General features: G+C 45.1%; 6 protein-coding genes across 10 annotated transcripts; 3 read left to right on the forward strand and 3 right to left on the reverse strand.

Moving 5' to 3' along the window:
* Positions 1-10,868: 10,868 nt before the first annotated feature.
* Positions 10,869-54,676, forward strand: btaf1 (BTAF1 RNA polymerase II, B-TFIID transcription factor-associated). The gene is made up of 38 exons (XM_080550216.1): positions 10,869-10,981; positions 13,009-13,132; positions 13,856-13,970; positions 18,037-18,180; positions 19,175-19,368; positions 21,397-21,530; positions 21,632-21,761; positions 22,056-22,124; positions 23,097-23,186; positions 23,299-23,394; positions 23,965-24,141; positions 25,546-25,686; positions 27,862-27,986; positions 28,535-28,655; positions 28,780-28,884; positions 29,009-29,158; positions 30,411-30,553; positions 30,985-31,159; positions 34,577-34,780; positions 35,160-35,580; positions 36,019-36,203; positions 36,291-36,447; positions 36,824-36,933; positions 37,606-37,807; positions 38,473-38,621; positions 40,420-40,572; positions 41,907-42,028; positions 43,656-43,823; positions 43,940-44,017; positions 44,115-44,244; positions 45,616-45,757; positions 46,558-46,688; positions 47,860-47,985; positions 49,554-49,706; positions 50,664-50,875; positions 51,928-52,087; positions 52,499-52,669; positions 53,477-54,676. The coding sequence occupies exons 1-38, from the start codon at positions 10,968-10,970 to the stop codon at positions 53,618-53,620; spliced, it is 5,565 nt and encodes a 1,854-aa protein (XP_080406342.1). The 5' UTR covers positions 10,869-10,967; the 3' UTR covers positions 53,621-54,676.
* Positions 54,677-68,589: 13,913 nt separating this feature from the next.
* On the reverse strand, positions 68,590-112,623 carry cpeb3 (cytoplasmic polyadenylation element binding protein 3; the record flags this gene model as incomplete). Of its 4 annotated transcripts, none has more annotated exons than XM_080550223.1 (10): positions 68,590-69,087; positions 70,583-70,764; positions 73,064-73,178; positions 73,386-73,504; positions 87,166-87,255; positions 88,242-88,409; positions 92,009-92,032; positions 98,568-98,624; positions 105,828-105,981; positions 111,736-112,623. In XM_080550223.1, the coding sequence occupies 10 exons, from the start codon at positions 112,606-112,608 to the stop codon at positions 68,860-68,862; spliced, it is 2,010 nt and encodes a 669-aa protein (XP_080406349.1). In that variant the 3' UTR covers positions 68,590-68,859. The 4 variants fall into 4 exon arrangements, with proteins under 4 accessions (XP_080406349.1, XP_080406347.1, XP_080406348.1 ...); XM_080550221.1 differs by having other exon boundaries at positions 105,879-105,981; positions 111,736-112,608; XM_080550222.1 differs by lacking the exon at positions 92,009-92,032 and having other exon boundaries at positions 105,897-105,981; positions 111,736-112,608.
* A 5,068-nt stretch (positions 112,624-117,691) lies between these two features.
* marchf5 (membrane-associated ring finger (C3HC4) 5) lies at positions 117,692-175,255 on the forward strand. Its single transcript, XM_080535103.1, has 6 exons — positions 117,692-118,061; positions 126,899-127,101; positions 161,090-161,220; positions 163,663-163,846; positions 164,864-165,030; positions 174,252-175,255. The coding sequence occupies exons 1-6, from the start codon at positions 118,018-118,020 to the stop codon at positions 174,366-174,368; spliced, it is 846 nt and encodes a 281-aa protein (XP_080391229.1). The 5' UTR covers positions 117,692-118,017; the 3' UTR covers positions 174,369-175,255.
* Positions 175,256-176,949: 1,694 nt separating this feature from the next.
* ide (insulin-degrading enzyme) lies at positions 176,950-233,169 on the reverse strand. Of its 2 annotated transcripts, none has more exons than XM_080534250.1 (25): positions 233,135-233,169; positions 231,702-231,886; positions 231,209-231,416; positions 227,360-227,529; positions 221,109-221,231; positions 219,390-219,502; positions 219,096-219,258; positions 214,072-214,164; positions 213,816-213,907; positions 213,553-213,633; positions 211,539-211,642; positions 203,348-203,450; positions 201,765-201,887; positions 199,220-199,302; positions 198,499-198,643; positions 194,030-194,140; positions 189,803-189,923; positions 188,246-188,337; positions 186,552-186,663; positions 184,481-184,648; positions 183,509-183,781; positions 180,996-181,057; positions 179,778-179,850; positions 179,598-179,665; positions 176,950-179,422 (listed from the first exon to the last, which is right to left on the reverse strand). In XM_080534250.1, exons 2-25 carry the CDS (start codon positions 231,859-231,861, stop codon positions 179,327-179,329), a joined length of 2,937 nt encoding a protein of 978 aa, XP_080390376.1. In that variant the 5' UTR covers positions 231,862-231,886; positions 233,135-233,169; the 3' UTR covers positions 176,950-179,326. The 2 variants fall into 2 exon arrangements, with proteins under 2 accessions (XP_080390376.1, XP_080390375.1); XM_080534249.1 differs by lacking the exon at positions 233,135-233,169 and adding an exon at positions 232,857-233,058.
* A 12,587-nt stretch (positions 233,170-245,756) lies between these two features.
* On the forward strand, positions 245,757-262,370 carry kmo (kynurenine 3-monooxygenase). Its single transcript, XM_080550442.1, has 16 exons — positions 245,757-245,859; positions 247,231-247,408; positions 248,303-248,372; positions 248,663-248,760; positions 249,083-249,172; positions 252,985-253,033; positions 255,133-255,220; positions 255,524-255,689; positions 255,851-255,922; positions 257,822-257,943; positions 258,384-258,531; positions 258,630-258,687; positions 258,848-258,930; positions 259,718-259,819; positions 259,961-260,020; positions 260,533-262,370. Exons 2-16 carry the CDS (start codon positions 247,292-247,294, stop codon positions 260,671-260,673), a joined length of 1,464 nt encoding a protein of 487 aa, XP_080406568.1. The 5' UTR covers positions 245,757-245,859; positions 247,231-247,291; the 3' UTR covers positions 260,674-262,370.
* Positions 262,371-265,604: 3,234 nt separating this feature from the next.
* opn3 (opsin 3) lies at positions 265,605-271,744 on the reverse strand (the record flags this gene model as incomplete). The annotated part of the gene is made up of 4 exons (XM_080535632.1): positions 265,605-265,877; positions 266,453-266,704; positions 268,462-268,781; positions 271,426-271,744. 4 exons carry the CDS (start codon positions 271,742-271,744, stop codon positions 265,605-265,607), a joined length of 1,164 nt encoding a protein of 387 aa, XP_080391758.1.
* Positions 271,745-288,358: the final 16,614 nt, after the last annotated feature.

Raw genomic sequence — 288,358 nt, forward strand, 5'->3', positions numbered from 1 at the left:
ACAAACAGGATCAGGTCGAGGTCCGAGCACAAGAGAGACTGATCTTTCTCTGTCTTCTGGTTTTATATCGGTCCCTCAGCCAATCACATCACAGTATGTTCAATGCTTCTTGGCCAATCGTGATCCTTCCTTCTCGGCCTCTCCCTAGTAAGGAGCGAACCGATTGGCCTATACCCTTGGGGGTGTGTGTGTGTGTGTGTGTGTGTGCGCATGTGCGACAATCGATCCCCAAATCTCCTTGCGACCATCTGTCCCTAAATGCCCTTGTAGGCCTCAAATATGTGTAATGTAATATGTATGTAATATGTGTAAAAATATACGTTATATATGTGTGTTATATGTGTAAGATATACGTTATATATGTGTGTTATATGTGTAAAAATATACGTTATATATGTGTGTAAAAATATACGACAAAACAAAAAACTGTTACCAAAACTGAGTATTTACTTGCTAAGATTGGCAAAAGATTGGCGTGGTGCAACCGAAATTAGTAAACAACTAGTTTGAAACTAGCTAGTAACAACTAGGGGTTTAGTAACTACTAAATGCCTGCATTTAGTAATGACTTACGCCATATTGGTGCAACCCAGTCCAGTAGGCTACCAGATACGATGTTGTAATGTATGCACATATTTTGCTACCACGGTTGCCAGACGGAATTGACAATGTCCAGCCCAACCTGTTATGACACGGGGGCGAGGGAGCTCAAGGACACGACACCGGAGGCAGAATATAGTGTTAGCCCCGTAGGGTATTTATTTACAGTGCAGGTGGGTGGAAACACAGATGATGAGTCCGGAGGTTTCAGCCTGGCGGGCTGGGGTTTTCAACCTGGCGGGATGGCGGTAGTGGTTGGCATGGGCTGTGGAGGAACAGGAAAGCAGGGTAAGTCTCCACGGTAGGCCAGTACATAAGATATCAACGAATCACAGGAATAGGCACAAGAGCAAAGTTCATAACTAATCACAGAGGATACTTGCCAGGTCATTCTTAGGGAAGAACTGACGATGAATGAAGGGAGTCCAGGGTAGATGTAGCCAGAGGGTTGATTGGGAGTGGAGACAGGTGTGTTGGTTTGACTGTGGCTGGATAACCCTCCAATCACCGGGAACGAGCTTCACCTGCGGCGGAGAGCACGCTGTGCTCTAGTTGTGGGGGCGGGTGCTCGAGCTGTGGGGGCGGGGGAGGGCGTGTGTGACGGCCCAGCCGTAACACAACCGGTCTAAAAGCTGCCGAATCCACCCTAGTCCTTGGGCCAAACCCCCAAATTGAACATTTCACTACCAAATTCTGGGCAAATCCTAGATGTGATTTTCTTATTCCTATACATCCCTAGATTATGTTTTGATATGATAGACCTTTTGGATTGGCAGCTTATTAGTAGTTATCACCTCGTAAAGGTACGGAGTGCTTTTTTCAAAACCGGAGTTTTGCCTAGAAAAGTCCCCTGCCATATCCTGCTCCCCTTCGCATGATTCGCGCCTAGCTGTGCTGTGATTGTGATAGAGACATGAGCCCTTTCATGTTCTTTATGCGCCTGAGTCTCCTAAACACGTAGAGACAAACCCCGAGTCGATCAATGATTCCTACGATGAGCTATGGTAACTTTACCGCACCTACCCCCTACCGATGAATGCCTAATTTTTGCGGTTTTCCGGAGGTATTGTGCGGTAGGTGCGGGAAAGTTACCATAGCTCAGCGTAGGAAGCTCTGATCGACTCGGGGTTGGTCTCTACTTGTTCAGGAGACCCAGGCGCATAAAGCTAACCTGGCTCATGTTTCTATCACAAGCACAGCCCGAGCTATGCGCGACTGACGCGAAGGGGAGCAGAATATGGCCGGGGACTTTTTGATGGGTAAAACATTTTACCTAATAGATATCACCATGAAACTTCCCCAGTTGATTACTTACATTGAGACAATAATTTTTTGTATTACAAGTTTTCAGAAATGTTCTGTTTAAATATGCAAATGATGTATTATCTACTTAAAATATGAGTTAATTTGCATATCTTTAAAGAACATTTGGACCACAGATTGGATAAAGACAGTAATTAATTACTATACATCCCTAGAATATTATTTGATGTGATAGACCTTGTTGGACCTTGTTGTTAGTAGTTTAATACCTTATCCCCTCTTAAAGTATGGACTGCTGTCATTTAAAATGTGTGTTAGCCTACGTTCTGTACGGGAGTGGACCCGAATGCAGGACACTGAGGCGGAGGCAGATGAACAGTTACATTTATTTAGCCCACAAGGCAGTGAAAGCTGTAGGTGTATGGAGTCCGGTGGTAGGTGTGGTCCAAAATTGGGAGATGTTTTCTGATTTCTGCCGCCCTCAACAAAGTTCTCCATAAGTCCAGGTTTTGGGGTGACACCAGGTTTGAGTTGGAGTCATCATCAGAGCAGTGGATGATGCTGTCCATAATCAGAGCAGTGGATGATGCTGTCCATGATCAGAGCAGTGGGTGATGCTGTCCATGATCAGAGCAGTGGGTGATGCTGTCCATGATCAGAGCAGTGGATGATGCTGTCCATGACAGAGCAGTGGATGATGCTGTCCATGATCAGAGCAGTGGATGATGCTGTCCATGATCAGAGCAGTGGATGATGCTGTCCATGACAGAGCAGTGGATGATGCTGTCCATGATCAGAGCAGTGGATGATGCTGTCCATCATCAGAGCAGTGGATGATGCTGTCCATGATCAGAGCAGTGGATGATGCTGTCCATGATCAGAGCAGTGGATGATGCTGTCCATCATCAGAGCAGTGGATGATGCTGTCCATGCCGCTTTCTTGGCAGGTTGCTGCTGCATTCACCTGAAGTTGGATCCATCATTAGACTTACACTTACTGCTGATGATGTGGGTCTCTGAAATAGAGGAATACATCTAGTTTGACATTAAATTACCAACCTTATTCTAAACTAAAATATTGTCAGGGTGCAGTAATTGGGGCAGATCTCATTACAACTTAGAGGGGCTACAAACAAGGAATCTTCTGTAAATGTAATGTAAATTAAGTTACATTAATATTACTACAATATAAAACCCTGTCTCAAGCCTGGGTACACAACAGGCTACTTTGCTAGTTTAGCTAGCTAACTAAAGTGTTATTAACTATAAATAATAATAATGCATTTTATTTGTATTGCACTTTTCATTCAAAAGAATTTCAGAGTGCTACAGAGTAAAAAAAACTAAAACATAATAAGTAAAACAACTCAAAATAAATCACAAAAATGAACACAGTTCAACAGTCAAAGGCCTGTCTTAAAAGAGTCCAGGCTCTGTACTGCCCATAGCTGGCTAGGAAGGCTGTTCCACAGGCTCTGTACTGCCCTTAGCTGGCTAGGAAGGCTGTTGCACAGGCTCTGTACTGCCCTTAGCTGGCTAGGAAGGCTGTTCCACAGGCTCTGTACTGCTCTTAGCTGGCTAGGAAGGCTGTTCCACAGGCGCTGTACTGCCCTTAGCTGGCTAGGAAGGCTGTTGCACAGGCTCTGTACTGCCCTTAGCTGGCTAGGAAGGCTGTTCCACAGGCACGGCAGAGCCGAACAGAAGGCTCGGTCCCCCATGGTGCGGAGCCTGGTATTGGGGACCTGGAGGAGCAAACTGTTTGAAGACCTGAGGGTGCGGGTGGAGGTTTGTGGAGTGATGAGTTCTTGTAGATAGGGAGGTGCGTGTCCGTTGATGCATTTGTGGGTGAGAAGAAGGACTTTGTAGTCAACCCTGAATGAGACAGGGAGCCAGTGTAGTGAGTGTAGAACAGGGGTTATGTGCTTGTATTTGTGGACTCTCATCAGGATCCTGGCAGCGCTGTTCTGGATGTATGGCAGCTTCTGTATGCTTTTGCCAGGAATCCCGATGAAGAGCATTGCATTTATTCATGCATTGAATATTGCAGTAGTCAAAGGCATGGACAAGTTCTCTGCATCTGACAGGGTTAGAGTGGGACGGAGTTTGGAAATATTTCTGAGATGATAGAAGGAGGTTTTGCACAGGTGTTTTATTTGGTCACTGAAGGTCAGGTGAGGGTCAAACCTAACCCCCAGATTTGAAACTGAGGAGGAGAAGAGGATGACTTGACCCTCGAAGGTGAGCTGTGATATGGGCGAAGACTGAACCTGGTGTGGGGTGCCAACAAGACGAGCTTCGGATTTGTTACTGTTTAACTGAAGGAAGTTGTTGTTCATCCATGCCTTTATCTCCTCAAGACAGGTGGTGAGACATGACATGGCTGCAGAGGGGCTTGGGGTAGTTTTAATGTAGAGCTGTGTGTCATCAGCATAACAATGGAAAGACATCCCATATCTGGTGATGACACGACCGAGGGGGAGCATGTAGGTGATGAAGAGGATGGGGCCGAAAACCGACCCCTGTGGAACACCACAGGTAACAGGGAGAAGTCTGGACTTGCATCCTCCCAGTGAGACGTATTCAGTCCTGCCAGAGAGATAGGACTGAAACCACTTCAGTGCAGAGTCTGAGAGTCCAATGGTGGTGTGGAGGCGCTCTAGGAGGATAGTGTGATCCACCATGTCAAATGCTGCTGTCAGGTCCAGGAGGATGTCATTAGCAGTTCATTCGTCACCCTTAGCATAGCCGTTTCTGTACTCTGTGGGCTGAGCGAAAGCCTGACTGAAATCTTTCAAACAGGTTGTTGTGTTTGAGGTGATCCTGGAGTTGGGAAGCAACTTCCTTCACTAGCACCTTGGACAGGAAGGCAAGGTTGGTGTATGACTTGAGCAGAGCAGTGGGAATGGGGTCCAGGGCGCAAGTGCATGATTTCATTCCTCTAAGGATTTCCATAATGTGGCTCTGTTGAACCTCTGTGAAACATGGGAGAGATGGCAAACTCCCAGGCGAGGGGTTGGTAGCAGAGGGAGACAGAGAGGAAGAGCTGGGCATCAGAGAGCGAATGTTGTTGACCTTGGATCTGAAAAAGTCAATGAAGCTGTTACATCGCTGCTCTGTAGCCTCAGTAGTGGGAGATGGTTGTGGCTTCAGGAGATGATTTATGGTAGAAAAAACTAGCTAGCTAGTTATAATAATAATAATAATAATAATAATAATAATAATAACTTGCATTTACATAGCACCTTTCAGGGAACCCAAGGTCGCTTCGTTATCTAACCAGTAACCAGCTATACATTACCACTAACTCTAAACTAGCTTGCTAACTTACCTCTAAATATGGATCTGGCTGGGGCTAAGTTAATTTATTTGAGGAGGTAAACACACACTTTATTTGTTTTAAGCACTTTGTTTTAGATTGTTATTCTGGAAAACTATGTAAATTAACGCATATTTTAAGTAGATAATGTATCATTTGTATATTTAAACATACAAATTCAGAAAACAATAAATGTACCCATCCATGGGTTTGACCTTTCATCTGACTCCGCCTCAGTGTCCTGCATTCGGGTCCACAAGTCCCCTGCCATATTTTGCTCCCCTTCACGTCAGTCGCGCATAGCTCGGGCTGTGCTTGTGATAGAGACATGAGCCAGGTTAGCTTTATGCGCCTGGGTCTCCTGAACACGGAGAGACCAACCCCGAGTCGATCAGAGCTTCCTACGCTGAGCTATGGTAACTTTCCCGCACCTACCGCACAATACCTCCGGAAAACCGCAAAAATTAGGCATTCATCGGTAGGGGGTAGGTGCGGTAAAGTTACCATAGCTCATCGTAGGAATCATTGATCGACTCGGGGTTGGTCTCTACGTGTTTAGGAGACTCAGGCGCATAAAGAACATGAAAAGGCTCATGTCTCTATCACAACCACACCACAGCTAGGCGCGAATCATACGAAGGGGAGCAATATATGGCAGGGGACTTTTCTAGGCAAAACTCCGGTTTTGAAAAAAGCACTCCGTACCTTTACGAGGTGATAACCAGGGTGCGAAATAAGGGGGAGCTCGGGGAGCTACAGCTCCCCTAGTGGTGACATGAGCTCCCCTGGAAACATGGTTTGTGAAATTTTGGGGGAGCTCTAAAATATTCCAAATTGCGATGGATTTATTCCAAGTTGTGACGGATTTTACCTGGTGTAATATGATTTGTAGAGGCATACAATCTATTTTGATGTTGGTATTAGGTATATAAATGATATATAATAGCCTATATAGCCTACATATAGGCCTTTATTGGCTACAACTATGCGAAGGTAACAGAGCGGGGTGCACTGACGCTGAACCCCTCATAGTGATAAGTAGGTGGACATGGTGCGTGCTGCTGAAATAGCCGACATGCGGTGTGTGGTTTGAAAAACGCCAGCTCAGTAAATAATTCAAACTTAATGTTTACTTATAGGCTATGTGAATGTGACTGCACCACACATGTGAACAGTAACAAAGCAAATGCAGTTTAATTTTATGAAAAACATTGACGCTGAATCCGCTTAGCCTATATGCTCCTGAAACGACAGAGCAAACACGCTACATTACCAGGGATAATAATTACAATGAGCCATTCATTAAAAATAGAAAAAATAATATTAGGCTATTAAATCTCACTTAATGAGAAAACTGGCATCTCCCATCGGTCACTATTTGTTGGCTATCTGGTGATATGGACGTCTTTGAGTGTCTAGAAAAGCGCTATAAGTCTAATGTATTATTATTATTTATTATTATTATGGACGTCACTTTAATCGGGCAGTTCTCAAGGTTTTTATGCACCAATCGATTCCTCTAGTCAGTGCGTCTTTATCACATTCATTGACGAAAAGGACGACTCGCATGTATAGGTGGAAGGGAACATTCATTGTGAGCACGGAAAATGTGAGTCTCACAACGGCTTTGCATTGATGAAACCAGGTAGGATGAACGCATAGTTCACTGTCCATTCCTAAATGCCCTGTTTCCACCGTCAACTTTCCTCTTTAGACCTTTGGAGAGTGACATGATGTTTCTCTTGCTAGCAGGTTAAATGTTTAGCTAACTTCACCCGGCACGCAAACAACCAATCCAATAATAATGTGACCTTGTAAGTCTGGGAGGAGGGGGGAATAATTATCACAATAAAAACTATGTTAAATAATTATTAGAATAAGTTAGGCTGCGCTACATCGTCAGTCCACACATTTATTATTCAAAAATATGGAAAAGGGTGAAACTACGTTTCAACGTTGTTGAGAATCACAACACAAACTTGCTAGTCAAGCCAAAATACTGCAACGTAATGGATTGGACTGCTACCTAAATAACTACAACACTACTTTACATTGTTAGCAGGCTCATAAAACAAGCCGTGTTAGTTGACTAGCGATGTGTCATTGATTTTCGACAACGCGGAAATGTATTCACATTTTTCGAAAGAAAAGTCAAAGCATTAGAACGTAGAACGGAACATCGCACGCGCGCTTTGCGCACGGAAAGCCACCGGCCCCGATTTGGCCAGATTTTTTTTTTCCGTCAGGAGATATTTTTTTTGTTGCTTTAATCCCTGGGCTCCCCCGCACACCGTGATTTAATTCGCACACTGGTGATAACTACTAATAAGCTGCCAATCCAAAAGGTCTATCATATCAAAACATAATCTAGGGATGTATAGGAATAAGAAAATCACATCTAGGATTTGCCCAGAATTTGGTAGTGAAAAATGGTTTGGCCCAAGGACTACCCGTCCAGTACCAAAAGTAGCCCAATCTGGCAACACTGCTTGCTACGTTCTTGCAGCTCGCGTGAACACAGGTTCTTCCATCAGCGCTCGCCTGCCGCTTCGATTGCAGACTCAAGTTAATGCGCGTGCAGAAAGATGCCACGAAACTCATAGCTTTCTTTCAAGGAATTTCTAAAATAAAAGTCCCGTAAAACAATTGTTATTTCTCGCCGTGAGAAATAGAGATGCGGCGTGAGAGCGTGAGAACTGGTTGAAATGCGTGAGTCTCACGGCGATTGCGTGAGACTTGGCAGCTCTGTTTTACCCCTAACAACTTGGCTAGATCTGAAAGGATTGGATAGGTAGAATCAGAATGGTAGTAATTCCACCATGCCCTTCAATTGAATTTAATCTTTTTGACCACCATGATTCTGTCTGATCCATCGATTATTTACAAATCTACTCAAGTATGGAGGGAGTAGGAGGGGCTCTGGGTTGTGTCTGAACAGGGTCACATATAAACAAAGCTAAATTGCTCTGGCAAGACCAAACATCTCAGTGGGTCCCAGCTCTGTCCTCCCCGGTCAATGGGGCCCATCATCCCAGGGGTGAGGTGGAGGCATGTAGGGGTCTTCACGGCTGGGAATCCTGAGGTAGTAGGGGTCTGGGTGTCCTAGTCCCCCGACTGAGTAAATACATGATCTTATATAGATTGAGACATTGTGTACCCGTAACAGGGTGCCAGTGAAGTTTTTTGCAGGGTGGGTGTGATGTGCTGCTAGGGTTTAGTGCAGGTGAGGATCCTGGCAGCTTTGGGGGGGACGTCATGTAGCCGATTCAGGACCTTGCTGGAAACACCAAGAAGGACTCTGTTACCATAATCCAGATGGGAGGTGACAAAAACATGTGTCTGTCCTTTGTGAACAAATAACAAATTGGTCGCACACCTTGGTCACTGGAGGGGGGGAGGAGTAGGGAACAACATTATTGTCCACTATTTTGTCCTCCAAGAATAGCTTAATACTCTTTACATATACTGTATCTTGTGAAAGGTCAACCAAGGAGGTGCTGTATCCCAATTCTGCCACTTGCATTCCTCTGCAACACAAGGATTTTAAAAGCATGGGATTGGTGGAACATTCCAACAACACAGTAACCATCAACATACAGGCTGTGCTGTGGCTCCTCAGGATCCATCCTCTCAGGTGAACCCAGCAGCCTGTCAGACAACACAGACAACAATGCTGTGAAACCTGGCATCAGAAACAACTTCTCTTTCCACCAGAGAGGAACCCGTTGTTAAAATCCTATACAATACAGAGAGAGAGAAAGAAAAAGTGAGTGAGAGAGTGAAAGTGAGAGAGAGAAAGTGAGAGTATCATGCATGTAATACTAAGATTTTAGTTTTTTAATGTACATGCAATTGCATGTGTTTATTTCAGAGTAAATAACACATCATGTAAAGAGCATGTGATTACATACTATTATGCAAATACTATTAAGCAAAGTTTTGAGTGAAACCTGAGCTTGAGAACTTGCTGTAGGCCTATTAGGCTCTGGTTTAACCCATGCACTTACATCAGCCCTATTGACTACTGGCTTGGTCTGGAACTAATAATAATAATAATAATAATAGCCTAATAATAATAATAATAATAATAATAATAATAATAAAGTAAGTAAGTAAGTAAAGCTTTATTTATATAGCGCCTTTCGTACATAATAATAATAATAATAATAATTCATTGTATTTATATAGCGCTTTTCTGAGGCTCAAAGACGCTGACAATATGGGAAAAACAGAAAACACAGAAACAACAAGCAACCGATAACATGAGCACATAGAACACAGAGTTAACAAACAGGCACAGGGAACAATTAACACAGCAATGTCCGGGTAGGGAGAGGGTGGCAGGGTTAGGGGTAGGGGAGGTTGAATGCATGTGCAGGGGGGAGGGGGGTGGCAGGGTTAGGGGAGATGGTTAGGGGTAGGGAAGATTGTATGCATGGGAGACCAGGTAGGCCTTGAGGTGGGATTTAGATAGATAGATAGACTTTATTTGTCATTGCTACAGTACAGGTACCAAACAACGAAATTTAGGATAGGAGGCTCCCCTGGTGTTTAGGAAAGGAAAAAGAAACACATTTTAGAAAAAGCATAGATGCATAAAATCACAAGAAGGTAAGGAGCTGGTTTACATCAATAGAGGCTATGTACACAATCCACTGTACTATACTGCACAGATAGTCAACTAGGGTTGTCATATTTCACAAGAAAGTATTTTTTCACATTATTTTAAAGTGTCACAGTTTGCAGGCTTGAAAATGTACATGTTTGTGCCTCAGCACTAGCTGCCATACAATCCGTCCGGACTGTCCTGGGCCCAGAACTTAGGCCTTTTCTGTGTTCAGGGCCTTGACGGCCCTATGGTAGAAGCTGTCCTTCAGTCTGTTTGTCTTAGCGGCCGGGGTCCTTAGCGGCCGGGGTGCCTTTAAGGCACGTCTGTGCAATAATCTGTCTAATCAGCATCTGGATATGCCACACCTGTCAGGTGGATGGATTTTCTCGGCAAAGGAGAAGTGCTCACTAACACAGATTTAAACAAATTTGAGAACAACATTTGAGAGAAATAGGCCTTATGTGTACATAGAAAAAAGTCTTAGGTCTTTGGTTTCAACTCGTGAAAAAAACTGGAGCAAAAACAAAAGTGTTGCGCATTTTTTGTTCAGTGTCATTGGAGCAAAATATCTTAGCCTGGTTTGCGTTTCGCTTTTTGGCAGAATGAATGACAGCTGGGGGCGGGGCTTCGGTCGATCTGAAAGGAAAAATAAGTATTTCCTGCCAGGAGTTTTTTTTTTTGCTTCCCTTTTCAATGTATCATTTGATTGGTCCTTCAGATAGCTCGCGACCAATCAGCTGGCGCCCGCTATGGAGGAAGGAATAAATGCAAGATGGCTCCTCATATAAAATCTGCCTCCTGGGTTCGTTGTTGTGAACAACGAAATAACTCTTTAAATCTTATTAGACTAAAGTACTTATCGGGCAGTAGTTCTGAAGGCTAAGGTCATCTTGACGGTAATATACGTTAAACATATGGCAATATTATCTAAAAGGAGTTCTTGAAGAGACAAGAGGGACCTGTTTAAGCCATGAATTGATGGAACTATTTTCGCCTGCTTTCAGAGAGAGAGACGCACCAGGGCCTCCCTGTCCAGCCACAGCAGTGTGGATCAGCTAGTGTGGCTAAAGCAGCTGCCTAGTTGAAATAGAAACTTCATCATAAACTTCAAGACATTAATGATCGCCCCCTTTGAATGCGGATCGCGAAAGATCACATACACGCTCTCCAAACATCGCCATGGCCGTATCAAGGTGAGATTCACAGTTTCCAGATTCGTGTTATTTGTTGCATGGTGATTACTGCTAACTAGCTCGTAGCACTAGTAAGCTAACAAGTAACAAGTGATCGTAGGCTAGCTAGCTAACACAATGCGCAGTGAGCACATTGCATAATTATCCCATGCCAGGTGTAAGCCAACTAGCTACTGTACTGTTCTCCATCTTCTGATTAGAAACGCAAACATAGTTAGCGAGGGTTCCCTTAGATGACTGAAAGGATGTGGGGTTTGGAGACTGGATTTCATCAGTATGGTTGACACATGTTGTCCATGGTTGAGCGAGATCATCTCGTAAATGTGCCGGTCTGGCGTTTTGCAAATAGATTATCTTGCCAATGAGATAAGCGGCCTCGTGTGTTATTCACACTTCTTATGCGATTAGGTAGTCAAGTTCCCCTGATAGGGTGATAGTTGGCTACCGATTCCCCTCGTGTCGTGTCATTAACTCACCTTTGCGGCTTATCTACGAGTTGCTGGGAAATCATATTATTGAGCCTGTGTGTAATAATCTCATGTGATATAGCAGATCTAGAACGATCATATGTTTCCATAACTGTTGACCAGTTTTTGACCAGCTAATTGCACTGGATTTCGGGCAGCCCCCCCTGTGCACACCCCTAATCCACACCCATGTCCTGGTCGCTAAGCCTAACTAAAATGGATGGTCATTAATGATCACAAAGTAAGTTAGCTCCACAGTTAGCCGTGTTATGCATGTTAATCCTCATCACCGAATGGGTGCAGTACTTCATCATCCTCTCAGTGATCGAGCTCTGTTAGGACCCTCTGTTAGGACCCTCTGTTAGGACCCTCTGTTAGGACCCCCTGTTAGGACCCTCTGTTAGGACCCCCTGTTAGGACCCTCTGTTAGGACCCCCTGTTAGGACCCTCTGTTAGGACCCTCTGTTAGGACCCTCTGTTAGGACCCTCTTACTGTTAGGACCCTCTTACTGTTAGGACCCTCTTACTGTTAGGACCCTCTGTTAGGACCCTCTGACCACTCATGGTGACTGGTTGTTGGAATGGTCCCCAGGGCGAGTTGCCTCACTACCAGGCTGTAAACAAACTGTCCATGGTTCGCAGTCATCCCAGTATGGATGGGATCGTATAATGATGTTAATGCCTTTATCATGGTGCCTGAGCGAGGTTGACCTGTGATCTGATGTTAAACTGAGTTGATTCCAGTATTAATATAGTCTAGACTTGAAGATGAACTCAACAATTTAGGTTCATCACTCTTAGTTTTTTGATCCCTGCTATGTCTTTTGCAATTGTTCATGCTTTACTGTTGTTCGTGTTCACTTAGCCAGTTTCTTAAATTCCGATGCGTTGTGCAGATTGTCCGCTCTTATCTGCATGCAGAAGTGAAACTTTGCTTGCAAAAGACTGAAGTATGAAGTCCTAGGCAAGGCTGTCAAAATCTAAAATAGCTTGAGTGTAGTTAAATTTGCTTCACTCTGAGGCAGATCATTTCTCTGCTATTCCCCTGTTTTTGATGGATCAACCCATGTGTCTCCAGATTTTCGTGTGGTGAAGTTGGAGTTTTGTTTTTTTGTTGGCATGTTGCCATTCTGCACAGCATCTCCCGTTTTAAATGTTTTTTATTTTTAGCCAGAGGTGTTCAACACTACTGTCTGGTGTCAGTACAAGGTAGTGAAGCTGTAGGATGACCAGAGTTTCACTTTCTCTCACTTTCTGCCCCAGTCTTGAAGAAGCAAAGTGCCAGGTAGCCTGTACAGTGGAAGCCTAGTGTTTTTGAAGTTATGTCAAATGTATTGTTCTCACAATTGCATTGTCAACAATAATTGGCATAGTCAACAGTTGCTCTTTTGTTGCATATGACAATGCCGTCTGAAATCACATGGCCTCCAAATAACACCTCAAAACTCAATTACTTTCCAAACAATACAGTAAACACAGCACTGGAGTTCAGTCTGCATGCACATACCGGGTGACATTTGCCCTCCCTAATTTCAACGTCCACTTTTCTTTCTCCCTCAGGCTTGATCGTCTATTCATCCTGCTTGACACTGGGACGACCCCGGTGACGAGGAAGGCAGCTGCTCAGCAGCTTGGAGATGTGGTCAAACTCCACCCTCATGAGCTGAACAACCTGCTGGCTAAGGTGAGTCTGCTGGCCAGCCTTCTTCCTCCCGCAAGTGTCCCACATCTCCATCGGGTGGTCCTCGCTGTTGTCAGCTTCTTACTACTTTAACATCCTTGTCCCAGGCTACTGCCCAAATGGCTTCCGGAGTAGGAGTAGTAGTAGTCATGTAGTTTTATAAGTGCTTCGAAGGACTGAAATGTCTCACCAATTGGCGTACAAAACCCCCCCAAAATGTACAGTGTTCTGTAAACCTATAATATAGGCGAATAAGTAACTTTTTTCACAGTTAAACCGATAGCCCTACACATCTTTTACTAGGGATGCACCGATACCACCTTTCTTCAGACCAAGTACTTACATTTGGGTACTTGCCGATACTGAGAACCGATAGCGAGTGCTTTTCTAGTACTTTTATGGTTATATAATAACCATTATTATACCAGCTGTTCCTCACTTTCTGACTGTAAGAAATTAAATATGTGACGGGGTCTGGTGATTTGAATTTCATATTATCCTTTTTTTTTTTAACATAATTTTTTATATTATGAAAAGAAGATAATGCGTATTTGAATGTTGCTACACCTCAAACCAAATACACAGACGTGTTTGCTACCATAGCGTAGGTAGCTAGCTATTAGCTAACAAAAAACATTGCTACGTAACATCTAATTGCATGTTTAGCAAATCACAACATGCGGATGGAACCTTTTAAATTATTTATTTTTTTACTCCATCCTGCAGGTCTTGACCTACCTTCGAAGTCCAAACTGGGACACGCGTATTGCAGCAGGTCAGGCAGTTGAGGCCATTGTAAAGAATATTCCTGCGTGGGCCCCGACTCCCAAGCCTAAGGAAGGTGAGTGACAGCCCCACTGATTACACACAGCTGGAAACTAATACAGCTTTAAGGAGGAACTGACACACGATCAGCAGAAAGATTTCCATGTGTGATCACTTGTGACAATGTTAAACCATGCATCACATGAATGGTGTTTATCAAACTATTTTAATGATATTTGATAGTTTAAAACTAATATCATTCAAATAGTTTGATAAACACCATTCATGTGATGCATGGTTTAACATTGTCACAAGTGATCACACATGGAAATCCTTCTACTTTTATGTTGCCAAATGAAATAGAATAAGGCACTTGACGGGAATGTTCTTTAATAGGTTTGAACTGATAGTCAGCCCTGTTTTTAGGGCAATTGAATAGAAAATGCATTAAATGTGAACATGTCAGTCTATCCCAGTACAGGGTTTCCGGACAAATGACTAGCTCCATTTTAATTGACCTGACATTTGAGAAATCCATATGATCCAGACATCCATATGTATTGGGTGTGTAACCCATTAAAGCGTCCGCCCACGCTTCTCAGAAAGACAAAAGTCACACCTGGATTAGACCGGTCCATTGAGGAAATGACTGACTGACGATAGTGAGTCGGAATGGTAATCGGAAAGGTTGTGAACCCGCCTGGAACATCACCACTAGTGTGCCCTTGAGTAAGGCACTCAGCCCTCACTTACTCCAGGGGGAATGTCCCTGTAATCTGTAATTGTAAATCTCTTTGGATTAAAAAGCGTCTGCTAAATGGCAAATTCGAAATTCTAAAAGTGTCCAGATAAGCTCAGGATTACAACATAAGTGATAAGGCTGTGAAATAAAGCCACTATAAAGGTCCTGTTTGTGAACGGCACCACAAGCTACGGCTAGTTACCAGCTGCCAGGCTGGCTGAGGAAAGTAGCCAGTGCTTCCAACGACGGTCTGCGGCCAATAAACTGGAAAGGTAACATGACCTCCTATAACAGGCCAATGAACTGGAAAGGTAACATGACCTCCTATAACAGGCCAATAAACTGGAAAGGTAACATGACCTCCTATAGCAGGCCAATAAACTGGAAAGGTAACATGACCTCCTATAACAGGCCAATAAGCTGGAAAGGTAACATGACCTCCTATAGCAGGCCAATAAGCTGGAAAGGTAACATGACCTCCTATAACAGGCCAATGAACTGGAAAGGTAACATGACCTCCTATAGCAGGCCAATAAGCTGAAAGGTAACATGACCTCCTATAACAGACCAATAAACTGGAAAGGTAACATTATCTCCTATAACAGACCAATAAGATGGAAAGGTAACATGACCTCCTATAACAGGCTCCGCACAAATGAATTAGACAAATCTGAAAAACTGCTGTCTTCCACGGGTATTGCGTACACGGAATGTCTTCCGCGGGTATTGCGTATATAACGTAACGAAAGTCTAGCAGCACCTGCTGCTGGGAATGACAGAATTGCAGCAATAAATGCATGTACTATTCTTAACCGTTTTTCTTGCGCGATTTCTCCTAAAAGGCTTAGGCAGGGCTAGAAAAGCCTTATGTAAATATAAATATAAAGCCTTTTCAATGCAGGAAAGAGCCTGAAAATATAGAAGCACCAACAAAAAAGCAGTTGAAACAACACTACAGGTAGGTGCAGTTCAGACAACACTACAGGTAGGTGCAGCAAGTCTTCATAAGGCTACTACTGCACAACATGAGAGTTGAGGAAATGAATGATCGCTGATTAGAGAAGCAAAGTGAATACAGAAAATGTGTAAACAGAACTACCACTGCCGTAAGACATGATGTTGTACCAGCAGGGTTTTCTGAAGTGGAAGGGAACATACATGGGCTGCAATGGAGATTTTCCCCCAAATAGTTTTCGAAAATAGATCTAAAAAGGCAATCTGACTTCGCAAGGGGTGCGTGTGTGCATGCATGCCGAACACTTTATTAGGAACACTATACTAATACTGGGTAGGGCATCTATTGGAATAATTTCTTTGAGATTCAGGTCCATGATGACATGATTGCATCACGCAATTCCTGCAGATTTTTCAAGTGCACTTTGAAGCTGTTACCAGGGCCGGATCGATGTATAGACATTCTAGGCACATGCCTAGGGCCTCCTTGCCACCAGGGGCCCCCGACAGAATAAATAATGTTAAACATATATTTTAAAAATATAAAAATCCAATCTAAAACTTTATTTCAATGTTTATTTATTTATTCATAAATTTTTTAAAGATGCATACACAACGTTACATTAGCCAATGTCAGGGGATTTCTTTTTTCTTCTGGCGATTGGTATCACTATGTTAGCAGCAGCAACATATAAACTGTTAGCAGCTTTTGGGTGAAGCAAAGCGCCAAAAAAAGGAAAAATTAAGAGGAAGAAAGGAAATGACAGAGCGGCTTTATGCAAGTTTCTCTTGGGCCCTTCAAAGCCACAAGCCTCAACTACCGCTAGGACTGTCACTGCAAGCACTGAGGCTCCGCACCCGCAGATCTTTGTAAATTGGCTTTTAGCATTGTGTGGTTTTTAGATATTGGTATAATGAAGAGGTATATGAAATGCACCGGGAAAGATTTTCCCCTCATGGGTCTTGTCTTAACAAGTGGCAGGTGGTTACAAAGGACTTGAGTATGTGGCTAGCTCTAATTGAATTAAGATCCTGAAACACTCACAATCGACCTGCATTTAAACTGCTCGAGCTAGCTCTTCTTACACTGCAATTAGGCATAGCTAATAACCGTGGGTGTGTCTGTTCATGGGTTCCAAATCGAGTGTCTGAGTGTCTGTCTCTTAGAATTTAGCCATTTAGCAGAGCGCTTTTAATCCAAAGCGCTTTACAATGACAGATTACAGGGTCCTTCCCCCCTGGAGTAACTGAGGCTAAGTGCCTTACTCAACAGCACACCATTCATTCATTCATAGTGGTGATGTTGTTTCAGGCGGGATTTGAACTCACAACCTTCACCAGTCCAACTCACTATCCACTAGACCAGGGGTGGCCAACCCGCGGCTCGCGAGCCGCATGTGGCTCTTTGTCTGTCTCTGTGCGGCTCTTTAATCCATTCATTAAAAGTGCGTGGCTCGCTCTCTGTGTCTCAATAGGCGTCGTTTTGGTATGGCAATTCATGGCACTCGCCATACCTGGCTTAACATTTTTTTAAATCTGAAACACGTTTAGTCATTTTGGTGATTTTATCCACTACACACAACGGTAACTCAAAACCTCCCGGCTCCATCTCACCCCACCAGCCAGGCGCTGTAGTGGAGCACAGGGTTGCCAGACGGAATTTGACAATTTCCAGCCCAACCAGTCTAAAAGCTGCCAAATTCACCCGTCCAGTGTGACCAAAAGTAGGCCTATCTGGCAACACTGGAGCGGGACATCGGTTCCTCAATAAACAAGCCACGAGTAACGTTAATGTTAAAACCTTGTCCACGATTCTCGTTCATTCAGGTGTTAAACAAACTGTATAAATGCCATTTACATACTGTTGGTTCAAATGTAACATATTAATGAACAAGTTCATGTCATGTTCTGTCAGTACAAACATGTTCTAATGTTATTTTAGTGAGTTCGCTAGTTAGCGAACATTAAAGATTACAAGAGCTTGTTTACGTATGTCAACAATGTCTCTATTCTCAATAATTTCAGTAATAATTGTACCAAATTGGGGCCAGTAACACTGACTTGTGTGTGAGTAAGTTATATGTGTGTGCAAGCATGTTTTTAATATTATCAATTGTCTCACTTTTACTAGGTGAGCTGGTAAAACAAATATGCCAGGGAAAAAAGGAAAATGGACATAGACCTCTTTTGGTCAAAGGGCAGCAGAGACAAGTACAGGGACACAGGTGAGGTCTAAACAGGTGACAGGGACAGGGACTTTTGTGAGCCCGCATGTATGATGTGGCTCTTTCTGGTACCCCAACAATGTTTTGTGGCTCTTAGTCTCCGACTGGTTGGCCACCCCTGCACTAGACCACCACTACACCATACCTGCTGGTCACATGAGTGTTCTGATTGTGACTGAGTGTTCTAACAGTGGTGGGTGGGGCCGCCTCCTTCCTTCCAGACTCGTGTGCAGACTTCTCTCCAGAGGACTCGTCACCTGACCGGCTGAGCTTCTACCGGTTCGACATCTCCCGCCTGCTCAAACACGGCGCCTCTCTGCTGGGGTCGGCTGGCGCCGAGTTTGAGGTCCCAGATGACAAGTCTGGTATGATACATCATCTGCCTTCTCTTTCCGATGGGATTGCCTGTGCTTTTAGTAGTGTGAAGCACTAATTAGGCATGTCTGATTAAGATCGCAACAGATGGAAGTGCTGTTAGAAAAGAAGGTGTCCAGGGTTGTCTAACGTGAGTCCTGTTTGTTTGTGTACTCTACCTTGACGCTATGTGTCTTGTATTCTTACTCTCACCACAGCGTTGCTTTTGGTCCAGATATCTCAGATTTAGTCACATTCATTTAGTTTGTGTGAGTGGAGAGTCACACAACAAATGGACCATTATCTTTGTACTCGTATTTGCTTTTCAATGACCTGCGATGAGTTTGAATATCAGGTTTGGATGGAGAAGTCGGATGCTTTGTCAGCTCCATTTTAATGTTATACAGCAAGGGTCGTATGCTCTCCTGAATTAGTTTGGTTTTTCCCAGGTTGATCTGTCCAGTGGTCTGATCTGTCCAGTGGTCTGATCTGTCCAGTGGTCTGATCACCCCTTTGTGACAGACCGCCTTTAATGTGTCTGACAGAATGTTGAGAAATGCTGCCCTAGATAGAAGTCCATGTATTCATCATGAATTGGACGTTTCTCCAGAGCTACAGTGTATTCTGCCGTATCTGTCCTACCACTGACCCTCCCTGTCCTACTACTGACCCCCTGTCCGACCACTGACCCTCCCTGTCCTACCACTGACCCCCCCTGTCCGACCACTGACCCCCCCTGTCCGACCACTGACCCCCTGTCTCACTGACCCCCTGTCCTACCACTGACCCCCCCTGTCCTACCACTGACCCCCCCTGTCCTACCACTGACCCCCCCTGTCTCACTGACCCCCTGTCCTACCACTGACCTTCCCTGTCCGACCACTGACCCCCTGTCCTACCACTGACCCCCTCTGTCCTACCACTGACCCCCTGTCCTATCACTGACCCCCCCTGTCCTACCACTGACCCCCTGTCTCCCTGCCCCCCCTGCCCCTCCCTCTCCAGGTGAAGTGGACCCCAAGGAGCGTCTGGCCCGTCAGAGGAAGCTGCTGCAGAGGAAGCTGGGTCTGGACATGGGCGCGGCCCTCGGCATGAACACAGAGGAGCTGTTTAACGACGAGGACCTGGACTACCCCTGCACGCAGACCCCCAAACCCCCCGGGGGGAAAGGCTCTGGCTGCTCCAGCTCCCGCAACCGTGTGGTCAGTCGCCCCGCCTCTACCCCCCCCCCCCCCCCCCCCCCCTCCTATTATCCTCTAGATCAGCGGTTCCCAACCTATGGACAGAGGGCCACGAAATCATCCCAAAAAGATTTTTTTTTTACGAAACAAATTAATTCATGGAACTGTATTTTTGTCTTTAAAACCTTTAAAAAATGCATCACCAGTGCGATGCATCATCAGTGTGATAGATAGATATGAACTCATGGAGAATAATGATGAGACTCACCAAAAATGTTTTACGCGTGCGTAAAATGCCCGTGTGGGCCGCAAATACTTTTGAGATTTTTAAGTGGGCCTGGAGTCCAAAAAGCTCTGCTCTAGATTCATATGCCTCTACCCCCCCCTCCTATTATCCTCTAGATTCATATGCCTCTAGTCTACCCCCCCTCCTATTATTCTCCTCCAATGCTTTTTGAGAAGGATGTGGGTGGAGGACAACGGAGAGGACCTGAGGAATCACATTTCGAACAACTAAGAAAGGTTCCTAGTCTGAGAAAGCTTCCTAGTCTAATCCAAGGAAGCATGGAGGTCTATCCTAACAGTATGCTTGTACGCCGGAAGCAAAGTAAAGACGTGTGAAAGGTGTCAACTCTTCACTACGCATCGCTCTGTGCTTTAGGGTGCCACCACTACCTTCTCTAACCTGTACATAGATGTTTGCTTGTTAAAGCCTCTGAATAGAGGAATGAACCTCATCCTTTTACGAGAGCCTGTTGAAAACAAACAGTTGAGGTGTTGATGTCGAGGGTACTCGTGTGGAATAACAGAGACTCTTGATGGTCCCCTGATCAAAGCTGGTTACAAGGGGAGATCTCAGGGCCTTTGCAGTGGAACGACCTCCTACTGAACATCAAGACCACCCCGATCTAGAGACTTTCAAGACTCTGCTTAAAACTCACTACTGAGTGAACTACTGTAATTTCCGGACTATAAAGCGCACCTGAATATAAGCCGCACCAGCTAAATTAAAAAACTAATGTGTACATATACAAGCCGCACTGGACTATAAGCCGCAGGTGTTTTAATGTTTAATTACCATATGTAAGGGTTCGTGCACAGAGGGGATTGTCGGGAAAGAGATGGCTGTTTGGGGAAGCTTCCATTTTATTAACATTTCAACAAACAAGTTGCATATTTGCATAACTTATTCAAGTGTTACCATTTAGTGCAATAGTACGGAACATGTACTGTGCTGTGTAAACTGTACTGTATCACATAGCGTTTCAGACACACAAACTTTCACATGTTTAACAGCATTTGAAACGTGTACACTGTGTAGAAATAATAAACGGTGCGCTCCCAGCGCACGTCCCGGCAGTGATCTACAGTATAGCCTAGTACCATAACCAAAAACAAAGCTTTTTGCATTGAGCCAGTTCTTCACGCTGGCGTCTCCAACGTCTCACCATTGATTCATTGATGCCAAGGGTACGTGCTGCAGCTCTATTTCCTTCTTTGACAGCCAGATCGACTGCCTTTAACTTAAAAGCTGCATCATATGCATTTCTTCGTTTGTTTTCCATAATGAGGGTTTGTGCATGAAAACTTCCTTTGCTCAAACTGTCTCGCTCTCGTAATGTCTGAGTTGCTCTCGTTCTGTCTCTCGTACTGCATTTGGTTCCACTTTTGCTTCCGTTGTTCGCGCGAACTGCCCGTCTCACTCTTTTCCGGCCATAATCCATAGATTAGCCGCACCGTTGTATAGGCCGCAGGGTTCAAAGCATGGGAAAAAAGTAGCGGCTTATAGTCCGGGAAATTACGGTAGGCTACTGAGATGTTCTGATGTGTTATATGTAGTATGAATGTCTTTAAAATGTGTGTGGTTAGGAATGTTAGACGTCCTCCATGTTTATTTTGTTGTCCTTACCTGTCTGTGTTTCCATATTCCATCATGTTTCCTCTCTGTTTTAGAGTCCGCGCCCAGGGCGCCCTAAACCGGTGTAGTTTGGTGCTTTGGTGTTTAAATCAAGTTGACTCTGACTAACAGTTCTGCTGTGTTTCCAGCCCATGCAGGCAGCTGAGCTGATAGACTCTGAATTCCGGCCAGGCATGAGCAACCGACAGAAGAACAAGGCCAAAAGGATGGCCAAGCTTGTGGCCAAACAGAGATCGAGCGACTTGGATCCCAATGACAAAAGGCAAGTCTTATTTCTATCAACAGTCTTTTTTTTTTCTTTCTTTTTTTTTACTGGACGACTTGGGTTTAGGAATTCATCGATCAATATTGTCCTCCCTACAGTTATGACAGTTTCGAGGGAGAGCCTGATGAAAAGCGCCGGAAAACCACCAATGTTGTCATCGACCAACCGGCAACAGAGCACAAAGTCTTAATCGATAACGTTCCAGATAATTCCAGTCTTTTAGAGGAGGTAAGTGGTTGGGTAAAAAAAAAAAAGCTTTCTGCAAGAAATCAGATGACTAATACCATATCCACTCAGAACTGATGCACTGTATTATACACATGCTTTAAGAAGAGCATAAGAGAACTTTGTTTTGTTTTGTTTGTTTTTACTGTTTTGTCTGTCTGACCATTCTCTGTAGAATTGTAAAGTGTCCTTGGGTTTTATGAAGCGCTATATAAATCCAAGTTATTATTATTATTATTAACATCCTCCTTGGTTAATGAATCATATTTATTTCGATGTCTTCTGCTTTGCTTCTAGACCCAGGAGTGGCCGCTGGAGAGCTTCTGTGATGAGCTGTGTAACGACCTCTTCAACCCCTCATGGGAGGTAAAAGTCTTTGACCACCTGATAGCATGTACTTTTGATTCTGAATACGCTTCTTAGTTTTGTTCTGCTAGCATGTATGATTGTTACATACTACAGGCATCCCATGTTTAAACAACCTCTCAAGTAGCAGTGGACTGATGCTATACACACTTGTTTTCTGTTAACCCGGACTCTCTGTCCATCATTGTACAGGGTTCCACATTAACGGTTGCCCAATTGCCCAGGGCAAGTAATAATAATAATACATTTTATTTATAAAAGCACTTTACATATGAAATCTCAGAGTGCTACAATTAAACACAGGAAGATAAAGCAAAAAACATTTTCAATTAAAAGGCTAAAAAAAGGCTCTATTAAAAAGGTGGGTTTTAAGGCCTCGTTTAAAAGCATCCACAGACTGTGGTGCCCTTAGGTGGTCAGGGAGAGCATTCCACAGCCTGGGAGCAGCCGAGCAGAAGGCCCGATCTCCCATGGTGCGGAGCTTGGTCCTCGGGGTCTTGAGGAGGTTGGTGGCAGTAGAACGGAGGGTGCGTGAGGAGGTCTGAGGGGTATGGAGGAGTTCCTTGAGGTAGTCGGGGTGCAGTTCCATGGATGCACTGGTGGGTGAGGAGGGAGACCTTGAATTCAATTCTGTAAAAAATGATCGTGGAGTGAAGATATTATTAAAGCATACGTGCTGATCGACAGACAGGTGGACAGGCGCGTACATTTTAATAACATCTTCACTCCACGATCATCTAGTCTGGTCTGGCGCCTGTGCCGTCCGTTGCTCTTCCTGCACACCGACCCTCAGATCCAGGATCCAGCAGCGTCGTTGCTGTCGCGCAAACAAACCCGGCGAATGTTTTACTTGCCCCGGGCAACTGTTAATGTCAAACCCTGTTGTGTCATTGTACTCAGCATTTTGTTGTATATTACGTGTACTCTGTGATGACAGTAAAGTTGAATCTAATCTAATCTAATCTAATCCAGATTCGTCACGGTGCAGGCACAGGCCTCCGGGAGATCCTGAAGTGTCAGGGTGCAGGAGGCGGGAAGCTGGTGGGATTCACCCTAGAACAGGTGCCCTATTTATCTAGTGTGGTGTTTTTTTGCTTTCAACCTTAAGTAGATGAAGACTGGCATCTTCACTTCCTGAGGAGGAGTCACAGTCTGACCTTTGACCTTTTCCCAGATGTCCCGGCAGCACCAGGAGTGGCTGGAGGACATGGTCATCCGGCTGCTCTGCGTCTTCGCTCTGGACCGCTTTGGGGACTTTGTTTCTGACGAGGTGAGCGCTACAACAAGAGCTCATATAACTCCTATTTTAGAGACTCTACACTGGCTTCCTGTTAAGTTCAGAATAGATTTCAAGATCATTCTGCTTGTTTCTAAAACTCTCACTGGCACAGCACCAGAATATCTGAAAGACCTTTTGCTAGCATATCAGCCCGATAGAGCTCTTAGGTCTTCTGACGCTGGTTTTCTCTGTGTACCACATGTACAAAAGAAGAGATTTGGTGAGGCTGCATTCTCATTTTCTGCACCCAGATTGTGGAATGCACTGCCAGTTTACATTATAAAACCTATCTTTTTAATATTGCCTTTAAATTACTAAATAATTAGATGATGATTATATAATGATTAAAGCACTTTGAGCTGCAACGTTTGCAGGAAAAGTGCTATACAAATAAAGGTTATTATTATTACAACCGTGACTGTGTGTTTCTGACGAGGTGAGTGTTACAACCTTGACCGTGTGTTTCTGACGAGGTGAGTGTTACAACCTTGACTGTGAAGTGATCTGAGAGGGCATGCTAAAGCAAAAACCGGGGGATATTTTGCCCCTCTCCTCTCTCAGGTGGTTGCTCCCGTCAGGGAGACCTGTGCCCAGACGCTGGGCGTGGGCCTGCGTCACATGACGGACAGCGGCGTCACCATGACGGTGGGCATCCTGCTGAAGCTTCTGACGGAGGACCAGTGGGAGGTCCGGCACGGAGGTCTCCTGGGCATCAAATACGCCCTGGCGGTCCGACAGGTACCCCCGCCTCAGAGTTCAGCCTGCTTCCTGTACTGCTCTCACCACACCTTGTCTGTGTTTTATTTTTATTTTATTTTAATAAAAGGTAAATGGACTGCACTTATATAGCGCCTTTATCCAAAGTGGTTTACACCGGCCTCTCATTCACCCATTCACACACACATTCACACACACCAATCAAGGCGCCGGCCCGCTCACTGGGAGCAATTTGGGGTTCAGTGTCTTGCCCAAGGACACTTCGACATGTGGCCAGCCGGGGCTTGAAACGCCGATCAGCCAACCTTGCGATCATTAGACGGTGGCTCCTGCGCCACAGCCTCCCCCATAACATTAAGTGAACATTTTCACTTCATAAGAAACTCTCAGACAGATAGAGCTTCTTTACAAACATAACACAATAGGATAAAAAGAAGATGAAGGAAAAGAAACACAAAGCAAACGTGAGGCTGTGGGGATGGTCAAATTAAATCAATATAGAAATGATCAAATCTAACATGCATCCTTACATGTTGTACACAAATAGTCATGGAGTCATAGTCATGGAGTCATAGTCATAGTCATGGAGTCATAGTCATGGAGAATCAGATACATTCCAACCAAATTCCTAACATGTTTACATGTCATGGCAATAAAAGTCTTCTGATTCTGATTCTGATTCTGATACATTGTCTGTGTTAAAGAGGAGTGAAGGAAAAAACTTCATGAATTCAAGTCTTAAATATTTTCAAGGCAAGGCACTCAGATTAAGACCGTGTTATTAATGTTTTATCTATTTATTTCTTACATTTGTTTCTCTTTTATTGTATTTTATTTTGACCTTCTTTTTGTTTTATATACTTCCCCTGCTTTTATATTCATTTTATGCTTGTATATGTTTTTATCCTGTTGTAAAGGACTTTGAGCTGCATTTCTTGTTTGAAAGGTGCTATATAAATAAAGCTTTACTTGCTTACTTCAGGGTTCGCATGGGTCCTTGAAATCCTTGAAAGTTTGTGAATTAGAGAAAAAAAAATCAAGGTCTTAAAAGTTTTGGAAAATGGGTCATTGAAAGTGCTTGAATTCCCCCCTCTCTCTCTCTAAAAAAAAAAATATATATACATTCTTTTTTTTACTTAGCTCCTCCTCTCTGTATTGCTTAACTTTACACATATTTCACAATATATTGTTTTGCTGTGGTAGAGAAGGCAGGAGACCATCTAGTGTTCACTCATTCAAGCCTCTCTTTTTAATTGTTGTCTGTGATGGTTCCTAATATATAAATTCTTATCTAAATCTATGCCGTTGTTGGGCCCTTGAATTTGAGGGAATTGAGTCTTGAAAGTCCTTGAAAGGTGCTTGAATGTGATGTTTCAGAAGGTGTGAGAACCCTGTACTGACTCTGCTGTGTTTGTCCTCTGCCAGGACCTGATCAGAGTGCTGCTGCCCCGCGTGCTCCCCGCCATCATAGACGGCCTGCAGGACCTGGACGATGACGTGCGAGCGGTGGCGGCGTCCTCCCTCATCCCTGTGGTGGCCGGATTGGTGCAGCTGCTCCCCCACAAGGTCTGAAGCCCCCCCCTGCGTTAAAGACCCTTCATCCAAACAGCCCCTCTCTGCCCCTCACCACCACCTAGCGTTTTTGTTCATACCTAGTATTGGGAATGGAGAAGCTGTGCCTTTGTGGCCCCACACACACACCCCCAGCGCCGCCTCACATTGCTTGCCTTAAAAATGGCATATTCAAATGATTTCTGTGGGAACCCTTCCCAGAATCATGAATGAACTGGATCAAGTGGAAGAATCCCTTTTTTTTTTTTCCTCCATCAATAACATCCTAATAGCACCCGATCCTATTCATACGTCCCTACTTTCCTATGTCTGTGATCGCTTGAGTGCATTTTGATTTGACTGATTCAGTTGCCCGCATCATTTTGCCGGTTTCCTGGGTGCAGGGGCGGACTGGGATCAAAAAACAGCCCTGGCATTTGCGACACAACATCCCTATTTCCAAACTCCACACGGATTGTTAACATAAAAAGCTTGAGATAACCAGACTGACTAGAATCGAATGTAGACATTTGGAACACATAACACACGCAACTGACACACACTACAATCGCTGATTAATTAATTAATTAATTTTGCCATTTAGCAGACGCTTTTATCCAAAGCGACTTACAATTACGAATTACAGGGACATTCCCCCTGGAGTAACTGAGGGCTAAGTGCCTTACCCAAGGGCACACTAGTAGTGGTGTGGCTTCAGGCGGGATTTGAACTCACAACCTTCCGATCACAAGTCCAACTCACTATCCACTAGACCACCACTACCCCGCTGATGAATTCAGAGTGCCGACAACAATCCACAGTGACTGACTTAACCTGAACTGTGGCATCTTAGCCAAAATATTGCAATGCATTGGATTCGGTGAGTAATCCCCACTCTACCTAGTTAACTAGAACACTACTTTACATTGTTAGCAGGCTCACAAAACAAGCTGTGTTACTAGACTAGCGATGTGTCATTGATTTTCAACAACGCTTAGCTCGCGCTTTTATTTTGAAATCGCGAAAACGGAAGTCAATGTTGGAATGTGTCTCTCCTTGTCGTTCAGAGGACGGATGCCAAACTACCGACATGTTTGCTGTAATTATATGACTTGTCAGTAGGCAGTCATCAGTCTATAGCTCTTTCAATAGCCTTTTCACACCGAATGTACTTTTTTTGTGCTATTTTCGGCCCAATACATTCGGTGGCCGAACTTTCGGTACATCCCTACTTCCAACTACACTTGCTCCCTGCATCCAGTTGTTGCACATTAACTGCATCGCTCTCATCAAATTCCCTCATTCTGAAAATGAAAGTAGTGTAACGTTAACTGCTGTTATAAACGGAATGATGACATTAGGTGCGTGTCCACTGGCGATATAGAGCTGACTACAGAGATGGTGAACGTTAGCACTAGCTAACACTAGCTAGCTATTTACCTTAGCTTGGTGCCGTTTAGCTAAATATACAGCTTGTTGGTGGACACAGCCTAAGTTAACTTATCTAGCCAGCTAGCTAACGCTATAACACTGAACTGCTCGAACCTGCTGAAAACCTTGAGGTCCAGTTGAGCCTAATAGCTTACGTTAATGTACTTAGCAGACTACTAAGTAGTTTGTTTTTCTCTACAACCCTGTCAATCATTCTCTCCCTCGTCGTCTCCCTCTACCACAAGTTCAATGTTAGTCCTAGTGCTAGTTGAGGAGTGTTGCTGGCACCTGCTTGCTTCGCAAACAGATATATTCGTTAATTCCCCCCCCCCCTCTTTTTCTGTGCCTCACTCTTTGGTCGTTTACTGCCCAGATACATTTCGTTCTTATATTCGATTCTTCTTCTTCTACTCGAGTTATCTAGTGTTGCGTAGCAACGAGTTGACCATGAGAAAATCCGTTAGGCCCTGGGCCTACGCGCAGAGCCGAGCGGGCGGCCCGGGCCGCCATAGAATGTTTTGGGCCGCGGTCTGCTGAAATAAGTTGTTTTCAATGAAAATCACCAGAGACAAAATAATTAGTAATAATAATTAATATATATATAATGCATTCTGAGCGGGCCAGAGTCTCGCGGCCCTCCTGGCATTTGCCAGGCTTGCCCGATGGCCAGTCCGCCACTGCCTGGGTGTGTCGTGAAGGTTCCTGGAACACGGTGGTTGTTTGTGTTCTGACCGAGGCGTTCTCTGCTGTGTGCTTCAGGTGCCCTTCATCGTGAACACCCTATGGGACGCTCTGCTTGACCTGGACGATCTCACCGCTTCCACCAACAGCATCATGACCCTGCTGTCCTCTCTGCTCACTTACCCCCAGGTCCAACAGTGCAGGTGAGTGCTCATGGGGTTTACACACAAGGTTTCCGAAGGGGTTTGAAATGAGATGTCGCTTTCTGAAAATAGCATGAACTGGCTAAAACGTTGTAGTGTTAGTTATTTGGCCTAGGAGGCCAAGGAGGCCTAGGAGGCCTAGGAGGCCAAATAACTGTGTCGGTGTGCAGGAAGAACAACGGACCAGACTAGATGATCGTGGAGTGAAGATATTATTAAAGCATACGCGCCTGTCCACCTGTCTGTCGATCAGCGCGTACACATTAATAATATCTTCACTCCACGATCATCTAGTCTGGTCTGGCGCCTGCGCCGTCCGTTGTTCTTCCTGCACAACGACACACAGATCCAGGATCCAGCAGCGTCGTCGCTGTCGCGCAAACAAACCCGGCAAATTGTTCACTTGCCCCGGGGCAATCGGGCAACCGTTAATGTCGAACCCTGCAAATTGCTCCTTTTACATTTGAGTGCTCTTATGCAAGATGTTGGATGACTGAGGACAGTTTGTGAAGGGGTTCCCAGACCCACTGAAGTGTTTCTCCCCCTAGTACGCAGCAGTCCCTGACGGTGCTGGTCCCTCGGGTCTGGCCGTTCCTGAGGCACACCATCTCATCAGTCAGGAGGGCGGCGCTGGAGACCCTCTTCACACTCCTATCCAAAGCTGAACAGGTAGGTAGGTAGGGGGGGCGTGTGTGTGTGTGTGTGTGTGTGTGTGTGTGTGAGAGAGACAGCAAGTGAGTCAACGTTATACTAGGTTGGGGGTTATCTGATCAAGAGAATGATTTTGTTCCAGAGCTGTGCGCTCTGGCTCAACCCCATCCTGCAGGACATGCTCCGACACATCTTCCAGTCCTGCATCCTAGAGAGCAATCAGGAGATCCTGGACCTTATCCAAAAGGTTTGTTGTTACAACACACACACACACACACACACGTACCTCTTTACATGCCACACACATTCACCAGGTTGGGATTGATGGCTTCCTGGCTGATGATGCGACCTGTTTGTGACCCCCCCTCCAGGTGTGGACGGGGCTGTTGCGCCAGGCCCCTCAGCAGTACGTGGTGGCGGCCAGCTGTCCCTGGATGGGCGCCTGGCTGTGTCTGATGATGCAAGCCTCCCACCTGCCCATAGACGTCAACATGCTGCTGGAGGTCAAGGCTCGCTCTAAAGTGAGAACCACGGCCACTCGGATACACATTTAGCATTGCCGTCAGCTGCGTCGTACGAGTTGGCCAGTTTACTCGTGTGTCGGATGTGTGGTATGATCACCAGGGCCTCCAGAGTGCCTGCGAAAACTATCCGAGAGCGCTCGCTGGTCTACATCATGTTTTCATAACCAACTGGTTTGATGTTCGTTCAGCCTTCTCATTGTTGTAACGGCATATTCATAGCCCGTCAGAGATGCTGTGCATTAGAACATTGTACATTCAACTGTTTACTAGACCGCAGCCAAAACATTTGTTTGCGCATTTCCCTGACAATGTCACGTTTAAGAATCACCACTACTCCAAAACTATTCTCTGGTAGTTTTTTTCGCCTGCCGAACTGAAAGCCATTGGCCTACATGAAAACAAATAGTAGTCGAAGCGTTAATGCATCTGTCCGTTCTTTTGAAAAACGAATTAAAATGATTAGGCCTAAATTAGGGTACCGAATAGAGAAACTCAGGATGCAAAGCTAAGCGCTGCTATTCACAAGCGCCCACCAGAGTGGCAGGTGGTTACCGCAAGATTTACCCACCACAAGAAAAACGTCAGCCTACCCGCATTTACCTCTTGGCAGGTGTCTGTTTTGGACCCTGCAAGTTGTGTGGCGAAGATGTTGTATATTGGAATGCATATGTATACATAACGGAGGCTTTCACCAAAGCAGCACAGCGCTGTCCAGTAAGAAAATAGATGTCGTTTTTCTCATGATCTGCGGTGCCTTAGTATTTTTAGGCCTACATTAGGCCTATTCTTAACTGTGTGTGGATAGTTGTTTAAAATCCTTTTTTTTTGTGTGTGTGGATAGTTGTTTAAAACATTTTCTCTCCAATCGACATTCACATGATGTCTTGGTCTAAACTTCTCAGTGTTATGCATGCTGCCTGGAAGTCCCTTGAGCATGATGAATGTTTTTGGAATGTTTGTATTATCAAATAGAAGGCGATGCATGCATTGCATGTATGCGTTTGTAAATGGTAAGACCATTGTAATGAAGAAGACTGGTTAACACACACACACACACACACACAGCACAGGTTGTCTCTGAATGCAATGGTTAAGACGATTAGCCTACACATTTTTTCTAGTGCGTGACAACATTTTGGTACGGCCAAATCATCACCAAATGGAAAAAGTTCATGGCACCAGGGGTCCCTCTGGAGGAGCTGGTTGTGTGTGAGGTCTGACGCCTGGGTTCTGTGATTGTGTGTTACAGGAGAAGCCTGGTGTCAAGGCTCGCCAGGGAGTCATTCAGGTAAAGGAGACTCTTCAGGAGTACATCGCCGGGGCGGAGACTGTGACCGAGGACCCCATGACACGGGACTACGTGGTGACACGTGCTCGCCTCATGGCTGCCAAGTTAGTCTTGTTCTTCCTGTCTTAACACTAGAACTGCCGTGCCTTTTTACCTACTAAAAGAATCTCTTTCTCTTTAGAATGTACACTAGTTGGCCGCTTGTAAATTAGCCTGTTTCCTACACAGAAAAACTGCAGAATAGCTTTATATTAGCTTATCCTGAAAATGTAAGGATACTGGGTGGTAGCACGCACATATCTAGGAAAAGTCATGAAAGGAGGTTCCTGAAATTTGATTGAGTGCAAAGATAGAACATGTTATTCATGATTAAGTGTCACGTTTAGACCCTATAATAAAAGATGATACACAAAACGATGAAATTAGCACGAAGCCAGTTCCAGTTTGCGATAGAATAACTTCCGTTGATGGGGAAGATTGAAACTGTGTTCTAATGGTTTCTTTCATTGATGGTGTGTGTGTCTCCCTCTCCCAGACTGCTGGGAGCTCTGTGTGGCTGCATCTGTGACCCGCAGCTCAACTCCTCCACCCAGGAGATCCGGCCAGCCGAGTCTCTGGGCCAGCTGCTGCTCTTCCACCTCAACTCCAAGTCTGCCCTGCAGCGCATCGCGGTGGCCCTGGTGCTCTGTGAGTGGGCTGCCCTCCGGATGGTAAGGCCTGGCCTGAGACTGGCCTCCACAGTCCCCAATCCTCCCATCACTACACACCTCATTGCTCTGATGAATACGTTTTTCATTTTGTAATATGTGGTTTTAGTAGCAGTTTCAATAACATTTTTACATTTACATTTTTGGCATTCAGCAGACGCCTTATTCCAAAGCGACTTACCATCGATACATTTGACTAAGCAAGGGAATCATCAATTCATCAGTCGTAGCAGGAAGAGTAATCTAGCTCATTGGCAGTTGTCGTGATAGAAGAAAGAAATATATATTTTGGCACTGGAGAAACAGTACAACGGGGGGGAGTAGTAATCTTAGGAGACACAGTATAGGGGGAAGCAGGTGTCTCAGGAGACACAGTGCTAGGGGTTAGTAGATGTCTCAGGAGGAGGAGTCAAGGTGTACCCTGAAGAGATGGGTCTTTAGTCTCCGGCGGAAGATGGGTAGTGACTCTGCAGTTCTGACAGTCATGGGAAGCTCATTCCACCAGCTCCTATGGGGAGCCAGTATAGTGAAGAGACGTGACCGGGCAGCGTGACTGCGGTGTTGGCGTAGAGGTGGTGGGGCCAGTCGGCCAGCAGAGGTGGCGGAGCGGAGTGAACGGGCTGATGTTTGGGGGGTGACCATTGCCTGCAGGTAGGCAGGAGCTGTCCCTTTTTCTGCCTGGTAGGCGAGCACCAGGGTCTGGAATCTGATGCTAGCTGCTATAGGGAGCCAGTGCAGGGTCGAAGGAGGCGGGTTACATGAGAACATTTGGGGAGGTTGAACACCAGGCGGGTAGCAACATTCTGGATGAGCTGCAGAGGTCTGCTCGCGGAGGCGAGGAGATGCGTTGCAATAGTCAAGGCGGGAGGTGACTGGGTCAAGAGTTGCGCTGCTTCTCTAGTGAGGAATGATCTATCCTTCTGATGTTGTAAAGGAAGAATCTGCAGGAGTGTGCTGTCGCTGCGATGTTCTCCGCACAGGATAGGCGGTTGTCCAGGATCACTACAAGGTTCTTGGCTGTCACGGAGGGGGTTACAGTAGAGCTCTCCACTGTGAGGGAGAGGTCTTGGAGAGGGCAGGCTTTCCCAGGGATGAAGATTAGCTCAGTCTTGTTAACGTTGAGCTTGAGATGGTGGGCTGACATCCACGTAGAGATGTCAGCGAGACATGCAGAGACATGTGTTGCCACATGTAGGTCAGAGGGTGGGAAGGACAGGAAGAGTTGAGTGTCATCTGCGTAGCAGTGGTAGGAGAACCCATGTGAGGAGATTACCGAGCCGAGAGACATGGTATTGAGGGAGAACAGTAGGGGCCCTAGGACAGAGCCCTGGGGTACCCCTGTGGTGAGGGTTTGTGGTGAAGACAACGATTCTCTCCAAGTCACCTGGTATGAGAGACCCGCCAGGTAGGAAGCAAACCAGGAGTGTGCGGTGCCAGAGATGCCCAGTTCTGAAAGGATGGAGAGAAGGATCTGGTGGTTGACTGTCGAAGGCAGCAGGTCCAAGAGAATGAGAACAGAGGAGAGGGAGAAAGCTTGAGCAAAGTGGAGGGCCTCCATGACGGCAAGGAGGGCAGTCTCTGGAGTGCCAAGCCTTGAAGCCGGATTGATGGGGGTCCAGATGTTCCATCTTCCGGAGATAGTCAGTCAGTTGTTTAGATGCAGCACGTTCAAGGAGTTTGGAAGGGAAGGAGAGAACGGATACCGGTCTGTAGTTGTGGACAGAGGACGGGTCAGGGGTTGGTTTCTTTAGGAGGCTTGATTCTGGCTTGAAGGCATCTTGAAGGCAGCCGGGACAGATCCTGTGGATAAGGAGGAGTTGATTACGGTGGTAAGGAAGGATATCGGCGGAAATGGATTGGAGAAGAGGGGAGGGGATGGGATCGAGAAGGCAGGTGGTTGCCCGCTTGGATGTGATCAGTGTGACACTCATCAGGGGAGAGGGAGGAAAAAGATGACCGAGTGTAGTGCAGAGTGTCTGGAAGGGGTGTTAGCAGCGTGAGCTCTATTCTACAAGCATGTAGCGTTTCAGAGAGACAGGGAGCACGTGGAAAGGATCGTGCTGGCTTCAAGGTTAGTGGACAGAGGGCGTCGAAGGATGAGGTGAGAGAGGACAGGAGGGTGGAGGATGCTGAGTCAGTGGATAGAAGGGAGAAGGATTTAACAGAGGGTAGGGAGGATAGGAAAGAAGAAGAGAGGGTGGTGGGGGACAGATCCAGGTCTCAGTGAGAGCGAGGAAGTTGAGGGACATGAACGAAGCATAAGCTGAGATGGCAGTTCCAAAGACCTCCCGCGACAATGAAGTCATGGTCAGTTGAAGAAGGTGGATAGATGAGTTTGGAAGGGTTGCGAGAGGGATGTAGCGTCTATGTGTCCTCATGAGTGACAGAAGAACAGGAATAGGGAGAAAGCACATTGTGATATTAGTCAGTAGAGGGGTACAGGGTTAATGGACAAACATAAGTTGGAGTTGCTAAGTGCACTCAAAGTAGACAAATATGACAAGACAACAATCAAAATGGAAGAGAAGATACTTAGTATTCTTAGTGCCCAGGCCTTCCTCAATGGACTCCCACAGATAGACCCTTGTCTTATTGTCAGGAGTCTTCGGCTTCGTTCACACGGCTGTGAAATGTGACCCAAATCCGACATGTGACTCAGGTCTGATTTATGCATGACCGTGTGAACAGCGCAAGTCACATGAAATCTGACTTTGTTAAATCCGACCTGGGTCATGTTCAGAGGTTGTATTATATCGGATACATATCTGATATTTAGCAAGTCGCCCGCCGTCTGAACTGTCAAGTCGCGTTTAATGCGACTTTTACGTCACTCTAGCAGGGTTGCCAGATGGGATTGACAATTTACAGCCTAACCAGTCTATAACCGCTAAATCCAGTAGCCCATTCGGCGGTAACGCGCAACCCTGCACTCTAGACACAAGTATAGGAGCGAGTGCTCTACAAAAAGCCATAGCTAAGCATTTGGCTCTCTTTTCTTCTTCTTTTGACCACTTGCTCATATCTTTGCCGGCTTCCGCTGCACAAAAACTTGAAAATGAAACCGATTATAATGTTATGTTATCCATGGTTACTTCTGTAAACAGTGCGCTGCGCGTGACTTCCTGACGTCATTGTTATTGTCCTTCTGCACATGCGGGTCTGTTCAGGGCCATGGAATGTTCACACGGGAGTCAATGTAGGTCAAATATAGGTCACATTTTAAAAGTAATGTGAACTGCCAAACCAAAAAATCGGATCTGTGTAAGAAAATCGGAATTGAGCATCAAAACCTGCCGTGTGAACGAAGCCAAACACAAGTGGTTTCAATAGAAACTGGTTTGTAGGCCACACAGTTTGAACCCAAATAAGACACAGAACAACGATATATTTCAATGAATCTCTCTCTCCCTCCCCCCTCAGGAGTGTCAGGTGGTGTCTTCCATGGTCCTGCCACGCCTGCTGGCCATCCTCACAGAGCAGCTGTACTACGACGAGATCGCCATCCCCTTCACACGCATGCAGAACGAGTGCAAGCAGCTCATCGCCCTGCTGGCAGAAGTCCAGATAGACGTGCGAGAGCGTCTCAACTGCAGCGTGTTCACCATCGACCAGGCCAACGAGCTGGTGAGGCCCCGTCTCACGCTCTGTGTTTAGAATCTCCTAGAAGATCAAAAAGCCGGTTGTATCGCCTTAGTGCTTTGTATCATCTCTGGTGGTGGCGTTTATAGAATGGAATCATTTTAACTTTAGTAGGTTCTGACGCAGACCCTGCATGGGGGGGTTAAAGGAGCCCAAAATATTCAGTTCTACCTCCCACTCATGACCTGACCTCAGCCACTTACCTTACTGAAACTTCGCTGAAGGAACCTTTTGTGCTGTGTTTTTTTGCGGAAGCCAAGGGGGGGGGGGGGGCCCTCTGTCTCTGTACACCCCGGATTGACGCAGGTTGCGTTACTCCGTTTTACGCAGAATGTTGAAACCCTGTCTTCTTGCCTCTTGTTAGGTGACCACCGTCTTTACAGAGTTCACAGGGGCTCTGAACTTCAAGTCCAAGCAGTACCAGCCCCTGGACAGCAAGCGGCAGCAGACCCTCTCCACGGTGGCGGAGACCAGCGCCGAGTGGCAGCAGCTGCACCTGCGCGTCCACATGTTCACCGCCTGCGCCGTGGTCAACCTGCAGGCGCTGCCCGACAAGCTGAACCCCGTGGTGCGGCCTCTGATGGAGGCCGCTAAGCGGGAGGAGAACACCCTGGTGCAGGGCTACGCCGCCTCCTTCATCGCCAAGCTGCTGCAGCAGTGCGCCGCCCGCCAGCCCTGCCCCAACCCCAAGATCATCAAAAACCTCTGCTCCTCCGTGTGCGTGGACCCCCTGCTCACGCCCTGCTCCGCCTTCCCCGTCCCCCCCTCCCAGGAGACCGCCAAAGGCAAGGCACACATCCTCGTCTGACTAACACTAGAACAGCCGTGCCTTTTTACCTACTAAAAGAGCTTCCTCGGGGGTCAAATAGGGGCCGCCACTTTACAATGCTCAAGCTGCTATTTACACACAACGACCACTAGTTGGCCGCTTGCAAATTAGCCTGCTTCCTACACAGAAAAACTGCAAAATAGCTTCATACTAGCTTAACCTGATGTGATTTAGAGAATGTAAGGATACTGCGTGGTAGAATGCACATATCTAGGAAAGGTCATGAAAGGAGGGTCCTGAAATTTGATCAAGTGCAAAGATAGAATTTTTTTTTACTCACAGGGATCAAATGGCTGATCAAGTGTTAACCACGCTACTTCACCATTACCAGGGTGTTATAGGGGTTATGTTTTGAGTTAATGTGTTTGTTTTCTCCCCTCTCTCTTACCACTAGCTGGTGTGTCTGAGAAAGACTGCATGTACCACATGGTCAACAAAACGAAAGGGATCATCACCCTGTACCGTCACCAGAGAGCAGCTTTCGCCATCACTAGCAAGAGAGGCCCCGCCCCCAAACCTCCCAAGACCCCCACCACCGAGCTGCCCCCAGGCAGCACCATCACCACAGACACAGAGGAGGTGAGTCAGACCAGAGAGACACCAAACATGTACCCACGAGTTAGGCCGTGTTTAAGATAATGACTGTTCCTCTTACCTTTTTTGCAGAGTAAAAAGCCCGGTCTTGTCCAGAGAAGGGGAGCCGAGTTCTCCCTGACAACGGTTGCCAAGCATTTTGGTCCGGAGCTGACCGAGTCACTGCCCTATCTGTGGGAGTCTATGGTGGGACCTCTGAGGGCGGTGGTGGAGGACAACCAAGGCATTGGTACACTTACAACCTTGATGTGTTACTGCCCATTGCAACACAACGACTGTCACATAGTGGTTGTCTTGACTGGCCAAGAGGGAAAGATGCAACATAGTTTTGGCTGAAACAGTGCGATAGTAAATGTGAATGTATATTTTTACGTGCAGACTCATACGTGACTCATACGTGCAGACTCATCTACTACTCATTCATCTAATACTCATTCAATACTTTAGAATAAAATGACAATGAGATTGAGACCAACACAAATAAATGTGAAACCAATTGCAATCGATGACGTTAGCCGGTAAAATATCTGATTTACGGTGACGTTTTTCACCTTGGTCGGTGGACCAGAAAGTACATTTTTCTTAATATCTTCTCTGGATTCCAGATGGCAAGCTCCAGTTGGAGAGGGGAGATACTGCTGCCCAGGAGCTGGTCAACTCTCTGCAGGTGCTGGAGGTCACGGCTGGGGCCATGGCCCCTCAGCTCAAACCTCTGGTAAGAACTGCTTCATCTGCACTACTAAGTCAACTCTGTAATAATAATAACTTTTATTTGTATAGCGCTTTTCCTGCAAACGTTGCCGCTCAAAGTGCTCCAATCATTCTATAATCATAATTTAATACTTTTTTTAATTTAAAGGCTATATTAAAAAGATGGGTTTTTAGTCTTGACTTGAACATTTGCTGAGGTTGCATCCCTAATGTAAACTGGCAGTGAAGACACAATCTGGGTGCATAAAATGAGAATGCAGCCTCACCAAATCTGTTCTTTTGTACATGTGGTACACAGAGAAAGCCAGCGTCAGAAGACCTGAGAGCTCTATTGGGCTGATATGCTAGCAAAAGGTCTTTCAGATATTCTGGTGCTATGCCAGTGAGAGCTTTATAAATGAGCAGAAGGTTCTTGAAATCTATTCTGAACTTAACAGGCAGTTAAGTGTGGAGGCAGCCAGTGTAGAGTCTCTAAAATAGGAGTTATATGAGCTCTTCTGCTTGTTTTGGTTAAAAACTCTCGGTTGTAGGTTGTTTTGGTTAAAAACTCTCGGTTGTAGGTTGTTTGTCAAATAAATAAACGTCGTAGCCTCTTAACCATCTGACGGCCCGCCTTTTAGGCTAATTATACAGGAATGGTAAGGTGTGTGTGTGTGTGTTTGTGTGTGTCACTCAGCTGTTGGAGCATCTGTCCCACCTGTTCACCTGCCTCCGCCACCCCTACACGGCCGTGCGTCACATGGCGGCGCGCTGCGTGGGCGTGCTCAGTAAGATCGCTACCATGGAGACCATGAACCTGTTCCTGGGGCGCGTGCTGCCGTGGCTGGGGGCCATCGAGGACGCCACCAAGCAGGAGGGGGCCATCGAGGCCATGGCCTGTATCCTTCACTCAGACCCTCACACACACACACACACAACTCACCACATGTACCATCTGCTGCCTCACACCTCGCCACCCAGTTTCCTAAAGTAGGCACTTTTTCCACATGGATTTATATGGGAATGGAATGGTACCAACGCTATATTGTTTTATTATTATTCTTTTTTATTATATATATATATATATATATATATGACTGGTACCTTACAGACCCGTGGTCCTAGGGTACTTTATAGCTTAGTGTATGTATATATATATATATATATATATATATATATATACACGTGGCCCATTAGGTGTGGTCTTACCCCCCTTTCTGTAGGTCTACCCCCTATCTGTCAATCTACAACCTGTCTGTAGGTCTACCCTGTGTCTGTCAATCTCACCCCATTTCTGGTTATGGGGGCATATCTGTAGGAACACGCCACATTGCCGCTTGCAGTTATATATATTTTTTCTTTTTTATATACTGTATCATCTTGGTGAAGAGTAAGGAAATAAGACGCAGCATTACACAGGTGTGAGTATGGGGGGGGTTCAGACAACCATGGCATTATCGCACAGCGTTGTTGACGTTTCACGGTTGTCCCCAAAAAAAAAAAACATGTCCGTGAGAGAAGCGCCAGAGCCATGTGGTGGTTGACCTTGACCCCCCCCCCCCAGGCGTGATGGAGCAGCTGGAGGTGGGCATCGTGCCCTACATCGTGCTGCTGGTGGTCCCGGTGCTCGGCCGCATGAGCGACCCCAGTGACAGCATCCGCTTCATGGCCACACAGTGCTTCGCCACGCTCATCCGCCTGCTGCCCCTGGAGGTACGTTACAGACACTACAGACACTACATTTACTACAGACACTACACTTACTACAGACACTACACTTACTACAGACACTACACTTACTACAGACACTACACTTACTACACTTACTACAGACACTACACTTACTACAGACACTACACTTACTACACTTACTACAGACACTACAGTTACTACAGACACTACCCTTACTACAAACACTACAGTTAACACTACACTTACTACAGTTACTACATATACTACACTTACTACAGACACTACAGTTACTACAGACACTACACTTACTACAGACACTACAGACACTACAGTTACTACAGACACTACAGTTACTACAGACACTACAGTTACTACAGACACTACACTTACTACAGACACTACACTTACTACAGACACTACACTTACTACACTTACTACAGACACTACACTTACTACAGACACTACACTTACTACAGACACTACACTTACTACAGACACTACACTTACTACAGTTACTACAGACACTACAAACACTACACTTACTACAGACACTACACTTACTACAGACACTACAGACACTACACTTACTACAGACACTACACTTACTACAGACACTACACTTACTACAGACACTACAGACACTACACTTACTACAGACACTACACTTACTACAGACACTACACTTACTACAGACACTACACTTACTACAGACACTACACTTACTACAGACACTACAGACACTACACTTACTACAGACACTACACTTACTACACTTACTACAGACACTACACTTACTACAAACACTACAGTTAACACTACACTTACTACAGACACTACACTTACTACAGTCACTACAGTCACTGTACATACTTGTTGTTTTGTCCCCCCGCCCGAACTACCCATTGTACATATTATATGTCTGTCCCCCTGCCCGAACTACCCACTGTACATACTTTGTGTTTTGTCCCCCGCCCCCACCTGTGGTGTATGTCCCCACCTGTCCTACCCGCTGTACATACCTTATGTTTTGTTGTATTGTTCTTCCCATGATGGATGTATGTTTATCTTGTAGATAGTACTAGTTATTTGTCTGTATTATCTTGTAGATAGTACTAGTTTTTTTGTCGGTCTTACATGTAACGATGAATTGAGAATCAAGGACCCCAATTGAAATAAGCCAGTGGCTTTCTTGGGTTTTTATCCTGTTAGTTGACCTTGTATGTAATATGTACTTTCATGTACCTACTTCTGCAAATCTTCTAATAAAGTTTTCAATCAATCAATCAAAACAGTTACTACAGACACTACACTTACAACTGACACTACAGACACTACACTTACTACAGACACTACACTTACTACAGACACTACACTTACTACACTTACTACAGACACTACAGTTACATTTGAACCTTTTGGGCATTTAGCAGACGCCTTATTCCAAAGCGACTTAAATGAAAATCGATACGTTTGACTGAGCAAGTGAATAATCAGTTCACCAGTTGCAGCAGGAAAAGTAATCTAGCTCAGGCCCGGGGCCTTCGGCAGTCTCCGTGCTAGAAAAAAAAAATACAAATAAAGTTGATTTGCTCCTAGTGAGCGGGCCGGTGCCGCATGGTAGCTTGCCGCCATTGGTGTGTGAATGAGAGGCCGTAGTAAAGCGCTTTGGATAAAAGCACTATATATGTGCAGTCCATTTACCATTTATTACCATTTACAAACGGAACAAGGCTCTGCGCCTACAGACATGGAGTCAGAAGCCTAACGTTGTGTGTGTGTGTGTGTGTGTGTGTGTGTGTGCGTGTGTGGTGACGTCCAGGCAGGCATCCCGGACCCTCCCACCATGTCAGACGACCTGATCCGTCAGAAGGCCAGAGAGAGACACTTCCTGGAGCAGCTGCTGGACGGGAGGAAGATTGAGAACTACAATATCCCTGTACCCATCAAAGCCGAGCTCAGGAAGTACCAGCAGGTGGGTGTGGGTGTGTGTCTGTCTGTGTCTGTGTCACACCTGGGGGGGTATTCCATCAACGTTGCTAAAGTAAAATCCAGGCTTATTCTGATAAATCTGGCGTTGGGGGTTGGGGGGGGGGACAAATGGCTTTTGAACAGAACAGATGTTCTGTGGTGTGGACGGGCCGGTGCTGCTGTTCACCTGCTGACTCGTTGGCTGAAGCTCTGCTGGTCAATACCACCTGCCCCCCCCCCTCCCTCCAGCCTAGAGCGCTGGGTACAGAGTATGTCACTGTAACATTACATTAGAGGAAAGGAGGACACCGTGACCTAACACACACCACCTATTGAATTCTAGAATTTTCCGTTCAGCTACTTTTCTACTGCTGCTGTCATTTACATTTTTGGCATTTAGCGGACGCCTTATTCCAAAGCGACTTACTCAACACATTTGACGAAGCAAGTGAATCATCAATCCACCAGTCGTAGCAGGAAGAGTAATCCAGCTCAGGCCCGGGGCCATTAGCAGTCTCTGTGATGGAAGGAAAAATCTACTTCTATCACCATCTTCTAAACCTAGACTTTTTTATTTACATTTTTTATTATTATATAGACACTGGAGAAACAGTACAAGGGGGGCAATAGAAGTTTTAGGGGACACAGTAAATGGGGAAAAAGCATGTGTCTTCAGGAGACGCAGTGCTGGGGGGCAGTAGAAGTCTCAGGAGGAGCAGTTAAGGTGTAACCTGAAGAGATGGAGGTCTTCAGTCTCCGACGGAAGATGGGTAGTGACTGCAGTTCTGACAGGCGTGGGAAGCTCCTCCCACCAGCGGCGAGCCAGTGTCGTGAAGAGACGTGACAGGGCAGCATGACTGCTGTGTTGGTGTAGAGGTGGTGGGGCCAGTCGGCCAGCAGAGGAGGAGGAGCGGAGTGAACGGGCTGGGGTTTAGGGGGTGACTATTTCCTGCAGGTAGGCAGGGGCTGTCCCTTTAGCTGCCTGGTAGGCGAGCAACAGGGTCTTGAATCTGATGCGAGCTGCTATCGGGAGCCAGTGCAGGGTGCAAAGGAGAGGGGTAACATGGGAGAATTTGGGGAGGTTGAACACCAGACGGGCAGCAGCGTTCTGGATGAGCTGCAGAGGTCTGGCGGAGGCGGGGAGCCCAGCCAGGAGTACGTTGCAGTAATCAAGGCGGGAGATGACCAGTGACTGACCAGTGCTGTCATTACTACTACCTCTCTATCCAGTCTAGGGAGTGACCGTTGAGTATTAAATATGGGACAAAGCTCTCGAGTACGAAGCCAATCCTTTTGTGAAGGGCTGTGACACGAATCTCTCTCTCTCTTTCTTTCCAGGATGGAGTGAATTGGCTCTCCTTCCTGAACAAGTACAAGCTGCACGGTATCCTGTGTGATGACATGGGCCTGGGCAAGACCCTGCAGTCGATCTGCATCCTGGCTGGGGACCACTACCTCAGGTACGGAGTAGGTCACTACCTCAGGTACGGAGCAGGAACCCCAGTTGAACGATGGTCAGAAGTTGAACGGGATCCTGCCATTACTGATGACATATCACCATATGATTGGCTGTGATGACGTAACACATTATGATTGGCTGCAGAGCCGTAAACGGCAACAGTGACATGGTGGTGTGTGTGACATGGTGGTGTGTGTGTGACATGGTGGTGTGTGTGACATGGTGGTGTGTGTGTGACATGGTGGTGTGTGTGTGACATTGGTGGTGTGTGTGTGACATGGTGGTGTGTGTGTGACATGGTGGTGTGTATGTGACATGTTGGTGTGTGTGTGACATGGTGGTGTGTGTGTGACATGGTGGTGTGTGTGTGACATGGTGGTGTGTGTGTGACATGGTGGTGTGTGTGTGTGACATGGTGGTGTGTGTGTGTGACATGGTAGTGTGTGTGTGTGACATGGTGGTGTGTGTGTGTGACATGGTGGTGTGTGTGTGTGACATGGTGGTGTGTGTGTGACATGGTGGTGTGTGTCTGACATGATGGTGTGTGTGTGTGTGACATGGTGTGTGTCTGACATGGTGGTGTGTGTCTAACATGGTGGTGTGTGTGTCTGACATGGTGGTGTGTGTCTGACATGGTGGTGTGTGTCTAACATGGTGGTGTGTGTCTGACATGGTGGTGTGTGTCTGACATGGTGGTGTGTGTGTGACATGGTGGTGTGTGTCTGACATGGTGGTGTGTGTCTGACATGGTGGTGTGTGTCTGACATGGTGGTGTGTGTCTGACATGGTGGTGTGTGTGTGACATGGTGGTGTGTGTCTGACATGGTAGTGTGTGTGTCTGACATGGTGGTGTGTGTGTGACATGGTGGTGGTGTGTGACATGGTGGTGTGTGTGTGACATGGTGGTGTGTGTGTGTGACATGGTGGTGTGTGTGTGTGACATGGTGGTGTGTGTGTCTAACATGGTGGTGTGTGTGTCTGACATGGTGGTGGTGTGTGACATGGTGGTGTGTGTGTGTGTGACATGGTGGTGTGTGTGACATGGTGGTGTGTGTGACATGGTGGTGTGTGTCTGACATGGGTGTGTGTCTGACATGGTGGTGTGTGTCTGACATGGTGGTGTGTGTGTGACATGGTGGTGTGTGTGTGACATGGTGGTGTGTGTGTGTGACATGGTGGTGTGTGTGTGTGACATGGTGGTGTGTGTCTGACATGGTGGTGTGTGTGTGACATGGTGGTGTGTGTGTCTGACATGGTGGTGTGTGTGTATGTGTGACATGGTGGTGTGTGTCTGACATGGTGGTGTGTGTGTGTGACATGGTGGTGTGTGTGTCTGACATGGTGGTGTGTGTCTGACATGGTGGTGTGTGTGTCTGACATGGTGGTGTGTGTCTGACATGGGTGTGTGTCTAACATGGTGGTGTGTGTGTGACATGGTGGTGTGTGTCTGACATGGTGGTGTGTGTGACATGGTGGTGTGTGTGTGTGTGTGTGACATGGTGGTGTGTGTCTGACATGGGTGTGTGTCTGACATGGTGGTGTGTGTGTGTGTGTGACATGGTGGTGTGTGTGTGTGACATGGTGGTGTGTGTGTGTGTGACATGGTGGTGTGTGTGTGGTGTGTGCAGGGCAGAGGAGTACTCCAGGACCAAGGCGGTGGACTGCGGCCCCCTCCCTTCCCTGGTGGTTTGCCCCCCCACCCTCACGGGCCACTGGGTCGACGAGGTGGGCAAGTTCTGCACCAAAGAGTACCTGAACCCCCTGCACTACACCGGCCCTCCCACCGAGCGAGCGCGGTAAGCCCTGTGGACCCCCCCCCCCCCAAACACATGACCACAAGCTCACCACAGAGTCACTTTATTAAGCCACTTTACCGGCTCCAACATTTCAATGTTTCCTTTCTCTGTCGCAGGTTACAACACCAAGTGAAAAAGCACAACCTCGTAGTAGCCTCTTACGATGTCGTACGGAACGACATTGACTTTTTTAGGTGAATTATTATCTTCGCCGTGTCTTTCACAAATACATTTTTCCCCAGGTTTTGTCCTCGTAGAACATAGTGTTTGATGCACGTTCTTCATTTTCAGGAATATTAAGTTCAACTACTGTATCCTGGACGAAGGTCACGTCATCAAGAACGGGAAGACCAAGCTCTCCAAGGCCATCAAGCAGTTGGCCGCCAATTTCCGCATCATCCTGTCAGGAACGCCCATCCAGGTGTGCTGTTGTCTAGTGGCGTTTAGCAGACCACTCAGGGTTCCCACGGGTCCTTGAAATCCTTGTTTGTAAAAAAAGTTTGTAAATTTGAGAAAAAGAAATCACGGTCTTAAAGGTTTTTGAAAATAGACATGGGTCATTGAAAGTGCTTGAATTCCCCCCCCCCCCTCTCTCTCTCTCTCTCTCACTCCCTCTCTAAAAAAAACATTTATATTAAAAAATGTTTTACTTAGCTTGTCAACTAGTTCTGTCTCAAACTATGCCGTGTTGGGTCCTTGAATTTGAGGGAATTGAGTCTTGAAAGTCCTTGAAAGGTGCTTGAATTTAATGTTTCAGAAGGTGTGGGAACTAGGGATGGGACGATTATCGTTTTTATCGTTAATCGCGATAAAAACACCCGCAATAACTTAATCGTGGAGAATTTTAATTATTTAAATAATCGTCATAATCGTATGTTATGAATAAACTGTAACGTAATCGCGATTCCTCACACGAGCCGCGTGTGAATATCCTCACAGAACTTGTCTCGCGCTATTGTTCAGCCTGCATGGGTAACGTTACTGTCAAGTCAGCTTTGTCAGTCAGTCACTAGGTATGCTAGCCTACTCACCATGGCTGGTGAAAAACTTTAGACGGGATACTGTCATATGCCTACCTTGTTATTACCAGGCAGTGACAGTCTATGGCTGCAAAAGGCACGGTCGCCCCTAAGCTTTAGCAAATATATTGTGGTTTACTTAATACTGTTCAGCACTTGAGGTTACATGCAATGCATGACTTGTGCTATATAGGCTAAATAAAATTATGAAAGCGGCAAGTAGCAAGTGTGCGCATCAAAGGCATTAGGCACGTAACATCCATGCTGTATAAACACATGACAACCGTGCGTTATTTCCCGAACTTTGCCCAAACCCCTCGCGAGGACCCGGGGAACAACGGTACGCTCCCCGCGGCTGCTATCAGACTGGCCGCGGGAGTGAGTGTTGAGGGAGAGAGGAGACGGTGTGGTGTTTGATGGTTTTTGGGGGGTTTGTTTTGGCATTTGAATGTTGGCTTTAATTGAAGAGCATAATCCCTTTCCAGCCCCCAGCTCAGATCAACAGGCCTCATGTTTTATCATGTTTTATCATCGCTGGGGAAATGATTCCTTCTCCCACCAATGTTTTCGCTGTTTGATTTTCATAGTTTCTGAGTGTAGCGTCGGACGAAATAGTGAAATGATGCCTCCTGCAATTATGCATCTGCTGATGTTGATCTAATGTAGACTTGTTCAGCCCAAGCATTATGCCTACTACCAAATCTTGGCAATTCAATTGAGTGTAGATATAACTCTGCTTTTTCTTTCTCCCACCCCCACCCTGGTCTTCTCAGAACAACGTTCTGGAGCTGTGGTCGCTCTTTGACTTCCTCATGCCGGGCTTCTTGGGCACGGAGCGCCAGTTTGCGGCCCGCTACGGGAAGCCTATCCTGGCTAGCCGCGACGCCAAGAGCTCTTCTCGTGAGCAGGAAGCAGGTAGGACCAGAGAGCTGATTTCCTCTCAGCTATGATGTCACCTTATATGGCTGTGTGTGTGGTGTCACCTTATATGGCTGTGTGTGTGGTGTCACCTTATATGGCTGCGTGTGTGGTGTCACCTTATATGGCTGTGTGTGTGATGTCACCTTATATGGCTGTGTGTGTGGTGTCACCTTATATGGCTGTGTGTGTGATGTCACCTTATATGGCTGCGTGTGTGATGTCACCTTATATGACAGCAGGGAGGGTGTTATGAGGTAGTGAGACAGGGAGGGTGTTATGAGGTAGAGTGAGACAGGGAGGGTGTTATGAGGTAGAGTGAGACAGGGAGGTGTTATGAGGTAGAGTGAGACAGGGAGGTGTTATGAGGTAGAGTGAGACAGGGAGGGTGTTATGAGGTAGAGTGAGACAGGGAGGGTGTTATGAGGTAGTGAGACAGGGAGGGTGTTATGAGGTAGAGTGAGACAGGGAGGGTGTTATGAGGTAGAGTGAGACAGGGAGGGTGTTATGAGGTAGAGTGAGACAGGGAAGGTGTTATGAGGTAGAGTGAGACAGGGAGGGTGTTATGAGGTAAAGTGAGACAGGGAGGGTGTTATGAGGTAGTGAGACAGGGAGGGTGTTATGAGGTAGAGTGAGACAGGGAGGGTGTTATGAGGTAGAGTGAGACAGGGAGGGTGTTATGAGGTAGAGTGAGACAGGGAGGGTGTTATGAGGTAGAGTGAGACAGGGAGGGTGGTATGAGGTAGAGTGAGACAGGGAAGGTGTTATGAGGTAAAGTGAGTATGTCTTACCTCCAGGCGTGCTGGCCATGGAGGCTCTGCATCGGCAGGTGCTGCCCTTCCTCCTGAGGAGGATGAAGGAGGACGTCCTGCAGGACCTGCCCCCCAAGATCATCCAGGACTACTACTGCACCCTCAGCCCTCTGCAGGTACAGCTCAGGCCCGTTGGGATTAGTGTTGTTCCGATACCATTTTTTGATCCCGATACCGATACCTGACCGTGCAGTACTTGCCGATACCGAGTACCGATCCGATACCACGGCGTTTGAAAAAACAAAACAAAAAAACATGTTTTTTGAGCCGCATACTCACCTCGATGTACAAACACTTAGTCTGGCACTGCTCAAAACCTTTGTAAAACTCGTAGGGCCAGTTTCACAGACAAGGCTTAAGCCTAATCCTGGACTAAAAAGCATCTTCAATGGAGATTTTACATTGAAAGTGTGATTTAGTCCAGGACTAGGCTTAAGCCTTGTCTGTGAAACCGGCCCTTAAAGTTTTTGTAAAACTTAAGTAAAAAAACAAAAAAAAAAACTTACGTTTTTGTAAAGTACTCGCCGATACCGATACCAGCATTTTTGTGCGTATCGGTGGCCATGCCGATACTAGTATCGGTATCGGAACAACACTAGTTGGGATGCTCCCTTTGTGTCCCAAAAATGTGTCGTTGATGGGGCTTATACACCGCCACGGAACCGTTCGCGTTCGAGAACCAAGTCTAGAACCGGCCGGCGCGTCCCGACCGAAAATAAATTGGTTCGCAGCGGGAACGAGAAAATAGTGGTTCTCAAGTGGGAACCAAAACGTAGAACACTCACGTCGTCAGTGGGCGTGTCATATTCTAGGCTGCAAAGACCAGCAAGAAGGAAGGAGACAAAATGTCATCGAATCTAACATTAGTGATCAAAACAATTATCAGAAATGTCATCATTCTCTCTATCTTCCTCACATGCTCAGCAAACACACACACACACACACACGCGCGAACGCAAATTTCGTAACCCATTTCTATTCCAGCAATGGGCCAGCTGGTTAGTAAGAGAACGCGTGTAGAAAGTGTCTTTTGTTTTGTTTCATAGAAAATAGTGTGCCATCTAGTTGTGACATTTTTGTTTATCCTGCCCCTTCATCACCCAGCGTTGATGACGCGGATGGTTCTGGTTACACTGGTATGAACGCGGGCTGGTTCACCAGACAGCACCAACGCGAACGGGAACGGTTCCTTGGCGGTGTGAAAGCCCTACCAGTGATACACAAGTGCCTTGTCTTTGGTTTGCCTTACAACCCCCCCCCCCCCCCCTCTCCTATCTGCCTGCACAGGTTCAGCTGTACGAGGACTTTGCGAAGTCCCGGGCCAAGGTCAGTGTGGATGACACCATCTCCACGGCCGAGTCTGCCCAGGTGGAGGAGACGCCCAAGCTGAAGGCCACCGGCCACGTGTTCCAGGTACCACAGAGATAGACCCAGTCTTAGACTTAGATCTGACTTTAATAAAGACAGACCCAGTCTTAGACTTAGATCTCACTTTAATAAAGATAGACCCAGTCTTAGACTTAGATCTCACTTTAATAAAGACAGACCCAGTCTTAGACTTAGATCTCACTTTAATGAAGATAGACCCAGTCTTAGACTTAGATCTCACTTTAATAAAGACAGACCCAGTCTTAGACTTAGATCTCACTTTAATAAAGATAGACCCAGTCTTAGACTTAGATCTCACTTTAATAAAGATAGTCATAGACTTAGATCTCACTTTAATAAAGACAGACCCAGTCTTAGACTTAGATCTCACTTTAATAAAGACAGACCCAGTCTTAGACTTAGATCTCACTTTAATAAAGATAGACCCAGTCTTAGATCTCACTTTAATAAAGATAGACCCAGTCTTAGACTTAGATCTCACTTTAATAAAGATAGACCCAGTCTTAGATCTCACTTTAATAAAGATAGACCCAGTCTTAGACTTAGATCTCACTTTAATAAAGATAGACCCAGTCTTAGACTTAGATCTCACTTTAAGTCAGTCTTGCTATAGACTCTAAGATGTTCCTGTTGCATAAAGCTAGTCTATGATTGACTTAAGTAAGTAAGTTAGATAGCCTGTCACGCAATGCATTCTAGGTAAAATAACACTTGACAGAAAAAAAAACATGGCGGGCAAAACAGCTAGCGGCGGAAGATATGAGAGAGAAACTAAATTGTCTTCTGCTGAAAACGTATGTATATTAGAGGAATGTAATGTGGAGAAAAGTATCCTGCTTAGCAGTTTTAACCAGTGAAGTAGTTTACCGTGCTGGAGTTACAGTGTTAGCTATCTACTAGCCCTGACTTGTTCGCTTAGCCAGGCTAACTTTCTAACCTCAAAATAAGTCAGTCTTATTTTTTACGCAACAGGCAGTCTTAATTAGACTGGTCTAGCCTGAGAATAGTAGACTAGTCTAAGGCTTATACCTGTCTTAATCTATGTTTATGAGAATAGTAGAATAGTCTAAGGCTTAGACCAGTCTTAATCTATGTTTATGAGAATAGTAGACTAGTCTAAGGCTTAGACCAGTCTTAATCTATGTTTATGAGAATAGTAGACTAGTCTAAGGCTTAGACCAGTCTTAATCTATGTTTATGAGAATAGTAGACTAGTCTAAGGCTTAGACCAGTCTTAATCTAGGTTTATGAGAATAGTAGAATAGTCTAAGGCTTAGACCAGTCTTAATCTAGGTTTATGAGAATAGTAGACTAGTCTAAGGCTTAGACCAGTCTTAATCTATGTTTATGAGAATAGAAGACTAGTCTAAGGCTTAGACCAGTCTTAATCTAGGTTTATGAGAATAGTAGAATAGTCTAAGGCTTAGACCAGTCTTAATCTAGGTTTATGAGAATAGTAGACTAGTCTAAGGCTTAGACCAGTCTTAATCTATGTTTATGCAACTGGCCCCTGGAACCACAGAGATGTGTTCATCATGACATGTCCATATTAGGTGTGTATATACCTGACTCTGCCCCCCCCCCCCCTCCAGGCTCTGCAGTACCTGAGGAAGCTGTGCAACCACCCCGCCCTGGTGCTGCTGCCCCAGCACCCGGAGTACAAGCGGATCACAGACCAGCTAGCCACGCAGCACTCCAGCCTCCGAGACATCTCGCACGCGCCCAAACTCTCAGCCCTAAAACAGGTATCCTACTATCTCCTTCCTTTATTCAAACAGGTATCCTACTATCTCCTTCCTTTATTAAAACAGGTATCCTACTATCTCCTTCCTTTATTAAAACAGGTGTCCTACTATCTCCTTCCTTTATTAAAACAGGTGTCCTACTATCTCCTTCCTTTATTTCTTCCCCCACATATGAATTGTTATTTTATCTCATGTGTTCATGTAAAGCACTACGAGTATACATTACATATACATGTATACATCCTTCTGCTTGTTTCTAAAGCTCTCACTGGCACAGCACCTGAATATCTGAAAGACCTTTTGCTAGCATATCAGCCCAATAGAGCTCTTAGGTCTTCTGATGCTGGTTTTCTCTGTGTACCACATGTACAAAAGAAGAGATTTGGTGGGCTGCACCCAGATTGTGGAATGCACTGCCAGTTTACATTAGGGATGCAGCCTCAGCAAATATGTTCAAGTCAAGACTAAAAACCCATCTTTTTAATATTGCCTTTAAATGACTAAATTATGATTATATAATGATTGAAGCACTTTGAGCTGCGACCTTTGCAGGAAAAGTGCTATACAAATAAAAGTTATTATTATTATTAAGTGCTGTGCATTCGCCTTCCCTGACATCTATTAGTTCTGAAATTAGTCTCGCTCCTCTGATCCCCGACGCTCCACATCTTCACCAGTGAGCAGTTGAGTAGAAGTGAAGTTGAAGGGGCGCTTAGGTGGCGTAGCGGACTAAGCGTTGACCATGTAACCGCAGGGTTCCCGATTCGATTCCGGCCGCGGACATATCCTGCATGTCATCCCTTCTCTCTCTCTCTCACCCATCCTTCCTGTCTAAATCTCTACTGTCTATCACAATAAAAAGAAAAATATGAGTGGGACTGCCCCACCAAAAAAACAAAAAAAAAAGAAGTGAAGTTGAAGAGCCGTGTGTTATGTGTCTCTCCCCTCCTCCTCTAGTTGTTGTTGGACTGTGGGCTGGGGGCCAGCGGCACGGCGGAGGGGGGCACGGAGGCGGTGGTGGCCCAGCACCGGGTGCTGATCTTCTGCCAGCTGAAGAGCATGCTGGACATCGTGGAGAACGACCTGCTGAAGCCCCAGCTGCCCAGCGTCACCTACCTGCGCCTGGACGGCAGCGTGCAAGCTGGCCTACGCCACAGCATCGTGTCCAGGTAAGACACAGGCAGTCAGAAGAAGAATAATGATGCATTTTATTTGTATTGCACTTTTCATTCAAAATAATCTCAGAGTGCTACAGAGAGAGAACCAACAACCTAAAAACACAAGTTAAAAACAAAACAACCTAAAAACACAAGTTAAAAACAAAACAACCTAAAAACATAATAAGTTAAAAACATAGTAAAAAAACAAAACATAAATCACAACAATAAACACAGGTTCAACAGTCAAAGGCCTTTTTGAATAAAAAGGTTTTTAGGCCTGTCTTAAGAGTCCAGGCTCTGTGCTGCCCGTAGCTGGCTAGGAAGGCTGTTCCACAGGCTCTGTCCTGCCCTTAGCTGGCTAGGAAGGCTGTTCCACAGGCTCTGTCCTGCCCTTAGCTGGCTAGGAAGGCTGTTCCACAGGCCTGTTCCACAGGCTCTGTACTGCCCTTAGCTGGCTAGGAAGAAGGCTCGGCCCCCCATGGTGCGGAGCCTGGTATTGGGGCCTTGGTCTCCACACCGATTCCTTGACGTCGCACCAAGACAACTCCTTGGTAATGTTCATATGATAATCGATATTCTACCCCCAAAAAATGGCTTAGTGCACAATGGATGCATGGAACTGCAACATGAGAGAACGCGCCTGACAAGCTAGACGTTTTGCGAAGAGCCTTCAGCTTCTTGCGACATTGCTACAGTTTGGATTGTGCACAAACTAGTCCCATTATTCGCCTCAGCAGCACAAAAAAAGCCTGTTCCCTTCTCACTGCCTCAGCTCACCTTCTTTTTGTGTTTTTATTTCCTTTAGTTCTGTTTTATGTGCTATTTCTATGTCCTGTAGTTTCTGTTTTAAATAGTTTATAACATCTGAGGCCGTATTTCCCCTGTGGGTTTACCTGCCCAGGGACTGCTGATGTCATGTAGCTACCCAGCTAACTCAGGGAGAGTCAACGACTGTCCATCGTCCCTTTTAAATAAACTAATAAATAAAACAGATTCTCCCTTCCGTCATTATCTCTCTCCCTTCCCCCCCCCCCCTAATTCTGTCTCTGTCCCTCTGTCAGGTTTAATAACGACCCCTCCATAGACGTGCTGCTGCTCACCACGCATGTGGGCGGGCTGGGCCTGAACCTGACGGGGGCGGACACTGTGGTGTTCGTGGAGCACGACTGGAACCCCATGAGAGACCTGCAGGCCATGGACCGCGCCCACAGGATAGGACAGGTACGCTGCTGGGCTCTGCACACACACATACACACACACACAGGTCTGGCCGTCTGCAGGGTGGGAAGTAGTAGTAATAATAATTCATCGTATTTATTTTAGCGCTTTTCCGGGGCTCAAAGACACTGATAATATGGGAAAAACAGAAACAACAAGCAACAGATAACATGAGCACATAGAACACAGAGTTAACGAACAGGCACAGGGAACAATTAACACAGCAATGTCCAGGGGGGGAGAGGGTGGCAGGGTTAGGGAGATGGTTAGGGGTAGGGGAGGTTGTATGCATGGGAGAACAGGTAGGTTTCGAGGTGGGATTTAAAGTGGAGAGTGAGGGTGAGTCTCTGAGTGGTTGAAGTGACACGTTTCTAATGTCTGTGTGTGTGTGTGTGTGTGTGTGGGGGGCTGTAGAAACGCGTGGTGAACGTCTACCGCCTGATCACACGGGGCACGCTGGAGGAGAAGATCATGGGGCTGCAGAAGTTCAAGATGAGCATCGCCAACACCATCATCAGCCAGGAGAACGCCAGCCTGCAGAGCATGGGCACAGACCAGCTGCTCAACCTCTTCACCCTGGACAAGGTCAGCTCCCACACACACACACACACACACACACACACACAGACCAGCTCCTCAACCTCTTCACCCTGGACAAGGTCAGCACCCTCACACACACGTACACGTGCACGCACGCACACACACACGTACACACGCACACACATGCACACACACACACACACACACACACACACACACACACACACACAAACGTACACACACGCTACACATCCCTCACTAGACGTTAGGTGAAGTCTATCTGCTTGTTCTACTACTCTCTTACTCTCACATCCATTACTACTACTCTCTTACTCTCACATCCATTACTACTACTCTCTTACTCTCACATCCATTAGTGGTAGGGTGTTCGACTACTCTCTTACTCCCACATCCATTAGTGGTAGGGTGTTTTAGTGGTATGGTGTGTTAACACTTAATCAGCCATGGGGGGTCATTTGACCCCTGTGAGTAAATACATTTTTTTATATCTTTGATGAAATTTCAGGACCCTCCTTACATGACTTTTCCTAGATATGTGCGTTCTACCACCCAGTATGCTTACATTTTCAAAATCACATCAGGATAAGTTAGTATAAAGCTATTTTGCAGTTTTTCTGTGTAGGAAGCAGGCTAATTTACAAGCTGCCAACTAGTGGTCGTTGTGTGTAAATAGCAGCTTACCATTGTACAGAGGGCCTTTTTGACCCTGAGACAGCTCTTTTAGTAGGTAAGGCCCAGCTGTTCTAGTGTTAGTGGTGTGGTGTGTTAGTGGTGTGGTGTGTTAGTAGGGTGTTTGTCCTTCTCTAACAGGAGTGTGTGGTTGTGTTCCAGGATGAGAAGGGGGAGAGAGGCGAGCCGTCGTCCTCAGGGAAGGCCTCTATGAAGTCTGTGCTGGACGGCCTGGGGGACCTCTGGGACCAGCAGCAGTACGACACGGAGTACGACCTGGGCAGCTTCATGACCTCCCTCCAGTAGCCCCACCCCCTGACTCTACACCCCCCCCCCTCAGCCTGGCAGGGCCTGGACAGCTCTCTCCACCCCCCCCCCCCCTAGCCTGGTAGGGCCTGGACAGCTCTCAGGACGATCGTGGGAACCCCCCAGTCCCCCCGCCGCTCCCAAGCTCCCTGTCAGTCTTCCAGCAGACTTTTTACTCCTCCGAGACTCCAACCCCCTCCCCCCCACTATCGTATACGAAGGCCTTTTTGAGGCTGGCTACTGGATGGTGGCTGGGGTGATTTCGACCTGTGACTTATAGATTCCTCCCATCCTCCAGGTGGTGCTAGTCTCCCCCCCTCCCCCACATCTCCTCTAAGCACATTCATGTGACCCTTTTCTCACAACATAGAACTCTATCCGTTCGTTGGCCCACAGGAGGATGAATAGGAGAATAGAAGAGAAGCTGTTGTCCAGCGCTGCTCTAACCATGTTGACGTGTCATTCTGAGAGGCTCTGGCTGCAGCAGCGGGACAGTGACGGCCTGGTCACTTTGAAACCAGGCCCCAGAACTTGTCGGATTTTTAAGTTGTAAATATTTCTGTAATTGCCGGCTTCTCGTTTTAAAGGGACGGCTCACGTATTTTGACACTCACGTTTTTTTTGTTTTTAGAAGCGTCTCCCATCGATCGATCCTGGATGTTTTTTTTAGGTGTGTCTTTGTTGATTTAACGATGTTCCGCTACCTCAATTTGGCTATTTAGTGGAAGAGCATATTGGGTAAAGTAGCGTCCTACTCTAAAAAGCACCAAAACGTATTTTTAGAAACGTTTTAATGTAGTTATGTTTATGTCTCTAGACATAATAAACCCATGTCTTCAGTCATGTTTTCTCAGAAGTCTGAGCATCATTGACTGTTTGACTTCTGACTGAAACAGTCTGACTTGGGTTGGGACACCCAGAGACTGCTGTCACATTACTCAGCCAGAGTGTTGCCATGTTGCTAAATAACAATGATACACACTTAAACTATCTGGATCAGTCAACGGGAGATGGATCTAAAAACAAAAACAAATGCAAGTGTCAAAATAGTGAACTATCCCTTAAAGCTAATAGAATTGTAATAAATTCTACACACCTTTCACTATGCATCCTGTTTGTTGTCTCTTTCTAGGCTGGTGTGTCGTTGTGTTGATTGAAGACCACATACCGTATTTTCCGGACTATAAGTCGCGGTTTTTTTCATACTTTGGCTGGTCCTGCGACTTATAGTCAGGTGCGACTTATATATCAATAATTCATAATCTCTGACTGACATGAACTGACATACGGTAATCTCTGACTGACATGAACCAAGGAGTAACTTCCGCTAGCGCCTCATACACGATAGAATAGCCATTATACTTGACAATGTGGACATTAAACACGACAATGTGGACATTAAACATGATGTTATGGACCTTATACACAATGTTATGGACGTTAGAAACGATATTAAAGTCATTTATTCCTTCCAGAGGCTGTTTAACGTTGCAATGTTGTACCCGCGAGTAGCATTTTGCTACTTCCGGTAGCGCTTCATACGCGATAGAATAGCCATTATACTCGACAATGTGGACATTAAACACGACAATGTGGACATTAAACATGATGTTATGGACCTTATACACAATGTTATGGACGTTAGAAACGATATTAAAGTCATTTATTCCTTCCAGAGGCTGTTTAACGTTGCAATGTTGTACCCGCGAGTAGCATTTTGCTACTTCCGGTAGCGCTTCATACGCGATAGAATAGCCATTATACTCGACAATGTGGACATTAAACACGACAATGTGGACATTAAACATGATGTTATGGACCTTATACACAATGTTATGGACGTTAGAAACGATATTAAAGTCATTTATTACCTTTTAGAGGCTGTTCAAAGTTTCATTTTTCCTCCGCGACGCCATGTTGTTAGCCCCGCGCTAGCTAGCGGACTTTACACTCGATAATACAAGTATTCCTTAACCTTTCAGAAGAAGTTTCAACGTGAATTATGTCCTTCCTGGGCTTACAAATCCTCTCATGTCTCTTCACAGTGCCAGACTAGAGTCAAGCTCAACAGGGTCTTCTTTCCCCGCTGATTCCGCCAAGCCCGTTCCCTTGAACCATGCGACTTATAGTCCAGTGCGACTTATATGTGGTTTTTTCCTCTTCATGGCCCATTTTTGGCCTGCTGCGACTTATACTCGGGTGCGACTTATAGTCCGGAAAATACGGTACATCAAATGTTTTATGATGACACTGATGAGCTATGCGTGAACATTGTATCAGTCGATGGGAGTGTGACATACTGTTGTAGGAGTGTTAGTTCAGGAAGCTTGTTACTACTTTATTACATAACGGATAGATCCGGTCCATTGTCTCTATTGGTCAGTTTGCGTTCCAGCTGTGCTGAGATCCATGATATACGCACGGCTAAATGGAATGTAGACACATCTTTTCATATTACTCCGCGTTTGTATATATTACCATTATAGAAGTTACATTATTACCGTTACCTCGCAACCGATAAACAACTGTTCAGCGGATGAATACACTTACAATAAAACTTAGTTCCATTAAAATACATTAATTAAAAGTTTCTTCTGTGAAATATTGATAGATAAATGTGTCACTCCGCTTCACGTCGTGCCTAACCACCCCGCTAGCTGTGCCGATATCCACCATATACCACGGCTTCTCCTTCCATAACGCTTCATTAAACCAGTCACTCCCAGACCCCATCAGCCATATTGCTGTGACTGGGGAACATGAACTAGCCTACTTGTTGAATCCGCACGCCCTTTTCTTTCCAGTGATGCACTGTAGAACACAGACAGATGTCTATGCTCCATGCATCAACAGTTTCTGCCGCAGTCTTGAGAAGATTATGGTGCTCATGATTTCCTAGTTAAAGCAGATATATGTTTGTGTGTGGTGCCTCCACTCAGGTACCTACTGTAGGTAGGTCCTCTGCTCTACAATATATTGCTGAACGTATAAAAACACAACATGGAATGGTGCCTGTTCTGAATGTGAAAGTTGTTAATGGGATAGCGACGTTTTAGCAATGAATTAGTAGGCCTCTTCTCATCCTACTATCTCAGGGGGGGCGGGGCTGTGCCTATTTCAGAAAACATGTGATTCAACAAGCCATTCAGATTTGCCTCGCTATGTAAAGTGGGGGTCTCGTTAGAATCATACCGCCCACGATCCACAATAATATACGCTATTATTTTAACAATACACGTGTGAAAAAGAAATGGTGGAACCATTCGAGCCCCCGCTGGCCACAGGTCAAAGTGTTCATGGGCAAGACACTGAACCCCAAGTTGCTCCCAATGAGCGGGCCGGCGCCTTGCATGGTAGCTTGCCACCATTGGTGTGTGAATGGGTGAATGAGAGGCCATTGTAAAGCGCTTTGGAATAAGGAGCTATATAAGTCAGTCCATTTACCAGAGGCATGCTAGAATGCTTAATCTTTTTATTTTAATTTTTATCACTAGCATCTTCATTGGGTTTCAGCAGACACGGACAGAACATAGACATGGACAGAACAGGATCACATCATTAGAAGAATGCTTAATCTGAGTGGTATTTTCAGCAACAAATTCAGACATGTTTTGGGGACCCCAGAGACCGATATTAACTTGTTGAAACAAAGGGGGTTAGTGCGTATCTTGGCCGAAAGTTTTTTACCTTGGTTAATATCAGGAGAAACATAAATTCAGAGATTTAGACCTCTGTTGTATAGATTATTAGATTCAATAGTTAAATAATTCACTCCCTCCACTCAACTATACTACTGTATGTATCTTAACATTTCCAATCATACTTAAATCATACTTAAATACATTGAACTACTGCTGCTCTTACATCACAATTTGTGAAAAGTGGGTCATACGAGGGCAAAGACCGCGAGTCGTCTCGACTTGTGGCAAAAGAAGTGTCAGACCTCTGGAGGGCCCCAACACCTAGCAGTGACTTCATCTCCGGTGAATTCACCCCAGAGGAGTTCGCTGCTGCCCTCCAGCATCTAAAGCCAGGGAAAGCTCCAGGGCCTGATTCCATCTGCCCGGAGCTTATTCTCCATGCCGCACCCGCCTTGAAGTCCTGGCTGAGAGCGTTCCTCACTTCCTGTTTGCGCCAACTCAAGATCCCCAAAATCTGGCGAAGAGCCCTAGTTGTTGCGATCCCTAAACCGAATAAGCCTGAAGGGGACCCTAAGAGTTACCGTCCCATCTCTCTGTTATGCATCCCCTTCAAGATCCTCGAGCGTCTCATCTACGCCCGCATCGGACCAATTGTCGACCCGCTGCTCCCACGTGAGCAGGCCGGGTTCCGACGCGGGAGGTCGACCGTAGATCAAGTCACCCTCATGACTCAAGAGATCGAGGATTGCTTTTCGTCAAAAAAGAAGGCCGGGGCCGTCTTTATAGACCTGACTGCTGCCTTACGATACCGTATGGCATCGCGGCCTCACCTGCAAGCTGCTCCGCCTGCTGCCGGACAGGCACATGGTCAGAATGATCATGGAGCTCATCCGTAACCGCAGCTTTACCCTCACCACCGGTTGCGGACAGCTAAGCAGGCTTCGACGCCTTAAGAACGGCGTCCCTCAGGGATCGGTCCTGGCCCCCCTCCTCTATAATATATACACCTATGACCTGCCCAACACACTCTCGCGGAAGTACGCCTATGCAGACGACATCGCAGTGCTGTACTCTGCTGGAAATTGGCAGTCTGTGGAGGGGATTCTGAGCCAGGACATGCAGACACTAGTGGCATACTTCCGGAAATGGAGATTGAAGCTTAGCGAGGCAAAGACGGTGTCGGCTGCCTTCCACCTTAACAACAGGGAGGCTAAACGTGAGCTTAGAGTACACCTAGATGGAACTCCCCTGCCATGTTCCGCTGAGCCAATCTATCTCGGCGTGACATTGGACAGGACGCTCACGTTTCGCCGGCACCTCGAGTCACTGCGCAAGAAGTTAACAGCTCGTGTGGCGTTGATGAGGCGACTGGTTGGCTCGGGCTGGGGCGCCGGCGCAAGGACCTTGCGCACGGCAGCCCTAGCCCTCGTTTATTCAACTAGTGAATACTGCGCCCCAGTATGGTGTCGCAGTGCCCCCACCCGCCTCATCGACTCGCCTATAAACGAAGCCTTGCGCATTGTGACAGGATGCCTGCGTCCTACCCCCGTGGACAACCTTCCCATCCTAGCAGGCATCCAGCCCGCAGGCCTCCGCCGCATGGGAGCCACAGCACGTCTCACCTGCCGGGCCGTGGAGCTTAATAACCATCTGCTCCATGATAGGCTCACTATAACAGCGGAGCCCTCCCGGCGTCTCAAGTCGAGACACCCATTTGTGCCTGCCGCACAGGATCTCAGGCAGCAATGCAGAGATATTAACATCAGTGCGGCAGAATGGGCGGATTATATGTGGCGCGCGGAGTGGGAGGCAAACACCTCCAAACTCCGCGACCACATCCCAGTCGCCGGCCCTGAGCCCCTTGGGATGGACTTGCCAAGGCTATCCTGGGTGAGGCTCAATCGTCTCCGGACCGGCGTCGGGCATTTCCGCTCATCAATGCACAGATGGGGCTTGGCCCCAAATGCGTCGTGCGAGTGTGGCGCAGAGGACCAAACCGCAGACCATGTTATCCTGGATTGCCCGGTGTACCACCCACCCAACGGGATGCATGGTCTGTCAGTATTAGATGACGAGACGATGACGTGGCTTCTGGAGGGGTGTCCAGAAATATAGCCCGGGTGAGCCCCTCAACCAGGTCTTGGGGTGGTAAAAGGGTAGCCCCTCGGCCCCGAGCCTGGTGGAGTGGAGAGGAAAACAACTACCCATACGCCGAAGAAGAATCACCAATCCAACTGTAATCTGGGGCTGGGCCATAAACTCCTCATGATCAACCCTAATAAAAGCTCTTTTTGATGCCTATTAAACTTCTTAAACTATTAAGAGTTTGTTAACTCCAACAAACATAAAACCTGCATAACTCATTCTTGGAATGATTATACAACAATGCACTCTTTTAGCAACCACGTCTACCCTAATACAAGCCCTCATCTCTGCCTACATGCTACCCTCTGACCAGAATAACACCAAGCGCATGAAGTTTCTTCTGGAACGTCTTTTCCCAGTGTGTTCTAATTAAGCCCCTTTCACACATACCAGTAGATTCCATGGAATTTCCTGTGTCGGCGTATGTCTGAATGCGACTGACCAGCCAGTTACCCTGGTGGAGACCATGTAGAATGACCCTGGTGGAGACCATGTAGAATGACCCTGGTCCAGACCATGTAGAATGACCCTGGTGGAGACCATGTAGAATGACCCTGGTCCAGACCATGTAGAATGACCCTGGTCCAGATCATGTAGAATGACCCTGGTCCAGATCATGTAGAATGACCCTGGTCCAGACCATGTAGAATGACCCTGGTGGAGACCATGTAGAATGAAACTGGTCCAGACCATGTATAATGACCCTGGTGGAGACCATGTAGAATGACCCTGGTCCAGACCATGTAGAATGACCCTGGTGGAGACCATGTAGAATGACCCTGGTCCAGACCATGTAGAATGACCCTGGTCCAGACCATGTAGAATGACCCTGGTCCAGATCATGTAGAATGACCCTGGTGGAGACCATGTAGAATGACCCTGGTCCAGACCATGTAGAATGACCCTGGTGGAGACCATGTAGAATGACCCTGGTCCAGACCATGTAGAATGACCCTGGTGGAGACCATGTAGAATGACCCTGGTCCAGACCATGTAGAATGACCCTGGTGGAGACCATGTAGAATGACCCTGGTGGAGACCATGTATAATGACCCTGGTGGAGACCATGTAGAATACTTGTTTATACGTATATGCAATTGTAATATTTTGATTATAGTTGTTTTAGAAGCAGTTCTTTTTTGCATCTATTTTCTCCCAACTACACTTTTCATTCATCTGCCGTGATGTGGGCGCAAGGGTGGGCAATGTCCGGCCTCATGTCAACAGCTCTGGTGTCGTAACAACGTCTGTTTCCCTGCTTTTGAGAGGAGCTAGTTAGGTGTTCCTGGGGGGTATTCCACGTACGTTGATACATCAGCGTTTAGTTTAAAAAGCCTGGTTCGAGCTCATCTCGATTGTGATTTAAGTCTCAACTCGTTCCAATAAACCAATTCCGGTTTGTCTCGTCAATGATAACTCTGTTCTCGCTTGGACATGCTGGCTTTGGGCACGCGCACAGAGTAATAAGCAGCCCAGAACAGCTGATTGTCGAAAAAGAAGATACTATGATTAGAAAATGACAGCACAGCGCTCTGCTTATGGAGATTTATGAAGACGAAGTAAAAAAGGGCGATACTGCCTCAAAAGGCGAGGGAAATGGCTTGGCAAAGAAATTGCTGACAGATTAAATGCGTACGTCATACTAGCCCCTACTTATTGTTTTATTTTAAATAAATGAACATTCACTAGTGTGGTTATATTAGCAGTAGATATCAGATTATCAGGATGGCACAATGATATTAGCTGCTGCTGTCAGGTCGTAGTGTTCTTTTAAGACAGGGGTTCGAATCCCGCTTCTGACATACACTTTTTACCGTTGTCTGATGCTTGTATTCTGCAATAACAATAAAGTTGAATTTAATCTAAAAATGTATATACAATGATGGTGTAGTGAGAACTGACATAACTACAATGGTGTTTGAAGCCTTTCTGACTAGTAAATGTGTGGTGGCCTGGGAAAACCCTTCACATGGTGGCATTTTGACATTTTCATTTTTTTATATTTCCATAAATTAGAAGTTCTCAGCTATTCATAACTGGTTGAATGACTGAGATAGCCCTTTATTTTAAAAAGTTATGAGCATTTTAATGTAGCATGTCAAAAAAAGTGAAAGGGGAGAAATCCTCCCCTTTCTCCTCCGGGTCGGGGGAGGAGCCTATGCAGATCGGCCGGTCTCGTTTGTCTGCTTGTGATGCGGTGGTAGTAAGTCTGCTCGCCTCGTCGGTATGCGAGGGACAGATCCATTTGTGTGTCTTCTAGTTAAGATTTTATTACTTTATGCTTATTGTGAGCATCAGTAAACTGGCAATAACACAGGTGGAAGTATCGTCTCTCCTTTCGCTCATGTGTGCGTGCGTTGCTTAACTGAGAATGAGACACGTTCAACGTGATGTTGTTTAGCTAGCAAACTACCCGCCACAAAAACATCAAAATAAGTACTTTCTCTTTTGTTTTCTTAAAATGTTTATTCACCATAATGTAGTATGGAGTTCAAAGTACTAGAATACCACATAATATCAAAATCGCCAAAATCGCGATTTCCATCTATATTTGCTCTTTGCCACGAACGAACGCCAGCGACATCCGACGGGTTTTCCCAGGCCACCACACTAGCATTGTAACTGGCCCCTGGATTTGGCATAGATGACTATTTCTTAGGATTACTGATGGATAGATGATTCACTTACTTAGACAGATGTATTTATTGTAAATCGATTTGCATGAAGGCTTCTGTTATGCCCCAAACATTATTTTTATTTTTTTAAATAATGTCAACCAGTCTCTCCTGAGGCAAGGATCGAACCAGAAACCTGAGTGCCAGCTGGCTGCCTTAAAAGGAGCTTACCAACCAACTTACATCAGTGTCTTTAAAGGGATAGTGTGACATTTTGGCAACTTATGCCTCAGAACTAACCCGGTACCTACCAGGTTAACTGTCGAGATTAAGTTAGATGTGTGTCAAACATTTCTAACAGGCAGAAACAAAATCCTGAAAGACAGTTCCGTCAAGTGCCTTTTTGGAAACATTATGTCCAACCTTTTGAGATAGTTTGATAGATAATTTGATAGATAGATAGACATTACAAATGTGTAAAGGTGTATCAGCTTGCATCAGAAATAGCAGAGTGGGGTGTTTGGCGCAGGGGTTAAAGTGTCACAATATTGTATGCCATATTAGTACATTTCCATTTCTTGCTAATCTAAAATAAGCCCTTACTCTGTCTTTTTACCTGAGATATTACAGATCAACTGAGTAATACAAGTGTAATCCATACAATTAATAATAATAATAATAATAATAATAATAAGTTGTATTGGTGACAACTGATGATGATAAGACCTAACTGAACCAGAGCAGAGAAGGAAGAGAGGAAGGTGATGAAGAGGACATGCAAAAGACGACAATGTTTCACAGCGTCATACAACTACGTTTAATAAGATTTGCTTATTAGTACAGAAAAGGGAAAAGTAAGGTGGGAACTACAAAGTTGAAGCAGTAGTAAGCATTAGCAGCATAGAGCTCCATGGATTTAAATCACACTTCTACTGCAAATTCAGACAAGCATAGGTCCAAGTCAACAATTTCAAAGCCTTGTCAAGATAGAACCAGTAATCAAACCAGAAATAAAAGATAACTTAGAAATAACTTTTAAATAGTACATTTTAAAAGTCATGGGTTGTATGAGAAAAAAATATTGAACAAGTTTTCCATCTTATATATATTTTTAGATCACAATATGATGATGAGGCTTAGAATGTCCATGAAGCACGTGAATATATACTATCCAAATCTAGTGTAACATGACATATATAGGTATATTTATAGTGAGGATTATATGAAAAAGATAATACACAAACAAGTACTTAGTGGTATAAGTGTAATACTGACCCCAGAAGGAAAGCAACCATTAGTTTAGTACAAGAGATGGGTTAAATATAACATCACCTGTACAAACTGGTATTAAAGGCAAGCCAGAAATAACATTCTCAGATAAGCATTTGAGGCGGTCTTTTTTTCTCTCTCTTTTTGGAGACCATAGAACAGGAAGGGATGCCCACACTTCATATGGAACATGTGTGTGTCTTAAGGAATGAGGGCCAGAGAGGGTCAACACCATAAAGGTAAAGGGGGTTAGTGGCTATCTTGGCTGAAGGTTTTTACCCTGATTAATAATCAGGATAAACATGAATTCTAAGATTTAGACCTCTGTTGTTGTATAGACTATTAGATTCAATAGTTCAATAATTCCCTCCCTCCACTCCACTGTCTTAACGTTTACATTCATACTTAAATACATTCACTAGTGGTTCCTGCAGGGGCCAACCCCACATCTGAAGTTAAAGGAGAGGATATGTGACATGATTGAAGTTTTATGGAATTAATCTTAGATGCTTCATATCCATAGAAGTGTTGTGACATCTACTGTACTGTATAATACAGTACAATGGCCATACAATTACTGTACAGAATGGGGTTGAAGTTGTGTTGTTGTAGCAGAAGCAGTATGAGTGGTTAGTTGTGTTGTCCAGCTTACACAATATTACAACATACCCCATGTACGTATTCTCCATTCTGTTTGTTAGATTTACCCGTTCATTTGTTTACATTGCCAATCACTTAACATTACCAACCGCCATGGTGATATTTTTATTTTATTTTGTTTCTCCTTAGATCATTGTCACACTAATGTAAGCAACATCAGCCAGTTTACACAAAGCTTTGCATTTCAAAAAATCTAGACACTTTAGTAACAATATTACAAAGGTTTTTCAGCTTCAAAAAACAAAATAAAGTAAACCAACAAACACGTTTTTTTTTTTTTAAAGAATTAGCATCATAAAATTAATTTATTCCAAGTAAAAATACAAAATGATATTAATGACATTGACCAGATATGAAAGTCTCCCCCAGAAATAACTATCAATGGTTGAGAATTAAGCCTGTAAAGAAAATACCAAATAAAAATGAAAATATGTAATCTTTTATTTTTTAGCAAAAATCTCTAAAAAATAATGAAAAATTCTCAGTACAAAGGCTACATTACTACTGTAAGGTACTAGCATGTAGAGTAGGTAAAGACACAGTAGAAAATGATTTTAGTGAATCACAATGCCTGCAATGAAAATAAATCTGCAATAAAGATTTATGCCTCTTTTTCTTTTTTTTCTTCTTTTTTACAAACAGTACAAACAGTATTGCACATTACAACAAAGAATCAAGGTTCTTAAACTTAAAAAATGGGACTACTTCAAGTCTTGCGTGAATAGAAGGCCACCACTCATTTGATGCACCTCAGGGGCTTTCGGTCAAGTTAAACACTTGTATATTCTGATTTCAAAAATAAGATTCTTCTCCATCTCCATCTGCGTAATAGTCTCAAACAAACATCTTTTTTTTTTTCTTTTTTTTTTACAATGTCAGGCTAACAAATCTGGGTATATGTTGCTTTTACAAAACAAAAGAGAGCACATACTTTTAGGAAACATAAAAAAGTTTTCTTAAAAAAATAACATGAACAGAAGATCTCTTTCACAATTCTGGTCAGCATAGTAAATGATTGATTATAAATATACAAAACAAGGGAAATATCTTCAGTTTTTTTGTCTACACACCTGATAGAATAGATATCTATGTAGATCTATGTATTTTTTTTGAATTCACGTTGTTTTCCTTGGAACACTACCGCTCATTCCATGTTTGTCTTAAGGCCGATTCATGCTTCATCGACAACAACGCAGCCAGGGGTCTGCAAAGGTTCGAAGGTCACGCAACTATTGCAAAGGTTGCACAGGGGTTTGCACTCCTCTTTTGATTTCTTAATGAGATACCGGCCTCACAGATGTTGCACATCATTGATTGGTTGATTATTGAATGAAGGCGGAGCTGAAATAGTTCTATTGGTAATTTAAAGCACCGAAGAACCGAGAAAAACTATCCTGATGTAAATACAGGCAGCCTTTGTTAACTAGCTAGCTAGTTAGCTTTGTTTGTTAACTAGCCATTACTGCTACCCTGCACTGCACCATTAATTATGTAATTGGTCATATGAAAGCCAAATGTGTGTTCTATCTAGAGAACATGACTATGCTTGTGCGTAGGCTATGCAGAAATATGAATTACAGAGTGCTTGCGACAATGTTGCGCAACGTGAACTGCGTACTAGTCTGACAACGTGAACCGCGTACTAGTCGTACTAGTCGTACAAGTGAGGCAGAAGCATGGAGAGGCCTTAATGACATGGTTGCCACGGCAATAGGGACTTTTGAAAGTAGCGATGGTTGAAGGGACGGCTACGGCGTTCGAGAAGTTATACGTTGCGCATGCGTGATTCTGTTTTGCATATCCTGCCGTTGTAGACGTATTTCTGAGGACGGCAAACCAGCGTTCTCCCGTAGTAGATAGTTGGGCTACGACGGCTGGATTTGCATGGTGCATGGTGACAGAATGGTGCATGTTTTTTGTTTTGTTTTTTTTCTTCTGCTGTAGCGTCCCTTCAACCATCGCTGCTAAAAGTCCCTAATAAGACGAGTGGGTAACTTCCTCTGTAATAAGGTAGACTCTGTACTTCAGCTAACTACATTATATTAAAGTTATAAAGCTCTAGCTCCTTCGGTTGTTGTTTTTCAAAAAATAAAATTTAAGATAAAAGCAAATAAGCATGACAAAAATAAAAATCATCCATCTGTTAAATCATTTCTCTTGCAGAGTTAAATTAATATATATATTTTTATCTGAATAAACTTACTTAAAAATATCAATTTCTCTCCTAGTATATTTCAAAATTGAGGTATTGCAAAAGATCATGTCAGTCAGAGAGCAAATTCTTTCGTTTTTCTCTAAACCCAAAAAAATAGCTGACTGTTGAAAACTGTCCAGATATAAAGAGTAGTGCATAACAAAATGTTTATTATAGAGAAGGAACAAACATAGAAAACCCTTCTGGGCAGGGAAAGAAATAGAACAAAAAAACACCCAGAATTCACTTTGATAGGGATACTTATTATTACTCATGGTTAGCCTCTTTTTAGTCTTTTGTCTATCAGTAAAAAAAAAAGTATCTTCTGTTTAGTTTTGATTAGTTTTCCTTTACAAGAAACAAATCAAACATCCACTCTAAAGCTAACAGTTTGCGACTAAACCAAGAGAGGAGAACTGCAGGACGCCAGCACAGGACGATCACAACACAAACGGGGAACGACACATCTACTCACAACGTTGGAGAATCCAGTTGGATTGTCCACAAAACTGCCAAACCCAGTGTAACTTAGCCCCCACCTCCACTAAACCAACCCCAACCTCAGCAGTCAATATGTTTTTTTTTATGTTGCATTCGTAACTACCAAATGCCTCGCTCCCTCCCTCCGTCCCTCCCTCCATCCCTCCCTCCGTCCCTCCCTCCCTCCATCCCTCCCTCCCTCCCACCCCCCATCCCATTCCCCAGCCCCATTCAACTGCACCCCGAACCATTAGGCCTTTTGATAAACAAAAATAATAATACGTCCACCATTTTAGCAGGTCAATATTCTACTTCAAGCTTTGCAGGAAAATCTGGATAAATACGGTAACCCAGCTAGCGCACAACGTTATTCCAACCCTGTCACCATGTTAGAACGTGCAGGCTGAGAAGGAGCTCAGTTGCTAAACCACAAGCTTCCAGTAGCTTCAAAGTTCTGTCTTTCCTCTCATCACTGTCTATCACCACAACGACACACATGTATCTACTTTGCACATTGAGCCCCCAGTCAATCATTAGCGCAGCCTCATCTGTGGGCTCTGTATGTGTTGGTGGTTGAACTTGAACATCTGAGCTCTTTGGTTTTTTGGGTACATTATTTTATGCTTTTGTCAATAGTAAAAACAGCGGTTTAATTTTTCTCAGAGTCAAGCTCGCTTTATTCTGTCATATGTCATAAGTGTTTGGGTTTTACTGTGTGTGCGTAGGTCTGTGTGTGTGTGTGTGTGTGTGTGTGTGTGTGTGTGTGTGTGTGTGTGTGTGTGTAAGAATATGTGTATGAGATACCATATGTGTGCATACCCTAGTTATGAAGTTTCACAGGACTTCTATGTCGGACATCAACAACAGTTAAAGCGAATCACAGTTCTAGGCATACTCAGACCTAACTACATATGGTATAAAAAATTGCACAATTATATCGACAATCACTGCAAAAAGTACTTCACCTATCATAGACAGTTTTAAATGATATCCTACATCTAATTGGTTTCATGATTAGAAAAATGTTTCTGCATAAGGCAGTGAACAGAACCAGATGATAGTCTGCTCACACTGTCCTATGGCATGGCTACTCAGCCAATCAGATCGCTGATGTAGTATTTCACTGCAGGTGTATATTATTCTTTTAACAATCTTCCCTGTTGTGTCCAGTCTCGTACATCTATATTGTGTTGTGCAAACGTGGGCAGAGTTGAGTAGTAGACATGATTGTGAGATCCTATTGCATGCAGCAACCTGATTGAAATAAACATGCAGTTGGGGGCGACCCCTGCCCCTACACCAGACAAGCATCATGTTCAAGATGTGCCCCCTACCCCCATGATAGCTTGTCATATTAAAAACCAGGTGCTGTCATAGTTGTTTTAACACCCTAGCCTGAAGGTAATATGGTATCTGTTAATACCATGGATTTAGCAGCAAAAGCTATTGCAGCATAACATTTACATATCACTAAAAAATTATGTAATTACAAAAATAAAGACCTACAAATTGAAAGCAAAAGAAAAATCTGATTGAGCTTATGAGGTATTAATAATAATATTCTCAGAGTCAAAATGGAAAGCAAATATACAGTAGCCTTGTTATTTCATTCTGGGCATCTATGGCCCACACTGCTGGATAGTTAACATTTTGCTACATCTTATGCCACCTATTTTGTATTCCTGTATGCATTAATTTCATTTGCCTTTGGTAATATATTTTTTTACTAGGGCCAATATCCTACCATGATTTAAGTGCATGCTCCTTTCACATAGACTTGAATTATCTATCTATATAAAACATAAAACTAAAATATATATATACTTTTTAAATATGGTCTCACCTCTGCTCAGTGGGATCCTACAGGTGACGCTGAGCCACCCAGGAAATGGAACGGGGGAGTTACAAATAATTAGGGTTCTGCTAACATTCCATCCCATGTGTGTTTAGTGAGTTTTTGTGCCAAAGTGCAAATTCTAAGCTGATAGACTTTCGCGATTCATTCTCCTCTTCCCTCCCTCCCCCCCACTCCCCCCATCCATATTGAGAGGGTATACACTGGACAATGAGTTCAGAGCGATACAGTTGGAAAAGAAAGACCAATGTATTTGTAGTTCTCCTCTTGGCTGTTGTTGAGGTGGTGGGGGAGCAGAGCAGTTTAGTGAGGGGTGCAGCCCTGTCCCGGAGAGGGGAGGGGGGGGGGGGGGCACCGGGACAGGTCTCATCCTCACCGCCTCAGCTCCAGCGGAAGGACACATGTCGAGGGCGATCCCCCCCCTCCTTCACAAGTGGCTTGTGGAACTCTCGGCCGGCCCTGGAGTGGATACTGGCCCAGCAGTACTCACAGTAGTACTGCAGGCAGGTGACATTGGCACAGAAGAAGGGGGCAAACTTCCCCCCACAGCGTGCCCCCTGGCATTCATCACACATCTGGTCATCCAGAACGTATGGCTTCACCTCCACCTAAGGTCAAAGAAAGGAGACATTTTAACTAATAAACCCATAGTACTGGCATTAGGACCAGGGTGAACTCAAACTTGAGGTTTGTCTGTTACTATTCAAACTGCCATTTTGTTAAAGGTGGAGCATTCCGTTTTTGGCTTTGTGGCCACACAGACTTTCTTTTTAAATGGCAAACATGGAAACAAACAAAACGTCAAAATGGCAGGTAGAGGCCAGCGCTCGACCTCCACCAGTTTCTTAAAGAGCAATTTGATAAAGAACGTTTAGTGAAGAGCACCGTGTTGGTTCACAAGCATCTGAGGGGCCAGACAACAAGACCAGTGTTTCCATGGAGACGCCTCAGTATGCAAACAGGCTCAATCCATCCCAGGACCAGGAGGTGTAACAGCACCTGTCTGAGATCTACTCAACAGTAGCCGATGTCCAGAACTACAAACAAGGACGTTGGCCAGATCGCAAATGAAGAAAAAACAAACTGCCGCTCAGGCTATTAAATGGCATGGTCTCCTCCTCCGTAGATGATCATCTGAATCTGAGATCACTGCTAATCATTTAGTTCATCATTAGGACACTCCAAAGACCCGTTCACACTTATTGGAACGATTGTGATCCTGGAGGGAAAGAAGAAGACTGTGCTAACAGGATGTAGACGGACAGCAGTGAGCTTCTAAACCACAGGCATGAACATTAGCTAGCTGATAGCCCAATTAGCCTGATAGCACCCCCCCCCCCCCCAAGTGCCCCTCAAGGCTGTGGGCTTGTATAAAGCTTCTAGAAGATATTTCCCCTCACACCACCTTCGTGGATAAGGGCTAATGAGGGGCAGCAATGCCGAGCTCTAATCTCTAAGCCCATTGCCTCATTACTGGTGTCAGCAGAGCGGTTCTGGTCCAACATGAGACAGAGCTCAGAGAGTGTCTGTCAGAGCCCCCAGGGCTCTGGTCACAATAAGACAGCGCCTTTGGCTTCAGATGATGACAGTCCAGAGGAAGTGTGGACGTCTCTGCCAGCCAGACAGACAGACAGACAGACAGACTAGCCTTCCTGGCAGACGACCAGTCTTGGTTGGTCATGATCGGCCAGGCGCTATATAGACTAGTTTAGTCCCAAAATAGCCAGGCAGCAGCACTCACTTAAAGTAGATACATGTATAAGGAACTCCTATAATTAAACATCCACCATGTCTGCAACCTAAAAACATCTGTCAGCCCTCCAACAGCTAAATGCTATGATGATTACACAGCCAGCTTTGTTTCCACAGACCAGGGCTCCCTGGATTGTAGGTTTGCACTGTAATGGTCGGATGGAAACCGATGTATAATGACTGCTCTGATGTATGGGAGAGATGCAGAGTTCAAATCATAGAAAACACTACAGGCAAGGTAACCATGGCAACCACGGTTATCTGCGCTAAATCTCTCTTCCAGCTACACAGACTTAAGGGAAAGCCCCGAAGTGATCGTCCAGGGGAACACAGAGCATCGTTCTCACTCACCCTTTTGTCGATGTCGTTGTGCTGCAGCTGAACGAATCGGGCGCTGATGGCAGCGATGTAGCTCTGCTGATTGGAGAAGGCCACACGGCCCGCCCCCTTGGGGTACTTGAGCTCTGGGTCTGTGTCGATGCCTGCGTAGCACACCCCCCCATACAGCCGATCCATGATCATCGCCAGCTCCACTTGAGGGGGGGAGAGGAAAAGAAAGAGACAGAGATAGAGAGAGAGAACTTATTATGAGAAAAAAAGTTCAACTTGTCTTTTAAGAGGCAGTTGCCCCTTTTTTTTGTGGTAGCGAAGTTCTGAATTGATGGGTGGTAGCTTGCGTTAAATTGACGGCAAAAGTGTGGCCCCCTCTAGTGGTTGTGGCCCTAAACAACCACATAGACTGTTTATGCCAGCAGCTATCCCTGGACTGACCTTCTTTAAAGTGTTGATGAAACTGGTGATTAGTACAGGTCACAATGAAGACCGCCTGTGATGTTGGTCCCAAGCACAGAAAGACTACACCACCCACCAGCCCTTGTAGCAATATTTAACATCACCACCAGTTAGCTCGAATCTTAATGGAAATAAAGTGATTGCTTTTTAACAGGCATAACTTTGATTACAACCTACAGTCTCTAAAGTCAGTGGCAGTCAAAACAATTACACCCCCCCCCCCCTCTCATCAGAGGACCCAATAACCTTGTTTGGTGTATTTGTTTTTACAGATTTTACATATCGGTCCTTTCTGTTTCCTCCATAAGTATTTGTCTTCATTTAGCTCTATAAAGAAACAGTTTGGATTTGATTTTAGATTTTTTAAATGAAAGTAGTAAGTAGGGGTGATCCGTGATCCGTACGGATCGCCCCCCACGGTTCGGCAGGCATGTGTACCGCGGATCAGTTGCGAAATTTAACCATTTTATATATATATATTTTTTTTTTTTTAAAACATTCAAGATGACTGGTCATATATATATACTGTATATATATATATATATATATATATGACCAGTCATCTTGAATGTTGTTTTTTTGTTTCACACAATAAAAGTGGTGTTTTTACAGAATTCAAGGAAAAAGCAGGTTTTATATTAAAAATATATGTTTTGTGTTGATCCAAAAAATTATCTGATCCGTGACTCAGAAACCGCGACACGATCCGATCTGTGAGTTAGGTGATCCGTTACACCCCTAGTAGTAAGCAGATGTTAAAATGACGGGTGCTCAGCTTTAATTCAATGTTTACTTTTTTCTAATTGGTTTCACCATCTAGAAATTGCAACCCTTTTTATACATAGCACCCCCTAATTTAGTGAACGTTTTATTTAAATGTGTGGTAGTAAGTTCATTTCTATCTTTGGGGATATGAATACCAAGTATGTCCACTGCTCCATCAGCCCATTTCATCAGTAAACTGCATGGTAATAAACATACTATATTACATTGTTTCTAATTAGGTTTCAGACTAGAGTTGTCCAAGTCTTATCATAGTAAGACCTAGCAGTGATCTGCATTGTGAGTCATCTGCATACATGTTTGTGCTTAAGCCCTGAATATCTAAACTCTTGATCATAATATTGCATCTTGGATTGAATTTTAGTTGCTAGCATTTCATTGGCCGTAACAAACACATGTAGTGACAAAAGATCTCCTTGTTTAACACCTGAGACACTTTCTGACAAGTATCCATTATTCATTCTTTTTCATCTGGGGTTGCCATGTCACCATTCTCATTATTTTTTGTAGACATTGTGTAGATATCTATTAAATATATTTTAAAGTCAGGTTGTAACACAACAGAATATCTATTCAATCTATTTTAAAGTCAGGTTGTAACAACAACATATCTATTAAATCTATTTTAAAGTCAGGTTGTAACACAACACAATATCTATTAAATCTATTTTTAAGTCAGATTGTAACACAACACAATATCTATTAAATCTATTTTAAAGTCAGGTTGTAACACAACACAATATCTATTAAATCTATTTTAAAGTCAGGTTGTAACACAACATCTATTAAATCTATTTTAAAGTCAGGTTGTAACACAATATCTATAAAATCTATTTTAAAGTCAGGTTGTAACACAACATCTATTAAATCTATTTTAAAGTCAGGTTGTAACACAATATCTATAAAATCTATTTTAAAGTCAGGTTGTAACACAACACAATATCTATTCAATTTATTTTAAAGTCAGGTTGTAACAACAACATATCTATTAAATCTATTTTAAAGTCAGGTTGTAACACAACACAATATCTATTAAATATATTTTAAAGTCAGGTTGTAACACAATATCTATTAAATATATTTTTAAGTCAGGTTGTAACACAACAAAATGGGGAAAAAGTCCATGGGCGTGAATACGTACCGAACACTAACTTTTTATTTTTGCGTTGCAACACTGTGGACTAAGATGGTCCAGGTTTGTTTTAAATAGACTAGGCCTATTTGTGTTCCAATCCACCAATTTAGAAAATCCCCTACCTGCACGTAGGGGCCGAGGGACGCCCCCCACAAAGATGGTCTTGCGGGGGTCCAGAGGCTGGGAGCCGTCCATCACAAAGTCACTGTCACTCAGGTTCCAGGGCCGGATTTGGACCTGAACCAGAGAGGCTCGTTAGTGAAGAACTCAAGTGTGTGACGACTCTAGATTGATACTAGATTTGAACTCTAGGTGTGTGACGACTCTAGATTGATACTAGATTTGAACTCTAGGTGTGTGATGACTAGATTGATACTAGATTTGAACTCTAGGTGTGTGATGACTCTAGATTGATACTAGATTTGAACTTGATTGTTCACTCACTGGCTTGTCCTTGATAGTGGGGCTGGACACACACAGGTAGAGCTTCCCGTCCTCCTCGATGCAGGCGTCGATCAGGGCCTGGACGGAGCTCTCCTCCTGGAACAGCAGGAAGGCGTAGCCTGGGAGGACAGAGGGAAGAGAGAGAACGTGCTGAGTACCTGAGCAGTGTTTCTCCTAAAAGAAAAGAAAACTAAAACCAGACAGGGCACTGAGCTGCTCAGGGTTGTGACTCGGGGGAAACATGGGACACTAGTATGATATCTAGGGGCGGTTGTGGCTCAGGAGGTAGAGCCGCCGTCTAATGAGCGCAAGGTTGGCAGATCGGCGGTTCGAACCCCGGCTGGCCACATGTCAAAGTGTCCTTGGGCAAGACACTGAACCCCAATTTGCTCCCAGTGAGCGGGCCGGCGCCTTGCATGGTAGCTTGACTTTTCTTTCGAAAAATGTGAACACATTTCCGCGTTGTTGACAATCAATGACACGTCGCTAGTCAACTGACACAGCTTGTTTTGTGAGCCTGCTAACAATGTAAAGTAGTGTTGTAGTTAACTAGGTAGCAGTGGGGATTACTCACCCAATCCATTGCGTTGTTGCATTATTTTGGCTTGACTAGAGAGTTTGTGTTGTGATTCAACAACAACATTGAAACGTAGTTCCGTGTTTCAAAAGAAAAGTCTGAACATTTTGATTGGTTGCTGACGTGAGGACCAAACCATCAGACTGTGTCACACACAGTGCAGAGGACTGTCACAGCGACAGGACCACAGCACAGAGGACTGTCACAGCTACAGGACCACAGCACAGAGGCTCTGGTGTAAAAGCAGAGCGCTGCTTTTACAAACACGCAGGAATGTACAACTGTCATGTTTCACTTTCAGCATTCCTGAGAGAACTGCTGCAGATGGGATGGTGAGAAGAGAAAGTGTGTGTGTGTGTGTGTGTGTGTGTGTGTATGTGTGTGTATGAGTTGGCGCATGTGCATGTGTGCTTTCATGACGAGAATAAACAACCGTCCCTGGTCCCCACCAGTGCCTAGTCATCCTGTCATCATCACAAACCTGTGTGCAGACAGACCACCCTAGTGTGCACCCCCACACCACAGCTAGCCTCTTCAGAGTGAACCAGACCCCTACGACGTCTTACACAAACGTCAGAGTTACAGTGACTGGCTGTGGCGCAGGAGGTGGAGCTGCCATCTAATGATCGCAAGGTTGGCAGATTGGCGGTTTGAGCCCCGGCTGGCCACATGTCGAAGTGTCCTTGGGCAAGACACTGAACCCCAGAATTGCTCCCAGTGAGCGGGCCGGCGCCTTGCATGGTAACTTGCCCCCATTGGTGTGTGAATGTGTGAGAACGGGTGAATGAGAGGCCGTTGTAAAGCGCTTTTGGATAAAGGCGCTATATAAGTGCAGTCCATTTACCATTTACAGTGCTTGACAACCCCAGTAGGACTGCCCCCCTCATCCCCCCCCAGCCCTCACGCCTGTGTCCTCCCCCCCCCCCAGCTCCTGACAGATGAGTCCATGTGTATCACTCGTTATGGGCAGAGCATGAGGCTCCGGGGTTCAACGCTACAGCATATGTCAGAATGCAGTTGTTCTAACACACGTAGAGAGCCATGACAACAAAGATATAGCCTGCATCAATATATCACCCTTCTTTAACGGCCGCGTCGGCCGTGACAGCACCGTGACCATGGGGAGGCCTCGGCACCCAGCCAACATGAGGGTGAGAAAAAAGCACACGCAGAGAAAAACACTGTCTGGAAAAAGGAGAGTAAAACAAGATACATTATAATTAACTCTAAATCCACACATGCCACCACCCTGTGGAACGCATCATTATCTGTCAAAATGGCAGTACCCTAGCCCCCCCCCCAAAAAAACAAAACATTAACTACTATAAACCACATTTTCAGTTAAAAAGAAGCACATATCGCTTCTACCACCATATTAAAAACACTACAGTATGTCTTATCCAGCTCCGGCCCTGTGCTGTTAGTTCACTTCTACCCAACTATTTCTACATCCAACATGTTAGTTCACTTCTACCCAACTCCTTCTCAATCCAACATGTTAGTTCACTTCTACCCAACTCCTTCTCTCTCCTTCTCAATCCAACATGGGGAAAACACAATTAGGAGAATAATGGGAACCAGCTAGTGGGCATCATCAATTTGCCTCATAACCTCAGAATAGAAAACACAAATATAGGCTCTGCACAGTTCTCGTCTGACTGCTATTACATAAAGAGGGTTTGTCATTGGGCAGAGGGGGGGGGGGGGGGGGGGGGGCAGGATCATGTGGTTTAACACTCGCATCCCCTTAGAAATGACTGCACTCTCAGAAACGGTATGAAAAGGCAAAGCCAGCCAGGGGCGCAGTCAGAGAACAGCGTGTTCTGTCCCAGAGCAGGAGAGAGAGAGAGAGAGAGAGAGAGAGAGAGAGAGAGAGAAAGAGAGAGAGAGAGAGAAAGTAAGAGAGAGAGAAAGAGAGAGAGAGGGAGAGAGAGAAATCGGAGAGAAAGAAAGAGAAACACTCTGAAACAGCATGAATGACCTCCATAAAAACAAACGGATGGACTGAGGAAAGAAAAAGAAAAAAGAGTGAGAAGGAGGAGAGAAAGAGAAATGGTGGGTAGTGTCGATTAACAGAGTTAGGGGGTGACAACATTTAGGGAAGGGGCTACCAGCTAAAAGGAAGAGGCAGTTCTTGGCTTTCAGAGCTGGAACAACATGTTCTCACCATGAGTCAAAGTACCATATTGGATTAACCTGTGTCACCAACTCCAAGGCTGTTAAAATTACATCTCTTACACACATACACAGACACACACACACACACGATGCCATCCGTTATGCAGTACAGAGAATTCCTGGGCTACAGAACAGTGCTAGCTCCGTATGTAAGAACACACATCCAACTTCAGTAGCCGTAGAGAAGACTCGACCGGCCTCGAGATTCAGCCTGTGCCCGACTTTTTTCCAGGCAGCCTTCCGCAGTGCAGGGGCTTACTCTCGGGGAGGAGAGGAGAGCACAGATCTGCAGTGGTTCGTGCCTGAGATTTAGAGCTTTGCTGCTCAGCTCCCAACTGCGAGGCAGGAGGAGAAAACATTTCACTAGCAGCATTTTCAGCTGTGAAAAAAAAAAATCTGTTTACAGATAAAAGACTGGAAGATTACCTCATGGTCCAACAGCCAAGGTCAAGGACTGGTCAAGGACTGCCTGCCCACCCTCTGCCCCTACATGGTGGACATTATTAATGCCTCTCTGGTACAGTCCCCATCAGCTTCAAAACTGCCTCAGTCACCCCTATCCTCAAAAAGCCTGGTCTGGACCCTGATGACCTTCACAACCACCGGCCGACCTCCAACCTTCCTTTCCTCAGTAAAACTCTGGAATGAGTAGCCAACTCTACCACAGCACGGAGACCGCCCTCATCAAGATCATCAACGATCTCTTCATTGCTGCTGACTCTGGCCGCATCAGCATCCTCATACTCTTGGACCTCTCTGCAGCTTTCGACACTGTCTCCCACACCATCCTCCTCAACCACCTATCTGACCTCCTAGGTGTCACTGGCACAGCCAATCCTACCTCTCCAACAGGGAACAGGTTGTTACCATAAATGGCTCGAGTTCCCCCCCAGCCCCAGTCAATCATGGTGTGCCTCAAGGCTCTGTGCTTGGACCCCTCCTGTTCACCATCTACATGCTACCCCTCGGCCAGATCATCCGCCATCACGGCCTCAACTACCACTTCTATGCTGATGATACTCAAATCTATCTCAGCACCACTCCATCCTCTCAGCTCCCCCCTCAGTCCCTGGTCAACTGCCTGCACAAAATAAAAACTAAGAAAACTGGAACCTCTGGAAGGTTGGCGACTTCATCCTCGAGGTTGACTGATGCTCCATCTCCCGATGTCCGCAACCTGGGTGTCATCTTTGACTCCACCCTCTCCTTCCAAAACCACATCAGGTCCGTCATGAAATCTGACTTCTTCCACCTAAGGAACATTACCAGACTCTGACAGTCACTCTCAGAGTTTGAAACCCTGGTTCATGCGTTTGTCACCTCCCGTCTGGACTATTGGGGTACCCAACAAAACCCTGGACAGGCTCCAGTATGTCCAAAACTCTGCTGCCAGGGTTCTCACGCACACAAAGCCGTGACAGCACATCACCCCCACCCTCATCCACCTCCACTGGCTTCCGGTCCCGCATCTCATCCAAAATCCTCCTCCTCACCTACAAGTCCCTCCATGCCCATGCCATGCCCCCCAGTACTTATCCGACCTCCTCCGCCCACATGCCTCTCCCTGAAACCTGCGGTCCTCAGACTCAGGCCTGCTTGCCACCCCCTGCACCAACCTGCGAACCTTCGGGGACAGAGCTTTTAGTGTAGCAGCCCCCCAACCTCTGGAACACTCGCCCTGCGGTGATGCGCAACATCCCCACCCTGGACGCCTTTAAAATGGCCCTCAAGTCCCATCTGTTCACCAAGGCCTTCGGCCTCTAGTTCTGTTGTTTGTCTGACTGTTTTTGTTTTCTTTCCTTGTATCTCTGTAAAGCGACCTTGGGTACCCTGAAAGGCGCTATATAAACTAAATAAGTTATTATTATTGTTGTGAAGGCCCACAGTTTAGTGCCAGTTTTAGTTTCCCCAAACCAGCCCTATTTTGCCCCTGGTATTTCCTTTGTTATTTTCTATACTATTCTGTACGTTTTATGAAGGTGTATGTATTATTATTGTACTGTTTATGTATATGTTTGATGACGTAGTATATCCGGGGTGTGTCCGTGACCCGGATGTTAGGTTCGGTGGTGTATATATAAGAGACGGAAGTAGTCCGCGAGTCAGTGTGTGATGAGAAGCAGAACGAGAGAGAAGCAGAACGAGCGAGAAGCAGAACGAGAGAGAGTAACGAGAAGCCGATCTAAGATGGCGGATTCAGCAGCCCGCACACCGTGCAGCAGCTGAAGACGCCAGGAAAGCGATTATTGAGTGTACCACTGTAGCCCGTTTAGTTGTGTTCCCGTTGGACCGCCTTGCCAGCAGCCGGCTGTTCAACGTTGGACCAAGCGAGACGCCAGCTGGACATAATCGTCGCCTCCACGAGCGGACTGCGACCGAACACTGACTCCAGCGGAGCTTCGACGCGGACCACCGGACCTGGGCCCTTCACCTCGTTGTGGACCACGAAGACGGCCCTTTCCCTCCGCGTTGCTACGTCACCCCCCCCTTTCGTCGGCTAACTTCATCGACGCACATGCCATCCAACCAGGCCTCAACGCGCACCACAGCCCTGGACTATAAGCCTGTTCAGGCCAGAGACTATGAGTGAGTGATTGAGTGTGTGTGTGGCCGGCGGGGAGGGAATGTATATTTGGGGATGTATACATCAGTCATGTATAATAAATGTGTTGTTCATATGTGATACCGTTACCGTGTGTTAGTTGTTTGTATGCTGATGCTAAGTACAAAGCTAATGCTAATGCTAGTTCCAATGCTAAATGCTAATGCTAATTACAAGGCTAATGCTAATGCTAGTTCCCATGCTAATGCTAACGATAGTAACTGCTAGTCTAACGGTTTGCTGGCGCCCCCTGCCTGTATCCTCCTACACTGCCTATTTAGCTCCATTAGTTAGATAACCAGCCCCTTCCTAAATTATACAGTCCTTTTCAGCTACTCCCTGGTTACAATTGGTCCTTCGAGCCGGATCGGTAGTGTAGTGATAGCATGGCTGAGCGCAGCCAACCAGACCAGACAGTTACCCCCCCTTCTCCGCCCCCTGAGCCAGAGCCACGACCACAGAGAGTCCCGCGGTTGCCTCCGAGGTTACAGGAGTATGAGCTTGAGCTCGAAAGCTCACTGAGTGGTAGCGAGGAGCGCACTCCACGGGATACAGTGGTCGGAGAGGCCGAGGTGTCCGCCGGCGCGCGGGTGGCTAGCACTGAGACAGCCCTCAAAGAGCACCAGCCTGAGGATGAGATGGCAGAACCGCAGGGTTTTGCCGTGGAAACGGAACAACAGGAAGGAGAGGCCCGGTCCGACAGCGCCTGCGGGCGGAAGAGGGAGGGCCTCAGCCTTAACGATCTGCCTCCCAGTACGGCGCGCTCGAGACCTAGCTCCTGCCGCTCAGTGGCTTCCTACCGGTCCAGGGTTTCCGTGGGCAGTTCTGCCTCTGGGGCGGATAGCCTGCACTCCAGAGGGAGTAGTGCCGCGCTGTCCGAATATATGCGCCAACAGGCCGAGATGGCGTTAGAGCGGGAGCGCCAACAGGCCGAGATGGCGTTAGAGCGGGAACGAATCCAGTTCGAGCGTGAACGCCTCCAGCGCCAGGAGGCGCTAGAACGTGAACGCTTCCAGATGGAGCGCGACCGCCTCCAGATGAACGGAGCGGAACGTGCGGCGGAGAGACAGCGCCAGGAGGCGTTAGAGAGGGAACGCATCCAGTACGAGCGCGAGCGCCTCCAGATGGAGGGGGCGGAACGCGCGGCGGAGAGGCAGATGGCGAGAGAGCAACTGCACGCAGAGAAGATGGAGGAAATGATGCAGACCATGCGCGACGTGTGCATCAGCAGAACTCCGTCGGCCCGTAGCTCCAGAGCATCATCCGCACGGCCCTCTCGAGTGCCATCTCCTGAACCCCCCGCCGATGGCTCCATGACCCCCGCCATGACTGTCCAACTACAGGCCCAGCTGACCACCTGGAAGGAAGAGGACCAGGGACCCGACCGCTACGCGGCCCAGAGGGAGCCAGCGTCGCTGCCCGGGAGGGGAGCCATCCCCCAAGAGCGTAGCACACCCCTAGGTCCTCCAGTGCACCAAAATGCATGCAGGCCGGACACCCAGACCGTCACTCCAGCCCCGATGATCCACTACAGGATGTTCCCCCAGGTGGAGGGACCCAAGTTCCCCTTCTTCAAGGACGAGGACAGGAGCCAGTATGTGGAGCTACGCATCTGCCTAGACACGCTCTTGGACGACTCCTGCTCAGAGTCCTACAAGTATGCGATTCTCCTTCAGCATGTGAGGAACCCCAGAGCCCACAACATGGTACTGGCCCATGCCTCCGCACCGACACCTTACACCAGAGCGCTCGCTGACTTGGATGCCCGCTACGGTCGTCCCTGGAACCACGCCCTTGCTGAACTGCAAGCCCTCGAACAGCAGGCCCCCATCAAGGATGACCGGGCGCTGGATGACTTCGCGCTCCGCGTACACACCTTGGTTGGAATGCTGAAGACGCAGGGCCCAGCTGGCGCCAGCGAGATCAACAGCACCTCCAACGTAGAGCGGCTGCTCCGCAAGATCCCACGCTTCCGGCAGGAGAGGTTCCGGCGGCAGCAGCGCGTTCGTAACCCCGGGAAGTTGGGTCTGAGCATGGCTGCCTTCGCGGAGTTCCTACTGGAGGAAGTGCATGACACCAACGTAGACGCCATGGGTTACGCTGAGCCGAAGAAGGAGAGGGAGAAGGGAGACCGCTGGGACGGGCCGAGCTCGAACAGAGGACGCCCAGTAGGAGTGCTGCACACGGAGGAGGAGCCTCGGAGAGAGAGGACCACCCGACCTGAGGGAAAGGATTCCTCTCAACCCCCTCAAAAGGGACGGAGAGGTCCACCGCCATGTCCGTACTGCCCCAGCGAGCACTGGTTCAATGAGTGCAGTGACTTCAACAACCTGAGTACCGAGGCCAAGCAGAGGTGGCTCGAGGAGCACAAGAGGTGCTGGAACTGTGGGCGCGACCACCTGGCGAAGAACTGCACCTTGAGGAGGAAGTGCAACCGCTGTGAGGAGGTCCACCTCCACATCCTACACGAGGTCTCCCTCGCCAGGTCCACGGAGGGCAACAGAAGCCCTAGGTCCGGTCGCGCACCGGAAGAGGAAACCCCTGTCTACTACCTAGACTCGCCACAGAGCAGCGGCTCCAAGGTTCTACTGAAGGTGGTGAAGGTCCGACTTCACCACAACAACGCTGTGTACGACACGTACGCCGTTCTAGACGACGGGTCGGAACGGACCATCCTTCTCCAGGGGGCAGTGCGCCAGTTGGGGCTCCAAGGGACTGCGGAGAAGCTGACTCTGCGCACGATACGTCGCGACCTTAAAGAGGTCACCGGGGCGAGAATCAACTTCTCTATCTCCCCGGCGGGGCGGCCGTCGGATAGACATCGGCTTCAGAATGTCTTCACCGCCGACCAGCTAGCGCTCTCCCGCTACGACTACCCCCTGGAGAGGTTACGCGCAAGATATCCCCACCTACGGCGAGTAGACCTACACCCGATAGAAGGAGCGGAGCCAACCCTTCTCATCGGCTCGGACAACGCTGACCTGATCGTGTCGCTCCGTCCTCCGCTGAGAGGACCACGAGGCTGCCCGATGGCTGTTAAGACTGCGCTTGGGTGGGCCCTCCAAGGCGCTACCGAGGGGAGAGATAGAGACGGGAGAGCTACGTCATCCCTCCATGTCCGAAGCGAAGAAGCAAACCAACCAACCGGACCGCCTGGAGTGGAATCTATTGCTGCCAGTGCACCTGGAACAGTTAGTACCACAAATGGTTCACCACAGGATGACCAACCAAAGAAGAAGTCTCTGTGGACAGAGCATAAGTCTCTGGATGGGAAGCCTTACTACTACAACTCCCAGACTAAGGAGTCCCGGTGGTGGCGCTACCGTGCCATGGCGGCAACAGCTGTTGCCGAGGAACACCTGCAGGTGGCCATGCACCCTCACGTGGCCGAGGTCAGCATTGACGCACCCGTCAACTCCGTCGAGTACACGTCAGCCATGAAAGTCTCAGCCAGTATTGTAGACGCCTCCAAGGAGGAAAGGCCGGAGTTGGCGAAGAAAACGTACAAGTGGAACCCAAAAGAGGAGGCCAAGCAGGCCTTCAAAGAGCTTCTGAAGGAGAATGGTGGTTCATCCAACGCGTCATGGGAGCAAACCATGAGAATGATCATCAACGACCCACGCTACAGCGCCCTGCCCAAGCTGAGTGAGAAGAAGCAAGCGTTTAAGGCCTACAAGGCTAAGAAGGAGAAGGAACAAGCCAAGCAGCTCAGGAAGAGGAACTGGGAGGCGCTGAAGAGCATTCTGGACAACATGGCCAACGTCACCTACCGCACCACCTGGTCCGAGGCCCAGCAGTACCTGCTGGACGACCCCACCTTCGCTGAGTACGAGGAGCTGCAGAACATGGACAAGGAAGACGCTCTGATCTGCTTCGAGGAGCACATCCGCGCCCTGGAGAAGGAGGAGAAGCAGAAGACTCTGCTGAGGGAGAGAGACAAGATGTCCGAAGGTGCCGTGGTACTGGTGATCGACCAGTCCCTTCCACGCGCCGCCTGGCAGACAGGCAGAGTGACCAAGGTCCTATCACCTCATGCCTCACGCTGCTAGAGCAGCCTAGCCAGTGTGCCTTCTTTAGTTAACTGAAACCGAGGGTTTCATGGGGCGGCTGTTGTGAAGGCCCACAGTTTAGTGCCAGTTTTAGTTTCCCCAAACCAGCCCTATTTTGCCCCTGGTATTTCCTTTGTTATTTTCTATACTATTCTGTACGTTTTATGAAGGTGTATGTATTATTATTGTACTGTTTATGTATATGTTTGATGACGTAGTATATCCGGGGTGTGTCCGTGACCCGGATGTTAGGTTCGGTGGTGTATATATAAGAGACGGAAGTAGTCCGCGAGTCAGTGTGTGATGAGAAGCAGAACGAGAGAGAAGCAGAACGAGCGAGAAGCAGAACGAGAGAGAGTAACGAGAAGCCGATCTAAGATGGCGGATTCAGCAGCCCGCACACCGTGCAGCAGCTGAAGACGCCAGGAAAGCGATTATTGAGTGTACCACTGTAGCCCGTTTAGTTGTGTTCCCGTTGGACCGCCTTGCCAGCAGCCGGCTGTTCAACGTTGGACCAAGCGAGACGCCAGCTGGACATAATCGTCGCCTCCACGAGCGGACTGCGACCGAACACTGACTCCAGCGGAGCTTCGACGCGGACCACCGGACCTGGGCCCTTCACCTCGTTGTGGACCACGAAGACGGCCCTTTCCCTCCGCGTTGCTACGTCACCCCCCCCTTTCGTCGGCTAACTTCATCGACGCACATGCCATCCAACCAGGCCTCAACGCGCACCACAGCCCTGGACTATAAGCCTGTTCAGGCCAGAGACTATGAGTGAGTGATTGAGTGTGTGTGTGGCCGGCGGGGAGGGAATGTATATTTGGGGATGTATACATCAGTCATGTATAATAAATGTGTTGTTCATATGTGATACCGTTACCGTGTGTTAGTTGTTTGTATGCTGATGCTAAGTACAAAGCTAATGCTAATGCTAGTTCCAATGCTAAATGCTAATGCTAATTACAAGGCTAATGCTAATGCTAGTTCCCATGCTAATGCTAACGATAGTAACTGCTAGTCTAACGGTTTGCTGGCGCCCCCTGCCTGTATCCTCCTACACTGCCTATTTAGCTCCATTAGTTAGATAACCAGCCCCTTCCTAAATTATACAGTCCTTTTCAGCTACTCCCTGGTTACAATTATTATTATTATTATTATTATTATTATTAACACTTCACCCCACCAACTACCCAAACATAACCTCACAAAACAACAGAGACCTTTACTCACACACACGTGCATGACCTCACCCTACGACCATGACCTCACCCTACGACCCACCTCATTTACAGACAAACCGTACAGGCTAGATTATCCACAGATTATCTCATGATTAAACAGCTGTGTTCGTTTTCTCTGAAATCGAAATCATGACAGCAAAGAAACAGAAGATTTAGGTTTTAATCGTGTGTGTCAGTTGACAATATATAGAGTCACCTCTCCATCCAGCTAATCTCCTTTTATCCAGGAACTAACCTGTCACCAACAGTCCCACAAGAGGACTCAGAGCCCAGAGAGCAGGACTAGGGGATTAAGAGGAAATGAATCAGAGAATCCTATCTATTATTATCAGCAGATAGGAGAGCAGACCTTGGCAAAGCTCCCTCACAGCATATCAACAAACCCGTATCCACAAATGATCCTCTTCACCCAACACCAGAGAGCCCTGTATGGCATCACTGTAATTAGAAGGAGGAGGGAGGAAGGAATGGAGAGCAGGAGGGGGGGGTGGATGAGGGGAAGAGGGGAGGGGGAGAAAGCAGACAACCCTGAAGGAGTCTGTAATTCTGGTCACTGAAGAAACGGGAGAGGGGCTTGTGAAAAGACAAAACATCTGCTTTCCTTGAAAACAAGTTGCCCTGTCTGTCTCTGCCTTACCCAGCAGCCTGCCTTACCCAGCAGTCTGCCTTACCCCACCTAGTTCACACTTGGGCACATTATCCTAAAAGCAGCCAGTTTAAATCCTAGCAGAGCGGCTCCTCCTCCTCCTCCCTCGATCTCCAATCTTGACTTCAGCCAGGAGAGGGCTGAAGTGAGCAGGTGTGTTGCGGCGCCATGACGACCAATCTCTCTGCCAGTGACATCATGCAGCAGACAGACAGGGTGAGACGCTACAGCCAAACCCCAACTCTGGTACCAGGTGGGAACAGTGCAGTGCCCATCAACTCTGGTACCAGGTGGGAACAGTGCAGGGGCCCATCAACTGACTCCAGATCTAGTCATCAGGGATCAGGCCTGACAGGTCACAGATTTAGCCTCAGTCTGTTCACTGATCTCAGTTCAGAACTTACGGGACCGTGCCCTACACACGAGGCCTATGGGCCACAGCATGAGTCATCCCAGAACCAAATATGGACAGTGTTTCATAATTGTACAGAGACGCATAACTGCTCATTTTAATACAGCGCAGGATGGAAAAGTGACCACCATCTTCCAGTCAGTCAGCTTGGAAGAACATTTAATATGGAGAGATTGATGACCACTTGATGTGAATCCCACATCTGCAAAGCACCAGTTAGAGCCCATGTGAACACACACACACACACTCACTCAGCTCGCTAAGACGCCAAGTTCACACTGACGCATTACGAGTGCGGTGTAAACAAGGGATTTCGTTTCAGCAGTTTTCACACAAGGGGTCCGTGTTTTCAAAGGGAGGGGGAGGGGGCTGTTCAAACACCTAGGTGGCCCTCCAACACCACGCCACATGCGGGCACCGCACTTCACAGCGGAGAGAGGTGGTTTCCTTGTGGCTCACCAGAGACGCCTTTACACGACTAAAAAGGATGCTGAATTTCTCCTCCTGAACTCTGGATATGAGATGTAGGGTCTATGTCTACCACCGGGAAAAAAACACAGGAAAATCTAAAAAATGAGAGGAGGGGAGAAACTGGCAGAGAGTTCCACAGCTTCCCCAGATGCAGCATATTACCATCTGCCTGAGGAATGTCAGCTATTTCCAGCTTGGCTTTAATAGCTTCCCTAATATGACATAGTAGGGCTGTTTGGGGGCTAGCACAGTGACACATGGCCTGGAAGACTATGCTCCTCCGCTATGATCACCTGACCATACGAGACTGAGGGGAGAGGGGAGGGTTGGGAGGAAGCTTTCACACTCTCCAGGTATTCACACAAACACTCTCCAGGTATTCACACAAACACTCTCCAGGTATTCACACAAACACTCTCCAGGTATTCACACAAACACTCTCCGGGTATTCACACAAACACTCTCTGGGTATTCACACTAACACTCTCCCTTCCAAGTGTCCTTCAGGAGCCCGTGGCAGAGTGAGTCTGAGTGACAGATTGAGATTGAGTCTGAGTGACAGAGTGAGTCTGAGTGGCAGAGTGAGTGACAGAGTGAGTCTGAGTGGCAGAGTGAGTCTGAGTGGCAGAGTGAGTGACAGTGAGTGGCAGAGTGACAGAGTGAGTCTGAGTGACAGAGTGAGTCTGAGTGGCAGAGTGAGTGACAGTGAGTGGCAGAGTGAGTGACAGTGAGTGACAGTGAGTGACAGTGAGTGACAGTGAGTGACAGTGAGTGACAGAGTGAGCCTGAGTGACAGAGTGAGCCTGAGTGACAGAGTGAATGGGAGTCTGTGTGAGAGCAAGGAACTGATCGTGTGTGTATCCATTATTTCCATGAGATAACTGCAGACACCTCCACATTCAATTCAATTAAATTCAATTCAACTTTATTCGCCATGTGCAGTGCACTAGGAACATGACTTGGTATTCTCCATGCTGAACAAGCTAGAGTACATACAACAACACAAACACACGACAAACACAAACACAACAAACACGACAAACACGACAACACAAACAATACTCAATATATACAATACAAACACTATATACACTTCCAATATGAGTGAATAAATATACTGTACAACTTGCACAAAAACATGTAAAATGCAAGGTGCAATGATCAGGAGTTATTGAATTATTGGTTTTGGGGAAGAAACTGTTCAAGTGGCCTGATGTTTTTGACCTAATGTCCAGAAGGGAGTGTAGCGCTGTCCAGAAGGGAGTCATTCAAACAAGCTGTGAGCTGGATGTGAGGGGTCAGCCACAATCTTGCGTGCTCTATATAACACATAAGACCTATGTGACTGCTCACGTAACCGCGTGTTAGCATAGCGTAGCTTCTGAGAAGTGACTCGGTCAGTGGTTTGCTCCAGGATCTGCAGTGGAGCGAGGTGGTCTGGGTAGGACCAGGTCAATGCAGTGGAGCGAGGTGGTCTGGGTAGGACCAGGTCAATGCAGAAAGAGGAGAACTAACAGTGAGCGACGACTAACCTGCTTAACTCAGCATTTCTTCCTTGAGAAAAGATGGTTCCAGAAAGAGTGGGAGGAGTCTGTCATTACCTTTAGGTGGGAAATAGGACTTGCTCTCCGCTTTGTGGGGCCAATCCACCACCAGGTGTCCGTAGCGACGGAAACTGTTGGTAATCTCATCTTCAGAAAAGGAAAAAAAGAAAAAAACGAATATGATGTGCATGTAAAACAGGTGATCAAAATAACAAAAAGATATCCATGTCCATTTTCCCTGTTAGGTGCACCATCACAACAAATGCCTAAGAAGTGTTGAGTGTGTCAGTTCAGCGGCTCTACCCTGCAGTAAACATGCCTCCAGACCAGACAGGTTGTATTCACAGGGGTCATTGTGCTGCAGAAACCTATCAATATTTCAAGAGACCATAGCCAGCCTATGCATTGTTCAAACCCTGTGTGTGTAGCTCACCCACACGAGCGCATGCATGCGTGCATGTGTGTGTGTGTGTGTGTGTGTGTGTAATCCTCATGAATACCACATTAATCAAAGTCACCATTCCAGATTCCCATAGTTCTACCCCCTAAAGCACTCTGCACACACTGTGGGAATCACCTCAGCTGTCAGACTAACTGCCAGCTCACTTGCATCAAACCCAGTGAGCATTTAGACTGTCTAGAGAACAGTTAGAGAACAGTCTAGAGAACAGCTCCCCCACTGACAGAGACAGTCTGCATGCAGACAGAACCATGCCTTAACACGAGAACAGCCTGTGAGTAAAGAAGAATGTTCTATCTTTGCACTCGATCAAATTTCAGACCCTCCTTTCATGACTTTTCCTAGTGTGTTCTACCACCCAGTATCCTTACATTTTCAAAATCACAAACTAATATAAAGCTTTTTTGCAGTTTTTCTGTGTAGGAAGCAGGCTAATTCACTAGTGGTCGTTGTGTGTAAATAGCAGGTTGAGCATTGTAGCGGCTCTTTTAGTAGGTGAAAAAAGGCACGGCTGTTCTAGTGTTAAGCACGAAGAACCAGCAAAGTAACAGGGCAGACTTGTACAATCAAACTATTTCTGTGCAATGGATCTGCAATGGATTTTATAGATTTTTGTCTCTCAAAACATTTAAAGCTTTGGTGCTTGTGTGGTTATGTAACGTGTCCTCCATACCTTCATCAATGTCAGGGGGGAGCCCTCCCACAAACACCTTCCTGGAGTAGCGCTCCATCCTCTCGCCGTTCTGACAGCGGGTGGGCGAGTTTAATCCCGGGGTCAGAGAGGGGTCGCCATGGCTGTCGTCCAGGAACCCATCCTCAAAGGGAAACAGAGAAGAACGGCCTAGAGAGAGAGAGAGAGAGAGAGAGAGGGAGGGAGGACAGGCCAGAGAGAAACAGGGGGAGAAAGAGGGAGGAGAGGTGGAGGGAAAAGAAGAGGAAGAAGAAGACCGAGGAGAATATGAGAGAAAGGATGGATACGTGGCCTTACTATAGTAACAATAACAGACAAAAGCACAGGTAAAAGCACTTGACACCATCATGCTGCGACAGCTCCTTCTTCAAACCCCTTCCACGTCTCATCTCTCCACCCTGAAGTAAGCACTTCAGGTAGACGCAACATGGGTTTAAACTGGGATGAATGGGTGTACTTGGTGTACTTGGTGTAATGGTTGTCCATTGTGTAGACCACTTCTACTGCGTGCTTTTAAATTCATTTGGGAAAGTGCATACTTCAGGAGAAGGGGAGAGAAATGAGCACAAGGCAACTGGATGGCCTCACCGCCTCCCCCCTGCGGCCTGTCCAGTCCAGCGTCTAGGACTAGGGTGGACTGAAAACTAGGGTTGCAACATTCCTGTAAGTTTGGGGAAACTTCCCGATCATTTCCAAAGTTTCCAATATTGAAACCCATAGGGGAACTTTGGAAATTATCGGAAGGTTTCCCAACTTACAGGAATTTTGCAACCCTAGTGAAAACACAGGAAGTGCACTTGGTGCAGAGGGCTGGAGGGTGAGACATGGGCCACAGTAGCACCAGTAGAATACAGTAATCATACACTGTGGTAGGTCATGTCCTGCAGGTGACTGTCTTGAGGGGTGCTTTGAAATACGTGACACAGTCTGATCATTTGGTCCGCATGTCGGCAACCAATCAAAATGTTCAGACTTTTCTTTTGAAACACGGAGCTACGTTTCAACGTTGTTGAGAATCACGACACAAACTCGCTAGTCAAGCCAAAATGCTGCAATGCAATGGATTGGGTGAGTAATCCCCACTGCTACCTAGTTAACTAGAACACTACTTTACATTGTAAGCAGGCTCACCAAACAAGCTGTGTTAGTTGACTAGCGATGTGTCATTGATTTTCAACAACCCGGAAATGTATTCACATTTTTCGAAAGAAAAATCAGATCATTACATCGGATCCCGACATGAGGACCAAATGATCAGACTCTGTCACATATGTCTTGAGTGGTGCTTTGAAATATATGATTTGTATGTAAAAGACCCTCATTAGGCCTACATGTTAACATTGTAACTGAATAGTGACTTGATATCCTTCAGATAAGCAGACTTACTGAGCTGTAATTCAGGGTCTGTAGTAACAAACACATATTACAAGTAGTAACAAACACAAATGACACATGGAGATGGCAGATTAATCAGTATGCCAGATGAGATACTCATTTATTTATAGAGGATCCACAAGCAGAAGCCATGTTGATATGGATATAGCCATGTACAGGTGCATCTCAATGCATGTGAATATCGTGGAAAAGTTCATTGTTTTCCATAATTTAATAAAAAAAGTGAAACTTTTATATATTCTAGATTCATTACACAAAGTGAAATATTTCAAGCCTTTTTTTTTTTTTTTAATAATACAGAAATGTCGGCCTTCTGAAAAGTATGTTCATTTATGCACTCAATACATGGCCTGGGCTCCTTTTGCACGAATGACTGCATCAATGCAGCGTGGCATGGAGGCAACCAGCCTGTGGCACTGCTGAGGTGTCATGAAGCCCAGGTTGCTGTGATGGCAGCCTTCAGCTCGTCTGCATATCCATGGAAAGTTGACTGGAAGGGAAAAGTGTGGTAGGAAAAGGTGCACAAGCAACTGGGATGACCGCAGCCTTGAGAGGATTGTCAAGCAAGGCCGATTCAAGAACTTGGGGGAGCTTCACAAGGAGTGGCCTGAGGCTGGAGTCAGTGCTTCAAGAGCCACCACGCACAGACCAACCCAGGAACTGGGCTACAAGTGTTGCATTCCTAGTGTCAAGACACTCCTGAACCAGAGACAACGTCAGACGCGTCTTACCTGGGCTAAGGAGAAAAATAACTGGACCGTTAGTCAGTTGTCCAAAGTCCTCTTTTGAGATGAAAGTAAATGTTGCATTTCATTTGGAAATCAAGGTCCCAGAGTCTGGAGGAAGAGTGGAGAGGCACAGAATCCAATATGTTAGAAGTCCAGTGTCAAGTTTCCACAGTGATGATTTGGGGTGCCATGTCATCTGCTGGTGTTGGTCCACTGTGTTTTATCAAGCCCAGAGTCAACGCAGCCGTCTACCAGAAGATTTTAGAGCACTTCATGCTTCTGTCTGCTGACAAGCTTTATGGAGATGCTGATTTCATTTTCCAGTAGGACTTGGCATCTGCCCACAGTGCCAAAACAACCAGTAACTGGTTTAATTACCATGGTAGTACTGTGCTTGATTGGCCAGCCAACTCACCTGACCTGAAGCCCATAGAGAATCTATGGGGTATTGTCAAGAGGAAGATGAGAGACACCGGACCCAACAATGCAGACGAGCTGAAGGCCGCTATCAAAGCAACCTGGGCTTCATAACACCTCAGCAGTGCCACATTTTTACATTTAAATTTTTGGCATTTAGCAGACGCCTTATTCCAAAGCGACTTACAATCAATACATTTGAATACTAAGCATGTGAATCAGCAATCCACCATTCGTTGCAGGAAGAGTAATCTAGCTCGGGCCCGGGGCCACTGATAGAAGGAAAAACCTTCTCCCTATCACCTTCTTCTAAAATATTTTATTTTTATTTTTATTTACTGGAGAAACTGAGAGACAGTACAAGGGGGGCAATAGAAGTTCTTAGGGACACAGTAGAGGGGAAAGCGGGTGTCTTTAGGAGACGTAGTGGTGAGGGTCAGAAGATGTCTCAGGAGGAGCAGTTAACCACAGGCTGGTTGCCTCCATGCCACGCTGCATTGATGCAGTAATTCGTGCAAAAGGAGCCCAGGCCAGGTATTGAGTGCATAAATGAACATACTTTTCAGAAGGCCGACATTTCTGTATTACAAATCCTTTTTTTTAAATTATTGGTCTTATATAATATTCTAATATTTTGAGAAACTGGATTTTGGATTTTCATGAGTTGTAAGTAAGCAAGTATGTAAGTAAAGGTTTATTTATATAGCACCTTTCATACAAGAAATGCAGCTCAAAGTGCTTTACAACAGGAATAAGAACATTAAGTGAAAACATTTTAATAAACATATATAAAAACGTAATCAACATATATAAGCTGTAATCATCAACATTAAAACAAAAAAGGCTTGAAATATTTCACTTTATGTGTAACAAATCTAGAATATATTCACTTTTTGAATTAAATTACAGAAAATAACGAACTTTTCCACAATATAACATTTTAAATGCACCTGTACATCACCGCTAGTAGCACTGTGACTTTTGCAAACAATTATTTTTCTCTCATTAAGCAAAACAAAAGGTTTAAGAAATGAAGTGAAAAATGTAAAAGGTGCGTAAATGAATATCATTTCATCCAATCACGGCACAGATGGAAGCAGATTTGGACATCACACTAGAACCCGTGGTTCCCCAGGAGAGATAGCAATTGCCCTCATGCCCCCCCGTCATTTTGGTAAGCAGAAACACAGAGAAAACGCCACACGTTACCTCTTCTGCGACCATAGCTCCTGGCTGCTTGTGAACACAGTAGGCAAGAGAAGAGGGGGAGAGAGAAGAGGGAGAGAGAGAGAGGGGAAGAGAAGAGGGAGAGAGAGAGAGGGGAAGAGAAGAGGGAGAAAGCGACAGAGAGGAGAAGAGGGAGAGAGAGACAGAGTGGGGGGGGAGAGAGAGACAGAGACATAGGTTTTGTGGGAAGCCAACCAGAAACATCACTATGGCAACAGAGACACTGCAGACGACCACACCTAACCATCTGCAACAGGAGGATCATTATAGGCTGGCCGTGGCCCCACAGTAAACCTGCTGCACCTGTAGAGGCCCGGGGTCAGCCACACTGCCCTGATATGCACCTGTACAGGCCTGAGGTCCGCCACACAGCCCTGATATGCACCGCCACAACTCAGATCACAATCTCAGACGTGTTTATCTCCAAATGTTTCCCTGCTATGAATACTCATGAACTGTGGGACAGCATACAGGCCAGGGTTTCCGTTAACCGGTAATTCCCGGACATTGTCCGGTAAAAGTTGATGAAGTCCGACAAATTTAAAACTCGTCGGACATAAATGTCCGGTGAAAATAATTCCCTCTAAGCACAATTTGAATACAATTCGCTAAAGTTCACATTCTGATTCCTTCTATTTTAAAAAAGACGAATATATAGGCTATGTATTTATTTTATTATGATATGATTTGACACCGGCATGATGATGACTCCTAATGTGTAGGCTGCCTATGCGAAACAGCGGTTGTTTCCGGTGTGCGCTATAACTCGTGCACAATCGAGTCGAGGCAGAGAGGAGGATAGCGATGTTTCTCTCTGTGATAGTGTGATTATGCAAGCCTTTTCTGAAAGGGATGAGAACCCGATTGTTTCAGCTTCTCCCAGGGAGAAAGTGGTAGAGTTACCATCCTCCCCGAGTCCTACCATACCATCCGCTGACAGCCTATCTCTGCCTGTAACCGGCGAGCGATTGCGTGTCGCTCAAGTAGCTGATCAGTCATTAAACAAATGTTTTTTACATGCAGCTAGTGAGGAATCTGAAATAGGGGGCAACGTAGTTTATTTCCTTAACGATGGGATATTAATGCGTAAATGGTCTCCTCCTAATGCAAATGGTTGTGAGTGGAATACTGTAAAACAAGTGGTTGTGCCTGTGGGTTATAGACAACAGGTGTTATCTGTAGCACATGAGAGCCAGTGGTCAGGACATTTAGGTATAACTAAAACTTATCAGCTGATATTGAAACATTTCTTTTGGCCCGGACTGAAGGCGGATGTTGCCAAGCACTGCCGCTGTTGCCATACTTGTCAGATGGCGGGTAAGCCTAATCAATCCATTCCACCCGCACCATTGCATCCCATTCCTGCTATAGGGGAGCCATTTGAACGTGTAATAATTGATTGTGTTGGACCTTTGCCTAGGACTAAAAGTGGAAGTCAGTATTTGCTTACTATTATGTGCGCTGCTACTCGTTTTCCCGAAGCTGTTCCGTTGCGTAACATATCAGCCAGCTCAGTGGTGAAAGCTTTAACAACGTTTTTTTCCACATTCGGTCTTCCTCTTGTTATACAATCTGACCAGGGCACTAACTTTCAGTCTAAGCTTTTCAAACAAGCCCTAAGAACGTTAGGGGTACGATGTCACGCCAGAAGCCTACATGCTTGCACTGTTCAATAAAATGTTATACATCTAGACATTGTGGTATTTCTTTATATACGTATCCCAGCCTGCCTATTGTTTCTCAATAAACAGTTATGTTCTCCTCATTGACATACTCCCGAGTCCGATTAAGTATGATTTGACAGGCAGCTAAACGAAATGCCTTCCCAACCAGCGAGACCTGGTTATAGAAATGCCGTTGTTTCATTGATAAAAAAAAGGGTAAAACTGGAAAGAGAAAATAGAAAACTCACATTAATCCCAAACAATTTAACAAACTTCAGTTAACGTAATGTGGAGTCTGTTCATTGATCGATGCTGTCTGTTCAGTTCCCAGTGAGGCGCCCGTTCAGCGCTGGACATAATGGCATAGCGCGCATGCGAATCATGTTATATTATTATATATTATATAGCTCGCATCTAATCGTATCGGATGAGAAATAGACATTAAATGGCATATATAGGCCGCTACACAACAGTAATCACCGCGACAAACAGCTATATTAGATTTTTTTTTTTTTTTTTTTTTTTTTTTTTTTTATATTTTAATATGATGACTGGAATATATCACGTTTGTCCGGTAAATTGAAATCTTCCCGGACACGATGTCCGGCGGCAATTTTTTCTAACGGAAACCCTGATACAGGCGTAGGGACACAGTGAAGTCTACAAGTCGCTCTGGTTAGTCATAAGTTTGAAGGGGGGTGAAACATTAGAGCCGTTTCCCCCCCCCGAGGCAGGGCCAGGCAGGAGTGGAAACTTCCTCCTCGATAACCGGCAGCCTGAGGGCTTCTGGGAAGGGCAACGCTCTGGGTGAAAGGCTGGGTACGTAGATCCCAATCTAGGAGAGGAGGCCAAAGGTACGGCAGACAGAGATAAGCCCAACAACAACGCTCACTCTAATAACTAGAGGCTAGATCGCTGCCCTTTCTCTCAGTACTCATTAGCTGCGCTCCTGGTTTTTCTGAACGAACCTCAGCTTCGTATACATAAGCAAATACCGACCAAAGGCAATGCTATTATTATTATTTGGCCAGCATGTGGGAGTATACTGGTGTGTACGGTATATTTCCTTAACTTTAAGCCCACCTACACCACACACCTGAATGTTGATCTGGCCGTTATCAAGCCAGACAGGCCTTGTGGAGTCGCAAACAGTTTGATGCAGACAGATGTTACACGGGGTGGCTGATTAGTTGTTGAATATAAAGCTAGAATATTAAAATGTGTCAATTGCCATGAGCGCACGCTGTCTGGCGTGACAATGACGGTGGGCTAAACAGCCAGTCTGGATGACCAGGCTAAACAGTCTGGATGACCAGGCTAAACAGCCAGTCTGGGATGACCAGGCTAAACAGCCAGTCTGGGATGACCAGGCTAAACAGCCAGTCTGGGATGACCAGGCTAAACAGCCAGTCTGGGATGACCAGGCTAAACAGCCAGTCTGGATGACCAGGCTAAACAGACAGTCTGGATGACCAGGCTAAACAGACAGCTTGGGATGACCAGGCTAAACAGACAGTCTGGGATGACCAGGCTAAACAGACAGTCTGGATGACCAGGCTAAACAGACAGTCTGGATGACCAGGCTAAACAGCCAGTCTGGATGACCAGGCTAAACAGCCAGTCTGGGATGACCAGGCTAAACAGCCAGTCTGGGATGACCAGGCTAAACAGACAGTCTGGGATGACCAGGCTAAACAGACAGTCTGGGATGACCAGGCTAAACAGTCTGGATGACCAGGCTAAACAGACAGTCTGGATGACCATGCTAAACAGACAGTCTGGATGACCATGCTAAACAGACAGTCTGGATGACCAGGCTAAACAGACAGTCTGGGATGACCAGGCTAAACAGACAGTCTGGATGACCAGGCTAAACAGACAGTCTGGATGACCAGGCTAAACAGACAGTCTGGGATGACCAGGCTAAACAGTCTGGATGACCAGGCTAAACAGTCAGGATGACCAGGCTAAACAGTCAGGATGACCAGGCTAAACAGTCAGGATGACCAGGCTAAACAGACAGTCTGGATGACCAGGCTAAACAGCCGGTCTGGGATGACCAGGCATCGTTCCTTAATGAGCCTCTGGAAATTCTAACAAGACGTAAGAGGCAAAAAGTAACATATGAGGCCACAGAATAACAAGGATTTTATATTCACCTCAGTAGCCACAATACCAGACAGACACAGAGCAGGCGACCTTCTCCTAAAAGCAATATGGGCCTCATTGTGCCAGAGCCATTGTGTGTGTGTGTGTGTGTGTGTGTGTGTGTGTGTGTGTGTGTGTGTGTGTGTGTCTCGGTGTCTGTTCTTGAAGGAGATATTATCTCCAGGCCCCTTCTCTCACTGAGTATTCATTAAAACGATTAGGCTTCTTAGCACAGACTAGACGACCAGGATTCTCTGCTTTATACTCTTCACTGTCTAGCCCCGCGAGAGACAAAGGCACCTAGCAACAAGGGGAGACGAAGGTGAAAGGCTCTGATATAGGAAGTAGTGTTTCAGGTCACCCTGGTGAGGGAGAGGAAAGGGGGGAGATGAGAAGAGGGGAGGGGTGAGTAGATTCCAAAAGCAGTGGATCCCATGGGCTTGATGAGTGTGTGTCTATGCAGCTTCAAAGCACTGTCGTATAGAGAGGAGCCCCCCTAACACAGCCTAGAGAACATCATTACCCATAACTCCATGTTGTAGTCCTCTGTTGACTACAGTTCCACCCCCACCCCCCCTATCTGAGCCACAACAAGTGGGTAGACCAACAAAAAGAGAGGATGTACTGTATTTCTCACAGATTTCTATACGGCTTCACGCAAGTCGACGGAGAGAGATGAAGTCAACACAGTAGATTAACAGGAGTGTTAACCACTTCCCTTCCACTCAGAGACTTGCGGTCTAATAACATCGCCAAATGCAGCCAACAGGGACAAACAGAGATCTGCGCTAGAGAGTAACCCTCCGACACAGCTGTTTAACGTCAATCACAAACGTTTTGACATTGACGATGAAGAAAAAGAACAAATTGAAGACAAAAACACTGCAGAGTTGTTAAGCGGTGACAGTAGTAAAAAGGTGTTGTCAGGAAGCTTTTCTATTGGACCTCTTCTCCCTTTCCCTTTCCCTTTCTCCTCCTCCTCCTCCTCCTCCTCCACCACTTCCCCTGCTGTAAAATGAAACCAGGTGACTGAGGAGAACCAGAGCTCAACTACAACTCCCAGAGGTCTGCACTCCACCAGACACTTTCACAGATCTTTAGACTGAAAGGCTGAGGCTACTCTCCAGCCACAGCAACTGAGAGAGAAATACATTGTAGGAAGAGGAAAGTGACACACTTCTGAAATATGAGAGTGCCCTGGGGGGGGGGGGGGGTACACCTACATGACCAAATGAGAATTGTCATAGGCTGCTTGTCCGGTTTGTTCAGAGATCAAACTGGTGATGGCCCAAAAAGGTGACAACTATTTTTTTTGCCTGAAAACTAAGCTAGCACTAACAGTGATACATGGATAGCCTAGCACTAGCGGTGGTAGATGGATAGCGCTAGCATTAACCGTGGTCTAACATTGAAGCGCGTGTGAGTAGCAACGGCCCTGACCTTAACATGCGACTTGGATGAGATTTTCGGCAAATTTCACCGAAAGGTGACAGGTTTGCACCCCTGAAAGATATCCCTAACTTTAACCCTATCCTAACCTATCCTCACCCCTAAACCTAACCAAGAGTGGGGAATAATAAATGTGTCAAAAGATTTCAGGGTAGTATTCAATCCGACACTGAACTGCTGTACTTAAGGGCATGTCACTTCACTGGAGGTCACTCCAATCTCTCCACTGGTTGGTTGGTAATGAACCAATTAGTGGGTAATGAATGTAACTAGAACAACAAAGTATCACCATAGTAACTACTGGAAGTACACTACCGTAGGTTGTAGCTGCTGTGTTTGTTGTCCCCCATGATGAACATGGGGAGGGGACTATGGATTGATTGGTCGCTGGATGCACAGTGTACAGGTTTACAGTGTACAGGTTTACAGGTTTTTTGCCTTTGCCTGCTTGCGGCTCTGTCATCATGTGAAGCGCATTGAGTCACATTTTGTGAGAAATGCGGCGCTATACAAATAAAACTTGATTTGATTTGATCTTGTAACTGTTTGGCTGAAGTAATAGGTTGTTATTATTTTTAAATAATGTTAAAAACATCATAATACATAGGGGAGCAAAGAGGAGAGTACAAACCTTTTGGCCAACTGACTTTTCAAAATACTGTCAATAATACTGTCACAATCCTTCCGATCAAATAAAGCACTACAAGTTTCCGGTAACTTTTCAGTCATATGTGAATAATTCGCCACAACACTAGGAGGGGCAGTAGTATAGGTCGTTCATGGGACAACACGTTTACCATACACTTGTTTGTTTATTGAAACGGCCCTCAGCCTGGAGCCTACACTGGAACTGAACCATGTGACCTGAACCATGTGACCTGGGCAGTGCATGTCATCTCTGGGCCTGTCTCCTATGGCTGTCTACCATCTGCTCGCTAGCTAGCTAGGGGGAACAGTGGGGGAAGCTAGTCTTACAGGTCGGCTATTTTTAGAAGCAGTATTCAGAGGTTGACTGTGTCTTTCTGTCTCTCCCCAGAGGTCCATGGTAGGGTAATGGTGTCGGGGGGGGGGGGTACCACTTGGCAGGGGTTACCGGCTTAGGAACGGTTGGCATTTGTGACCCTGTGTAGTAGTATGGAACCTCATCACGGAGCATACGTTCATAGGTGGGTTAAAGGTGTCTACTCTTACATTCTGAGGTAACACATACATCGAAAAATGAGCAGTATGACTTAGGCTGTTCATAGAGGGCAATTCACACCACGTGGAATGGTACTCACTGTTCAACGGCATGATGTGGTCCGCTCCAGGGTGGTGGAAGTTAAGACCCATACGTCCTGTAGAGAAAACAACACACATTACAACCGACATGCATTACAAAAAACATTTTAAAAAGACACACGCTTCCAAACACAATGCCATGTGTCAGACCTGGGTCCAAAATATGACTATGATTTCAAAGACGTAGCCTGTCTGTGCTGGTTGTGTTTGCCTGGACAGAAGAGCTAAACTTGCCCATCTTGGCACTACAAGCAGGATCAAACAAAACGCCCAGGGTTGAAAATATTTTCATCATTTGACCCAAAGTCTGCGCCTACACAACTCTTTATAGCCCATTGTTGTTCCATACTAGCAACATTGAGACAGGCATCTCTCTCTCTCTCGCACTCTCTCTCTCTCTCTCTCTCACCCACACACTTTGACAGAGCATGCATTCTTCTGTGGTGAAAATGTGAAAGCATCATCACATCAACGCCCCGGCAGGGTGCTGGGGACATGCCCTACACTCAAGCAACAGGTCTTTGCTGAAAAAGACCAAAGGTTTCTGTCTTCATCACTGAACGACACCCACAGTGACACACCCTTCATGAACAAGCCTAAACTGGCTGGTTATTGAGCACATGGGCAGCAGAAACCAACAAGAAAATGCGAACGGTTCAGCAACCTCGCTTGACAAAGGCAGACGTCGAAATGACACATCAGTTGCTCAAGAGAAACCCATCGACTAACATGTCAGCCCAACAGACGTAGGTTGCCACACAGTGCAGCTCTCCTTAACACCGCAGAAAGACAAAAGAAGCCATCTTGGTTTGGTGTTTGCATATACGTCGGTTTATGTGTAGCCTCAACTGTGAGAGACAGATCAGTTGTGTTGCAACGCATCAAACGTTTCAAAACTCCCTCCAACCGCTCAAGAGATGAGAGCAGATGTGGGTTTCCTCACTCTTCTCAGCCAGTCACTCAGCAGAAAAACAGGGTACACACACACACACACACACACACACACACACACACACACACACCTACAGGTATTATTAACAAATGAGTGCATGGTTTAAAGAGACAAGACATTAAGGTGGCAGAATTGTAACATAACGGTATCTTAGTGGTTTTACACTTGAAAAAACAACAACAGGATGTCAAATGAATACTCAGAACTAATGCAGCCTAACTACCAGTGGTGTAACTTGCCTAGGGTACGTGGGTTATGAACCCATTCTAGATGAGATTTTAGACTGTAGGGGTTTTAATACCGGTATATGAAAATGTTTTAAAATAAATAGTCAAATATACATATTACCCCTTTTAAATATGAAACGAGTATTCCAAATGTTAAGGTAGTCTATCACTATCCACATTTTCCATTGACTCGTTATGGGGCCCCTTCGACACGAAAATAAAAGTGAAATGACGCCCCTGCTAACTACTGTAGGTACTGTAAATTAATCAGTCAGCAGGCCATAGGCCTCTCTCTAAAATCATAATCAAGCAATGTCAACAAGGTGATGAGTAATGGTAAATGGACTGCACTTAATATAGCGCCTTTAATCAAAGCGCTTTACAACGGCCTCTCATTCACCCATTCACACACACATTCACACACCAATGGCGGCAAGCTACCATGCAAGGCACCGGCCCGCTTACTGGGAGCAATTTGGGGTTCAGTGTCTTGCCCAAGGACACTGACATGTGGTCAGCCGGGCCTCGAACCGCCGATCTGCCAATCTTGCGATCATTAGACGGCAGCTCTACCTCCTGCGCCACAGTTGATCAAATCCACTCACTCTCATAATGTGTGCTTTTCAGGCAAGTAATAGACGCACTCAAAAGGAAGCGAACACAGCGTGCTGTGTCCTCATGCACCCGCCGACAGTCGATCTGGCAACCGGTTTCTCCAAAGTTTTCAAATCAACCACAGATCAATTGTTCCAACACGTTGCCAGCAGTATCTGAGCGTTAGCTTACAGACAAACACAACATTCAGGCTTCAGACTATACGGTTACCCTGGGGGGGAGAGGTGCCTCCCAGATAGTGATCGGGTCAGTTCTATTCTCTCCCTAAAATAGGCGTTCTGGTGACCCAGGGGACAAGTTGCCCCACACTCATCCTTGAAATAGCCCTGGGCGTGTGCCATCTGTTTCCCCAGTTCACAGACAGGGCTACGGGGTAGCTGCTCTGGTGACATTTCCTCATCGAGGGCTGTGGCTATTCTCAGACTGCTGCGTGTGATCAGTGGGCCTGGGCTCTGGAAATACATGTTATCCGTTTCCTTCGGAACAAAGCCAACAAGTCCCCTAGACTGAACAAATGACCTCAGAGCACCCTCCTAGATGGGGGATGAGGTGAGGAGGAGTAGGGGTTAAGACAACTGGACAGGATGGATATAGGACTTAAATACAGGTCTGGTGCAAGCCAACTACAAACCTGGGAAGAGAGGGACAGGACAGGGACAGAGTAAGGCCTCGTGTCACCACTGACGATGTCAGTCCCAGAGTCTAGCCCCGTTGAGAGTTGGCTAACCAGGGGGATTACATGGACTGCTTTTTCAGTGGTTGGCGCTCATCTCGAGAAGCGTATTTACAAAAAACAGAGTATGATGGTAAAGGGTTAAACTTCTTCTAGATTCCATGTGGTGATCATCACGCCATGATTCACACCAGGACCTCTCCCTTACGCTACCTCAGCCACATTCTGGCCCTCTGTTCCACATTAAAGAGGGTATTAAAACCCCCAATAACCTGCCTCTGGAAAAGCCAGAGCAGCAGTGGCGGGGAGGCAGATGCACGGCAGAGGAGAGAGGTGTGGAAATGTTCAACCCTCCTGACGAAAACACTTCTAGGAGGGAAGGGCTCTGAATTCAAACTCAGGCTTTAGCCTACCGTTAAAGAGCCCCTCAGTCATGCTCTCTCCCGTAAAACAATTAGGCAAGATGCTAAAGATGACAAGATGCTAATAGAGCAGGCCTACATGTCACCCAGTCGAGGGGGGGGGGGGGGGGGGGGGTGTCTGCAGTTCTCAGGGTCAAGTCCAGCTCATCAGCCAGCTTGGTCCAGACTGGCTAAAGGTCTGGAGTATGACCTTTCACCTTAGGGTCCGGCTGCCATGACCTCTCTCTGACCCCAGAGGAAAAGTTGACATTGCCCCTCCCTCCCTCCAGACTCTCCTGCAGAGGGGATCTTCTGTCTCTAAGGGACTGAGACAGTAACCTAAACATCGGGGCTAGGCCTATATCTTATCCTTCCAAGTCTACTAAATCCTCATTCTTCACTAACCTAGCTTATGTTTAAGGTTTGACTAGGCCTAATATGACTAACTATTTTGATCTTGGGTTATGCTTGTTTCCTGTTTCCCTCCTGATAAAAGCTGACTTGTCTTTACCTCATCTATTGACCGATGATCTGGTCAATAAACTAACTAAGACAAACAAACCTTTTCTGGGCTTAACAATGTTTCTGCATGTTTTCTTAGAAAGGAAGCCTAGTTCTGTGCAGAGTTTGTTCTGGTAATACACAAGACAAGGGCACATGGAATTTAAAATCGTGTGCTGTACCCTGATTTTTAATTTTAATTTATTTTTTATTAGGAAATTTACAAATAGCATCATTTACACATTATGACACTAAGTAATGTCCAGAGGATGGCACTTGAAAGCATTATTTAAAACACTTATTTCCAAAGTGGTCCTCGATGGAAACATAAAATGAATAAAACAAAACATCACACAGTGTAATGACCAGCAAGTGCACCAATGCCAACAATATTCAGGGTTCCCACACCTTCTGAAACATCAAATTCAAGCCCCTTTCAAGACACAATTCCCTCAAATTCAAGGACCCAACACGGTATAGTTTGAGACAGAACTAGTTGATGAGTTGAAGTAAAACATTTTTGAATATATTTTTTTTTTGAGAGAGAGAGAGGGGGGAATTCAAGCACTTTCAATGACCCATGTCTATTTTCCAAAACTTTTAAGACCTTGACTTCTTTTTCTCAAATTCACAAACTTTCAAGGATTTCAAGGACCCGTGGGAGCCCTGAATATTACACCTTGAGATGTAAAAGCAACCAATCAATCTGAAGTGGCAAGAAGCATAACCAGGGTAAACACTATAACCTTGGAGATGAGACAGTGTTAAACATCTAAAGGACTCAATCATCTTTTATTATTATGTGTATGTATTTTTTAACACACTTCTCTGCACATTTCTCATGGCAATTTCAACGGCCACACATGAATATCCCTTTTTGTTTTTTTACGTTGAGAAAAAGGCAAACAGAGAGACTATGATCTACTTGTAAATGAGCCACATACAGTGGCATTTCATGTGAGGGAGAACCAGCTGAGAAAAAGATATGTTGCTGCGTGTGTGTCCGCTTGTTCATGAATGTCCACGAAAGGAAGTCAGTTCAACTGTGAGGGACGTGGTAGGCTGGCGATAGTGTAAAGTGTTCAAGTGCAGTGTGAGCCACAGAGACAGCATTCTTTCTGTTGTGTGTCGATGAGCAAAACATTGGAGGGGGAATATGTTATGAATATGTTTATGTGTTAATGAGTCACCGTCTGTGAGAAAGAGTGTTTATGTGGAAGTGTTTGGCACGGAATGCAGGCTGTTTGCATGTGTGGGTATATGGGTACAGTAGGTGTGTGTAAAGGGGTACAGTAGGTGTGTGTATGTGTGGGTATAGGGGGTACAGTAGGTGTGTATGTGTGGGTATAGGGGGTACAGTAGGTGTGTATGTGTGGGTATAGGGGGTACAGTAGGTGTGTATGTGTGGGTATAGAGGTACAGTAGGTGTGTGTATGTGTGGGTATAGGGGTACAGTAGGTGTGTATGTGTGTGGGTATAGGGGTACAGTAGGTGTGTGTGTGTGGGTATAGGGGGTACAGTAGGTGTGTGTATGTGTGTGGGTATAGGGGTACAGTAGGTGTGTGTATGTGTGGGTATAGGGGCTACAGTGTGTGATATGTGTAACAGGTTGTAGTTAGTCAGTGTGTGTGTGTGTGTGTGTGTGGAGGGGTGTGTTCATGCTGTGGCCACAGCTTGGCCTTGTGAGGCTGCTGTGGTGGAGGCTGTTGTCAGACTGCTGCTGGTGTTTTTCCAGGCTGAGGGGAGGACTAGTGGTGTGTGTGTGTGGGGGGGGGAGGCTAACTCTCCACATGTGAGCTCAGCTGACCCAAATTGGGACCATGCACTCCAATATGTGGCACTTAGAAAGGCCTGTTTGTTAAGGACATCCCAGCCAGTCCCCCCCTCCCCTTCAAAACAATTCCCCACGCATGCCACATGCCATTCCCGTCGGATTAATAAGCATTCAGGAGTTTTGAGAGGATCACAAGAATTAAGTGCCACCCCCCCACCTACCCCCCTGAGACCAACTCCTCTTCAAACGAGTGCTCGGATCGAAAAGTGAACTCAAAAAAGAGCCTGGTCCCATCTCAGTGGTCTCAGGGCCAGATAGAGCAGGGGTCTCTCGTGTCATCCCCATTCTCAACACACCTAAGGTGATCCCCCCCTCTCATTATCCCCCCCCCCCCCCCCCACCGCCCCCGACACAATCAGAAAAACACAGAAAAAGGACAACAAGTCGTTTGGCCACAATGATAACTAGATAGCCTTCTAGTACGCCGTGTCTCCCTGACCGCTGTGGAGTTAGAGGGTAGTCCCCGCGGGGCGTGTGCATATTTGCGTGACACTATATTCAGGAACGCTTTGGGTTCAGTCTCACTTAACAAAAAAGAACACAGGAAGAGATTTGGTGAGATGTGTGTGGGTGTCTCTGTCCTGGTCACTAGGGGCCTGGGGAGGAGAACAGGGAAGACTGATATCTGACAGGCTGCACGCCTCTCTGAAGCCTCAAGCTGTGGACATGGGGATGGGAGGTAAACATGCAGGGCAGGAATGTGGAACCATCTGGATAGGGGGGGGGGGGGGGGTTCTCTCTCTGTCTCTGTCTCTCTCTGTCTCTCTCTCTCTCTCTGTGTGTCTCTCTCTCTGTCTCTGTCTCTCTCTCTGTGTGTCTCTCTCTCTCTCTCTCTCTCTCTACCCCCCCCCCCCCCCCCCCCTAGCGAAGTTAGGCCCAGCTGGGACGAACTTTCGGCGAAACAATGCTCTCTCAACACAAGATTGGAAAAACAGAATCTTAGCATGAGAAAGCAACAGGCTACTATTCATAATATCCCCCTGCCTCCCCAACAGTTCCATTGTCTGGCAGGCGAAAGAACAACATGGACCCTGACAAAGGCCACCGGGCCAACCCAAGACTTTTTTTTTTTTTTAAAGGGCACGTGACCTACTCTGACAAAATATTATCTTACGGAATTTGGTGACACACATTTGATGGCCTCGAAATAAGTTTCCATTCCAAAACAACAACAATGTGGCTCTTAACGACCTCTCTATCCTGCAAGGACGCAAGCTTGGCAACGGGCTACTTTTGTATTAGTCTCCATTAAACAGGCTTATCAGTGCTGTGATGTGGCGTTTCTTGGTGACAGATTCAGCGAGCACAGTCAAGGTCTAACTGAGCTGAATGGTTTTCTCATTTGCCCAGCGATGGCACAAAAACACATCTATCTGAGCCTTGTGTCTCCTCTGCGTCTGCTCTGTGTCTGCTCTGCGTCTGCTCTGCGTCTGCGTCTGCTCTGCGTCTGCTCTGCGTCTGCTCTGCGTCTGCTCTGTCTCTGCTCTGCGTCTGCTCTGCGTCTGCTCTGCGTCTGCTCTGCGTCTGCTCTGCGTCTGCTCTGCGTCTGCTCTGGCCTGTCTGAGGCGTCCTAACAGTGTCACTCTCTCCCTAGTGTTCTCCCTCATCTAGGCTGCTAGAACACACAAACACACCAGACATCGAAGCTTGCCATCACAGTACCAAAAGAAAAGCCTGCGATGGGTTAATGCTAAAATAAGTACACACACGCGTTTATTGTCAATATTCATATTTACAACGTGACAATGTATTCCCTCTCAGTGAAACAAAAGCAGAAATCTCATCATGAAAACGTCATTAAAGTTCAGCAGAAATGCAGAGAAGCAGAGGTAAGGAAGGAACATAAAAAAAAAAAGAGCGCTCACACACACACGCACGATTTTGCAGCTAATAAGGCCGGTTCTAATCTATCATGATTTTGCGATTGCAAAAAAAAAGACTAACCATACTGTATGGTAGAAAAGGCAAAATAAAGCAAAAATAAAATATCAAAGATGATTCCAATGAAGCCAAAAACAACCAAATAAGCGAGGATGTATGAATAGGTATTCCTAACCTGCCAAATGATTCCTCCATATAATATCAGCGATAGTCATTGGTGGGCCACCAGCTGGGTGTGGTTTACCTTTGTCATGGTCTGTCCTTATCATATCCATTAAGGAATTCTCCAAAGAGTGCAAGCTAAACGCATCAAAGGGCCGATTCCGGTCCTGCAAGAGAAGAGAAAGAGAGAGAGAGAGAGAGAGAGAGAGAGAGAGAGAGAGAGAGAGAGAGAGAGGGTCAGGGGTTAGAGAGATCTCACTTCCAATCAGAATCAATATCAAATCAGAGCAAGGACATCATCATCGCTCACTGCTGGACAGGGTGGATGTCTGTATGCGCACCACCATCACCACTTGACATCTAAATGGTAAATGGACTGCACTTATATAGCTCCTTTATTCAAAGCACTTTTTGGCCTCTCATTCACCCATTCACACACACATTCACACACCAATGGTGGCAAGCTACCATGCAAGGCGCCGGCCCCGCTCACTGGTAGCAAATTTGGGGGTTCAGTGTCTTGCCCAAGGACACTTCGACATGTCGCCAGCGGGGGCTCGAACCGCCGACCTGCCGACCTTGTGATCGTTAAGACGGCGGCTCTACCTCCTGAGACACAGCCGCCCCAGAGATCTCACTTCAATCAGAATCGAGATCAAATCATAGCAACAAGGACAACATCATCTGCTCACTGCTGGACACTGAGGAGGCGCACCACCATCACCACCTGACATCTGGTGAGGGCTGGAGAGAGGAGGAACACAGGTGCACACATGCACACACACATGCACACACACATGCACACACACATGCACACACACACCTCCATTTGCTCTCTCAAGGAGCTGAGAGTTCAGCAATGGCATGTCCACAACAGCCAGGTCTTAAATCAACAGTGAGCACCTCACTCGACACACGCCTCAATGATAAGAGACCACCACCATGTCCATCCTCACACAGCACACAGACAGACACCATGAGAAACATTCTTGTTTTTGCATTTTGCCTTGGCTGTTGTCATTCTGGTTGGTTAGCCAACTTTGCTCCGGGCCAAAAGAACAGTGTCTTTCGTGTAGGAACAACACACCCTTAACTTTGTTGTAAGCAGAAAGACAGGCAAAGACATACTGCTTCTGTCATCTCGGCGAATCTCAGTTCATCATAAATTCATGACCAGACATTAGTCAACAGAAACTAAGAGAAAGAGAGAATGTGTCAGTTACATGAGCCTAGGGGGCTCCTCAGTACCCAGGTTTCTGTTAGTGTGTGCAGAAAAAGCGCACACACACACACACACACACACACACACACACACACACACAATCTTTAAATGTGACATCACTTGGCTCTAAAGTACAGGGTTTCAAGAGTAGAGCCACATCATTTCATGATTCATCAAACACTAACATCCAGAATAAAGTGATCTCTGTGAGCGTGCTGTTTGCCAACTGTGTACGACCAATCTTACAGGATTTAACAAAAACATATTTTCCTTTAGCGACGTTGATGGAATACCCTCCTGAAGTAGATCCACATAAGCCTCGCATAGAAAAAGAAACAATCAGGCAGGCATTTTTCAGAATAAATCACGTTTAACATCTCTACTGGGGACAAATGGTCAATGGTAAATGGACTGCACTTATATAGCGCCTTTATCCAAAGTGCTTTTACAACGGCCTCTCATTCACCCATTCACACACACATTCACACACCAATGGCGGCTAGCTACCATGCAAGGCACTGGCCCACTCAATTCGGGGTTCAGTGTCTTGCCCAAGGACACTTGTCTTCGACATGTGGCCAGCCGGGGCTCGAACCACCGATCTGCCAACCTTGCGATCATTAGACGGCGGCTCTACCTCCTGTGCCAAAGCCGCCCCAGACAAACATGACTATGACAGGGTCAGGCCTGGGAGGCAGACAAACATGACTATGACAGGGTCAGGCAGACAAACATGACTATGACAGGGTCAGGCCTGGGAGGCAGACAAACATGACTATGACAGGGTCAGGCCTGGGAGGCAGACAAACATGACTATGACAGGGTCAGGCCTGGGAGGCAGACAAACATGACTATGACAGGGTCAGGCCTGGGAGGCAGACAAACATGACTATGACAGGGTCAGGCCTGGGAGGCAACACTAATAAACAACTCCCCAAGGTCACCATCTGGAGGAGGCTACCATCCGTCACCCTGGGTTACCGACTTGTCCACCTGTACTTTGTGACATTATAATGTCCTTCGGTGGCAGCTGGGCTGCAATCTGACCACATTGTGCAGCCCTGCCTTTGAACATATCCAACTTGCTGGAGTTGCCTGGATTTCATTTCTAACCATTCAAACTGGTCTTTAGGCAAGGTTCTCAGCGTGGAAAAAAAGCACTGTTTGATTGGGAGATCAAACCGTCATATTATATTCAAAGGGTGCCATACGCTCATCTGACCTGCCAAAGTTCACAACGTGAGGGTGTGAGGGTAGGGCCTCTCTGAGGACTCCATATGGATTTCAGCTTATGACGTTTATAGCCATTTGGTTTATATTTCGGCTGATGATTTACAGAGCCTACTTTACCTGGTTTATACATTTTGAGGGCAGTGTTAAACGGTAATCAGGGGATCAGAGAGCCCCCATCAAGTGGACATGAGTTGGGTAGAAGAGAGTGAGAGCACAACCGAGGGAATGACAGAGAGCCTGAGTACGAGTGCAGGAGTCAGGGCTAGCCTTGGCAGCTAGCTGTCCTATGTCCACGGCCCTAGCCTGGGCAGCTAGCTGTCCTATGTCCACGGCCCTAGGGCAGGAGTCAGGGCTAGCCTTGGCAGCTAGCTGTCCTATGTCCACGGCCCTAGTGCAGGAGTCAGGGCAAGCCTTGGCAGCTAGCTGTCCTATGTCCAACGGCCCTAGCCGGGGGACACATTGTTGTCACATCAGTGCTATTGTTGCACATTCGGCTGAGCATTCAAAAGTGTTATTCCCCCACTCTGGATCCGGCACTGCCGTGCAGATAAAAATCTGCCCACTTGGTACAAACGGTAAACACTTAAAACGCTGAGCTTTTCATTTCCCTCCCCTCCCAACACACGCTCTCTCCTGAACACAGCAAGGGGGATTATTCAGTGGCAACACAAATCCTGAGGAGATGGACATACCATAATACTGCATCTCTTCAACTAGACCACTGTTAGGCCTGCTGTTTTTACTGTGGCATTAGCACACCAGAGACACAGCATGTGCTATACAGACAGTGCAGTCATGCCTGCTCCTTCTCTTCAACTCATCCCTGCAATTGACCCGTAACAAGAATACGAAAAAATTACGAATATTGTAAACTGACCAAACATTAAAGATATGGTTTGCTATGGGAGACCTTTCCAGCTAAAGGACCATATACAGTTGTGAAGCAGACTGGTTTGTTCAGTGAACAGGTGTGGTGTCACCTCATTCATTGAGCATAGCTATTGTGATGCTCATTCCTGGGTTCAATAAATAAAAACATCTAGGCTATGGCACTGGGGTTCCTAAATCTATGATTTCATCTGTGTGTTGCCTAGCAAAATGATGAATGTGTTGAAATTGCTAACCCTAACTACCACGCAGAGCAACCATGGTTAAAAATAATGACCATAATGGGAACCAGGCAAGGTAGCACAAACAAGTTTTCCTAACACGGGGGGGAAAAAAAGCCAATTATGCTGGGTTTAGCCAACCCCAAAACCCATATCAATATGGCCCACGTTGAAACTCATTTGCATCAACATCAGAATTAATTTGACTAGAAAACTTGCTAGTCAACTTGTTAAACCGCAAACATCCAATCTAATTATGAGAAGGAATCACAAAGTCAAAAACAAATTGACTTTACTGACTCTCCTTCTGAACGAAGGTGTCCTTTGAGATGCTCATGTGACTTCTGCTTTTTTAGACTTAACATGGACATGTTAAGTTGAATTCTTCACATTTCTGACCTTTTATAAGCCGCCAACAACAGTCTGGTATGAGCTCATGCCAGCAGCTCACCTCGGCCTCCAACCTACCCTATAGTTGTGTGTGGCTGTGAGAACACTCTTAAGATACAAGGCTTAGAAATAACAGGTACAGTAGTCTAGCCTCCAGCTGGCAAGTTGTTCATCAAACAGCTGTGGTGATACTCTGAAGTGACCCTGACCACTCCTCTTTGCTCAATTCAGCAAACAGGGCACTCTGTGCAGGGTGACATCTGGCCCCAAGACCTTGTGTCCTAGTGATAACTGATAACCACCACCACCACCACCACGGCGGCCTCGCTGAAGAGAGTAAAAAGAGGTCAACAAAATGAAACTCAACCGAGATATTGCTAAATAAATAGCAGCAAAGGGAGGAAGGGTAGGGTAAGAGAGACACTGACACAGACCATGGTTATCTATGCTGTATACTTCAAGCAGGTTGGAATTTCACCCTCCTCCTCAGGCTGGGTTTCATTGGCACATGTTGTCCCCTCTGTAACAGTTTAGCATTTTGGCTACCACTGTGTTCTCCTGGGCTGTTCTCCTGTGCTCTCTCTCTCTCTCTCTCTCTCGATTGGGCGACCAAATACTAGCCTACTCTTAGTGAGTGGGAGAGTGAACTCACCCGTGTCTAAGGTTTGAGACTCCTGAACAGTACACCGGTCTGGTACTTTTGTTTATCAACAAGGGGTAAAGGAATAAGCAATCATGAGAAATGTCATATCTGTGATGTTACTTTGCAATATCTCCTTTTCGTAAAAAATAAATAAATAAATAGAAGACAAAACTATGTTTCAGATGTCTGCTGTTTGCTGTTCAGGATGGTGGAGACAGACAGAAGTACTATAGTATCTGGGCAAACATGTGCTGCATTTAAGTGAAATGAAGTCAACATTGTTAGCTATGACAGCAATGCTGCATTGCTTGTAGGTTTTCATTATCACCTGAGTGATAACGTCAGCCCCACTCACAACCCATCAGTCACAAGCAGTAACACGTGATCGGGGCTAGGGGAACAACACTGTATAGAGATAGCCCTACACAGTACCCTACCATGGATAATCTCATGATAGCCTACACAATTAATCAATGTTAGTAATCAAATTGGCTCATTCTTGTTACATTTGGACAATTCTGACAACGGGTCCAAACTGTTTAGCTTTGACTGTCCTCTAGTCTTGACAATATGCGGTTGATATTCTCATGATCATTACGAAGCATTGTGATCACGTGACCACACAAAACGGTGAACTGAAGATCGATTTAAGACCCGCCCACTACACCAAAACCAACCAATCACATCGGAGCAGTGTGCCCTTTAACCATGCCCAGAGTGAGCTGGCAAAACGGGGAGAACATTAACTGTTTCATGCAATGACTTCGCCCATTCTAGTACCAATGGAATTATTCGGCATTGATTAACAGTCTTATTGATCACGATTCACTTCAAATGTCTGATTGCTGGCCATCCGATACAACAGACGCTGTTCACTGCATAAGAACAGCTTCATGCGAATAACCGTAATTATTGGTTATTATAATATTCCTTAAAATGACAGTCCCCTTCCTACTGACGTGACAAGGCTCTGAAGTCATATCTGGGTGAAATTCGGAAATGTAAAGCGTTATTAGTCTTATATAGCATATACAATAAAGCGAGTCGGTTTGACAAATATCAGCTGACGAAACATTGCGCATCCAATATGCTCGACGGAGGGACGATTGTTATCGTGACATGATTTCAACATTATTGCAGTCCCATGCTACTGTCACCAGTCAATCATACCAATATTGTTTTCCCCAATTTCTCTTTCATTGACATGGTCATGAAACAAATCAATGGGGCTACATCAGCGGTCTCTCTTGCTAGGGCTATTCACAGGCTATGTCCTAATGATCAATAAAAAACACCGATTATGGGGATGGATAATAATAAATACCTGAAAAGGCAGCATGTTGTTGCCGTTGTCCGTCCTAAAGGCGTTGTCCTCCATCCAGGACTTGGGGGTGAGCAGGGGACCGGCTCTCGGGAACTTCGGGGGCGCGATGACGTTGCCAGAATAGGGCTTCTTCATGGGGGAGATGGGGTGCATGGGAGACATGGGCACCCCGACGCCGACACCCACAGCTCTCCGCGGGTCCCTGCCGGCCTGGGGACCACCGCTCCACGGGTTGGAGGCTGTGCTCCACGCGGCGTTCTGGTGGTTATTCCATGCCGACGATGAAGACGACGGCGCCTTGCTGTTCATGACGGCCTGGTGACTGTACGCGTTCCTCTGGGGGGGGAAAGGACCTGGGTTAGGACTGCCAGCCTGGGACCTCCGCTGCTGTGGCTGGGCTGGCTGATGCTGCTGAGACTGGGGGGCCAAGCCGGCGATCTGAGGGGAGAAGTTGCCTCCGAACACCGGGTTGACGTGGTGGTGGTGGTGGGGGAAATTCTGAAAAAGCATCTGTGTTCCGTTCACCGAGGGTATTCCTGGGAAAAAACTGTCATCCACGGTGTTCGGGGTTCCTCCAGTGGACCAAGTGCTTCCGAACGAGGGGGACAGGGTGCCACCGGTTTCCTGCGGCTGGTGAAAACCCAAACTCACACCGGGGAGGGTCGGCGACTCCATCGGCACTACTTTCTCTGGATTGTTCAGCGGCGCTAAAGCGGCTTGGCTGGTCCCAGACGACGGACTGTCCTCCGGTGTGGGGGGCTCCGACGAGGGGGTCGGGGTGGAGGAGGAGGGAGGGTCTACGTCGGTTATATCTGGCTGCTGCTGCTGGTGAGGCTGGGCTTGGTTTTTGTCCATCAGTAAATCATCCTGCATGGTTTAGCTCAGCTGAAACGGGGGAGAAACAGAGACGAGTTATTATTGAGGAGCCTATATCATCCAGAAGCCGGGGTTGTTATCTAAGCCTGAGAAGGATGTTCTCACTGTCGCTGCGACCAGCCAATTGGAAGGCGAATTCGTGATCACCTGCATTTAGCAACGACACAATCGATGTCTACCGATTATGACACAATAAACTACGTTCATTAGAAACATTAAATAGTTGCACTCTTTAAAAACACCAGCGCTCAGTCCCCTCACATGCATAGGAGGACACCGATATCATCAATATTCGCCACGTCTCGTTTCCCTTCACACAGGAACTCCGAGCTGCGATGTGAAACTGATTCTGGTTCCTGTTTTTTTCCCCAGGACCGCCCTTAAAGTAATTTGCATACGTCAATAAATACAGCTGTGTCATTCCACCGTGTTAAAGAGACAGGCCACCCTGAACCACCGCACCCCCACACACTCAGCACATGGATAGGCCTGTGGCTACATTATGGAAAGTTCCTACCGAATAAGCCTTTCACTTGATACTTTGTGGAAATGTAGACATTAATACAACATATTCATTCATTCATTCATTCATTCACCCAGGCATGGCCCAACATTGACCATGATCCACATTAGGACATCCATAACATTGACCACGATCCACATTTTGTGATTGACCAAAGACAACATCGCTCCATCCTCATAGCATGGATGTCATAATTGCAAGAGTGAGAAAATAGTCATCACAACCAAGACAAGGCAAGGCAAGTTTATTTGTATAGCACATTTCATACAACAGGGGCAATTCAAAGTGCTTTACATGCATTATTTAAAAATACAGCGAGAGGAGCATAAGAAAATAAAAATTACAATGAATAAAAGCAAATATAAGAAGTAAATAGATAAAACATTTAAAAAGACAATAGTTCATGGAAAAAAGACATTGATGGAAGTGTTTGTGTTTAATCATAACTAGTGCAAAACATGAAGGTTTTTAGCTTAGATTTAAATATTTTAAGGGTTTGGGCCTGTTTGATTTCTTCAGGGAGTTTGTTCCAGGAGCATGCAGCAGCGTGACTGAAAGCTGCTGCACTGTCTTTTGTTTTCACTCTTGGAATTATTAGCTGATTTGTCTCAGCTGACCTTAGGGACCTTGCGGGAATATAGGGTGGGAGGAGATCTGATATGTATTTTGGTCCAAGACCATTTTGTGATTTGTATGTAATTAGGAGGATTTTGAATTCAATTATCTGAGAGACTGGTAGCCAGTGCAGGGATCTCAGGATTGGTGTAATGTGTTCAAATGTATTTGTTTTTGTTAGGACACTAGCAGCGGCGTTTTGGATGAGCTGCAATTTACGAACAGCTCCTTTAGATAGGCCTGTTAGTAGACCATTACAATAATCAAGTCTACTCGAAACAAATGCATGGATTTTCAAGGTCTTGCTTGGACATGAAACCTCTCATTCTTGTTATGTTTTTCAGGTGATAGTAGGCTGATTTAGTTAGAGTTTATGTGGCTGTTGAAGTTTAGATCGGAGTCTAGAATTACACCAAGATTTCTGACCTGTTTTTTAGTGTGGAGAGAGAGAATCAAGTTTTGCACTGACTTTCGATCTTTTGTCAGGTGCACCGAATACAATTATCTCTGTTTTGTCCTTGTTTAGTTGGAGGAAGTTTTGTGTCATCCAGGTGTGTAACCATTGGGAAGCTTTTAGAAAGCTTCAATATTACACGCTGGACCTTCAAAACAAGTTAATCAAATGAAACATTGTGTCATTCCCGGTGCACAAAATGCCCAAAACTATTAAAGGAGCTGTCATAGGTTGCAATGTCATTGGTCTTTTTCTAGCAATACAACATTTTATATTCTGGCTGCATTATCAGATTTATTGGCTAAATTGTTTTAAATTAGAATGCTACATGAAGGATAATTGAATAGTTTCCATATTGCCTAGCCAATCAAGTTATGGACATTATTAGAAACAATAATGAGACACTAAACTACAGGCTACTCGATCTGTGTTGAGTGTCAATGTCCTTTATCAGCACCAACCACAAACCAGTAGTTCCGCAGGGGGGTATTTTACGTACGTTGATAACTAAATGAGTGATTAATTTAAAAAGCCTGGTTAGAGTGCAGTGATTTAAGACTCAAGTCAGTGCAATAACACAATTCAGCCTTGTCTCGTCAACTCTGAAAAAGGGAAATACTCTCGCAATTAACGGGGCGAGGGAAATGGCTTGTCAAAACATTTCTGACAGATTAAATGCGTACGTTATACTAGCCCCTATTGTTTTATTTTCCTTCTGACTGCTAGCCGACTGCTTTAATCTCTGCGCCAGACACACCGCTCTGTTGTTAATGATGCAAGCTGATACACATACCCATCTATCTAACTATCTATTGGCTTTTGAAGACAGTGAATGTGGTAATTTTCTTAATGTGTTTATTTTCATTAATACATTCTTTGGAATTTAGGTAAAACATCAATTCATACTTTGCCATTTGTCACAAATCAAGTTGTCACATTAGGTCGGACCTAATGTTTCCAAAAAGACACTTAACGGAACTGTTTTTCAGGATTTTGTTTCCGCTTGTTAGACATTTTTTGACACACATTTAATCTCGACAGATTGGTAGGTAGGTACCAGGTTAGTTCTGAGGCATAACATTGCTATGCTACAGCGATTTCTTTAAGCCACATTCAGGGAACGGAACTTGCACTGAAATTATTGCGATTTATCAAAATAAGCCTGCATTTTCCTTTAGCAGAGTTCATGGAATACCCCCCCCCCCCCCCCCCAAGTGTCTCTTGAATGCGATAGAAGCACTTGAACACGCTCGAGTTGTATTTACCAACGTCACTAACTGGGAGGCGCCAAGTTTCCGAAGACCACTCGAACGCACCATTGGAGCGTGCGCGCAGCACAGCCCTGTTCCGAGTTCCGACAGGATTGTCTTGTCACCAAAAATCGATTAAGCCAATTAGAATAGGCCTACATCAAACGGGGGCCTGTTCAGACAGACGTGAAAAACGAACTACTCATTGGCTTGTTTTTAATCGTCATAAACTCAACTAATGTCTACGTTTGACGTCAGGAGAACACAGACATAGGCTACGAATGAACCGATGTCATGGTATGAGCCCCATAGAATAAGCTCCATCCGTTTCTGACAGATACGAAAATCCGATCTGAACGCGTTTCTGACATGAACTTGTTCAGATAAACGTATGTATGCGCAAACCCAATCGACGGATACGACATTCGTAATGCGCCCCTCGGCCGAGCACTATAGGAAAACAGTTGCTTCATCCTTTTCTGACAGACAGACAGTGTCTGAACGCGCCCTAATGAACCAAACGCTACATAGACATGGCCCACACACTGCTGCTTGGCCATTTCAATGATGAACCCCAACTTCTAGGGGAAGAACTGTGTATGCATAGTCTAGTCGTGACGTTAGAATTATAAAGTTCTATCTCCATTTTTGTCAAAATTGAGTTTTTTTACATAATCTGATCCATTAGGTGTTTATTAATGCCTGTGTGGTGTTGTTTTTAAAAATGTTGACATTTTTGACTTAGTAATTCATAAAATACAAATGTTCCATCTCACAAAGCATAATGGAATGTAAAAAACTTTGACGCTCAATATCTCTGAACTACCCTAAACGGAGATAGAACCTTATAATTCTAAGCTCACCTAGTGTGGGCTATAATAAAGCCGCATTGAATGGCATTTAGTTATAGCAACCCTATACACGTGCTGTTTGGGTCAAATTCGATTGCTCAAGTGCATGATTAAGGTTTGCTGTATCAGTGTGAGGTACTCCAGAACATATATTATATATATTATAATATATAATATTATATTATACATATTATCTCTACTACAGAAGGTTTATCATAGCCAACTGCACCGCGTTTCCAGCCACAATCTTCTCTTCGATGCAAACATGCCTATTCAAGGTCATTACAGTATAGGGGGAAGCTTATCAGTCTAAACCCCCCAAAAAAACAATACGCCTACACAAATTAGGGCTGTGGTATTTCCCCAGTGTTACAAGATATTCCATACATTCATAAAGAGTGTTTAGATACATTCGTGACCCCTTAATACACAACAGAACCCCCCCCCCCCCCCCTAAACAAATAGGACAACAGCATTGCACACCGTGTCTGTCTTCGGTGTAAACATGAAACAGAACTTACCTTTTCGTTCACCTTTTGGGACTGTGTAAAAAAAAAAAGGCTATTTCTTGTTGGCCTCCCTCTGGATTTAGATCAGACAAATGAGCTGCCCTGGCCGATGTGGTCAGCAGTTGCTTCAACAGCTGATTGACTGCAGCGCATGGATGAGACAGGGGAGGTAGGGGAGTTGTAGTTTTTCTGTGTAGGCTAACTCGTCCAGAACGCAAAGTTTGCAGTATCAGAGCCAATGTATCTGTTCTGTTATTTATTTTATTTTTTTGCGTTTTTCATAGAAATCAAGTATGGAACAACGAGGGTAATCTACTCATAGCCACATGTCATAAGGCTGGGCTTATTTTCTGCAACATCACATGCTGTGCTAGGCAATTGATTGGAACAATTAACACATAGCATCTAATGTTATCAGGGGGGGAAATGTACAATAATTTACTCTAATGACAGCAGAATTTACTCTATGACAGCACAGTCATTGACTCTATGACGGAATTAACTTATGCATGCGGGCTACATTTGAAAGACAGCTAAATATGTAGGAGCCTACCGTAATACGAAGTATTTTGTAGCCATATATATGGATTTTCATGTTCGTCTTCACCAAGATGACTTGGTGCCCGTAGATCCGGCGTCGGCACGGGTTAGAACCATATACTTATTATTACATTTAGAACATAAACTGTATTATGTTTTGGCCACATGAAGGAGAGCACATTCGCTCGAACTACATATCCCAAGTGTCTTGCGACATGTGTGATCTCTGCTTCTGACACGCTTGTTATTGTTGATGACGTCACTGCGGCCCGTCGCGTTACCTCGCAGAGACAGGCTAGTCAACAGAGTCAAGTGGTCACACCGGTGCGATTCTTTTCATGACAAATTAAAGCATTAACCGATGTGAACTCAATTCATACCGCATGTCACGTATCATACGAGAATTAAACTAACAATGATCATGATTGCAAAGGAATTATTTATTATTTTCGACGTTCACCTAAGCTAAAACGTTAGCGATAATAGATTTCGGTGAGCCACAACTGATTTGATTAGCCAGTAGCAAGCCAACGCTAAGTCAACCTAGCTCAGACAGTCCGTGTCACAACAGGCCTGACAGGCAGCGCCCTAGTTAGCAACACTCCCATCATCGAGTGTAACTTGACTGTTGTGTATTGGGGTGTTTTTCAACTTCTTTGCGATTATGGCGGAACTCGGGGCGGTGGTAATGCAACAGAATTTGGACAGGTGAGTCGAGTTGTTGTTGGCAACCTGTTACTAAGCTTTACGTTGTGACTAGCCTGCTAGCTAACTGACATTGCAACTGCCTCAAGCCCTCAACATACACGACAGCGTGTCAACAGTATGAAATAACCTTCATGTTTTACCAAGAATATCTAATATTACCTTTTGGAAATCGAGATAGCTAGCTATTTAATCTAGCAGTGTCAGTCTTAGATGCAAACGTTAGCTAGCATGGCTGTGTGGTTGACAACAAGCTGGACGACTGACTCGAAGTGATGCTGATGTGATGTGAGAGGTGTGTCGCTACACCAGACATGTGTAGGCCTGTATATATAGATAAATCATTGCGTTAGACATTGCTGATCTATGAACTACTTGCTTTGACTGCTTTCCCCTCCCTGCCTGAGATCTATCATCCTCCATGCTCCCTGGGTTGAATGACGCCCAAGACGTTACACATAAGCATCAAGTCAATACGTTAGCTAAGTGTGGACCAGAGCTAAATGGGTTGTCTGGGTTACCTTGAATGAAATGTGTACCTATTTACAGTTGAATGAATGAACATGCCTGGTGGATCATATCCTGAACACATGTGTCTCAGTGTGTCAAAGTGTTTGCATGTGACATATCGCAAGACAACACGTCCCATCGAGGTGACTGTCAGGACCTTTTGTTTTGAGGTGATCACATCCATATACATTGGAATAGAGTGTCACCGCAAAACAGATGTGGCAACAGTGAAGAATTGGAAATAAAAAACACTTACGAGTAGAGGATGGGCTAAGAATTGTATTCCCAAACTTCAAATGGTTAAAGAACAACGTGATGAATCGAACATAAACACGAGTGATCACATGACCAATCAACACACAGGCTAACATTATGTTATGTCTGACTCCATGGTTTGTTATGGTTAGACTTACCATCCTGTTTTTCTTTGAAACTGTTAAATTGGTTGATTTGTTGATATTCAATTCTGCAATGTGCATTTAATGTGATGTTGTTTTTTCTGCTACTCTGACCAGGGGCCCATTCCACTAAGGTCGATTATCTTCTAAGCCTCGATAAAGTTCTAAGCCTCGATAATGTTAGCTTGCGTTCGGTTCCATCCCATCAATGTGGCTCAAATAATTCGCTGCTTGGTTGAGCTCCTTCTGAGTCAGATATAATTAGCCTGGTCGCGACCAGGCTAAAACACTGGCTAAAGTAAGACACACGTCAAAAAAGGCTCACAGGCGGAAACTACATCCCGAACGACAGTTCCTCTTTTAGGAAATATTAGTTCCCACTTCACACGAGATAGATAGATGGATAGGTTGACTGTGTGATAGATAGATAATTTGATATTTTGAAAGTGTGATCGATCGATAGATAACTTGATATTTTGAAAGTGTGAGATCGATAGATCAATAAATAAAAGAGTGTAAAAAAAAAAAAAGTTATTGTCTCAACTTGCATTGCTGTCATCACAGCGGTCTGGCTGGCGCAGTGGTTAAGGCAGCCAGCGAGAGTTCCAAAGGTTGCGTGTTCGAGACTTGACTAAGTGATTTTTTTTTTTTTTTACATTTAACCGAAGATTTCATGCAAAGGCTTCAAACACCATGTCTGTCGGACAAGTGCAGGAGGAAGTCCACCTTGTCCGAACATAAAATGTACTTGTCCCGGACAAGCGGACAAGCCTTAATGTCGAGCCCTGTGCCTTGGTGCATCACCGTGAGCTGTTGTATAAGTGGTTAACTTGTGAACTGGCACTAAGGGGAACCTTACTGTAACAGATAGTCTATCCTCCTGCCTTTGTGTGTCTGGCTGTGTTGGTCTATCCCAAAAAAGTGTGTTCAGACCTCTTAATGCATGTTTCTAATAAGTAATCAATCATAAGCTGTCTGCACTTTCACTAAAGCTGCAGATGTCCTCTAAGGCTGTTTGTGTGGCAGCAATGATTTCCTTCTGCCCAGAAACTTCCTTCATTAGCTGTAACTGAGCTTCTGCGCTAAGGTTAGTTTGGGATTGACATGCTTTGATTGCAGAAGCTTGCCGTTAGACCCGATCCTGTAACACTATTTTCCTTTTCTAGTGTTGTCTTGAACTGTTTGTGAAAGGAGTGCTTGTAATGCTGTGGCCACTTTTTGTTTCTTATTCTTCAACATGTTTGGGTTCCTGTTGAGCTCAGACACAGCCCATGCAGAGGGCTCGTCTTGGCTGTCTAACCGCTGTAGTAGCCTATATCATGTAGCCTACATCACGTTTATCAATGTACTGCCCCAATATCATTGTGGTACATGGCTGCCATGCAGCAGGGCTCAAGTGCAAACAACCCAGGCTCTGTTTGAAGAGACTGATAGCCAGAAGATGCCCCCTGGCTTTAGGCGGTTGTGTACCCAGCTCTATCAGTGACAAACACATGGCTCCATAGGCTCTTATCTAGGCCTGCCACTGGCAGCTGGCTCTCCATGCAACGCAGTGTTTCAAGAACATCGGAGGGAGATACACTTCATCAACGCGTTGGACCTTTCACTGGCTCATACACAACCTGAATGTGGAACTCCTTTCAATTTCTGTCTGTCGTTTGTTAGACTGTTGGGTTAACGGGCTCCGATCCACCAGCCAAACAGTCAAATGGAGTAGTAGGTGTTTTTGATTGTTATGGAGTGGGCCTGGTAATGTGTTTCATGGGGGTAGCTGAGCCAGCTTGTTTGTTTCTGCAGTGGAGTCAGCCCAGGTTTGTTTGTCGTGTAGTTCAGGAAGAGGCAGTGGAGGTAGTCAGTCCTGCAGAAGCCCCCAGACCCTAACCTTCATTGAAGACTTTGCGGGCCGGGATCCGGCGCTCCTGTGCTTCGCCTTTTGTGCTGCGGAACCTCCAGTTTCCCACAGTCACGTGACCGCTGCTGGATGAAAGGAGCCTTTGTGGAGCGGCTTAGGCCCTGCTTAGAACCAGGAGTCTGACTTGAGACCATGAGAAAGTACGCCATGCCTGTCTCACTCATCTCTACACAGTACGCCACACCTGTCTCACTCATCTCTACACAGTACGCCATGCCTGTCTCACTCATCTACATCTCTACGCCATGCCTGTCTCCCTCATCTCTACACAGTACGCCATGCCTGTCACACTCCTCTCTACACAGTACGCCACGCCTGTCTCACTCATCTCTACACAGTACGCCATGCCTGTCTCACTCATCTTTACACAGTACGCCACGCCTGTCTCACTCATCTCTACACAGTACGCCATTGCCTGTCTCACTCATCTTTACACAGTACGCCATGCCTGTCTCACTCATCTCTACACAGTACGCCATGCCTGTCTCACTCATCTTTACACAGTACGCCATTGCCTGTCTCACTCATCTCTACACAGTACGCCATGCCTGTCTCACTCATCTTTACACAGTACGCCATGCCTGTCTCACTCATCTCTACACAGTACGCCATTGCCTGTCTCACTCATCTCTACACAGTACGCCATGCCTGTCTCACTCATCTCTACACAGTACGCCATTGCCTGTCTCACTCATCTCTACACAGTACGCCATGCCTGTCTCACTCATCTCTACACAGTACGCCATTGCCTGTCTCACTCATCTTTACACAGTACGCCATGCCTGTCTCACTCATCTCTACACAGTACGCCATTGCCTGTCTCACTCATCTCTACACAGTACGCCATGCCTGTCTCACTCATCTCTACACAGTACGCCATGCCTGTCTCACTCATCTCTACACAGTACGCCACGCCTGTCTCACTCCTCTCTACACAGTACGCCACGCCTGTCTCACTCATCTCTACACAGTACGCCATGCCTGTCTCACTCATCTCTACACAGTACGCCATGCCTGTCTCACTCATCTCTACACAGTACGCCACGCCTGTCTCACTCCTCTCTACACAGTACGCCACGCCTGTCTCACTCATCTCTACACAGTACACCATGCCTGTCTCACTCATCTCTACACAGTACACCACGCCTGTCTCACTCATCTCTACACAGTACGCCATGCCTGTCTCACTCATCTCTACACAGTACGCCACGCCTGTCTCACTCATCTCTACACAGTAAGCATCTTCCTTTCCCACCATTTGTGTATATTTTACACTTTTATTAGGCTACACCATTTTCTTTTCCACAAATCGCCAAAATATATAAAGTAAAGATGTGGAAATGTGATCTAGTGAGAGACGTGGTGCTTTTTTTGTAGCTCTTCTCCAAATCCTGGGTTCTCCCTGGTGATTGGATTCTTACGAACACAACGATCCAATAGGACGGACTGTTGCTATGCTGGCGAGTAGGTCTGGACATGGAGTGATTTTTCAAAATGCAGTAAGCTTTTTTAATACATAAAAAGGATGAAACGCCCTGCTTGAGCTCGTTGCCAAAATGGAATCTGCCCACTTAGGCCTAAGTGTTCAATTAGCCTGTGGAACACAACAGGTCACCTTGCTCTAGTGAGGCAAGCTGAGCTGTCGCTGCATATTGAGAGCTCTATGCCGTTTCCATGGAAACAGCTGTCTAATGACCTTTGCGATTGAAACGCCAGGTGATTTTTTTGTTTGATTCGGTCAAATAAGAATGAGTGTGTTAGCCTAGTGTGTTTGTTACTCGGGGGGGTTTAAGTGTTTGTGTACGCTCCACGCGCTTGCACAGGGCCGGATGTGTCAGTGAGCTGGGGGGTTAGGGTTTCAGGGGGAAGATAGCGTTTCGGTTGCTGTTGTATCGGGCCCTGGTCATGTGGATGGGCCGGGTTACGGGGAACAGGAGCCAGCGAATCTCGGAGAGCGCCCGCGTTGGGGCTTTTGTCTGCCGCGGCCGTGCTCCTGCGGAGAGGTCCGTCCGCCGTCCCCAATCAGCATCCTCCCATTTAATCTCCCCTCCTCCGACCGCTGCCCCCCCCCCCCCCCCCCCCAGCTCATGTTCAACCGATCTCTTACCCCTGGGCCTTTTGTTCACCCCCCCAGCCCAGCTCATATTCACGTGGCCTTGTGCTAACAGGCTATTAGAACCGTCACCCAAAACATTATGGGGTGGCTGTGGTGCAGGAGGTAGAGCCGCCGTCTAATGATCGCAAGGTCGGCAGATCGGCCGTTCGAGCCCCGGCTGGCCACATGTCGAAGTGTCCTTGGGCAAGACAAATTGCTCCCAGTGAGCGGGCCGGCGCCTTGCATAGTAGCTTGCCGCCATTGGTGTGTGAATGTGTGTGTGAATGGGTGAATGAGAGGCCGTTGTAAAGTGCTTTGGATAAAGGCACTATGTAAGTGCAGTCCATTTACCATTTTACCATTCTGCTCTCTGTGATTACATGCTGTGGGTCTGGAGGAAGAAAGGGAAGTACTGCAGGAAAAAACCTCTCCTGTTCTGATGGAGGAACCTCTGGGATCTTTTCGGGCTAAAAAGACACAGAAGATGTAAGCCCTGTAGTGTTCCAATCTGTGGACAGCCCAATCCAGTAGTGGAGGGGAGGAGAAGAGAGAGGACCGTAGTGGAGGGGAGGAGAAGGGAGAGGACAGTAGTGGAGGGGAGGAGAAGGGAGAGGACAGTAGTGGAGGGGAGGAGAAGAGAGAGGGCAGTAGTGGGAGAAGATTGGTATGGTGGGTAGTTAAGTAGAGAAAGGACGATTAAGGTTTCTATCGCCTGGTGGCCCCGCCCCTCCTTCGCTGGCCCACGTTATCTGAGAGGCTGGACCCCTAAGCTCCAGTGAGCTTCTCCCATGTGGTCATGTTTTATTCACTGGTGGAGGATGGAAAAACCAGCCTGGTACCTGAGCTAGCGGCCCGGCTAGGGGCCTGATGTTACGGCCCTGAAAAAGGAGAGTCGGCACAGCCCCCCCCCCCCTCCTCCGCCTCAGTAACAGAGCACACCCAGAGTTGAGGATGATGACAGAGGCCCAAAGATTTGCCATCCATTATTCAGGCTTGGGAGCAGGCAAGTTGAATTATACATGGGGATATTATGGGATTCAATAATCACAATCCCATTCATACGGTGGGGTGCAAAAATGGGTAAGCACAGGATGTCGTCCAATCAGCTGGGTGTTGACTTATTTTGGTTAAAGACGTTACCACTTGAAAGGTGTTACCACTGGAGTGTCTATGGAACTGTACAGGAACTGGCTCACTTGTCTTAATGGATGATGTCATCAACAGAATGAATTCTGAAGTGTACAGAAACAACGTAGAAACATATCGTCTGCTTACAAGCAAATGCTTCCAGTGTCATTGGACGAGGGAGCTTAATCATACATGACAATGACCCCAAACATACTGCCCTAGCAACTAGAGAGTTTTAACATACTGCCCTAGCAACTAGAGAGTTTTAACATACTGCCCTAGCAACTAGAGAGTTTTTCAGGGTCAAAAAGTGGAAAGTTCTAGAGTGACCATGTCAGTGTCCAGATTTAAATCCAATTGAACATGCATTTACTTTGCTGAAGAGGGAACATAAGGCAAACATACCTCAAAACAAACAACAACTGAAAATGGCTGTAGTCGAGGCCTGGCAGAGCATCACTAGAGAATATACCCAGTGTCTGGGTGAGGTCAATAGGTCACAGACTTCAGGCAGTTATTGCATGCAAAGGATTGTCAACCGAATACTAAACATGAGTACTTTATTGTGACATAGTGTGACTAGCAGCACATGAATGCCTTGCCTACAATGGTAGCAAGAGAGAGTATTCAATGTAAGGAATCTGAGTTAGTTTAGATTTCATATTTTGTAGGTCAACTAGCTTACAGCTGTGCTGTTCAACACGAGATAGACTCACTGGCTGGCTGAGGTCTGACTGAGGTCTTAAAGAGGCAGTGTTATATTGTAGCAAAGACATGTTATTTTGTCATTAGGCTAAAATTGTATGTTTCAGGTCAAACCTGGCTGATGTTTAAAGGTCCCCTATTATGAAAATGACTCACAAATCTGTCATTTTTTTATTTTTTTATGAAAACTTTCTGAAAATGAAACCTGTTTAACATTTAATCACATTCTCTTATTGAACTTTATCCAAAATGTAGAAAATCTCAAAACTGAACATGTCCCCTGTCTCCTCTCATTGAATTTATGCTCCGATTATATGGGAGGTGGAGATTAATCATTGTTTTATTCAGCCGTAGAAATGCCAACCGTCCAAGGTTCAGGGTAATTATGGAGATGAGAATGTAAATGCCATACGGACAGACTGGAAACAGGTTCCAAACAGTCGTTATCTCAGATCGCCTAGCAACAGAGGTACATGTGAACAAGCCCCTCACATGGATGGAACCCAGCGTTCTCTGTGAGAGAAACTGGGAGCACTTAGTAGGGTAGTAGGAGAGCTAGGCTAACCCAACACAACATCAGCCTGAATGTCACAAGAAGGGACATGACCGTTCAGGCCACATCCACACGGAGACAGAACCCATCTTTTTCTTTTTCATTTAAAAAAAAGTTTTCCGTAAAAACCAAAGTCGTCTCAAGAAATATGTGCGTCCAAACGAAACCGCTGAAATGCCGCCACAAGTTACACCAGATACAGAGAAGAAGAATAGAGCGTGCGCAAAACTTGCGCGATGAACAATCACAAATGCAACAACCCTGTAAGGCGCCGTTGTTGTTGGCTGGGTTAGCGCATGCGGGTTAAGGGAGAGGTGGGGCTATGGCGTCATCGGTTCAGGAAAGATGCGTATGGCTTGTAAAGACGGACATACAAGGGTGGCGTCTTCAGATTTGTTCACTCTGGGACCCGGTTTAAAAAAAATAGCGTCTTCAGGCTCCCAGAACGCGGTTGGCAGATACACCCAAATTCGTCTCCATGTGGACAAGGCCTCAGTCTTTCAGAACATGTTCTAGCGTCTGTTAGAACATTGCTTTTCTGTGTCATGAGGAAGACCACTGGCATTTTGGGTCTGTTGAATTCAAATTTGCAAAGCTACAGTGTCAAGAGAAACAGGTCTAAAACCTTCGGAGAAAGAGACATTTTCGGAGAAGATGGCTTCAACCCAAAACCACAATGCTCATCTCAAACATACGAGTCCCATTCTGTCCTATTGTAGCCACTGCTGTCATTATATGTGACTGGGTTTGATTAATAGGTCCCCATCTCGGCAATTGTCACATATCGGTCGATGGCCAAGACTCTGTCTGCCCTCGGCCCCTTCTCTGAGAACAGTTTACGTGTGTTTGGTTGCTCCCGTGTTTACATGAGGAAGGTCACATAATGAATGAATACAAACCCCAGACACGCAAGCATTTATTCATTGTCAGACGAACATTCCCAGTCTTTGTTCAATGGTACCAAACCTCCAACCCTGCCTGTATGTGTTTCAGACTCTGACCCTGCCTGTGTGTGTGTTTCAGACTCCGACCCTGCCTGTGTGTGTGTTTCAGACTCCGACCCTGCCTGTGTGTGTTTCAGACTCCGACCCTGCCTGTGTGTGTTTCAGACTCCGACCCTGCCTGTGTGTGTGTGTGTGTGTGTGTGTGTGTGTGTGTGTGTGTGTGTGTGTTTCAGACTCCAACCCTGCCTGTGTGTGTGTGTGTGTGTGTGTTTGTTTCAGACTCCAACCCTCCCTCTGTGTGTGTGTGTGTGTGTGTGTGTGTGTGTGTGTGTGTGTGTGTGTAAGTGTGTGTTTCAGACTCCAACTGTGTGTGTGTGTTTCAGACTCTAACCCTGCCTGTGTGTGTGTGTGTGTTTCAGACTCTAACCCTGCCTGTGTGTGTGTATGTGTTTCAGACTAACCCTGCCTGTGTGTGTGTGTGTGTGTGTGTGTGTGTGTGTGTGTGTGTGTGTATGTGTTTCAGACTAACCCTGCCTGTGTGTGTGTGTGTGTGTTTCAGACTCTAACCCTGCCTGTGTGTGTGTGTTTGTTTCAGGAGCTGCTGGGTGTGCTTCGCCACAGACGAGGACGACCGCATGGCGGAGTGGGTGCGTCCGTGCCGTTGCCGTGGCAGCACTAAGTGGGTGCACCAGGCGTGTCTCCAGCGCTGGGTGGACGAGAAGCAGAGGGGCAACAGCACGGCCCGTGTGGCCTGCCCACAATGCAACGCTGAGTACCTCATCGTCTTCCCCAAACTGGGTATGACACCACAGGACAGGGGGGGCTGGGGGGGTGTCAGGGGGCTGGGTATGACACCACAGGACAGGGGGGGCTGGGGGGGGGGTGTCAGGGGGCTGGGTATGACACCACAGGACAGGGGGGGCTGGGGGGGGTGTCAGGGGGCTGGGTATGACACCACAGGACAGGGGGGGGGGGTGTCAGGGGGCTGGGTATGACACCACAGGACAGGGGGGGCTGGGGGGGGTGTCAGGGGGCTGGGTATGACACCACAGGACAGGGGGGCTGGGGGGGGTGTCAGGGGGCTGGGTATGACACCACAGGACAGGGGGGGCTGGGGGGGGTGGTGTCAGGGGGCTGGGTATGACACCACAGGACAGGGGGGGTGGGTGGGTGGGTGGGTATGACACCACAGGACAGGGGGGCTGGGTGGGTATGACACCACAGGGCTGGGGGGGCGTCAGGGGCCGGAGATTAGGAATTAGGAGGTGGGAGATGAATATAGTAAACTCATAAAAAGTTCGGAAACGTTATTTCGGTCGATTATTTCTCCCCTTTAATAATACCAAATGGCATTGTATTTTATACCGTTAGAAAGACGGTATGAAGGCCTGATTAGTCACCTTTACAACAAGGTACAACTTGCAAGGATCATGCATTCGTGGAATGAGCAACACAGCTAAATGTGTGGGTAGCGGCCCAACAAAAATGTGCCAAAATCCCCTGCACTATTCTTCTGTCCTCTGTCATAACTTGTCTTATCATTGAAGGCAATCTCAATGCAGTGAGATATCGGACGATATAAAATACAATACCAATTGGTATTATTAAAGGGGAGGAATAATCGACCGAATAACGTTTCCAAACTTTTTTTTAATGATTTGATCAGGCCTTCTGTGAAGAACGTTTGTGTCATTTTTTTGTGTGTACTGAAATTGTGTGCCAGCTAGTCTACAAAACGAAGATGGCATTGAGCCTAAGAACTGTCTTATCTGCTCAAACTAACCTTGTGTTTCGGTGGCACTCAAAGGCAATTGTCCATGTAAATTGATACCGAAATGCTCAGAGGAGGACACTTTTCAGAGCTCCCTGGCCTAATAACTTTTGCACAGTAACAGTGAGACACAGTAACAGTGAGACACAGTAACAGTGAGACACAGTATCAGTGAGACACAGTAACAGTGAGACACAGTAACAGTGAGACACAGTAACAGTGAGACACAGTAACAGTGAGACACAGTATCAGTGAGACACAGTAACAGTGAGACACAGTAACAGTGAGACACAGTAACAGTGAGACACAGTATCAGTGAGACACAGTAACAGTGAGACACAGTATCAGTGAGACACAGTAACAGTGAGACACAGTATCAGTGAGACACAGTAACAGTGAGACACAGTATCAGTGAGACACAGTAACAGTGAGACACAGTAACAGTGAGACACAGTATCAGTGAGACACAGTAACAGTGAGACACAGTAACAGTGAGACACAGTAACAGTGAGACACAGTATCAGTGAGACACAGTAACAGTGAGACACAGTAACAGTGAGACACAGTATCAGTGAGACACAGTAACAGTGAGACACAGTAACAGTGAGACACAGTAACAGTGAGACACAGTATCAGTGAGACACAGTAACAGTGAGACACAGTATCAGTGAGACACAGTAACAGTGAGACACAGTAACAGTGAGACACAGTAACAGTGAGACACAGTATCAGTGAGACACAGTATCAGTGAGACACAGTAACAGTGAGACACAGTAACAGTGAGACACAGTAACAGTGAGACACAGTAACAGTGAGACACAGTATCAGTGAGACACAGTAACAGTGAGACACAGTATCAGTGAGACACAGTATCAGTGTCCCTGAGTCTAAATGACCAGGAGCTCTTCAAGTCATTCTGCTTGTCTTCTACTCTGCCTGTTTGTTTACTCCAGACCTAGCGTAGGTTAAGTGGCGCGTCTGGTAAATACACCCTTTAAATCAGGAACAGCAGGGCACCCTCGCATGATCCTGCTGTGCTCAATGGAGAGTGACTGGCAAATGGCATGCTGGAGAGGGCGAGGGAGGCGCCCCGATGCAATTATCCCAACACGTCAGAGTGACAGGGTCACTGATTGTTCCCAAACACTGGCACTTAGTCATCAAGTAAACACAGCCCTTTCTGTTTGTGTAGGACTTTGTCTCTGCATGTTAGAGATACAGATGATACAGATCGACATGTCAGGTCATAGTGATGGAGGGAACGTAAGTGGAAACTCCATGGGGAAAAATAGTAGTTTTATAAATAAAGTACTTTACCTGGTACGTATGTAAGTACCTTTACCTGGTACGTATGTAAGTACCTTTACCTGGTACGTATGTAAGTACCGTTACCTGGTACGTATGTAAGTACCGTTACCTGGTACGTATGTAAGTACCTTTACCTGGTACGTATGTAAGTACCGTTACCTGGTACGTATGTAAGTACCTTTACCTGGTACGTATGTAAGTACCTTTACCTGGTACGTATGTAAGTACCTTTACCTGGTACGTATGTAAGTACCGTTACCTGGTACGTATGTAAGTACCGTTACCTGGTACGTATGTAAGTACCTTTACCTGGTACGTATGCAAGTACCTTTACCTGGTACGTATGTAAGTACCTTTACCTGGTACGTAATGCAAGTACCTTTACCTGGTACGTATGTAAGTACCTTTACCTGGTACGTATGTAAGTACCTTTACCTGGTACGTATGCAAGTACCTTTACCTGGTACGCCGTTAAATCACTCTGCATCTAATGAGGGTGTAGTACTAACTGCATCTAATGAGGGTGGAGTACTAACTGCATCTAATGAGGGTGGAGTACTAACTGCATCTAATGAGGGTGTAGTGTAGTCTAATGAGGGTGTAGTGTACTAATGAGGGTGTAGTGTAGTCTAATGAGGGTGTAGTGTAGTCTAATGAGGGTGTAGTGTAGTCTAATGAGGGTGTAGTGGGCAGTGAAGGCAACCAGGAACCAGTGGGTCATTAACAGTTGCATGTTGTTGTCATCATTTGACATACAGTGGGATGCAAAAATTAATCTCCAAGTGATTGAAAGCAAACCTGAACACTAAATGGTACAAAGTTAAACATGACACCTTTCTGCAAATTTTAAAGCAGGGTTTCTTTTTATTTTCTTAAATGATAAAAAGGAAAAGGGCCCTGTGCAAAAGTTTGGGAACCCTTTTGGATTATTCTTTGTTACCTTTTGAGACGATGATTACTAAGGCCCAGACCAAGGTGTTTGCAAGCTGTTATAGTTGCCCGAGGAGGAGTTACAAAGTACTAGCTGACAGGGTTCCCAAACTTTTGCACAAGGCCTTTTTCCTTGTTTTATTATTTTTAAACTGTAAAAAGTTAAAAATAAAAATTAATCTTGCTTTAAAATGTGTTGAAATGTGCCATGTTTAACTTTATACAATTAGAGGTTAGTAGGGGTGTAACGGATCACCTAACTCACAGATCGGATCGTGTCACGTTTTTTGAGTCACGGATCGGATCATTTTTCGGATCAACACAAAAATATTTTTTATTTTTATAAAAACTGCTTTTTCCTTAAATTCTGTAAAAACACCACTTTTATTATGTGAAAAAAACCAACAACATTCAAGATGTCAACTGGTAATATATATATATAACATATTCTACACTCAAACATTACATACAGTATTATACTGAAATACACATTCAACTTAAATTATAGTGCAATATGAGAGAGGGAGGCGCCTGGTTGCAGCAGTGAATCACTGGGCTCTTTAAAGCAGACGAATAAACATGTTTTATGCCACTTCTAACTAAATAATAAAGTGAACCCTTCCTTTGAACATGGTATGAAAAAAATGCCTACATTATCAGAAGTTGTCGAGCTACCTTTTTCGTGCCTCCCGTCATAATTGACAGAGAAGCCAAAGTGCTCCCATACATGGGATTTAAATGACGAGGGACGCATTTCGAGTTCTTCTCCGCCGAACAACTAGCTCGCCATGATACACTTGGGCCGCGTTCGTAAATTCGCTTTGAGAGTGCCGGAGCGCACACTGGGTCCGACGTCATAAAGGGACCAAGTAATTTGTTTGGACGAGGCGTTCCTTGAATGCGGATTAGATTCCAGAGCTTACGAACGCAGCCTTGTTGTTGTGGATTCCCAGATTCACGTGTAGTGAGTAAACAACAGATTCTTTTTTTTTTTGCATTATCAACCTATCATTGCGCTTTAGAGTAAAACAAAGCACGCAACTGTCGCGTCTATCTTTTCATGGCAACTCTACATTGTGATTTACAAGAGATATTAACTAATATTAAGTAATATTATTACTTGTTTACATTTTGCAATTGATCCGCGGTACACATGAGTGCCGAACCGTGGAGGGCGATCCGTTACACCCCTAGAGGTTAGGTTTGCTTCTTTTCACTTAGATATTAATTATAAAGGGCATTTTGACTAGGGGTGCCCACATTTTAGAACCCCATTGTACAATCTGCAATTTCATAATCTGTCTCAAACTGAAAAATAACCTTGCCCTACTTGAGGACTTTTTCACCAGACCCCGTCACAAATACCCAAGCGCTTGCGTCTCCAAGGGCCTCTTCCACGTGGAGAAAAAGCTCCCACCTGGGATGTTGTGTGTACAACCCCAGACAGGTTAATCTCCCCTCAAGGGAAGACAAAGGGAACAGGGTGAGATGAGATGGCTGAAGCCCCAGACCAGGGTACTGACCCTCACCCAGATGTCCTCAGAGACAAAGACACAGGGATGGAGAGAGGAACTGATGCCCTTGGCTGTTATGAACAGACATCTAGCTGTAGAGAGAGCAAGAGAGAGAGAGAGAGAGAGAGAGAGAGAGAGAGAGGAAAGGGGAGATGGTCAGAAAGACAGAGAGATTAAGTGAGGAGAGGAGAGACCTTGTGATGTGGCAGGCACGTGGACCAGCATGACAGCCTGTTCCTCCCCAGAGAGAAGAACCTTCGCCTGGTAAGCAAATGTGAGGTCATGTTCTCACATGAAAGTCTGAATCAGGACCCGGAGCAAGTGGATGAGTTTGCAACATTGTTGCATAAATTATTTCTCTGATTTGTGTTCTCACAGCCCTTCATGTAAACGAAGTAACATACGCAATCGAAGCAACAGACGTGGTAGTTGATTGGTCAGAAAAATTGAAAATTGCCCGTTCGTCCCGCTCTTTTCCTATGGACTGCCTAGAGCAGCGTTCTCACCTAAAGCGAAGCGAAGCAAAGTGATGGATGCGTCGTTTCTAACTGGAGCGAAACCACCCTTTTCAAGCGGAGCATCCGACGGATTTTTGCTCCGGGAGCGACTTTGAATGCGCCTTTTCACAGCTCCAAACGACGCAGAGCAAAGCGAACTTTATCCTAAACTCCGATTCCAAGTGAAGCAAATGTTCTAGTGAGAACACCCCCTAAATGTTCTAGTGAGTACACACCCTAAATGTAAGCCATTAAATCACTCTGCATTAGGGGTGCAAAGGTTTGGGTGGCCCACGGTTCGGTATGAACCTCGGTTTTTGGGTCACAGGTTCGGTTTCTGTACGTGTTTTGTGCATAAGGAGAAAATGCTACTATTTATTTACAAACTGTTGCTTTACTTTATTTTGCTTATACTTATGGAACTTTGACATTCAGACTCATTCCAGAATATGACTGGTATATTATATAATATAAACAATATAAATATCTATAAACAAAAAACACTTTCAAATGTAAAATAAATAAATAAACACTTTCAAATGTAAAAGTGCCTCTTAACATTGACTACTGGTATAGGAGAGGAAGTAATAAAAGTAAAAGTGCACTTTAGCCTTGACAGCTGGTAGCCCATATACAATCTGGGGGAAAACTAATTCAAAAGTAGCACTTAGCCTATTTTAAATAAACATATCCTTACTTCAGTACAGGCTCTAGTATTCAGGATTTTAAGTGTAACATCAATTAGATATCGGCTATCTATTCCAATATTGTGAGGTTCTTCTTTAAAAAGATAAGCTTGTCGACATTCTCTGCAGCAAGGCGAGAGCGCATATACGACACGCGTTAAGCAATGCTTGCAGACAGTAACGTTTCTGTTCACTGTTTTCGTTCCCTCATCTCTGTATTCAATGTCAAAACCCAAATGACCCCCTCACGGCAGATTTGTCGGAATCCAGGGCTTCCTCAAACTTTTGTTCTCATCTCCTCTCAACCACATTCATGTTCTCAACTCCTCTCAACCATATTCATGCTTTCAACTCGGCATGTTCACATAAAAAAATTATCTGACTTTTAATGGAACGCAGCCTAAGCCGAAGATGCCACGATTCACTAGTGCCTATGGAACCGTGGATGGTGAACCGTACGGTTCAATATAAATCCGTGAACCATTGCATCCCTACTCTGCATACACTATAATTACTCTTTATTCACTATACTTACTCTGCATACACTATAATTACTCTTTATTCACTATACTTACTCTGCAAACACTATAATTACTCTTTATTCACTATACTTACTCTGCATACACTATAATTACTCTGCATACACTATAATTACTCTTTATTCACTATACTTACTCTGCATACACTATAATTACTCTGCATACACTATAATTACTCTGCATACACTATAATTACTCTGCATACACTATAATTACTCTGCAAACACTATAATTACTCTGCATACACTATAATTACTCTGCATACACTATAATTACTCTGCAAACACTATAATTACTCTGCATACACTATAATTACTCTGCATGCACTATAATTACTCTGTATGCACTATAATTACTCTGCATGCACTATAATTACTCTGCATACACTAATCTAATGAGGGTGTAGAGGCCAGTGGAGGCTACCAGAAACCAGTGGGTCATTAACAATTAAAAGTTGTTAATCTTTCATCCTGAATAGTAACCACATAGAGACAAAATGGTAAATGGACTGTACTTTTATAGCTCCTTATTCCAAAATGTTTTTCTTTCATTTTTTCGCTGAGTGGGGCAGTCCCACTCATATTTGTGTGGTGGCCTGGGAAAACCCTTCACATGGTGGCATTTTGACATTTTAATTTTTTTATATTTCCATAAATTAGAAGTTCTCAGCTATTCATAACTGGTTGAATGACTGAGATAGCCCTTTATTTTAAAAAGTTATGAGCATTTTAATGTAGCATGTCAAAAAAAGTGAAAGGGGAGAAATCCTCCCCTTTCTCCTCCGGGTCGGGGGAGGAGCCTATGCAGATCGGCCGGTCTCGTTTGTCTGCTTGTGATGCGGTGAGTCTGCTCGCCTCGTCGGTATGCGAGGGACAGATCCATTTGTGTGTCTTCTAGTTAAGATTTTATTACTTTATGCTTATTGTGAGCATCAGTAAACTGGCAATAACACAGGTGGAAGTATCGTCTCTCCTTTCGCTCATGTGTGCGTGCGTTGCTTAACTGAGAATGAGACACGTTCAACGTGATGTTGTTTCGCTAGCAAACTACCCGCCACAAAAACATCAAAATAAGTACTTTCTCTTTTGTTTTCTTAAAATGTTTATTCACCATAATGTAGTATGGAGTTCAAAGTACTAGAATACCACATAATATCAAAATCGCCAAAATCGCGATTTCCATCTATATTTGCTCTTTGCCACGAACGAACGCCAGCGACATCCGACGGGTTTTCCCAGGCCACCACACATTTGTATTTTTTATTGTCCAAAGCGCTTTACAACGGCCTCTCATTCACCCATTCACACACACGTTCACACACCGATGGCGGCAAGCTACCATGCAAGGCGCCGGCCGGCCCGCTCATTGGGAGCAATTTGGTGTTCAGTGTCCAGTTGCCCGAGGACACTTCGACACGTGGCCAGCCCGGGATCGAACCGCCAACCTTGTGATCGTTAGACGGTGGCTCTACCTCCTGAACCACAGCTGCCCCAACGAGACGCTACCTGAGAGCAGGAGGGCAGGAGCATGACAGAAGACAGTGACTGCGTTTACATCCACACCATATTCCTGTATTAATCTGAATATGCTCAATATTCCGATCGGGGAAGTGTGATGTAAACACGTACCGAACCCGATTACGGCCATATTCTGATTCGGCAATATTCCGATTAAGACCCCTGGCATAAGCCTGTTTGAATCGGAATATTACAATAACCCGAATCAGGGTTTCCGTTAGAAAAATTTGCCGTCGGACATCGTGTCCGGGAAGAATTCGATTTACCGGACAAACGTGATATATTCCGGTCATCATATTAAAATATAATAAAAAATATTTTTTCTTCTTCAAATCTAATATAGCTGTTTGTCGCGGTGATTACTGTTGTGTAGCGGCCTATATATGCCATTTAATGTCTATTTCTCATCCGATACGATTAGATGCGAGCTATATAATAATATAACATGATTTGACGCATGCGCGCTATGCCATGCGTCAAATCCAGCGCTGAACGGGTCCAGCGCTGAACGGGCGCCTCACTGGGAACTGAACAGACAGCATCGATCAATGAACGGACTCCACATTACGTTAACTGAAGTTTGTTAAATTGTTTGGGATTAATGTGAGTTTTCTATTTTCTCTTTCCAGTTTTACCCTTTTTTTTATTTTTATCAATAAAACAACGTCATTTCTATAACCAGGGGGGTGTTCCATCGACGTCGCTGGAGGAAAGTCTGGGCTTGTTTTGACAAGTCTCGCGAGATCTATCAAGATATGCCTGGATCTTTTTAAGAGTCTCGCGGGACTTGGCGAAGTAGGCCTAGGTTTTCCTTTGGCGACGTTGATAGAACACCCCCCAGGTCTCGCTGGTTGAGAAGGCATTTCGTTTAGCTGCCTGTCAAATCATACTTAGGGGATAGCCCTGTAAGCTCATACGGGTCTGTATGTCGTCCTGAAAACCGGCTGTTAGATCATATCGCTGAAGTTTGTCTCCATCTTAGTGTAAATGTTGTCCGTTTCGTTTGTTATCCTTGTTATTGTGCGATAAAGTTAAGGCTTTCCGCTTCGGGCCACCATTTTCAGCTGGGCACCGGACACACACACACTCGTGCACGCGCGGCACTGCCCGAGAGAGACCCGCCCCCTTTGGTTAGCCTATAGGCTGGCTGGAGGGGGCGGGTCCTTCTCTCTCGGGCAGTGTGTGTGTTTGGTGCTCAGCTGAGAATGGTGGCCCAAAGCCAATTTGAATACAAAATGTGAACTTTAGCGAATTGTATTCAAATTGTGCTTAGAGGGAATTATTTTCACCGGACATTTTGTCCGACGAGTTTTCAAATTGTCGGACTTCGACAAATTTTACCGGACAAAGTCCGGGAATTACCGGTTAACGGAAACCCTGACCCGAATATTGACCTTAATGGGAATATGGTGTGCATGTAAACGCAGTCAATGTTGAGTAGGAGGCCCAGCTCTTCTGGTAAACAAGGCCACGTGTATTTTTAGTGGCCTGGTCGTGCTGTCAGTCACCTCAGTGCTATAGCCAGCAGACTCAGCTACACTAGGGGTACTGGGGGACTGGGATTGGGACACTTGGCTCTCAGTCTGAAATGAGTCAGGCCAAGTACTGGACTTCACTAATGTGTCACGACAGTCTAAATAAAGTAAGATCAACTGAAAGACAGCCAGAGTACTTCAGATGAAGGCAACTCTTCCACTGCCTCGAACGACAGTACTCCATGGTTGAAGTACCTGGGCTTGACTGACATTGCCATCATCCTCTATCCACCTAGGGAGCTATTTTCCTCTGCTTAGCATTTCAGATGGTATTGACTGTGCATGAATCCATATTAGGGATTTGGTACAGCGGCAGACTTTTGAATGTCATTTCTGATTCCGGTAATCCCGTGGGTAGACGAGGCATCTTGTGAATCTCAATGTGAATTTCCCCCCTCTTTTGTCCCAGACAGGCCATTCTGTTATATTTTATGCCCATTATGTAAATTACTCTGGGCGTCTAGAGTAGCCTAACGCCGGAGCTGTACAAATAACCTTGTCTCTGTCTCTCTCCAGAGGCCCCTGTGTCTGCCGGTTATTTTGGGATAAGTCTGTCTGTGTCACTCTGCTTTCGCCTCTGCAGCTGCGAAATCCCGGCGTAATGCTTATCCGGTTAACCGTCAAACAGGGGTGAAAAGGGGGAGAAAATGAGTGAGAGAGAGACTGAGAGAATGTCCTGTTCAGTCTCCCATCCTCGGTGACCTTCCCTGTTTGTTTGTCTTTGAATACCCTTGTGGTTTAGCCAACAGTTACCTCCTGTCAATGTACCTCATCTGGTGAATAATACTGTCCTAGAGAATCATATAGGCCTACATCCCTCCTCTTTTGACATATACCCAAAGCGCTTGCCTTACCTTTTGATTTAACCATGTCTGAACGTCTCCAAGGGCCTCTTCCACGTGGAGAAAAAGCTCCCACCTGGGATGTTGTGTGTACAACCCCAGACAGGTTAATCTCCCCTCAAGGGAAGACAAAGGGAACAGGGTGAGATGAGATGGCTGAAGCCCCAGACCAGGGTACTGACCCTCACCCAGATGTCCTCAGAGACAAAGACACAGGGATGGAGAGAGGAACTGATGCCCTTGGCTGTTATGAACAGACATCTAGCTGTAGAGAGCAAGAGAGAGAGAGAGGAAAGGGGAGATGGTCAGAAGGACAGAGAGATTAAGTGAGGAGAGGAGAGACCTTGTGATGTGGCAGGCACGTGGACCAGCATGACAGCCTGTTACTCCCCAGAGAGAAGAACCTTGGCCTCCCCTGTGTGCACACAGACAGAGGTGTGGGGGGGAGAGAGAGAGAGGAAATTGGCCCACGGCAGGAGGGAGTAGCTCATCAAACAGTGGTGGAGACTAGAGCTGCCACTACTGCTGACGAAGCACAAAAAAACTCATGTCCCCAAAATAGCTTTGTGCTCGGACAGCAGTTGGCCAATCGGTGCGCTGATGCTGCCACCTGGATCAGCAGTCTGCCTGGCTGCCTGTGCTCCTGTGCTCCACCCTGCCAGGGAGACTGGGATATGCACTTTGCAGAGTTCTGAAGTCAAACCATGACGTCCTTAAGTCAGGATGTTTATTCTGGTGGAATGCTGTTCTTTACCACAGGGTACTGTGCTAGTGATGTCAGTGGCTGAGTGAGTGGGAGTCGGATGAGTAGAGGTGAGGATATAGACAGTTCGAATGAGGATATAGACAGACATGATAGAGGAAGAGCATTCACTTAGATGAAGAGAAGGAGGTCTGTGCCACCCCCAGGGCTGACCCCCAGGGCTGACCCCCAGGGCTGTCCCCCAGGGCTGTCCCCCCAGGGCTGTCCCCCCAGGGCTGTCCCCCCAGGGCTGTCCCCCAAGGCTGACCCCCCAGGACTGACCCCCAGGGTCAGGGGGTGTGTAGGCAGTGGAAGGTTGGGGGGTTTCCCCCCCTCTGTGGATTTTCTTTTTTTCAAATCAGTTGTGCAATAGTAAATTTTGGTGAGTTGTTTCTATACAATTGACTTATGACATTAAGGTAATGAATAAAGGAGACAGCTACAGTATGTAGGTAGTAATCTACATCTTTCCTAGCAGGTGGACCTGGTTCAATCTCCTTAGAAACAAAACATTACAGATGTAGCTATTCTCAACTCTAAATTAACTGCACTGTTAAAACGCTAGTATTGTAAGACCTCACCTGTGTCCTGTACTTGTCTCTGCTGCCCTTTGACCAAAAAAGGTCTATGTCCATTTTCCTTTTTTCCCCTGGCATATTTGTGTTACCAGCTCACCTATTAAAAGTGAGACGATTTGACAATATCAAAAACATGCTTGCACACACATGATAAGTTACTGACACACAAGTTATTGCTACTGGCCCCAATTTGGTACAATTATTACTGAAATTATTGAGAATAGAGACATAGTTGTATGTACTTAAACTAGCTGTTGTACCCTTTAATATTCGCTAACTAGCTTGTTAGAGTTAGCTTCACAATCGCGGGTGATGTTAGGTCGGATTTTTCACTAAAATAACATATTAGAACATGTTTGTATTACATTTGTTACATTAATATGTCACAACACTATTATGGCGTTTATACAGTTTGTTTAACCAGGGCTGCCAAGTTTCACCAAAAGTTTGGAATGAGATTTTTTGGCGGTGGAGCAACCCAAAACTGTGCATGTTTTGGCAGCGGCGGCCCCTCTCTCCCACCCAATTATTTGTGCTAGTTTCCTGCAATTTTACATGTTGTTCATAATAAACCAGCACAATACATTTTAATAATTTTAACATTTGATAAAACAAGAGAAATTCAGACAATATCATATTTATGAAATCGTAATAAACAAATACAGTAGCCTACAGACTCTAAAAGAAAATGGGGGCCCCATCAACAGGACTCAGCCCCTTGGTCAGCAGCAGAAAGACCCGTGGTCATCATCTTATATACAGTGCATTGCTCATAGATGGCTATCATGTTATACAGTACATACCAGGGTTTTTCCTGGATCAGAATGAGGCATTGGCGGTTGATGTTGTGCGCGCGCAGTTTGTATTTGTATTGTAAAGAGGATCATGGACAAGGTTTTAACATTAACGTTACTCGTGGCTTGTTTATTGAGGAACGGGGCTACTAGCCAGAGTAGACACCTTGATGTCCCGCTTCACTACAGCCAGGGTTGCCAGATGGGATTGGTCATTTCCAGCCTAACCACAGTCTAAAAACCGCTAAATCCAGTGGCCCATTCGGCGTTAACCAACCCCATCTGGCAACCCTGACTACAGCGCATGGCTGGTGGGGTGAGATGGAGCCGGGAGGATTTTGAGTTACCGTTGTGTGGATAAAATCACAAAAATGACAACGTGTTTCAGATTACATTTTCTGGGTAAAAAGACAGGTTCTTTAAGCCAGGTATGGCGAGTGCCATAAATTGCCATACCAAAACGATGCCTATCGAGACACAGAGAGTGAGCCACACACTTTTAATGAATGGATTGAAGAGCCGCACACAGACAGGCAAAGAGCCACATGCGGGTTGGCCACCCCTGCCCTAGTAGCACCGCTTCGGTGGTGCTAGCTTCGTTAATAGGGCCCAGGGATTAAAGTTCTCCGTCGCTACGACGGATTTCCGTCAATTTTTTCCAAGTCGCGACGGATTTCCGTCAATTGGCTACATATGTCCAGTGTACTAGAACCACTCTACTACGGAGTGTTTGTCCGTGAATAACACCGGCTATGCCCCGGGGTAGAAACACAAGACTATGGCTGGATAAGGTCTACAGGTCTCCACGGTCATTTTAAGCCGTCAACCAGCCCGCTACGACCACGGGAAGTCATGTTAAAAGTGAAGTTACTTCTGTTAAACTGGCGCTAAGCTAACATCGCTAGTCGCTAACTCCCTCCTGGCCTTAAAGAGACAAGCGCCCTTTTCTCATCTCAATCTCAAAGAGCTTCATTAGCTCACCACATCTACACATTTGGTCCCACACACTCCAGATTTGAACCCAAGGTTCTACCCAGGGTTAGTTACCCCTGGTAGAAAGCCCTTTGCTCTCAGACCTTCAGAACCCATTGAAAGTAGTGGAGGTACTCCAGAAGTCCAAATGCATCTCTAACCCTAGGAAACCCTAGGAAGCCCTAACCCTAATGGCATGAAAATGCAACATGTTGTACTCCCTGTACCCCTGTACGTGTGAGAACATGTCTTTTTACACTAGGCACTTCACATCAAGCATTAGAGCTCCCTACAGGTTCCCGCTAGCTCGCGTGCAAGGCCTCCCAGGAATGGCCTAGGACTCTGAAAGTTGATTTGGTACAATGTAGGGATACAATCAAGGAGTGTGTAGAGTTTGGTGACTGTGACTCTTTCCATGCCCGTTCCCTGGGCCCAAACGTACGCCAGCAGCAGCCACCCACTTTAATGAAGGCTTTTCCGGCCTAGTGGTTAAAGGAAGGTTAAAGGACTTTAGCTCAGCAACCACAAGTGCCACAGACACGGTTCAGATATTTTACGAATCGGCTCGGCCCCACCGACAGGCCACACCCACTTTCATACAAGCCACTCCCCCTAATTGTCTAAGCCACACCCATTATCTGATTATTTGTATGTCAGAGTCAACCCTTGCAATAAGTATCAATTTTATTTCATGAATTGAAAACAGCATTGATATCACATAAATCAGAATCAGAATCAGAAGACTTTTATTGCCATGACATGTAAACATGTTAGGAATTTGGTTTGGAACAATGGAGCACGGTTTACAGCAGGACAGGTGCAAGACAGGACAAGACAGTGCAAACCAACATCGAAGTGCAAGAGTCATAATTAATATAAATATAAAGTGCAGAGATCAAGTGTTAAAGTGTTCATATCCAGACAGTCCAGTGGGGGTGGAGGGAGGGTAGATAGATAGATAGGGGGTCAGGTCAGGGGGGGGGGGGGCAGCGGCATTTAGGAGCCGGATGGCTGTGGGGAAAAAGCTGTTTGTATGTCGGGCCTTCACAGTTTTTAGGGACCGCACCCTCCTGCCTGAGGGGAGCGGGGCGAAGAGACCGTGTCCTGGGTGTGCGGGGTCAGCCATGATCTTCCTGGCCCTCCCCAAAGCCCTACTTTTAAACAGGGCCTCAAGGGGGGGCAAAGGGCAGCCAATCACCCTCTCCGCCGAGCGTATCACATAAAAGCAAACTGGCAATAGAAAAGCTGTTCAAAAGAATCTTCTTCCCTTAAAACGCTAACGTTATAAAATACAAACATATAGTGGAGGTTAAAATGAGAATATGACTTGGCTTGAACACATTTTCAGTCAGGAGATTTTTTTTTGCTTTAATCCCTGAAGAGTTAGCATCAGGAGACCTAGCCTGCATTGTAGCACGCGTTTAAATATTTAGGCATTGACATTTATCCCTCACTGCTGACTACAGCTAATACCAATTTCCAGAATTTCCTTTCTAATATAACACAGGATTTGGACAGATGGGTTGCACTGCCGAATTCCCTGAGGGCTAGGGTTTCCATAGTTCAAATGAATCTTCTTCTTTTCGTGTCCACAAGAGAGTCAGTTACAAGGCTTGGCTAGATGTGGTTCAACCACAGCTGAACACATTGCTGTCCCTTCTCATTGAACTCTGCCAAGTCCGTTGATGTGCAGGGCTGCTCCAGCAGTAGGCACACCCAGTTTTGGGGTCATGAAAGGAGCGTCCACGTCGCGGCCCTGGGAGTATTGACGAGATCGACAAGATCGACAAGATCGACTAGATACTGCTAATCCTATCACCACTACAAGCAAAAGTTCAAATGAATGTGCTCCCCCGAATTCATTTTGTAAGTTCTATGCTTCCTCTTCCTCCCCCCGCTCTTTATTGGAACGAATTGCCATCTGCAGTTACTAAATTCATCTGGAGAGGTAAACGACCCCGAATTAAATTGACCACATTACAGCGTATTTTAAACTTTACTATTGGGCTTTCACACTGCGTCCTCTGGTAACTTGGTTTAATCCCATGGCTGAGGTTTCTTGGCGTGCTTTGGAAGAGGGATTGACATTCCCTCTCACTCTGAAGGAGGTGCTGTTTTCCAACACTCCACCTGCTCAGTGTAGGCGACGGTTTGGCCCAATCATCTCTCAATTAATCAGTGCCTGGCGAGCAATGATGAAAACATGCAAACTGCCCTCTAGATGGAATCCCTGCTCACCAATATTTAATAATGATGCACTCTTAATTGGGGGGCGTCCGATTAGATTCCAACAATGGGCTGACAGGGGTATTCATTCATTGGGCGATGTTATTGGGGATAAAGGTCTTCACTCTTTTGAAGAGTTACGAATTCAGTTTAACTTACCACGCTCCTCGTTTTTCTTTTATTTACAACTAAGGGCTGCCATGAAAACCTATGGGGTCCCATGGAAGGAGCCACTTCATAGGCACCCGGTGCTTGTTGTTCTGGACAGGGTGGGTAGTACGAGGGGCTTAGTTTCCACATTATATGGGTACTTCCTGCAGAAAACTGCCATTGGCAGTTGGATCGGTATGGAAGGTGGACATTCCGGACTTAGACCTAGAATTTGACTGGGATAAAGTGTGGTCAGATGTCCTATAAACATCAAGGAATCCTGATCACCAACAAATTCATTAGAATTTTATTCATAGGACTTATATGACTCCTCGGAAGATGTGTACTATGAAAATCATAAATGACCCCAATTGTACTCGGTGTCCTCTGGGAGTGTCCAGAGGTTACAGAGTTTTGGGTAATGGTCGCTTCTAAACTTTCTGCTCTGCTCTCTGTGACACTCTGTGATCCCCCTTCTCCTTCTGTATTGATCCTCAATGATCTTTCCCTGTTACCCCTCCCTCAAACTAAAAAACGCATTCTGTTTGCTGGTCTGACGGCAGCAAAGAAAATGGTTGCCACGCGTTGGAAGCCTCCACATTCACTTTCATTTAAACAATGGGTTTTAAGTTTTTAGGATGTTGTTTATTTGGAACTCTCTACAGCCCGTATGCATGGTGCTAAAGAGGCAAATATTAATTTGTGGATATCCACAGCTGTCGATCTTAAAAATCTTTTGAGTTGAGTGTAGGTTATCACAATTGTAATTGACTGTTGTCCTCTGGTCCCTGGGGTGGGTGGGTGGGGGTTATTTGATTTACTTTCTTTTTTGTTTTGGGTCCCGACTTGTAATGTATGTCCCTAATACCAAGATAGCTATATTGTAATTTGTGTGTTGTGGTGTGGTTGTATGGGTTGGCTGTTGGGGGCGTTGATTGCCGGATGTGGCCTTGTTGTCTTGTTTTGTCATTATGTGTGTTTTAAAAGAAAATAAAGAAACAGTTGATCACAAAAAAAACAATAAGTACACAGTACAGACACACCAATAAGTACACAATACAGACACAACAAAGACACCGCAGACACTAAAAGCAGCACATCATCAATTAATACAAACCTAAATCATACTAAAATGCATTACTTGTGTTTCTCTCTCGGGACCGGGCCTAGAGCTTCTGCAGGAGCAGATGTACACTGAATAGCCATGTCTCACAGTTCTGTTTCTGCTCTGCCTCTGAGAGGGATTTCTCAGTGGTTTGCAGTAGGAGAGGACAAAGCAGTTAGCCGTGGACACACTCAGTTTGGGCGAAGGTGGGGCTGATGCTAAGCAAGACCCACCCACTCTGTCCCACTGAAGTGTCTGGTATTGTAAGTGGCGGGGCACTTGTCATTGTCATTCCTCCTTTACTGGCACTAGCGAGTTGGAACAGGGACCAACCTGCCTGCCAACCTGCCTGCCCGCCAGTGACGGAATGGGATGCATTTGCAGTAGTTTTTTTCTCCACCCAGTTTTAATTATCTTAATTATAGAACCTGCTGCCAGGAGCAGAAAACAATTGCTCAGCTTTTGGTTTTGCCAGCAGCCATTAAGTGTGACCTAGTTCCCTCTGGTTCGGATGGCGTAATGCTAAGGCAGGAAGATAGCAGAAGGGATTCTGACACCGTCATCAAAATATGCCAGATTAATGCTCTCAAGCAACACAAGATCAATCTGGTTGGCAAACACAGGTACACTAAAGCAGGCATCTGGAACAGCGCACACCGGAGGCCAATATGTTAAGAACTATAGCCAAAATCTTTTCGCTATTGTGCGCGTGAGCCTTTTACCTTAAATCACCTTAGGAGTATCTAAGAAAAAGCCACTGCTCACTTTAGAATTGGAGGCCAATAGCCTTCCATCTCATTGCTTTTTCAAAATGTGTTTTCAAATCAGACATTTACAATCAGACATTATTTCTGTGTAGTTATTCTCATGACTAGGCTCATTAAGGTTGAACTTTCTGCTGCCTGCATTTCCGCTGGATTTAATGTCAGTTGTGGCATAAGGTGTGTTGGAGAAGTGGATGGTGTCACTGTGTCAGGGTTGCCACGCTACCTGGAAAACAGGGAAAACATGGAAATTATTGAGCCCTGTTCCATACCTGGAAAAGGCATGGAAACTGAGCAAAATTGAACATATACATGGAAATCTTGTGTTGTCCTGGAAAATTTGATAACATTTAATAATTTAAGTTTATTCTCAAATTTAAGTAGTTGGCTTGGAACTGTCTGTGGCTGTTTTAAATGTGGCTTTATCAATGCAGGGCTCGACAGTGCGACTGTTTTGGTCGCATTTGCGAGTGAATATATTTCTGTGCGACTTGGAAATACATTCAATCGCACCAGTGCGACTAAAAAACTGCTGAACTACTGTCATGCGCAGTCAAACTTATGTGTATAAGCGATGAGGGAATGAAAACAGTGAACAGAAACGTGTGTCGCAGAAATGCTTCACGCGAGTCCTATATGCGCTTAAAATGCGCATAATGGGTATATGGGATACAGCTCTCATAGTTCGTAGCGCTGTGTTTTGTTAGCCGCTAGCTGCTAACAGCGTTTGCTTCCGGTTTCATTACAAAGAGGTTAACCCTAGTGCCCCGCGGTGGTGTAGCGGTCTAAGCACTGGCCACTAGTGCAAGCTGCCCACCGGGGACTGGGATCGTATCCCAGCTCGCCAGATCCGGATATGGCTGGGGCACACACGGGGAGCGGCATATTGGGCGGCCGCTCCCGAGGGCGGTATAGGAGTAGTTCCGGACAAGGATCCGTTGCGCAACAGCGCCCCCGGGGTGCCGGAATAACGGTGCTGGGCTCGAGGAGCCAGTCAGCTAGTCTGCCTGGCGGCCTCCTCTGGGACTGCCGGCCACGGGGTCGTGCGGCGGATCCTTCGCAATAGGCAGGGGATAATTGGATGCTAGGTTGGGTTCAATTGGCTACCAAATTGGGTGAAAAAGGGATAAAATCTGAAAAACAAATTTAAAAAAAATAAAATAAATGAGGTTAACCCTATATGTGCCTGACGCCTAACATTCACATGACTCTAACTTCATCTTTTTTCGGATTTCAATGTATGACACATCATTTGAAAGCTTATGATCTGTAGTTCCAATCCACAACACGTCACATTTGAAAGTGTTTATGTAATTTTTTTACATTTGAAAGTGTTTTGTTTATATATATTTATATTATACAATTTACCAGTCATATTCTGGAATGTGTCTAAATGTTAAAGTTCCATAAGTATAAGCAAAATAAAGTAACAGTTTGTAAATAAATAGTAGCATTTAAAAAAAAAAAAAAAAAACGTACCCGTGACCCAAAAACCGAGGTTCATACCGAACCGTGGGCCAACTGAAATTAATATTCTTACTTCCCCTTTACATTGTGTGAGTCTCCATTTTTATTACGGCCAAGAGCCGGTTATGATCATTTTGATATGTTATGATTATGATAATTTGTTGTCGTTGTTGACGAAAATTGCGCAATTTCCATTGTGCTGCCTACTGAAATTCTTGGTGTGCTACTAAATTTTTCAACATGGTAGCACAGTGCTACCTGGGGAAAAGGTAAGCGTCAAGCCCTGCAATGTTGGTTGGCAAGTAGTGTTGTTCCGATACCATTTTTTGATCCCGATACCGATACCGATACCTGACCGTGCAGTACTTGCCGATACCGAGTACCGATCCGATACCACGGCGTTTGAAAAAAAAAAAAAAAAAAAAATGTTTTTTGAGCCGCATACTCACCTCGATGTAAAATTATTGCTAACACTTAGTCTGGCACTGCTCAAAACCTTTTTAAAACAGGAAAAAATACCAACAGAGAGTGAATGCTATAGAACTTTTTTTTATTGTCTACCTGGTATGGTGACAAGAAAATCAACCCCTTATAAAACCTGAAATGTGGCTCTCACAGATGCCAATCAGTGCAATATCCATTTAAGATATAAAACAGTCGTAGTAGTAGTGCAACAGCAAGTGAACATTTACAAACAAAATAACTTTAAGATATAAAACAGTCGTAGTAGTAGTGCAACAGCAAGTAAACATTTACCGCGTGAGTACCGCATTTACCGCATTTAAACATTTACCGCGTGAGTACCGCGTGAGCCATAAAAAGGCGGAATCCCACATTGTCAACAAAGGAGAGGGGCAGGTCACAGAGCACAATCATTTCAGACATTTTCTCAGTCATCTTTCTTGCCATTTCACTCGTCGCGTCCCACTGGTCCTTTTTATGGAATGCGCTACTCAGCATTTGTTGTTTTGGTCCATCCGTTCTCTTGCTCGCTGTCGCTGCAGTAGATGACAGAAACTCTTCGTGCTCTTTAATATGTTTTAGCTTTAAATGCTTAATTAAGTTGCTAGTATTGAAACTGGCAGCTTTAGTGCCACCCCTCGACACATTGAGACCGCAAATTGTGCATTTAGCCGTTGTACACACCGGACTATCCACCTTGAAATATCTCCAAACCGCCGACATGTTTTCCTCACTACACCTCTACAGCATGCGTGTTTGTTTTTCCGCGATAGTGAAAAGTGAAAACGAAAGCTGCCACGCCATTGGTTGAGAGCAGCTGCTCTGGGAGGAGCATGCCTGGGCATGTCTGCGCATGTCTGTTAGGAAGGCGGTGTCAGGTTACAGACAAGCTGAGAAAAACGCAACGTGGTATCGGGAGTTATTATTTGTTAGTACTCGCCGATACCGATACCAGCATTTTTGTAAGTATCGGTGGCCATGCCGATACTAGTATCGGTATCGGAACAACACTATTGGCAAGCACATGGTTCATTGTTGCAAACAAACATTGATGTGCTTGCTAGCTAGCTAGCGCTTGGAATGTGTTGCTAACGGTAACGTCAATAGGGCTATAGCGCTAATACTTCCTGATATCCGCGAGTGGGGGGCGCAAGTTAAAACGGTCTCAGCGTAGGAACGCTGACAAGCAAGATCCAGGTGTTTGTCAACAAATGCCTGCGGTACATCCTCAAGCTGTGGTGGCCCATCAGAATCACAAATGAAGAGCTGTGGAGAATAACAAACCAGGACAGCATAGCTACCACCATCAAAAGAAGAAAGTGGAGCTGGATAGGGCACACCCTTAGGAAGGACTCCAACAACATCACTAGACAGGCCTTGGACTACAACCCGCAGGGGAAGAGGAAAGCTGGAAGGCCGAAAAACACCTGGAGACGTTCCACACTCCAAGACCTGAAGAACATCGGGGTGAGCTGGCAAGAAACAAAGGCCCAGGCCCAAAAGAGAGTGAGATGGAGAGCTCTGGTGGACACCCTATGCCCCTCAACGGGGTGAAGAGGACTAACTAACAGCGTAGGAACGTTGGATTTACTCAGGAAGTGGTAGAAGTTTGACTGGTGGTCAATGCGAATGTGAATGAATGAATGAATGGTCTTTATTGTCATTGCTACAGTACAGGTACCAAACAACGAAATTTAGGAGGTGAATGTGTGATCTTTGCTACGTTAATAGATGATGCATTTACCAAGTGATCAGTATTTAGCCTGTATGGTATATATAGTATATGTATGTGTGTATATATATATATATTTATATGAAGATGTTATAGCTAGCTAGCTACGATTTATTATCGAAATAATAAACAGCAAGCAAGATCCAAAACTAGGGCCGGTGGAGGAGGGCAAGTGTCACATTGGACAGACTACCAAAACAGAAAAATTAAGTATCTTAACTACAGCAAGTGACACATCAACCTCTATTTCATGATTTTTAAAATATATAATGACTTAGATCATTGATCGGCAACGACACTATATAATTGTTTGCCTGACTGGCCATCGGATTTGGGCTTCTAATAGCTAAAAAGCAATACTGTTTTCTTATTATAACGTATAAAAGTAGCAAAGACCATACATTTGCATTGACCGCAAGTCAAACTTCTAACCATAATAATATGGAATATTAATGTTAATTCTACCACCCAGAAACTGGGTCGACGGGCGGGGGCGGAACGTTTTAACTGTCTAGATATCATCACAAAACATGGTACCTGGAAAATCAAGAGGTGGTATGGAAAATGATTTCAAGGCAAGCATGGCAACCCTGTTGTGTCCCTGTCTCCGTCTGATGAGATCCCAAGTAGAGGGTATGCAGGTGCCATGGCAACAGTGCCTCATTGTGCCACAAGACAGTGGCAGGTAATCAGCTTGAAACAGAGGCTTTCAACACCGCTACTGCGTCACGCTTTGTTGCCTCAACCTTTTGGGTTGTTAGCTTAAGTTATTTTATGACTTAGTTCAATAATTAATTAATAAATTCAGTTACAGTTCTTTTCTAATAGTGGGCTGTGCCACATTTGAATTAACAATAGGCCTTCAATTTCCACTGAGACCATAACATGACACATTTCATCACATTTTAAAGCAAGATTAATATTTTTTATATTTGACTTTTTACACTTAGTAGGGCGAGGTCATTTTTCAGTTTGAGACAGATCATGAAACGGCAGATTGTACAGTGGGGTGCAAACATTTGGGCACCCCTAGTCAAAATGTATTTTACAATTAATATCTAAGTGAAAAGAAGCAAACCTAACCTAAGTGGTACAAAGTTAAACATGACACATTTCTTCACATTTTAAAGCAAGATTAATTTTTACTTTTTACAGTTTCAAAATAATAAAACTATTATTGTTTTATAACAACAAATGGCCTTGTGCAAAAGTTTGGGAATCCTGTGAGCTAGTACTTTGTAACTCCTCCTCTGGCAACTATAACAGCTTGTAAACACTTCCTGTAGCCAGCTAAGAGTCTTTCAATTCTTGTTTTTGTAATTGTTCCCCATTGTTCCTGGCAGAACACCTCTAGCTCAGAAATATTCTTCGGCCTTATTGCATGCACGGCATGTTTGAGATCTCTCCACAGATTTTCAATAATATTCAAGTCTGGGGACTGTGATTGCCATTCCAAAACCTTCATCCGTCTTTCCTGGAGGTACTTCATGGTTGATTTTGAGGTACGCTTTGGATCATTGTCTTGCTGGAATACCCAACCTCTCTTCAACTTCAATTTCTGGACTAACCTTCGAACATTAGCCTCTAGAATGTCTTGATATTTGGTGGAATCCATTCTTCCTTCCACCCGCACAATATTGCCTGTACCCCCAGCTACTACACAACCCCAAAGCATAATGGATCCACCACCATGCTTAACAGTTGGCAAGGTGTTCTTCTCTACAAATGCTTCACCCTTTTTTCTCCAAACATACCTTCTTTGGTTGTGGCCAAAAAGTTCAATTTAGTTTTTGTCAGCCCAAAGCACATTGTTCCAATAGGCTTCAGGTTTCTCAAGGTTTTCTTTTGCAAACTTCAGACGCTTAATTTTGTGTTGAGGTCATAGGAAAGGCTTCTTTCTGGCAACTCTGCCATGTAGGTCTTTGTTGTTTAAGGTACGCTGTATTGTTGTCCTGTGTCTGCTACTCTTTTTTGCAGCTCTCTTGTAGTGATGTGTGGGTTCTTCTGAGCATTTCTCACCAGAACTCGGGCCATTCTATCTGAAAATGTTCTTGGTCTTCCAGATCTTGTTCCATTTATTTTCCATTTTCTGATGATGTTTCTGACAGTGGAAATGGGTAGTTTGAAACGTTGCAAGAGTTTTTTGTAGCCTTCTCCTTGATGGTGCAAGTGAACTATCTTGATTCTGACATCCTTGGACAACTGTTTAGAGGAACCCATGGTTTTTAACACCAGACACAACAGCCACCGCAGTCGGATACTTTAGAAGGCATGGAGTTACTTCAGAATACCGTATGTAGTTCAACCCTGGAATTATATTCACCTGACTCATTGAAGCCCTAAAGAGTAAATCACCTTGGTCTGGGCCTTAGTAATCATCTTCTCAAAAGGTAACAAAGAATAATCCAAAAGGGTTCCCCAACTTTTGCACAGGGCCCTTTTCCTTTTTTATAATTTAAAAACTCTGAAAAATAAAAATAAACCTTGCTTTTAATTTTGCAGAAAGGTGTCATGTTTAACTTTGTAGCCTTTAGTGTTCACGTTTCCTTTAAATCACTTGGAGATTAATTGTAACAGACATTTAAACCAGGGGTGCCCAGATGTTTGCACCCCGCTAGACCAAAAATGGATGCACTCACTGTAAGTCACTTTGGTGTCTCTGCTGCTGGCTCCTGGGGCTGTTATTATTAGCATGCGGATTGGCTTATGTGAGGAAATCAGGTTGTGTTCCCCTAAACATTGCATGATTTCCCCTGAGTGGCCATGGAATGCGGGATCAGAGGATGATGAGGAGGAGGAGGAGGAATAGAACGTAGAGGTTCCAGTTACAATGTACCAAGGCTGTGGGGTGTCTGTGTTTGTAGCCAAATCAGAAGTTAGGATAGGTATATAGACAGTTATTCAGTAAAAGTTTAGAACCAATGTATAATTGGTAGCTTAAATGGACATGGTTATTGGTCCAGGACATACCAACCAAAATACCTTCAGAGCTTCTCTGTCTCTACACATTCCAGCCCAAATGTTTTCCAGTCAAACCCAATGACTCACATGCTTTTGCTCTGAGCACCATGTAATGCCAAAGGAAGCTCATTCTTCTGAGCATTTCCGCATTGCTGAAGTCTCCCTTCTCATTGTGTTTCAGGAATGTTTCAGTAAAGGTGTGTTTCCTCATTGTACAACATTTCAAGTGTTCCATTGTACTGCAGTGTTTTAGAATAGAGGCCGGGTAGAGTTATAGCAATGTCTGAGTGGTTACTGTCAACATCTGTTCTCACATGACAATATAAGATAAGACCTCTGGTAGCCCTGTGTTCACACCCCAGTAAGGCCTCTGGTAGCCCTGTGTTCACACCCCAGTAAGACCCCTGGTAGCTCCCCTGTGTTCACACCCCAGTAAGACCTCTGGTAGCTCCCCTGTGTTCACACCCCAGTAAGACCTCTGGTAGCTCCCCTGTGTTCCCACCCCAGTAAGACCTCTGGTAGCCCTGTGTTCACACCCCAGTAAGACCTCTGGTAGCCCTGTGTTCACACCCCAGTAAGACCTCTGGTAGCCCTGTGTTCACACCCCAGTAAGACCTCTGGTAGCTCTGTGTTCACACCCCAGTAAGACCTCTGGTAGCTCCCCTGTGTTCACACCCCAGTAAGGCCCCTGGTAGCCCTGTGTTCACACCCCAGTAAGACCTCTGGTAGCTCCCCTGTGTTCACACCCCAGTAAGGCCTCTGGTAGCCCTGTGTTCACACCCCAGTAAGACCTCTGGTAGCCCTGTGTTCACACCCCAGTAAGACCTCTGGTAGCCCTGTGTTCTAGGGGTGCAACGGTTCTCGGTTTTTTTACGGACGGTGCGGTTTGCGTTCCACGGCTCATTTCACTAGTGAACCGTGACGGTTTTCGGTTTTCGTTTTCGTTTTTTTTTATTTTTTTTTATTTATTTTTTTACCTTTATTTTACCAGGAAGTCACATTGAGATTAAAACCTCTTTTACAAGAGAGACCTGGCCAAGACAGGGTCAAAATAGTAGCTTAAAAAAACAGTTCAGATAACAAGACAGGACATAAGACAGTGGCAACAATACAATAGACAAACAATGGTAGGGGTATTTACTGTCGTGTTTCGTAATGTAAACGCGTGAGACAACTGTTAACTATATATCACGTACTTTATTTACCATCCAGTTCCACCATTCATCCCACTCTGCCCGCTTTCCCACTGCGCATCTCTCCCCTGTATCCCCAACTCATTCCCATTGGTCTACAGCATAAGCGTCACACCATATATTAACATAACACCACATCTCCCCTTTCTAGAGACAAAGGGTAGACTGCCTTTGCCTCGTCAGACCTTAGAGGATTATTCTGCCTCTTTTGTTGTAAAGGTCTGTCCCTGTGTAAATCCTGAACATACGTTACTATAGCGGTTTGATCCATAAATCTCCAAACTAACAGGGCTACTAAAAGTGCTCAAACTAGACCCCATCCAACGTAACATGGAATAACTTTTCCTTAAATACAACAGTAACATTACCCATATACTCCTTTTTTTTTTTTTTTTTTTTTTTTTTAGGGTAAACACTTATACAAACACTTGTCCACATTTCTCAGTTACATGTCAAACCTCCTAGGTTTAACCACTGCTCTCCCCCCCCTTGTTCTGAGCGTGGGAGTCTCTGCAGGTGGGGCCTGTGTTCCGACTGCAGGTGACATGGGAGCCTGCCCAGGGGTCGGGTCTGGGGCCGGCTCCGGGGCTTGTTGCTGCGGCGGGGAGCCCCTGTCTTGTGTAGGTGTGTGTAGGGGTATCAGATGCTGTCGGTTGCGTCTCACCACCCCCTGGGGCAGGCCCACCAGGTAGGACCTCGGAGTAGAGTGGTTTCGGAGCACAGTTCCCGACGTCTTAGCATCCGTGACCCATACCTGCTCTCCCGAAGACAGGTCACAGAGGGGTCTTGCACGGTGTCGCCGGTTGTAGTTTACCGCATCCGACCTCCCTTTCACCTCCTCTTTCCGCGCGAACGCGTCGCTGTCCGGCAGTGTAGGGACCAGTCGAGAGGGCAGCACTGGCACCGTGGTGCGCAGACGTCGGCCCATGAGGAGCTGGGCCGGGCTGTACCCACTCTGAAGGGGTGTGGCTCGGTAGGCGAGTAGAGCCAGGTAGGGGTCGCTCGCTTTTTTCAGGAGGTTTTTCATAGTCTGGACTGCCCTTTCTGCTTCACCATTACTCTGTGGAAACCTTGGGCTGCTGGTGATGTGTCTGAACCCGTACGCAGCAGCAAAGGAGGTGAAGGCTTGACCAGAAAACTGAGGCCCATTATCTGACATCAGGACCTCCGGGATGCCATGGCGGGCAAACATGGACTTCAGATGTACAATAATGTCAGTGGACCTGGTGTGAGACAATTGGGCAATCTCAACATACCTGGAGAAGTAATCGACGACGAGTAGGTATGTGTCTTTTCCCAGGACGAACAGGTCGGCCCCCAACTTCTGCCATGGTCTTTCAGGGCACTCTGACGGCATGAGAGGTTCTCTGGGATTCTGTCGCTCCTGAATGCATGCCCTGCAATTGAGCACCATTTCATTTACCTGTTGGCTGAGTCCAGGCCACCACACAGACTGGCGGGCACGCTCCTTGCACTTCACAACACCTTGGTGTCCTTCGTGTAGTCTGGCCAGCACGTCGTTCCTCATTACTGAAGGTATCACCAGTCGTGTGCCTTTCAGCAGTAGACCGTCTTCCACTGTGAGCGTAGCTTGCTCCCGCCAGTAGCTCTTCAGCACAGGTTCCTGGCTTGCGTGGTCAGGCCATCCCTCTGTGCACAGCATCATAACACGTGAGCAGACACTGTCAGCATTTAGCTCCTTCCTCAGGTTTTCCATATATGAGGCACCAACGGGTAGATTGTCCATTACACAGTCCACATATATATTGGTGCTCTCCATTAGCTCCTCTTCTGATGTAGACCTGGATCTTGTCACTGGGGAGCGCGACAGCGTGTCTGCTGTCCAGAGTGATTTTCCTGGCACGTGCACGATCGAATATGAGTAGCGCATCAACCGCATCCTGAAACGCTGGATTCTTGGCGGCAGAAGATCCAGGGCTTGGCCTCCCAGTAAGCTGAGAAGGGGTTTATGGTCGGTCTCCAGGCAGAAGTGTTTTCCTATGAGGAAATCCTGGAACCGTTCGCAGGCCCATGTGAGGCCCAGGGCCTCCTTCTCGATCTGTGCGTATCTTTGTTCTGTGGGAGTGAGGGACCGAGACGCGTAAGCCACAGGCTTCCATTCAACCCCCCACCTCTGGAGCAGAACACCTCCCAAGCCAAACGAGGATGCGTCGGCTGACACTTTGGTGTCTCTCTTTTGATCATAGACCGCCAGCACTGGAGGAGAGGACAGGGCTTCCTTCAGTGTTCTGAATGCTGTCACCTGGGCCACGTCCCAGGCCCAGCTGTTTCTTTTCGAGAGAAGGTCACGGAGCGGCTTGTCCTTTTCTGCTAACTGGGGAATGAATTTTCCCAGTTGATTGACCATTCCAAGAAAGCTTCGCAGCTCGCTGACGTTTGAGGGCTCCTTCATCTCCATGATGGCCTCCGTCTTCCTCGGATCTGGGCGGACCCCTGTAGCCGTGACGATCTGGCCCAGGAAGACCACCTCACTCTTTGAGAGTTCACATTTGTCCATATTCAGGGTGATGTGGGCCCTTTCCACCCTTTTCAGTACTGCGTGGAGTCGAGCATCGTGCTCTTCCTGATCCCGCCCCCACACCAGCAGGTCATCGATGTGGCATATCACACCTTCCAGCCCCTCGGTTACCTCCGCCATCATGCACTGAAAATGTTCAGGTGCTGAGGCAATTCCGAAAGGAAGGCGGTTGAAATGAAACCTTCCGAATGGGGTGATGAACGTAGTGTACTTGGCTGATTCTGCTGCAAGTGGAACCTGCCAAAACCCCATGTTTGCGTCCAGTTTACTGAAAACCTTTGCTCCGGCAAGCATCCCGAGGCTCTGCTCTATCGACGGCAGAATGTACTTCTCCCTGCATACAAACTCGTTCAAGCCGGTCAGATCCACACATAGACGCACTGATTTACCGTCCTTTTTGGGGACGACCACCATGGCGGCGCACCAGTCGGTTGGCTCTTCCACGCGGCTGATGACACCCAGGTTCTCCATGCGCTGGAGCTCATCTCTGACTTTCCCCATCATAGGCAGCGGAATCCTCCTGGGGGTTTTCAAGGAAAATGGCACAGCACCCGGTTTGAGTTTTATGGTGTATGCTTGTTGTACCTCACCCAGGCCACTGCACAGCTTGGGGTAGGTCGTCTTGAGGGTCTCCATGTCTACGCTGTTGACACGGAGGAGTAAGCCCAGGGCTACGATGGCTGGCCTCCCAAGCAAAGGCGTGCTCAGGTTATTCACCACATAGACCTTCTCCGTGGTCTGCTTGCCTCTTCTCCCCAGCTGCAGCTTGGTGAACCCTGCCACGTCCAGCGGCATTCGTCCTGGACCAAACAAAGGTTTCTCTGCTTTGTGGAGAATGGGTGGCTGTGTGTTAGCAAACATGTTAGCAAAAACAGCCTGTGACACAACAGTGACATCGGCTCCAGTATCGAGCTTGAAGGTGACCTGTTTTCCCATCACTTCTATTTCTACAATCCATGGATCAGCCTCTGACATCACAGAACCAAGGAACCAGCCCTCCACCTCTTCTTCAATACCGTGCACAGCTTTACCTGCAAGGCACACACGCTTGTAGTGACCCATTTTTCCACAGGAGTGACACTTCACCTCGTTGGCAGGACACTCCAGCTTGGGGTGTGGCACGCCACCACATTTGTAGCACTGGGAGCTGCTCTGGCTGCTGTGTGCCTTTGCTCCAAAGCTCTTATACATGTTAGGTTTGGGCTTTTCCTTTGGCCTCCCTTTAAACACTCTGTCTACAGAGCTGACGTCCATCTGCACTGCACTACTGCTGCTGTCACTCCTCAGTGTGCTTTGCTGCTTTTTGATCTCCTCTGATTGTCTCGCCATGTTGATAGCTTTTTCTAAGTCCAAGTCTTTTTCCATTTGCATGCGTTCTGAGAGCCGCAAGTCTGCCAGCCCTACCACTAACCTATCCCTGATCAGTTCATCATGCAATTGTCCATAATTGCAGTGCTCTGCCAATGCATACAAGGCAGTGACAAATGCATCCACGGTCTCATTTGCTTCCTGTTTGCGCATGTTAAATCGCGCACGTTCGTACACAATGTTCTTTTTCACTACGAAGAAAGATTGAAAGCCATCCCTCACTTTACTGTACAGATGCAGGTCTCCCTCGCTGAGTTTCAAACCCCTCAAAACATCGTCGGCCTCATCTCCCATACAATAAATCAAAGTGTTCACCTGATTATCATCAGAGCTGGCGGCTAGATTGCTTGCCTGTCGGAACCTCTCAAATCTCCGTATCCACTTTGTCCACTCGAGCGGCTTCGAAAAATCAAAAGGCTCCGGCGGCTGAATGTTGAACGTCGCATTTGTAGTAGCCATTCTGCTAGCTTCCTCTTCCTCATGCGGCACGTTGTCGTTAGCCAGCTGCTCGTCTTCTTGTCCGCTAGCCAGCTCGCCGTCAGCATGTAACGTGGAATCGCTCATACAACCTGTCGATTAGGCACATCACTGGTGGATCTTCTCTGTACTGATTTAGTTCAACAGCACTTCTGACACCATGTCGTGTTTCGTAATGTAAACGCGTGAGACAACTGTTAACTATATATCACGTACTTTATTTACCATCCAGTTCCACCATTCATCCCACTCTGCCCGCTTTCCCACTGCGCATCTCTCCCCTGTATCCCCAACTCATTCCCATTGGTCTACAGCATAAGCGTCACACCATATATTAACATAACACCACATTTACAAGGTGATTAAAACATTGAGAAGTCTAACCAAAGCAGGTACAGCGAGCGGTGACCACATCCTTTAATCTACGCTTTAAGATACTTATGGAAATAAGGGCCTCTAATTTAAAAGTAGTCTGTAGGTCATTCCAAGACCAAGGGCCATAATAAGACAAGCTTGCCCTTCCAACATTGTTCATGATAAGTGGCACCTTGTATTGTAGCCATCTACGAGACCTGAGACCCGAGCCACTCGGTATAGGGATGAACTTCAGGCCCAGATAATTCGGTAAGAAGCCAGAGATGATTTTAAACACAAGAGTGTACCAGTGTTGGAGCCTTCTGACAGAAAGAGATGGCCATCCAACCAGACTATACAGTACAGTGATGGGTCCTGAAGGCACTATTGGTGATGTATCTTAGAACCGAATGATACAGGGGGTCTAGCTTGGATAAAGTGGACAGAGAAGCAAACCTATATACTGTATCACCATAATCCAATTGTGAAAGGAAAAGGGCGGAGACAAGACGTTTTCTGGAAGCCAAGGAAAAGCAAGATTTAAATCTATACAGGAAGCCCACTGTACGCTTAAGCTTTATGGCGAGAAGATCAATTTGGCCGCGTTCGTAAATTAGCTCTGAGAGCGCCGGAGCGTCCACGTGAATGCCTCGAACGCGGCCTTTGGTCAGAGGTCGAGTTGGTCTGGAACGTTTGTTTCTGAACCGAACCGTACCGAAAACCGTGACCCAAAATACCGAACCGTACCGAACCGTGGGCCAACTGAACCGTTGCACCCCTACTGTGTTCACACCCCAGTAAGACCTCTGGTAGCCCTGTGTTCACACCCCAGTAAGACCTCTGGTAGCCCTGTGTTCACACCCCAGTAAGACCTCTAGTAGCCCTGTGTTCACACCCCAGTAAGGCTCTGGTAGCTCCCCTGTGTTCACACCCCAGTAAGGCCTCTGGTAGCTCCCCTGTGTTCACACCCCAGTAAGGCCTCTGGTAGCCCTGTGTTCACACCCCAGTAAGACCTCTGGTAGCCTTGTGTTCACACCCCAGTAAGGCCTCTGGTAGCCCTGTGTTCACACCCCAGTAAGACCCCTGGTAGCTCCCCTGTGTTCACACCCCAGTAAGGCCCCTGGTAGCCCTGTGTTCACACCCCAGTAAGACCTCTGGTAGCTCCCCTGTGTTCACACCCCAGTAAGGCCTCTGGTAGCCCTGTGTTCACACCCCAGTAAGACCTCTGGTAGCCCTGTGTTCACACCCCAGTAAGACCTCTGGTAGCCCTGTGTTCACACCCCAGTAAGACCTCTGGTAGCCCTGTGTTCACACCCCAGTAAGACCTCTGGTAGCCCTGTGTTCACACCCCAGTAAGACCTCTAGTAGCCCTGTGTTCACACCCCAGTAAGGCTCTGGTAGCTCCCCTGTGTTCACACCCCAGTAAGGCCTCTGGTAGCTCCCCTGTGTTCACACCCCAGTAAGGCCTCTGGTAGCCCTGTGTTCACACCCCAGTAAGACCTCTGGTAGCCTTGTGTTCACACCCCAGTAAGGCCTCTGGTAGCCCTGTGTTCACACCCCAGTAAGACCCCTGGTAGCTCCCCTGTGTTCACACCCCAGTAAGACCTCTGGTATCTCCCCTGTGTTCACACCCCAGTAAGACCTCTGGTAGCTCCCCTGTGTTCACACCCCAGTAAGACCTCTGGTAGCCCTGTGTTCACACCCCAGTAAGGCCTCTGGTAGCCCTGTGTTCACACCCCAGTAAGACCTCTGGTAGCCCTGTGTTCACACCCCAGTAAGACCTCTGGTAGCTCCCCTGTGTTCACACCCCAGTAAGACCTCTGGTAGCCCTGTGTTCACACCCCAGTAAGACCTCTGGTAGCCCTGTGTTCACACCCCAGTAAGACCTCTGGTAGCCCTGTGTTCACACCCCAGTAAGACCTCTAGTAGCCCTGTGTTCACACACCATTAAGGCCTCTGGTAGCTCCCCTGTGTTTACATTAAGTTAACACTCAGTACAGCAGGTAGCAGTGAATATCCAACATTGGATTTGGATCTGCTTAGATGATAGAAGTTGACTACGTGGAGCTCTCTCTAGTGTTTATTTAACTAATGGTCAGGTGCAAAGTTATAGAAGCATATACCCGCCATAATGAAATCTTAAATTCAATGTGACAATCTTAATCAATATTGTGTTTTGTAAATACTTTTCCCAAATGTGTATGCACAATGAAAATTGAAATAAAAAATTCGGTATTGCATCATGTTCATGGATAAGTATGTAAACCCCTCAAAAAAAGTTCGGAAACGTTATTTTGGTTGATTATTCCTCCCCTTTAATAATACCAATTGGTATTGTATTTTATATCGTTGGAAAGCCAGATTAGTCACCTTTACAATGAGGTACAACTTGTAAAGGTGATCATGCATTCGTGGAATGAGCAACACAGTTAAACGTGTGGGTAGCGGCCCAAAACTATTTGCCAAAATCCCCTATATTCTTCTGTTGGTATTCACTCTCGTTTTGAGTTGCTTGGTGGATTGGATGATTGCACTCTCCCACAGTAATAAGGAAAAAACAACACATATTGGCCATTTTTACACTTTATTAATTTTACACTCTCAGGGACCTCAGTAGCGTGTGGAAGATCCATATGCAGTCACAACAGCTTGGCACCTCCTCATGCAGGTCACCAGCCTGGTCACACACTGCTGTGGGACGGCATCCCATTTCTCAACTAGGATTTGCCGCAAGTCAGCCAACATGGTTGCGTTGGTCACTCTGGCACGTACAGCACCCAAGCTGATCCCACAAGTGTTCAATTGGGTTGAGGTCTGGACTCACGGCAGGCCATTCCACCCTCTCCACTCCCAAATTCTGGAGGTGCTCTGTGATGATCCTGGCTCTGTGGGGGTGAGCGTTGTCCTCCTGGAGGATGGAGTTAGGTCCCAGATTCTGGAGATATGGGATCGTCACTGGCTCCAGAATATCATTCCTGTCAATTAGGTGCCATTCAGGTGCCATTCACACACCTGTGACTGGCATACACCTGCCAGCACTTGAAGCTCAAAACGAGAGTGAATACCAACAGAAGAATATTGCAGGGGATTTTGGCAAAGGAAAAATTGGGCCTCTACCCTCACGTTTAGCTGTGTTACTCATTCCACGAATGCATGATCCTTACAAGTTGTACCTCGTTGTAAAGGTGACTAATCTGGCTTTCCAACGCTATAAAATACAATACCAATTGGTATTATTAAAGGGGAGGAAGATTCGACTGAAATAACGTTTCCAAACTTTTTTTGAGGGGTTTATAATGCCTAAAGACAAACATAAAAAAAACATCTGCTGACATTTAATGATCATAGTACTGTCTGGTACAACACTGCCACATTGTAAAATGAAATGCAAACGCTTTAATACAAATGTTTGTCATTTCATTTCTGTGTTGTGATCACATGACTCAGATGAATACAAATATACAGTTGTAACACTTTTCCATACTCTGATAATTATGAGGCTGATCATTGACTGTCAAAATGTCTATTGTCATGCACTCCCTTCCACAGTGGAAATTGCATCGCAATCCCATTTTAATTTTTTATTTTATCTTGACCATGTTCGACCTGTCTATCAATATTTTATTGATCAGTTAATCATTCACAGTGGCTGCGGTTGAAGACGCTCAACAGGTATCATCAAATATCAGCAGAATGCTTGTGTGTCGTGAGGAGATTCATATGATCTCTGTTGAATCCTGGCTTTGTTTGGCGCCCCCCTCAGGCCCGGTGGTGTATGTGCTGGACCTGGCGGACCGACTCATCTCAAAGGCTTGCCCCTTCGCTGCCGCTGGCATCATGGTGGGGTCCATCTACTGGACCGCTGTCACGTACGGGGCCGTCACCGTCATGCAGGTGAGAGCACGGTCTCGCTCTACCACGCTCACATGTAGAAAGTAGAGCTGGGACACCATAAAAAAAAATCAAATTAATTAAGCGCATTTTAATCGCATATCAATATTTGACACGAGAAGCAAGAGTTTTCAATTCAAGTGGATTTGGTATACGAGTGAATCAATGAATAGACATACCGTATTTTCCGGACTATAAGTCGCTCCGGAGTATAAGCACCAGTAAAAAAAAAAAATGCGTCATGAAGAAAAAAACACATAAGTCGCACTGGACTATAAATCGCATTTATTTAGAAATGTATTTCACAAAATCCAAGACCAAGAACAGACATTTAATCTGGAAAAGCAAGTTATTCAACTACACAATAGCACACAGAACAACAGGCTGAATAGGCTAAATTAACATAACAAGCCACATTAACAGTTATTCAGCTACACAATAGCATAAAGAACATACCTAGGAGGCTGAATAGGCTACATTAACATAACAAGCCAGCTAGTCCAACAAGCAAGTTACCAGTAAACAAGTTCACCAAGATCCTGTTAATGTTTCAGTTAATTCTTCAGTGGTACAGGAGCAGCATATAGTTGTAACAACGATTATTTATTTTTTACGTTGCCGCGGTGTCTCTCCTTGAACTACAACTCCCTGCTTACGCTGTAATGTTGTACGAGGGCCAATAGGATTCGGATATGTTGGCACATGACTAGTATTTTGACTGGACCCAACATGAGACTGGATGTGACAGGTTTTTTTCAAGAGTAGACCTATATCCACAGGGATTGACGAAGTACTGCGGCAGGCAAAGCAAGAAACTATCCACATTGTCTACAACTTTTTGGCTAGATTTATAGACGGACATCAGCGACGCACATCGATGAACGGGAGCTTCCCGGTGAGCGCTATTTGCCTACTTTTAAATGCAAAAAACGGCTTGTCTTTAGCTCAAACCGTTTCCGAATTATGAACTTCTAAAGAAGGTATGATATTTGGGAGCGCTGGCGTTCCTGTGGGTCTGAGAGGGTTTAACTTAAAATAGTGAAAAGAGGACGAGGGAGGCTAGTGTTCATTTGGTACTGTAGTCTACAGTCTGTAGATTTGTCTATTTTTTGGCTGACGATCTCTTGGTTTGCTCACTTCCTCCGGATGAAATTACAAACGTATCCATATTTTTTCTCAGGCTAGTATAGCCAGATAAAAGGATCAACCCACTTGTTAAAAGGCACCAGAATACACGAAATTGCATCTACTCTGTTAAAAACATTTGGGGGGGGAACCCCCCAGACCCCCTTTACGCTATCCTAGTGTTTCACTTTTGTAAAGCACAATACGTTTGCATTCGGTTGTATGCATATGTGCTAAGGCTTATGTATTTGTAGCCTACTATTTTGATAGTAGGCTAATATATAGACACTTACAGCATGTGTTGCCTTCATTATAAGGCTTATATAAGACTTTACCGGTACATTTTTTGCGGCTCCAGACAGATTCGTTTTTTTGTTTTTTGGTCCAATATGGCTCTTTCAACATTTAAGGTTGCTGACCCCTGACCTAACCTAATGTTACACTAACCCTCCCCTACCCACCCAAATATCCTTGGTCAAAATAATAAACAGACCAACAGTTTAACATAATGTCACAAGTGCCATCTGAAATGGTAAAAAAAAAAAAGTGCAATTAAAATGCGCTAAAAGAAGTTAATGCGTTATTTTTTCTGTAATGAATCGAAATTAAGGCGTTAAAGTCCCAGCCCTAGTAGAAAGGTTTCAGCCCTAGTAGAAAGGTTTCAGCTCTAGTAGAAAGGTTTCAGCCCAAGTAGAAAGGTTTCAGCCCTAGTAGAAAGGTTTCAGCTCTAGTAGAAAGGTTTCAGCCCAAGTAGAAAGGTTTCAGCCCTAGTAGAAAGGTTTCAGCTCTAGTAGAAAGGTTTCAGCTCTAGTAGAAAGGTTTCAGCTCTAGTAGAAAGGTTTCAGCTCTAGTAGAAAGGTTTCAGCCCTAGTAGAAAGGTTTCAGCTCTAGTAGAAAGGTTTCAGCTCTAGTAGAAAGGTTTCAGCCCAAGTAGAAAGGTTTCAGCTCTAGTAGAAAGGTTTCAGCCCAAGTAGAAAGGTTTCAGCTCCAGTAGAAAGGTTTCAGCTCTAGTAGAAAGGTTTCAGCCCTAGTAGAAAGGTTTCAGCTCTAGTAGAAAGTTTTCAGCCCAAGTAGAAAGGTTTCAGCCCTAGTAGAAAGGTTTCAGCCCTAGTAGAAAGGTTTCAGCTCTAGTAGAAAGGTTTCAGCCCTAGTAGAAAGGTTTCAGCCCTAGTAGAAAGGTTTCAGCCCTAGTAGAAAGGTTTCAGCTCTAGTAGAAAGGTTTCAGCCCTAGTAGAAAGGTTTCAGCCCTAGTAGAAAGGTTTCAGCCCTAGTAGAAAGGTTTCACCTGTGTCACCTCGTCCCCTCTGGTGGTCATCTCAGGTGGTGGGCCACAAGGAGGGGCTGGACGTGATGGAACGGGCTGACCCTCTGTTCCTGCTCATCGGTCTGCCCACCATCCCCGTCATGCTGATCTTAGGGAAGATGATCCGCTGGGAGGACTATGTGCTCCGCCTCTGGAGGAAGTACTCCACCAAGCTGCAGATCCTCAACAGCATCTTCCCAGGTCAGAACACACTACCATAGGACAACAGCATCTCCCCAGGTCAGAACACACTACCATAGGACAACAGCATCTCCCCAGGTCCGAACACACGACGATAGCGACTTCCACCCTTCTGCAACACCAGTGTCATACTGAGTAGGTGTTTTGGGGGTGGGGAGGGGGGTCAGTGTTTTTTCTGACATAATCACTGGCCAGTGATTGATATGGGGGAACTGGACTCCTGGGTTCAGCCGGAACCTGCAAGCTGTTCTCCCTGCAGTCTGGGTTTGTTGGGCCAGAGCAGATGTGCTCCATCCCACTCGGCTGCCAGAAATAAAAACACACACTATACTGGTACTCTGAGTGGTTGCCTGTCATAGGCTGACGTTCACATCACATGATGAATGTGTATTACTTGAGGGAATATGATGTTGTGCTGGCAAAACATAAGCACCCACACTACATCTAATTTCAGAATCCAGAATCTAATTTCTCGGTCTCATCTTCCACCCTGCCCTATTTTAACTCACCCTTCACACGTTGCACAATTTGGAAACAGAGTTATCTGAAGATGTTCTCGGAGAGCATCGTGTGTTCAATTCCCAGTTTGAAAAAACATTTAGTTAATTCCCTACCCCCATTTCAACCCCTCTCTATTCGTCAATAGAATATGTGGCACCGGTGGGGACACTTAGTGGCGTAGCGGGTTAATGTAACCGCAGGGTTCCTGGTTCGATTCCGGCCATGGATCCTGCATGTCATCCCTCCTCTCTCTCTCTCACCCATCCTTCCTGTCAAAATCTCTACTGTCTCTATCAATAAAAAGAAAAATATGAGTGGGACTGCCCCACTCAGAAAAAATAACTCAAATAACCCCCCCCCCAAAATGTTTTTTGTGTGGCACAGGAAAATGTCTGATTATTACCCGCCCCACATACATTAAGTCTCGCTGTCGGTCTCGCCATTTAAACCAGTCAGACTACAACACAGCTATCCCTGGTCCCTCCTGTGCAGCTAACCCTGGTCCCTCCTGTGCAGGTATCGGGTGTCCTGTCCCTCGGATCCCTGCGGAGGCCAGCCCCCTGGCGGACCACGTGTCGGCAACCAGGATCCTGTGTGGCGCCCTGGTCTTCCCCACCATCGCCACCATCGTGGGCAAACTCATGTTCAGCAGTGTCAACTCCAACCTACAGAGGACCATTCTGGTGAGTACAGCAGGAAAGACCCTACTGTCTGGTCTCAAGCCATCCATGACAGCTAAGTTTACATCCATGACAGCTAAGTTTACATCCATGACAGCTAAGTTTACATCCATGACAGCTAAGTTTACATCCATGACAGCTAAGTTTACATCCATGACAGCTAAGTTTACATCCATCCATTACAGCTAAGTTTACAGCGGTAAGTCTGGAAATAACTTCGGGAGGGAGAAAAAAATCTGTTCTACAGACTGACAACCCTGTATAACAAATGTTGAGTTTGGGTAGGTGGGTGGCTCAGAATGAAGGTGGAAATTGAGCTCTCTCGTAAATAAATCTCTAACAGCAGCTAATGCAGACAGCCAACTTCGGCAAGCCTCTAGAACATGTGTCAAACTCCCGGCCCACGGACTGAATGCGGCCCGGCACCTCATTTTATGTGGCCGCGAGAAGCTTGCAAAGGATAGAATTTGCTTATAATACAATTCTATGCCGTTTTACAGAAGTACGGTGTCTATAAACTACATGTCCCAGCCAGGGCCGGTCTATGTGGTTGTTCTGTCCACAACCACTAGAGGGGGCCACACTTTTGTGATGCATGTCGATTTAAGTCAAGCTCAACCATCCGTCAATAAAAAACTCCTCTACCCGCGTCGACGTCAATGAAAAAATCTGAAAAAATAATATGAATAGTACCAAAATGTCCAAGAAAATAAAAGTGTATGCAGAGGGAAGGCAATTTAATGAGAGATGGGAAAGTGAGTACATGTTTGTGCTTATTGGAGACAAGCCAGTATGTCTTCTTTGCTACGAGGCAGTGCCCAAAGAATACAATTTACAGATGCACTTCGACACCAAACACATCAGTCAGTTTCACTATGTTTCAATTTAAACTTTCGTGGGAATCTTTTGGGGATTTGCTAATCTATACATTTTTGGAAAGGGCATTGTATGTTCTAAATAAGCTAGAACATTTTAACTGCTAAACCTACATTTTCAGGGTCAAGGAATCGAATGGTTGTAGTTACAAAGCTATTTTTACCCTTTTTTTTATATCATCCCATAAAAATGTGTAACTTATACTTTAAGAAATTGTAGTTTTTCTATTACTTCCATACGTGAGTCCACAGACCACAGTATGATCATGACAACCTCCTGCATTAGATAGTCTCGATGTTATGATTTAAACTTTTGATGGCTTTTTGGGGGGATTTGCTAATCTATAAATTTTTGGATGTTATGGCAACAGCCAGCAACCAGTAAGGCAATACAGAGGCAGTTAAATCTTTAGCCTAACGGCATATTTAATGATAAAAATAGGGAATGAAACAAAATAAATGAATGGGAGGAATGTGGGGAGTGTATGGTGTGCTGGTTGTTCTGTTTGTGGGATGTGTATTTACTCTATGTGTAATGACAGGCGGGTTGTGTCTCTTGACTATGTATAAGCGTTTATGCTATGTGTGATGTGATATGTGAATGGCGAGTCCAATGTGAGCTGGGCTGTTAGATTAGTTCATCATCATCACTTTCGTGCGTCACGGCTTGGGAATCGTCATCGTTCTGGCACTGGCTGCTGCACTGACACATGTCGGTACAGGCTAAGTTCTTAGCTCTGCATGAACATGGAATGGAATGGAATGGAATGGAATGGAATGGACTTTATTTGTCATTGCTACAGTACAGGTACCAAACAACGAAATTTAGGAGGGGTGGCTCCCCCGGTGTTAGGAAAGGAAAAAGAAAACACATTTTAGAAAAAGCATAGATGCATAAAATCACAAGAAGGTAAGGAGCTGGTTTACATCAATAAAGGCTATGTACACAATCCACTGTACTATACTGCACAGATAGTCAACTAGGGTTGTCATATTGCACAAAAAGTATTTTTTCACATTATTTTAAAGTGTCACAGTTTGCAGGCTTGAAAATGTACATGTTTGTGCCTCAGCACTAGCTGCCATACAATCAGTCCGGACTGTCCTGGGCCCAGAACTTAGGCCTTTTCTGTGTTCAGGGCCTTGACGGCCATGTGGTAGAAGCTGTTCTTCAGTCTGTTTGTCTTAGCGGCCGGGGTCCTGTACCTCCTGTTCGAGGGCAGCTTGACAAAGTGTTCGTGCGCAGGGTGGGTCGGGTCCTTGGAGATCTTGGAGGCCCTCCTGAGACAGCGTGTTTTGTACAGCTCCTCCAGAGAGGGGAGGGGGGCGCCGGTGATCTTCTGTGCTGTTCTCACGACTCTCTGTAGCTCATCTGCCATCTGAGAACATCTGCCAGAAGAACAGTCAGTTTTGCATTTGCATTGTACCATCTCAATGATGGACTTTGGGGCTGGGAGGACGTCTGTGGTTGTTGGTTTAAGCATGCCATCCTCATGTTTGGAGTACCCATTTTGCAGGGGATCCAATTGTGGATCCTGCAGAGCAATGGCTGCCTGTGCCCATACTCTTGTTTGCACATGGACCCTCAATATGTGCTGCTTCAGAGCTCCAAGTGTTGGAGGGAGCTTGTCACTCTCTGCCCTATCGTTGCAGAAGAGGTGCCATCGCAGTTGAGGGATTGTGCTTATGCTGATTAGGGATGCTCCGATCTGGATTTTTGGGGCCGATACCGATCACCGATTTGTTTCCTCAAGATCAACCGATTCCGATACCGATACCGATTTTTTTTTAAATACATAACTGACTGGATAGCCTAAATATTTTTTGCTTTTTAGACAAAAGTTTTGATCCATTAGGCATCAAGCAAACGCAGACCCATTTTTATGGCATAGTAAAGGTCTGGCCTATCACCCAGTTAGGGCCTGAAGCCCAAGTCAGTCGATATGGCTGTATAAAAGACATCATAAACGTGGCCTTCATGGTTTACATACTGTTACGTCCTCCTATGTTTTCTGTTCAGTTATCTGTCTTCCCCAGGAAAAAAAAAAAAAAAGATCGGTTTTTGCGATCGGCCATTTTTGCCGATCACCGATCGAGTCATTTGGAGTGAAATCGGCCGATTTAAATCGGTGGCCGATAAATCGGAGCATCCCTAATGCTGATGCCCTTGGGTGAGTAAGCTGCACACACAAAGGAAGCCAGTGTTGACAGCATTCCCTCTGTCACTTCTGCTTCACCCAAAAGCATCTGCAGAGCATCGATGACATTTTCATCTGCTTTGAGGTAGATCTGCAGCCACGTTGCCTTGCCTATACGGGAGAACCTCCCTGTGTTGTCGGCCCCAGTGAACGCATGGAATGCTGGCAAAGCCTTTACTCTCTCTGTACCTAGAGCCTGCCACAGTGGTTTAATCTGCACAACACCAGATGCCATATAAATGAACGTGTTCGTCAGCAAGAGATGATAGTTTGCTATGACTAGCACTAGAACGTCTGTGTCTGAGGAGATGAACACCAACTGTGCATCAGGTTGGTTTCGCTTTGATTCTAGCACAGCCTGGTGGATCAGCAGTGTGTCTGCTTCTTCGTGGTTGTTGTCCACGCAATCTTGCTACTGCAAGCACACTTAAATATATGTACAAGAACAATAAGTGTTGTTTATTTTAATTATAATAGGAGTGGGCTATAGAGGGCTAGTTTTTTGTTTAGGTCTTAGGTCAAATGGAATACAAAAAAGCAATCTCGAAATGACAACATTTTCGGTAGCTTAGTTAGCTAGCTTAGTTAGCTAGCTAGTGTTGTTAAATAAGTAGGCACATTTTATGATATGATAACATTATACTCTTTCACACAATAGTCATGAATGATATACACACACACACTATACAGTAATGGTTGGCTGGCTTAGTTAGCAATAGTCAAAATGTGGTAAAAATGAAGAGAATAGTGACTTACTGTAAATGTATCACTTGCTGTGGAGAATTCTGTCTTCTTGATGGGTCGCACCATATAATAAATAACTGACACTACAGTTGCCATGGTTACCATAAGGTTCCCATGAGATTCCATAGAATGCATGTGGGTCATTTTGAATGAATGAATGAATGGACTTTATTGTCATTGCTACAGTACAGGTACCAAACAACGAAATTTAGGAGGGGTGGCTCCCCTGGTGTTAGGAAAGAAAAAAAAAAAAAAACTTTTAGAAAAAAAAAACACAAGAAGGTAAGGAGCTGGTTTACATAAATAAAGGCTATGTACACAATCCACTGTACTATACTGTACAGATAGTCAACTAGGGTTGTCATATTGCACAATAGTATTTTTTCACGTTATTTAAAGTGTCACAGTTTGCAGGCTTGAAATTTACATGTTTGTGCCTCAGCACTACACCTGATTTTTTCAGTCCAGCAGCTGCCATACAATCCGTCCAGACTGTCCAGGGCCCAGAACTTAGGTCTTTGCTGTGTTCAGGGCCTGGACGGCCCTGTGGTAGAAGCAGTTCTTCAGTCTGTTTGTCTTAGCGGCCAGGGACTCACGTAGTAACAAAGTAACGAATAACGAAGTAATAGAAAAACTACAATTTCTTAAAGTATAAGGCTTAAAGTATAAGGGTTAAATAAAAAATAATAATAATTTAAAAAAAGAATACAAAAAACAGCTTTGTAACTACAACCATTGGATTCCTTGACCCTGAAAATGTAGGTTTAGCAGTTAAAATCAATGTTCTAGCTTATTTAGAAGCCAAGATATTACAAAACGTGTGTATTATGGTGGCCATTTTGTAAATGCCAAGATGGCCACCTTTCAGACATCTGTGCAAATGGAAACATATTTTCTGATTCCTCATACAATGCCCTTTCAAAAAATGTATAGATTAGCAAATCCCCAAAAAATTCCCACGAAATTATATAACAAACCTGACCCTCAGAACCAAGTATGCTAACTTTAGCCACGAAGCAAAACAAGAAAAGGTCCAAGAATTAAAAGGCAGCCTGCATTCTCAACAGAATATGTTTGCAAAAGGTACAGCAACAAATGATGCAGCAGTGAAAGCTAGCTTTATTGTGGCTGAAGAAATCACGCGATCATCAAAGTGTTTTTCAGAAGGTGCATTTTTAAAGCAGTGTTGCGCTGAAGGTACGTGAGCAGGTGTGCCCTGACCAGAAACAGACTTTTAACAACGTCAGCTTGTCAACAAACACTATCACAGACCCAGTCAGGGAGGTAGCAGGAAATCTGACGACACAGCTGGCTGAAGAAGCAGACAGTTATCTGGCGTTTTCATTAGCTTTTGACGAAAGCCCTGATATTACTGACACAGTGCAGCTAGCCATTTCTTTAAGAGACGTGAAGGCGAACATGTCTGTCATCTTCAATGCGGTGAAGAAATGAAATTACTCTGGGAAAAGTTGGTGGGGCTTACCGATGGCACACCTGAAATGTGTGGTGAGAGAACTGGCTTGGTTGGACTGGTGAAAGAGAAAATGCTCAAAAGTAACTGCCACACACCCCTGACAGCTTACCCCATTGCATTATCCACCAAGGATGACAAGATTCTGGAATTGGAGACGGCTTATGGTAGAGAAATTAACATTCAATTCACCGGCAACAGCTCTGGTGGACATTCCTGGACTACTATCTATGTATATGTACTCTGTGTGTGTGTGTTCATGCAGGCACATGTTTACTATAATCAAAGCCATTAGTTGGACTTATGCACACTGCAAGTCTATCTGCAGCCATTTGTTTTTGTAAAATGCCACACGACTGTTATCTATCACACAGGATCTCAGCAGATCAGCTGTTGGAACACAAACTATTTATATGCCACAGTCTGTATATTAGATCAAACAGTTATTTGTACCATAGTTCTGCCCCTCTCAACTGCGACCAAAAGGTTAAACAAAGTTACTAAATAGTGCTTGATAATATTTGTGTGATGGTGAAAAAGAAAAAGAAAAAAATAACTTTATTATTCACTTGAAAATGTTGATCTTTAATGGGTGAGTAATAATCACTCGTAATAATGAGGGTTTCTTAATATCATCAACTCATGGGATTTATGTTATAATAAGAGAAACTGAGAAATGTGCGTGTGTGTGCCCACAGTTGTGTCTATGTACATGCATATATATCCATGCACAATAGGGCTGGGTTCAAAAAATCGATTTCCCGATTCAGAATCGATCTTCATTAAAATGAGCGATTATCGATTCCTAAATCCCGAGATCGATTTTTTTTTTTTTTTTTTTTTTTGCTTGCAACTTCAACCCGCAACGAGATCTCGTGCTACAAGAATTGATCATATCTCATGCAACGTGAGGTCTCAACACTAAAATCTAAAAACATGGCGATGGCAGGGACACTCAAGTCACCACCAGGCTTAAAGTCAGATGTCTGGGTGCATTTTGGATTTTAAAAATGTGACGATAGAGATGAGCTGGACAAAAGCAAAGTCATATGTAAATAAAAAGTACATTCATGTAACTGCTTTGGAGTCAATTCATTGATATGTTTAACAATGCTACATGTTATAGGGTTCCTTGAACCATTTATAGCATTAATTCTGAGAATCTCTTTCATATTCAAGCAAAAAAGGTATATTTTAACTAGATCGAATCGGAATCGAATCGAATCGAATCGAATCGTGAATCGAATCGAATCGTGAGCTCACTGAGCTGGTGAATCGGAATCGAATCGTTTTGGGAAATCAGTGGCGATACCCAGCCCTAATGCACAAGCATGTGTTTTTGTTACCAAACTCATTTTTTAAATAAATTGTACAATAGTTGTACACTTGAATGTCTGCTTGCCATTATTTTTCCTAGACTACTGCTTTCAGAGCTAGTTATTAATTATTACTAAAACCAATAATAATCGAATGCAGAGGCAATTATGTAATATGATAGAGTAGATAATGTTAATGTTAATGTTAATTTTATTTATAATGCGCCCCCCATCCAACTTTTACATCGGCCCGGGGCGCAGCCCGGGTAAAGGAACAGATAAAGACAAGGACAAGGACAAGGAACACAGAAAGCAAACAGACACAGACTACTTAAACGAACATCTCAAGGGATACAATTTACAACAAATAGGGAGTAGACTTAGGGAACATCATTGTAGTTCTTAGGGGTACATTTATATAGTCTTACAGTTACAACCGGCCCTTTGAGGACAACCATAATAATGATGTGGCCCGGGATGAGACTGAGTTTGACGCCCCTGGGGCCTCATTTATAAAAAAAGTACTTGAACGTCATCTTTGACTTTCACGTAAGCACATTTTTCTTAACGGACGTAAGCATTATTTATAAAACGGGCTGCGCTTGTTTAAAGTTGCGTACGTGCTTCCTTCTATAAATACCAACGCAGGTAAAATGAACGCAGGTGAATGAGGTTTGTATTAACGCCCTGTGATAGCGGCTCAATTATAGCGGCTGAATTAAGACAAGTGCAATAATATAGGGTAGGCGTTCGTCTGGAAGCGGGAGAGGGCAGAGAAGGGTGGCTTCTCTGCAAGTTGCATTTGTAACGTTTGATCATGACAACTAAACAGGGAAATGCTTATACTCAGTAAACAAGTTGTAAAAGAAAATCAGGGGAGGTGGTGGATTTTATCATATGAGGACAATTTTAGCATCCCCTCAGCGTCAGTGACTTCAGTGTCAGTAACTTGGTAAAAATGTCATTGCATGTGTGTGTGCCCCCCTCTCACCTTGAAATAGCAGTAATACCACGTTCATTGATAAAATGACAAAGTATGGAAAGAGGGGGATGGCCGTTTTAGAAGGGGGACGATTTTTACTGTTTTTATTTCCCCCCTCAACTCTGTTTCACAGTTTTTTATTTCCCCCCTCAACTCGAGTGCTGCTTATACTGTAATAATATAATGGTCTTATTCTTATCAGGTGGTCTTATTCTTATATGGCTGCTCACTCCCGAGGCTGCAATCCGTAACTGGACCCTCTAAATCAAAAATCAGATTAAAAGACCCGAACTACCCACTGTACATACTTTGTGTTTTGTCCCCCGCCCCCACCTGTGGTGTATGTCCCCACCTGTCCTACCCGCTGTACATACCTTATGTTTTGTTGTATTGTTCTTCCCATGATGGATGTATTTTTATCTTGTAGATAGTAATAGTTATTTGTCTGTATTATCTTGTAGATAGTACTAGTTTGTTTTGTCTGTCTTACATGTAACGATGAATTGAGAATGAAGGACCCCAATTGAAATAAGCCAGTGGCTTTCTTGGGTTTTTATCCTGTTAGTTGACCTTGTATGTAATATGTACTTCCATGTACCTACTTCTGCAAATCTTCTAATAAAGTTTTCAATCAATCAATCACTCACTCCCAGACACCGGAGAAAATCCAGTATAATTTAGCGCGTGGCCGGGCAAGGTCCGTTGTGGAAAGCACTAGGCATGTTGAAGGGGAGATAGACAGCTCCGGAGGGATATAAAGGAAGACTGAAATACAATCATAAACATCAGTTCCTTTTAAATCTTGAATTAAACTCATTTTCTCGGCTGATAACAACATCGTTAATTTTATTACGAGCCACTTGCATGAATTACAGTAGGCAGTGCGGCTCACATGCCTGTAATAACTCCGCATAACCAGTAGGTAATGTGCGTACGCAAGGTCAATCACTCGACGTAGAGCTACGATCGTTTCCACGGTCAAATTGACTCACGTTGAAATTGTATAAATCACTATGTTGATGTGGTTTTCTACATACGACACGGGTAAGATCAAAAAGATCTTTGATCTAAGTACTTTCTATAAATGAGGCCCCTGATCTAGAACTTAGCGACTAATCTTGTGTTGGGGGGGTGTTGACGATAAGGCACAACCAGATTCAGAAGACAAATAACGACAGGCAGAATTCCTGCCCCTCCCCATCCGTCTAGAAGACTTTGAAGACAATAGCCTTCCAGACAGACGCCGGGAACATATGCAATTTGTGGGAGACAACATGTCTGGCCCTGTGAGAGTCCCCACCAGCAGACATACAGAGAGAGTCTGTCCCCACCACCAGACATACAGAGAGAGTCTGTCCCCACCACCAGACATACAGAGAGAGTGGGTCTGGGTCTCATAGGGGTTAAATGACTACAATGCTGTCATCTTCCTCCTACTGGCGTGTTCTGGTGATAACTGTTCGAGCCAATAGAAATGACTCAGCCAATTTGGGCACTCTTCTAGCTAATCTTTTAAAAGTCATGAAGTTGCCATGGCAACTAGAGCGGTTGGACTCCTATTGTATCTCAGTTTACTCTTGTGTCACTCACACATCTTGAATGAATGTCTGATGATGAATCCTTTTGTTTTGTTGACAGGGTGGGATTGCATTTGTTGCAATCAAGGGGATGTTTAAGGTGTACTTCAAACAGCAGCAGTACATGAGACAAGCCCACCGCAAGATCCTCAACTTCCCAGAGCAAGAAGAGGCGTGAGGGGAGGCCTGGCAGTCACATGACAGGGGGATGGATAGTGACAGTGAACTCTGAGCAGGAACACTGGAACAGACTGGGATCAGTGGCGCCCCCTACCTCTCACGTCCCCAAGCAGCCTCACCTACCCCGAGTCGCCTCGTAAGCTGCAGATATTCATGCTGTGATTATCATTACCAAGATCTGTCATGTACAACTTCTCTAACGCGTCTGAAGGAGGAGAAAGGAGGAGAAAGACAGACACGTAAACAACAAAGAAATGTGTGCACACTTTCATACGCTGACACACACACACGCGCAAGCAGCTCACGCACATGTGACGTGTCCTCTTCCTGGAATGTGACGTGTTGTGTGACTGCAGGCGGCGTTGCAGTCTGAGGTTTGGAGAGTTGTTTTGTTAAAACATAACCAATGTTTTTGAAAAAAAATATGGGCACGGGAATTAGAACCCTTTCAGTTTTATAATAATAAATAATTGTTTTCTTAAGGTGATTTTTGCAGTTTTTAAATTCCCTTTGCCAATGTGAGATGTTTGAATGGAATGGGGCATATTATATACTTTTTTTATTTTATTGTATGGAATGAGTTTTAAAAGATGAATAATAAAGATATTTTATTATCACTAAAGGATGATTATTACATTTTAGAGGAAGTAAGATCGCAACCAAACCAACCACAGATCAAAGCAAGGAAATAGTCATGTGACATTCTGACATCCTGACATCCTGACGCTCTCCTGACTTGTTGTCAATGTTGCCAGACGTTAATGATCTCCCCTGACCTGTGATTATATTAGATTATATAAGCCTCCTCTTTATAACACTTTAGAGTTAGTCTCCAGTACAAACACTCTAACTACACATGTGTGTTGTCTAAGTCCAGTGCATAATATTCTCTTTAAAGGGACAATCTGGGATTGGTAAAAAAGAAAATCTTTTTTTTTTTTTTTTACTACAGTACTCCAGTTTGTTTCACACAATTTGAATTTGACCAATGTAATGGTAAACAAACTCTGTATAGCTTCAAAACCTGGTTCACACTCATTGATGATCCATCCATCACCTGTGAATTTTATAAATCAGTTCAGAGTGGTTCCATTCCTCCAGGCCCTCAGCTGGGCTTTGTTGTTTGAATCTCAGATTGGCTGTTTAAAGTCCAGGAGATGTGTGTTCATATGAAACACTAAGTACAGGAGATGTGTTCATATGAAACATTAAGTACAGGAGATGTGTGTTCATATGAAACACTAAGTACAGGAAATGTGTGTTCATATGAAACACTAAGTACAGGAGATGTGTTCATATGAAACATTAAGTACAGGAGATGTGTGTTCATATGAAACATTCTTGGAGAGTATTTATAGTTGTTTTTTTTACACATAATATGCCTTGGAACTTTTCATGTTGATTCTGTTTGTAGCCATGTTTCTCATGTTGTTTTGCATATTCTCATGAAGTGATGGATCGCTTTAATGTCTGATCTCATTTAAATACTAATCATTAGTTTTAATGTCTGATCTCATTTAAATACTCATTTAGATTAACAAGGCACCGCTCACCCTTTTTCTTATAAAATCAATCAAATAAGAATTCATTCTCAGATGTTTAGTAGTTTCCTGGTTATGAGATAAAAACAACAATGTCAGCAATGGGGCAGATTGGTGGATTATATATATATATATATATATATATATATATATATATATATATATATATATATATATATATATATATATTCACCTTGAAAGAGTATTATAATTATAATTTTTTTCACTTTGAACATGTCCACTAGGCTGTGTACTATAGGTTAGTGAGGGGGGAAATCCTAATGGATTTTCTTTTCAGGCTCTGACGCAACAACATGTGAAAGTTGTGCAGGCGGGCGAAGACTTCTGCAAGGCGCTGATGAATGATGCAGCATTGAAACACAGTGAGGCTGTCCACTGAATAACAGTGAGAACGACGTTGTTTTGTAACTCAAACCCTGGATGTTTCATGTTGCTTTGTATTTTAACAGACTGGAAGCAGTCACATCATTCAATGAACTATTCTTTATTTTAAATGTTTGGTAGAACCAACACAGTATATGACTTGCCATAAACCAACCAGTTGAATATGTAATGTGCACATCTCTCTAAGCTGTGCCTGGAAGACAGATGTCCTGATAGTCTGCTGTTGTGGTCAGCGCAGCTTCAAGTACATTTACTGGACAGGAAATCCATTATGCCAAAAGTGAAAAAGTTGTATAAATGTGTTGTATAGACATTGCTTCTGAATTTATACTTTCATGGTCGATTATGTGAATAAATGTATTTTTTCAAACCTTACATGTGTTGTGTTCTGCCAATTCAGTCTAAGGTTGTCGAATTTCAAAGTTGAACTGATGCAATTCAGCCTAGAAACATTCATGAGGTTGTAATGCCTTTGAAAAAGCTCACCTTCAACACAACTTTATACAGTGTTATAACTTTATACAGTGTGTTATAAGTGTTATACGGCCATTTGGAATATGTACAATGGTGCCACTTCGGCTGTTCAGTACAAACTTGTTTCTATGTGTTTTGAATGACAACAGACAATGATAGTGCCATACAGTCATTTATTAATAATACACTCACAGGAGGAAAGAAAAATAATAACTCCACACTTCAGCACTTCTGAACATATTCAGCAACGCAATCCATCCCAAACATCTGGTCAAGTCTCTGAAGCTCCTGACTGTTGAAGAGTTTCTCATGATTTGTTAGATCACAACTATTTCTCCTCCCTATAAAAACTAGCAATTCCCTCCCCCAATTCTGATATGTCATGCTTGAATCTATACTGAAAACTTGTCATGGAAAGTGAACTCTTACCCCACCCCCCCCCCAAAAAAAAATACCTAACATTTGCAAGCAATGACTGACGACTACTGGTTGACAGAGAGCATTTATTCCTACCAAAGGAACAGTGATTTAGGCTGTGTGAGACTGTTCAGTTTGTACGAAACGCAGAAATATTGCTCGATCCAATGTCAAGTCTGAACACGTCCCTGTACTCCACCACTACTACAGTAGGTAGTGACAAACTAGAGAATTTAAACATAGTAAAATGCTTGAAAACAATTAAGAAGCTTTAAGTACTGCTTTTAACAATGACAGATTATGCTCAGTCCTGTTTTTATCTGATGAATTTCAACCAGAGTGACTTCAAAAGTTGCATCGTTATCAGAATGAATAGATCTTTAAATTTCCCTTTTGAAGGAAATGCAGCATAACAGTTCATGGATGTAGGCCTGAGAACGTATGGTGAAAATCACACAAAGCTGATATAGGGTTGGGGTTATCAGAGTTGTTGGAGCCAGTGGTAGTTTGACTTGGCAAGGTTTGTGAACACCTGAGAGATCAGACCATAGCGTTGACATGGCACCAACAGAAGGATCCAGCATCGTCTCCTCAGAGAGCTGCCGTCTCCCCGTGTTCAGGTGGAGGTCAGCAAGGTCCTCAGAGCGCTGGGCTGAAACTACACTGGGCTGAAACTACGCTGGGCTGAAACTACGCTGGGCTGAAACTACGCTGGGCTCAGGCTCCACTCTGGAGTTTATTGCTTAGTAAGAAGTGCAAATCCAACACAGGACTGACCACCACACCCAGACACCAGCTTCTCTCTAACCCACCCCTGAACAACACAAGGACAACGGCTGTTCTGAGAACAACCATGCTGACCTAACCCCCCGGCTCCGTCTCTGAGCAGCAGTACTGGTCCACGTCTGACCCACAGAGACAGAAGGTCAGTCGTCTCAACATGTCTGACTCCAGCATGTCTGTGTCCTGCAGGTCCAGAGTGCTGTCGCTCTAGAGACCATCTTTACTGCCACTGACCAATCACCAACCCCCTTTGAAGGCACAAGCTAGATCTCATATGGAGAAAGATGGGGGGGGGGCGGGGGGGCTCAGTGTGCAAACTCGCTAGTGGAACACTTCATCCAGGTCAGAATAGAGAAATGAACACGACTAGAATATCAACGCAATAGAGATCCAAATCGCTAATTTATGACTCGACAAATTATTAACATGAATGACATAACATTTAAAATAGTTTATTTTTTTCTTTAATCTCAAATAAGAAGCAAAAGACTTTGAGGTACCCTGAGATGATGCTTGGATAATACAATCCGGTAGACAAACTAAAAAGGAGAAGGGAAGTGAACATGATCCTCCAGCAGTTTAGCAGTTTTAAAAAGGCTCCTCAAACATCCTCACACATTTTACTAGTTTAAATAAATCAGAAAAAAAGATTTCTTAATTTGTACAAGTATTACTAAAACAGGAATATTTCATAAGGCTGATATTTTTTCGAGATGCAGGCATATTTAAACACAAATTCATGGAGGTCGCCGTGCATCAATGAGAACAAGAAAGAAATGTCAAATGTCTGTCTGTCCAGCATGAAATATTTCCCTTCGCAGAGCTACTACCTACACCTCAGCTGCAAATTATAAACCAACAATTCTCACCCAAGCAGCATCCTTGTGGCTAAATGGAATTAAAACAGTTCTATACCTGAACCACTGCAGTACTGTTCTACAGGACTCTGGTCTGGTTATTCATTAATCTGTTAGGTGTTACTCCTCTACAACAGTCTACACAAGGTCATGAATGTGGATTGGTTTTTTCCATGAGACTAAAATACTGGTGGTGAGTTGTGTGTGTGACCTCTACTGTTATCAGGGCTATGATGATGAGAACCATTTTGCTAAATTTGTGAATCATGTCTGTTTTCCAGCACCTCTAGTGGCGCCCGCCTGCCATTACCAAAGAAACATTACACACAGAAACACACATGCAGGCCTCGTCAGACGCGTGTGTTCCTGACTCCAGTTGACTGGGTGGAGGGGGGGGGGGGGGGGACCGGGCAGGAGGGACCGAGCAGGGTCCCCAAGCCCCCCCCCCCCCCCCAACGCAAGGGCAGGGGCTGGGCCACTCACAGTTTGGCAGCCATGAAGTTGATGTGAGGCTTAGCCAATGGGAAGAGCGGTAGACTCCTCTTGAACTCTGTCATGTCCTGTACCATCACAGGCTGGGAGGGAGAGACCAGAGAGAGACAGGTCAGGATATTAGACATTAACACCCCCAAAACAGAAAACTCAGAAACCCTCGGAATTCTTTTTGAAGACTCGCTCTACAGTCCACAGCCCCCACTCTAATGCTCTACAGTCCACAGCCCCCACTCGTGTTCAGGCTTCCCGCATTACCTGTGGCAGAGCCGGGGCGGGGGCCAGGTTGACGTCGTTCTGTGAAGGGAACTCCCCGACGGCCGGGCCTGAACACAGCAGAGACACACTAGCTCGTTATCTGACACATGACATCAATGAAAACAGATCAAACCTCTGATCCCACCGCCCCAGCCCATCCTAATGAAGTGTGTCACTCACAGGACTCCATCTCCCTGGACAGGACGTGCACAGACACCTTGTGCCTCTTGGCTGCGTCCACCGCCAGCAGGTCCTACAAAGACAGAGAGAGAGAGAGATAGGTGTTACATAGAAGACAGAGAGAGAGAGGGGTGTTACATAGAAGACAGAGAGAGAGAGGGGTGTTACATAGAAGACAGAGAGAGAAAGAGAGAGAGAGAGATGTTACATAGAAGACAGACAGAGAGAGAGAGAGAGAGAGAGAGATAGGTGTTACATAGAAGACAGAGAGAGAGAGGGGTGTTACATAGAAGACAGAGAGAGAAAGAGAGAGAGGTGTTACATAGAAGACAGAGAGTAGGAACATGTACATGTACAAGAACAACATGTACTTCCATGTAATCCAGTCTTCTGATCTTCTTCAGGAATGTCATAAATGACAAGAAACCACAGTACTTTTCTGACCAAATAGTGTATATCAGAAATGAAAATAACTATCTGACCAAACAGGCCATTTCAGGATCTATCTTACCACCTAGACCTAGGACACATCTACTACCACCTAGACCTAGGACAAATCTCTTACCACCTAGACCTAGGACACATCTACTACCACCTAGACCTAGGACACATCTACTACCACCTAGACCTAGGACACATCTACTACCACTTAGACCTAGGACACATCTACTACGACCTAGACCTAGGACACATCTACTCAAATCTACTGTCATTTACAGAGCCATTACAGGATAGATCTCTTTACCCAAGCATGTTAGTAAAACTAATTCTAGATGTACTTTCAAGAAAACAATAAAAGAGCAACTTAATACAATGGAATGGTCCTGCTGAAGGAGACATAGTCTGAAATCTTTGTATCCTTCTCCTTCTCCCCTTGAAACACACCCTGGCTGGTGCAACCTCTAATTCCGGTTGTTGACACAGTGTCAGGGTCGCCCTCAGAGCTCGGAATAGAACCAGGACGTGCAGAGGAGAAGAGGAACACAGGGAGGAGAAGGAGACAGTCACCACGTGCGCGTGCACGTGCACACACAATCGCATTGAGGTCACGGCACTGGGGTCCGAGCCCTGCAGTGAGACGTCGGGCCGGGCCGCTAACAGAGACGTCTCAGGGTTGGAGTGGGGAACGAGACCTTGAGCTAAAACACTTCCGCCCCGTCTCCACCACTGGGAAACAAGTCAGGAAGTAGACCTGCTTAGCCGTAGCCTCCTACTCACCTTGTAGAACTGGATAACGTTGTCTTTAGTCAACGTCTTCAGATAGGCCACCTCGATGTTATCTGGAACACAAGACACACAGGAGCACTCACTCACTTTGGGTTTTCCCCAGATGTGTGACGATGAAGCAACAGGGGAGGGAGGCTGTTATACTGGATATCACACAGAGGGAGGCTGTTATACTGGATATCACACAGAGGGAGGCTGTTATACCGAATATCACACAGAGGGAGGCTGTTATACCGAATATCACACAGAGGGAGGCTGTTATACCGAATATGGAATATTGGAAGAGCTGTACAACACACGCTGTCTCAGGAAGGCCTCCAAGATCTCCAGGGACCCAACCCACCCTGGGTACGAACACTTTACCCGGCTGCCCTCGAAAAGGCGGTTCAGGACCTTGGCCGCAAGGACAAACAGACTGAAGAACAGCTTCTACCACAGGGCCGTCCAGGCCCTGAACACAGCAAAGACCTAGGTTCTGGGCCCTGGACAGTCTGGACGGATATTGGCAGCTGCTGGACTGAAAAAATCAGGTGTAGTGCTGAGGCACAAATATGTACATTTCAAGCCTGCAAACTGCGACACTTTAAATAAATGTGCAATAACACTATTGTGCAATATGACAACCCTAGTCGTCTATCTGTACAGTATAGTACAGTGGATAGTGTACATAGCCTTTATTTATGTAAACCAGCTCCTTCCCTTCTCGTGATTTTTTTTTTAAAAAGTGTTTTTTTTTCTTTCCTAACACGAGGGGAGCCACCCCTCCTAAATGTTGTTGTTTGGTACCTGTACTGTAGCAATGACAATAAAGACCATTCATTCATTCATTCATTCATTCATTCATTCATTCATTCATTCATTCATTCATTCATTTGAAAGCCGTAAACAACCGAAAAATTACTTAAGCAAATGGTTTATGATTTCACCATCTGGCATCATGACATTGTCAGACTCATTACACAATACACACAGGTACCGTATTTTCCGGACTATAAGTCGCGCTTTTTTTCATAGTTTGGCTGGTCCTGCGACTTATAGTCAGGTGCGACTTATATGTCAATATATATATATATATAATTTCATACTGACTGACATGAACCAAGGAGTAAACATTACCGTCTACAGCCGACAGAGGGCGCTCTGGGCTTGTGACAACTATATGCTGCTCCTATTTCCCCTGAAGAAGTTATCTAAAACATTAGCTTGTTGAAGCTAAGCAAACGGTAGCTTGGTGAACTTGCTTACTGGTAACTTGCTTGTTGGACTCGCTGGCTTGTTATGTTCATTTAGCCTATTCAGCCTCCCAGGTATGTTCTTTATGCTATTGTGTTGCTGAATAACATGCCTGACTTCTATTCAGCCTGTTGTTCTGTGTCCTATTGTGTAGTTGAATAAACTTGCCTTTCCAGATTACATGTCTGTTCTTGTACTTGGATTTTGTGAAATATATTTCTAAATAAATGCGACTTATAGTCCAGACTTATATATGGTTTTTCCTCTTAATGTTGCGTTTTTTGACTGATGCGACTTATACTCCGGAAAATACGGTAGCTACTAGCCAACTCTCATGCATGTGACCACTGACTACTACTGTTGTCATCACATGAGTGACACGCCAGATCGGGAGAGCAGGTGCCTATTCTTTTTCCTGTGCGATCTGCGATCCAGCATTCAGGACCAATATCGCACAGATATCTGATATCAATATCGGATCGGGACATCCCTAATTATTATTATTATCATTATCATCATCTAGGCAACTCTAAACTCTCCCCGAAGCTTTCGGTGGGACTGAGCCCCTGTGTGGAGACGGAGGCCTCACCTCTGAGCTTCCGGTGGGACTGAGCCCCTGTGTGGAGACGGAGGCCTCACCTCTGAGCTTCCGGTGGGACTGAGCCCCTGTGTGGAGACGGAGGCCTCACCTCTGAGCTTCCGGTGGGACTGAGCCCCTGTGTGGAGACGGAGGCCTCACCTCTGAGCTTCCGGTGGGACTGAGCCCCTGTGTGGAGACGGAGGCCTCACCTCTGAGCTTCCGGTGGGACTGAGCCCCTGTGTGGAGACGGAGGCCTCACCTCTGAGCTTCCGGTGGGACGGAGCCCCTGTGTGGAGACGGAGCCCCTGTGTGGAGACGGAGCCCCTGTGTGGAGACGGAGCCCCTGTGTGGAGACGGAGCCCCTGTGTGCAGACGGAGGCCTCACCTCTGTGGCACTGAGCCCCTGTGTGGAGACGGAGGCCCTGTGTGGAGACTGAGCCCCTGTGTGGAGACGGAGCCCCTGTGTGGAGACGGAGGACTGAGCCCCTGTGTGGAGACGGAGGCCTCACCTCTGTTCAGTGGGACTGAGCCCCTGTGTGGAGACGGAGGCCTCACCTCTGAGCTTTGGGTGGGCCTGAGCCCCTGTGTGGAGACGGAGGTGGGACTGAGCCCCTGTGTGGAGACGGAGGCCCTGTGTGGGACTGAGGCCCTGTGTGGGGACTGAGCCCCTGTGTGGAGACGGAGGCCTCACCTCTGTCAAAGTTGTACTGCTGGGAGATGATCTCGCCCCAGTACTTGGCGCACTCTGCCGCCAGCTTCTTGGGCTTGTCCAGGCGTCGGATGGCCAGGGCCTGGATGTGCTTCTGGAAGGCCTCGTCCGTCATCTCCTCCACAGACTTCTCCATGGTGACCAGGAAGGCCTCCACCCGGCTCTCCAGGTAGTGGGGAGCCTTCTCTGACTGGATGATGAAGCGCAGGCCCTGGACCCCGTTGGCGCGCCGCGGCCCGCTGAACACGATGTACCCTGGGAAGAGAGGACGAGGAGAGAGGGAGCGTTTGACAATAATGCGAGACCATCTCTCCCGGTCCTGGCATCTCTACGCTGGCTCCCTGTCAGGTTCAGAGTGAAGTTTAAAACCCTCATGTTGGTTTTTAAAGCCCTAAACGGCCTCGCCCTGCGCTACATCACACAACTCTTGGACTATGCCTCCAGCGCAAGATCCCTCAGATCCGACGAAAAGAGACTCTTGATGGTCCCCTGATCAAAGCTGGTAACAAGGGGAGATCTCGGGGCCTTTGCAGTGGAACGACCTCCCACTGAACATCAAGACCGCCCCGATCTAGAGACTTTCAAGACTCTGCTTAACACTCACTACTGAGTGAACTAGGCTACTGAGATGTTCTGATGTGTTATATATAGTATGAATCTTTACAATGTGTGTGGTTATGAATGTTAGACGTCCTCCATGTTTATTCTGTTGTCCTTACCCGTCTGTGTTTCCATATTCCATCATGTTTCCTCTCTGTTTTAAAGTCCGCGTCCAGGGCGCCCTAAACCGGTGTAGTTTGGTGCTTTGGTGTTTAAATCAAATTGACTATGACAGCTTCTCATGCAAGGGATTGGCTAACATCGCTACGGCCCAAACTTATGGTTCCAGAAACTTCCGGAACGTGTGTGTGTGTTTCACTGGCATACCTCCGTGTGGATACTATGGTGACTTACCCAGCTGCTCCTTGGTGCGCAGGGTGTTGAAGCAGGGCTCGGAGATGATCTGACAGAAGAGCTCCAGCAGCATGTTGTCGTGCGTGGTCTGCATGTCCGTCTGGTAGTAGATCTCGATGCCGCAGTTGTTGTGCACCTCATTCCTCTGCTGGTACACGTACCAGCCCCCTGCCAGGGACAGAGAGGGGCTTCAACACACACACTCTGCCAGGGACAGAGAGGGGCTTCAACACACACACACTCACCGCTCCCACACCTCAATATTGGCAGAGGTATTCAGTAGCCAATGTAATCAACATGGGCCTGACATTTACTATTGTTGGCACATGACTAGTATTATACATTTTGACTGGACCCAACATGAGACTGGATGTGATGTTTTTTTCGAGAGTAGACCTATCCTACAGGGATTGACAAAGTACTGCGGCAGTCAAAGCAGGAAACTATCCACATTGTCTACAACTTTGTGGCTAGATTGATATACGGACATCGGCGACGCACATTGATGAACGGGAGCTTCCCGGTGAGCGCCATTTGCCTACCTTTAAATGGAAAAAACTGCTTGTCTTTAGCTCAAACTGTTTCCAAATTATGAACTTCTAAAGAAGGTATGATATTTGGGCGCCAGCTGAGAGGGTTAAGTTTAACTTAAAATACTGAAAAGAGGACGAGGGAGGCTAGTTTTCATTTGGTATTGTAGTCTACAGTCTGTAGAGTAGATTTGTCTATTTTTGGGCTGACGATCTCTTGGTTTGCTCACTTACTACGGATGAAATTACAAAATTATCCATATTTTTTCTCATGCTAGTATAGCCAGATAAAAGTATCAACCCACCTGTTTAAAAGGCACCAGAATACACGAAATTGCATCTACTCTGTAAAAAATGTTTTGGGGGGGAGAACCCCCAGACCCCCTTTAGGTAATATAGACACTTACAGCATGTGTTGCCTTCATTATAAGGCTTATATATGGCTTTTAATTTTTTACGGCTCCAGACAGATTTGTTTTTTTGGTCCAATATGGCTCTTTCAACATTTTGGGTTGCCGACCCCTGGTGTAGCTGAATAACTGTTGTGTTACGTTAACATACCGGACACCTATTCAGCCTGTTGTTCTGTGTGCTATTGTGTAGTTGAATAACTTGCCTTTCCAGATTAAATGTCAGTTCTTGGTCTTGGATTTAGTTTTTCTCCTCTTCATGACGCATTTTTTGACTGATGCGACTTATACTGGAGCGACTTATAGTCCGGAAAATACGGTATTCACTCAGTGAAGTGTTCACTCACTGAAGTATTCACTCAGTGAAGTATTCACGCACTGAAGTATTCACTCACTAAAATATTCACTCACTAAAGCCCAGTTCAGATCTAGGATTCGCAACGCCACACGACGGGTCAGTTTTAAAAAGTCGCACAGGAAAAACTCGACCACTTGGCAACCGACGGGTCAAACCAAAGACCCGCGATGTCGGTTGCCAAGTGGTTTGCCGAGTTTTTCCTCTGCGAATCCTAGATCTGAACTGGAGTTCATTTGGATACAAGTGTCAGCATAGATAAGGGTTACACACATTCAGGAATAAACAATGACTCCTTAACAGTTGATATGGAGTTACTATGTTTACTATGCAGCAGTTTAGTTCAGACAGGGCAGAGGAGAAGCTCTCCAGACTGAAGCAGCTTAAGTCAACGTCCCACATTGTGCTGAGTGGCTCACTTAAGATATCCACTTAGGATGGTTTGAGTCCAGAAATGATGGAGCAGACTTTCAACTCTCTCTGTGAGTGAGTGAGTTAGAATAGAGCCTGTGTGAGAGTGAGTGAGTGAGTGAGTGAGTGAGTGGGTGAGTGAGTGAGTGAGTGAGTGAGTGAGTGAGTGAATGAGTGAATGAGTGAGTTCTGCTGGGAGTGAGAAATCCAAATGAGGGCCATGGCCAGTGGGTCTCAGGTTCTCCTCCCTCTCTGCCCCCCCCCCTCCCCCTTCAGCAGGGTTGCCATGGGGACGGGGTGACAGGTGTGTGAACGGGGGGGGGTTGACGGAGGAGGAGGAAGTGATAGAGGGCATCTTGACCTACCGTCTGGGACCTGCACCTCCCTGTAGCGAATCAGCTGGCTGGGGAGGAGGGGCTTGGTGTGAGCATGCTGGATGAGGGTGTCCTCCACCATCTGCACCATACTTAAAGCAGACTGGAGAGAACGAGGGAGGGAGGGAGGAAGAGAGGGAGGGAGGGAGAGAGAGAGAGGGACAGAGAGAGGAAGGGAGGGAGGGAGAGAGAGGAAGGGAGGGAGGGAGGGAGAGAGGGAGGGAAAGAGAGAGAGGGAGGAAGAGAGGGAGGGAGACAGAGAGAGGAAGGGAGGGAGGGAGGGAGAGAGAGAGGGAGAGAGGGAGGGAGACAGAGAGAGGAAGGGAGGGAGAGGAAGGGAGGGAGGGAAAGAGAGAGAGAGGGAGAGAGAGCTCTGACTTGAGAACATTTGTGTCTTCAGAAAATTTCCTTCTTTTACACCGTGTGAACATTTGGAATTGATTGAATTGAAACAGAGGCCTGTAATTCTATACTACATAGTGGGTTGCTATGGAGATGAAGAGGACCAGTGTTTCGTCCCCTGCCTGGTGAATCAAATTCCCTCTTCTCTAGACTCGACTCTTCTCTAGACTCGACTCTAGACTCTAGAATCAGACCATCACCAAGAACCAGGGAGAGGACAGAGAGGACAGTCATCTTACATAGATGGGCTTTGGTCTGAGCTAAGTGTGTCTGTGTGGGTGAGGGTCTGTGTGTCTGTGTGGGTGAGGGTAAGTGTGTCTGTGTGGGTGAGGGTAAGTGTGTCTGTGTGGGTGAGGGTCTGTGTGTCTGTGTGGGTGAGGGTCTGTGTGTCTGTGTGGGTGAGGGTCTGTGTGTCTGTGTGGGTGAGGGTCTGTGTGTCTGTGTGGGTGAGGGTCTGTGTGTCTGTGTGGGTGAGGGTCTGTGTGTCTGTGTGGGTGAGGGTCTGTGTGTCTGTGTGGGTGAGGGTCTGTGTGGGTGAGGGTAAGTGTGTCTGTGTGGGTGAGGGTAAGTGTGTCTGTGTGGGTGAGGGTCTGTGTGTCTGTGTGGGTGAGGGTAAGTGTGTCTGTGTGGGTGAGGGTCTGTGTGTCTGTGTGGGTGAGGGTCTGTGTGGGTGAGGGTAAGTGTGTCTGTGGGTGAGGGTAAGTGTGTCTGTGTGGGTGAGGGTGTGTGTGGGTGAGGGTAAGTGTGTCTGTGTGGGTAAGTGTGTCTGTGTGGGTGAGGGTGTGTGTGGGTGAGGGTGTGTGTGGGTGAGGGTGTGTGTGGGTGAGGGTGTGTGTGGGTGAGGGTGTGTGTGGGTGAGGGTGTGTGTGTCTGTGTGGGTGAGGGTCTGTGTGGGTGAGGGTAAGTGTGTCTGTGTGGGTGAGGGTAAGTGTGTCTGTGTGGGTGAGGGTCTGTGTGTCTGTGTGGGTGAGGGTCTGTGTGGGTGAGGGTAAGTGTGTCTGTGTGGGTGAGGGTGTGTGTGGGTGAGGGTAAGTGTGTCTGTGTGGGTAAGTGTGTCTGTGTGGGTGAGGGTGTGTGTGGGTGAGGGTGTGTGTGGGTGAGGGTGTGTGTGGGTGAGGGTGTGTGTGGGTGAGGGTGTGTGTCATTATGGGGAAACTGCAGTAGCACTTAAACAAACATGTTAGGATAGCCTGATGTCCTAAAGCTCTCTGTCTGTTAGTCTTGAACCAGCCACATACAACATTCAAATGCAAAATGGCACATCTGTTCATTATCAAACAAACCTGCTTGGTGACGTTGCCATGGAGAAGGGTTTCGATGTGTAACCGTGACAACAGCTGAGGGATGAAGGCCTTGAGGCGGGCGAGAGTGACGTCTGGAAAACAGATACAGACAGGAGCAATCAATCACCGAGCCCTTCTCTGCCTGGTCGTGGGAGGAAAGAGTCCAAGGCGTCAGTCATCAGGGTGGGAGGGGCCATCACCATGGTGCTCCTGTCACTGACACCACAGACACGGCCACACCCACTGATGAGACACTGACTGATCTGAATTCAAAAAGCATCCGACCCCGATTCCAAGAGTGGAGGAGGGGAGAGGTGGATGAGTGGCTGGAGGAGGAGGAGGAGGAGAGAGGTGGATGAGAGAGGTGGATGAGTGGCTGGAGGAGGAGGAGGAGGAGAGAGGAGGGGAGAGGTGGATGAGTGGAGGAGGAGGAGGAGGAGGAGAGAGGAGGAGGAGAGAGGTGGATGAGTGGCTGGAGGAGGAGGAGGAGGAGAGAGGAGGAGGAGGGGAGAGGTGGATGAGTGGCTGGAGGAGGAGGAGGGGAGAGATGTGGATGAGTGGAGGAGGAGGAGGAGAGAGGAGGAGGAGGAGGAGGAGAGAGGTGGATGAGTGGAGGAAGAGGGGAGAGGTGGATGAGGAGGAGGTGGAGGAGGAGGAGGTGGATGAGTGGAGGAGGAGGAGGAGGGGAGAGGTGGATGAGTGGAGGAGGAGGAGAGGAGATTAGGATGAGTGGCTGGAGGGGGAGGAGGAGGAGAGAGGAGGAGGAGGAGGGGAGAGAGGTGGATGAGTGGGGGAGGAGGAGGAGGGTTGATTTGACCGAGTCATCGCCGGTTTGATTAACTGAGCTTTCGTTCACACAAAGAGGACATTGTGTCAAGGCATTGTTATTATTGAACTAAAGATGAATATGCTGTACCACAGAGGACAGCCTGTACCACAGAGAACAGCCTGTAGCACAGAGAACAGCCTGTAGCACAGAGAACAGCCTGTAGCACAGAGAACAGCCTGTAGCACAGAGAACAGCCTGTAGCACAGAGAACAGCCTGTACCACAACATCTTCTGCTACTCCGCTGAGGCATCAGTGCATAGAGAGCCCTGGCTCCCCGCTGGTGGAATGAGCTTCCCACGGCGGTCAGAACTGCAGAGTCACTCCCCCTCTTCCGTCGGAGACTGAAGACCTCCATCTCTTCAGGCTACACCTTAACTGCTCCTCCTGAGACATCTACTACCCCCCAGCACTCTGTCTCCTGCTTTTCCCCTATACTATACGCCTCCTAAGACTTCTACTGCCCCCATTGTCCTGTCTCTCCAGTGTCAAAAACAAAAACAAAACAAAAACGTTTCCTTCTATCACAACGACTGTCAGTGGCCCCTGGGCCTGAGCTAGATCACTCTTCCTGCTACGACTGGTGGATTGATGATTCACTTGTTTCGTCAAATGTAGCGATTGTAAATCGCTTTGGAATAAGGACACTGCTGAATGGCAAATATGTTAATGTAAAAAAGGGGGGGGGGGGGGGAGGAGTGTGTGTGAGCGGAGGAGAGGAGGTCCTCACCGTCCAGGGCTTCCTTCAGCTCGTCTTTGGTCCAGGCCACCTCAGTCATCATCAGGCGCAGGTAGTACATGGCGTGCTGGTGGGGCTGCTCCGCCCGGAAGTTGTTCAGGGACCTCATATACTGGAGGAGACACAGACCTGGGGTCAGTATATACACCTACATATAACCTGGGGTCAGTATATACACCTACATACAGTATATCTCAAAAGTGAGTACACCCTTTAGATTTTTTGCAAATATTCTGTTATATCCTTTCAGGGGATAACATTATCCTACTGAAACTTTGATATAACATAAAGTACTCAGTGTGCTGCTTGAATAACAGTATAGATTTATTGTCCTTTGAAAATGACTCAGTACACAGCTGTTAATGTTTAAACAGCTGGCAACAAAAGTGAGTACACCCCATAGTGAACATGTCCTAATTGTGCCCAATGATGTTGTTTTCCCGCCCTGGTGTCATGTGACTCGTTCGTGTTACAAGGATTCAGGTGTAAATGATAAGCAGGGCTGTTAAATTTGGTGTTTTGGGCACAATTCTCTCTGAATGCTGGACAACATGGCACCTCATGGCAAGGAACTCTCTGAGCGGCTGAAAAAAAGGATTATTGCGCTTCACAAAGATGGCCTTGGCTATAAGAAGATTGCCAACACCCTGAAAATGAGTTGCAGCACAGTGGCTAAGATCATACAGCGGTTTTCCAGGACACGTTCCACTCGGAACAGGCCTCGCCAGGGTCAACCAAAGAAGTTGAGTCCACGTCAGGGTTTCCGTTAACCGGTAATTACCGTCTTTGTCCGGTAAAATATGTTGAAGTCCGACATATTTAAACCTCTTCGGTCATAATGTCCGGTGAAAACATTTTGAATACAATTCGCTAAAGTTTAATTGTCACATTCTGATTCCTTCTATATTAAAAAAGACGAATATATAGGCTATGTTGTGTCTTGTTGTTCTCTAACTTACAAGATACACTTTATATTAATAATACTCTGGTCTCTGGAGCAACGTTCAACGAGCGTCTTTATTCAGCATCCCAACGACAACTAGACCACACTAGTCGATCGATGATAACATTGTCAAGATGTAATGCTAAGGAGGCAATAGCAATCAATCCCAGATCTATGCTAAACATAGCAATATACTACAGGCTATATATTTCTTTTATTATTATATGATTTGACGCCGGCATGATGATGACTCCGCGAAACAGCGGTAATAGCCTGCCTAGCGTTTAGATGGGGAAGGAAAAATGTTCTGCTCACCGTGCAAAAAATCGGGGAGGAATAACGGATTCACGAGAGGAGCAACGAATATGAGAATGTTGCACTTTTCAATAAAATGTTATAAATCTAGACATTGTGGTATTTCTTTATATACGTATCCCAGCCTGCCTATCAATTGTTTCTCAATAAACAGTTATGTTCTCCTCATTGTCATACTCCCGAGTCCGATTAAGTATGATTTGACAGGCAGCTAAACTAAATGCCTTCCCAACCAGCGAGACCTGGTTATAGAAATGACGTTGTTTTATTGATAAAAAAGGGTAAAACTGGAAAGAGAAAATAGAAAACTCACATTAATCCCAAACAATTTAACAGACTTCAGTTAACATAATGTGGAGTCCGTTCATTGATCGATGCAGTCTGTTCAGTTCCCAGTGTGGCGCGCGTTCAGCGCTGGACATATGGCATAGCGCGCATGCGAATCATGAAAACCTATATTATTATATTTATTATATAGCTCGCATCTAATCGTATCGGATGAGAAATAGACATTAAATGGCATATATAGGCTACACAACAGTAATCACCGCGACAAACAGCTATATTATATTTTAATATGATGACCGGAATATCTCACGTTTGTCCGGTAAATTGAAATCTTCCCGGACACGTTGACCGGCGCCAATTTTTTCTAACGGAAACCCTGGTCCACGTGCTCAGCGTCATATCCAGAGGTTGGTTTCCAAAAATAGACGTGCGAGTGCTTCCAGCATTGCTGCAGAGGTTGCAGAAGTGGGATGTCAGCCGGTCAGTGCCCAGACCATACGCCGCACACTGCATCAAATCGGTTTGTATGGCCGTCGCCCCAGACAGAAGCCTCTTCTGAAACCGATGCATAAGAAAGCCCGCAAACAGTTTGCTGAAGACAATGAATCCAAGAACATAAGTTACTGGAACCATGTCCTGTGGTCTGATGAGACCAAAATAAACCTGTTTGGGTCAGATGGTGTCCGGCGTGTGTGGCGGCACCCTGGTGAGGAGTACCAAGACAAATGTGTTTTGCCTACAGTCAAGCATGGTGGTGGCAGCATCATGGTCTGGGGCTGCATGAGTGCTGCCGGCACTGGGGAGCTGCATTTCATTGAGGGACACATGAATTCCAATATATACTGTGACATCCTGCAGCAGAGCATGATCCCCTCTCTTCGGAAACTGGGCCGTAGGGCAGTTTTCCAACATGATAATGACCCTAAACACACCTCCAAGATGACAACGGCCTTGCTGAAGAAGCTGAAGGTTAAGGTGATGGACTGGCCAAGTATGTCTCCAGACCTAAACCCAATTGAGCACATGTGGGGCATCCTCAAGAGGAAGGTGGAGGAGTGCAAGGTGTCCAACATCCGTGGGCTCCGTGATGTCGTCATGGAGGAGTGGAAGAAGATTCCAGAAGCAACCTGTGCAGCTCTGGTGAATTCCATGCCCAGGAGGGTTAAAGCAGTGCTAGATAACAATGGTGGTCACACAAAATATTGACACTTTGGGCACAATTTAGACATGTTCACTATGGGGTGTACTCACTTTTGTTGCCAGCTGTTTAGACATTAACAGCTGTGTACTGAGTAATTTTCAATGGACAATACATCTATACTGTTATTCAAGCAGCACACTGACTACTTTAAGTTATATCAAAGTTTCATTAAGATAGTGTTATCCCCTGAAAGGATATGACAGAATATGTGCAAAAATCTAAAGGGTGTACTCACTTTTGAGATATACTGTATAACCTGGGGTCAGTATATACACACCTACATATAACCTGGGGTCAGTATATACACCTACATATAACCTGGGGTCAGTATATACACCTACATATAACCTGGGGTCAGTATATACACAGGACCGTGGTGGATATAGTCACAGTCCAAACTGCCTATAGGAGATTCTACAAGTTTGTTCATCCTTCATAGTTCCTAAAGCCTGGTACACAAAGATTTTCCAAATCTTAACAGATTTTTTTTATCTGAGACAGACCCCACACATGAAGATAAGAAATCTATGGCATGAACAGTTTTGATCGTATTGTGTGTTGTGTGTGTGCTCCGATATTCCCAATACAGCACACCCCATACATAAAGATCTGTCCTACGACAGTCTAGAGTCTCGTCCCCCAAATCTCGTGTGATCAAACGTGATCTAACGTAGTACCCTGACTGACCTGTACAAGGCAGCGACAGGGCAAATAAAGTGCTGAAGAACGAAAAAAGACGCGAGCTTCATGATTGGCTACATTCCACCACGTCACAATCCACGCAGTCTGGAGTTGTCAATTCTGCCCAACACACAACAGGATTTTTGATCGTAAATATTGAACGTTTAATATTTACGATCGTTGGCCCCGACCATTTTCCGAGCAGATTGTCGGGAGAAATGGACTCTTAACACACCTCACACCACAGGATAATCTTGTAGGATAATCTTTAGAGCCATCCCATAATCGGGCGTTTGCTGTCCTTGGTCGGGAGGAGGGAAATCGGGCCAAAACCAGCCAGATTATCTTTATGTGTGTACCAGGCCAGATTATCTTAATGTGTGTAACAGGCCAGATTATCTCTATGTGTGTACCAGGCCAGATTATCTATATGTGTGTACCAGGCCATATTATCTCTATGTGTGTACCAGGCCAGATTATCTTTACGTGTGTACCAGGCCAGATTATCTTTACGTGTGTACCAGGCCAGATTATCTCTATGTGTGTACCAGGCCAGATTATCTCTATGTGTGTACCAGGCCAGATTATCTCTGTGTGTACCAGGCCAGATTATCTCTGTGTGTACCAGGCCAGATTATCTCTGTGTGTGTACCAGGCCAGATTATCTCTATGTGTGTACCAGGTTTAAGGCATCAATAACAACGGACAATGAAAGGATTACATCTCAGTCTGGTGATGACATCAGAGCCAGATGAAACCACAGACACGGGGGATCGGGGCTTTTTCTTACCGCTTCCTTAATGATGTCAAAGCGCCTCTCGTCGATCTCAAACGTGGCCATCTTCTCCACTATCTTCTTGAGCAGGATGTTCTGCTTGTCGTTATAGCCTTTCACTGAGAGCTGTGGAAGATAGAGGGAGGAGGGGAGAGAGAGAGAGAGAGAGAGAGAGGGATGGAATGAGTGGAACAATATTGTTGCTGTGCTTCTGTGGGACATCAAAAAGTATTTCTGTGTCGGTGAGGGTTAAGTGTCATTACGGGGAAACTGCAGGATGGCAGGCTGTGGAAATCTCTGCACTGACTGTTGATGCAATAGTGTTGGTCTCTCTCTGTCTGTCTCTCGTTAGTACTGCTATTAGAATGTTCTATCTGCAGAAAACATTTCAACATTCATCCTAGTAAAATGCAACATGTTAAAGACGAGCACAGTCAAGGTGATCTCTCTGATCTGCTTTGCCTCATCATCCAAACCTTTGGCTTTTCATGAATCAGCAACTCTTGTCTCTCACCCCCCCGCCCCCCTCTCATCTAACAACCTCATTATCACCTCCCCCCTCCCTCTCATCTAACAACCTCATTATCACCTCCCCCCCCTCCCTCTCATCTAACAACCTCATTATCACCTCCCCCCTCCCTCTCATCTAACAACCTCATTATCACCTCCCCCCCTCCCTCTCATCTAACAACCTCATTATCACCTCCCCCCTCCCTCTCATCTAACAACCTCATTATCACCTCCCCCCTCCCTCTCATCTAACAACCTCATTATCACCTCCCCCCTCCCTCTCATCTAACAACCTCATTATCACCTCCCCCCCTCCCTCTCATCTAACAACCTCATTATCACCTCCCCCCTCCCTCTCATCTAACAACCTCATTATCACCTCCCCCTCCCTCTCATCTAACAACCTCATTATCACCTCCCCCCCTCCCTCTCATCTAACAACCTCATTATCACCTCCCCCCCTCCCTCTCATCTAACAACCTCATTATCACCTCCCCCCCCTCATCTAACAACCTCATTATCACCTCCCCCCCTCCCTCTCATCTAACAACCTCATTATCACCTCCCCCCTCCCTCTCATCTAACAACCTCATTATCACCTCCCCCCCCTCATCTAACAACCTCATTATCACCTCCCCCCCTCCCTCTCATCTAACAACCTCATTATCACCTCCCCCCCTCCCTCTCATCTAACAACCTCATTATCACCTCCCCCCTCCCTCTCATCTAACAACCTCATTATCACCTCCCCCCCCTCATCTAACAACCTCATTATCACCTCCCCCCCTCCCTCTCATCTAACAACCTCATTATCACCTCCCCCCCTCCCTCTCATCTAACAACCTCATTATCACCTCCCCCCTCCCTCTCATCTAACAACCTCATTATCACCTCCCCCTCCCCCCCCTCTCATCTAACAACCTCATTATCACCTCCCCCCTCCCTCTCATCTAACAACCTCATTATCACCTCCCCCCCTCCCTCTCATCTAACAACCTCATTATCACCTCCCCCCCTCCCTCTCATCTAACAACCTCATTATCACCTCCCCCCTCCCTCTCATCTAACAACCTCATTATCACCTCCCCCCCTCCCTCTCATCTAACAACCTCATTATCACCTCCCCCCTCCCTCTCATCTAACAACCTCATTATCACCTCCCCCCTCCCTCTCATCTAACAACCTCATTATCACCTCCCCCCCTCCCCTCTCATCTAACAACCTCATTATCACCCCCCCCTCCTCCCTCTCACTAACAACCTCATTAGCCTGGAGGATCCCTAGCCAGCCACACCACTGCTGCCTCAGCGTAATCATTCAGCCTAGACCAGCCTAATGGTGCTGATCTAGGAGCATCAGTGCAAAACGACATGGCATCAACACACAGGTAATTACTCCCATAACAATATATACTTTAACTCATTTCTTGTGATTTGACTGTCTTATTCCCCTCTTGTTTTTAGCACGTAAACTGTATTTGGGTGTTATGAAAAAAAACGATTACAATTCAAATATACACACACACAACATCTGAAATTATTCTAAACAAACACAGGCCTAGTTTGGATGTTAAACACAGGGGAGGAGGAGGTGTTAAACACAGGGGAGGAGGTGTTAAACACAGGGGAGGATGTGTTAAACACAGGGGAGGAGGTGTTGAACACAGGTGAGGAGGTGTTAAACACAGGGGAGGAGGTGTTAAACACAGGGGAGGAGGTGTTAAACACAGGGGAGGAGGTGTTAAACACAGGTGAGGGGGTGTTGAACACAGGTGAGGGGGTGTTAAACACAGGGGAGGAGGTGTTAAACACAGGGGAGGAGGTGTTAAACACAGGGGAGGAGGTGTTAAACACAGGGGAGGAGGTGTTAAACACAGGTGAGGGGGTGTTGAACACAGGTGAGGAGGAGGTGTTGAACACAGGGGAGGAGGAGGTGTTAAACACAGGGGAGGAGGAGGTGTTAAACACAGGGGAGGAGGAGGTGTTAAACACAGGGGAGGAGGAGGTGTTAAACACAGGTGAGGAGGAGGTGTTGAACACAGGTGAGGAGGAGGTGTTGAACACAGGTGAGGAGGAGGTGTTGAACACAGGTGAGGAGGAGGTGTTAAACACAGGGGAGGAGGTGTTGAACACAGGTGAGGAGGAGGTGTTGAACACAGGGGAGGAGGTGTTGAACACAGGGGAGGAGGTGTTAAACACAGGGGAGGAGGAGGTGTTAAACACAGGGGAGGAGGAGGTGTTAAACACAGGGGAGGAGGAGGTGTTAAACACAGGGGAGGAGGAGGTGTTAAACACAGGGGAGGAGGTGTTAAACACAGGGGAGGAGGAGGTGTTAAACACAGGGGAGGAGGTGTTAAACACAGGGGAGGAGGAGGTGTTAAACACAGGGGAGGAGGAGGTGTTAAACACAGGGGAGGAGGAGGTGTTAAACACAGGGGAGGAGGTGTTAAACACAGGGGAGGAGGTGTTGTACACAGGGGAGGAGGAGGTGTTGTACACAGGGGAGGAGGTGTTGTACACAGGGGAGGAGGTGTTAAACACAGGGGAGGAGGAGGTGTTAAACACAGGGGAGGAGGTGTTGTACACAGGGGAGGAGGTGTTAAACACAGGGGAGGAGGAGGTGTTAAACACAGGGGAGGAGGAGGTGGTAAACACAGGGAAGGAGGTGTTAAACACAGGGGAGGAGGTGTTAAACACAGGGGAGGAGGAGGTGTTGAACACAGGTGAGGAGGTGTTAAACACAGGGGAGGAGGTGTTAAACACAGGGGAGGAGGTGTTGAACACAGGTGAGGAGGTGGTAAACACAGGGGAGGAGGTGTTAAAGCTGTTAGTAAGGTTAGAGAGAGAGAGGAGCACAGCACCACCACCACCACAAACCAAAGTTCTGAAGAAAAGGGAGAGCTTCAGAGAAGTAGTCATTCGTCTACTACTCATATCCTATGACTTCAGGACACAGCTCCAGTCATCTACTACTCGTATGTCATATCCTATGACTTCAGGACACAGCTCCAGTCACAACTGACTATTGGAATGATGACTCAGCAGAATCCAACAATAACAAGCTTTGGCTTGGTTTCTTATGATTTGTGAAGGAGACACTTGTATTGTTCTACAATCTGGCTATATATTAGTTATAGAAGCTCAACTTGCCCCATAAACCTTCAGATAGACAGACGCACACATGCAGAAAGAGAGCATAGAAGGGGGAAAAAAAGCCAGTCACCACACACTCTCAAAGCCTCAAGCTAGGCCCGCCCTGCTCCCCTCAGACCCCTGGCTGTTTGGAGGGGGGGGGGGGACGGACGCGGACGGACGCTGTACTTACAAGGATGGCATTCCTCCCTGAGGCTATGCCATAGACCAGCCCAGCCAGGCGGGCTGCATATGAATACTCTTTTAAATCGTCCTTCAATAACCTGAGAAACAGGTAGGTCAGGTTGCAGTGCAGGGGGTCTGAGTATAGGTAGCGACTAACGAAAAAAAGAAAAAGAAAAAGAAAAAAAGACATTGTTGGGATGGGGGGGGGGGAATGATATCGTAAAAAAAAGAAAAGAAAAAGGACAAGCCAGATAAAGAGTATGTATATGCAGCCTCGTGACCGGCTTTCTGTCTGTCTAAAAGTGACGGAGTACCGCTAAAGCGAACACTGCTACCACCGCTGATCCCAAGGCCGCTATGTCTACCATAGAGACGGCTCCTGAGGTGTCCGCTTCCTCCAAATCTACTTTTCTGAGAAAACAACATGTCATCTGTGGACCACAAAGGTTCTCTGCTGCCAATTGTCATCTCCACTGGAAAAGCCAAACAGACACCTCTGGAGACTAGGGCGGGTGACCAGGTGGTTTTGGGGGGGGGGGGGGTGAGGGAAAGAGGAAGGATGAATGAGAAGGATGAGGTGGTTGGAGGCCTAGGTTGAGAACGCTCCATGCCTGGAGAGGGGAGCTTTGGGGGTGGATGGGACATGAGGATACTTACATACATCCCATAGATGGTATTTTGGAGGTCATAGTTCAAGCCAGCTAGCTCGGCTGCATATGCATACTCGTTGAGGGAGTCCTTGAGGAGCTCCAGGTACAAATATGCCATGTTACAATGCAAGGGGTCCACATACGCAAACGGGCTGTAGAGAAAACAGCAGTGGTGAATCACACAAACACCCCCACAGGCAGAAGCTGCCCTCCTCCAAGGTCTCCTTGAAACCTCAGTAGCAGTATAGCAAACACCTTCATTATCAAAACAGTAGCAGCATAGCCAACACCTTCATTATCAAAACAGTAGCAGCATAGCCAACACCTTCATTATCAAAACAGTAGCAGCATAGCCAACAGCTTCATTATCAAAACAGTAGCAGCATAGCTAATATGTTCATTATCAAAACAGTAGCAGCATAGCTAATACGTTCCTTATCAAAACAGTAGCAGCATAGCTAATACATTCATTATCAAAACAGTAGCAGCATAGCTAATACATTCATTAGAAAGAGCCAAATTAGCAGGACCAGCATTCTTACTGACGGGTCACTGCCAAGACTCCAGTTTATGATCAAAACAGCATCATTATGGACCTAGCTCTATCGGTTGGCCGAAAGGCCAACACAATGACGATAAGTAGGAGAATCAGTCTCTATGGCAACACATCACCTCATACCAGTGTACTTGGAATGTTCACATAAGGGTGGTGGGACTTGGTTACGAACCTGAAGAACTCAAAGTTCAGGCACGCCTTTGGTAGGAAAAACTTGTCATCCTGCTTGAACCACACCTTGCTCATAGCAGTGTCCTGAATGAACAAAAGAAGGTTTGTTAGCAGCATCAGAGTACATTGAGGAGGCAGAGCATGCTAGTGATAGATTAAGACTGGTCTAAGCCTTATAGACTAGTCTTATATTCTCATAAACCTAGATTAAGACTGGTCTAAGCCTTATAGACTAGTCTTATATTCTCATAAACATAGATTAAGACTGGTCTAAGCCTTAGACTAGTTTTATATTCTCATAAACATAGATTAAGACTGGTCTAAGCCTTAGACTAGTCTTATATTGTCAGGTTAGACCAGTCTAATTAAGACTGCCTGTTGCATAAAAAAATAAGACTGACTTATTTTGAGGTTAGAAAGTTAGCCTTCCCCCCTGGCTAAGGTTGACATAAGAGCTGTGTTGCTATGGGAACGAGTCAGGGCTAGTAGCTAGCTAACACTGTAACTCCAGTGCGCTAAACTACTTCACTGGTTAAAACTGCTAAGCAGTATATTTTTCTCCACATTTTATTCCTACAATATGTGTGGTGGCCTGGGAAAACCCGTCGGCTGTCGCTGGCGTTCGTTCGTGGCAAAGAGCAAATATAGATGGAAATCGCGATTTTGGCGATTTTGATATTATGTGCAGGGGTGCACATAACTTTTTGGGGCCAGTGCTCAGAGGAGCACCTAGGGATGCTGCTTGGTGCTCCCCGAGCTCGCGAGTCACGACCCGTCCCACAGGATGGATAAAAAAGGGATACATGGATAACTTATATTAGCAAAACGATAAAGATGAACGAACAAATGCTTGTGTGCAAAACAAAAGAAAGAAATGCAAAATCAAGCTCTTTAAGCATGAAAGTCTGTCACTCCTTTAAACACAATGAAATCAACTGACATCTCTTTAAGCACTAACTGAATGTCTGTTCTTTAAACACACTGAAATAAACGGACATCTCTTTAAGCACTGCTCTGTTCTGTAAACACTCAACTTTTCAACAAAAATTAATGAATGAATGGTCTTTATTGTCATTGCTATAGTACAGATACCAAACAACGAAATTTGGGAGGGGTGGGGGGGAGCACCCCTGGTGCTAGGAAAGAAAGAAAAAAAAAAAAAAAAAAAAGCTGTTGGTGCGCAAGAGCGCCTTTATGCGGCTGATCTGCCGCGCAGCATGCATTTTGGCGACGCATGCGCACTGGCGCACCAGTTATGTGCACCCCTGATTATGTGGTATTCTAGTACTTTGAACTCCATACTACATTATGGTGAATAAACATTTTAAGAAAACAAAAGAGAAAGTACTTATTTTGATGTTTTTGTGGCGGGTAGTTTGCTAGCGAAACAACATCACGTTGAACGTGTCTCATTCTCAGTTAAGCAACGCACGCACACATGAGCGAAAGGAGATACGATACTTCCACCTGTGTTATTGCCAGTTTACTGATGCTCACAATAAGCATAAAGTAATAAAATCTTAACTAGAAAACACACAAATGGATCTGTCCCTCGCATACCGACGAGGCGAGCAGACTACCACCGCATCACAAGCAGACAAACGAGACCGGCCGATCTGCATAGGCTCCTCCCCCGACCCGGAGGAGAAAGGGGAGGATTTCTCCCCTTTCACTTTTTTTGACATGCTACATTAAAATGCTCATAACTTTTTAAAATAAAGGGCTATCTCAGTCATTCAACCAGTTATGAATAGCTGAGAACTTCTAATTTATGGAAATATAAAAAAATGAAAATGTCAAAATGCCACCATGTGAAGGGTTTTCCCAGGCCACCACACATATACATATGTTTTCAGCAGAAGAAAATGGAGTTTGAGTGATTAAGTTCATCTCTCATATCTTCTGCCGCTAGGTGTAGCTAGGTGTAGCTGTTTTGCCCGCCATGTTTTTTTTTTCTGTCAAGTGTCTTATTTTACCTAGAATGCATTGTGTGACAGGCTATCTAAGTCAGTCTTACTTAAGTCACTGATAGGCTAGCTTTATGCAACAGGAACATTTTAGAGTCTATAGCAAGACTGACCTAAAGTGAGATCTAAGTCTAAGACTGGGTCTATCTTTATTAAAGTGAGATCTAAGTCTAAGACTGGGTCTATCTTTATTAAAGTGAGATCTAAGTCTAAGACTGGGTCTATCTTTATTAAAGTCAGATCTAAGTGTGTGTGTACAGTGTGTGTACTCAGAGGGGTGTGTGTACAGTGGCAAACGGTTCAATACAATAGCTTTGTTACAAAGAGCCATTCCACAAAACCTTCTAACCTGTCAGCTACTGTTACAGCTGAAGATTCTTGATCAGAAGACAACACAAGATAGCAACACAAAACACTTTCCTCACTAAATTCTCACTCCGCAACTCTCGTTGCCATATTAACGCATATGAATAGACGGTTGAAACACGGTTATGCTTGCAGTGCTGTCCGTAGCAGTTAAATGGTAAATGGACAGCACTTCGCCACTGCACTGCCTCCTGAGCCACAGCAGACGCTTACCTTTATCAAGGTGGGGGCGGACGGGGAGTCTTTCTCCAGGGGGTAGATCTCAAAGTTGGTGGGGATGAACTCGTTCTTCATGGGCAGTTTGAACTTGCCGTTGACGTCTGCATCTGCCCATTTCTAAAACACACACACACACACACACACACACACACACACACACACAAGCACACACACAGGCACACACACAGGCACAAACACAGGCATCATCATCATCATAATCATCATCATCAGGGTGTGTGAGGCTCAATCGTCTCCGGACCGGCGTCGGTCATCAATGCACAGATGGGGCTTGGCCCCAAATGCGTTGTGCGAGTGTGGCGCAGAGGACCAAACCGCAGACCATGTTATCCTGGATTGCCCGGTGTACCACCCGCCCAACGGGATGCATGGTCTGTCGGTATTAGATGACGAGACGATGACGTGTCCAGAAATATAGCCCGGGTGAGCCCCTCGACCAGGGCTCGGGGTGGTAAAAGGGTAGCCCCTCGGCCCCGAGCCTGGTGGAGTGGAGAGGAAAACAACTACCCATACGCCGAAGAAGAAGAATCATCATCATCAAATCTCATGAAATGTGAACTTTTAAAAGCCTTCAAAAATAGGCTTTAGGCAGATAAATCCTCAACATTCTGGGGAGTCTGGCCCTGGAACTTGAACAGAGAACTGTACGCTACGCGTGTCTGTCTGACTGCATATTTGACAGTACTAACACATTCAGACTGACTGCCAAGCCCTGCTGACGACATTGCAGCACATCGTTCAGCTCAGAACTCCGTGGCCTTATTCTCAAACCGCTACTGAGGGTATGACACATAAACGTTACTGAGGGTGTGACACATAAACGTTACTGAGGGTGTGACACATAAATGTTACTGAGGGTGTGACACATAAATGTTACTGAGGGTGTGACACATAAACGTTACTGAGGGTGTGACACATAAATGTTACTGAGGGTGTGACACATAAACGTTACTGAGGGTGTGACACATAAACGTTACTGAGGGTGTGACACATAAACGTTACTGAGGGTGTGACACATAAATGTTACTGAGGGTGTGACACATAAACGTTACTGAGGGTGTGACACATAAACGTTACTGAGGGTGTGACACATAAACGTTACTGAGGGTGTGACACATAAACGTTACTGAGGGTGTGACACATAAATGTTACTGAGGGTGTGACACATAAACGTTACTGAGGGTGTGACACATAAACGTTACTGAGGAACGACACATAAACGTTACTGAGGGTGTGACACATAAACGTTACTGAGGGTGTGACACATAAACGTTACTGAGGGTGTGACACATAAATGTTACTGAGGGTGTGACACATAAACGTTACTGAGGGTGTGACACATAAACGTTACTGAGGAACGACACATAAACGTTACTGAGGGTGTGACACATAAACGTCCAGGCATGTCAGAACACATTTACACCAGGGGGATGAACAGGAGAACACATTTACACCAGGGGGATGAACAGGAAGCGTCACCAGTCGTCTAACTAAAAGCAGCCTCGCTGTGATGAATACGAGAGCTGTGACGCACTGCGGTGTCCAAACAGACGACTCACCTTGATGACCTCATCAGAGAGCGGCTCCTGTTTGTACTGCGTCCCGTACCACTCTTCAGTCTTGTCCGTCTGCCCTTCGAACGACTTTGAGACCACCGCAACTCTGCAGGGAGAGAGAGAGAGGACCGACGGAGACAGGTCACATTACCGTCATCGACAAACCCCCCCCGTCAGGCCCGGTTAAACACACTCCACTTTCCTCTGAGCCGCCGCGCCACATGTCAGCCCCTGATGACTTGGGGCTGAGTGCCTTCAGACCCCTTTGTGTCAGTGTTCTATTTGTAGGAAGCCACGGCAACATTGATTCATCAACACGTCGTCAGTTCACCGATCGAAGAGCTCTACTTAGAAGTCCTACACCTGGGCAACGCCGGTCCTCCGGTCGATGTCTCGAGACTGCCTCCATCAATAACTTAGTAGTAATGAGGATTCACAGCAGACCTACCTGCAGGCCTCAGTCAATGACAGTTTTTTTAGGCTCAATGCAAACACAGATCGATAGTGCGTAGAACGATTCAACGTGATAACCACGTCTCACTCCAGAGTGATAACCACGTCTCACTCCAGAGTGGCGCAGTGGCGCAGGAGGTAGAGCCGCCGTCTAATGATCGCAAGGTTGGCAGATCGGTCGTTCGAGCCCCGGCTGGCCACATGTCGAAGTGTCCTTGGGCAAGACACTGAACCCCAAATTGCTCCCAGTGAGCGGGCCGGCGCCTTGCATGGTAGCTTGCCACCATTGGTGTGTGAATGTGTGTGAGAATGGGTGAATGAGAGGCTAAATGTGTGTGTGAATGGGTAAAGCTCTTTGGAATAAGGCTCAATATAAGTGTAATCCATTTACCGTTTCACTGTTATGTGACCCAGATAATGTAATAACACAGCAACCTATGAAGCAAACCATGCCTCTTTATTATGATAAAACATATTGTCACCCACTTTCTCGTACAAATTTGGAATGGCAGTTTTGAAGATGCAAGTCTTACTAGGCAACTTGTATTGGCCATCAAAAGAGTACAGCATGTCTTTAAATGTTGGCTTCTCCACTGTATTGAAAAATAATTCAATAATAATCTATTAAGCACTTTGAGCTGCAACGTTTGCAGGAAAAGTGCTATACAAATACTTTTTAGGTGTTTCAAATTAGTTGTGTTTGCATTTTCTACAGCGACTGTTTTTTTCATTTTTATTTTTTACAAATTCGGCAAATCAGGTGTGGTCTTTTACCGCTCGAAAGCCGACTTGATGGAGGCTACTGTACTCGATCAAGTGTAAATCAATGCGTGCGGGGTGTCCTCTGATAGGACGGCTACTGTTCTATCTCGCTACATGCGCATACATACATTGGAAACGTGTTTGATGGATGCAAACAAAAGTAGGACCATGAATATGAACTGAAACATAAAAAAATAAAAAATAAAAAACGCTTTGACTGCGGTTAAGAGAAAAAAAGGCGATCACGTCAAATAAACGCCATTAGACGATTATTTCATAATTGTTACAGGCCTACCTCCAACTCACCAAGTTAAACACAATAAAGGTGCCCCAAGGCAAGAATTACCAGTCTGTACTGTAACAAACAGCCACCTGAGGCTGAGGAGGAAGTTGCCTCACACACTAGAAAAGGCAGGAAAATAGAAAGCTGCTTATTTCGAATATCACTGCAGGATGTCATATTTGAGAAACTTCCAACAAATCCTTTATGTCAAAAGGAGAACCTGGAAAAACATGGTAGGAAAAGAGAATGATAACCTGTCAATAACCTGTCTTGGCGTAACATTTTTTTGACATCAAAAGACGCTTGACATCACCCCACTAAAGATGAGATTTAAAATGGTTGATTGTAGCAGAGATTTAAAATGGCTTAAGGGATAGTTAACACAAAATACTAAAATCACATACTTTACTAGAGTTGGACAGTTTTACGGTTAACCCGAAAACCTCTGTCTCTGAAAATAGCATGTTTCTTTTGTTTTTTTACTTTTATAATAATGACCTATATAATAAATGCCTTAACACTAGAACCGCCATAACGTCAATTTGACCCAAGTGGGTATTTCAATTGTACATAACTATGTTTTAATAAAATATTGAAGTCCCCCCCGTCTTTGACTTTTCCTAAAATGGTGTTGTGTTGCACTTCCTATCGTTAAATATGGTATAGATACATCAAAATAACAAATACAGGCATTTATACCTATAACCGCCACGGCGTCAAATCGACCCACATATAAAAATGCATTATAACCGCTATATGCGCCCCGCGGTGGTGTAGCGGTCTAAGCACTGGCCGCTAGTGCATGCTGCCCACCGGGGCCGGGGTTCGTATCCCGGCTCGCCAGATCCAGATATGGCCGAGGCACACGGGAAGCGGCATATTGGCCGGCCGCTTCCGAGGGCAGGTATAGGAGTATTTCTGGACTAGGATCCGTCGCGCAACACCGCCCCCGTCTGGTGCTGGAGTAACGGTACTGGGCTCGAGGAGCCAGTCAGCCTAGTCTGCCTGGCGGCCTCCTCTGGGACTGCCGGCCACGGGGTCGGGCGGCGGATCTTTCGCAATAGGCAGGGGATAATTGGATGCTAAGTTGGGTTAAATTGGCTACCAAATTGGGTAAAAAAAAAATAAAAAAAATAAAAATAAATTAAAATAAAAATAAAAATAAAAATAACCGCTATATGCAACAGCACAAACAATAGTCCCTCTACGCGGCATTGCATTGTTTATGTCGTTGCCTAGCAATTACAATGATACGATTCAAAGTCTACTCATTCTCTCCGAGGGACTGCGTGGTTGGTCTGCTTGTATCCTTACCCAGGTATGGGAAGCCATTCAGCAGGTATTTGCTCTCAACATCTGCTGCCAGCCAAAACTTAATTCCAAATGTATCTGGCTTGCTGGGCATATATTGCGTGAACCGGCACCTTGTTTTCGTCGGGAACAGCTGTTCATCCACGGTGATGTCCTGCCCTGGCTTCTAGCATGAGATGCAGTTTTGCCTGAATCTCTCCCACACTTCAGCCATGAGCGCAAACCTGTCGGTGGTCAACCGGGAGCGTCGGGTCTCCTTCCTGTCAAAGCGCATGATCTCCCGAAACCGGTTCTGAGATAATGTGGAGTTGAAAAAGGCATTTCCCCATTTCTCCGACCAGAAACTTTCAATTTCAATGTTTTTTCCGGCAGTATGCACCCCTCACATATAGCAGAGCAATAAATGCCTTCAGCTCAGCGACTGAGACATCCCAGGAGGCGCGCTTTCTTTCGTCAAATTCTGTTGCAACATAGGCCGATGCTGTGGTTATTATGGTCCATTTGGGGTAGGTACTTTGTTAATCCAGTATTTTTATGTGGTGAATGACGTTTTACGCCTATCACACCACCCAAATATTCTTCTAATAGCCTACCCATTTCCAGTGTTATTTTTGACTGATTTACATTGATGTACAGGCAAAGCAAACAAGAGGACCAGGACCAACACCATTTTATGACTTGAAATATTCATTTGTGAACACAATGCCTTAATACAATGACAGAGTACATTTTGTTGTAGGCTCGGATACTAGAAATGCCGTAGCCAGGCACAGACGTCAATTTGACCCGTTGGCGGTTTTAGGTATACGGCACCCTCTGGCGGTTCTAGTGTTAAGAGTGTGTGGTTGAAGATGCTATGAAAGTGATTTTTGTAAACAATGTCATTTGTCAAACAAATGACCTGTCTAAAAAAGACGTGTCACGTGGTAGCTTCTTATGGAAAGCCATCAATGCAATAAACGACTAGAAATGCCGTGTGCACACGTAGATTTTTTACGTGTCCAGACGTAGATTTTTGACGTGTCCAGGCGTAGATTTTTTACGTGTCCAGACGTAGATTTTGTACGTTGTGGCCAATGAGGGACCTTGAGTCAAGGAAGTCATACATATTAATGAGGAGGGTCACGTCATTGATGTCGACAACGACGCAGCGAGTACGTTGTGCATAAAATTACTGACGTTGTGCATAAATTACTGACGTGGGAGTCTACGGTCACCCTACGCAGTCGCTACGTATGGAAGGCCACGCCCTGCAGGCACCTACGTCAGTATAAACGTAAGCCAAGAGGTGTGGTTAAGAACCATCCAATTTAAACTTTCAGTGGGGGAGTTTAGTTTCATGCCTAGGCGACACGGCGCCGGATTTTGCTGAAACGGCGAGGATCTGACAGTTTGCACCTCACAGCTACAGGACTCCGCCGAATTGCATGACTTGTGCTATATAGGATAAATACAATTATGAAAGCAAGTGACAAGTGTGCGCATCAAAGGTCTAGGCATTAGGCAGTAACATCCATATGCTGTTTAAATAAAGTGATTGATTTATGTATGTATGTGCGCATTGCGTGTGACCCAACCATTTGCAAGTCTTGTGCTATAAATACACTTGATAAACCAGTGCTGTGATATTATTTAGCGTCTTAGAAACATCTTAGCAAGAGGCACTAACAAGTGTGCGTCTAGGCATTAAGCACGTAACACGATACATGTTTCCAGTGTTATTCTTTGAACAACAGAATAGCAATCGTTAAATGACACAGATTAATATCGTATGCATGCCATATCTTGGATGAAGACGTAAGCGGAGAGGAGATTGATCGGGACTGCGGGAGTTTCCATTACTGACCAATGAATGAAAGCAGATGACCCAATCATTCAGCGCAAGACTTGTGCTACAAATAGTGTAGCGAACTTTGGTTCCCATGGGAGCGGGTCAATTAATTAAGGATTATGGGGTTCACCTCAGTGGAACTGCCTCCGCTGACGACTCTCCGAACTGATCATGCCCAGCTGACTTTGATTGCTGGGTATGCTATGGAGAGGCGAGCGAAGGCAGTTTGTGTCTGGGGAGTGGAGCTGGGTGGACGATACAGGGCTTATGCCCCGCCGAGCAACCTGGGGGGGGGCAGACAGACAGACAGACTGCTTGAAGGGGGGTAGGTTGTGGCAGGTCCGGTCTCCTAGCGGCCCACTAATAACCTGTGCAGTGGCTTATGAAATGGTATTTATTGTAACCAATAAAGTGATGTATCTTTTTCGTACACCGTGGTCGTGTGGGTGGTGTTCTCAGGTGTCTGACATTCCTTTATTTTGTATGCATTTTCTTTTTCCTCACACGATGCTGAGGCCTTCTCTAAATCTGTAAATGTCTCTCTAACCCTCTCTAACCCTAACCCGAAGTAAAAGAAGAGACATAAATCTAAATGTATCAGTTGCTTGAAATAAGCACTGTAATGACCTGACTGCTTCCATTGTAGAGTGTGTGAACATTATAAATATTGTGCAGATAAATATTATTATGATTTGAAAGTTAAGTCTTGTTAACTTTTTAACTTTAACTTCTTTCTCAATTCACCAAGCTTACTGCCTCAGTCCATCAGTAGTCATTTAAATGATGAACATTGCCATGCTATACTTGGAGGGCTGCATGAATGCGTCCCTCTGTGTAGAATTGAAGAAGGGCAGTCACCAAGTCATCTGGCTCCTCTAGCTAGTTGCTTTTCAGCCTAAACATGCTACCCCTCAGCTCTCATTAGGAGGCACAGCATTAACTACCATAACTGTGCCGACGACACCCAGCTTTATATCTCAGTAACACCCAATGACCCATTCATAAAAGACTCGACTTGACTTTGACTTGGTATTCATGACTTAAGACTTGACTTAAGACACATGACTCGAAAGGACTCGAAAATTAATTTGAGCAATTATATTTAGCAATTCTAGATATTGAGAAGTTAGAATGTTTTGTTTTGAAACGCGATTGAGTGACTTCTAGCGCAATGAGCGTAACCTGTTACCTGGCAACCCAATGGACAGCTGTCATGGCAGCGGGACAGTGATTATTTTGTCAACAACGGTAATAACAAGTGAGCAGCGTTCACAGTCCACAGCTCAGAAATCGGTGACACGACCACCACCACAACATCCAACTTCACCTAAGTGAAGGTGTCTTTTTAGCTAACTTATTGTCTGGTTACGTTTAAGCTGTTGTCTGTGTTCAAGGTGGCCATAGTTATAGCAGTACCTGCATCAAGAACGTGGTGATAATGCGACCCTCTCGCTCACAATTGAGTGACAAAGTACTATCAAATAAATGTTTTTGCAACTTCAGAGCATTGTAAGTGGCTATTCACCTTACGTTTCTAAAACCATTATACTAGAATAGTTTCATGTAATCTTTAGTAATGTCAGTAAGGTGTACATTTTAGGCAATATGTATAGTTGTACTTGTTTTTAGTTTATACACTATTCTTGTTGTTCATTTAGGAGGCGTGTTATTGATTGCCCCAAAATGTCAAAATGTTTTGTTAATGTTTAAAATAAAACTAAACTTTTCATGACCGCTGTCTATTAGGCTAACTGATTTAAATGTAGAAACTGGGGTAGATCATCAGAATCATATCAAACATTCATATGAATTGACTTGTGACTTGCTTGACCTGAGCAATGACTTGACTTGCTTGACTTATAGCAGGGACTCCACTTGACTTGCTTGATTCTCACCACAGTAACTTGGGACTTGAAGGTTAAAACTTGAGACTTGCTTGTGACCTGCACATGTATGACTTACTCCCACCTCTGGTATTTAGTATACAAGGCTAATGGGTTTATTGTGAGTTTATTTTGATTGTTTGTTTATTGCCTTGATCACCGTATTGAGAAGTCACATGGTTATGGGTGGTGATATGGTAAGGTAATTTAAGCACCTACGCACCTTGCATGGCGGTAGTGGAGGGAGAGAGTAGCACCTTGCATGGCGGTAGTGGAGAGAGAGAGTAGCACCTTGCATGGCGGTAGTGGAGCGAGAGGGGAGAGATGGGTCGCTGTATGTTTGTTGATGGCATATTCTTTACGCTTTGTTATTTTCTTATTTTGAACGCTGATGGATTTTTTTTGTACGTTACCCAGTTTGATTGTTCAATTGAATAAATGTTCTAAACGTACCTTTCATCTCAGCAAATTGTTTTGGCACGTCATACAATTACCAGCCCAGACCCTGCTCGCGTCTCTCAGCGACTTTTTACTATTCGACTCTATCTAGTCGCTACAATCACATATTCTTTATTGTTCATTTCATACAACTGGACATTAAAAAATATTAAAACCCAACTGATAAGGCCCTAAAGGTTAGGTCACAGTCAGTTATTTTTTTATGTTCATATGCTAATGGGCCATAAATGTTGTCTTTCAATATGTCATCCTCCCCTAAATTTCACCCTTCATATCAGTCGCTGGACTGAAAATTGAGCCCCAGGAAATAGGGGACAATAGAATCTATTATAAAAATCACATTTTCTTTTCCTCTGAAGAAATATTGTGATACAAATGGGCATACAGCATTATCGACCCACTGGTAATAGAACGTGTGAAACCGGGGTTTTGCCAGGGTTGCGCTACTTAATCACCATTTAAAAATACATGTTTGGAAGATTTTGTCTTATAACAGGCGTTTTAGGCAGATGAGCTACTGTGCTTCTGAAGTTAAATGAGCCTATTCAAACATTAGAGTTATTGTGTGTGTGTGTGTGCGTGCGTATTTCTATTGGAACCGTTTGTCTGTAGGCAGCCTACTCTGAGCTGGTTTTTGTGTTACGGGGGCTGAAACAAACGATGTTCTACACTCTGACAGTTTGACCATTCATCCACCATCCACCTATGGGAAATTTTGTACACAAAATGTCAGATTTTGGGAAAACCGTATGCCGTAACCTTCAGTTGAACAATAGCAACGCGAGTTAGAATGAGCCGCACGTTTTGACACCACTCATATATCAATAACATGCTTGCATCCTGCAAGCACACTAACTATGAAGTAGCCTAATTGTGTTGCGACTGTGCTTCTGGTGTTTTAACGGTTCTCGACATGAATGTATTGTAATAGTATAGGGCTCCATTATTTGAAATTGGCAGCTCAACAATGTCATTTTGAATCCTGTGGTTCACCGAAACACTATGGACAAGAAACTAACTTCAGCACTTGTGTTTATCTGGGCACATCAACTAACAGCACATTTTTCTTTTAAACAAAACCCAATGCCGATCAATGGACCCTAAATTAGTATGTTTGAAATGTCATACTGTCATAGGTCAACGGTCAAATTATAGTAGGAAGCATCCCTTTAAGGGTAAGGGTTACGGGCAGGGTCTAGTGTTGTGACTGACCTGACGTGCTCGGGCCTCAGTTTGTCCAGCACCATCTCTATCAGGTCTGGCCTCCAATCCTCCAGCAAGTACTCTGCTGCCAGGATCTCCTCCAGAGGGTAGTACTGCAAAACAAGAGCACATCAGCTTTTAGCTCCACACACTAGGGTTGGACGGTAATGCCGTATAGTATACCGTGTTTTTTTAATTTTTTTATTATAGCAACGGTGTCCGTTTCAATAGTCATAAAAAGTTATAGATTTATAATAAACACATTAACACTAGAACAGCCGGTACTTTTTTTACCTACTAAAAGAGCCGCCTCTGCTTTTTTTCTTTTTTACAATGCGAAGCTGCTATTTACACACAACGACCACTAGTCGGCCGCTTGTAAATTAGCCTGCTTCCTACACTGAAAAACTGCAAAATAGCTTTATACTAACTTATCCTGACGCGATTTTGAAAATGTAAGGATACTGGGTGGTAGAACGCACATATCTAGGAAAAGTCATGAAAGGAGGGTCCTGAAATGTGATCGAGTGCAAAGATATTACTCTTTTTTTTTTTTTTTTACTCATGGGGGACCCCACCCATGGCTGATTAAGTGTTAAGAGTGTTGGTCCAGCACCACGGTGTGTGGTTGAAGATGCTATGAAAGTGATGACCGATTTTTTTTTTTTCTAAACAATGTTTACAATATTTGTCAAATAAATAACCCGTCAGAAAAGACTATTTAGAAGTGACCGTAATCGCGTGTCACATGACAGCTTCTCCTTAGAATGGAAAATTAGCAAAAATAAATAGCAACTGCTGCAATTTGGCAACATTTCAGGTTCCGACCGAATGATGATAGAGAAGAGGGTGACAGCCAGAGATAGAAATACTTAATAATATAATCTCAGAATCAATCACCCTTTAACCGCTGCGAGGATGAACATGTCGTCAGAGTGCTTTACAACAAAGAAATGACATGCAACTCACATCAAAATAACATAAAATGAAACGTGTTAAAAACGCGGATAGATCCGGTCCATCTATTGGTCAGTTTGCGTTCCAGCCGTGCTGATATCCATAATATACGCATGGCTAAATGGAATGTTGACACATCTTTTCATATTACCGTACTCCGCGTTTGTATATATTACCTTTATCGAAGTTACATTATTACCGTTGCTTAGCAACCAATAAACAACTGTTCAGCGGATGAATACACTTACAATAAAACATAGTTCCATTAAAATACATTAATTAAAAGTTTGTCTTGTCTTTCTTCTGTGAAATATTGATAGCTAAATGTGGTAACCGACTAACCGTTGTATAAAAGCGTTATGGAACTCGAAGCCGTGGTATATCGTGGATATCGCTTTGCGTCGTGCCTAACCACCCCGCTAGCTGTGCCAATATCCACGATATACCACGGCTTCTCGTTCCATAAGGCTTAAATGTAACATAAGATGGAAAATCACAGTTGAAGTGCACTGCAGCCAGCCACCTTGTGGCGACAAACGGTATAGCAGTGTCTAAAACTAAACTAAAACTATAGTCTAAAACTAAAACTAGTCTAAAACAGTCTAAGATAATCTAAAACTAAACAAAAACGACAAAACCTAAAACTAGACAGCTAAAGAGCTAGGGACAGGGAGGGGTCAGCAATGGGCAAAAGGGAATTGGGAATGGGCAATTTGAAATTGGCGGCTCCCTCAAAGCCCTACAATGTGATTTTTAATCCTGCGGTATTACCATATACCGTGGTTACCTTTGGGGACAGTGTAACGGTGACAGTTTAACAGTGTAAAAACGGATGGATAACGCGCAACCCTATTCATAAAAACCGCATACCCACGCTGTTTGAACCAGCAATGTCTTGTTACAATAGTCATATTTGGAGAATTCTGACTGGGGCATAATCTGTACATCTTCTCCCACAAGACATAGAGCACACACAAGGCAGCCCGGTAAAATAATCTTCCAAACAGAGCCACAGAGCTACTCTGTCACCATGGAGACGACCTTCGGAGATTAATAAAGCACTTACATGCAGTAAACCAGCCACTTTGGAGGTGTAACCTCGGGGCCGCTCCTTGTCCTTGAACCTGAAGGCCACGTTGTTCAAATCCTACAAGGGAAGATAAGTCACATGTCAACTACATCTTAATATAGCCGAGTTACATACTACTGAAGATTCAGAAACAGCCGTATATGAAGGTGGAGGAGTGTTCCACTGGGTAGGGGCTGACTTGACTGTCAGGAGTGAGTGGACCACGGTAAGACCTCAGGTGTCTAAGTGGTACCACTCACCTTGCACTCCTGGAAGACCCACTCCTGAGGCCCCTCAGTGCGCAGCTTCTGGATGTACTGGAACATGTGGAAGATGATGTCATCCACGTGTACTACAGGGGGGCAAATCACACTTTAGCACACAGGGTTTAGGCGCACGCATGCACACACACATCTGTCATTAGAGAGAAGGAACATACTATAGACATCTGCCTTTCTGCCAGTGAATACAATCCACAAATGTAAAAGCGAAAAGCGCTGAAGTCCTGATCCTTACAGAGTCCTTCCTCTGTCAGATCCACGTTGATGATGAAGAACATGAATCCTTTGGCTCCCTCTTTCTGGCCTCCAACCAGGGTGTTCACCCAGCCTGTAGAACATCAAGAGGCATTCACTTTACGCTCAGAAGACTCAACAGCACTAATTGCGTTTTTTGGGATACCTTTAACAACCTCTGTACTTAATTTGATCACGTAAATATTTGTAATTAAGTATTTCCACTTTCCCATATGCCATTATGCCAAAGCCCTTCATAATAAGGCCTGGCTGATTATATGACATGAGTCAATGACTGTGTTTACATGCACACCATATTCCTGTATTAAGCGGCATATTGGGCAAGAGTCATGTAAACACGTACCAAACCCGCTTAAGACCATATTCTGATTCGGCAATATTCCGATTAAGACCTCTGGGATAAGCCTGTTCGAATTGGAATATTGTGACATGTTAACACCTTAAGTGGCACAGTGTTTCCTCTATATGCATTGATTCGTGGCGGCCCGCGAATTTTCTCCGCCACTAATTGATTCAGTCCACTAAAGCCGGGTACACACATAAGGATTTTTGAGACAGACCCCACACATGAAGATAAAATATCTTGGATTGAACAGCCTTGATCGTATCGTATCGTAACGACAGTCTAGAGCAGCAGTCGGCAACCCAAAATGTTGAAAGAGCCATATTGGACCAAAAAACCAAAAAACCAAATCTGTCTGGAGCCGCAAAAAATTAAAAGCCTTATATACAGGGGTGCACATAACTGGTGCGCCAGTGCGCATGCGTCGCCAAAATGCGTGCTGCGCGGCAGATCAGCGGCATGAAGGCGCTTTTGCGCACCAACAGCTGGGTCCAAGAAGCAAGCCCCACCAAGTAAGTAACTATTTGCCGTCCCCTCAGCCGAAGGCGCGACGAGTAATCCATCACGACGACCACGGCGACTCCCCTCACGAAAACATTCGGAAAGTATCGTAACTCGTACTTTCATTCCGCGTATCGCGTATCGCACGGTTATCACGCCGACACGTGAAAAGTCAGTCCCGAACGACTCGTCGCTAAAAGGAAAAACAACACCAAGGGACTTCACGTTTCTTTTCTCTGAAGCTTTCAAACGTTCAGACGTTTGTTTTACAGCTTCATTATCGCACCTAGACCCCTGACCCAGGGAATATGGTTGGGAATTCTATTAGAAAAAAGAAGAAAAAAAAGTATTTGTTGCACAATCAAAATAACGAGCTATTTAAAGTGATGGCCTGCCCTACAACATCCTCTACCATGGTTGAAATTGAGGACAGTGATAACTTACAGCAGTCAAGAGAGCAGTGATGATGATTAAGCATAAGTAAATGCTTAGGCTGTAACTTTTTGTTGAAAAGTTGATTTCAGTGTTTACAGAACAGAGCAGTGCTTAAAGAGATGTCAGTTGATTTCATTGTGTTTAAAGGAGTCTGACAGACTTTCATGCTTAAAGAGCAGTCATTTGATTTTGCATTTGTTTATTTTGTTTTGCACACAATCATTTGTTCGTTCATCTTTATTTATGAATAAATGTCGTTTTGCTAATATAAGTTATCCATGTATCCCTTTTTCATCCATCCTGTGGGACGGGTCGTGACTCGCGAGCTCGGGGAGCACCAAGCAGCATCCCTAGGTGCTCCTCTGAGCACAGGCCCCAAAAGGTTGTGCACCCCTGCTTATATAAGCCTTATAATGAAGGCAACACATGCTTTAAGTGTCTATATTAGCTATATTAGCCTACTATCAAAATGACTAAGTAGGCTACAAATACATAATGAGCATTCATGATTAAATGTTTATCTTCCCTGCAGCGCATCTAGTGACTAGGATAATGTAAAGGGGGTCTGGGGGTTCTCCCCCGCAAAACATTTTTACAGAGTAGATGCAATTTCATGTATTCTGGTGGGTTGATACTTTTATCTGGCTATACTAGCATGAGAAAAAATATGGATAATTTGGTAATTTCATCCGGAGGAAGTGAGAAAACCAAGAGATCGTCAGCCCAAAAATAGACAAATCTACTCTACAGACTGTAGACTACAGTACCAAATGAAAACTAGCCTCCCTCATCCTCTTTTCACTATTTTAAGTTAAACTTAACCCTCTCAGCAGCACGGAGGGGCCGGCGCCCAAATATCATACCTTCTTTAGAAGTTCATAATTCAAGCTAAAGACAAGCAGTTTTTTCCATTTAAAAGTAGGCAAATAGCGCTCACCGGGAAGCTCCCGTTCATCGATGTCCGTATATAAATCTAGCCACAAAGTTGTAGACAATGTGGATAGTTTCTGCTTTGCCTGCCGCAGTACTTTGTCAATCCCTGTGGATATACAGTAGGTCTACTCTCGAAAAAAACATCACATCCAGTCTCATGTTGGGTCCAGTCAAAATGTATAATACTAGTCATGTGCCAACATATCCGAATCCTATTGGCCCTACAACATTACAGCGTAAGCAGGGAGTTGTAAGTTCAAGGAGAGAGACCGCAGGAACGTAAAAAAGAAATAACCGTTGTTAATTTCCATATAATTTGTGGTCAAAGCCACAGGGAGCCACTGAAGATGGGCAAAAGAGCCACATGCGGCTCCGGAGCCGCAGGTTGCCGACCCCTGGTCTAGAGTCTCGTTCCCCAAGCCAGAAATGTCGCGTGATCAAACGTGATCTACCGTAGTACCCTGACTGACCTGTACGAGGCAGCCATGTGCGACAGGGCAAATAAAGTGCAGAAGAACGAAAAGAAGAAGTCAGCTCGCTTCTTGATTGGCTACATTCCATCCACATCACAATCGGACTCGCGAACAGGGTTGCCAGATGGGATTGACATTTTCCACCCTAACCACAGTCTAAAACCGCTAATTCCACCAAAATAACCCGAGCCCATCTGGCAACCCTAGTCGGGAGTTGTCTGGAGTCGGGAGTTGCCCACACATAAGGATTTTTGGTCGTAAATACAACATTTACGATTGTCGGCCCCCACCATATTCAGGATATCTTGGTATTTGATCACCTGCTATATAAAACATCGCCGCTCGGCTTTAATGGTTTATTTTTATTGCTACGCTCCCTCTATTTTTGGGGTGAAATTACGTTGTTGTTTTGAGCGCGCGTGCCCGTTTCATACGCGCGAGAGGATTGGCCACACCACCACTAATGTGAAAATTCCTGGAGGAAACACTGTGGCATATGACCCTTTTCAGAATATTCAGTTACGTCTGCACATGCTCGATTCGCAGGGAATCCAGGGTTTTGTTGTTGTTAGGGACAGCATAGCAAGCCAGAAAGCGATACACTCGTTCGCCATTTCTTCTCACTCTTGTCTTCCAATGTTGAGGACAAAGTGGATCAGCAGAAGTGTTGTAGTTAAATTGTGGCTCAAAAGCACAAGTAGGAGAACACAATAATGGAGGACTATGTTGGAAACAAGCATTATGGCTTAGCTGTGGGTTAACGCTCGCTCAACGACCACAACCAAGCTACCAACACTAACATTACTATAGTAACAACTATTGTCCTGCCGAATCGGAATATGCCAATTAACATGTAAACGAATATTACAGTTGCTACAGCGTATGTAAACACCTTATTCTGAATATTCTAATAATAACCTGAATATTGACTAGTGTTGTTCCGATACCGATACTAGTATCGGCATGGCCACCGATACGCACAAAAATGCTGGTATCGGTATCGGCGAGTACTAACAAATAACACCCGATACCAAACTTGTGATGCGCGTTTTGCACAGGCTGCATTCGTAATTCGCTCTTAGAACGCTGGAGCGCACAGTGGTATCAACGTCATAAAGGGACCAAGCAATTTGATTGGACAAGAGGCATTCCTTGAGTGGTGATCAGATTTCCAGAGCGAATTTACGAACGCACCCACAGCGTCCCGCAACTCGGTGAATGAATTGTCTCCGGTGACGGTGACGGTGTGAAGACACGAGAAACATTCAATTTTTAAAGTTGAGCAAAGTAAATAGGATTTTACAAGTCCCGTTAACAAGTATATCATCACCTGTGATCGGCAAGCATGGCCCCTAAGGATTATGTGGCAGAGAAAGGTACGTTTTGTTTTACCGGCGTTACTCATACAGACAGTGTGTGGTTGAGTTGCTGCTACTGTTCAATGAACAGAACATGCAAAGCGACAGGCACTGCTGGGGATGAAGAGCTATGTAATGTTATACGCGTAACTAATAACTAGCTATCGTTCTTGACTTTTGATTTCAACAATGGTGCCACGTTTGCCCACTTTTCACCAGGGTAACTAATTCTGTTGGCCAATGCATGGTAGCTAAAAAACCAACCCCGTTTCATGAAGCACACACCGGACTGTCAAAGTTATAAAAACCAGTGTCTAGAACTTTTAAGTCTACTTGCGTTTAGCTAGAAACTTTGCTAGGAGTCTCCGACTAGAAGGTTTAAACCCTAGCAGCATTCTTTGCTTGTCAGGCTTCAAAACTACCCGGATGGAATAACTCGGAAGAAGTCCGGGCCAGTCTCCGTGTCAAACCTAGTCGAATATGGAAGTGATTTCACAAATTCATTGAACTGCACTTTGACAAATCGTGTGCCTTCACATATATTAGTACCTGGCCACATTCTTCTTTTGATGGGCGACACCGCCTTCACTCCCCAGTCCCACAGGCCGGCCCTGCTGTTATGATTAGTTACAGAACCAAATGGTACCTTGATTGAGTTGGTTAATAGATTTTTGTTGATACTTTTCACGATACCAAACACCCGATGCCAGACTAAGTGTTAGCAATAATTTTACATCAAGGTGAGTATGCGGCTCAAAAAACATGTTTTTTTGTTTTGTTTTTTCAAACGCCGTGGTATCGGATCGGTACCCGGTATCGGCAAGTACTGCACGGTCAGGTATCGGTATCGGTATCGGGATCAAAAAATGGTATCGGAACAACACTAATATTGACCTTAATCGGAATATGGTGTGCATGTAAACGCAGTCAATGACCCCCCTCTGACCCCCCTCTGACCTACCTTTAGACTTGAGCTCAGACAGTAGGCTTCCTGGGCCCTCATGGCCGATCAGGTGGCCCAGGTAATGGCCTGGGTTGGACTTGTAGTACTTCTGCAGGTCTGGGATGGGGAAGGTCACGTACAGGTTCCTGATGTCCTTTATAGGCACCACTTTGTAGTATTGCTGTGGAGAAAACCAAGGAGAAGTTTGAATTGGGGGGTGTTTAACTCATTCATATGTACACTGTGTGTGTGTGTGTGTGTGTGTGTGTGTGTGTGTGTGTGTGTGTTTTGGGAGAAAACCAAGAATCTCACCCTGAGGTGCTCCTCCTGGAAGGGATTCTCAGGGAACTCTGGGATAGGCACACTCTTGTTTTCTACCTCTCCAAACAGTTTGACAACCATGGCGGTCAGCTCATCTAATGTTTCTGAAGGAGAGAGGAGAGAGCAATGAAGCCATTCAAATTGAAAAACACACCAAGAGGGGTTAGCTCAAACATTCTTGAGATACAAATCAGGGCTCCAAACTAACTTTAGTGACACTGGTTTTCAGTTAAGGGCAGGAGCACATCATTTGGTCGCATCCAAATATGTGCAGCAGCGGACCAAGCAACTCACACAACCATGGTTGCAGCTCTGACCTTTACAGATACACTCACTAAACACTCCCAACGGTCTCAATAACACACACAGCACCCGCCCCCCCCCGTGACCTCCACCAATCACAGGGGTGCATTGGCACACAACACAGTGACGGTGCGAACATGAACATGAACTCAAGCATTAATGAACATTAATGAACAGGGTTGTTCTATCTAATTTATTATGTTTGTGTTATACTAATAAATGTAGATCCACACAGGTATACAAACTGAGCTCCGTTTACTGTCAAGTGCCATTCATTCTGACAACACACACACACAGTCGTAAAGCTCTAACAGAACGTGACGTCGTAAAGTGCAACAAAGTGCTGCAATGACATACTGTCGTACATAACAATATTGGTATTTGATCACCTTCTATATAAAATCACCTGCTCGGCTTTAATGACTTAACCGCTATTTAAGAAATTATATTTGTTTTCGCGTGCTGCGCGCGCGAAAGACGACCACTCCGCCACTAATGTGAAAAATCCTGGAGGAAACACTGAACTCCCATCAAGTATTCTGACGTTTTCCTCCTGTTAGTTTGGTTCGTCACCTTGTACAGGAATGGACAATAATGCCATCAAATGGGCTGTGACTGGGCACAGTCAACTGTGGAACTGTGAAAGCCATTTATTATGAAGTCATGCCATCGTAAACACAGAAGCCAAGTGCGCCCCATTTCATTTCACAGTGAAGGACATGGTGTTACAAAAAATGCACCATTTCAACTGGTAATGACCACACCAGCGACATGGCTCATTGAATAGCTCATCTGTAGCTAGCACAGAAGTGCAACGTTGAACCAAAGGGGTATTCAGGAATCATTTACTACAGCGGGTGGGAGGAGTGGATATTAGGGAAAATATTTCAACACGCAAAAGTAGAGGTCTTTATATCCCTTCTATTCTTTGGCCTGGTCTCAGTGCAGACTGAAATGGAGCATCCAAGTCTCTGGAGGGCTGAGCAAACAGATGACAGCAGGACACCGCTTCTGTTTCTAGGAGGAGCGTTTAGAAAGCCTTTCCCCAAGAGTGTGACCCAAGAGCGCGAAATCATGGCCAAAGCTATGTGAGCATGCACTACAGTGACTACACGATGTCATGTACTGCATGATGGAAAATGTCATCAATTTGCATGTTCGTGTATTTTGTTGTGTTAATTCACTAATTAAGTTAGGTGTTTGTGAATTGTGTTTGCGCCCACCAAATCACAGTAGACGTGTGCTGCACGAACACACATTTCTGACAGTGATTTTTTTAGCTCGATCGCTTTTAGCTTTATTTGGAAAAGTTGACGTGTTCTTTCCTCTCCCTCCAAACCAGTCTAAGATCCAAGCGACTTTCTGCACGTTGACACACACCGACTCAAAAAAGGTTAACACACTTACCTCGTCCTAGCACACACAGTCCCATTAGGTTGGCTGAGTAGTAAGTGGAGTGGAATTTCAGGAGTTCCTGACGAACGTCAATGCCGTCTTTGGATGGTCTGGTCTCAAGAGTCAACTTGTTCCCTACGAAAAGAGAATCATCAGAGACATTTCTTAACCAGCTCGGCCAAGAAACATGCATGTATGAATACTGTTATAATACACCCTTGGCCCTTGATTGTTACATAATATGCTGGAGAGATGCAACTTGCAAACATGTGAACAAAATGTGGGACAATCCCACGTTAATGTACAGAACTGACTGAAACCAGGCATGAAGACAACCTCCTACTGTATCTTCACTTATGATGGAAAGAGGCTTGCAGCCAAGTAAAACATACAAAAAATACATCGATTTCTCACAAGCATTAAGATAAGTGTGGAAAATAAAAATTACTACTTCCATATTCCTAACACAATGACAACTCGTTATTTCAAATAAGCCCATAACTGACCCTCCCCTCTGTGGACTAGCCCTCCCCTACTAGTACTGTAGACTACTAGCCCTCCACTACTTGTACTGTAGACTACTAGCCCTCCCCTACTAGTACTGTAGACTACTAGCCCTCCCCTACTAGTACTGTAGACTACTAGCCCTCCCCTACTAGTACTGTAGACTACTAGCCCTCCCCTACTAGTACTGTAGACTACTAGCCCTCCCCTAGAAATATGGTGCTTTTCCATCAGCAGCCCGGTTTAGTGCAGTTCGGATCAGTTCGAGGTCAGGTCGGGTCACTTTTGATCTGTTCTGGTTTTCCATTATACACAAACCGACCCGGACTAGTAGGAGGAGTAGACGATAGTAGGCGGAGTTACGCGTCATAACAGCGCGCCATGGTGGTGAGGTATATTTTCACGAGACATAACAACAGCAACATGGAGCTATCCTATGCTTGCAGCTATCCTATGCCTTTCCCTCGGCATGTGGTATATTATTAACCGTGTTTTTTTGGTGAGAAAAGAGAGAAGACAGAAGAGCGAAGACAGAAGGAAGGATACTCGAAAGAGGAATGCTGAAAAGAGAAAGAAACTACTGTGGGCTATCGTAAGGAGATGGCTACTACTTGAGCTCACTGTAGCGTCATTGTTATGTTCAGGAGACGGCTTCTGCCTGATTGTCTGCATGTTTGAATCATTTCTATTGGATTTTGTTCTGCACATACGTTGTTCTACACATAATAAAGTCATGTTTTTGAACCCTTAAAACCACTGCCTTCACTTGTCTGCTTTATGAACTGTAGCATCATTGTGTGCCGTCAACGGGAGTTGCACCAGCTGGCGCGGTACAGCACTCTCTCTATATATTTCGGGCTAAACTGTGCAGTGTAGCCGGCGTCCTGGTTCCTCCAGCAACCGGACACTTCCATAAATAACAACAAATATGTAATATGTAAATATGTATAATACCACGTTCATTGATAAAATGACGCCAGGGATGGAAAGGGGTGAAGGGGGATGATGAAGCGCTGGACTACTGAACGGCAGCACAACACAACGGGGAAATGCGATAAGAATTATGTCAAAATGCAGCACCAATCATCATGTACAGATCAGCCTTAAAACATGTAACGTTAGATATATATCGTTATACAGGGAGCGATGTATTTCTACGGAAAGGCTGATAGATTGTAGAATCTTCTTGTCGGTAAAACGATGGAATCAATCTATTGAGGATTAAATGCGTTGTCATCTCATAGATTAGGTGCACAGCAATGACAGCATACACGATTTGACAAGGAAATAGAATGTTCAACACGGGTTGGAATCTCTGTACTTGATTTATTAAGACAGTCAGCGAATGGTTCATCAGCACAGTATCTCAGCAACGGCATTCAATGACATCATTATACAGACAGGCTGATAGATACGAGTGCAGCGCTGTCCTGCTGGTGCGGGGCTCCAATCTCCGCGTTTATAGATCGATATAAATAGATCAACATAATGCAGCACTATCATGCACAGATCAGCCTTAAAACATGTAACGTTAGATATATAATGGAGCGATGTATTTCTACGGAAAAGGCTGACTGACGCGGGCATTTGAATGGAATTCCGGGGTAGAAATATTCTCTGCCCCCGCTGTCAACTGGACAAGCGGTGCTGCGAGCAGCAGCGGCTGGGCGAACTCCCGGTTCATCGAGTTTACGGTTAAAAGCATAACTTCTCGGGGTGTCAGCGCGGTGGTTAAGGGCTCAAAATGACCGTAGACAGATGGTGAAGTTAGCAAAGGAGTATTGTGTTTGTACCACCTCCACAGCCGGTGTTATTCACGGAGAAAGACGGTGCATAATAGCGATTTTTGTGTTGTGCTTGTTGTAAATAAAAGTTCTATGATTCATTGAAATGACATTAAACTAAGATAATACGATGGTCAGCATAATTTTTCGAATCTTTATTAATAAGCTATTACAGAAACTGTAGTGACATTTTCCTAGAGTGAATGTGGTATTTCAAGATGGCGGTTAGTGAAGAAATATATGGACTTGGGATGACGATTTTCCATTGACCAATCAACGGTGTGCAGCGTCACACGTCACACGCAGCCTGGCAAAGAGACCCGGATATGAAATTTTAGACCCTGGGGTCGATGTGGAGCTAAAGAAGCGAGCTGACCTGGGACCGAACCGACCTGGGACGACTAATGGAAAAGGGGAACGAAGCGGGCTGACCCGAGTGAAAGAACTAAACTTACATTGGGTTGCTTTAAAGTTGGGTTGCTTTAAAATCAAGCTTCAGATTAAAACATGTGATGGAGCATTACTAACCTGACTCAGGTGGTTTGTTTCACACAACCATCTAGGAAAGCTTAATTGGAAGCTGTTTGGAAAAGGGCAGGTACTTTCAAAAAATACTTGGCAGGTGATTGGATGAATCTGTCTATCACCTATTTTCAGAGAGCATTACCACATGATACCATCAAACTATTAACTGCTCTAATTCTAATGCAAGGATGAGAACTTAAAAGATATGAATTGTATATATGATAACCTCATCTCATCTAGACAGGTGGCTACTTTCTAAGATGATCCAGCTATTAAAATGATCATTTGGGGATACACTGTGACTATAACTGAAAGGACCACATCTAGATGACTCGGTCAACAGTCGAACTGATGAATGATAGAATGGTGGTCTCTGACTATGGAGCACAGACACACGTCACCTTGACTTAGGAATCTGTGACATACTTCAGCCCAAGGCTAGGCTAGGCTAACCTCTGCGTCTTTAAAGCCGGCTGGTATGAACGAATGGTATGAGGTTATGCATACAGGACACATTCATGTTTGACAACAGAACAGTTAACTTCCATGTATCCATAAGCCTGCTATACTATATAAACACCAACCCGCAGGTTGCTGAGACTGTCAACTCTGTGTCTGTACTTTAACGCCGGGTTAGCATGAGTAGCTAAGCTAAGCTACCGTCTCGAAGACTACAAGTTAGCTAAGCTAAGTTTAAGGCTGGACTAACAGCACCGACATGCACTTGGCTGGTACAGTTAGTATAGTGAAATTGTACACTTACCTGTCGCAATTATAACATACTAACGTTTATCATACGTCCAGTAAGCCATGTGGTGTCTAATTGTCTCCGTTACGTTAGCCCAAAGTCTCATAATAATTGGACTGACTGTCGTGACACAACCTATGCCTGCGTTCGTAAATTCGCTCTGAGAGCGCCGGGTTCAAAGTCATAAAGAGACCAAGTAATTTGATTGGACAAGAGGCATTCCATGAGTGCTGATCAAATTTCCAAAAGAGGTTTTAATCTCAATGTGACTTCCTGGTAAAATAAAGGTAATAAAAAAAAAATAAAAAAAATAATAAGCGCAGGCAAATCGCAGGCTTTGCGATTAGCTAATCGCATCATTTCAAATCGCGATTTCGATTTAAAATCGATTAATCGTGCAGCCCTAGTCTGTTGCTCAGTGGTCCAAAGTTCTCTTCTCTGATGAGAGCAAATTTTGCCTCATTTGGAAACCAAGGTCCCAGAGTCTGGAGGAAGAACGGAGAGGCACACAACCCAAGACACTTGAAGTCCAGTGTGAAGTTTCCACAGTCTGTGTTGATTTGGGGAGCCATGTCATCTGCTGGCATTCGTCGCCAACGAATTTCATTAGCGATTATTATCGATTTAATCGATTCGTTGTTGCAGCCCTAGTCTCAACCCTCCGATTCCTGGGGGTGCACATACAGGATGACCTGTCCTGGAAGATCAACACAACAGCCATCATCAAGAAGGCACAACAGCGGCTCTACTTCCTGAGAGTCCTCAGGAAAAACCACATCGGACAGGAGATGCTTGTGACCTTCTACCGCTGCGCAGTGGAGAGCATCCTCACCTACTGCATCTGCGTGTTGTTCTCCAGCTGCACAGCCACAGAGAGGAATGCGCTACAGAGAGTCGTGAGATCGGCCCAGAAGATCACCGGCGCCCCCCTCCCCTCTCTGGAAGAGCTGTACAACACACGCTACCTCAGGAAGGCCTCCAAGATCTCCAGAGACCCATCCCACCCTGGGTACGAACACTTTGCTCGGCTGCCCTCGGACAGGCGGTTCAGGACCATGTTCGCAAGGACAAACAGACTGAAGCTCAGCTTCTACCCCAGGGCCATTCAGGCCCTGAACACAGCAAAGACCTAGGTTCTAGGCCCTGGACAATCTAGACAATTTGATGGCAGCTACTAGATTGAAATCAAGTGCAATACTGAAACACAACTGTGAACATTTCAAACCTGCAAACTGCGACACTTTAAATGAATGTGCAATAACACTATGTGCAATATGACAACCCTCGGGTACATAAGGTTCAGAGATAGGAAATGTTAGAATAGGTATAGCATAGCATAGAGTACAGCACAGTGTTTTATTTGTATAATATCGTATAGTGGATAGTGTACATAGCCTTTATTTATGTAAACCAGCTCTTTTCCCTTCTTGTTTTTAGTTATTTTTTCCTAGCACCAGGGGAGCCCCCCCTCCCAAATTTCGTTGTTTGGTACCTGTACTACCGTATATCAATGACAATAAAGACCATTCATTCATTCATTCATTTATTAAGTCCACAGTCAACGCAGCCGTCTACCAGGACATTTTAGAGCACTTCATGCTTCCTTCAGCAGACAAGCTTTATGGAGATGCTGACTTCCTTTTCCAGCAGGACTTGGCACCTGCCCACACTGCCAAACGTACCAAAACCTGGTTAAATGACCATGGTATTCCTGTGCTTGATTGGCCAGCAAACTCGCCTGACCTGAACCCCATAGAGAACCTTTGGGGCATTGCCAAGAGAAAGATGAGACATGAGGGCGAACAATGCAGAAGAGCTGAAGGCCGCTATTGAAGCATCCTGGTCTTCCATAACACCTCAGCAGTGCCACAGGCTGATAGCATCCATGCCACGCCGCATTGAGGCAGTAATTCATGCAAAAGGGGCCCAAACCAAGTACTGAGTACATATGCATGATTATACTTTTCAGAGGGCTGACATTTCTGTATTTAAAATCCTTTTCTTATTGATATCATGTAATATTCTAATTTTCTGAGATATTTAATTTGGGGTTTTCATAAGCTGTAAGCCATAATCATCAAATTTATAACAAATAAAGGCTTGAAATATCTCGCTTTGCATGTAATGAGTCTATATAATATCTAAGTTTAACCCTTTAAGTTGAATTACTGAAATGAACTTTTGCACGATATTCTAATTTTTTGAGTTACACCTGTATATTGTAAATCGATTTGCATGAAGGCTTCGGTTACGGTAAATGTAAAAAAAAAAAAAAAAAAAAAAAAATACAATAATATTGAAGCAGCAACCTTCGGACTTCTAGCTGGCTGCCTTAACCCCTGCGCCAAACACACCATTATGACATTGTCGATGCAAGTTGATAGACATACCCATTTAAATGTTTTTACACCTTTTTATTTATCCATCTTGTAAAAGGTGGGAACTAATATTTCCAAAAAGACACTTGACGGAACTGTCGTTCGGGATTTAGTTTTCGCCTGTGAGACATTTTTGACACCCGTCTTACTTAAACCAGACCATAGACCTGGTCGCTACCAGGTTTGTTCTGAAGGACTGGTTGCATAGTAATCTCTAATCGCCCTTCTAGGAATAGGGCCCAGGTTGTTAGTTGTTGCTCTTCTTACTGGGGGACTACTGGGTTTAAGTTGAACTGTCTGTGTGAGGTGACATGAGGTTTTTACCTGTCCCAAATTTGCTGAAGGGGTGGTTGGGGTTCCCAGTGGCCTTCTCCAGTTGAAACAGCCTCCAGGCATCATTCATCAGGTTCTTTTCATGCTCAGAGTCCACCGCGTTCACTTCCCGGTCCTTACAGCTCTCATCAAACAACGGGCACAGGAAGAACTGGGCAAACCTAGAGGAGATGTATGCCAAGGCGTTAGAAAGGCAAACCTAGAGGAGATGTATGCCATGGCGTTAGAAAGGCAATAGCCAATAGGCACCAAACCTGCAGCATAAAACAACAAACCTTGGCCTTGATTCATTTGGTTAGAGATTAAACTCAACTGTACAACAGTGAGTTTAATATATGCTAAAAAGGTGCCCATAGTCAAACATACTCAGTGAATCCAAGTTTCCATGTTAGCGGTTACGGTTGGGTGGTTATACTGTATACCATGTTTTTCGAAAAAAGCAACAGTATTTGTCAACACAGTCATAAAACCATCCTACATTTCTATATAATAAACACCGTAAGAGTGTTTGTCCAGCAACACTGCCTGTGTGGTTGAAGATGCTATGAAAGTGATCACAGAACAATTTAATTTGTCAAATAAATAACCTGTCGAAAAAGACGTCATGTAGGGTTTGGCGGTATTACGGTAACACTGTAAACCGTGGTATTTGAAAATAGCAACGATGTCCATACCAATACCGCCCAAAAATCTGTTGTGCAATGTGCGAAATCTGCGCATATATACAGTGGCTATAGAAAGTCAACACACCCCTTAACTTTTTCCACATTTTGTGGAATAGACTCCAGAATTTGAAATGTATTAAATCAATTTAAAAAATGGCATCAATCCACACACAATACCCCATAATGACATGAATTGAAAACATGAAGTGAAAAGTTTAGAGATTTCTGCTAATTGATTGCAGAAATACCTCATAAGTCTACCGCATAAGTCTTCACACCCTTTGCTATGACACTCTTAAAATGAGCTAAAAAGCTCAAATGTCATCAACAAATCACTCAAATCACAGTTGAATTGAGTCCATCTTAATGCAAGGATAATAGTTAATGTAATTTTGGAATAGGTATCTTTGTTTTTATAGGGTCTCTGATATGCATAGGAATCAATTACACACTGTGTGGGTCAGGTTGTCATTACAAGTTGAGCAAAAGAGGAGGAACAAAACTGCTCAGGAATGCGACCCTGAGGCCTGGGGAGACAAGTTGAATGGTGGAGAGGAACATTCGATGGGACAACATCGTCTCAGTCACTCTACAAAATGTGTCTATAACCAAGTGGCCAAAAAGAATCGAGCACATGCAATGCAGTTTCTGCACCATCTCTCGTGTGAAGAATAGTGGAGCTGCATCAAGTCAAGGGGATATTTGTCACTGGAAGGGACTAAGGACTTTTTCAGGATCAAGAAGAAATTATAACATTTGCTGAGTTGGTTGTGACATCCTAATCTACACAGTGTGTAATTGATTCCTATGCAAATCAGAGACCCTAGGAAAAACATTGATTCCAAAATCACAAACTATTATTCTTGCCTTAAGATGAACTAAATTCTACTAATTGTGTGATTTGTTGATGACAAAAAAATGTCATCAACACTTTTCCATTATGGGTGTACATATTGTGTGTGGATTGATGCCAATTTTTATTTATTTAATACATTTCAAATTGCGTCTATAACACAACAAAATGTGGAAAAGGTGAAGGGGTGTGTTGCCTTTCTATAGCCACTATAATAAGCGCCTTAAAGTCACAATCTCATTTCTCAGTTTTACCACTACCCCTGGTTTTCGAGTGCCACTCAGTTTTCGGCTTGCCCCTCGGAAAATAGTCACAAGGGGTAGTGGTTGAAAATGTTCCCCTATGAAACAGGACAACCCTTCAAGACCCTGATACGTCATCAGTAGTATCATAGAAAAGCATGGATGCTCACGATTCCTTCACAACTTAAGTTTCACGCTATCAATCGTCCAAAACAGTCATCAATTAAAAAAGAACAATGCTTCATTATCAGGCCTGTTCATGACAGAATAGCGGTGCTCTGTAGGTTAGCAACCCTGCTCCAACTGCCTGGAATGTTTCCCATACATAGACGAGACTGTGGCGGCACTGCTCGCAATATGTTGTTAATATGTGGTTAATACGTGGTTAATACGTGGTTAATACGTGGTTAATATGTGGTTAATACACGGTTCACCCACCAGTCCTGTGGGAAACACTGTCAGGATTGGACATGTAGCAGTGTCAAGTTTAGCATCTCTGAATTACTGTAATTATTAATCATTTCTCTGGTTGTGACTCGTCACAGTAAACACTGAGGTCTTAGCCAATAGGAGCACCTAATTTCTACTATATTTCTGAATACAATTACTCTGCAAACATACAGTACAGTGACTACTGACATATAGGTGAGGTATGCACAATTATTTGAATAGGTGTTGAGAGCAACTGCCATGCAAATAGGAAAAGGACTGCAATTTAATGAATTGGCGCCTGGGTAGGTCCAGTGGTCTAGCACCATGGGCTACAGCGCACACAATGTCACAATGTCACTTCCGTAGGTTGGTGCACAGATGGTTCACACACACCCCTCTGAGAGAGCCTTTGGACTCCGATAAACATTTATGTGGGTCATGAGTCAGTCCACAATATTGCCTCCAAAACATGGTTGTGTTTAATCTACCGGTAAGTCTGCATCTATTCTACGCTGTTGTAAATTCATTGCCTGTCACCCAAAACAGCAGATGGTCTGCACCGAGGACAAAGCTGAATAAAACTGTGTTCTGTTCTGACCGTGAGGTACTATGAACAGGTGCTTTGTAGAAGGATCATATAGTCGCTACGTTTGTTGCAAACGTTCTACACCTGGAAAAATCGGTTTAGACACCCCATCCAAAGTCACCACAAACTACAGCACTTAGACAATTAGGTTAGACAATAAAAAGGCCATAACACTGGAGAAGAGGCTGACCCTCTGAGAAGTCATCATTCACCCAACCCACACTGTCCGGCACTCCCTGTCGGCAGTAACCCCTCTAACCTCCTCCACAACGTTGTGGTCGACACATGAGCAGCTACACTAAGGAAACTGATCCCATCCATGCCTAAAGTCTCAGCTGGGGGTGGAAAAAATAGACAGACTGTTGTTACACAAGCTACCCCTGGGACAGGAAACTTAAGACAGAGGGATAGTGTGCCAATGGCTCCCTCGGGGTAAGCTTAACACCTGGAGACCCGAGGGATGGATCACAAATTTATATTCAGAGAACGCCTACTTCGGCTTTAACATTCCAACTCGAGGACAAGAGCAGTTCAGCCCCAAAGACGACACCTTTACATAGAGACATGGCACCACTCAGAGACTCACCCTCACTCTCCACTTTTAAATCCCACCTCAAAACCTACCTGTTCTCCCATGCATACAACCTCCCCTACCCCTAACCATCTCCCCTAACCCTGCCACCCCCCTCCTCCCCCTGGACATTGCTGTGTTAATTGTTCTCTGTGCCTGTTCGTTAACTCTGTGTTCTATGTGCTCATGTTATCTGCTGCTTGTTGTTTCTGTGTCTTCAGTTTTCCCCATATTGTCAGCGTCTTTGAGCCCACGGGAAAGCGTTAGATAAATACAATGAATTATTATTATTATTACAATGAATGGAAGGATGGACGGAAAACCTATAGCCTACTACCTTTGTTTAGGGCTAACAGACTTATCTAGTAGAGGAGAGGCTTCATATTGTAGTATAGCAATAACAGCATAGCTTTTATTGCATAATTGGCAGGTGAGTCATGAGCGAATAACATAGTGTTTAGTTCCGTCATAAGCTAGTTTGTTGCCCCCACCTGTCCAGTGCTCCTTCGAGGTGCTCGTGGGACACGTCAAAGTAGTAGTTGGTGTGCTCGCCGCTGGTGAAGGCGTTGGAGCTGCCTGCGTGCTCGCTCTGGAACTGACTGTACTCGTTCTCTTTGGGGTACTTCTCTGTTCCCAGGAAGAGCATGTGTTCACAGAAGTGGGCCAGGCCCGAGATGTTTGCTGGGTCTGACAACGACCCTGAGTAAGACAAAAGTAGAGGTGCACAGATCATCCATAACAGATCATTCTGGTGTGAAAAAGGTTTTAATGAGACTTGGACAATGGGGTGAGGGAGAAAAAAAAACTGCTGCAATGAAAGAAAGGTAAAGGTTTAAGAAAAATATATGAAGGGCAAAACGTGCGTATAGATAGAAGCCGTCTTTCACACACGTCCACAGCGCAACGGAAACATTGCCAATGCATAATTTTGCTAAGAATTTAGGGGTGGGGTGGGGGGGGGGGGTACGTATAGGACTGGCCTACCTATGTTGACATCCAGTCCTGCGGAGGACTTGTCTGTGGTGGGGTCACTGATGAGGACGGCCTTTAGGCCGTTGGTGAACTCAAGACCCCTATAGACCCGCTTGTCCTCTGGAGACCTGACTATGTCGTTCACAACCCTCTTCACGGCTGGGTCTGTCATTTTGAATGGCAGGGACGATGCAAGCCTGCAGGATAGAGGGGAGAGAGGGTATTATTGCACTCAGGGAGTCAGCCTACTGATTGGTGGAGGAATGGATTGTGGAGAGATATCCAAGTGATTCCAGGATACATAGACAGACTGCAAACAAGACAAACAAAAACACAGCGCAAGGATGCACAGACCCTGCATCTTCTGCAAATAATATCATGGGCCCTTGATCAGGACTTTGCCAACATTGACCTGGTTGGTCGTTTTTATCTCCACCTATCCTACACTCTGCATCACATTCTGCATACCGCCAGTGTCCACCACCACCAAAGTAGAACAAGCTAAATCTATACATCTGTGTTGGGAGAGATGACATACATAGCTAGTAGTAGGCTACAAAATAAACCCTCGTTTCAAATACACCGTTTTTCAAATTCCGATCAGTGGCTATGGTAGCCATATAGATAGTGCGTGTATGACTGACAGTCAGTCATCATGCACATATGGATAGTTAGTAGCTAGATAATGCAACAACCAACGCCTAGGATTAACTCTAAACAGTTCAACGGTACTAGAGTTCCCACTACAAGCACGACCAGTCCCGGGAGCTGCTGATACGAGTCGTCTTTACTCGTTTGTTACATGAATCATGACGACATGAATCGGCTCATGTGAGATCAGATTAGCTATAATACATCACACAGGTTAACAAAACAAACCGGTGTTTTACAGCGTCCAATGTAGCTCCTTACTGGCTAGCTCTGTGTGTACCTAGCTAGTTCTCTGATTACTGGCTAGCTATGTGTGTACCTAGCTAGCCTGCTGCTAGCCGAGGTCTATCCATGTTGTAGCTAATGCTTAGTCAGGCGCTAGCTAGCTAAGAAAGCTAGCGGTGGCTAGTTACGTCATTAGCTGTATTTCTTCATCTTGCCAAGACAGTTACTCTAGTTATCTTAACATTTAAATACGTTTTAGACAATACATCATATCTGACTATTAACACTCACCTAAAACCTTGTTTAAATAACAAACTATTGTCCGCAATCGGGAGATATCTGGTAAACTGAACCGATCGGCTAACACATTGTAGCATACTTCGGATCAGAGACAACAGAAAACCTTCGCTCTTTACGACGCCATAGGATAATAGCCCGCAGACAATGCAATCGACGCCAGAGGGTCGAGTTGATAGGCACAGATCTATTTTAAGGTCGATGGTTATAGCTCACGAGTGATTAGTTGTTGGGTTAATTAAATATGTAGAATCCCAGTATTTTGGGATTACCAGAAAATCAGAACTGAGTACGATTTGAATGCACGTGTCATGTTCAAATCCCAATGTCGATTAACCAGCCTGGATGTGCGATTTTTTACATGAAATGTATCAAGCCACTCCCACATTTGAGACCGGTCTCTTGTAAACAGATCAACGGGATTAGTGGTCATTCATGACGTCATTCATGACCAACTCGGAAACATCTGCGTTCTGTGAATGACTGCAAATGGCGGCAGATTCTGACAAGAAGATTTCCGGTTTCGTTTTCGTGATTCCAAAATAAAAGATAACTGGAAAGTCATGGGAGCACAATATTTATCATTATAATTTTTCATATTTGTTCATATATTAGTACCAACCTACTCGTCAACACATCCAGAATATTAATTAATTGAGTTTCAACTATGACTGGTGACGTCATACAAAGTGCATTTTTACTGTGACCATTGAATCCTGCTTCTGACAAACGTTTTACTGCATTTCGTTGTCTGATGCTTGTACTCTGCAATAACAATAAAGTTTAATCTAATCTAAAAATGTATGTTTAAAATGATGGTGTAGTGAGAACTGACATAACTACAATGCTGTTTGAAGCCTTTCTGACTAGTAATGATGTTCTTCTAGCATTGTTAACTGGACCCTGGATTTGGCATATTAGATGACTATTTCTTATGATTACTGATGGATAGATGATTCCTTTACTTAGACAGATGTATTGTTAATAGTGATATTACGCTCGACGAAGATACAAATGTATCGATGCTTGTGTCAATTTGAGAGAGAAGGGTCCAGCTGCATCCGCAGGGTGTCGACACCCGGACGCATGAAGATCATATTTGGTTCGAGCGCGTCATCACATAAGTAACCGCGAGAAACCTCGAGATTTTAAAGGACTCTAGAGGACCCCGAGATTTTAAAGGACAATGGCAAATACAGCTCAGGTGAGAATTTCGAAATAATGATTAATGAACATGTTATAGTTTTCATATATGTATTTATTATTTAGGTTGTTGGATGTGTTACGCATTTGGCTGTTTCGCACGTATTTTTGTTCATAAATCAGGCTTGGCTAACTGGGTAATCCTAAGTGGTTTAGCGTTATCAGATATTAGATTAGATTAAACTTTATTGTCATTGCTGAGTACAAGTACCAACAACAAAATGCAGTTTGGCATATAACCAGAAGTGCAAATAGTGACAAAACAAAGATAATTATATACAGTTATGAGCTATGTACAGTTAATGTATTTCTATTCTATTTTTATTTATATCCCCCTATTTATGTATGTCTAATTCTTGTTTTTTTAATTATCTGTGGACTGTGTTTCCAATAAGAAAGCCATGGAAATGTATAAATGTGGACCACAGTATGACTTGAGGTAAGCTGGAGAGTGCTAATACAATTTCCATGACAGTTTGCAACCACTGATACATGTGAGTTTCTTAAATTATGTATTAATCACTTCTTTATAACATTTTGTCTCAACAGTGAGAAGCAGCTGTTTGACCATTACATGGTCGAAAATTTGAGCGAAGAAGAAAAAAGGAAGCTGAAAGACCATAGAGGCAATGTTAAAAGAGCATTGGCGATAAAGTGCAAACAGCAATGATTTATCACTCATAAGATACACACCGGCTAGACCCCTAAGGTCTAGTGGCACTTTTCCTGGAGGCGCTGTGTACAGGTTTTTCGCCCCTGCTTGCCTGCCGTGCGCCGGGCTCCCTGGGCCTCTCCTCGGGGGCCCCCGGCCGGCCTGCGTGCTTGGTCTGTTCTGCCGCTGGGGCACCTGACCCGGCTAGCCTCGTGCAGGGCTATGATAGTCTGAGCCTGGTGGGCTGGGCCGGGTGCGCCGGTGGTGGGGTGGGTCGGGCGTGTGGGGTCCCTCGGGGGGGTTGTGGGGGCCGTGGCTTTGCACTGGTGGGCAAACTGGTAAGTAGTCGCTCTACGACTAGAGGGCTGCAGGAGAATTTTCCTGGATGCACAGTGCACAGGTTTTTTACCCTTGCGTCCTTTTGACCAAGCTATCACTGGAACCTGGACACTGGACACAACACTGAACACTACACTACACTGGACACTGAACATCTGTCATTACGTGAAGCGCATTGAGTCGCATCTTGTGAGATGCGCTATACAAATAAAATTTGAATTGATTTGATCCCTTGTACACTTTTTTTGGCATTTGTGTTGCAGATTCACAGAGTGTATGAAGATTCCAGTAAGGGTTTTGTGAAGGAGCCCTAGTGCTGTTGACTCATCAGAAATAGAATGTTTTATTTAGCTCATCAGTGGGCACTGAGCACCATGGACACCTCCAGCCCAGCACCTTGCACCACGGTTCCTGCCCTGCTCCATGGATTACAATGATGATCGCCTGACCCTTGCCTGACTCCACCAAGTCCTTTGCCTGACCCCTCAAACCTGTTTGACCTAATAAAGTCCCACACCTGGGGTCATTGACAGTCTTCAGTTGTTGTTTGTTCGTGGGTCTTTCTGCCTTTAGTTTTGTCTTCAGCAAGTGAAATGCATGCTTGATTGGGTTGAGATCAGGTGATTGACTCTGGCCATTGCAGAATATTCCACTTCTTTGCCTTAAAAAAAGTCCTGGGTTGCTTACACAGTATGTTTTGGGTCATTGTCCATCTGTATTGTGAAGCACCATCCAATCAACTTTGCTGAATTTGTCTGAATCTGAGCAGACAGAATATCCCTAAACACTTCAGAATTCATCTGTCTGCTTCTGTCTTCTGTCACATCATCAATAAACACTAGTGAACCAGTGCCATTGGAAGCCATGCATGTCCATGTCATCACACTGCCTCCACGTTTTTTTTACAGATGATGTGGTATGCGTCGGATCATGAGCCGTTCCAAGCCTTCTCCATACTTTTTTCTTCCCATCATTCTGGTACAGGTTGATCTTAGTTCCATCGGTCCAAAGAATGCTGTTCCAGAACAGGGCTGGCTTTTTTAGATGTTTTTTGTCAAAGTCTAATCTGGCCTTTCTATTCTTGAGGCTTATGAATGGCTTGCACCTTGTGGTGAACCCTCTGTATTTGCTTGTGTGAAGCAATATAGCCTTGTTTTGCACTCTTTCCCTGTTCAACGAGCACGTCCCAACACTGTTGGCCCTGTTATGACATGTGGACCATTTGTATCTGCTCCAATTGTCAAACAGCCATGTCCCACTATGCCGAAACGTCATTCAGATTTGTATCCTTACATGTCATGGGGATAGTGGAGTGAATAGTGAATTGGACTGGTGATCGGAAGGTTGTGAGTTCAAATCCTGCCTGAAACACCACCACGAGTGTGCCCTTGAGTACTACAATTACTCCAGGGGGAATGTCCCTGTAAGTAGCTTTTGGATTAAAAGCGTTTGCTAAATGGCAAATTCTATTCTATTCATATCAGAAATGGACACAACAGTTGCATTTATTTATTTATTCATATATATTCATTCACATTATTTATTAATGTATTTATTATAGTCTACTAGACACACCAACATTTAAGACCACATACACATCGACACAGTTTGTCACAGCACCTTTATTGAACAAGACATCGCAGATGACGGTGGGCTTATTGTATTTTGCCCCAAATTCCTGACTTGTGAATCAGTCGATACAGGCGCCATACCATGACCTGACCAGCAGATGGCATTGTGGAGCTACTGTATCGACTGCATCGATAGATCGACACTTTTTCCGACACAATTGTGTAGAATGTGTCAATGCGTCGAAAGCTTCGTTTCCCCCATCACTAATTGTTAACGTTAATGATGGCAGCTTCCACCTACGTTGCACTCGGGGAGAATCAATATTGGACGGAGGCGATTAATTGTCGGGCATGGTTAATTTCCACCTCACCACAGGTACATCTTTTCGCTCAGCCGAGCTAACTTAACTTAGAATAGACAACAACCCGGACAAGTGCATCAACACATTAACATATAACACAAGCCTGCAGTCTTACGTAGCGCCCCTCAATGGTATAACAACAGTACTGCATCCCCTTATTAACCTGGGCACAGAATAAACACAATCTATATTCAACTGAGGACATATATAATACATTTCACTTAACATGTATTTATTGTAAATCGATTTGGCTTCTGTTTAACACCCAAAAAAATGAACATTAAATTAAAGTCAACCACTCTCTCCTGAGGCAAGGATCAATCCAGCAACCTTCTGATTGCTAGCTGGCTTGAACTCCTGCACCAGAAACCCGCTCTCATTGGACTGACGGCGGGGCTCTTACAATCTCCGCGTTTGTTATAGATACGATTGCTGCAGTGTCTTGCTGGTAGTCAAATATATTTATTTATAAATATATAAATGGATGTTACGTGCCTGTTACTTGCCGCTTTCAGTTCTAGTAGATCTAGTAGTTCTAGTAGATGGAACCAGGGAAACGCCGACATGTTAAAGGGAGCAAGACGCGAATCTACCGGCATTGGGCTCATGAGTGAACGGCGAAAACGCCTGGACAGCACAGCTTGGGATTCCATAGAAATGATAGGGAACTATGTGTGAAAAAAGCTTAAATGTTGAAATAACAGTAATTCATAAGAGCAACGCATCCGGGTGTTATGTTCAATAACGGAGTCGAACTCAGAGCTTCTAGTCGGAGCTGGCAACTCCATTTAATCAAACACGAGTGTCCCACATAACGTAATACGGCACTGTCGTAAAGCCCAAACTGTCGTAAACTACAGACGTAACATTTCCCCCCCCCTCACACAACCTAGGTGTGATACTCAGTCATGTAGTCACGCAAGTGCTCGGGCCTGTTGTGTGCTCGAACCAGACGTGGCTCTGGTGCAGTCACAGCCACTGGTGGCGGCTCCACGCCTTGGGGCTGAGCCTGGTAGGCCGGGGTTGCTGCTTCATCCAACCGTGCGGCTGGCAAGACTGTGGAAGAGGCCACACTCAGTGCTGGGCCAGGGGGAGGCTGCACCTTACGCAGGCGGGTAGCCTGCCAGCGAGTGCCGTCGGCGAGCCTAAACGAGGCCGGGCCAAGCTGTTTGCTGACCTGGACAGGGTCAGACCAGAACGACTGGAGTTTGTTGTCCCGATGAGGTCGTCGGATCCTGACCCAGTCCGACACAGCAATGACAGGTGGCCTAGCACGTCTGGCCCTGTCGAAACGATCCTTCATCAAGCGCTGGTGTTTGGTGACTGTGGCTTGAACTGGATGGAACGGGGGCTGAGCTAGTGTAGGGCGGAGCCTATCGAGAGGCAGCTGGAGCTCCCGCCCCAGCATGAGGGAGGCTGGGGAGACTCCTGTAGTGGCGTGTCGCGTGGCCCGATAATCCTTGACCAGGGTTTCGAGTTCCCTGTCGATACCTGGCCACCACACAACATCACGACAGCGCTGTTTGAGCCTGACTATGCCCAGGTGACCCTCGTGCGCCATAGCAAGGATACGCGCCCGAAGGACACCTGGGACCACAGTGCAGAACCCGCGAGCGACACAGGTGTCATTCCAAACCGACAACTCCTCCCTGATCCTGGAGTAAGTGAGTAGCTCGTCAGGTACTCTTGCCGGCCACCCCTGCGTGATGTAGGTTGAGAGTGTAGAGAGGGTGGGGTCATCGGCTGAGGCATCCCGGAGCTCTTTCAGCGACACCGTCTCCTGAAGGGGTGTGTGGAGGAGCTGGACGAGGTCATGCTCAGCCTGGTCCAGTCCGGGGGTCAAGGTTGGGGCTGTGGGTGGGCTGGGGATTGAGCATGATAGCAAGTCGGCTACCACGTTGTCTCGTCCTGGTGTGAACTGTAACCGATAGTTGTACTGCTGCAGGCGGTCGGCCCAGCGGTGGAGGCGGAGTGGCTTGTGACCGGTGCCAGACGTGGCCAGGAGGGTGATGAGGGCCTGGTGGTCTGTCCTCAGTGTGAATAAACGTCCATAGAGGTACATGTGCCAGCGCTCACATGCCCAGAGGCATGCTAGGGCCTCCCGCTCCCCCACCGAGTACTTCTGTTCCGTGGGGCTGAGAGCACGGGAGGCGAAGGCGATCGGTCTCTCCACCCCCCCTTGCAGCTGGGACAATACCGCACCAATGGCTGTGGCAGAGGCGTCGCACGTGACAAGAGTGGGGCTGGCCAGGTCGAAATGCGCCAGGACCGGTGGCGAGGTGAGTTGGGCCTTCAGGAGGCGTACGGCGTCTGAGCAGGCAGACGTCCAGAGCCAGGGCTCGTCATGCTTCAACAGCTTCCGCAGTGGTGTGGTTGTGGCCGAGTACTGTGGCAGGAAACGGAGGTAGTACGCCGTCATGCCTAGAAAGGAGGCCACCTGAGCGGTTGTGGTGGGCTCCGGGACATGATGGATGGCCTCGGTGTTCGGGTGCAGCGGGTACGTGCCATCAGCTGAGAGGCGGAACCCCACAAAGTCAATGGCTGGGGCGGCGAATACACACTTCTCACCATTGAGTGTGAGGTGATGCTTGGCCAATGCACTGAACACACTGTGGAGACGCTCGTCGTGGCTCTCGACGGTGGCCCCGTGAACCACGATGTCATCAAGATAGATGGCCACACCTGGGATCCCAGCGAAGATGGAGGCCATGATCTTTTGGAAGCAGCTGGGGGCGGAGCTTAAACCGAAAGCCATGCGTTTGTAGCGGAAAACCCCTCTGTGAGTGATGAACGCTGTGAGGTTGCGGCTCTCGGGGTGTAGTGGCACTTGGAGGTAACCCTGACGGAGGTCCAGTTTAGAGAACACGCTGGACCCGTAGAACTGGGCGGTGAGCTCCTCTATCGTTGGCAGGGGGTATTTGTCAGGGATGATGGCCTTGTTTACCGCTCTCAGATCCACGCAGATGCGCAGCCCCCCAGACTTCTTCTTCGCCACCACCAGGTTGGAGATCCAAGGCGATGCATTTACCTGCTCAATGATGTCGCTATCGAGCATGCTCTGTAGTTGAGAGGAGATGTCATCGCGGAGAGCCAGGGGGGAGCGGCGGAGGGGCTGTATAACAGGCATCACTGTAGGATCTAACAGAGGCTGGTGGGCAAAAGTGTCGAGCCAGCCTACACCGCTGAACAGCGCAGGCCACTGTTGCTGCCAGGGGATGGAAACGGTGTGAATCTCTGAGCCAGCTGTGTCTTGCAGGGTGAAACCGAGGGCGTTGAACAGGTCGAGGCCTAACAGGTTGGTCCCGTGGCGTGCAACGTTGAACCTGAAAACCGGCAGTGTCCTCTCCCCGTACTTCACAGGCAGCTGAAAAGAGCCCACAATGTCAATCTCAGAGTTGGCATAGCCACGCAGGGTGGTGGAGGGCAACCCCAGGGGCACATGGGAGAAGAACTGTGTATAGGTCGTCAAGTTCACAAGGGACACTGTGGCTCCAGTGTCTAGGAGGAGCGGCAGAGTGACATCACCAACCATCAACGAGCATGTTTTGAATGGCGCTCGTCCTGAGCTGACATTATGGATGACTGTGGTAGGTGACTGGGAAGCTCTAGCTGGGGCAGACCTGCAGACCTTGTGAAAGTGGTTTAGTCTCCCGCAGTTGGAGCAGGTTTTACCACGGGCTGGGCATGTCTGAGCTCTTGAATTGTGTGCAGAAGAGCCGCAATTCCCACACGGCTGGTGTGGCTGGTCGCGTGACCGAGAGGCCAGTAAAATGCTCTCCCCGCCGCTGGCTGCACTCACGTGGAGGAGGGGCACCTGTAGGCTGTGCGCGCCCTCTGCCGGTGAGCTGGGAGAGGCTGAAGAACTAACTGCACATTCCAATGCTGTTTCGACCAGGGCCGCTATGTTCAGAGCTGCTGATAATGTAAGTTCATCATTTTCCAGTAACAGTTTTTCCCTAATCTTGTCACAGTTTGTGTGTAAGATGAGTTGGTCTCTTATCATTTCGTTCTGTAATGCCCCGAACTTGCATGAGCTCGCCAGACCCCGCAGATCAGCCACATACTGTGTCACTGTCTCACCTGTACGTTGGTGTCTTCGTTTGAATATGACGCGGCGGAGAAGAGCGCTTTGTGGAGGGGCGAAGTGTTGCTTCAGTAGTTCCACAGCGTCTGTGTATCTCGCCGCGGTGCCGAGAGTTCCGAACACGCGCTGACCCTCTGCTCCTAGGCAGTGCCGCAACAGCGCACATTTCCTCTTGTCAGATACGTCCTCTAAGCCGGCAGCTAGGATATATGTCTCGAACGAGGAAATCCAGCGGTTCCACGGAATCGGTGGTTCTGCCGGGACTGCTAGGAAAGGAGAGGGTGGGGATAGAGAACAATCAGCCATCCTCGTCGCCAATGTTATGTTCAATAACAGAGTCGAACTCAGAGCTTCTAGTCGGAGCTGGCAACTCCATTTAATCAAACACGAGTGTCCCACATAACGTAATACGGCACTGTCGTAAAGCCCAAACTGTCGTAAACTACAGACGTAACACCGGGTACTTTGCTCTCCCGTCATGTCCACGCCCCTTTTTGGGTGATAGAAGTGTAGAAGTTTGACTGGCGGTCAATGGAAATTTCTGGTCTTTTCTACTTTAATCCGATAAAATAAGAAAACCGTAGTGCTTTTTAGATATAAGAAGCCCAAATCCGATGGCCAGTTAGGCAAACTATTATATAGTGTCGTTGCCGATCAAGTGATTTGATCTTCATATACAGTAAGTCCCATTGTCTGATGACGACTTTCAAGCATGGCTATATACAGTGTATTGAGGGAGTGGGATTTGGAAAGTAGCTTGCGTTGTTTGTGCAGAACAGTATACAAAGCTCCAAATCCAACAAAACAAGGTTATGTGATATATTCTGTAACCATATTGTCCTTTTAAATTGTATTAATGGTCACTGTTATTGGATATTATGATCATAGGTGTCCGAGTCCAACAATCAACGAGTACTACTTGAACTTCCTGTACTGTATCATATCTGAACTATATTATTGCATACTGTGTGATATTGCTTTTCATCTCAATGACTACGTTTACATGCACACCATATTCCTGTATTAATCGGAATATGCTCAAAAGTTGAAATCAAAAGTTCTGATTCATATTGGCAAGTATATTTCTTTATAAATGATCACAATTTAATTGAAACTCCTACATTAAATTAATATTCAACAACACAGCATAAAGTATGACTAACAATTTGTGTACAACATTTGTAACAGTGCTATAACAAATACTGAGAATATGGGTAAAATGATGTGATGTTTTTCCTAAAAAGATTCTCAAAAGACTTATTGGTATTTTGCAGAACACGTGATCCAAATCCTCATCAGGCCACTTCCTGTTGGCTTTGTGAAGTCCCTGGGGGATGAGATTGAGAACAGGGATGTAGCTACCATTGACAAGATAGTACATGTGTGTGCTGCCGTGGTCAACACGTCAGGTAGCATTGTGTTCAATAAAATCAGACAGGGGGATGTGTAGCCAGTTCAGTCCTGCTCTCTGTTCTGCTTGAACTCATGAACAATCTGCTTACAACTTACAGTAATGTGTATAGTGCTTAGGTCACATTTACTGTAAATCACATCATAGTCACTATTTGCTCCCTCATCTCATCCCTCATCCAAAATCGACCTTACTGCACTGCTCTCCACCCTGCACTGACTGTGGACTCCACCTCTCCTGTGAATGGAAATAAACAATTTGTGATGAATTGTTGTCGTGAACCTCATTCCTAACAGCAAATGCTACATAAAACTGATATGAACTATAAAAGCATTTCCATATGACTGCAATGCAGTGTTTTGAATGCTGTATGTTCTACCAGAAGTTCCTGCTATATATATATGAAGATGTTATAATCGTAGCTAGCTAGTCACATTGGACAGACTACCAAAACAGCGAAATAAAGTATCTTTCCTTTCTTAATTCTTTTTATTGATTTTTTTAGACATGGACATAGACAATACACATTACTGATTGGGGTGATCGGGTGAGCTGGTTCAGCTTAGACATGAATATCATGAATAACAGCATGTAGGCAACAGTATATATATATATATATATATCTAAACAGTAACAAAATTGTAGAAAATGGAGGGCCAAAACGCGACTCCATCAGCTCTTACACAGCTCAATATCCCCATAGGTGTTTCCCACCCACAGTCCATCATTGATGACAAGAAATAGTACTTAATGGTAATGTCCCTGAGAGAAAAGTAATAAATTATAAACACAAATAAACACAAACCAACAACATAACCCCAAACAAACAATAAAATAAAATCAAAATCATAATAGGACAGTAAGGGTAAGGAGGGGGGGGGGTGGAGGGGTGTAAATAAAGTATCTTAAAATTAACGACAGCAAAAGTGATAGATGTCAGAAATACATTACCTGGAGATTCAATACGGTAGTACCGGCTGTGGCTGTGGACACTCAAAAGGCAAAAATTTCAAACGGCGAAGTACAGATCTTACAGTTTTTATAGTCTCTTCCAGCTCCTCCCCCCGTGCCAAAAACTCACGTTGGAAAGAAATCCAATGCAAATTAGCACCGGATGTCGAAATCCAATGCAAATTAGCACCGTGGCAACACTCGAATGAAATACACTCAGGACCAAATGTAATACGCTGCGCTCAAATGTAATACACATGCGCTCATGTTGAAATGTAATACAATGCACACTCGAATGAAATGCACTCATGACCAAATGTAATGCGCTGCGCTCAAATGTAATACACATTGATTTAATTTTGGCACAAATATGCCGTATTTTTGCATTGTATTTAGTGTTACACGTGTATTGCATTCCGATGTGTGTATTGCATTCCGATGTGTGTATTGCATTTGAATGTGGCACGATCCGCCCTCCATATTGCTTAAGCAAGCCCACCAAATAATAAGTAGGCCAATGTTGAAGAACAATAATGAGTTGCTTAAGCAAGCCCACCTAATAAGAATAAGTATGAGCAATAACTATAGTTGGACATGCTGAAGCAACTCCACTATAATAATAAGTATGACCAATAACAATGTTATTGGCCCACTAATTATAACACAACAGTTTGTATGTTTTCCAATAGGCAGGTGCATTTATGCTTTATGACCGCTGGATAGGGCCAGAGATACATTTTACATGATGTAACTACCCCAGGGAGTTCCTGTCTTTTCATAGTTTTTCTAGCGCATGTAAAGTAAACTTTCACCCTATTTAATTTTTCCTTAGCCAACATGCAATGAGTAATTTGTCAAGGAGCTACATTTGTTGTTTCCATGTAGACTACACGTGCTGCAAATGTAACCAGGCTTACCCGGAAGAACCATCTCTTCAGGTTATACCTTAACTGCTCCTCCTGAGACATCTACTATCCCCTAGCACTGTGTCTCCTTGTTACGTCCTCCCTCAGATGTAAGACTAGGGAGGAGGGAGGACTGCAACATAGCCTGTGTACAAGCACTGGTGAAGCAACTGACTGCGTGTGGTGCTCAAACACTCTCAGACCGACAACAAGGTAACCTTAAAGAAAAGGATTTATTTGCCACTAAATAATAATAATAGTGAAAAAACATGGACATCCATGGACATCCAAATATACATGAAACAGGGGGGGGGGGGGGGGGATAATACAAAAACTAAGCCGGGGAAAATAAACAGAGGGTAGGAAGGGAGGGAGAAGGCTGCGAACGGTGTCACAATAAAACCACAGCCCTATGCTTCCCTACACCTCTAATCTAGCATGTCTACCTAGGTACAGAACTGCTAACTAATCTACCCGGAACCTAAATCTAACTGCTACAAAGGATGAGTGACATCCGCTCGTTCTTACCTAGTGTGTTTAGACAAACAGTTACCTACATGATGTGATGTAAACCCCAGGGTATCTTACCTAGCCCTCTCCCAGGATAAGGCAACCGGGGACCATAGGTAACCAAACAAACACTAGACAGACAAATGTAGCAACCAACTAATATACTAACAAAACAGAATGAAACAGAATTACTCAAAATAGCATGACACAAATGACACAAACATAACCTCACCCCTCTTCCCTCTAACCTACACAAGTAACAAACAGCCACATATATAGGGAACAGGTAGACAGGTGATTGGTTGACAGGACAGGAACACAGGTGGACTTGATGATGGATGATTAACAGGGAGACAATCAAGGGATCACGAACATCTGGGAGAGAGAGAGAGACACAGACACAAACACAAAGCAAAAACAGACAGGGACGTAACACTCCTGAGACACCTGCTTCCCCCTATACTGTGACCCCTAAGATTTCTACTTCCCCCCTTGTACTGTTTCTCCAGTGTCTATTAAAAAATAATAATATTTCTTTCTTCTTCTATCATGACGACTGCCAATGGCCCCTGGCCTGAGCTAGATTACTCTTCTTGCTACAACTGTGAATTGATGATTCACTTGCTTAGTCAAATGTAAGTCGCTTAGGAATAAGGCGTCTGCTAAATGCCAAAAATGAGTATGTTAATTATAATAATACTATTAACAATAATAATAATTATTATTAATATGCTAAATAATCGAATATTATAAATAACTTTAATTTTGGTCGAAGTAACAGTATCTCTGTTTTATCCTCATTCAGCTTTAAAATTGGTCATTAATTAACTCAAACAGGCAGTCAGGGAGCAAAGGCTATCTGGGTTTGTTGACTCAACAGAAACTTATAGTTTAATCTGCGTAGCTGTAGAAATTAACATTATGTTGACTAAGGATGTTACATAATGGAAGCATATATACCAGGAAAATAGCAAGGCACCAAGACAGCTCCCTTGGGCTGCACCGAAAGGTATGTCATGTTTTACAGACACATAATCATCTAGACTAACATAACATTCTCTCCCAGTCATGTACGGTAGGTTTGAAACCAGTTTTCAGGTCAGTTTCAGTTCAGAGTTCAGATTGCGTAATAAAACGTTGGGATTTCGGGGTCTGTTTTTGGGTGTGTTACCAAACCTATTGTTAACCTAACCTAGCTGTATTAGCAATGCCCACCCTTATAGAGGTGACTTTGCATTTTGAAATGCAAATTTTTCACATTTCAAAGCCGACTGAGTGTGTTGAAGGGGGTTGGATTTGATAGTCTATCAATGGTGGAGAACAAAACCCTAGAGTGTCCACTCTTCTCTGTAATCATTTTAGAGAAGTGGGTCCTCTCACTTCAAATAGTTGTATTATAAGTAGCATTTTTTTAAAATTTTAGAATGGTATGGTGAACCTTAAGCCTGGTACACACATAACGATTTTCTAAATCTTAACAGATTTTTTATCTGAGAGCGACTCCACACATGAAGATAAAAAATCATGGATTGAACAGTTTTGATCGATCACCGTTCAGTCTCGTCCCCCAAGCCAGAAATCTCATGTGTTCAGGGTAGTAGTATCCTGACGGACCTGTACGAGGCAGCCATGTGCGACAGGGCAAATAAAGTGCTGAAGAATGAAAAGAAGGAGACGCATCAGTCAGCTCGCTTCTTCATTGGCTACATTCCATTCCACGTCACAGTTAAAATTTCAGGTTTCTGAAATTACAATTTTGTCTGGAGCCTTTGCTTGTCACTGTACATTGGGTAGAAATGTTGCTAATCCAAATGGAAGACCACAACCATATTGTCATTGTATTTCTTGGCAACAGATTCATTTTATTATAAATTACCATGATCAGTGTCACATACACTGTCACTCTATTTCTCAGTTTAGTATACTGCTTACTTTATTCTATGCTCCATTTGCATCTTATGTAGTATTATGCTCGTTCAAAACCTACCTGTTCTCCCATGCATACAACCTTCCCTACCCCTAACCATCTCCCCTAACCCTGCCACCCCCCTCTCCTCCTGGACATTGCTGGGTTAATTGTTCCCTGTGCCTGCACTGTATCTATGCATCTACAACATATTATCAGCAAGTTATACTATGCTTTTTTTCTATGCTTTTTTAGTTGAGTGGTTCTTGAAATTGTGTAATATACATAACAATTACAGTAAAAAGAAGAAAAGTAGGCTTGTAAAAAAGTAGTTCTTCAAGGCCTCTTTTGCTCAGGCCTTCTTGAGACATCCTTTATCTATCCTCTATCTCTCTGGTCTGTTTGCATTTGTTACTGAACGGCAGTAGACCCCTATGACCTTTATGTGCTCCTCCCTCACAACTCTAACTGCAGGCACAGAAAAATACTTATTACAACAGCTCTAGTGGATTGACTCTAGTGTTCCAAAGCACTCATGGACTGTGGAAAGGATAGAGGCTCCGGTGCAACAACAAAAACAACAATGGAACATCTGACCAGTGACAGCAAACCAACCAACAGGAAGGTGGTGGCAGTAGTAGGGGGTGGTTTGGTAAGATGGAAAACCAATAACTTTGCTATTCTTATCCATATAGTAGTTATCCAAGTAGATTGATTTAGCTTGCTGTGCTGAACCCATAAAGGCACTAACTTATATTACTACAAAATACTGTACAACATATATTTCCTCTAGTGCTCTAGTATGGCACTGAGGGCTATTGCAATGTTGTAAACATGATTAAACATAACAAAGACCATAAAGGCATTAACTTATATTACTTTGGGGTGGCTGTGGCGCAGGAGGTAGATCCGCCATCTAATGATCGCAAGGTTGGCAGATAGGCGGTTCGAGCCCTGGCTGACCACATGTCGAAGTGTCCTTGGGCAAGACACTGAACCCCAAATTGCTCCCAGTGAGCGGGCCGGCAGCTTGCATTGTAGCTTGCCGCCATTGGTGTGTGAATGTGCGTGTGAATGGGTGAATGAGAGGCTGTTGTAAAGCGCTTTGGATAAAGGAGCTATATAAGAGCAGTCCATTTACCATTTACTACAAAATACTGTACAACATACATTTCCTCTAGTGCTCTAGTATGGCAGTAGAAGACTATTGCAACTGGTCCCATTGACTGATACTTTAGTTTATGGGGGGTGACTCTATAATGATAGCCAGAGATGTAGTGGTAAAAAAAAAACATGGGTAAACCCCGAACACCATGAATTGAATAGGTCTGTAAACTCTAATACAAACAACATCCACCTACTGTTGACACATCCAAATGGTACAACTCACTCAAGAGAGATCTATATGGATGTTGTTGGAAATTGCATGGAAATTGTGCTGCATGGAAATTGTGCTGCATAATTTCATGTTTCTTATTCCTTGTTGTTTTGTATTCCTAATCGAAACCAACAAGCTTGTAACATACTTCATTCAACCATGTAATAGGTTGGTGCGTTGAATGCCTGCTACTTTGCAAAAAGAGGTTTTGAAGTAGAGGTCTTTGAATCTCGAGAAGGTAAGAGGCATCATTATGCAACACAAAAAGTGTGTTTCCCTATTTCTAGCTACAAAGTAGCCTGCATCTCTGTTCTTAAGTACCCTATGCTCTTCTTATGTACTGTAACCCTAACTAACGTCCCATGCTCTGAGAGCTATCACATAAAAGACATAAAAAACAAAATATGTGTTGTAAAAAAAAACATGAACATGATAAAGATAATTCACATGTTGTTTATGTGTATTAGGCTAAATGTGAGTGTCAGAAGGTCTTATGGTTGAATTTCGTCTGTCCCTGATTCTGGCCAGATATCCGTCAAGCCAAAATAGTGAAGGGACGAAGCATCAACCTTGCTTTGTCCCACAGGGGCCGCCAGGCTCTGAAGCAGGTGGGGATGGAAGAGACGGTATGTTGACTTGTGTTATCTTCCATTCCTACCACATTAGGAAAATCACTTCCCTAAAGGACATGCACACATTTTTTACATTCTCCACTTCGGTAAATCTGTAAATGTGGTAAGAGCATGTTTTATGGAAATTGAAAGATCCATAGATCCATTCCTGTGAACTCAATAAATGTGTGGTACCATATCATGAATGTGCTTTTTTAAACATACTACATTGAAGTCAAACACATTGACTACAGCACCTTGTAGCACTCATGTTAAGATAATACATCCATTTTTAAAATCTGACCAGATGCTAAAAGGCTTTGGCTTTGTTCTCCAGATTGTCTCCAAGGGAATACCCATGCATGGCAGAATGGTACACTCTCTGAGTGGGAAACAATCTCCCATCCCTTATGGCAAGAAGGGCCAGGTAATTCTTCCGTGAATGCAGCAACCTACACACATCTCATTTGAACTTCTATTACATTAAGCTCATGCCACAAACAAGACAAGGTATGGCCATCATACTGTAGCACAGTCTCACAGTCTGAGATATACAGTACTTTTTCTTAAAGGGGTAACTACTCTCAATTTCAAAGACAGAAGTATGCAAGGACTGACCATGCATGAGATCAACATTATAGCTTGTTTATAAAGCTCTCACTGGCACAGCACCAGAATATCTGAAAGACCTTTTGCTAGCATATCAGCCCAATAGAGCTCTCAGGTCTTCTGACGCTGGTTTTCTCTTTGTACATGTACAAAAGAAGAGATTTGGTGAGGCTGAATTCTCATTTTATGCACCCAAATTGTAGAATGCACTGCCAGTGCATTAGGGATGCAACCTCAGCAAATATGTCCCATATTTTTTATATTGCCTTTAAATGACTAAATAATTAAATTATGATTATATAAAGATGGAGCACTTTGAGCTGCAACGTTTGCAGGAAAAGCGCTATAGAAATAAAAGTTATTATTATTATTATTATTAGAGTTTGAATCATTTCTATTTTGGGGCGTGGCTTAGCGATAGGTCCATTATTTTCTTGGAACCATTAGTTGAAGCAATATGGCAGAATGACAAGATGACCAGCATCTCCACAGCCACTACAACCCACACAATAAGTCTTTATGCAGTTGATGTCATCTTATTCCTCCAAAATCCAATCAAATCTCTTATGGAAGTAAAATAACTCATCACCTAATTTTCAAATAAATACACTATATTACCAGTCTATGGAAATGAAACTAATATCAGTTCTCAGACAAGAAACTTTCTCACTGGTAATATCACTTATTTAGGAGTTAACATATCCCAGAGACTATCACAACTATTCATTCTAAACTATACACCTCTGTTAAAAAGCATTGAAGATGATCTCACATGCTGGACAACACTCCCCTTAACACTAATCGGACGGATCAACACCATAAAAATGATAATTCATCCAAAAATCAACTACATTACACAGTTCTACTGGGAAAACAAAAAAATAAGAATAAAACTGACAACACTTCAAAAATCTAAATCTTTAGGAGGACTAGATGCACCAAACTTTCACCAATCCACTACATAGCTAATCAACTGACATACATCACCACGTGGCTCCACTCAGCTCCACACCACCAGCCATGGTTAGACATTGAGCAAACAATATGCAATGACCTATCAATCCAAGACCTACCCGTCCTTTCTAAATCCATCACAAAACACAGCTGCTTTAACTATCTCACCATTTTTCCAACACTCTACAAGTCTGATGGAAAGCAAATAGTATGATTAATATCACACTCACTCCATGCACATTAACCCCATGCAAAACCCAAATCTCCTAATCAACAATCAAACAATAACATGTTAAAAATGGAGGGATAAGGGCATCACGCACCTCCACCATCTCTTTACAAATAACTCACTATCAACCTTTGAACAACTACACAATAAAGTCAACATAGGCAAAGAACAATATGTGACAGAGTCTGATGAAAAAGTAGGGTACGTTTTTTCCAGGTTATGAAAGGGCAGATTGTAAGCTTTCAAATGATGTATCATACATCTGAAACAAGTTTAAGAAGTTATGCGTATTTAATGTTGATACCCCCCAAATCAACGAACAGAGAAATTCAGCCTCAAAGTTTTCCCAGACACTTTTCACAGGCAGGTAATGGGTGGGAACAATAGCTGGTTAACCCCACCCCCAACCACTCCCCCAGGACAACTGCTCCACCATTAGATTACCTGTCATTATCTACCTGTCATCTGTCAGTGGGCTTGTCAGCTAACCCTCAAGAAACAAACTTGCAGGGCTGACATGTTTAAATTGCTAAATAATAATATATGATAATAATTCAAGATTCATGATTTTTTATTGCCATGTGTGCCAAAAGTTTATTACATCCCATTATTAAGTACAAGAGAATAAAATTCGTATGGCTATAGTTTCAGTCGACATTGCAGCGACATTGCTTAAAAGACCCCTGTGACCTGACAGCAGTGGCTAATACTCTGCCATCCTGATGATATGATAGTGTGTAGCCTGCTGCTAACATAACCACAGTAGTGAATGTTCATTTATTAAAATATGAAAATAAAACAATAAGTAGGGGCTAGTATGACGTACACAATTAATCTGTCAGCAATATTTTGCCAAGCCATTTCCCTCGCCTCTTTAATTGCGGCAGTATTGCGGGTTTTTTGCGTCTTATTTTTCGTCTTCATAAAGATCCATAAGCAGAGCGCTGCGCTGTCATTTTCTTTCTTTTTTTTAATGTTTCTTTTTCAGATTTTATCCCTTTTTCACCCAATTTGGTATCCAATTGAACCCAACCTAGCATCCAATTATCCCCTGCCTATTGCGTAGGATCCGCCGCCCGACCCCGTAGCCGGCAGCCCCAGAGGAGATCGCCAGGCAGACTAGCTGACTGGCTCCTCGAGCCCGACACCGTTATTCCGGCACCCAGGGGGCGGTGTTGCGCGACGGATCCTTGTCCGGAAATAGTCATATACCGCCCTCGGGAGCGGCAGCTCAATATGCCGCTCCCTGTGTGCCCTGGCCATATCCGGGTCTGGCGAGACCGGGATTCGATCCCAGTCCCCGGTGGGCAGCTTGCACTAGTGGCTAGTGCTTAGACCGCTACGCCACCGCGGGGCACTCTGCGCTGTCATTTTCTAATCATAGTATCTTCTTTTCCACAATCGGCTGGTCTGGGCTGCTTATTACTCAAAGCCAGCATGTCCAAGCGAGAACAGAGTTATCATTGACGAGACAAACCGGAATTGGCATTCCAGTTGCCACATTTTTGTCTCTGCACAGTCGATGATGAAAGAGTGACAATGTCACTGACCTCAGATTTAGTGAATCAACAGGACCCCCATTTCAAGGAGACCCTGTTAATCATTAATATTATTTGCAACAGAACCCAGAGATCAAGCACTTTTTTCAGCACCTGAAAACATGACAGCACTAACTGGACTTTGCCTCAATTAAACTGTTTTTATGTTCATCTAAGAATATTTGACATAGAAACAAACACCTCCAGTATATCCTTATGTATGTGTGCTAGTTGGTAGAACAAAACCAAATATAATGTGTATGGTTGTTCTCTATCACAAACAAAATCATATTTTAGTCAAATGAGTGAAAATATACTGTACAATGGATCCTTATTGGCCTTAGTGGCACCCCTCTCCCATCAATTGAATCATTCTATCTCAAACGCACTAGCAAATAAAATGATCTCTGACCCCTCCCACCCTGCTCACCACCTGTTTCAACTGTTGCCCTCTGGACGGCGCTACCGAACCCTGGCCACCAAAACATCCCGTTTCAAAAACAGTTTTTTCCCCTCTGCTATAAGGACTCTCAACACCTGACTCACTGCACTAACACTGCCAGATGTACTGCACTTTATAGTTGTAAATATTGACTATGATTTTGTCTTGTGGTTATGTGTGTACATTGGTCATTGTGATAGTCATGTGTAATGTGTGTATGTTTGATGTATTTGACACTGCTCTATTGAGTTTTTTTCCATCTGTACCGACAAATTCCACCGACCTTGGTCATGTGGTCATTAAAGGATTCATTCATTCATTCATTCATTCATTCATTCATTGTGTCCAGTCTGAAAGTTAACTTATGAGGAGGACTTGAGCTGTAAGGGCACTCCACATAACAGTGAAGGTGATGCTCGTCTCAGGAAGACATGATGACTGGGGATAACATCCTGTTCTCTTCTCAGTACATCCTGTCTGTTGACCGAGCCAACCTCAACAAAGAGCTGCTAACAGGTAGAAACACCACCTCTATGTTATCATCTGGCCAGCCAGACAGTATTACTATGTTAGATGGTTTGTGTTCTAGTTCTCCCCATAGTGATCTGCAAGTTAACGCCCCCACCCTGGACTCCTTCAAATCAGCCCTCAAAACCCATCTGTTCACCAAGGCCTTTGGCCCCTAGTCACTGTTTCTGTTTTGTTTTGTTTGTTTTCTGTTTTGTCCTTGGGTTTTATGAAAGGCACTATATCAATCCAAGTTATTATTATTATTATTATTTAGTTAAGACACTGTATACGTATGCTTACCCATTCCTCTTCATTGGCCTCTATGGAACACATGTAACATGTATATAGTATATATATATATATATATATATATATAGATCTTGACACAGTTCATGGCATTAGGGGCGGTGGGAGGCTTTTTTGAGCTTAAAAGATTTGACCTATTATTTGACAAAGCACCATGGTTTAGAGATAAAAGGTGAGAGCGTGGTTCTGACTTTAATTAGACACTTCTGTTGTTTTCATCCTTTCTCTAGTACTTTGACTGCTTGTGGCACTTATTCTCATAGAAAGTCTTACTTGCGATGATTGTGATGTGTAGCTGTTTTATACTGGAGACAAAAGTACTGAAGCACATCTGCTTGGGGCGCCAGGGTGGCGTATATCAATAGGCGCATGGTTTGATTCCGGCCATCGACCTATCCTGTATATCCTCCCTCCTCTCTCGCTCTCGCCCATCCTTCCTGTCAATCTCTACTGACACTACTGTACTATCAGCAAACAGTGCAATGTTTAAATGAGTTACATGTTTGTTCAGATTTACTTATCATAAAGGTGTTTTTACATGTGGTAGTAATGTAATGTTGTGTTTACCATCAGCCAGTCTTTTTATTTTTTTTATGTTGTTTTTTATATATGTTTTTAGGGCATTTCTGCTTAATTGGGATAGAGGCAGTAGAGACTGACAGGAAGGATGGGTGAGAGAGAGGAGGATAGAGACAGTAGAGACTGACAGGAAGGATGGGTGAGAGAGAGGAGGATAGAGACAGTAGAGACTGACAGGAAGGATGGGTGAGAGAGAGGAGGATAGAGACAGTAGAGACTGACAGGAAGGATGGGTGAGAGAGAGAGAGGAGAATAGAGACAGTAGAGACAAACAGGAAGGATGGATGATAGAGAGAGAGGAGGATAGAGACAGTAGAGACTGACAAGAAGGATGGGTGAGAGAGAGGAGGATAGAGACAGTAGAGACTGTCGGGAAGGATGGGTGAGAGAGAGAGGAGGATAGAGACAGTAGAGACTGACAGGAAGGATGGGTGAGAGAGAGAGAGGAGGATAGAGACAGTAGAGACTGACAGGAAGGATGGGTGAGAGAGGAGGATAGAGACAGAGAGACTGTCAGGAAGGATGGGTGAGAGAGAGAGAGGAGGATAGAGACAGTAGAGACTGACAGGAAGGATGGGTGAGAGAGAGAGAGGAGAATAGAGACAGTAGAGACAGACAGGAAGGATGGGTGAGAGAGAGAGAGGAGGATAGAGACAGTAGAGATTGACAGGAAGGATGGGTGAGAGAGAGAGAGAGAGGAGGATAGAGACAGTAGAGACTGACAGGATGGATGGGAGAGAGAGGAGGATAGAGACAGTAGAGACTGACAGGAAGGATGGGTGAGAGAGAGAGAGAGAGAGAGAGGAGGATAGAGACAGTAGAGACTGACAGGAAGGATGGGTGAGAGAGAGAGGAGGATAGAGACAGTAGAGACTGACAGGAAGGATGGGTGAGAGAGAGGAGGATAGAGACAGTAGAGACTGACAGGAAGGATGGGAGAGAGAGGAGGATAGAGACAGTAGAGACTGACAGGAAGGATGGGAGAGAGGAGGATAGAGACAGTAGAGATTGACAAGAAGGATGGGAGAGAGAGAGAGGAGGATAGAGACAGTAGAGATTGACAGGAAGGATGGGAAAGAGAGGAGGGATGACATGCAAGATATGTTGAGGTTTGGAAACAATATGATATATTTGTAATATCATGTACAATTGGTTAATGATCTGGCATTGTTATATCATGATATGAGATCGTTTTGTAATGCTTTGTTCTGTAACTGAAGCTGCTGAGAAGTATCCCAACACCAAGCTGAACTTTGCCCACAAGCTACTAGACTGGAGCACTGAGACAGGAGCAATGACTTTTGCAGGGTAAATAGTTACTGAACAGTTACTAGAATCTACAACAACTGAATTATGAACTTGTACCGAATGCTAAAATGCATTAAAAGTCTTATTTTATTGGATTATAAACATGATTGATGCTTATCTAAACATGTGAAACAATTTCATTAAGACTAATTTGTCTCATTAATGTATATATATATATCTATATATATATACATTACTGTCTTCATTATATCATTTGATTTAGTTCATAATGGGATCCTAGGGTGTATGCTGGTATGTTAGCATCACTGGTGTGTGTTCTGGTTCTGGTTTGGGGTATCTTAGGCCTAACGGGGCTCGGGAAGAGGTCCAGGCAGATCTGATAGTGGGGTGTGACGGGGCCTTCTCTGCTATCCGGAAACAGTTCCTCCGCCGCAGCCGTTTCAACTACAGCCAGACGTACATCCCCCACGGGTACCTGGAGCTCACCATGCCCCCCGTCAATGGAGAGGTGAGTCCTCTAACACCTGGCACAGGGGGGGTCTTATGGGGGTCTAGTTAGGTGGCATGTCTTATGGTTTTCTCTGTTTGGTCGATGCAAAGTTTGTTGTTCACATCATGTTTTTCACACTGAAGTCATGCCCTGGTTTCTGCATCTTTACTCTGTCCCAGTTCGCCATGGCACCCAACTATCTGCACATCTGGCCACGAAATACATTCATGATGATTGCTTTGCCTAACTTGGTGAGTGATAATAATAATAATAATAACTTTTTATGTGTATTGCGCTTTTCCTGCAAACGTTGATAAATCATTATATAATCATCATTTAATTATTTTGTCATATAAAGGCAATATTAAAAGATGGGTTTTTAGTCTTGACTTGAGCATATTTGCTGAGGTTGCATCCCTCATGTAAACTGGCAGTGCATTCCACAATCTGGGTGCATAAAATGAGAATGCAGCCTCACCAAGTCTCTTCTTTTGTACATGTGGTACACATCATCATGATGTCATGATATCAAGTTTGTTTATCCCTTGTCTGCTAAATGTATCTATCCTAGGTGCTAAGTTAAACAGAGTGGATGAATCATGTCGGAGAGTTGCATTTGTATAACAGAAGTTGGCCATTCTGAGATTCATGTTTCTCACCTACATGAGAACACTGTGTGAAATTTTAACCCTTCTCTACAAACTATAATCTTGGACTGGAGATAGATATTCACTGTACCTAAAATAAACTCTTCAGCTACTAAAAACTTCCGATCCAGACCTGCTTATGTTTAAGCTCATGAAGCTATAACGCATTAGCCAACCTTTATGTATAATGCAGGGAGTTAGTGATGGTCTTTTAATCTCAGCTCTTCCGAGTCCCACTGGCGATGCTGTTAATGCCACAATACAATTTCTGCCTGGCTGAGTCTGAAGAACACCAGCTCTTTGTAGTGTTGCCAGATTAGAGCATCTGCATTAACACTTTCCCTCACCACACAGGCGCAGGGTACAGCCCTGCTGCAGGGCTAACACCAATGTTACTACTACAAACCTACAGGCCCAATGCTACTACTACAAACCTGAAGGCCCAATGCTACTACTACAAAACTACAGGTCCAATGTTACTACTACAAACCTACAGGCCCAATGCTACAAACCTGAAGGCCCAATGCTACTACTACAAACCTACAGGCCCAATGCTACTACTACAAACCTACAGGCCCAATGCTACAAACCTGAAGGCCCAATGCTACTACTACAAACCTACAGGTCCAATGCTACAAACCTACAGGCCCAATGCTACTACTACAAACCTACAGGTCCAATGCTACTACTACAAACCTGAAGGCCCAATGCTACTACAACAAACCTACAGGCCCAATGCTACTACTACAAACCTGAAGGCCCAATGCTACAAACCTGAAGGCCCAATGTTACTACTACAAACCTACAGGTCCAATGTTACTACTACAAACCTACAGGCCCAATGTTACTACTACAAACCTACAGGCCCAATGTTACTACTACAAACCTACAGGCCCAATGCTACTACTACAAACCTACAGAGCCCATTGGGAAAGCTTCCTTATGTTGATAGATAGCTGGAACTGACAGGGCAGAAGATGACACCACCACCACCTCTCTCCTCTAAGTGGATCGGCCATTTGTTATTTTGTCCAGTGCTGATAACGTGACCATGGTGGACGTTGTCCCATATCAACAGACTAGAAAATATTTAAAAGTATTCTTATAAAATAGTATCTGTTACATTCATGACGTGTACCAGGGGAGGCTGGTGGAGGACTGACTCATTGTAATGCATGAAATGGAATGAGGAATGTGTTTTATACCATTCCATGCATTACAATGAGCCTGTCCTCTGATTTCTCCCTCCACAGCCTCCCCTGTGTATACTGCACATGTGTATTCTATAGAGTAGGTTTTGTTTTTTTAAACTATTCACATATATATATGTTTTGGGATACATTGAGAAATAAAAGAAAGCGTTGTTTGTGTATGAGATCACTGTGTTCACTGTGTGTGTGTATGAGATCACTGTGTTCACTGTGTGTGTCTTCCTGTTGTGTGTTCACTGTGTGTGTCTTCCTGTTGTGTGTTCACTGTGTGTGTCTTCCTGTTGGTCCTCAGGATAGGACGTTCACCTGCACCCTCTTCATGCCCTTTGATGAGTTTGAGAAGGTCACCACTGAAGACCAGCTCATCCTGTTCTTCCAGAAGTACTTTCCTGACACCATCCCACTAATAGGAGTGTGAGTAGCACTTACCTCCCTCCCTCCCTCCCTTCCTCCCTCTCTCTGTGCTTCCTCCCTCCCTCCTCCAGCGTCATGGCAGCTCAAACCAGATCCAGAGCTGTCGCCTGTGAAGTGTGAAATTAGAGACCAAAGATACATGACTTGGAGCAAAATCTGTTTTTATCTGTTTTTTATTTGAGGCAAACAGTCCAGACAAGGACATATGAGAGAGACAGAGGGGACAGGTGTAGAAATGGTTAAGGTTCATTTAGTTATATTCAGAGTGGACTGAATTTGAAATGCAGAGGAGGAAATTACTGAATTGCTGTTGACTTTTTGGCACCACACTGCATATACATATTTAATGTCATCTAATGCAAGCCCTAAACTTTCTCCTTTCAAGAAAAACGTGTTTTTGAAAAGTAGTACAGCACACAGCATGTCTTTCCCCTTCACAGTGATGCTTTGAAGAGGGATTATTTCCACCTGCCCGCCCAGGCCATGGTGTCCGTGAAGTGCTCCCCGTATCACCTTGGTAACAAGTGTGTCCTGATGGGGGATGCAGCCCACGCTGTTGTGCCATTCTATGGACAGGGAATGAACGCAGTAAGTAAGATGGTGAGATGGAGAGAGGGAGGGAGGGAGGAAGGGAGGGAGGGAGGGAGGGAGGCAGGGAGATATCATTATCTATCCCTATTTTGTAGGGCTTTGAAGACTGTCTCGTCTTCAACGAAATAATGGACCAGCTGAACGAGGACTTCAGTGAGTATGTTTCTACAGGAAATGATTGACTGCAGAAGAAATGTCCAGAGGAGGAAATGGTGCCAGAGCACCAGAGCATAAACAAGTACTTCAACCTGCTCAAACTAGTTTAGGTGTTTAGGCTTCCACCGATAAGCACCTTCCACCTGTGCCCTTTCAGGCGCTGTTCTGTCCGAGTACACCAGAGTCCGCGTGCCAGACGACCACGCCATCGCAGACCTGGCCATGTACAACTACGTTGAAGTAATGGTGGACCGTTTCTTTATTTGACTATTAGTACTTGTTGTAACATCCTTGCCCAGTTTGTACTGTACAATACAGCAGTGTTATGTCATCCTATATATGTCATCATATACATCCAGATATAAGTGATACTGCTATTGTACCATCGCAAACTCCATTGAGATAACTCAGTACTGTATTTTGTACACATCGGGTTTCTCCATAATCTATGAAAGAACAAATATGGGCATTGGGCAGGACATCATCTGTATAATGTAATAGGTTCTTAATTTAGTCTGTCCAAGAGATCATCAGGGGTCTATCTGCAATCCCTGTTTTGTCAATTATCATCAACTTATTATCACCCACAATAACGGTCATTTCTGTTTTTATTGGTCTCTGTCTATCAAAGAGAGACTTGCACAGAAGTGTGTAGGTTTGGTGATTTTTAATCAACATTGCGTCATATTTGAAGCTCAAACACAAGTAGTTGGTCAAACATGTGACACTCACATGGAACACTCCAGCAAGGCTCCAGAACACCTGCTTAAACAAGCTTCATCCAGCCCTCCCTCTGTATGCATAGAGGAAAGAGGCACATCTTGCTTTCTGAAACTCAATTAATATACACAACGAGGTAGTGTTGTCCAAATGATCACAATGTCATTTGGTATTTACATTAATAAACATAAAAATAAAATGTGTGCTGTAATTCTATGTCCATTTCAGGTGATACAAATACATTGGTAAATTTGGCGCACAGATGGCCGAATTTGCTAACAGTTGTTGAACAAAATATTGTTTTTAGATGCGGTCACACGTCAATTCCAGATGGTTCCTTTTCCGAAAATATGTTGACAACTTCCTCCACACCATCATGCCAAACACAATAATTCCCTTATACACAATGGTAAGTCCCCCTTAAAATGTTAAAAAGTACTGGATCATTTGTTTTACATGGTTGAATGTGTTCCATTAATCACTCTAAAAGGTTTTATGTGTGTGTGTGTTTCTGTATTTGTCTCCATTTTCCACCATTCACTTGCCCTAGGTGACATTTACTAGGACGAGATACCATGAGGCAATAAAACGCTGGCACTGGCAAGACAAAGTAAGAGAGAATAGTTCTCCTGGATGTAGCCATGTCTGCAGCATTTGTGTGTATTTGTGTGTATGTCTGTGTCAACAGCAAGTATAAAAAGTTATTCTTAATGAAGGTCTTATTTCAACCACAAAGAAACTTCCCTCAGTGATCCTCACCCTGTCAAGCTAAAACATATATAGACATAGCCATATATATATATATATATATATATAAAACATATATAGACATAGCCATTATTTGAGGTTGATATAGTAGAGACCATTATGGCCAGCAGTGCTTTAAGTAGACTGATCTACCCTGACCTTTCCTGATGGGGCCTCAAGGCTTCCTTGAATTACTCAAACACAAAGCAGCAAGTGTGGGAGGTACCAGACAGACAGACATTGAGACATTACCAGCTGAGATGTGATCAGGTGCAGCGCAGTAGCGCCATGGCACTTTGAAGAGGATGAAAGGCATAAATGAAGGAAAAGCATTGGGAGATGGAAATGTAACTTAATTCCATTTGTTCCCTTCAGGTGATCAATCACAGCCTGTTGTTCTGTGCCACAGCGTCTGTTTTGGGGGGCTCTTACCTGCTCATCAAACACCCGCCCAACATGCCCAACATCCCCACTGAGCAGCTGTGGACCCGATTACAGGCCCTCAAGACCTTCTGAGGTTCTGTGTGTCAGCAGAGCTACAAACAGCACAACTCAAGTTGACTTACTGTTAAGCCCCTTTCACACATACGAGCCTTCCCAGTATATTCCATGCAATCTCCAGGGTGGGCTTAAGTGTGAACGTGACTGACCAGGGAAATTCGACCAGGCAATTACCCGGGTCAGGACAATGTATAATTCCATGGAAATTACCAGGTCGCGGTAAGTGTGAATAGAAGCCTGAAGATTCCCTGGTCAGTCTCCTTTCACAGCTGTCCTGCATCGCGCAGTCAGCAGGGCAGAGCGCACAAGAACTGCTCCAGACTCTGAATATCGCTACTGCTAAATATAATTCCACAACTGGACACTACTTAATTCCCAATCATAGTGGAGGTATGATACATGGCAGATATATGTATATATGGTATATGGCAGTCTCACCAGCTCCACGGTTCTTTGGTGGAAAGGCATTTTTAATGAACTCAGTCAAAACCCGAAAATCTGCGCTCACTACCTTTTCCAGTTGAACATAAACCAAACTATTTAAATGCTGCTATTGTTTGCGAAGTTACAAGATCCTTACATCCTGCCATTTTTTTTCAAAGGATGCAAAGTTCTAATGTAGCCTACTGGAGATGTTGTAGTTGATCCCAAAGTCTGTTCAAACCCAGGCAACGAGACCAGCAGGAAAACACAACTAGATCTTCTATCATTCAAACTGGATAGTACTTTGTTTCCAATCATAGTTAGCTAGATTACCTAGGTTACTTATCAAATGTACATTTTGTGATATAGACGCAGTGAGCACACACACCATCTCCTCTTAGCTGTCCTGCATCGCCCAGTCAACAGGGAGAGAGCGCAGAGCGCATAGCAATATGTCTAATTGAGTTAACTCATATTATGATTACCATCACCAAGTTCTCCCATACTGTGCTTTTGGACTAGTATAATAGGTTTATATCAACGGTAATCAAGTACTTTAGTTGGCGAGCGAACTTGGTGATGGTAAGCACGGGTAATACGAGTTGACTTGCTGGAAGGAGACAGGCACGTGAGCCATATACCATATATCTGCCATATATCGGAGGTATGATATGGCAGATATATATATATATATGGTATATGGCAGTCTCAAGCACCTGTCTCGTTCCAGTTCTGCATCCAGTTCGATGCATGATTCAAGTAGATTGCGCAACCTGGCAATGCCGACATGTGTGAAAGGGGCCAACATGGTAATTGTCGGCCATTTCGTTCAAGTGTGAACGGTTGAAAATGCCGGTCGACACAGCTTGGGATTCCATGGAAATGACAGGGAACTATGTGTGAAACGGGCTTAATACTGCTAATAGCAGACAGTGCTGTGACAGCCCATTTGTTATTAATTACAGTTTCAAAACTTTGATTCAGATGAAGCGAAGGCCTGCGGGTTAGATTTATGTTGATCAAATGTCCAACTTGCACCAGTTATGATGATTAAACCATAATCATGTCATATGATTTGCGAAATCTTGTTCCATTTCATGTCCGGTTGTTTCTCTTTAGGTGTGTTGATATGAATGTTCTTATCCTCCTTGCCAGTGTGATCACCCAACCCCTCAGCTCAGTCCCCCTTCTCTCCACATCAGAAGCCAGTGCCAGTGTGATCACCCAACCACTCAGCTCAGTCCCCCTTCTCTCCAGATCACCCAACCACTAAGCCCAGTCCCCCTGCTCTCCAGATCACCCAACCACTAAGCTCAGTCCCCCTTCTCTCCAGACCATAAGGTACAGGTGGAAGTTGGGGGGGTTAATGTAATAATAATAATAATAATAATACATTAGAGTAATACATTACACTTATATATATATGTGTTACGGTACATGTGGGAATGCGGTACATGTGGGAAAACTAGGGTTAGGGTTAGGTGCTACGGTGCTAGGGTTAAGGTTAGGGTTAGGTTTGGGGGTAGGGGTAGGGTTAGGGTTAGGATTACGGTTAGGGTTAGACATGCCAGCATGTACCAAGTCGACGTAGCACCTAACCCTAACCCTAGTTTTCCCACATGTACCGTATTCCCACATGTACCGTAACATATATATATATAGCGCTTTTCTAGACACTCAAAGACGCTTTACAAACTGAAAAGATTGAGTAGTAATAATAAAAAGAAACAAAAATAAAAGAAAGTATAGGGGCCTAATTAAGGTAGTGCTGGGGACACATGGGAAGGGGAGGGGGAGAGGGTTAACTGGTGAAGGCGAGCTTGAAGAGGTGGGTTTTGAGGGTCTGTTTAAATGTTGGCAGGGTGTTGGCCTGTCTGATGTGGTTGGGGAGGGCGTTCCAAAGGGACGGGGCTGCGGCTGAAAAGGCCCTATCACTCCAGGTCCGGAGCTTGGTCCTGGTGGTCTTGATGGTGGTTTGGTCGTCAAACCTGAGGCAACGGGAGGGGGTGTGGAGGGGGACGAGGTCGGCAAGGTAGGAGGGACAATGTATCAAAGTCCATTGCCACCAAGGGGTCTCTGAGGGTTAGGTCATCACTGTTACTCTGTGGCATCATTCTACTCTGACACACAGCCATTCAGTTGCTGATTACATTTTTTTTTATCGGCTACAGAAATCTATTCATCAACCCTATTCATCCGTTCCACCTTGCCTCAAATCAGCCACAATAATCCCACTCCCCAAAACCCCAACCATAAATAACCTCAATGACTACAGACCTATTGCCCTAACACCAGTGGTCGCAAAGTGCTTCGAGAAACTCATATCTCACCACATCAAAGACCGCCTCCCCCCAGGCTTTGATCCTCACCAATTCGCTTACAGAGCAAACAGGTCTACTGACGATGCCATCTCTACAGCCCTCCACACTGCTCTGAGCCACCTAGAACACCCGGAGTCCTCGGTGAGGATGCTCTTTGTTGATTACAGTGCAGCTTTTAATACCATCATCCCCGATATCCTCGTGGACAAGCTAGCTGCCCTGGACTTCCCCCCCGCCACCTGTGCCTGGATCAAAGACTTCCTTTCCAACCGCCCACAGACAGTCAAGATGGGTCCACAGAACTCCTCCACCCTCATGCTCAGCACCGGCTCTCCACAGGGCTGTGTTCTGAGCCCTCTCCTGTACTCCATCTACACCCATGACTGTACCCCCACCCACCCCACCAATGCAATAATAAAATTTGCGGATGACACCACCTTGGTGGGGCTCATAACCGGAGGGGATGAGTCAGCCTACAGGGACGAGGTGCAGCGGTTGACAGAGTGGTGTGTCACAAATAACCTGACTCTCAACATCAAGAAGACCAAGGAAGTGGTCATGGACTTCAGAAAGGTAAAGGCAGACCCTGCTCCACTCTACATCAACGGAGACGTTGTGGAGAGAGTTCCCTCCTTTAAGTTCCTGGGAACCCACATCTCAGAGGACCTCACCTGGTCAGCCAACACCACAGCGGTGGTAAAGAAGGCCCAGCAGCGACTCCATTTCCTGAGAGTTCTCAAAAGAAACAGGGTGGAGGAGAAGCTGCTGGTAACCTTCTACCACTCCATCATTGAGAGTGTGCTGACATTCTCCATCACAGCATGGTACGCTGGCTGCAAAGTAGTGGACAAAAAGAGACTGCAGAGAGTGGTGAAGTCAGCGGAAAAAAGAATCGGCTGTCCCCTGCCCTCCCTGGATGACGTGGCACGCTCTCGGTGCCTCTCCAGAGCAGGAATGATTCTTAAAGACCACCTCCACCCTGGTCACCACCTGTTCAGCCTGATGCGCTCTGGAGTGAGGTACAGGAGCATAAAGGCTAGAACAAACAGGCTGTCCAACAGTTTCTACCCATGGACCATCAGAACACTGAACAATAGACATAAGACATGTTCATAAATGTTTATCTTATATGTGTATATGTTTGTGAATATGTGAATATGTTTTCTGTTTTTTTGCACCTTTGGAAGAGCCACTACAATTTCATTGTATAGGCAACTGTACAACGACAATAAAGTCTATTCTATTCTATTCTATTCTATTCTATTCTATTCATAGCAGATTACCCAGGTTTAGGGCAATTGTAAAAAAAAAAAAAAAAAAATGTAATCAATTAACTTTATTACTCAGAGATCCCCCAGCCTAGGGAGATAGATGCAGTATATATCAGAAACGTACAGTTGTCTACTAGATCATTCATAAATGTAGAGGTCTCTATAGTGGACTCTTGGATCACAGATTTGTATCCAACAGTTACTTTTCCCTCCAATTGTAATTAGATTGGATCAATTGTAAAACCTACAAAACACACCACTGCCTGTTCTCTACTGCCATCTCCTCTTTAATTACACTCCTACAGCACACTACAGATAAAGGTAGTTCCAACAGTGTCACAACATTGCACATGTCGTATATAATCATCCTTGTAGCTTAAAATAGGATGTCTGTATTGTTATTGTATCTGGACAAAACAAGAAGAGAATGGTTCATGTGAAGATGTGATAGGGAAATGGCCTTGCCCAGATTCATTAACATTGCAGTCCGTTAACTGTGTGACCTGGGAAATCCTGCTTACAAAACACTCAGCTCACATGGGTGACTGTCAGAGGTAGATGACAGGAATGCAATCAAAACAACAGTGTATTAGCTAAGAGACATATGTCACAATTACAGTAGCTAGCTACTGTATGTACTGTATATGAACACAACTGAATGTAGCATGTCACTGTGTGACAAACAGCACACATTGAGCAGAGCGGTCCGTTCCAGATTCACCAGCACCACTGTAGAAAAAGCCTCTCTGGGAATACGAGCGGGAATAAGTCTGGATCATGGATCTGAATGACTGGAAAAGACAAAAAAGCCAGTCTTGGGGTCATAAGGATATTTAGGCTTTCAGTGTTCCACGAGAGGAAGTCCTGAATGCATAAAAGAGGGACAGACAAGGGAGGAGGTCGACGACCGGTCGTCATGGCGGCCTGGGGGTCACAGCCGCCGCACCTGGATGATGTTGACCTCTGACGCGTTGTTGTGGTACTTAGAGGCCGTGTCCAGGTGGGGGACGTCATTGCTGGCGATGATGAAGACGATGGAAGAGGAACTGAAGGTCACCCTCTTTTTCGGTCTGTCCTCGCCCCCTCGCTCCGACATGACAATCGGGCGGATCGGGTGCTCGACGGGGGTCAGGGGGCGGTCGTTGAGGCTGCGCTGCAGCCAGGAGTGCCGGGAGCACATCAGCTGCAGTAAGCAGCGACGGAACTGTCAGAGATGAAGTAAGGACGTCTGTCAAACAGGGAAGTCTTATGGGCATTATGGGTTAAATAAGTAGCTGGCAAGTCCTTTTCAACACACAACATCTTGTTTTGTAATGAATTGTGGCAACATATGCTGAGTGTTTTATTTACACTGAAAATATACGCAACACTCCAATTTTTCATGAGTTGAAATCAAAGACTTAAGACTTTTTCTATGTACACAAAAGGCCTATTTCTCTAAATTGTGTTCTCAAATTGGTTTGAATCTGTGTTAGTGAGCACTTCTCCTTTGCTGAGATAATCCATCCACCTGACAGGTGTGGCATATCCAGATGATGATTAGACAGCATGATTATTGCACAGATGTGCCGTAGGCTGGTCACAATAAAAGGCCACTGTAAAATGTGCAGTTTTATCACTTGTGAAAAATTGGAGTGTTGCGTTTATATTTTTGTTCAGTGTAGTTTAGCAATGCAGACTAAAGCATTTGTAGATGTTCCCATTTTTCTGTCAAATCTTTAAAAAATCTGGTTGTTCATAAAGATTTTCACTTAGCATTAGCATGGCGAAGAGACTGACCTTTCTGCTCATGAATATGTAGATGAGAGGATTATACGTCGTGCTGGACTTGGCGAAAAAGGAAGGGATGATGGCGATGGTGGGGGTGACCATGCTCCTCCTGCTAAAGGCCTCCAGCATGGACACCACAGCGTAGGGCGTCCAGCACACCAGGAAGCAGGAGATCATCAACAGCAACATGGCTGTCACCTTCATCTCATAGCGCAGGATCTTAATGATCTGCAGCGTCTGCAGGTCCTGGATACACCGCAGCTGTTACGACGACAAAAGCAAAGTCTTCTTCGCTCAAGATTTTGGTTCTAATATATCATTAAAAACATTCTCTTTGAATACCCAATCCCTCCTTCTGACCTTTTGAGAGGAGACAGAGAAGATCCTTTGTAAAACTGTTGATATTTAACTGACTACCCCAGTTGGAACTCAAACAAAATCAAAGAATGGTATGGAAGCTAATCTCTGGATGTTAATGTGAGAGAGAAAAGTCTCAATGTTTTTTTTCTGCTTGAACTGATGAAGCCATAGCGGAGGTGAACCATGAGACCTTGTTCCATGACATCACATGGGAGAGTCTCAGGTAGACAAAGAACAGAAGCTTGACCTTGGGTCTACACATGAGTCATGAGCACAGGATCTGTGCTGTGAGACTCTGTGCTGTGATAGGGCAAGACCATACAGTAGAAATAGGGAGAACAGGGATTACTGGGTCACCACTAGGGGTCAGAATGGTGTTGGTTCAGTACACCATTTCCAGTTTCATTTGTCTCCAGCAAAACTGCTCTGTTGAAAACATACAATGATTAGATGATTGGACTTATGATTATCTATTTTGTGTGCACAACATAAAGATATTTCACCTGATCATGGAGACACAGACACACAAACACACACACACACACACACACACACACACACACACACGCATGCAAACACACACACACACACACACACACACAATTCTTGACCATTCAATCACTTTGCCCAACTTAGACTTTGACTTGGCATCGTCATTGTACAGTCACTGGGGACTTCTATTGGGGCATCATTTGAGTTTTCAGATATTATTTTCAAGCTGGCCAATTGTTTACTTTAGAAGGATTAAATACTGCTAATAGCTTAGCGAGTTTGGACAATTGTGGTTCTCTGAGATTTTCCTATACTGATGATTCAGAGGTTAAAGCTGAGTATTGTCAGTGGTGAGGCTGGGCTCTCTTGCGGTTGGGGGATACATTACGTGCCTGAGTAGAAGTAATGACTTGATTCCTAAAGGTTGTAAATACTTAAAGAAGCACAGGCAGTTTAAATTGGTGTCAACTGCATCAAGCGTCAACACAGGTAAACATCTACATGTTGGTGATTGCATAGTATAGTGTTCACTCCAATTACAGATCGCCACCTGTGCGGACACACACACACACACACACACACACACACACACACAAACCTCATAATAGTACCACTGACTGTGGTCCACTGCTGTGTGGCTGTGTGAAGTTTGAAACCAGTTTAAAACCAAATCATTCTCACAGGCAGCGATGGTTTATTGTCAGGCTGGGTTGTGGAGCTGATGAGATGAGATCAGTGTCACATGGCTACACATAGAGACAGCTCAGACAGACACAGTCCATGACCACCACTGGTTTATGTCAAGTACTGAGGACTATAAAGTGTAAATTGACCTCCACTCCACTGGAGATGCAGGCTGCCATAGTGTCAGTGTGGCACAGCAGGATCATATAAAACACTGAAAAGGGAACAAGGAGAAAGAAAGAGTGAATAACATGAAGTAGAGATAACTTAGGCAATGAGGATCAGGGACCCATATCTGTGAAATGTATAAAAAAGAAATGTTTTTGTCAGGTTGTTTAATGCTATTTCACAATTGCGTATAAAGGATTATCGAGAGATCATTGACTCAAGTGGGGATATTTTTTTCGAAATGTGGAAAGAAGAAGAAATCTTGGACATAAAGGAGCTCCAGTCATTCACCCGTGGTCCTGTCTCATCCTTACCATCCGCACTGTGTAGAGGATATTCCCGTAGCAGTAGATCATAATGCCCACAGGTACGAAGAAACAAGCCAAGAGGAATAACAGGATGAAGGAGGCATCGTTGGGGTCCTTGGAGGCCCAGTCCAGAGAGCAGCCCAGCCGGTGGATCTCCAGAGTGTAGCGGTTCCACCCCAGGAGAGGGGCCCCCGTCCAGGCCAGTGAGTACAGCCAGATGTGGGTGATGGCTCTCCAGGCCCAGGGGAAGTCAATGACCTGGGCGTGGACCAGCCTGATGTAACGCTCGTAGGCCAGGGCTGAGAGAGTCATGATAGACACAATGCCTACAATGTATTGAGACAAGAAGTCATGTTGAGCAACTGATGACTAAAGCCTGGTACACATATAAGGATTTTCTAAATCTTAACAGATTTTTTTATCTGAGACAGACCCCACACATGAAGATAAAAAATCATGGATTTAACAGTTTTGATCGTATTGTGTGTGGTGTGCGCCGATATTCCCAATTCAGCACACCCCATACATAAAGATCTGTCGTTACGACAGTCTAGAGTCTCGTTCCCCAAGCCAGAAATCTCGCGTGATCAAACGTGATCTAACGTAGTACCCTGACTGACCTGTACAAGGCAGCCATGTGCGACAGGGCATATAAAGTGCCGAAGAACGAAAAGAAGAAGTCAGCTCGCTTCTTGATTGGCTACATTCCATCCACGTCACAACCGGACTCGTGAGCAGGGTTGCTCAGTTGTTGTCAGGAGTCGGGAGTTGCCAACACACATGAGGATTTTTGGTCGTAAATATTGAACACGTTTAATATTTACGATTGTCGGCCGCTACCATTTTCCGAGCAGATTGTCGGGAGAAATGGACTCTTAACACACCTCACACCACAGGATAATCTTGTAGGATACATTTTTAGAGCCATCCGATAATCGGGTGTTTGCTGTCCTTAGTCGGAAGGGGGAAAATCGGCCCAAAATTGGCCAGATTATCTTTATGTGTATAACGGGCTTAAAGAGTCCATTTGTCCTGACAATGTGCTCTGCAAATTGTCAGGGCCGACAATCGTAAATATGTGTTCAATATGTTAATATACATGTTCAATATTTACGACCAAAAATCCTCTTGGCGGTTTTAGACTGTGGTTAGGCGGAAAAGTGTGAATCCCATCTGGCAACCCTGCTCCCGAGTCTGATTGTGATGTGGATGGAATGTAGCCAATCAAGAAGCACGCTGACTTCTTCTTTTCCTTCTTCTGCACTTTATTTGTCCTGTCGCACATGGCTGCCTTGTACAGGTCAGTCAGGGTACTACGTTAGATCACGTTTGATCACGCAAGATTTCTGGCTTGGGGAACGAGACTCTAGAGACTGTCGTAACGACATATCTTTATGTATGGGGTGTGCTGAAATGGGAATATCGGCGCACACCACACACAATAAACAATAAAGTATTCATTAGACTCTTGAAGATTCTTAATGAATCAACATGGCAGTAATCAATTAATGATTCAATAGGATATTCAAATGAAAATAGTTTATTTTGTTCCACTATTGTTCCAACTATTCAGGATCATGGGGTCCTCATCACAAGTACAATAAAAACAGAGACTTTCTATTGTTTGTGCATTGGGTAACTATCAATACACACAACAGCAACAGAAACTCATTCTATCGTACATATTCTACCCGTAACACTCTCATAGACACATCTGATTACATTCAGTTTCTCCGTCACTGTCCGTGAGGCTGACCTAAAAACATCAGCCCTGTATCACTGAATCAATACTCAAGATAAGCCTACACTAAGTTATTACTTGATATTTGTCCAAAGCACATGATAGCCTTTTCTCAATTAGGAACCTGACAGTATGAGAGTCATGTTCCTGACACTGAGAAAAGGCTCTGGTGTTTTAGCACTCAGGTGTTATAGGAACCCGCTAACAGCGAGGGTGTGAAAACTATCTTGACTCTGATTCTATTTGATTGTTTCGATTGTGGAAGTAATGTCAGAGCTATTTCACATAAGTGTTTGAATGAATGTATGACATCAATTATTTATATTACCCATGCTCTCTGGAAAATGTGGTTTGTGTTTATGTGACTGTGTCTAGTTGTGACATCAGGGGGAATAGATGAGTCAACAGAACACACTGCAGACAGAATCTCTCCACACCCTAATTGGAAAGGATATACTCATTTGCACTCTATTGATTGCACTGCTCTCATGAAAACCGTAGCAGAATATTTGGATAATTGCGAGGTGCAATGCAGACATCAAAGTCAGTTCTGAATATCACATCCCGTTGTTGCATCCCGTCCGAAAGAAAATGCGAGACAACTGATATTGTTATATGGAAATAACACATCAGCTCTTTTCAATGTAATAAGTAGACAACATGTGAAATGAATACATGGATAGATAAGAGAAGTAACCCGGGTGTGTGATACACAGGTCAAGGAAAGATAAACAGAGCAGGCGCAGAGCGTGAAGGACGCATTAATAAACTCATTATCACACCTCTCTATTAATAATTGAGTCATGGCACGAAGAAATAATCAGCAAAAGGACCTTTATATTACTTTGAAAGTATACGCCACACATTATATCAAAAGTGCGATCAGTAAGTGACTGAAAAAACGTTGGCCTCACGCAGAAGTGATGTAGGCTACATGTTACTATATGATAGTTGAAGGTAATTGGCGCCACTGATGAAGTAATTCCAAATGTTATGAGGTTGATGTCTTGTTCATCATGGTGGAATGTAGTTCAATAGTATGAAATACTCAAAAAGCACAATGAAAGTTATTTAGATTTGGAAACAAATGTAAGATATTTGAGATGCATTCATTCGACTAATATTTAAGTAAGACTCGGATTCTTGTGAATATGTTGAATTTCTGACAGCAAATGTATGGATCACAAAAAAGCTCTACAAAAATAGTTAGGCTAATCCTTAGTCCTTACCAAATAAACTGTTGCTGAATCCATCCCAGACGCATGTTGCAGAGTTCCAGATCCATCCTCCTCTGATGCACGAAACAAACGTGAAATGTATTCCAATGAGAGACACTAATAAATCACTTACACTTATGTTTACCAATAACAGATTTGTGGGCGTCCGGAGTCTCTTGAATTTGAAGTACAACACAATAATAATAATATTGTTGCAAAACCCAAAGACTCCGATTGTTCCGATGGTGAAGGCGAGCAGTTTGTATGTTCCAACTGCAAAAAGATATTCTTTTGTATTTCTTTCGGTCCTAGTTTCATTCGCAGGATTCATTGCGTAACGTTCCCAACATTGTGTTGTGCACTGTGAGCAGGTCTACCGGGCTGTCAGGGAGGGAAAAGTCGTGTGGTCTTGGGGTCGCTCTTTCGTTTCTGTATTCCAATGAATCCTACGACAGTGGTTTAAAAATTCAGAGCAATTTTTCCGAGGATGGAACGACGATTTCGGATTAATGTAAAAACACCGTTGTATCTAACACAGGTGGTGCTTCACGTGTTCACCCAGAAAGTGCTATCTACACACACTAGTCTCTACGATTATAGTTACTGACTGCTTGCAGTGTTGCCACAACAGCATCTCATAAAAGGATGCCGTTTCTCTCAGGGATATTTTTAGAGGCTATATATGTGGTATTTTGCCACATTTGCCTTTGATGGATAGGTTTGAGATGCCCATAATTATAGCCTACCAATCCATCCAATGATAGTTTCTATATTTTAAACAGAAGTACATTTTTTAAGATGTCCACTTCACACTAGAGTTTAAGGTCACTGGCAAATGACCTCAGAGATCTTCTATTGAATCTGAGGGTGTTTGCCATAAGCTACCTCTTGAATTATTTAATCTTGAACACAACCATTAGACAATGAATGAATGAATGAATGAATGAATGAATGAATGAATGAAAGCTTTATTTCGAACATGTGAAAAAAGAAATAGACACATTTACTATACAGTAAGCTATGTGCCATAGATAGATATGTTATTGTCCCCAGAGAGGAAAATTAGGGTCACAGCCCAAACATCAACATATACATAATATCACAACACAGCAACATAACACCAGATTATATTATTAGGTGTATTGCTGCTTGTGTACCAGTCATACCAGTCACAACGCCATACATACTTGATTGAGCTTCCATTTGTTTACAACAATGATGCAATTATGTTATAAACAATTGAGCAAATGCTATCTGCACTGCTGATGATCACACCATCCATCTTCATATAAAAATGTCTTCTTCTAGAGTACAGTAGAGTTGTACTCTAGAGGAGTAGTAGTTATTCATTCATTTTCAGCAGCAGATATTTTGTGGACCTGGTGGGCTAGTCTCATGTATAGAAACAGTTGTTGTACCAGCCCTATTGTACTACTGAGATTCAATTATGATTCTGTCTATGGGGAAACATATACACGCAAAGAGAACAGAGTTTGACAGCACATTTAGCTTACAACTCTGGGTTAGTGGAGCTGTCTATCTTAGTAGGAAATGAGAGGGGTAGGGGGAAGAGAGGAGAGCAAGGGTGAATCCCAATCCACCACTCCGGCTCCGTTTTCACCCCTACGGCTCCATTTTGCGCGTTCACGTGTAGCCGTAGTGGCGTCCCAATTCATTACTCATTTAGGGTTAGGGGGAGGGTTAGGGTTTTCCATGGCTCCATTTGGAGAAAATCTTGACCCTCGTTCGATTCGGAGCCATGAGACTCCCTTCCTAGTTCCTACAAGTATGTAAGTAAGCTAGCTAGCTGTGATTGGAAACAAATTAGTACACAGTTATGGAATTTATCACCACTTTGGCTGATGTGATGATGTGATGTGGCTTTGAGCCGACTTGGTAACATTAGCGTTGCGAATTACTTGTATTACTATAATTTATTTAGGGCCATATTTATCTAGCCTACCTCGCGACTTTTTTTTTTACAATTTGTCTGAATCCAAGATGGTGGACACTGAAAATAATCCTGCTTTAATCCTGGTTTAAACTAGGTTTAATTTATCCAGGATTAAAATGATGATGTGCAACACGTCTCTGATTAAGTTTAAACCTAGTTTAAGCCTGGATTTACTAAACCTGGATTAAGCCTAAACCAGGATTAATTTAAACCATGTTGGTGCAACCCAGCCTGGGGCTAGTATTTGCAGAGGGGTGGGTCAGTCCATGCAGGGGATCTGTAGCTCCTTGATGAGGTCCTAGTTGATGATGTTGTCTGCAGCCCCAGAGTCCACGAAAGCTGGGAGTTGGTGCTGGTGGTTGTTGGAGTTGGTGCTGGTGGTTGTTCCAAAGTAGGGTCACAGTGCAGTAGACGGTGACAAGGGGAGCCAACGCACAGCTCGTCAGGACCTTCCCTTGTCCAGAAGAGCTTCGCCATTTCGCGTCAGCCCCGGGCATGTAGAGTGGAAATGTTCTCCTCAGTAATGGCACCAAACGCTCCCGTGCCGATCACATTCCTGAGGATTAAGGCGAGCACAGCCCGGCTGCATGGGCTCCTCAGGACTAGGTCCAGCTGCATCATGGGCTCCTCAGGACTAGGTCCAGCTGCATCATGGGCTCCTCAGGACTAGGTCCAGCTGCATCATGGGCTCCTCAGGACTAGGTCCAGCTGCATCATGGGCTCCTCAGGACTAGGTCCAGCTGCATCATGGGCTCCTCGGGACTAAGTCCAGCCATGGGGTCCTCAGGACTAGGTTCAGCCAAGGGCTCCTCAGGACTAGGTTCATGGGCTCCTCAGAACTAGGTTCGGGTGGCTTGGGAATATTGAGAAACCGGAAGACAATTGTTACATGTCAATTGGATTTGGCCATTTGGCTAAAATGGCAGTTTCTCTACTGTAAATAAATAGATAAAACAATGTTTTAATCTTCTAGCACTACGATTGCCAATGGCCCTAGCATAGATTACTTTTTCTTGTGATGACTGATGGATAGATGATTCACTTACTTAGACAAATGTATTTGCTCTAAGTCACTTTGGATAAAGGCGTCTGCTAAATGCCCAAAATGTAAATGTAATGTAAAAAAGTCTGTTGACCGCTGCCTCACGCACTTCAATTGTAGCCTGACAGGGGTATGCTATCACTGGTGCCATGCTATCACTGGTGCCATGCTATCACTGGTGCCATTAGGTTTGTCAAAACCAAGCGAATTCACAACAACAACAAAAAAAGTGTCGACACAGCATTGAAATTAGAAATATAGATTTAGTTCCAAAAATATGATTTTTTCCCTGGAACTAGGTCAAACTTCCATCAGATCATTTATCTTTCCTTCCCTCCCGCCTTCCCTCTTCTCTTAATAAGAGGTGCAGTTTAGGCTGTGCACATCATCAACTGTGCCAAATGGAATCTGATTATGGAGCCTTTCTGATTTAATGAGTCTTTCACTTGCAGCAATGCATCACATTGGCCCACATGTGTCTTATGAATAGATACGCCCATTCTCATCTGACATTATACATGCAAAACCCCCATGTTCCCTGTTTCATTTATGAATTCTGAGTTCAACTACACAAATCCTTTTCTTTGCCATTATCATTTTTGTGCTGCAAGTGGCCAACTGGACACATTGACTGTGTTCATATACATTTCTCTCCCTCGCTTTTGTAAGCTTCTTTGTCCACATCAGAAATTTGATTTCTGAGAATTAATCATAGCAGTTCTCGCAAACCGAATCAAAGCAGAGTCCTGAGATGTGTAATGAAAATGACTCATTCTCTCTGTCGTCACACCGGTGCCTGAAATCTTTATGCATTAGTATTTCTACCAATGACACAAAAGCTTTAGCTTTGGCAAGTAAAACATCCCTTTCCTCTTTGTTTCATTGGCCTTCTGCTTCCATTCAGCACAGAATTAGGTGCGACAAATGAACCTTGATTACTGTACACAAACTGATCTTATTGCACACACTGCTACACTTTTCAGCTGGACTTTTTACACTGTATAGCTTAAACTGACATCAAACCTTGGACTTGAGGCTGGGATACACTAAATATGTTCTGCCTGGTCTATAAACATCAAAGAACCTCACATTTTACAGTCAAGCCAAATTGTACTGAACTGGTAATCACTATAGATTGGGATAAAGTGATAACAAACATCAACATGTGTCATAACAAACATCAACATGTGTCATAACAAACATCAACATGTGTGATAACAAACATCAACATGTGACAACAAACATTAACATGTGACAACAAACATCAACATGTGACAACAAACATTAACATGTGACAACAAACATCAACATGTGATAACAAACATCAACATGTGACAACAAACATTAACATGTGTCATAACAAACATCAACATGTGATAACAAACATCAACATGTGACAACAAACATCAACATGTGACAACAAACATCAACATGTGACAACAAACATCAACATGATAACAAACATCAACATGTGACAACAAACATCAACATGTGATAACAAACATCAACATGTGACAACAAACATCAACATGTGATAACAAACATCAACATGTGTGATAACAAACATCAACATGTGATAACAAACATCAACATGTGACAACAAACATCAACATGTGACAACAAACATCAACATGTGACAACAAACATCAACATGTGACAACAAACATCAACATGTGATAACAAACATCAACATGTGAGATAACAAACATCAACATGTGAGATAACAAACATCAACATGTGAGATAACAAAGGCTCTCATCAAACAATCACTTGGCATGGACCTGATGCTTCCCTTTAAAGCCACTTAAATATTGACTTAAATATGAACTTTTATGGTGCATTTTAGAACAGATGGAATTATGAATCATGGTATACCTTGTCTTGCAGTGAGTGCGTGTGGGTTTGAGAGAGAAGAAGCGATGTAAACTGATGTAAGTGACTGTATATAAGATGGAATGGGTTTATTTATTGAAGGGAAGGTTTACTCAAATATATATATACATTCACATGATTAGCAATGTCATTTGATTGTGGTTGATTCCCCAAAGGAGTCAAGGGAAAGTTTTAAGATAATTAGTTCACATATTAGTACTCTTATTTAGATATATTCTATTCAGTAGTATTATCACAGGGCCCTATTCATTCTGAAAATACTTTGTTAAGACACCAATCAAACTTCTATACATCGTTCCTCTTTGGATTGTATGTGTACTTTATTTTATTGCAATGTAATCCACTTTTAGATGTTGGTGTTGTGATGACTTTGTTCAGAGGGAGCTGAATGAGGAGAAAAGGTATTCTAGAATGGTCCATAGAGGATCTGGTTTCTACCCCCTGGCAGTTCTCTGTTGCACTTGGGGGCAGGTGTCCAAAATGTTGTAAATAGGCTGGTGTCGGGTTTCTCACACAGTGTTAATAGTTTGGCCTGTTGAGGGTTGGTGGAAGAATGTGAAGTAGACTAACATAGACATGGTAACAAGAAAGGTCGGATAGAGAGTATACCTGTAGGTTCACCAAATCCTTTGCAGGCAATGACTGCCTGAAGTCTGGAACCCATGGACATCACCAAATGCTGGGTTTCCTCCTTTGTGATGCTTTGCCAGGCCTTTACTGCAGCAGTCTTCAGTTGTTGTTTGTTCGTGGGTCTTTCTGCCTTTAGTTTTGTCTTCAGCAAGTCAAATGCATGCTTGATTGGGTTGAGATCAGGTGATTGACTCGGCCATTGCAGAATATTCCACTTCTTTGCCAACTCCCGGGTTGGTTACGTAGTATGTTTTGGGTCATTGTATTGTGAAGTGCCATCCAATCAACTTTGCTGAATTTGTACAGAATATCCCTAAACACTTCAGAATTCATCCGTCTGCTTCTGTCTTCTGTCACATCATCAATAAACACTAGTTACCCAGTGCCATTGGAAGCCATGCATGCCCATGTCATCACACTGCCTCCACCGTGTTTTACAGATGATGTGGTATGCGTCGGATCATGAGCCGTTCCAAGCCTTCTCCATACTTTTTTCTTCCCATCATTCTGGTACAGGTTGATCTTAGTTTCATCTGTCCAAAGAATGCTGTTCCAGAACTGGGCTGGCTTTTTTAGGTGTTTTTTGGCAAAGTCTAATATGCCCTTTCTATTCTTGAGGCTTATGAGTGGCTTGCACCTTGTGGTGAACCCTCTGTATTTGTTTGTGTGAAGTCTTCCCTTTATGGTACATTTAGATATATGCCTACCTCCTGGAAACTATTCTTCACTTGGCTGGATGTTGTAAAGGGGGTTTTCTTTACCATGTAAAGGATCCTGTGATCATCCACCACTGTTGTCTTCCATGGACGTCCAGACCTTTTTGTGGTGAGTTTTTCTTCTTTTTTTGAAAGTACCAAACAGTTAATTTGGCCACTCTTAATGTTCCCGCTATCTCTCTGATGGATTTTTTGCTTGTTTTTGCAGGATGGCCTGTTTCACTTGCATTGAGAGCTCCGTTGACTGCATGTTGTGCATAAACAGCAACAGCTTCCAAATGCAAATGCCACACTTGGAATCAACTCAGTCCTTTTACCTGCTTAATTGATAAAGAAATAATGAAGGAATAGCCCACATTGTCTCATCAAACAGCTTTTGAGTCAATTGCCCAATTACCTTTGGTCCCTTGAAAAAGAGGGAGCTACAAAGAGCTGTAATTCCTAAACACTTCCTTCAATTTGGATGTGAACACCCTTACCCTAAAGTTGAGAGTCTGCACTTTCAAGCCATATTCATTATAACTGTAACTTGAAGATGTTTTGGTAAACAGCTAAAATACCAACAATTCTGTCTGTGTCCAAATATATATGGACCTAACTGTATGTACTGTATAGCCTATACCGCGTCATCCTCTGACAAAATGACGCTTTACGTAGCCTAGATTATTTGCCCCAAACCAGTTAATGGAAACGCGCATAATTCACATTTCCTTTCTTCTTATTTCTTCTTTCAAAAGTTCGCTTAAAATTCGCTTGTCATTTTATGGAAACACGGCTATTGACTAGACTAGAAGCTTGAGGGGAACAACATGAACGGCTGTTTCTCCAGACACGTCCTCCAGACACATCCTCCAGACACATCCTCCAGACACATCCTCCGGCCCCTTGACCCACTTTCTGTCAGTGCCCTGCTGAGCTATAGCTCTCTCTCACCCACACTAGAATAACATCACAGAGTTGACCTGCTTCCCAAAAGGCTTGACTCCACAGTAGTGTCTATATCCCCCCTCCCTCCCACACACCCAATTATCAATCAAATGAGCAAGATAACAAGACAGAAGTAACTTACATTACAGACCAAAGCAGTCAATAGGACCTCTGACCAGGTTGTGGAGGTTCAGTCCGACCCACTCCACAACTCCTTTAAGCGACTACCTCCGGGCCACAGGTTCAAGGTCCTGGGGAAAGCAGCTACAAAGGAATTTATCCCAAGCGCAATGGCTATTTTAAACTCAACAAACTATGTCCACTAAAGTTTTTGGCATTCTGCACTTGTGGGTGATACATGTTGTTGTGTCTGTTGCATAGAAATTAAAAATGTTTACCATAAAAAGGGACAACAATGTTTTTGACACCCCAAACAGCAAGCTTCTCTTGTCACTTTTGTCCCAGCAGACGCACACATACATGGGTTATGTAATGCTGTGGCTACCCCTCTCACCCATGGGCATGGAAAGCCTTTATCACATTAGAACCCGGAAGGGGCTCTCAACCGGAACTGTCCATTTCCCTGCTCCTGTACCCCATTAGTATGTCCTGTACACTATTAGTATGTCCTGTACACTATTAATATGTCCTCTACACTATTAGCATGTCCTGTACACTATTAGTATGTCCTGTACACTATTAGTATGTCCTGTACACTATTAGTATGTCCTGTACACTATTAGCATGTCCTGTACACTATTAGCATGTCCTGTACACTATTAGCATGTCCTGTACACTATTAGCATGTCCCCTCGACTTAGCCTCTGATAATGTCACAGTGCTAAAGTGCTGACTGTTATCTTTCTGCTCTCTACAAGGCTGGTGGCCGAGATAGCCAAGACAAAACCTGCCAGCAAAAAGTGCTAGCAAGACACAAAAACATTGACAAATGTAAATGATGTCAACGTTTAGCTCATATAACAGTGACCTCTGTTCCATTCGTCCCCTGGTCTCCACTAACAGTTGTCCCAAATATGTCCTGTCACCACTGTCATATCCACTACCTGGTTCTACTGTACTCACTGTGCAGTCTTTAATGGAAAGTATGTACTCTATATATTCCTGCACTGGAACGGTAAGCTTGTATTGTCTGTTATATGAATTGTTCAGACTCTTTTTTTTCTCTTGCTTCCACACATTGACACGCACAAACAAACATATATTTTGAATGAGGGAAATTAGTATTGTATCAGAATCATGGCGACTCTGAGAGAGCTTGCTGCTTCCTCTACTTCCTGAGAGTCCTCAGGAAATACCACCTCAGACAGGAGCTGCTTGTGACCTTCTACCACTGCACAGTGGAGAGCATCCTCACCTACTGCATTTGCGTGTGGTTCTCCAGCTGCACAGCCGCAGAGAGGAAAGCGCTACAGAGAGTCGTGAGATCGGCCCAGAAGATCATCGGCAACCCCCTCCCCTCTCTGGAAGAGCTATACAACACACGCTGCCTCAGGAAGGCCTCCAAGATCTCCAGGGACCCATCCCACCCTGGGAACGAACACTTTGTTCGGCTGCGCTCAGGCAGGCGGTTCAGGACCATGTTCGCACGGACAAATAGACTGAAGCTCAGCTTCTACCCTAGGGCCATTCAGGCCCTGAACACAGCAAAGACCTAGGTTCTAGGCCCTGGACAATCTAGACAATTTGATGGCAGCTACTAGATTGTAAACATAAGTGCAATATTGAAATACAACTGTGAACATTCTAAACCTGCTAACTGCGACACTTTAATGAATGTGCAACAAATACTATGTGCAATATGACAACCCTTGTGTACATAAGGTTCAGATATAGGAAAAAGTTAGGATATTTATAGCATAGCATAGAGTACAGCACAGTGTTTTATTGTATAGTATAGTAGTATAGTATAGTAGATAGTGTACATAGCCTTTACTTATGTAAACCAGCTCTTTTCCCTTTTTTTATTTTACCCTTGGCCCTCTTGTTTTTAGTCTTTTTTCCAAGCACCAGGGGAGCCCCCCCTCCTAAATGTCGTTGTATGGTACCTGTACTGTATTAATGACAATAAAAACCATTCATTCATTCATTCATTCATTCCTCCTTAAGGTCCCTACGGCTGCTCAGTCTCTCGCTGTGTGACAGACAGGATTAGCATGTCCTCAAAAGAGACACCACCACCACGTATGCACCATCTCTCTTGACATGACATGACACTTATCTACAGGCTCCTACTTGATTGGGGTTGCATCCTCCATAATCCACACCTACAATACTTTGTCATCAAGTCTCATGTTGTTATGTAAATCTTCTTGTCATGTAAGTGTTCTCTCGTGTTCTGATGTAAGTGTTTAACTTATCAATTCCCATCCCTATTTGGGAGTCAGTCACCATACAGGCAGTAGAGCTGAAAAATTGCCTGGTAAGTGTCAGACATTTAGGAGAAACACACTGGCACATGTGTCCAACAGCAGAGGAACGCACACATCACTGAGATTAACTGTGCATGGTTAGAACGCCACTGGCCTTGAGTTGACATGGTGAATAATGGTGGGTGCAGACTGGGAGGCATGGCCTCTGGAGCAGCACGGGCAGAATGGCAGACATTGGCAAAGTGCTTTTGCTTACTACAGTTACTGCAGGTCTGGTCATGAGCTGGTCAACTCTGGCTCTGGTGGCATGAAACTGGGGTAGAGGGAGAGGTCATAGTAGGGTGTGTGGCTGGATGTGGGCACTTGCTGCTTAGATAGTGTAGCAGCACACTCAGAACTCAGATGCACTCTTCACTTGATAAAGCAGTGGTAATTGCCCTGGACAGCAATAAATCATCTGGCTCAAGTAAGAGTTAACACGCGTTAGTGTTGTTTGTGTGTTCAATCAACTGGTCACGGATCATTTCGTCCTGAAGTGCGTCCTAAATCACAACTTTATCACACAAAAAACAAATGACGCTTTCATTGTTAAATTTGATTAGCCATATGTGTTATCTCTATCGATATATATTAAGACAATATACGTTAAGTATTTTTACATACATTTTTATTTCTGTATTACTTTAAAATCCCAATAATGTCCTGGGTCATTTTGACCTAGCAAACAGTACCAAAGGGTCCAAAAATGTACATAACAGCTTGGGTAAACAAAGGAATTAAGTGATTTAGTTGGATACGGAACTTGGTGGGTGGCAAACATAATCCTAGTTAGCTTTTTTCAAAACATTTTACAAATAAAATTGCTTACCTAACTTACCAAAGCCTGTTGGGAAAGCGGATGATTTGAAATGTTTTGCTAGTATCTCAGAGTTTGCCACCTTACAAGTTATACTACTGGGGGACTAGAAAGCCCAGCTGTGGAAAATCTAATTGACGTACTGGGCTTGAGGACTGCCTGGCAGCTAGTAAGTCTTAGGCCCAATCCCGATTCTCTTTTCTACCCCTATGGCTCGTTTTCGAGTGTCACTCGATTCGAAGGCAAGGCCTTCGAATACGTCACAAGCCCTACCCCTTGAAATCAAAGCCCTATGAATTGGGACAACCCTTCACGGCGCCTACGTCATCACGCGGTACGGTTGACGCGTTGTGTTGCCGGCGAATTCTCACATCTCGCAATGCCTTCTTCAGCTGTGTTTATTTCTGTTGCGTGTGCTATAAGCATCTATTTTCGTTTGTTATCAACACACTGTAGTGTTTAGACGTTCCTTTTTTAGTCTCTTCCGTCAGCGATGTCTTTTTTGTGGACATCGCAATAATGACAATGAATTTAATGACAATGAATGACTCCAACCAAAACAACCAGTCCATCAATAGTCATAAAGCGTTGTCCAAAAATCACGTTACCAAGCGCCTTTCTCAGAACAATTCGTCGTCTAGAATCCAAAAATCAATCCATCATAGTGGTGGTCAAAAACGTAGAAAGAGGATCTCTTGGGGACGCGGCCACATTTGCCTGTGAAGGAGAGATGACAAATAAGCGGAAACATTTCTCAGTAGAGTCGAACGGTGATATATCATCATCCTTTACGCGTATCCTTAACTGTAGTTACATTTCGCGTGTCATATGCCATTAGACATGGAAATATGTCAATGCGCGGCTGTCATGCACAAATCAGCTTGTAACGTTAGACACACAGCACACAGCACATCGGCATAATAACGTTTTGTTGTTGTTGTGCTTGTTATAAAGAAAAGGTCTATAATGCATTGAAATGACATTAGTACAACAGACATTAGACATCAGACATGGAAATGTCAATGCGCGGCTGTCATGCACAAATCAGCTTGTAACGTTAGACACACAGCACATCGGCATGATAACGTTTTGTTGTTGTTGTGCTTGTTATAAAGAAAAGGTCTATAATGCATTGAAATGAATGATACAACCCATTAATAATATTACATAATAACAACTGCTCGGATTAGATTGCGGGTGGAAATAGGTCAAAATGCGCATCATGTACAAGTCAGCCGAACGTTTGATAGATAACTTTACATATGTGTACCATCATCCGCTGTCAAACGCCACAGGTAATAATTGATTTATGACTGTACATCTCTGAAATGCTCGACTGTCATGCAGCGTTGCGTTACTGTAACGTTAGACACAGCACCGACATAAAAGCGATTTTTGGGTTATGCGTGTTATAAATAAAAGGTCTATAATGCATTGTAATGACATTAAACTAAGACAATAAGATGGTTATCATAATTTTTCAAATCTTTATTAATAAGTAATTACAGAGAATAAAAATGACATTTCCGCATTGAATAGAGCGACATAAGATTTCTGTAGATGATTCGCAATGCATCCTGGTATCAAGGGGTAGCGTACCGTTAGCCCTTCGAAGCTAGTCTGGTCCTGAAATCCCTCGAAACGAAGTAATAGTTAGCCCTCCCCCTTACCCCTAGCCCTCGACGAAATATGAATTGAGACAGCCCTCGCCCTAAACGTGAACGCGCAAATCGAGCCATAGGGGTGAAAACGAAGGGCTAGGGGTGAATTGGGATTGGGCCTTAGTATTCATTGGCACCGCTGTCGAAAACTGGCTATTTATATATCAACCCCACTCTTCAATCTGATCTAAAAGTACCACCTCCAGGGTATGGTGGAGAGTTGATGAAATGTATATGGGCGTCAGTGTTTGCACCCTCATCACACAGACCCCACTGGTCCCCATAGTTTAGCAGGCAGTGGGGGTGGAAGGAGAGAAGGTTGTTAGATGACGATGACTATGTAGAGGTAAATCTATCTTCTCAAGCCCTTCTGTCCAGCTAACCTCTAGTATGAATGGGCCTGCTGTCACATCCCAGCCACAGGTGTAAGGTGGACTGCGGTTGAGTGGGAACTGTTGATGTGTAAACTCCCACACAATGATATCCCTTACCTCCCTGAGACCTGAGACTCAACTGGCTGTTGTTCGGTGTGGTCATGACGTGGCTGTCGACACCCTCTCTCTCTAAAAGCCTGTAGGCAAAATGGAATAGGTAACCTAGCCTACCTGAGTAGATTGCTGCAAGCTAGCTACTGTATGCGCCTCAAACGTTACCTAAGCAATAACACTCAAGGCGTAGCCATTGTAACCATCAAACAGGTCTTTATTTACTGAAGTGCGCTTTGTAAGAGAGGCCTTGGAAGCCTGTAAAGGGAGACTTTCTGCTTGTCACATTGGGCACAGTGATAATTGAAATAGAACAGTGACGTTCTATTTAACGTTATTTGAGCACGGCTGGAATGCACCTTTTAACCAATCAGGTTGTGACAATCTGAGTTGCCGGATCTACCCGTATAAAATGAGAAGAGACATGAACAGTAGACCTCACCTACATGCACCAGTCTGGTGACCTCACCTACATGCACCAGTCTGGTGACCTCACCTACATGCACCAGTCTGGTGACCTCACCAACATGCTTTCCTGCACCCATGCTTCACCCAGTGTTCACAAGTAAGTATTACAACAAAAACAAACAAATAATCCATCCACACATAATGGATACAACATTAACATAATAACAAGTTAAAGGGGGCATATTATGAAAAACTCACTTTTTCAGTGCTTGGACAGTCTGTAGTTTCCCAACATTGATGTAGCAAGTAATTTATCGGCATATAATAGTTGTTTTCATGTACGCCTATGGCTTTCCCTTCAGCAGGCAAATACTAACAGAGAATTGTTTCGCAATAGTGGCCATTCTAAAGTTGACTTGTCAAAGGAAATGCCACAAGTTAATGTAGTCTCTGGGCATGATGTGACTCCTTTGTTGGAGCCGTATGGACTGTGGCTCCAGAGACTAAAACATGGGCTGCCAGACTATTGAGGCTAGGCGGCCAAGGACTCTGAATTCAGCTTCATGAATAATGTCTAAACTTGCATGTACACAGTAAGATGCAAAGACAAGTAATGTATGATGAGATGGACAAGTTACGCTTTTCTAATAAGATTGTTTTAAATCACACATTTCCAGTGGCTTAGATGCAATGTTTTTTTTACCATGAGTGTTTCATTTACCTCAGGGAATTTTCTTGACCTGATTACAATTGACATTTGAAATTATAGTCTCTGAATTTGAGGGTAATTACATTTCCCTGTTTATGAAAAGTTGCAGCTACAGTTGACTTAATCAGGGGAACAAAAAACAAGACACCTCTCCCGACTAGCCACGGCACTTTGCAATCGAACGTTAAATCGGCAGTGCTTCTATTCAGGACCGCTCAATTGAGAAGTCATCCTCAATGTCCCTCTTGTTCTCTCAGATCTGGATGTCAATTCTGGCCTCCGCCGTCTTCCACTGTCCTAGGAAGGCTAACACCAATATGTGACAGGGTCTGGGGCAAAAGTCCTCAAGTAGGGCAAGGTCATTTTGAAAACAGTTGAAGAAGATATGCGTATTTGAATGTTGGTACACCTCAAATCAACTAACTGAGAAAATCACAGGCAGGTAATGGGTGGGAACAATAGCTGGTTAACTCCACCCCCAACCACTCCCCCAGGACAACCACTCCCCCATTACACTGTCAGTGGGGTTGTCAGCTAACCATCAGGAAACAAACTTGCAGGGCTGACATGTTTAAATTGTTAAATAATAATAATAATAATTCAAGATTCATAATTGTTTATTGCCATGTGTCCCTTTTTTCACTCTATTTGATACTCTTCAGCTCCAGAACCTCAGCTATGTCTGATAACGGATGAGCGGTGGTATTCTCACTACTTTGATTGCCATGTGTGCCAAAAGTTTATTACATCCCATTATACATTATTCTAAGTACGAGAGAGAGTAACATTCTTATGGCTTCAGTTCCAGTCGGCATTGCAGCAGCAAGAGAAAACAAAATGACAATATTTATAAAAGGAAACAATAAGGCAAGATACAATTGAGCAATACAATAATAGAATAGTAAAAAATAATAATGTGTCTGTGTGTATGCATTTATCATTATAGTCCATAATGCATCTAGTGGGACTTTGGTGGAGGGGTGTGATGTTTTGTGCCAAATGATGGATGTAGTTAATGACTGCATTGTTGCCTTTACCCGATGACATGCCTTCATAGATTAGGTCATTCACTTGCTTCGGCATCCCTTCACAGGAGACACCAAACGTGGCGCCCCCAGAAAATGTTCATAGAGGTGGCCAACTGGGGACACTAGAATTGTTAGGGTGGCAGAGCTACCGAAGCAGTGTCCCAAGTGCGTCCAAGGGTAACAACCTTAATACATAAGGAGGGACACACTGACACTTCATCGTCTATATCAATTGATCCAGGTAGCACAACTTCCAACAGATAAAGTTTATTCCACTTCTTCATTCAAATGAATACAAAAATAATCCTTATGTCATTGACATGTACAATGTAAAAAGCAGCAGGCTGGGAGAGGGGTCGGATTGTGCTCCTCTAAACCACATTTCGTGACGTATGATGTCCAGTCTCTCTCTAGACCGTGATGTCCAGTCTCTCTGTAGACGTGATGTCCAGTCTCTCTGTAGACGTGATGTCCAGTCTCTCTGTAGACCGTGATGTCCAGTCTCTCTGTAGACGTGATGTCCAGTCTCTCTGTAGACCGTGATGTCCAGTCTCTCTGTAGACGTGATGTCCAGTCTCTCTGTAGACGTGATGTCCAGTCTCTCTGTAGACGTGATGTCCAGTCTCTCTGTAGACGTGATGTCCAGTCTCTCTGTAGAACGTGATGTCCAGTCTCTCTCTAGACCGTGATGTCCAGTCTCTCTCTAGACCGTGATGTCCAGTCTCTCTGTAGACGTGATGTCCAGTCTCTCTGTAGACGTGATGTCCAGTCTCTCTGTAGACCGTGATGTCCAGTCTCTCTGTAAGGCAAGGCAAGGCAGGTTTATTTGTATAGCACATTTCATACAACAGGGGCAATTCACATGCTGAATTAACATATAGCATATAACAGAAAAAGAAGGCAAGAATAGATAATAGAAAACATTTAAATAATAATTAGATAAACATTTAACAACATAAATCATGATAGAGGTGATGGTACTCCTGCTGGACATTGCTGTCTGACGCACCTCCAACAGTGCCTTTAGAACAGGTGTGCTGTGACACCTCACTGAACACCTATGTGGGCCTAACTGGGTCATCAGCTGGGGACCACCAGTCATTGACGTTTCGCTCCTTTAACCCCAGTACATCTCCTGGTGGCGGAGCGATGGCAGGGGTCTCTCCCTGCCACCCCCTGCTGATGCCCTAGGTGTTGTTCGCCCCCCAACCCTTATGCTTCCTTCTTAGCCACAGCCAGAAGCCTTTCTCCGCCTCCTCAGCCAGCTCTTTCATGACTTTCCGATGCCTTGCTCCCGTGCATCCTATGTCACGGAGTAGATGGACCAGATGGACTGTCTTGCAAGCCTCTGACCACATGACCAGGTCTGGTCGGAGCGATGTTTCCACGATCTCCCTGGGGAACTGGAGCTGTCTCCCCAGGTCGACCCTCATGGTCCACTCACTACCCGGTGCGAGGAGTCTTGCTGTATCTCTCTGACGGGAGGGTTTGACTCTCTCTCCAGCCCTTGCAAACTGGATGGGATGTCTGTCTGGAGCGGAAGGTCTGCTGTTTGCCTCCTGTCTGCATGACTCTGCCACCACTGCCAGCTATTTCAGCACCAGGTCGTGTCGCCATGTGTAGCGGCCTTGGGACAGCGCTGTCAGGATGTGCTGGAGGCTCGCATTGATGGTGTTGCAAAGGGGGCAGGTCTCTTCGGCAGGAAACCATTGGTGGAGGTTTCGGGGACAAGGCAAGGTGTCATATGTTGCTCTGATCAGGAAGCTGAGCCTAGCTTGGGGGATCTTCCACAGGTCAGACCATGACATGGGCCTGTTTGTGAGACCTTCCCATGACGTCCAGCGTCCTTGCTGGTCCTGGGACACCGCCTTTATGTTAAGGCGTTCCTGCTCAGTTCTTGCCACTTCTGCCACCACCATGGCTCTTCGATCTTCTTTGGAAGCCTTTGACCAGAACAAGGGAGTCTCGCCCCTTCCAAGGCCTGCTCTACCCTCCTGGACTCTGCCGACCACCTCGCGGTGCTTCAGCCGGCCGATTGCCAAATCAACCTCCTCTTGGGCTTTCCACTTCCTTCCAGTTCTTATCTGGGTGCCCGCTGCTCTCACCATCTGGTCAGTGGATTCCCTCAGCTCTAGCACCAACCGAGCCTTCTCTTGCTTGTATCCAGAGCTGATGGATCGCAGTGGCAGTTGAAGCGTGTTCCTACCAAAGAGGCCCACGTCTGAGAGGCATCTTGGCAGTCCCAG

The sequence above is a fragment of the Nansenia antarctica genome (assembly GCF_963989245.1).
Source record: "Nansenia antarctica genome assembly, chromosome: 1".
Taxonomy (NCBI): Eukaryota; Metazoa; Chordata; class Actinopteri; order Argentiniformes; family Microstomatidae; genus Nansenia; species Nansenia antarctica.

Bases quoted from the DNA above. Each gene is read 5' to 3' on its own strand.
- btaf1 (XM_080550216.1), top strand. The intron at 43,824-43,939 runs GTAAGCCCTGTG...TCTCTGTCGCAG, and splicing joins CCTCCCACCGAGCGAGCGCG to GTTACAACACCAAGTGAAAA. The intron at 46,689-47,859 runs GTACAGCTCAGG...CTGCCTGCACAG, and splicing joins GCACCCTCAGCCCTCTGCAG to GTTCAGCTGTACGAGGACTT.
- marchf5 (XM_080535103.1), top strand. From the start codon at position 118,018: ATGGCGGAACTCGGGGCGGTGGTAATGCAACAGAATTTGGACAG. The intron at 118,062-126,898 runs GTGAGTCGAGTT...TGTTTGTTTCAG, and splicing joins ATGCAACAGAATTTGGACAG to GAGCTGCTGGGTGTGCTTCG. The intron at 161,221-163,662 runs GTGAGAGCACGG...TGGTCATCTCAG, and splicing joins GGGCCGTCACCGTCATGCAG to GTGGTGGGCCACAAGGAGGG.
- ide (XM_080534249.1), bottom strand. From the start codon at position 232,942: ATGCTACAATGTGTTAGCCGATCGGTTCAGTTTACCAGATATCTCCCG. The intron at 219,503-221,108 runs GTAAGTGTGTTA...TCTCTCCTTCAG, and splicing joins ACTGTGTGTGCTAGGACGAG to AAACATTAGATGAGCTGACC. The intron at 179,423-179,597 runs GTAATGCGGGAA...TCTCCCTCCCAG, and splicing joins CCGCCCCGGCTCTGCCACAG to CCTGTGATGGTACAGGACAT.
- kmo (XM_080550442.1), top strand. From the start codon at position 247,292: ATGGACTGTGGAAAGGATAGAGGCTCCGGTGCAACAACAAAAACAACA. The intron at 255,221-255,523 runs GTAAATAGTTAC...GGGGTATCTTAG, and splicing joins GGAGCAATGACTTTTGCAGG to GCCTAACGGGGCTCGGGAAG. The intron at 258,532-258,629 runs GTAAGTAAGATG...CCTATTTTGTAG, and splicing joins ATGGACAGGGAATGAACGCA to GGCTTTGAAGACTGTCTCGT.